Raw genomic sequence first — 279,456 nt, forward strand, 5'->3', positions numbered from 1 at the left:
GTAAATTATTTATTATTTTCACATTGAACAGAAAAAACACAACAAAATTTATTCACTATTACTTCTAAATAAAATGGTAAGCGAATTATTTTCGATGCACAAAAATATGTCCAATTGTCATATTATAATAGAAAACACACTTACAAACTTTTACGTAATGAAAAACGGATTTTAGAATTAAATGGAATTCATTTCGTTGGCCATCTATCTTATTTCGATAACTTCGAAAAAGTAGAAAAATCAGGTATTAAATGGCCATGGAATTCCATGGAATTAAAATTTTTTAATTTCGTATACGAATGTGAGATAACTTTAATTTCTTTTCTATTCCAGGCTTCTTGCCGGGAAATTTTTTTCCAACGGATTAACTACAATTAATAAATTAAATTTTTTGTTTAATAATTTTTTTTCCTCCTGGTGTGATCAAAATATGTTTCTAAAATTATTAGACAAAAAAAAAGTTTTCTATAATACCTTGCGTCAAAAACTCGACTAAAATGCCGTTCAGTGTTGCTAGGTCTCTATGTCGCTTTCCCCTAGATCGCTAGATATTTTCCACTAAAATTTTTTCCCCAATTTTCACTAGAAAAATAAAAATAAATGAAAAAAAACGTAAAAATCTTTATCTGTATACAGAATTTTTAATTTTTCACACTAATTATGCAAAAGTTATTTAAACTCAAAGAATCTAATAAAATTTAATAGTTCAATGTAATAAATATATTATTATGATTATTGACATTTTTTTGGAATTTAATTTATTTAAATATTATAATTACAGATGGAATAGACATTAAACTATTAAAAAAAACACGAACAAAACATAACCTTTAAATTCTTTTTCACTTTCTCAAGAGATTTTGGCTGTTTTCGGCGTTCGCCCTGGGTTAACTTTAAGTTAATTGTGATTGGTAGATCTACCAGAATGTTAATGATGATTGGAGCATCGTTAACTCTGGGTTAACCCAGGGTGAACACCGAAAACAGCCATTATTGGGATCTCTTGTACTGTAAGACGCTCTCTGGTGAAAATTTTTGTAACCCTCGAGAGTAGGTCGTTTTGTCTAATTTTGTCCAACTTCCACCAATCAGCGTAGGTTTTTAACGCGGTGTCGAAAAATGGTACCACTGAGAGGAGGTTAAATGATTAAGCCACGCCCCACAAGAGATCCCAATATCTTTGTACATATTTTTTTGAATTTGGCATATTCGGGATTTTTAATTTTTCTTTTATCAGAATTCAGTAAAAATTATTTTAAACATAATATTCTAAAATATATTTAAAAACTCCAATTGACAGAAATTATTTGACGAATAAACCTATACTAAACAGCAGTGCAGGGCTCGGCACGTAGAAGAGCATTCTTTCTTATAGAACTGCGTGACTAATTTTGATTGGCTGGGTCTGAAAATTCGCTCAATCAGTATAGCCAATGAAATTCTAATTTATACTTAGAGTGCCTGCACTTTTAATACTTCAGATACAATTTACATAGAAAAAATAATATTTAGGTGAAAACACTAAAAAATGCACTAAAAAAGAAAAAAGATACTAAATTTCCATACAAAAATATTTCTCCCACTAAAAATGTTACTGAAGGACCAAAATATTACTAAATTTGAAGACCACTAACTTGGCAACACTGATTTACACTAAGTACAAATTTAGTGACTTTATTGTTAAACATAAAAGTTACTATAAAGTTACTAAATTTTTATTAAAGCAGGGTGTGGTAGTTGACAATAGTTATGCCAAATAGCGAGTGGGGACAATGGAAACCAACCGTCGAAATGTGACCATTAATATATTTAGTAATAGCAAAAAATAACTTTAAAAAGAATCATGTTTAATAGTTTGTTTTTTTTGCAATACTTTTAATCTCGACAAAAACAATAAAGTATAAGTTAAGTAAAGATAATAAAGTAAATTAAATACGAATCATATTTTTATAATTTAAAAATCGTTGATACTCTCTTTTTTTAGATTATTAATTTTAATCTTGGACGTGTAATAATTGAAAATTAAAATTTTTAATTTTATAAATGAATTTGATAAATTCTAATCCATTTATGTAGTTATTTATTTATATTTAAGATACAAAGATATTTGTAAATTAAATAAAAAATTTATTTTCAAAATATATAATTATATATGGAAATAAAATTTTTATTTCAGAAATATCTTTATATCGTATTTTTAAATATAAATAAATAACTAGATAAAATGAAAAAAAAATTTCTTCTATTTGTGTAAGATTTGTTTGTATTTTTTTGTATATATATATATATATTTCCCCGTCATAAATTATTATACATATAGCTTACCACTAGTGGTAGAAACGAGGCGGAAATACTGTTCAAGTAGTAACTGGCGCTACCACCAGGCAGCGTGATCTTACGGTCGTGTCTGACGAAAATTCCACTTACCTACTGAAGCCTGACCAAATATTATCTTCAACACTTCTACTACTTCTCGTCTTAAACTTTGCTCCCTAAGTAAATGTTTCTTGAACTGTGAAATGCTCGGAAAATATTGAAGATGAAAATTAGATTATGAAATATATCATATTTTCAAATAAATGACTAAACGTAATAATAATAATAAATTAAAAATAATATTCGACTCCGAAAATTTCAGCGAAAAATAAATTTTTAAAATATTTCTACTACAAAATTTTCTTTTCAAAAACAACTTTTTTGTTTAATAAAATTTCTAAAATTACTATTTAATTACCTAAAGGTAAATTTTATTTTAGACTTAAATTAATTTTAATTCGAAAAAGAGAAGAAAATTCGCTCTCACTCGAAAAAAAAAGAAATAAATGATAAGTATAATTGTGTTTTTAATAATAAATGGATGTATAAATTGCATTGAAATTATTTTGTATTTAATTAAAATTGAAGGTTGGGACAATATTGAATTATAATTTAATAACCTAAGTTTTATTAAATTTAATCTTAGTGAAATACAAAATAATTAATGGCGAACAGAATTTGATATTTATTGTTCTTCTTCATCGTCTCCCGTTCCCAAAATCATGCCAATAAGACTCTCGGTGTCAATTCGTCCCTTATCGTCTATGTACATCATGTCATAAGCTTCATTAACTTCCTTCTGTGAAAATTTGTCTCCAAATGTCATTAATGCTTTTCTGAATCTGCAAAAAAAAATTATTTATTCATAACAGTTTATTATTATTATTTAAACTAATTAAAGGAAAAAAAATATCATACTTTTCTCCGTCGATTTTTCCTTGTCCGTTATCAAAGCTTTTGAATGCTTTGAGAACAACATCATCGTCATCGGCGCCTAAAAAGAAGCAAAATTAACTTATTTTTTCAAGAAATTATTTTATTTAATTAATTCATATTATTAATTAATTATATTGAATAATAGTTTATTATTGAATAATAATTATTAATATATATGAATTGAAAATATTTTTTTTCTGTTCACATACCTCCTGAACTGGACATTCTTGTTCCAAAAAGGTTTAATAATTGTGTGAAGTTTAGTGGACCAGAAGCTTCGCTGAGCATCTCATCCAATTCCTTTTCGCTGGAGATTTTTCCAACTTGATCAAAAGTAAAACGTAAATCACTCTTGCCTATTATTCCATCTTTATCATGATCCATTAGTGAAAATCCCTGACAACAAATAAGAAATATTTTTAATTTCCTAAAAAAATTACTAATTCATTTTTTTTTCTTACTTTTTTTTCTAAATTGTGAAGTGAAGGAATTTATATTTGGTAAAATAAATACAATTTTTTTTGGACATTATAACTCTAAGGAATATCCATAAATATAGCAGAAAATATAATTTTAAAGGTGCTTTTATACTTCCAGCATTTTGGTCAAGCTGAATTGAATTTTCATGGAAAATCACTGAATTTGGCTTTAACAATATTCAATTTTCACAGCGGAAATTGAATATTTGTCAGAGCCAATCAAATTCAGTGATTCTCGGTGAAAATTCAATCCAGCCAATTGGTTGACCAAAATACTGGAGTTGTAAAAGCACCTTAAGTTTACGCTAGCGTTTAGTGGCGCCATCTGTGAGCAAAGTTGAACAGTGACATTTTTTTTTAGAGGACGTGGAAGTTCTCTCTACTACTTTTTTTTTAGTTCATGTGAGACGCAATTTTATCGTTTTCTTTGCGAGATGGAGAAACAAAACTTGATTTAATTAATCCAAATTCATCAAAGTGTAATAACAATTTTTAATAATGAAAAATTATTCTAATTATTCAGTGAAAATCAATGATATTATTATTTGTAAACGTTTTAATTAAAAACAGGGATAATAATTTTTTTATCTAAAATTTACACTACTGTCGGATCAATTAAGCGACCACTTTTTTTTTCGACGACTATAAAATGATTTAAATCTACAAAAATATTAAAACTAAAATTTTTTTTATTTTATAAAAGCTAATAAAAGTCTGAAAGAAATGACACCTTGACAATGAGGCAATTAAATTTGCATTTCGATTATTATCTGCATGATTATGATCTACTACGTGCACAGCTGAGATTACCTAAAATTGAGACACGTTTTTTGTTTAACGACCTTTTACTTTTATTTAAAATTATTAATAATATTATTCAATGTCCTGCTGTATTAGAGTGTATCAATTTTTCGGCTCCCTCAAGATCTTTAAGATATCATTCACCATTTGTCGTTAACTTCCATCGTACAAATTATGGTAAACATTCTATTTTTGATAGAATTACGAGAGAATCTCTTTGATTTCCTTCAAATCAAATTTAAGAAGTTTACTATTCACCGCACAAAACAATGACAATTTGTTGTAGGAGAGTGCTTTAGTGCGTTAATTTTCGGTTAAATTAAAATTACGTTAAATAGAAACTCCGTTAAATGTAAATTAAGATTAATGAAAATTCATTAATATTTCGTTTGAACATCAATGTTCATTAAATTCTGCTTTATAATTAAAATTCAGATAAATGAAAATTTTGTTGAATAAAAATTCTGTGAAATGAAAAATCCACTAAACTAGAGAATCTGACATGAAAAATTCGATTAAATAAATTTTCTTTGTTTGAAAATTCGATTCAATGTAAAATTTTCTCCAACGTTAGGGTGGTTTTGTTTTTATTAATTTGACACCGCAATTGACCATTATTTCTATGACTTGACATATGTTTCTTATTTGGTAAGATTATTTTAAATTGATTGTATTTAATTTATTGCTTATTATTGTTATTTTATTTATTTTTTACTATCTATTGTGTTTATTCTTATTTTTATTGTATTTGTTTTTATTTCTATTTTCATTATTATTATTGTATTTAATTTATCATTGACTGTATTTATTTTTGATGTTTCACTGTATTTATTTTAATTATTTTTTTGTATTTATTTATTTGACAATTTATTGTAATTTTGATAGACTCCCTGAAGAGGAAATCATTTAGATTTCGAAACGTTGGAGTAAACCTTTATTAAAACAACAATGGTCCGAATGTTATCGATTTATTCATACGAAACCTTCTAATTAAAATTTACTGTAAAATTTTAATAGAAATTTAATAAATGATTCCTGTAATTTGTTAAGTTTTAGAAAAAAGAATTAAAATTATTTTTATTTGTAAAAATTGTATTTTTTTTTATAAAAATTTATATACGGTTAATTACCTCCTTGAATTCGGCTACTTGCTTTTGGGTAAACATGCTAAAGACATTTGAACCAGATCGTTTAGCCCGTTTGCTGCCTCGGCTCGCCCGATTTGATTCTGTTGGTGACTTGATTTCTGCTTCTGGTTCAGCATCTTCCTTCTTCTTTGGCTTCTTCTTCTTTTCCTTGTCCGCCTATTCAATTTCATAGAAATTTTCAATTTAATTTTACATATTTTATTATTATTTCATATATTCAATAATTAAACCCGTAATATTCAAAATACAAAATAATTTTAGCAATTTTTTTTTAAATAATTCTAATGAGGATCAAAAGTTATGTCTAAATTTATCTTAAATTAATGATCGAAAATTTGTTCCACTCAATTCGTGCCAGTTTTTTTTTTAAATTGACCGTTACAAAATGTATTTGTCACTTCATAAAGAGATTTAAATGAAAATTTATTTTTTTTAAATTATTTAATGTTATCGTTTTTGTTATAAAACCCATTTAAATATATTCTACTCGAACGTTAAAGAATTAATAATTATAGAAAATTAATTTAAATCACATATTCTTAATGAAAGTATTTAATAATTTTTTATTTTATGTAAAATTAATTATTTTTTTATTAATTTATTATTAACTATTAAAATTAACTATTGGAAATAATTCTCAACACAATTTAATTAATTGTATTAATTAAGTTAAAAAATTAATTAAATTGTGTTGAGAATTATTTCCAATAGTTAATTTTAATAGTTAATAATAAAATAATAAAAATAGTTAATTTTACATAAAATAAAAAATTATTAAATACTTTCATTAAGAATGTGTGATTTAAATTAATTTTCTATAATGTGAGCGTTCTATGTAATTATTTTCTCAATAAAAATTTTTTTTTATAAAAGTATAAATATTAATTTTTTGAATTTTAATTAAAATACCGAAATTTCTATTTTTATCGAGAATTCTAATTATGGACGGTATTATATATTCTTCTCTTTTTTTTTCTTGCGTGAGCGAAGAAGGAGAAGAATATAACGAAAATTAGAACTGACTCGGGGGGTGCGTCTTTCAACGAGAATCAGAGAGGGAATATTGATGCGTCAAGAAAAACTATATCGCCGAAGGCATTTCCCGGATCTTGCCAAGACATATATAGACTGGGCGCGACCCGACTCCGTTCAGCCTCTCAAATTACCAATGTGATGATTACGTAATTGGCTCGCTCCACAAACAAGATATTTCAATAATTTCACGAAATATTAATAAACTCATTTTTTTTTTTCCCTTGTACAAATAATTTTTTTTTATTTTTTTTTTCTTGTTCTTTATTTAATATTCTTGAAAATAATAATATAATATTAAATTTTAATTTTTAATAGCAATTTTTACAATAAGAGTTGATTAATTTTTACATTGTCAATATTATTTAATTTTTTATAATTAATTTTTAAAATTTTCTTTTTTTATTAGAAATTCAATTTTTTATAATTAATTTTTAAAATTTTCTTTTTTTATTAGAAATTCAATTTTTTATAATTAATTTAAAAATTTTTCTTTTTTTATTAGAAATTCAATTTTTTAATAATTTTTTTTTAATATTGTTAAAAATTGAAAATTAAAAAACTTTTTTTATAAACTTCTATAACTTTGTTTCTGATTAACTAAATATTAGTTTTTAATTTTTCATTAACTTTCCTGAAAGTACTCGTAAGAGAAAATTTTTATTTATAAATAAAATTTATTTGAATCAAATAAAAATATATTTAACTCTGAGCCTAATAATTTTTTATTTGTTTTAAATAAAAACTTTTATTTAGCAGCATTGAAATTTTTTTTCAATCAAGTAAAATTTATTTTAACCCAATAAAATTTATTTACAAGAAATTTACAATAAATTTACAATAAAATTTATTTACAAGAAATTTACAATAAATTTTATTTAATCCTAATAGAATTTATTTAAACAAAATAAAATTTTATTTAAACCAATTAAATATTTATTTGGCTCTGAGACAAAAAGCAATTTTTTCTTCAGGTGTGAGAAAATATTTGAAAAAATTAAGAAATTCAATAGTCAAATTTTTTTTAAAATGGTAAATTAAAAATATACTGATTTTTATTTTTTTCTTATTTTTAACCAAATTTTTTTTTATTTATTTATTTTTTTTAATTTTAACAAATCTACTTTCAAAAATATAATAATTTTAAAAAATTTTTAACAAAACTTCTAATATTTGTAGGACAAAAATAGAATTACAAAATTTAACAAAATATTTAAAAATTTATTTCAAAAATTTTTTTTCTAATTTTTTTTTTAATATAGCGAAGTCCTGCGTCATAAAGGATATAAAAAAATATCCAAACAATAAATCCTTCAGAAATTTTGTTAAAACATCATGCAAACCATTTTTTTTATTAAAAAAAAAAATATTCTGATTAATTAATAAAAAAAATTCACTAAATTCAACACCAAAATTTATATGTGACTGAAATAATTTTACAGCACAAAAATTTAATCACTTTAACTGCACAGCACATTAGGAAAAAAAAATTGTTTAACACCTTTTGTAACTTTGATCCTCATTTAAAATTTTTTCTCACTTCTATATTAATGTTTAAAAAAAAATGATACAAAATATTTATTTATGTAAAACACGAGGATTCACAATTTTATTTATTTATTTTTTTATTTTTTTAATATTTACCATTTTTGTTGTTTTTATGTAAAGAAATTAGAAGAGATGGTCACAGCGAACCAACTACTCGAAAATTGAGCGTGGACCTGCTTAAATATCTTCGGAGGGACCCCTTCCAACGAATTTTTGATAACAACTTATGCGGGAGTGGAAATTTCAAAAATACCAAATTGTGTTGCGTTACTTGATATTTTCATCTCTTTTTTTTTTTCTTTAAAAAATATAACGCCTAATTGAACAATAACAAATCTCAAAATAATATTTTTAAAAATAAAATTTTTTTTTACTTTTAAAAATTATTAATTTAATTTCTTTTTTGGTTTTTAAAATTATTAATTTTATTTTTCAAATTTCTCTAAATTACATTCAATTTAATAAAAAAAAAAAACAAATTAATTTGTTTTTTATTTCTGGATAATAAAATTACTAATATTGTTAAATAAATTCTTATAAATAATTTTTTCATGAATTCGTCAAATTGACAAAAAAGAAAATTTTGAACTTTAAAAATTTTTTTATTATTATTATTTCTTATATTATTTTATATCAATTATTTGAAATTATTAATAAATTTAATTTAATTATCAAATTAACTGAAGATTAAAAATTGTATAAAAAATCTATAATGATATAAATAAATGTAATTAAAAATTAACCAATTCACAAGAATTATTTATTGAATAAATAATAATTTTTTTATTTTATTTTTTTTTATTTATTATAATATAAAATATTATATTTGTTATAAAAGAAATAATTATTTTTTGTGTATTGAATAAATTTTGAATTGTTTATTGAATAAATAATAAATATTTTTTGTTCTATTTTTTTATTTATTATTATATAAAATATTTATTTTTGTATTGTAAATAAATAAATAATAAATTAAATAAATATAATAATAATAATAATAATAAATTAATTAATTAATTAACAAACAATTATTAATTTACTTTCATTATTTGATGATAAATTCCATAAGTGTATATCATCAATTTTGGATTTAATTTTAATTAAATGATTTAAAATCTCGTGTAAATAGTTAAGAATAAAATTCTTCTTATACAATAATGGAGAGTAAAAAAAAAAATCTGAAAAGCGGAAAAAATATGAAATAGCCAGAATTGAGTCAGTCAAAACCTATATAACCATGTATAGTTGTGAGCTACCTAAAAATAGCCCCCCTCCATATGTTTTATGTTGAAACAGATTTCCTCAAAACCCACTGGACCACTAGTGTTGTACGTTTACACTCCAGGCTGAAAATAGAACTGCAGCAAGCTCAATGGGATTTTTTTCAAAAATGTATTTATCATTGTCAGAAATAAATTTTATTATCATCAACAAACTTTATCGAAAGAGAAATTTTAGTTATTTCTATAAAAGTTTGCCAATTATTTTATACTATATATGAAAATTGTTTATCAGTAAATTTTATTTTTATTTCATTTGTAAAATATTAAATATTTTTTTTGAAAAATATTTTTAAAAAATATTTATTTACGAATAAAAAAATAAAAAATTTTAATTAAACAATAAAGACCGGAATAAGCAACTAAATTATTTGTAACATTTAGAGGATGGGATAAATTTATTTTCCAATTTAAATATTATCGAGAGTTAAATAAAAATTATATTAACACATGAAACAAATTTAAAATTTTTATAACTCAAAAAAAAATTTTGTTTTTTTTATAAGGATTCAAATTTTATTCCGATTTAGGGCAACAAGAATCAATAATTATAGTAAGGATAATAATAATAATAATAATAATAATAATAATAATAATAGGATAATTTATTTAAAAAAATTAATAGAAAAATTATTATTAATGGTTATTATTAAAAGTAGTCGTATAGATTATTTCAGAACTATAGTGGTAAAGATTGAGGCAGTTGAAAGCTTTAAATAAGACGGAAATTTTGGTCTCGCTACTCACGCGCAAACGAAAACTATTTCCGTGTTCTATGTGTCTTTTAACACGAATATTATGATGAATTTTAACATTGACTATATATCTACGTGCTGTGAGTTAAAAATATCTCAATAATTATAAACGAATCACAAAAAAGATTTTTTTTAAAGAAATGAAAAAAAAATAAATAAAAACCTATATTTAATATATGATACTCAGAGAAAAAGAAAAAGTATTTCATTTTAATTTGCAGAAACTTCTATACCCAGAAATATTTATAATTTTTTAAAAACATTTTTTTACACAATTAAAATGATGAATTTTTGTTGCGTCAAATTCAAAATTGGCTATTTTTAATCATTTTTTTACTATTTTTCAATATTTAAACATTCTTGTCCTATTTTTTCAACCATATATTTTTTTTTTTTCGAGTTTCATTTTTTTGGTCGAAAATTTTTTTTTCAAAAATGCATATTACCAATCGAAAGAGCATCAAAAAAGCTTTCGAAACTGATATTAATAAAAAAAATTTTATTTTGATATTTAAGAACTGTAAAACCCCAAAATTTTCACCCTCTCCTCTTCGGTAAATGTTGGACTAAATGAAAAAATATTATTACCAAAGATTAACATCTATGAGTACTACAAAAATCCCCCGAGTTTAATAGCGTGATCGGAGAAAAAATTTGTTGAACCTTGATTATTTCACCTGGGATCCCCCATATGTTTAATTCTAGTATAATGATTGTAATTTTATTCAATATTTTTTTAAAAGAAATATTTAATTGCAAAAAAATTAATTTAAACAATTAAAAATATTTAATTAATATAATCTAAATAAATTAGAAAATTTTTCCATTTATATGGTTTTTAATTTTCAGTAATTAAGAAGTTTTAAAAATTTGTCAAAACTATTAAGATCAGATTGACTAAATAAATTTATAACATTGAAAATTTAACACTCCAGTTTTCTCCGTGTTAAATTTAAGGCCAGGTCCAAGTGAGGCAGCGCCATCTACATTGAAACTAAAATTTTGGAAAATTTTCAACAGCCTTTTCTTGAAAACAAGAAGGTAAAATGCTTTTTCCTTTATGGATAATTGATTATTGTCAAGATATACACTAGCTAAAACTTTTTTTGAGTTAAAATAATGAAAAAAATTTCATGTCAATAAATTAAATATGAGCACTTTTTTCACAAAAACTGTAACAGTACTTTCTCAGAAACTACAATCAAAAATGCAATTTCCATTTGGAAAATTAATAAACGCTAAAAAATACACGACCTAAGATTTACCAATCACGAAAATAACAAAAAAATAGTATTTTAACATAACATATTTTACTCATTATGACAGCCGTTTGGCAGGTTATATATGTCACCAGACGTTTCACAGTTTTGCCGAAAGGAGGAGATTGGCGCTGTTGCTAACCATCTGAAATACATAACCTACCAAAGGGCTGTCACAATCAGTAAAGCAGTATCAATATGTTAAATATTTAATAAAATTTTTTTTCTTATTTTCGTGATTGGTAAATCTTAGGTCGTGTATTTTTTAGCGTTTATTAATTTTCCAAATGGAAATTGCATTTTTGATTGTAATTTCTGAGAAAGTACTGTTATAGTTTTTGTGAAAAAAGTGCTCATATTTAATTTATTGACATGAAATTTTTTTTATTATTTTAACTCAAAAAAAGTTTTAGCTGGTGTATATCTTGCCAATAATCACCCTGGCGGATTCGATTTGCGTAATGTCTACTTAACTAAGCGGACTTTAGGTAGACATTAGGTAGACATGTAAAAAAACGTATAAAAAAGCTATTAATCGACTTATTATGATAAAAAAAAGTTGATAAAAGGGTAAATGAATGTTTATAGAGTAAATTCGTACAAAATTTGTAATTAATAAAGCAATAAATAATTAATAATGAATGGAAATGTGCGCGAGGTACCTGATCAGTTCAGCTGTACAATTATTTTCGTGCTATTTTCATGAAAAGAATATAAATTAACGGCAAAAACAATTGATATTTATAAAAAAGTGTAAAATTGATTTAATTTGAGTGTTTGCAATACGAATTATTAAATAATAATTAAGTTTTTATCAAATGTGAATAGTGTTGTGAAAACCTGTGAAAACTAATGAGTTACTACATTACCGATCGCATATGATAATAAAAAGTTCTCGATGAGTGTAACAAAAAAGCTGCAATCATGTCCGTAATTTTGGACGAGAAACAATTATGAAATCAATAATTATTTGTATAACTTTATTCTGCATTTTAAAATTCACTTTTTATTTTCTTTCAAAGCAAAAGCTTGGAAGAAAACATGCTCGCACTGTATTGTAAAAACTGGTGGCGCCATCTCTCATATGCGATCGGTAATGTAGTAACTCATTAGTTTTCACAGGTTTTCACAACACTATTCACATTTGATAAAAACTTAATTATTATTTAATAATTCGTATTGCAAACAATAAAATTAAATCAATTTTACACTTTTTTATAAATATCAATTGTTTTTGCAGTTAATTTATATTCTTTTCATGAAAATAGCACGAAAATAATTGTACAGCTGAACTGATCAGGTACCTCGCGCACATTTCCATTCATTATTAATTATTTATTGCTTTATTAATTACAAATTTTGTACGAATTTACTCTATAAACATTCATTTACCCTTTTATCAAATTTTTTTTATCATAATAAGTCGATTAATAGCTTTTTTATACGTTTTTTTACATGTCTACCTAATGTCTACCTAAAGTCCGCTTAGTTAAGTAGACATTACGCAAATCGAATCCGCCAGGGCAATTATCCATAAAGGAAAAAGCATTTTACCATCTTATTTTCAAGAAAAGGCTGTTGAAAATTTTCCAAAATTTTAGTTTCAATGTAGATGGCGCTGCCTCACATGGACCTGGCCTTAATAATTTTCATACTTGGTTTTTATAGCAAAGTTTTACGCACATCGCTTAAGGCCTAAGCACAATAGAAACGTAACCGGAATCGTAATCGCAAATGGAAGAATTAGTAAGAGAAGAACAACAATATGTGACTATCCTTTTCTAACTCATTCTTCCGTTTACGATTGCGATTACGGTTACGTTTCTATTCTGCTCAGGCCTTTACAGAATTCAGTAACGATTTCTGACAATGTACGATTTAACTTACTATAGCCATTTTGTACACGGTTGTGAAACTCAAGAGTTTTACACAGAGATGTGTTGCTAAAGGCCAAAACATCCCAAATGTTACGTATTAGAAATGTAACATTTGAGACGTTTCACATGATAATTGCAATGACAACACATCCCAGTTTTCGAATGTTATGATTCACTACCCTGTATTAAATCGTTGGTTTCTATTGTCCCCACTCGCCATATATTTGTCATAATTCTCGTCAACTACCGCACTCTGCTCTAGTGAAAATTTAGTAACTTTATTGTTAAAATTAAAAGTTACTATATAAGGTTACTAAATTTTCATTAGTTCAGGGTTCGGTAGTTGACGAGAATGGGGACAATAGAAACCAACCAAATGTATAAAGGCGCTTGTATACCTCACCGATCCCAAGTATTGCGAACCGCAGAGCTGCGATACGCCATCTGGTGTCGACCCACTTGCGGTAACCATTTTTTATTTTGTCTCTGTCTAACATATATGTATAAAGAAAGAGACAAAACAGCAAGATGGTTGCCGCAAGTGGGTTCAGGGTTGAGTAGTTACACAAGATTTCGGATCCCAATACTTCTGTCGTGTTCCATTAGAGTAAAAGAGACAAAAGATATTTCTGTCTCTTTTACTACAATGATATACGACGCAAGTATATCTTTTGTCTCTTTTACTCCAATGGAACACGACAGAAGTATACTCGGGATCAATGAGGTATACAAGCACCTTAAAAATGCATAAAAAAGATATTAATTGTGATCCCTGGTGGAATTAAAAAGAAGGCATATTTTTGTATTTTCTACCCCTTATACACCCAGAAAAAAAGATCTCTTTGATTCAAAGAAATCAATTTGTTTGACAAATTTTTCTTTGATACAAAGAAAATTTATTTGTTTCAAAGAAATTTTTTATTTAATTCAAATAAATGTTTCTTTGACCCTACATATCAATATTAGAATTTCTTTGACTTAATGCACAAATTTCTTTGAAATTAAAAAACATTTTTTTGTTTCAAAGAAAATTTTTTTTTTTTTGAATAAAAGAAAACAAGTCAAAAAAATTGCTTTCTTTAAATCAAAGAAATCTTTTCTCTGTGTGTACATGTAAAGTATAATAAAAAAGCAAAACTTTTGGCTTCGCAAATTTTTCTTTTAAATAGTTTTATTAACGTCACCAAGAATGTAAAATTGGAAGAGAGTTTAGAAGAGATTCCGAAAGTTCAAAGAGGGAATTTATATAAAGTTCAATGAGAGGAGAGAATGAGTAGGGTGAACATTTATTTTCCGAAAACTTGTTGTCCGCACAAGTTGAGTACATATACGGTGTGTGTGTGTGTGTGTATGTTTGCGGAAGTGGGTTGAACTGAGTGGTGCTCTCGAGTAAGGAACCTGCCAATTTCGAGAAACGCTTGAATCGAAAATGAAATTAATTAACTCCCGCGCAAGGTTAAGTTTCGATGAAGTGAAAGCAATTTCAAATGCAAATGCCGCGCGCGCGGTTAGCCAAATACTTATTTATTAGTCGCGCAAAGGAAAGTTTATTCGAAATCTCTTACTGACTCTCATTCCACTCATAAAATTCAATTTACACACGAAGAATGCGATTTTCATATATATATAACCGAAATCCAAATATAAAATATATAACATACACCCAGAAAAAAAGATTTCTTTGAAACAAAGAAATCGGTTTTTTAAACTCACTTTTTTGAATCAAAAATGAAATTTGTTTGAATTAAAAAAAAAATTTCTTTGCTTTTACAAAAACCAATATTTTGAATCAAAGAAATTTTTTCTTTAAATCATTTTTTTAACCTAAAGAAAAATTTCTTTGATTCAAAGAAACTTTTTTTCTGGGTGTATGTTAATGTGCCGTCTAAAGTAAAAAATTCTCGCGAATATTATTTTATGAAAATTCGTTCACCCTGAGGATGTGTTTAACTTTAAACTTCATTTATCTTTGAAATTATTTTTACCTATTTTTTTTTTTTTTTTACCAAAGTGGCAGTTTTATTTCAATTCTTATAAGAAAATCAACGCAAATTATTAATAATAATAAAAAAAATGACGATAGTTTTAAGTACGAATTAATTGAGGACGCGCTCGACAGTTGGCGCTGTAAATCGAGATTCGCCCGCTTTCGACTATTTTTTCATAATAATTTCTTATACGCGTTTCGCACAACCGTTATGGTATCCTTATTTTCTCATCTTTTATATATGTTTTTTTTTCTATTCGAAATAATACGAAAAAAATTAAATCACGAATAAAACATTCGAATTTTACAATTTCGGGTAAAAGACAAGGCATATTTTTATTCTCTTTTTATATTTTCGTAACGTTTTTTTTTCTTTCCTCGATTCTCAATTATTTCTAATTAATTTAGCACACGTGAGATATTAGCACGATAGTTCATTTTTTAATAATTTCCTCTCACTCGCACTTACAATAGAAATATATTAAAATTGCAAAGTCTTAGAATGTCGATCGCCATTTTACGTGTCGCTGTTGATCATTTATTCCTTTTTTTCTATTTTTATTTATTTATTTATTTTTTTTTATGAACATTAATATTTTATTATTCGCGACTTCACTCTTTTCAAACACTGAAAATTCATTGAGACAGCGATTTTATTCGTCATAATCGCTAAATACATAGATCAAAATATTCACTCCAGTATGTAATTATATAAAAAGGAACAAAAAAAATACTTTTTATCATAAAAGTGGACATTTTTAATTATACAATTTTTAGAAAACGTACCTCTTTGAAGCCTTTCCCAAAAAAAAAAAAAATGATGGGATATCAATTATATATTATGAATATTTTAATTAATTATTAAATTAATTGTGAATATTAACGAAAAAAATTTTGTTTGTCTAGTTTTTGCAAATAGAAAACTTTAAGCGTTGACGAAATTTCACTGGCGAGAAAAAGATAAGAAATAGGTACATATTTGTATTCTTTCTTCAACAATTTTCATTAATCAAGCCACATTTCTGTAATTTTTTTTATCTTGCCAACATTCCAAAATTTTGACAACTTTCTTTAAACAGGGGAATACCCTTTTTTTCACATATATTATGGATATGCAGTTACGTCATTTTTAAATTTTTACAAAAGATTGTTTTTTATACCAATTGCAACAAAAAAAATAGTTTTTAATATTAATTTTTTTTTTAAATATATTGAGAGAATCAGTTTTAGACGACTTTGCAGAATTGACTTTGATATTTATTATAATTAAAATGATAAAATAAACCAAAATATCTAAATTATAAATTATAAATTCTTTTTTCAGAAATTTTAAAATCAATTTTTTGGACGAGGATCAGGATTGAAATTTTATGTGCATTTATATGTTTATTAGACTTTGGCTTAATTATAAATTTTTTATAATTTTTTATAATAATTATGGCAATTAACAAATTAAAAATGAATGTCAAAAATAAATTTTATATATACAAGATCAAATATATATTGTGAAGCAAGGTAACTTATCTTTATTAAACTAAAAAAAAATTCAAAGTCAAATTTACAATGTCGTTAATTTTATTTTTTGTCTAGCTTCGTTTATCGCTCGCACAATTTTGATAGATGTTTCCTCGGCTTTCTTGTCATACAATATAACTTGGTTTTCATATATCCAAGAACATTTTTCATAACCTCGATAAGAATCGAATTATCCGCTTCTATTTCCATTCGGCGTGAGAAAAATGTAAAGTTATAATTTATGATTGTACATTGTCTTTTTTTTTTGTTGCCTAAACATATAGATAACAAAAACGATTATTACACGCGAAACAATATTATATGCAATGCTTTTTTTTTATTGTAATAAATTCTTTATACAATTCACAACAGAACACATAACCTCAAACTTTATGCCAAAGAGGTTTGTCGAGAGCAATTAAAATTTTTGAATAATATACAATAGAACCTGCAATAAAGAATTAAAATTTCGTGAATTTTTTGCTAAAATGATATCCATGTTTTGAAAGAGGGGAAAATTAGATCTAAGGAATAAATTCAGAGAATTTTTAAATTATTTTAAATTTTGAATTGATTTGAATTGTTTCTGAAAAGGGTCTAACCCGATTAAAAATTAAATCGCTCGCAATTGGTTCCAATCGAGTGGATATCATTTAATTTCAAATAATTTTTGGAAGATCTGGTTATATACTTTTAACTTATGTAACATTTGGGATGTTTTGTCATTTAGCAACACATCCCTGTGTACAACTTTTGAGTTTCACAACCCTGTTCTACGGTTTCCATTGTCTCTACTCGCCATTTGTCATAATTCTCGTCAACTACCGCACTCTGCTCTAGGAAAAATTTAGTAACTTTATAGTTCCTTTTACTTTTAACAATAAAGTCACCAAATTTTCACTAAAGCAGGGTGCGGTAGTTGACGAGAATTATGACAAATGGCGAGTGGGGATTTTGACAAGTGGAGACAATAGAAACCAACCCTACCACACCCTGTTCTAGTGAAAATTTAGTGATTTTATAGTTAAAATTAAAAGTTACTATAAAGTCACTAAATTTTTATGATATTTTATTGTGTCATGCATTTTCATATAGAGCGTTAAAATCCATTTTTTAGTTTTGAGGTTATGTTACAATCTTGCCTTTTTTTCTTTAGGCCTGAGCAGAATAGAAACGTAACCGGAATCGTAATCGCAAACGCAACCGGAAGAATGAGTTAGAGAAGGATAGGTATATTTTTTGTCCTTCTCTAACTTATTCTTCCGGTTGCGTTTACGATTATGATTCCTGTTACGTTTCTATTCTGCTCAGGCCTTTTCCAATTTGACGACATTTGGAAAACTCCTGACACTTCTATAATAATTTTTTTAGTCCATGACGTACAATATAACCAAGCCACGAACTAATAAAATTATTATAGAAGTGTCACGACTTTTCAAAATGCCGTCAAACCGGATGGATGCAATTTGGTGTATAAAAAAAAATTTACATTTCGTATACATTGCATCCGATTGGATCCAATAAAAAACGATTCAACTTTCAGTGCCCTTATTGAATCCTATAGAAACGGATTGATGAAAAAAATTACCCTGATTGCCACTTATTCAGACCAATTCAAAGTTCTATTGGTTTCTATGCGGATTATTTTTTTTTTCAAGAGGATTGAAAAGGATAAAATTTTTTCCTCCTTTTCATATCATGCTTTTCGCATTTGCAAATACAAAGTTCTCAAATCTATTCCTAGCGTATTTTAACGATAAATTTTCCTCCACCTCAAAATAAGAAACAAGCCCATTTAAAAAAAAATCGATAGGAACCGATTAAAAACCAATTTCAGAATTATCTTTGAATCTGATTTATTCAATTTAATTAAATTTCTAAAATTAATTGAATCAGTGCGAATCAGATTCTATAAATATTTATCGGATTCTATCGATTGTTTTTAGTGCTTTCATTGCATCCTGAAACTTAACAGCTTTGATACTTGTCAGGTTCTAAAATATATCGATGTAAGGTTAGTTTCCATTGTCCCCACTCGCTATTTGTCATAATTCTCGTCAACTACCGCTCCCTGCTCTAGTAAAAATGTAGGAACTTTATTTTTAAAATTAAAAGTTACTATAAAATCACTAAATTTCCATTCTCATCAACTTCCTCACCTTGCTCTAGTAAAAATTTAGTGACTTTATTGTTAAAATTAAAAGTTACTAAATTTTTAATAGGGCAGGGTGCGGTAGTTGACGAGAATGAAAATTTAGTGATTTTATTGTAATTTTTAATTTCAAAAATAAAATCACTAAATTTGTACTAGAGCAGGGTGCGGTAGTTGACGAGAATTATGACAAATGTCTTCTGGGAACAATGGAAACCAACTGTATAAATATCGACAAGTTCTTCCGGTTAAAAGATATTTTAAAAAGTCGTGACACTTCTATAATAATTTTATTAGTTTATGGCGTACGCTTGTATTCGCCACTAACTAATAAAATTATTATAGAAGTATCACGACTTTTCAAAAATTCCATCAAATATCACCAATTTATCGATATTTTAATATATTTTCCATTTATATAAATATTTAAAATTATATTTAAATTCTTTAGCGTAATTTTTGAAGTTGTATACACTTTGTATAACAAAATATACATCTAAAAAAAAAATTATATGACAAAAGTTCATCATATTTAATTACGCATGGGAGGAACAAATTCTCGCAGAAGCGAAAAAAGCGAGGTTTAGAGATAAAATTTTATTAATGTTTTTTTTTTATTGATTGTCAACAAATTTGACCACCACTGGGGTACAAACGATATAAGAATCTAAAAGTAGAGCACCAGAAGCCGTATGTAATGAGCGTGAGGTAGCAAGAAAATTTTTTCAGTACAAGACAAAAAAATGACTATATAATAGAAATTTTTTCTCGCCACCAAAAATTGTTTCTCAACAACGGTTTTTGATTTCTAATTTTTTTTTTTTTTTTAATAAATATCGAAATTCGTTTCTGAGCTCAATACAAGATTTTTTTTTGGCAGTGTTATCGAACATTCTTTGACCCCATACAGTTGTCATATTGGAAGACAATTATTTGGTTTTTTTTTTTTAAGATATTTGGCACAGTGATTTTTTTTTGTCAATGAAAAAGTGGTAAAAAGACGCTTCGATTCGGCGAAAAGTATATATAATACGTATTATGTATGCTAAAGTAGAAAAGGTCGGTTAACGAGATGCTGAAAACGGTGTATTTTTAAGATTCGGAAGATTATAATCAATCCGAGTCGATTCTTGTGTTTCACGTAATTCTTAAATATCATTTTTTTTTTTTAATAACACTTTTCTAGAAACTTTGTCTAACCAATAAGAATTGCTTTTAACACTTTTTTTTCCATCCGCGCAAATCCGATTGGTCAACAAAAATATTACACAGATTTTTTTTTTTTAATAACCAATCAAAAAAATTTGCCGACCAATCATCATCAAAAGCATCTAAATAGAATTACTTCGATGAAATTGACTACTACCGATTCGGCTAGAGTTCCTACAATAATAATAATAATAATAATAATACAAACATTTTGCGCGTTTAACAACACACGAAAGTTTTTTAAATACAAAGTTCCCATAAAAAATCTATCGAGTTTTATGCTCTCGCCGCATTGGACCTGCCATATTTAAAATTTTGTCATATTTCACTTCGAATTCATTTTTAACAGTTTTTAAAACACTCCTGCACGCAGAGTTCCATAAAAATCGCTCATGTGTTATTTCGATATCTTGATCCATTTATAATATATTGGATCTGCCATTTTTTAAACTTTCCAACTTTAACGGTCATATAAACAAGCAGAATTCCCAGAACGTGGAATCTTTCATTTTACGTATGGTACTTTATAAAATTTGTTTTAAATCTTAGAAAAAAAAAAATTACTTTCAATTTTATGTGTATTTTTTCAATATTGTAATTTAAATTTCCCGCCTTTCTGCCATTGAATGTGTATTTACAAGAATGCGTTTATAAACTGCGTATTTTCTTGAGTAATAAGTGGAACAAAGATGAGAGTATCCGTCTTTTTCTTTTGTATCAAACGCAGTTTTGTAAACACAGCCTTACATCTTCAAGTACATTAAAGGTGTTTACACACGACTTTTAAGCTTTCAATAATTTCCCAATTAGTTTCCATTGTGCCCATTCGACAAAATCTCCACTCACCAATTGTAATAATTCTCGTCAACTACCGCACCCTGCTCTAGTGAAAATTTAGTAACTTTATAGTAACTTTTACTTTTAACAATAAAGGAACTAAATTTACATTTAGTTAGATTTAGTAACTTTATAGTAACTTTTAATTTTTACAATAAAGTCACTAAATTTTCATTTACATTTAGTGACATTAAGTAACTTTATAGTAACTTTTAATTTTAACAATAAAGTTACTAAAATTTTACTACAGCAGGGTGCGGTAGTTGACGAGAATTATGACAAATGCCGAGTGGGGACAATGAAAACAAACCTCCCAGAAACTGCAAATAGCGCTTTCTGATATCTGAAAATATAAAAAAAACTAACAGTAAATGCAGTTATAATGCACCAATAAATAAAATCTTTGGATAGAATATTTTTGTGTTGATCCACCTTTAAATAGCACTAATTTTAAATGTGATTTATCAGAAAATTATCTATTGGCCAGATGAAGTGATCAGTGAACCTATTTAACTGACACTTAAACGCAAAAGTGAGGTTAGGTTGACAATTGTAACTTCTAAAACGTTTAAAATCAGCATTAGCATATTTTAATGCTTTATAATAATAGAAGAAAAATTTTTGTAGCCGTTAATTGATAATTCATTTTATTAATTTCATTATTATAAAACTAAATTTTAACCTTAAAATTTCGTGTTTTTTAATAATGAAAATTATTAATTGAAGTTGAGATTTTTTTGATGAATTAAATTAAAAAATTTCCACTATGGAATCACTTTTTGTGTTAGGTGTGTCCTTTTCTATCTCATGCATCTCGTTTGAACTATTTTCACGAACCTATTTTGCATTGACCTTATTTCCAGGTCTTTGTAAACCAGCGCCATCTACATCGAAACTAAAAGTTGGAATTCATTTGTTCCCACTCGCCAAAATCGCCATTTGTCATAATTCTCGTCAACTACCGCACCCTGCTCTAGTGCAAAAATTTAGTGACTTTATTGTTAAAACTAAAAGTTACTATAAAGTTACTAAATTTTCACCAGAGCAGGGTGAGGTAGTTGACGAGAATAATGACAAATAGCGAGTGAGGACAATAAAAACCAACCTAAAATTTTTAACTGAACTTACTCAAAAACAAAAAAAAATTAAATGCTTCGTCCTTTAGAATAATTCATTATTGGCAAAAAATGCAGCGGCTAAAACTTTTTTTGAGTTAAAATAAAAAAAAAGTGATGTTACAGTTTTCGTAAAAAAATGCTCATATTTAATTTATCGACATTAATTTTTTTTTCATTATTTCAACTTAAAAAAAGTTTTAGTTGATGTATTTTTTGTCAGTAAATCAATTATCCTAAAGTACAAAGCATTTTATTTTCTTGTTTTCAAGTAAGTTCTGCTAAAAATTTTCCGAAATTTTAGGTTACGGTTTTGGCCGTTCACACTTTGATGAAATCTAGTGAATGTTTAGTAACATTCTAGTAATTTTCCAAAAAATTTCGGTTATAACTAGAAAGTTACTAAATATTCACTAGATTTCATTGAAGTGTAAACGGCAAAATGTTTCTGCATGAGGTAGAGTATGCATGAGTTTCGACGTAGATGGCGCTGCCTAACAAGGACCTGGCCTTTATAAAAGTTGGTTTCCATTATCCCCACTCGCTAAAATCACCATTTGTCATAATTCTCGACAACTACCGCACCCTGCTCTAGTAAAAATTTAGTAACTTTTAATTTTAACAATATAGTCACTATATCTTCACTAGAGCAGGATGCGGTAGTTGACGACAATTATGATAAATGGAGATTTTGTCGAGTTAAAACAATGGAAACCAACCTAAAGACAGAAAAGTTTTTGCCTGACGTCACAAATGTCGTTTCTTGTTTTTAAAAATTACAATACTCGTATATCAAAAAAAAAATTTAATTTCATGTAAAATATGACCCTATTATCTCAATGAAAATTGAAATTGAATATCAACTTATTGATTCCGCATTCTGAAAATTCTGTAAACAACTCAACTGCATAAAAATCGTGCCACACAATCCTAGAATACATCTTTTTTTTCATTACCCGCCATTTTGTTTTATCTGAAATTCTCGAAGTTGTCCATTATTATAAGAACTCTAGATTTGTCACGTGTTATATATTTACTGCCTCTTTTTTTGCTCGCTAGTAGCACCAGGGATGGGGAGTGTTAGCCGTGAAAAAATGAGAAGTCATGAACACACTTTGCCGATGTATTTTTTTTTTCGTATTTAGAATACACTTGTAAAGTACTTTGATCCGATGGTATCATCGATGACACATTTTGTGTCTTATGTTATCTAATTATCGTCCGTTGATTCGATATTGGGTTAAAGTAAACGTCTCGCGTTTTATTTTTCACCGTTTCACTAAACACCACTCACTATCATTCGTCGAATTAAGAAACAAAAGGAACGATGAACCGAAAAAAAGGAAAGAAGATTGCGTCTTCTTTTTTTTTTTGATAGGGCAGTGTGTTGCGGACGGTTACGGAGATGATCCGTATCCCAATGTTTTCCTACAAGTATATATACTATTCAATAATAAGTACATTTCAACAACCGTCTTTATAGAACTAGGTTTATAGATGTATTTTTATCGTATATGATGCATTTTTATTATGAAAACATTTTGAAAAAGTCTCTCTCTCTCTCTTTCTTTCTCGCTATCGTTCTGAATTTTCCAAATTCTGCCTCTCGCTTTTTTACGTACTATGTTAATAATAACCATTAATAAGTATATAATCTATCTATCTAATAAACAGCATTATTAAAGTCTGTCCTCCTCTTCCTCCTCGTTATCTTCGTTATTTTCCTCCGACTCCTCTTTATAGCCGGGATGTTCCGAGATTGCGTAATAATTCCCATTGTAAATAACTCCCAATTCGCGAAGGACATCACCTCGTATAATTGCCTTGATGGTCCAATTATAGCATTCCTCGCTCTCGCTCTCACGATCAAGTCGTTCAACGTCTAGTATCTTTGAGCTGAGTCTTTCGAGAATTATTCCAATGTCTTTAATGCTGAGATGATGTTTCTGGTCCACGGTGAGCTGATCAATTAGAAGGAGAAATTTCTCCGAGGTGACAATCTCATCCTCCATGATTGTGTTCTCGGTCTCAGACTCGGAACTCTCGTGGGCCTCTTGATGATGATTTCGATGATGATGGATGTGAAAGGGTCCTGACGCTCCATGACGAGCGTTTTCCTCATCGGCAATGTCTCTAAATCTCACGTGACCTTTTACAGTTGCCGGTCGTCTTGTGCTGTCGGATAGTGAAGAAGGAGGTTGGGGTGATGGTGTTTGGGTTTGGGTCTGCTGTTGAAGATGATGATGTTGATGTTGAGCGTCTTGAATTGGTGATGTTGCGACCGATTTATGAACAGCGATTCTCCGACCCTCTTCGTGAAGGGCGCAACAATGAAAATCGCATTCAATATTCGGTCCGCCATCGGCTCCATTAACGGGACTTCCATTACGTGTGACGGGTTGATGAATGTGATTGGAGCACTCGGGTGTGTGGATATGAATGGTGGTACTTTCGAAGGAGTTGGTGCCCTGCTTCACGAGCCGTCCGGGCATGTGTGACGACGATATCGAACTAGAAGCGACAATGGGACCGTAGGAACTATTACTCGGACTAGTAAAACTCTTCTGTACCATATCATCATGATTTATCACAGTGATTTGCGGACTACTGTAGCGAGGGCCAAGCTCAACTTGTTGGCTCGATTTTCCATAGTTGAGCTTATCGAGACTCGTTTGAATCACTAACGAGGGACGCTGTGACGAATTAAGGTCCACCTTCTTCGTTGGTGAGTACTTGGAGCTCTGGGAGTCCTGACTTTTTGACTGTTGCACCTGCGTCGAACGCTGATCCCAGTGCAACACCACTGTAACTCGTCCCTTATTGTCCATAATCTTCCACGAGGGCGTCTCATCATGTAACTCCAATGCGTGAATTGTCTCGCACACTATTTTCGGAATCGCTGAAATTGCTGCAAATCAAGAACAAAAATTAGCTAACACGTAGCAAAAAGTACAAAAAAACTATGGCAAAATATTGAGGTAATGGAATTATTACTGTAATTTTAGGTGCTGTGAGGAGGAGGAATAAATAAAAGAAACATTTTATCAAAATCGTATAATGGAAGAGTGAATTTTCCTATATAAAAGCTATTGTAATGAAAAATGAACGAAATCAACAAAAGTAGTTCGACAAGAGACAAATGGAACAATGTGGTGTGAATTCGTGCATGCAAATCAAAAAGTAGAATAAATTGAATGATTCTGTTGGAGGATGATTAGAAAACAAGTATATTATTGAACGAATTTGTGAAAATATACCGGCGCGTATGATGTCAACGCCGGTGGGACACCAGCGTTCTCCATGACGCAGCAAAAGCAGTATTGTATTATTTGCTAGGGTCTTGAAATAATCCCCGTCTTCAACTTGAGTTCCGTCCGATTCAAGCACCAACGATACACTCTCGTTCTGTGGAACTCCCAATTTTTCTTTACCTAATGGCCAGAAAAAAAATTACCAAAATTAGTAATCTCTAGAAATTTTATGCAAACCTTCTAAAAATTTAATAGAAACCAGTTTTTTTGAAATTATCACATGACGGAGCTAATGCAGAATGCAAACCAAAATTAATGAGAGTGAAAAGGATAACGATATCTTTCTGCACTCATGGTTTTTTTACTTTGCGGTTGGTTTCTTTTGTCCCTACTCACCATTTGTTATAATTCTCGCAAACTACCACACCCTGCTCTAGTAAAAATTTAGTGATTTTATTTTTAAAATTAAAAGTTACAATAAAATCACTAAATTTTCATTCTCGTCAACTACCGCACCCTGCTCTAGTAAAAATTTAGTAACTTTATAGTAACTTTTAATTTTAACAATAAAGTCACTAAATTTTTACTAGAGCAGGGTGAGGAAGTTGATGAGAATGAAAATTTAGTGATTTTATAGTAACTTTTAATTTTAACAATAAAGTCACTAAATTTTTACTACAGCAGGGTGTGGTAGTTTGCGAGAATTATAACAAATGGCGAGTGGGGACAATGGAAACCAACCTTGCACTCTGCATTTGCGTCGTTATGCGCCCTAAAGGCCTGAGAAGAATAGAAATGTAACCGGAATCGCAAACGCAATCGGAAGAATGATTTAGAGAAGGATTGACATATTGTTTGTTTAGTTACAAAATTTGACGCTTTACGCGTCCATGTGATTTCACCCTAAATATTCAAAAATATTCGAATTGTAAACTCACCTTTAATCTGTTGTGCTAAGGTTGGTTTCCATTGTCCCCACTTGCCATTTGTCATAATTCTCGTCAACTACCACACCCTGCTCTAGTGAAAATTTAGTGACTATTGTTAAAATTAAAAGTTACTATAAAGTTACTAAATTTGTACTAGAGCAGGGTGCGGTAGTGGACGAAAATTATGACAAATGGCAAGTGGGAACTTTGGCGAGTGGAGACAATGAAAACCAACCCTAACCATCAACACAGGTTAGTGTATTCTACTTATATCTTTTAAAAATGTTTTTTTTTTCTTTATCAGTTTATTTTATGCAATATTTCTTTTTTTTCACACCTCAAAATCAAAATAATATTATTCCCAATAGTAAAAAATGTAGTGAAATAAAAAAAACAATTCATAAACTTTTGAGTAGAGGCTGAAGCAGAATGAAGTTGGATACGGGAACAGGACATGAGATAGAAAAGAACAGAGATAGTTTCTGTTCTTTTCTACCTCATGTCTTGTTCTCGAATACCAATTTTAGGTAACGAAAATTGATTCCAATTTTTGTATCATTTCTATAAAAGTGATCCAAAATTATTATCGAAGCTTACCTCGATGTACCAATTCTTCAAAATTGCTAACAACCAATCCTTTCCTTACGTTACGCCAGCTGTCCCATATCTTAAAAGGTCTCTTGCTTCGTAACTCCTGTGAAAAAGAAACATTTTTAAAAAAAATTGCAAGTTTATTAAAGAGATGAAAAAAAATTTTATAATTTATATTCAAAGCCATCGGCGACCGCAGTAATTTAATTTTCGTCTCAGGCTTCCAATTTTCTACGTTTAATTATTACAAAAAATTGTACTGAGTCAACTTTTTCAATTTTTTTTTTTATTGTATGCGGCTATATTTATCTTCCGAATAATAAAATATAATTATGAAAAATGACTAGTTTAATTGCCTTTAATCGTATGACTAAATTTTATTTAAGAATCAAAAATTTATAGGTTATGTTTATGATAGTTTAATCTATAAATGTTCCACATTAGTTATGTAAAATAAATTTTTATTTTCAATGTAATACAAACTAAATTAATATATTATTTGTATCGAGAATTTATATCTCTGTGTATTTTCACTTTCAAACTATCATAAACATAACCTGTAAATTTTTTTCTACCCTTTCTTTAAAGCGCGTCACAAATTACTAAATTGTTTACTACAGTCTTCTACAATGCCATTATCTTATATTTATCAGCTTGTATCTAATTTAAGAGCTTGTTATGCGGGAGAAAAAAAAATATGTGGAGGTCGAGAATATGTGTGTTATAATACTCTTGATAATCCGCCTAGATGCTAAATGGAGTGTCCATATTGGGTCAACGGAAAATTAATTCGCCCTTTCACTATTTTCAAAAGCTCCAAATGGAAATGAAATATGGAATAAGGATATGACTTTTCCCTGAGATTCTTAGCCCGGATTCATCGAGAATTTGATTCTCATGTTCGCCCAAGCATTCCCATTGAATAACCGTCCATATAGATTAACTTCTAATTGCTTCGATAACTTAAAACTATTTTTTCCATTTTTCATCAAAAAAAGAAGTAGAAAAGAAAGTCATTAATGTAACGTTATGAATATAACGATGGAAAAGTACTAAAAACTACTCTAAATATGAATTAGTAAAATTTTTAACTAATTTTAATATGTAAAACTGACTTTTTTCTTTGATTCAAAAAAATCTATCTTCGTTTCAAAGAAATTTTGTATTTAATTCAAATAAATTTTTCTTTCAAAGGAAGAAAATTTATTTTTGAATCAAATAAATTTTTTTTTAAACTAACTTTCAAAGAAAATTTTATTTTGAATGAAAGAAAACAAGTCAAAGAAAGAAATCTTTTTTTTGAGTGAAGTTTAGAAGGTCATATATATATATGTATTGCATGAGAAGAAATTAATAAAATATAAATTTCAACCGCTTTTACCAATACAAAACCCATTTAGTTAACGCCAGGTGCATTTGTGCGAATAAAACAGGTCACAACCACTACTATCACTCTTTTTTTTCTTTTTGTGCCTGTGGCTGGAGATTATTTATTATACTTAGAGGTCAAGGGGCACAGGTAATTGCAAGATTATTTCTAATGAACATGAAGGTCTGAAATTTAAATATATTCCTCTCATTTCCTTTTTGACTGATGTACATATATATATATACATATACTTCTAACATTTTCTAAAAGTCAAATGCAGCAAAATTGCATTACTTTTATAGAAGATTGTACTACACACTCTTTTACAAGAATTACAAAAAATTTATTTTAAGAAATTTTTAAGTAAAAATAATAAAAATTTGTACTTTTAAATGATTTTATTGTAATTTTTTATTATTTTCATAAAATTGTTTTATTTTAACTTGTTTTATACCTATAACAATGAATCTTTTCAACTAACGCACCCTGCTCTAGTGAAACTTTAGTGATTTTATTGTTAAAATTAAAAGTTACTAAATTTTCACTACAGCAGGGTGCGTTAGTTGACGAGAATTATGACAAATAACGAGTGGGAAGTTACAGTTATGCCATGACATAAGGCTCGATTCACAATGTTTCGAGCAACTTTATATGAAAATATACAGTGTTTTGGTTGGTTTTCATTGTATCCCCATTCGCCATTTGTCATAATTTTCGTCAACTACCGCACCCTGCTCTGGTACAAAATTTAGTAACTTTATAGTAACTTTTAATTTTAAGAATAAAGTCACTAAAATTTTCACTAGAGCAGGGTGCGGTAGTTGACGATAATTCTGACAAATGGCGAGTGGGGACAATGTTAACCAACGTTTTGTAAATTTTATTCAAAAATTGAAAGAAAAATGTATTCTAGGACCCAAATTAATGGTGATGAAAAACACAATCTGTCAGTTAAAATTGTGGTTTATGCATTTCGTCCCATATATTTCTAATGTTTGTTTATGTACTGGCTTACGTCCATCTTGAATTTTTCCCCACTCAATTTGAACCCCCTAATGTTTAAATAAATGAAATAATGTAAATAAAATTTTTAATTCCATTAAGTTAAAAAAAAAATATTATATAAATTATTATAAATAAAATAATAATAAAAATAATATAATAAATGATAATAATAAATAATAAAATAATAATTTATAATAAATATTTATTTGTAATGAAATAAATTTTAATTTCAGTTTATAATTTTTTTACTTTGGGTTAAAGAAACAATCAGACTTTCTTTTTTATAATTTTATTAGTAGATTGGGTCGATTTGAGTCAGACATGTGACTGAAGAAGTAGAAACCTCTTGTCAGTAGTAAAAGTAAATATTTAGTCAGACTTTTAAACCGCATTTCACAATTTTATCAGTAGTATAAGCTATAAGAGAATATTTAGTTGGAGTTACTAAATATTTATAATATAATATATAATATAACTGTTGCAAAATAATTTTTAAAAAATTATGTTAATTTTTTCTTGATACCAATACAGATGAAGATTTAAACAATTATTCATTTAATTAAGATCGAAATTTCCCCTTCACCGTTCCAAAATAATATACAGAATTTTTCTCTTTGGTAAATTAAAAAAATAATTTTAAATAAAACAAAACAAAAATATAATAAGGCAAAATTATTAAATGATATTAAATATGGAAATTTTATTAAGAAAAAAAAATTAACACACTAAATTTAAGGGATGATAACATAAAGAAACAACAATTAACAAAATAGAAAATAAGGGGATAGTAATTATCCGAAACAGAGAGATAAGAAAAAGTAATTAACAAGGAGCAGTATTCAGAAATTCGTAATTAACACAAATGCAGATAAAAAAAAAGTTCAAATTAAAAAGTAATTTCGTTAAAACTTTTATTTTTTTCTCTCCTTTCTTTGCGTTGTTTCGAAAATTATTTTAATGTTATTCATAATTGAAAATTATAATTAGAGTTTAATGTTACATTTATTTTCAAAGATAGGCAATTTTCCATAAAGGTTCAAAAGGAAGAAAAAAATTGAACTTCTTCGATATTTTTTAATATCTTTATTGACAATTTTTTTTAAATACTTTTTCTGTATGATTTTGAATACCTTATGGATTTTAAAAAAATTCTAGTTTTTGAAAGAATAAAATTTTTGTGAAAAATTTATTTTTTTTTTAATTTTGATAACGAAAAACATTTTTTAGATCCTAAAAAATGTTAGGAAAGAAATTGTTGCCTATAATAATGAAAACAGTACACCGATAGAAAAGATTTCTTTGATTTAAAGAAACCAATTTCTTTGACTTGATTTCTTTCATTCAAAATAAAATTTTCTTTGAAACAAAAAAAAGGTGGGTAAAAAGTTGTAAAGATAGAGGATAAAAGTCGTTACAGGGTAAAGAATAAAATTGTGATGGATAAAAATGTTACTAAAATATTACTAGAAAAATGGATGTCATATTTGAGTAAACTGTCTAATTTTAATAAAATTATTAGTAATTTTACACTTAACTTTTTAAATCCACAAATTTTTTATAAATAAGTAATTGCATGTGGAAATATTTTGCCTATAATTATTGTCTATTAATAAAAATATCTTTGACTAATACAACTGACAGCTGACGACAGTGCGTAAATAATCAGAACTGGGAAATTACAACTCAACGTCTGTATTGTTGCACGAAAGCAGAGTTGGGTAGTAACTGAATTTTTTGTGCATATTAGGCTGTGTCAGTTCATCGAGATATTTCGAGTTCAAAATATGACGTCAGAGGCCTGGAGGGACAACAAACAGACGACACAATGTTATTCTTACGGGGAAGAAAATTTGTTTCCACTTTCATCAATTTTATTCATACTTTAAACACGGAAAACGCTTGTTGACATATAATAAAATTAAAATGTGTGTTGATAATTAATTTTGTTATATATTTGATTCAATTGCATTTATATATTCTCTGAATTCGTGATAAAATATAAATATTGAGGATATATAGAAAAGTTTGTTTACTAATCACATTTTACATTTTAATATTATTAAACAATATCCAGTATGCATGTTATTAAAAAAGATATAAAATATATATTTTAAGTGGGAATTACCGCAGCAGTAAAAGATTTCAAGTTAGTAAACAAACTTTTCTATCCTCAATATTTATATTTTATCACGAATTCAGAGAATCTATAAATGCAATTGAATCAAATATATAACAAAATTAATTATCAACACACATTGTAATTTTATTATATGTCAACAAGCGTTTTCCGTGTTTAAAGTATGAATAAAATTGATGTAAATGGAAACTAATTTTCTTCCCCATAAGAATAACATTGTGTCGTCTGTTTGTTGTCCCTCCAGGCCTCTGATGTCATATCTTGAACTCGAAATATCTCGATGAACTGACACAGCCTAATATGCACAAAAATTGCAGTTACTACCCAACTCTGCTTTCGTGCAACAATACAGACGTTGAGTTGTAATTTCCCAGTTCTGATTATTTACGCACTGTCGTCAGTTGTATTAGTCAAAGATATTTTTATTAATAGATAATAATTATAGGCAAAATATTTCCACATGCAATTACTTATTTATAAAAAATTTGTGGATTTAAAAAGTTAAGTGTAAAATTACTAATAATTTTATTAAAATTAGACAGTTTACTCAAATATGACATCCATTTTTCTAGTAATATTTTAGTAACATTTTTATCCATCACAATTTTATTCTTTACCCTGTACCCACATAGCACGACTTCTTGCTGTGAGGTTACTGTAAGAATATCTGTAGGGTTTGTAAGGTTACCGTGTAAGCCTGCAGTAAACTTGAGGTCATCTTAAAACTTCCGCCTTACAGTAAGCTTACACAGTAAGGTCGTGGTAAGTTTACATGGTAAGGTTGTGGTAAGCTTACATGGTAAGGTTGTTGTAAGCTTCCCGTAAGGTTACTGTAAGGTTGCTATAAGGTTACTGTTAATATAAAGTAATATGAAAATATATTAAAAATAATTATATTATAATATATATATTATATTATAAATTTTTTTGTATAAAAAATGATATATTTGGTAAAGTACTTTATGAACCCCAATAGGGTTTGTCAAATAAAAGTTACTGCGCAGCCGTATGTGCCAAAGAAAACTACTGCGCATAAATATTAATAAATTTTATTTACATGTTTATGTTTACAGTAACCTTACATCAACCTTACAGTAACCTTAAAGGAAGCTTACAACTATCTTACCGTGTAAGCTTACCACAACTTTACCATGTAAACTTACCACGACCTTACTGTGTAAGCTTACCTTAGCTTTACTGTGTAAGCTTACTGTAAGGCGGAAGTTTTAAGATGACCTCAAGTTTACTGCAGGCTTACACGGTAACCTTACAAACCCTACAGATATCGTTACAGTAACCTCCGAGCAAGAAGTCGTGCTATGTGGGTAACGACTTTTATCCTCTATCTTTACAACTTTTTACCCACCTTTTTTTCTGTGAAGCTTTTTTTGTTTCAAAGAAAATTTCTTTGATTCAAAAAAATTTTCTTTGAATGAAAGAAATTTGTGCATTAAATCAAAGAAATTCTTACATTGATATATAGAGTCAAAGAAACATTTATTTGAATTAAACAAAATATTTCTTTGAAACGAAGATAATTTTTTTGAATCAAAAATAAGAAACAAATTTTTTTTGAATCAAAGAAAAATTTGTCAAAGAAATTGTTTTCTTTAAATCAAAGAAATCGTTTTTCTGATTGTAGTTCTTTTTAAACATTAAATATAATATAGAAGTTGAGAAAAATATTTTTTTCGAAAATCTGAAGTTTAAAAAAAACTGCTGAAAACACACTTCTTGAAAAGTAGATAAGGACAACCTTTCAAAGAAGAAGTTTGAAAATTCACGCCCATGTATGCAATTTCACCATCAGGATAACTTGGCACGAGGTAAAATTTAGTCCACCAAAAAAACAAGATTTTACTCCAGATTTGTTATATACCCAAAATGTTGAGGATGAATGCAAAAAGTGAGATCCTATTCATGTATGTGTGTTTATATATATGAGTCAGATGTGTGAAAGACACTGAGAGAAAGAGAGAGAGATTCAGAAAGTGAGAATGAAAAAAATAGGAACTCATTTCAAAAGTGTTAAAAATGGTTATCACTTATTTTTACAAAAGGATTTATTTCAAAAAAAAAATTTTTTTTTCTGTCGAAAATGAATCTTTGGAAAAAGAAAATACTGACCAGCATGAAAATGAAGCAGCCTCAGCAGGGAAAACGCGATGTTTGGATCACTCCTCGTTTTCAACAGGGTGGCGCTAAGGACATTGTGCGCAGTCGCAAGCTCAACTTATGGTCGAAAACACTGACCTGATTCAATCATTCTCCGAGAAACGAAGGAAAACGATCGAGGTATATATATATGTATAAGTAAGGAAAACCATGCACTGCGTACAAATCGAAAAAGCTAAAGTCTTTAAAACCCCAAAATTGGACGTCAATCATTGTTTAAAGGTGTTTATATAGCTGGATTTAGAAAAGAAATCTACTGCACATTTTCACATATAACCAATTCTGTAGTTGTCAAAAATTTTCTCCATTAAAATTTCATTGATGTTTATATATAATATATGATCTTGGGAAGGTAAAAATTTGAATAAAATTCAAAAGTGTGTCGTTATAAAGAAGCAACGTTTTTAGCTAAGGTTTGCCATTCTCATAAGGTTAAAATTTATTAAACATATAAATTACACTTCAATATATCATATAAAAATGCAAAAAAAACTATTTCGTTGTGAGTTAACAACAATATAATATACCTAAAATAGGCTTAAGCAGAATAAAATCTCTAATTGTAAATCATAAGTTTTTACATGAGAGAGAAAAGGATAGAACAATCTGTTGTCCTTTTCTCTCTCATGTAAAAGCTTAAGATTTACGATTAGAGGTTTCATTCTTTGACCCATTGGTTAGAACATAGAACATATGCTAACACGTCAAAATAAATTAATCATTGTCAAAAAATATAATATACCCAAGCATCACGGAATATCCCCTGAATATCCCTTGAATACCACCGTGGAATATTCCCATGATCTTCCAGGAAAATCAAAATATCCGCCTCATGGAAATATTCCACGGTGACATTCAGAGAATATTCTAGTGACATTGAAGGTAATATTAAAGGAATATTCCAGTGATATTGAGGGAATATTCCACGGTTATATTGAATTTTTTTTTAAAGGGTTGAAATAATAGAAATGTGTTATAAATTGTTATTTGAATAAGCAGGAAGATTAAAAACACATTTAAAAAAAATGCAATATAACCGTGGAATATTCTCTCAATATCACTGGAATATTCTCTCAATATCACCTGAATATCCCCTTAATGTCACTGGAATATTCCATATGAATGTCACCGAGGAATATTCCCTCAATGTCACTGGAATATACACTGAATGTCACTGTCTGTCTGTGGTACTCCAGGGATATTCAGGGAATTTACCGTGCTGCTTGGTATAATAAAATAAAAATCGTTTCACACTTATAGAAATAAAATTTAAACAGGCAGAAGTCATATTGAAAGACTGTAAAAAATCTTTTTGGAGATTGTACATTTCAGTTCACTGTCAACTGAACTGATACATAATTATTATGTAAAGCCGATTTTAATTCTTGACATAACCTCAAAAATTAGTTTTACCATAAAACAGTGTTGCCAAGTTAGTGGTTTTCCCACTAAATTTTGTAAGATTTTGGTCCTTCAGTAACATTTTTAGTGGGAGAAATATTTTAGTAGGAAATTTAGTATATTTTTTCGTCTTTAGTGGATTTTTTTTAGTGTTTTCACCTAAATGTCATTTTTCCTATACGTAATTTGTATCAGAAGTATTAAAAGTACGACCACTCTAAGTATAAATTAGAATTTCATTGGCTATACTGATAATAATTTTATTAGTTTATGGCATTATATACGTTGGTTAAGGTACATTTACACCTTCGGTAAAAAATTTTTCACTTTGTATTTTCCGAAATACACGTACCTAATTAGTTGTCCACAATGAATTAGATTCTGTACAACCAATCAGGTTTGTATTTTTCTAAAAATGCAAAGTAAAGAAAATATTTTACTTTAGATGTAAATGCTCCATTACAATTATACCTAGGCCATAAACTAATAAAATTATTGTAGAAGGGTCACGACTTTTTCAAATGTCGTAAAACAATGACAGCATTGGTTGGTTTCCATTATCCCCACTCGCCATTTGTCATAATTCTCGTCAACTACCGCACCCTGCTCTAGTAAAAATTTAGTGACTTTATTGTTAAAATTAAAAGTTACTAAATTTTCACTACAGCAGGGTGCGGTAGTAGACGAGAATTATGACAAATGGCGAGTGGGGATAATGGAATCCAACACAATTGGGTGTAATTTTTTTTATTTATTAGGCTGCTTCCACAATAGCTAAATCGTATCGTCTTAAAGACAATTGTTTAGAACAAGACGATGCGCGCGCATCGTGTAATTCTAAAAAATCCTCTACAAGTCAATGCGATTTAGCTATTGTGGAAGTAGCCTTATAATACTGATAATAATCAAAGAAAAATTATATTTTTAAACTATCTAAAATATTTTCCTTCCATCATTTCTTTTTAAAGTAATAATTTTTTTGAATCAAAAAAAACAAAGAGTTAGAAATGAAAAATTAAATTGAAACACAAAAAATATCCGATGCACTCTCTATTTTTATATGTCTCTCTATATAGTATATGAATTGGATAAATTCTGATAAGAGTTTTTCTCATTAACTAAAGTGTATAATAAGTGTTACGTATTTTACGTACACCGACAAATACTTTAACGTAATAATACGCATAAATAGAATTTCAAAGAAAAGCAGATCTCGATTTCGTAGATGAATATATTTACCTCAAATATTTCCATATGCAAATTCTAAGTTTCTGATTGGCTCTCTAGTAAATATTCTTAGGGAAAATGCATTTTCATGCATTTTTGATCAAAGTAAGAAAAATACTTTCGTCAAATCACCCAAAAATCTATATATATATATATATACTGTTAAATTAACTTAAGATAAGGTTAGGTTAGGTATAAAAGGTAGCTAAAAAATAACCTTTCAACTATGACATAATTTTTAAAAATATTACACGATTTTCTCAAAAATTTCCTTTTATCAAGAACATTGAGAAAGTTTAGAATATATGAGATAAATAACAAACTTTTGCCCGTAGCGCTGCAAAAGCAAAAAGTGCGAGGAAATAATGAAGAGAAGAATATGGGCATCAATGACTTTTTGAAAAAAATGATTTCTTTGAAACAAAGAAATATTTTTCTTTAAATCACTTATTGAATCGAAGATGCAATTTGTTCGAATTAAAAATATTTTTCTTTGCTCTTACGAAATATATTTTTGATTTAAAGAAATTTGTGCATTAAAATTTATTTCTTTGATTCAAATAAAAAAATTTTGTAATATCAAAGAAATATTTCTTTGAGTAAACAAAAAAAAAAGTAAAGAAATAATTTTTTTAAACCAAAAAAATTTTTCTTTGTTTCTATATAACAATGCGCAAATTTCTTTGATTAAAAGAAATTTTTTTTTTTTGAAATAATGAAACCTTTTTTTTGATTGTATATAAAAAAGACATTTACACATAGGAATAATCAATTGCACTGAACGTCTCTCCATCAATTATTGGCTAAAAAGCTGCAACTTACATATTATGGCTTCCTCCTATAAGGATTACGAAACACCTCGCATTGATAATTAAAGTTATTCTAAGCCCATATAAAGTCTAGATGTACTTTTCTTTATTCCGCAACTAATGTGCCAATTTAACTTTTTTTTGCGAATTACTCGAATCAGAAATTAGAAAAAAAATAAAAAAATTCTTCTCAAAATATATGAAATTATATATTCAAAAATCTTATATGTAACGCTCCACGAGAAAAGGGACCTTAAAGGCACAAAATTTAAGGTTATGTTTAAGCTTTTTATTTGTATAGAAAAACCTTTTTTTTACATTAAAATAATTTTGAAATTTTAATTGTATTTTTTTTGAAACTATATTAAAGAATTTTTAAGCTTTATCTATATTAAAAATAATAATTTTCAATAATCAATATTATTTAAAATTATTTTCTTCATTTATGTAATATTTATGTATCGACCTTCAAAGACAAGGTAAAAACAAAAAAAAAATTATTATTTTCATTAACCGATATAAGGTCTTCTAAAATTATCATCAAGAATTTATAAAATTTCAGTATTTATAAAATTAACCTACATGATCGTTAATTATAAATTTTTTTTAAAAATTACAATAATTTTCAACCAATATTTGAATATTATTTCCATACTAAGGATTTTCGTTGTGTTGAAATTGAATAAATTACAATTCTTTACTAACTAAACGAAAAAGATAAAATGTTAAATAATAATTATTGAACAATGCTTAAAATTAATTTTTTTAAATTGTACAATTGTTTTCAAAATTAAGTAAAATTAATTTCAATTATATTTTTCTTTAGCGATGAAATCAATTTTCAGTTTGAGGTTATGTGACAGGGTTGAATTACTTTAATAAATATTTTGTTTTATTTTATGTTGTTAATATTTTAATTTTTAAGTTAATTAATTTAATTGAGTTTAGATAAATAAATATTTAAACTGAAAAAATAATTTATTTGATTCAAATAATCGGTTACTTGACTATTATCAAATAAATATTTGCATTAAATAATTATGAGCGAATTAAATGGTATTTGTTTCAAATACAGAAAATACTGCAAATACATGTAAATACTGTTTATTTAATTCAATTATCTGGTTTCGACAATTATTTGGCTCAAGTAAATATTTATCTGATAATAGTACCAATAATTTTGAAAGTAAATTTACCGATTATTTGAATCAAATAAATTATTTTTTCATTGTAGTTATTAGGTTATGCGAAATAAATGCTGTTTTTCCAGTTTGACGACGTTTGAAAATGTGACACTTCTATAATAATTTTATTAGTTTATGGCATATGGCGGTTACATTATACGCCATAAACTAATAAAATTATTATAGAAGTGTCACATTTTCAAATGTCGTCAAACCGGAAGGACAGCAATTATGTCCGTATTATGTTTTAAATAATAAAAAGAATTAATTCTTTCAGGACCAGTGTGGTTTTCAAGCAATATATTTTTGCTAACATAACTTGATTTTTAAAACTTAAACTATTTTTTATAATCTAGTAAACCAATTCCAAATTACAGACAAAGGAACAATTTCCTCAGTTTCCCTGAAAAATTTAGTTTAAAAATAAATCTCGGTCTCCTTAGAAAGTAGTCCTCAAAGGATTAATGATTTTTCCTTCATTTGCAAACAAAAAAAAAGCTGATTTGAATTTTTTTTTTTTTGCAAATGAAGGAAAAATTTGAAAAAAAACTCATTACCAGCATGAGGAGCAATATATACACGACGAGCAATGGAATCCGGCAGGTCTATCCGGATTGCGGTATATCGATTGGCGGTGGGTAAACAATCGTGTATAGATGACGAGAGAAATGTCGATCCGGAAGTCGGCCAGTATTAAAGGGAAGAGCATTTCCGGCAGTGGAAGACAGTGTGCACTTGAGAAAAGCTCGTCGATCGTTTAAACAACTCGACACTGACCATGATATCGACTAAACTATATACCACCTATTGCTATACTGTCGCTTGTGAGGCAAAGTCGATTAATTGAGACGCAAGAGTGTGCAGAGAGGAGAGTTCGGAAGAGAGAGAGAGAGAGAGATGTTGGTGTCACGGGGTCATGTCGCCGGAAAGTAGGTCAGGCCAGTTATTTGGAACAGGGAAGGGTCCACCGGGGAGGCAGCAGTGTGTTCTCGTTTTATTTGGTGAATCGAACGGAGGGTGTTCGAAGGGTGAGGAAAATGAAAAAAAAGACGATTTGATGAAAAAAATTTACAATTCTAGAAAGTTTAGTCTTCATGCAAAAAAACTGTTTAGCAACAAAACTGAATCCAAATCCTCTTTCTTGACTAATTAGACCCATTGGATTAACTTCTAATGGAGGAGGAAATACTAATCTTAGGGAATAGAAGCAATAAGGATGGAGTCTGGTGGAGAATCAGGTGCGTACCTCTCTTGCCATTACGTCATATCCCTGCAGGTAAGGGATCGTCCCACGAACGCTCATGCGAATGGGTCCAAGGATTCGTTCATGTCGGCGAGGATTGAACCTGTCGATTCAGGCATTTGTCATCAGCATCCAGAGATAAAAGTCCAGAGAAGCCGCTTTTTTCGAAAAAAGCGATATTAACGCGCCGGTACAAGGAACACAATCAGGACGACGACGACGTTTAGGGAACTTAATGTGTATCCCATCGTCGCGACCGCGTCCACCAGGTGCGCGAGCGATGGCCCGATCTAAGATTTTGCTAACACATATGGGGGCAGATTGTAACAGTGGCTTCCTCCCGGCGGTTACTGCGGCGACTCCTAGTTTTAGATCGATTCTCTCTCACTCGGTGTTGGTAGAGAGAGAGTTGAGAGACACCCTTATAGCGCGCACGGCCTCACCCTCTATATATGTATATATATGTCCCACCCTCTGTGTGCGACTCTTTCTCACCGACGAGCGACGACAGCCGCGCCCCTCCGCTGCATTTTCCCACTTTCCCAAACCCTCCCCTTCCTTTCCTTCTTCTTCTCTCATCTAGAAACAAAAAACCCGTGCCTTCTAGCCCCCTACTACCCCTTTTTATAGCCGCTGACTCTCCTCTCAACTCTGATCGTCAAGCACTCCCGCTAGTAATTCTACCGACCACTCGACTCCTATAGAGAGAAAACCTCCCCCCCACACCCCTCTTTCATCCTTACCCCAGAAGTCCACGAAAGACTGCTATATTCTTGTGCGAAACGAGACTCCATGCTAGATCAAGTTGAGAAGCCATTTTGATGCGCAGTGGGTGGTATTTGATGCGGGGGATGTATGTTGGCAGATTTCCAAAATGTTCGGCTCTTGAAAAAAAAGTAATACCGTTTTTTTTGGCAATTATATTAGGAGTTTGTAGTTTAATTATGAGAATTTATATTTGTTGAAATTTACTGCCGGCAAGGTAGGTATTATTTATTCCAATAAAGGGCGGATGAGTTTACCAAGGTAGCAAATATTAATAAATATTTTAGTGAACTTGGGCTCAAACGACACTTGAGGTCTCTGAGGGTACTTCAGTTATCAACAAAGTAGAAATATTAGGTCGGCAAAATAGATATTTATTCGGAGATATATTTCATGGGTGTTGGTATAATAAAACTGAAATTAATTTCTTAAGTAAAATGATCATGTGTGTAATTGAATGCTAGTTGGTCTAACTTTGGAATTCGTTCGAACTAATTTCTTCGATTTTGATGAGGAGGTCTTGCTCTTCTGGCTTTCGGATCATCTCTTAAGGCCAGGTCCAAGTCGTGTCAGCTGTTCCTTTGAAGTTTCAATGGAACAGCTGACACGACTTGGACCTGGCGTCTAATTTGTCGATCTCTTCTTTGTTTCAGATCATCTCAGTTACTGTCCGTGAAACATCGACTCGTCTCCAGATTCATGTCTGGTGGATTGGTAGCTGCGTGCTTAACTTTGGCCGTGTGAACATCGGTGGGAATAATCCCAATATTGCCCTCTGCGTGTCGTAAAAGACGACTAATAAGGAAAAAGCAGCGGTCATGCTCGTGGATTGGATAGAATCCTCAGACTGATACTCGCACCTGAGTCTAATTGGACTTAGACTTTGGGGCAGTGGTTAAAAGCTCACATCGCTTAGAGCAAGACACTGGAGAGGAAGCTAATTCAAAAATGATTTCTTCAAAATTGTCGACGTGTGAATTGCGGCATAACAACTCGGGCAGGAACCTGCTTAGTTCCTAGGAATTGGACAGGTCCCGCCCTAAATTGAGGGTCCGTGGTGTCCTACAGGTACAACGGACGCCATCTAACCTCTTTTTCGATAACGATGTTCTACATTGTAACGCAATTCCCGTTGTTAAAGGCGACTAATAAGAATGAGTGAGCAGTCAGGCTAGAGGGTAAAGGCCAAAACAGAACAGCTTCGTGAACGAGTTGCATGCGTTAGAAAAGGACAGAGATACGTTTGTCTCCTTTTCTATCTCACGAACCACGTTCGCGAAACTGTTCTACGTTTGCCTTTAAATAGAATCCTCAAACTGTCACTCGTACCTCTGAGTCTAATGCTCAGAAAGCTTTCCTTTCTTAAGTGAGGAAAGAGTCCTGCTTGGTCATTTGGCGTTGGACTCGTGGTAGCAGTGGTTAAAAGCTCACATCGCTTGGAGCAAGACAATGGAGAAGAAACTGATCTAAAAGTGATTAGACTTCTGAAACTGTTGACGTGTGAATTGCGGTATAACAACTCGAGCAAGAATCTACATAGTTCCTAGGGACTGGCAAAATCCTGCCCTAAGTCAAGGATCAGTAGTGTTCTATCTAAACCTACGAAAAACGATCGCTTTTAATTAAAGTGAGAGTCAGTGGTGTATTACGATGATTGTTGAACGAATGTTTGAACGACGATATACAGTGAGAGTCATGAATCAATTTGCGAATTACTGGAAAAGATATAAGTTTAACGAGGACTATCCAGTTCGATGTACTGACTGTTCTTACATTTTCCTTAGGGTACAGTCACAACTCAGCTACTTAAGTAGGGTCATTATGGTAACGTATAAGAGTGAAAGAAATAAAAAACATTCTTTATTTCTCTTACTCTTATACGTTGCTATGACAACTCCAGTTAAGTAGCTGAGCTGTGTTTGTACCCTTAATCTCGGTGGATTGGTTATCGTTTGTCCCCACTTGCCATTTGTCATAATGCTCGTCAACTACCGCACCCTGCTCTGGTAAAAATTTAGTAACTTTTAATTGGGGACAATTGGGAACGGTGGTCTAGTAACAATCTAGTAATTTTGACCCATTCTCTCCCTCCATTTTGTTTTTTCTACTCTTTCTAACCTATTAATTGAAGAGAGACAAAGAAAGAAAATGGAGGGAGAGAATGGGTCCCCACCAGATGGCGTATTGCAGTTTAGCCGATCCCAATAAAAACCAACATTTGTGAGACTTTCAACTGGATAAACACAATTTTAATTAGACGATATATATATATTTTTGTCCGGGAAGGACAGCATAAATTCAATTAAATGTATCTTAATTTTTTGATTGTTCTCCTTGGAATAAAATAATTTTATAAATTTAAATGGAGCTAGTTTACCTATTGCCCCAATTAGCGGTGTCACATTTCAGAGATTAGTGTGTGTATACTTATAAGTAGGGGAAGTCAATGAAATTTAGTAAATTTAGTAAATCTCATATTAGAGAATTTGACGCTAATTATTCGTGAAATTCCCAATTTTGCCCTTTTTGATTTTAAAAAAACAACTGTAAATGAAAGGATAAAAAAAAATCTGAACACACAAGATTTTTGCCGTAAATTTTTCGTAATCAAATCCCATAATTATTTTCTCAAAATATTTAAAAATGACACTAAACTTCACAATATTCTATCAGAATTTTCTAAAATTTTATATTCTTTCATCATCAAAATCATTTTAATAATAATTAGTTAGTCGAAAACGACTTAATTAAACGAAGCTGAATTACGCAACGTTTATATGAACGATTTCTAAAGAAATAATTTTTTAAAATGAAAAATTCTATAATTTTTTGCCTAAAAAAATATTTTTTTACACCTCATTAAACAGTTCATTAAAACTAGAAAATAATATCTTAATATAATTAAATTCAAAATTTTCATTTAATTCAGATATCAAAATAATTCAATTTTCTCCCATTTCCAGTGGGTATAATGTCATCCAGCATGCGTCCATCTTGAATTTTCCCCCTCCCAACTTGAATAACCTAATTGAAAAATTCAAAATGCTGCTTACTTCACCTTTGTCAAAAAGGTTAGTTTCTTTCTGCACACATGTTGCATACTTTTTTTTAGAGAAAGTAGAATTATAATTTTTTGAAAAGAATAAATATAAACGTATTTGAGTTTCATATTTAATTTTTATAAAAAAATAATGTCTTGTAGATGAGAAAAAGAAATTAACTAATTTATATCGAGTCTATAAATAATTAATATTTGTAAAAAAATGGTGTACATCAATGGAGAAACGAAGATTTCAATTAAATGCAGAGTGTATTTTCAAGGTAAGGTTAAGTTTTTTCTTATAAATGATTTGTACTGAATTAATAATCAAAAAATCGGGAGTTAAAATTAATTTTATTTTTCTTTTGATTAATATTTGATTTTTCGGATTAAGTTTGTCTTAAATTATTTTTATGGTCAAAGCAGAATGAAGTTGGATACGAGAATAGGGCGTGAGATAGAAAAGGAGAGAGATAGTCTGTCTTTTTCTATCGTTACTAATACTTTTTTTTTTTTTTTTATTGAAATAGATGCTTTTTGGAAGACCTTGGATATTTTTACTCGGAAGATGGAAAACTGCTTCGTACATCATTTTCAGCGATTAAAAGGTATAAAAATTATTAGTTTTCTTATTAAAAAGTATTTGAGGAGGTTTGACAAAAACAGTTAACAAAACGTTGTAATGTAAAAATAATGGAAAAAGGAGACTTTTTATGTCTAATTTCTATCCTTCCAAAAAAAATCGCAAAATAATTCAACTTTAATAAAAATAATTGAAATTTAATTTTTAAGGACGTTTATCCACGAAAATGCAGAACTACATGAAAAAAGAATTAATTGACATTGAAATAATTAAAATAATATTATTAATTGTACTTTCAGAAAGATTCAATTTTCAAGAAAAAAATTTAAAATCTACAATATTTGTTTCTACAATTTGCATAGAAAAAAAAAATTATATTTATTTCTTTATATAACAGAAAATTTTTATTTTGTGCAAATTGTGTAAAAAAGTAAAATTTTGTAGGTTTTAAATTTTTTTCTTAAAATTTATTATTTTATCTTTTAGAAAGTATAATTGATAGTACTATTTCAATTATTTAAACTTTAATTAGTTACTTTTTTTGGGGGGGGGGGTTTGCATTTTTGTCGACAAACTTCCTTAAAAAGTATCTTTTCAAAAATATTTAAATTTAATTTTTTTACTTCCAGATTGCAAATACAACATTGCGCCGAAAATCCAGTTTACAATGTTCACTTTAAATAATTTTAATTTGTAATTAAACAACTATAAATGTAAATATTTTGTCTTTAAATAAATAATAAAACGGCTTTTAGGTCATAATCTTTTAAAACAAAAATTGTTTTTGGTAAATAAATGGAAATAAAATAAAAATTAAATAAGCAAAAATCATCGGTTAGATGCAGAAACGTGCCACTTCAGAGTAGTCTTGAAAAACGAGTCATTTCAAAAAACATTTGAGAAACCTGCCATTCCAGCTGAGATTTGGAAAACATGCCAATTCAGAATTGACGTTCGTTTTTTTTTCTTTAGGTTGGCAGTTTTGAATGGTTATTAATTTTTACAAAAGATTTTTTTATTACTACACTGAAAAAATTTTGGTGCAGCAGCTGCCCCAAACGGAAAATTTCTATATTCAATTAACTTCATACTTAATATTTGCCATGCGTTTTTATATGAGTGAAGTTAACTGAATATAGAAATTTTTCGTTTGGGGCAGCTGCTGATCCAAAAGTTTTTCAGTGTATTTTTAATAATTATTTTATTTATTTCCTTGTTTTATTTATTTTAATTGTATTATAATTAATTAACTTTTTTCTATTATAATTATTCTTTATTAATTTTATTAGTTATTACTTTTTTTTTTTGAAAATATAATATTTTTAAACATTTTGAATTACGGATTATTTATTATTTTGTAAACACTTCTTAGGACATTTTTTAATTTTATTGAGAGTGTTGGTTATACTTTTAAATTTGTTTAATAAATATGCCATGCCACTAAACCTTTAAAAGTTAATTTCTTGAGATTCTTGAGATAAATTTCTTTGTATATTTTTGTGATTTTAGAAATTGTTAATCAAATAAGGAATAATTAACAAATTTATTTAATAAATTCATTAAAATACTCTTTTTTCAAACAATAATAACAAACATGTAAAATACAACATGAAAAGTCATTTTCGTACAAGTTTATAACCTATAATTTTTCTGGCATATTATTGTTAACTGCCTTCTGTATAAAACAGTCAACTGAAATTTATTACATGAAATCATAAATTCCTACATGAAATCATACACCAAATCGTGTCCGAATTTCATATATGATTTTACATGGAATTCTATGTGGATTCCTATGTCGACCTAGGATTTCATAACGGTTTTTATAAAGGAACCTATATGGAATCATATATAGGATCCCATGTGAGGATTTTCAATAGGGATAAAAAATAGATAAAATTTAATTCATCACGTCCACACAGCATCGAAACTTTACTGAACATTTATTAAGAGTTTAAGTGCAAACTACGGAATATTTAGTTGCAATGTTTAATAAAGGTTGAATAAATATTAAAATGTCCGTCATGATTAAATATTTAAAGCGAAATTTGACTGAACATGTAAATTAAATGTTCGGCGTAAAAATTGACTGAATATTTAGCACAGTTAAATTCTACATCGTAAAACTCTACACACAGACAATAAAATATTTATCCTTATTATTTAACGTATTTATTTGCCTAATTAACAGCAGTTGAATTTAATGGCGTAGAGCTACTAATTTAATTTAAAAAATGATATTTTTTTGTGTGTAGAGTGTTACGGTGTAGGATTTAACTGTGATGAATTAAATTAAATTTTATTTAAAATTTGTAGAGTTTAATTACGGAGAATCGCTACTGCTTCAGAAAAAGAAAAACACACATTTCAACCATTAACAAATATAAATTTTTAATGTGTTTTTTTTGTACATTCCAAAACGCTACATTGATGATGAACAGCGCTAAAGAAACGTGACATCAACGCTATTATTTTTTAACTATGATGACTCGTTTTACTTTGTAGCGCATATTTATAAAATTAAATACAACTTATACACTTTCCATTTTTTTTTCTAACGACATTACTTGAACAATTACTTGTTCATTGATACAAGAGATACATAATTGGTAATGTATGATCGGTATTTGAGATTTTCATTTTAATAAACCGACGTCGACGGCAGATAAAACAAAACTATATAATAAAATGTTTAAAGACTACAATTTACAATATACAACAAATAGTTTCCACATCAACTGCGCACTTATATATCATATATATATAATATGTAATACGAAAAATATATATTAACAAACATAGATGGAGTATTTGCTGCTTCTATTAAGAATAGAGACGACAATTTGAAATACAAAAATCTATTTCATCTCTATATATAACATAAATGCAGCAAATTATTGTTGATTTTGTCGTAAGAAAAAATCTGATGGTTTTTTTTTTTTTTTCTATTGAACATTGGCTGCCCGACCCCAATTAAAACCACCAGGCCTATCTTCGGGAAGCGGAGTGAAATCTGGATCATCATTGTGCGCATCGAACAGAGTCTTTCTGCAAGATTTACAAGCACAATTTATTTTTTATAAAATTTTACATAAGTCTCATTTTTACATATTTTATAACTGCGTGAAAAAGAAAATTCATCCAAACAAAAAAATACGTTTTGTCTAAAATGCTTTTTGAAAAACACGAAGCTGAAGTACGCAACGTTTATGATAAACGATTTTTAAAGAAATAATTTTTTAAAATGAAAAATTCTATAATTTACCAAAAAAAATATTTTTTTATTATTTGCTACAATTGCTACTACAAGAAATATTTTTTAGTCGAAAAATAATAGAATTTTTCATTTTAAAAAATTATTTCTTTAAAAATCGTTTATCATAAACGTTGCATACTTCAGCTTCGTTGAAAAACAACAGAAAAAAAAATTTATTTTCAGCTCCGACAATGTTTGCCTGATACAAAATGAATTCGGTGAATTAAAAAATTGATTGCATAAATTATATATTTCTGATAATAATTTAAAGTATAAACTTACAGTATTTGTGGAGTCTTAAGAATGCGGAATCCTCCTCGTAGTCGAGGAAATACGTCCTCGGTAAAATAATATATATGTCCTACTGCTATACCAATAAGATCGACCCAAATGGCATTACCTAGTAAAACTGAGAATCCCAAAAGCACCCAAGGCAAATAGGGAGCCTGGAAAAAAGAAAAAGGAATAAAAAATTTCCATCTAATTTATTTAATTCTTAACTGGCACAATTCGAATATAAATAGAACACAACGGGTCTGCTGGACCCATGGTACCAGTTAAGGGTTAAATAAAAATTTCAAAATAAAATAACAATAATAATAAAAATTAAATAACAGACTAAATTCATTTCAAATCAGGGAGGCTGAAACGTTGTTAATCTAAAATTTAGGGGGGCGAACTTTAAATTGTTATAACTTTTAAAGTAATTTAGTTGTGTCGTTTTTTCTTTTTGCATTTGAAAGAGCTTTCATTTGTCTTTCAAAATCCGTTGGAAGAATTAAAAAAAATGGCCGCCATTTTGTTATTTTTGAACATTTTTTAATTTTTCCAACGGAAAATTTGAAAGAAAAATAAAAGCTCTTCCAAATGAAAAAAGAAAAAATTAGACAAGCAAATTACTTTAAAAGTTATAACACTTTAAACTTTTTTATTCTTCTAAATTTTAGATAAACGACGTTTCAGCCTACCTGATTTGAAATGAATTTGGTCAACATAATAAAAAAATAAAATTCAATAAAAAATTTACACTCGACAAAATTGTTACCTGAAAATTGAGAATTCCAAAAAAGTTCATTCGCACAAATGGCGTTCGTCTTGACCAGACGTACACTAACATTATCGTAAACGCATGTCCCAAAAATAATAAATTAACAAAAAATGCCAAGAACTAGATTTTTTTTTAGGAAAATTATTTTTTTTATATATATATATGAAAACAAAAATATTTTAATGATTTTAATTTGATACTATTTGGATCTATTTTTTGTAGCGTCAAAAAACAATGATTTTTCATTATTTTTTACTATTCTATTATTTGTATATTTTTCAATTAAAATTCTTTAAAAAGTCAATCGGGGTTATTTTGGTACATCAGGGGCTATTATGGTACGTAAGCTAGTTTTTAATTTGTAAAATATTCATTTCGAAATGTTAAAAATTTCCCAGTGTGACATTTTTTTTTTTTTACAAAATAACTGTAATGTTATTCAAAAAAATTAAATTCCAGAGTTCTGAATATTCTCCACACAGCAATGAATGCGCGGCAAAAAAAATAATCACTACTTCTTTTTTTGACAGTAATCAGAATTTCGTTTCATATTAGTATAGACAATAGAGTATTCAGAGATACGAATATAGCAATAAATACTTTGCTCGAAGTCATGACTGCTTTTCTCACAGCTCTGAGTACTGTGTAGAATTATTTTTTAGGATTTAAAAAACAAGGGAACGTTTAACGTCAATTAAAAAGATTTTTTTGGTAGCATCAGTTGGGGTAAATAGAAACAAGGGGTAAATCGAAACAGTAGTTATTTCAGTTAAATAAAAAATTTTAAAAATAAATGCGGCCTTAAATCTTGTTGGGGGTGATCTAAGGTTCAAGGTTTAAGGCCGTATTTATTTAAAAAAAATTTTTTATTTAACTGAAATAACTACTGTTTTGATTTACCCCTTGTTTCTATTTACCCCAACTGACCCTAATGGTATAAAATTACACTATGTGTCTAATATTAGAAAGCATTTCATGAAATAACTAAGTACTATTCCGCTAACGAAATATATTAAATAATTTATGTATATCAATAAATGATAATTAGGCTCGAAAGCATTAAGGCCAGGTCCAAGTGTAGCAGCGCCATCTACATTGATACTAAAATTTTGGAAAATTTTCAACAGCCTTTTCTTGAAAACAAGATGGTAAAATGCTTTTTCCTTTATGGATAATTGATTATTGGCAAGATATACACCAGCTAAAACTTTTTTTGAGTTAAAATAATAAAAAAAATTTCATGTCAATAAATTAAATATGAGCACTTTTTTCACAAAAACTGTAACAGTACTTTCTCAGAAATTACAATCAAAAATGCAATTTCCATTTGGAAAATTAATAAACGCTAAAAAATACACGACCTAAGATTTACCAATCACGAAAATAACAAAAAAAAGTATTTTAACATAACATATTTTACTCATTATGTCAGCCGTTTGGCAGGTTATATATGTCACCAGACGTTTCGCAGTTTTGCCGAAAGGAGGAGATTGGCGCTGTTGCTAACCACCTGAAATACATAATCTACCAAAGGGCTGTCACAATCAGTAAAGCAGTATCAATATGTTAAATATTTAATAAAATTTTTTTTTCTTATTTTCGTGATTGGTAAATCTTAGGTCGTGTATTTTTTAGCGTTTATTAATTTTCCAAATGGAAATTGCATTTTTGATTGTAATTTCTGAGAAAGTACTGTTACAGTTTTTGTGAAAAAAGTGCGCTCATATTTAATTTATTGACATGAAATTTTTTTTATTATTTTAACTCAAAAAAAGTTTTAGCTGGTTTATATCTTGCCAATAATCAATTATCCATAAAGGAAAAAGCATTTTACCATCTTGTTTTCAAGAAAAGGCTGTTGAAAATTTTCCAAAATTTTAGTTTCAATGTAGATGGCGCTGCCTCACTTGGACCTGGCCTTAATAGCTGAAAACAAAAAGTTTAGAGTTCAAAAATCAAATTTTGTAAAAATCCACTAAATTTCAAATTAATTTTTAGTTCAAAACCAATGGAAGTTCAAAACATTAAAATTGAAATAAAATTTTGCTTTTCAAAAGGATACAATCATACACACGCCTCCAAAAAGGAACATCATCACAAAATCAGCCGTCCTTCCTCGGAAAGAACCTTCTTCCAACATTCGACAATATTTGTACGTAAATATCATATTGAAGACAAAATTGAATCCAATAGTTCCAAAAAATAGGAATGTCGTTATTAACCGCCATAGCTAAAACAAAAAGGCCAATAATTATACAAGAAAAATCATTCAATACAAACGGAGAAAAATGGAAAAACGGAGGCGCATGATTTTCCCCAAAAATTAAAAAAGGTCGAAAATTTAATTGATCGAATTACATTAAGTCGATATTTTATTTGAACTAAATTCTAAATGATCGATATTTAAAGTGGTCAACTTTTTATTTGGTCGATATTTTATTTATTGGAAATTCTAAATGATCGATATTTAAAGTGGCCGATATTTTATTTAGTCAATATTTTATTTTATCGAAATTCTAAATGATAGACATTTATGAAGATCGACATTTTATTCAGTCGATTTTTTATTCGGTCGAAATTCTATAAATAACCGACATTTACACGGAGAGAAAAATCTGCCTTTTATAGTATAGAAAGGTTTACATTTAATGCACAGAAATTTTCTATGCTATATAGACATGAAATTTGAGTAATTATAGTACAATCGTATGTCTTTTTAGCATGAAACTTGTCTATGCTAATAAAGTTTGTCATATAGCCTCTTATTACATACTTATTATACTTTTAATCCAACGGCGCCATGCGAAGATCGCACATAACATCATCCTACTATGTTTGCATAAGTTCTATGCTTTTTCGGGGATAGACTCTTGCAACTGGCGATTAGGGCAGTTCCAATTCAGTAAAGGTGGGCGTGGCCTAATCGCCAGTTGCAAGAGTCTATCCCCGAAAAAGCATAGAACTTATGCAAACATAGTAGGATGATGTTATGTGCGATCTTCGCATGGCGTTGTTGCTATTAAACTACATGTTTTGTACTATAGAAGCATATATACTATGCTTTTTTAGTACGGACAAATACTATCCTAAAAATTCTCAAATCTTTGCTCTATTAGTATGAAAAGTTTAAAGAAAAATAGCAGCAATCTATTTCATACTATAAAAGGCAGATTTTTCTCTCCGTGTATGATGGTCGATATTTTATTTGATCAAAAATCTAAATGGTCGATATTTAAAGTGGTCGAAATTTTATTAGTTAGATATTTTGTTTGATAAATATTCTAAATGAACGACATTTAAAGTGGTCGATATTTTATTTGTTCGATATTCTAAAATGATAGAAATTTAGAAGCATCGAATTTTATATATCCATTGAAATTTAATTTGGCCGATATTTTAAAAGCTCGACACTTTTTTTTAGCTATACGAGTCTCGGTATGTAGTTCTCGCTATGTAGTTTCTCGGTAAAGTACATTGAAATTTTGCGGGAAATTTGAAATTTTATTGATATAAATAATAATAACAACATAGAGAGGAAACTCGTATAGCTAAAAAAAAATGTCGAGCTTTTAAAATATCGACCAAATTAAATTTCGATGAATATAAAATTCAATGCTTCTAAATTTTTATCATTTTAGAATATCGACCACTTTAAATGTCGATCATTTAGAATTTCGACCAAATAAAATATCGTCTAAATAAAATGTCGACCACTTTAAATATCGAGCATTTAGATTTTCAATCAAATAAAATATCGACTACTCTCTAAATCTAAATTACTAAAAATGTTTACTAATTTGAATTAGTGACTCACTTTTTGCTTCTGAATTAGTAAAATTTTACTAATTATTATTAACTTTTACTAACAATTAGTAAAATTTAACTAATTCAGAAGCAAAAAGTGAGTCATTAATTCAAATTAGTAAACATTTATACTAATTCAGATTTAGAGAGTAAATAAAATGTCGACTTTCATAACTGTCGTTCTTTTAGAATTTCAACCAAATAAAATATCGACTTAAAGTAATTCGATCAATTAAAATTTCGAACTTTTTAATTTTTGGGAAAAATCATGCACCTCGAAAAACGAATAAAGTAACTTTTACTACTTTTAAAAGTAAAACTAAAACTGTCCGAAGTTTCTGCGCATTTCTGGCAATTTTTATTTCAGAAATAGTAAAATTTACTCCTGAAATTGTAAAAATTATTCCGGAAATAGTAAATTTTACCTCTATTTCTGAAGTAAAAATTGCCAAAAATGCGCCAGACACTGCGAACATTTTCGATTTTACTTTTAAATTAGTATAAAAGTTACTTTATTCATTTTTCCATTTTTCTCCGTGGTACAAATTTTATTATAAATTTTAAAATATTTTACATACCTGATATCGCTTGATTATTAAAATTGGATTGAAATAAAGTTGGAATGGAGACACTAGGTCCAATTGCTAGAAAAATAAATATTTATTAATAAAGAAACAAAATTTCATGTTTTTCTATTTAAATATTCGAAATTTTAAACGAATTTTATCGCGCAAAAAAGAAATAATTATTTTAATTTCACTTTTTAAATTAGTAATGAAGAATCTTTTCTTATAGCAAAGACGTAGGTACATCTATTGGGTATTAAAATCGTTATCTATGAATTATACATAGGAAACCATTTTTCTTATATTACAATTACAATATTTATTATCAAATAAGAAAATGAAAAATTATTTTTAAAAAATGGAAAATTTTTAAATTTTTGACTACATTTGCGGAAACGAAAATTCACGTTATTTAAAAACAAAAAAAATACCTCGGTGATAAAATTTTGAAAATTAAAATAGCAATAAATTGCTTTAGACGAATTAGGGAGAAATCTTTTTTTTAATTCTTGAAAAAAAAGACTTTTTGTATTTATTAAAAATTCAAGAAAGAGAATTTTTTGCCTCTAAAATTTTATATAGCAATATTAATAGGCATTTTATTTATCAGGAACTGTTACGATAACCATTATCATTACTTTACTTCCGTATAACTAATTTTTTTTTCCTTCATTTTTTTCTATAAAAATAATTTCTAACATATTTTTTTTAAATATTTTAATCATTTAACAATTTAGCTTATAAAAATTTTATCTTATTCTAAAATTTTAATTTAAATTTTACATAAAATTCATTTATACAAATAATTGGCAGAAAAATTTGTACGCAAAATTTAAAAATTGACCAATCAGAAGTTATCAATGAAATTATGATTGATTAATTTTAAATTTTGCGCCCAAATTTTTATACCAGATATTTATTTGGACAAATCGAAAGTTCTGTATAATCAAAAATTCCATGTTTTTGAGAATTCTATAAAATATAAGGGACGCATGATTATGTTCTAAAAATCATTAGTCATAATTTACATTTTATCGAATTTTATTTGTTCTAATTAGTTTTTAGCCGAATTTTTATTTGTTCGAAATAGCATTTTGTATAATTTACATCAAAACGATTTTCTATATTACAGAATTTTTATATAACCGAAAATTCACTTCACAGAATTTTTATTTCTTCGAATTTTTATTTGTCAGAATTTTTATTTGCTCGAATTTTCATTTAACATAATAGGCATTTTAAACAATTTTTATTGGGTAGAATTTCATTGAATAGAATTTTCATTCAGATGAATTTTCATTTGTTCAAATTATTATTTGATATAATTTCCATATAATCGATTTTTCATACTATAGAATTTTTACGTAACCGACAAATCATTTAATAGAATTTCTTATTGATAGAATTTTCATTTGTCCGAATTTTCAAATGGCCGAACAAACAATCGACATTAATATTTCGGCGCGATTTTTAAAATCAACCAATCACAATTTTATGGATAATTTTTGATTGGTTGATTTTAAAAATCGCGCCGAAATCTTAATGTCGATTGTTTTTTCGGCCATTTGAAAATTCGGACAAATGAAAATTCTATCAATTAGAAATTCTATTAAATGATTTGTCGGTTAAGTAAAAATTCTGTAATATGAAAAATCGATTATATGGAAATTATATCAAATAATAATTTGAACAAATGAAAATTCATCTGAATGAAAATTTTATTCAATGAAATTCTACCCAAAAAAATTGTTTAAAATGCCTATTATGTTAAATGAAAATTCGAGCAAATAAAAATTCTGACAAATAAAAATTCGAAGAAATAAAAATTCTGTGAGGTGAATGTTCGGTTATATAAAAATTTTGCAATATAGAAAATTGGATTAATGAAAATTATGCAAAATACTAATTCGAACAAATAAAAATTCGGCTAAAAACTAATTAGGACAAATAAAATTCGATAAAATGTAAATTATGACTAATGATTTTTAGAACATAATCATGCGTCCCAAATATAAATATTCGAATAAATGAAAATTCGACTAAAAAAAAAAAAAATTCATTCTAATATTCATTTTGTAAAATAAAAATTCTTTTTAAATTACTCTGTCGAATTTAAATTTGAACAAATCATAATTCTGCGTCTCAAATACCTATATGGATTTATTCCATGTGGAATTTTAATTACCAAAAAAAATTTTTTTTACTAGAATATTTTTTACGTATTCTTTATAAGAAATAAGAAAATACGTATTTTTTTAATTTTTAATTTTGATAAAATTTATGGAAATTATGATTTTTTTAAATATAACATCGTTCAATGGCCGAATATTTTTGAAATGAGTTTTTTTTCTGTCATTATTAACGGAAAAAAAATATATACAAAATTTTGTTCAATTTTTCTTTAATATTTTAAATATATAGTAAAAAAATAACGTAACTACAATGGAAGTATCTAAAGAATAAAAATTAAGTCCAAAATGTGACTGAAGTGATTTTTGAATTTTTTTTTAGTTTTGTAAAGTCACATTTTAGACTTAATTTTTATTCTTTAGATACTTCCATTGTAGTTACGTTATTTTTTTTACTATATATTTAAAATATTAAAGAAAAATTAAAACAAAATTTTGTATATAATATTTTTTTTTCCTTTAGTAATGATAGAAAAAAACTCATTTCAAAAATATTCGGCCATTAAATGATGTTATATTTAAAAAAAAATCATAATTTCCATAATTTTTATTAAAATAAAAAATAAAAAAATAGGAATTTCCTTCTTTTTTACAAAAATTACGAAAAAAAATACCATAGTGATTTTTTTAACCGTTATTATGACAGAGAAAAACATTTAAAATGTATTCGGCCTTTTACGACGTTAAATTTAAAAAAAATTTAATTTCCATAATTTTTATCAAATAAAAAAATACGTATTTTCTAATTTTTCATAAAAATTTCAAAAAAAAAAATATTAATTTATTTAAAGAAAATAATTGCCGAAAATTCAAAAAAAAATATGAAGAATAAAAAAAAATTTAATTTTTGAGCATATTTTATAAGATTGATAAGAGAAACTATAGTTGATCAAGTAGGAAGATAAAAAAATGATGTTTGGATACTAAATACGATGACGTTTCTGTCACTTGGCTTGCTCCGATTCGTTGATTCGTAAACAAACCATGAGCGATAAGTAAAATTTAATTTTACAACATATAGAGACATGACAGTGAAGAAGAAGAAGAAAATTAATGAAATTTAAATAAAAATTTAAAAACCCAAGTAAATTGCAAATAAATGAAGAAAAATCAATAATTAAAACGAGAAAAAAGAAAAAAAAAAAAAAAAAAAAACACTTACAACTGCGAGAGTAGTGATGACACATGCAGTCGTGTAAGCCCTTGTGACGACAGGCATATGCAGATATTCCTGCCGTAAACTTTGATAAGCCATTTCATGCGAGAATTGAAAAGATGAACTTGTCTCTTTTTTATAATTCTCATTAATATTGTTGCCTATATTTATTTATTTATTTATTTTTATTTATTATTATTTTTTTTTTCGAACTACATTGCCACTCGTCTGCTTTTCGACGCAAGTCACAAAAGTATTATCTTAAACTGTCTCATGAACCACATCACGAAATTTTTTTCTTTTACTAACTCACAAACTTTAATACACTCTTTATTTAACTTTTATATCGTCTATAATTAATTCCTTAACGTTACTTGTGTGATCTTCCAAAAAAAAAGAAAATTGAATTTCACTTGGCTCCAACCTTAAATTATATTCATAGAAAATTACACACACGTAAGATACGACATTTGCTGATAATCGATTCAATAAGTTGTGCCAACGTTCAATGGAGAAAATTCAAAGCAAACTAATAACGCGCGAAATTTGAAAATTACAAAAAGTACTCAGTATATTTTTTACATTCTCATTGTAAGGATTTTTGCAAATTTTTATTTTTGTAAAAAAAAAAACTTTTTTTTTAACCACATCGTATCCTATTTTATTACAACCCAAATAATGCAATAAAAAAAAAATATTGTTTGATTTAAAGAAATTTTTCTTTACTCTCTAAATCTGAATTAGTAAAAATGTTTACTAATTTGAATTAGTGACTCACTTTTTGCTTCTGAATTACTAAAATTTTACTAATTGTTAGTAAAATTTACTAATAATTAGTAAAATTTTACTAATTCAGAAGCAAAAAGTGAGTCACTAATTCAAATTAGTAAACTTTTTTACTAATTCAGATTTAGAGAAATAAAAATTTACTAACAATTAGTAAAATTTTACTAATTCAGAAGCAAAAAGTGAGTCACTAATTCAAATTAGTAAACATTTTTACTAATTCAGATTTAGAGAGTAGATTTAATAATATCATTCTAAGAAAAAATTTCTTTAATTCAAAATACTTCAAAAACCTTTTTTTTTTGTAAAAGAAAACTTTTTTTATTTCAATTAATTTGATCTTTGACTCAACAAGTGAAAAAAAAAAAACGATTTCTTTGTTTTAAAGAAATTTTTTTTATATGATAATTTTAACTCATATACTTGTCATTATATGGGGTCAAATTGACCCCCATAGAAAATTGCGAGGTATAATTAAAATAAGATGCACGCTATTAATTTAATGCCATATTGGATTATTATTATTATTTATTATTATTATTATTAATATTATTATTTTTGTTATTATTTTATTTCTTTATTTCAATTCAAATTTAGCATTAGGGTAAATGCACTAATTACGGCGTGATTCGAGTCAAAACACCTTTAAAATAGAAAATTCGATATTTCTATTGTATAAAGTCAATTTAAGACTTATTATAAACTAAAAGGTTATGTTATTTTGGATATTAAAAAAAATTTTAATTTTATAAAAATCGATTATTTAAACAAATATGATAAATTAAAACTAATAGGGTCAGTTAGGGTAAATGGGGTCAAGGGGTAAATGGGGACAAGAGGTTTTGGAGCTTAATTTACAGTTTTAAAATTAAGTTCAACGTTAATATTTTAACCTCAAATCACTTGCAAGAGGTTCTGAGTATTGCCAAGATTTTATCTTGACAATTGTCAGCAAGATAAAAAAAAGTTATCGCTCAATGCATAAAAACTTGAAAATCAAAGTCAAACTGTTTCAGTATTTTGTCTCGCATTTGAAAAAAAACAGACTTAAAAATCATACCAAATTTTTATCTTATTCCTTATGACTCCCATAACAGAAATTCACTTGAATTTTTGATTTTTGTCAATTTGGTTAATAATGACAAGCTGTTCCCATTTACCCTGAGTATTCAAATTTTTGGGGTAAATGGGGACAGCTTGTCATTATTAACAAAATTTGACAAAAATCAAAAATTCAAGTGAATTTCTGTTATGGGAGTCATAAGGAATAAGAAAAAAATTTGGTATGATTTTTAAGTCGTGTTTTTTTTTCAAATGCGAGACAAAATACTGAAATGAAAAAAAAAAATAAAAAAATTGCAATTGGTTTAACTGTTATATATCTACTACAAATTTTTTTCAAGTTTTTTCATACCTTAATACAGTAATATATACTTAAGGAAACTTTTTTCTTAAAACTTTCTTCGAAACTATGCTGTCCCCATTTACCCCAAATTTTAGGAAATTTTCTAAATTTTTGGGGTAAATGGGGACAGTCAGTTTCATTCGTTTAAAGCTTATCTAAATTTTTTTCTGCTGCATAAAATTAATCCTGGGAACGTAAATAACAAGTTAAAAAAAATAAACCCGTAAATATTACATTTTAAAGGAAGAGACTTATGTAATTTGTGAAAAATAGCTATTTCGTGCCCATTTACCCCAATTGACCCTACTCTCTAAATCTGAATTAGTAAAAATGTTTACTAATTTGAATTAGTGACTCACTTTTTGCTTCTGAATTAGTAAAATTTTACTAATTATTAGTAACTTTTACTAACAATTAGTAAAATTTTACTAATTCAGAAGCAAAAAGTGAGTCACTAATTCAAATTAGTAAACATTTTTACTAATTCAGATTAGGGAGTACCGTAATTTTCTATTACTGCGCGTTTGTATCAGTTTCGGTGTATCAATTACGGTTACCAAAATTACGTATGTATTTTGAAGATACTTTACCCACCGTAATTGGAGCCAATGGAAATTTTAAAAATGTTTCAATTACGGCGAGGGAAAAATATTTAATCTAAAATAATTAAAAATTAAATTAATAATTGTTTAACTATGTGCATCTTTATTAGTAATTGTATCAAAAAACGATTAAAATAATTTTTTTAAATCATTTTGCAACAGTTATATTAAATATAATAGTAATAATTATTTTTTATGAACGCGCCGTAATTGATGCACTTACCCTATTTATTTATTTTTATTTATTATTATTTTATTTCTTTTGTTAATTCAATTTCATTTTTTATTTTAATTCAAATTTGACATTAAAAATTAATAGCGTTGCATTTTATTTTAATAATACACCTCAAAATTTTCTTCGTGAATTTTGGAAAAAAAATTTTATTAAAATTAAAGAAAAATATTAATTTATCAAAGAAATTTAATTAAAAATTTTTGAAATAATTAAAATTATCAATTAAATTTTTGGTAAATAATTAAATTCTAAATATTTTTCATAATTGAAAATAAATGGATTTCGATAAATGTATGGGATGGTTGCATATAAACAGGGGAACTGTTTAACCTTTTCTGAATTTGAAATTTTAATTTGTTCTATTACCAAATGCGAATTATTTACTTATTTCGAAAAAAAGACGATTTTTTTTTGTACTAATTTATTCGTATTTATTTATCATTTAGATTTCTACAATAATTATTATGTTAAAAAATGAAAAACGAAGATAAAAATTTTTTCATTCTAAATATTGGTACATCTGTATCGATTTTACGAAACGCTGCTAACTTCAAGTGAATTTAATATGTGTCGTCTGTTCCATGACGATCGCGGCGCGCTCTCCCCTGTTATACTTGTTATTTCTATTCGGCTTCAGGTTATAAACTAATATAATAATAATAAAAGAAATACCTAGTATTAAAAAATTCGTATTTAACTATAAGTGAATTAAAAGTAAACTTTTTCAGTAAAGTTTCCCGAAGAAAAAGTTTAATATGGTTTTAACAAAGGAATATCGTATTTGTATGCCACTCACAGTCGAAGAGGTAAAATCTTATTTTTTTTACGACTTTATAATTATTTAATTATTGTTATTAAGTTCTATCAGTTTTTTTTTTTTTGATATTATTACATAATTTATATTTTCTAGAGTATTTAGTTGTGTAATTTTTTTTTATTCCCTTTTTTGTGCGTAGTTTTGTCAAAAAAAAAGTTTATTTTTAAATCATCTACTGTATTTGTAAACAAATCGAATGTATAATTATTTTTCTTTTTCTTTCTAAAATTGCAAGTATCGAATCGGTCAACTTTATATGATCGCTCGACACAGTCATGAACAATCTGATCACGATGAAGGGGTCGAAGTTGTTGAAAATTGCGAATGTGAGGATCCTGAACATGGAAAGGGTCGATATACAGAAAAAAGAATTCATCTTTCTAGGTAAGTTTCATTTTTTTTTTCCCGTACAAAGTGATTAAAATATTTACCGAACACCCCCAAAGAAACAATTTTTTTTCTAAACCCAAAAAAAGTCGGTTTAGAAAAAAAAAAAAAAAAGAATTCTCAATCGACTTTATTTAAAAACGAAAAAAAAGTCGATTTTAGAAAAATAAAATTTCCAAATCGACTTTATCTATTTTAAAAACAAAAAAGGCCAATTTAGGAAAAAAAAATTGTTTTCTGGAGGAGTTCGGTAAATTTTCATCCCTCTGTATAGAAAAAAAATAGTTTTATTATTAAATTTTAAAATTAACGAATTAAAATTAATCGATTATTATTCGATTTTAATAGAATCGAAAAATTATTTTAAATTATGTAAATCAAATTTTCTTCAGCAAACTTCCGTACTGGATTCAGTCAATAATTCCAAGGATATTTTACGTGACTGAAAAGGCGTGGAATTATTATCCATTTACAATAACAGGTAAGTAAAATTTCTTTACTCTTACATTGAATAATTTCCTTTTCAATTTTCATATACACTTGTAATAATGGATTTTTTTCTCTCTCTTTTCATATTATCATTGGTTTCCCAGAGTATACCGTAAGTATTCATTTTATTTCTGTATTTTTTGATTTATTTATTACAGCCCTTGAACATGATTAATTATATCTTTTTCAATTTTTAGTTTAATTTATATCTGCAATGATTTATTTTCTTCGTAAGAGATTATACTTTAATGTCCAGAAAAAAAAAAATTAAAACGTAAAAACGTTTTTTATCACGTAATTTACAGAAAAAGTCAATTACACTACCGTCCGAAATTGTGCGAACTCTGCTTTTTCAACAACTATAAAACTGTTCAAATCTTCAAAAATATTAAAACTAAAATTTTTTCCTCTTTATTTTATTAAAGTTAATAAAATTCTGAAAGAAATGACACCTTGACAAAGAGAATATGTTAATTTTTCAATTAGATATCTAAGAAAAACACAATTTTCAATGTTTTTACTATTTTTTTTATTTCTCTGGCAAAAATTAATATTTTTAAACGTTCTTAGGCTTATTGAAATCGTATTTTGTTATGCAATTCAAATTATATAAAACAATTCATGTACACATTCTTCCCTAGCGTATGCAAACCGTGAAAGTTGGCTCATAAAATGTCAAAAAATTTAAATTTAATTCTACAATAAAATATAATGTTTAAAAATCAAGTAAATATATCATTCTAAACTTCTCTGATTTATGTAAGTAAATTTAAGATTTATACATTTTACTGATCATTTTTTGTCATATGAATATTAATCAAAATTTTTTGACATTTTATGAGCCAACTTTCACGGTTTGCATACGCTAGGGAAGAATGTGTACATGAATTGTTTTATATAATTTGAATTGCATAACAAAATACGATTTCAATAAGCCTAAGAACGTTTAAAAATATTAATTTTTGCCAGAGAAATAAAAAAAATAGTAAAAACATTGAAAATTGTGTTTTTCTTAGATATCTAATTGAAAAATTAACATATTCTCTTTGTCAAGGTGTCATTTCTTTCAGAATTTTATTAACTTTAATAAAATAAAGAGGAAAAAATTTTAGTTTTAATATTTTTGAAGATTTGAACAGTTTTATAGTTGTTGAAAAAGCAGAGTTCGCACAATTTCGGACGGTAGTGTATTTTCTACAAAAAAATTTTTGTTAACAATAATGAGAAATTCCAGACAAATTCATAAACCGACACACACTGGGGCAAAATTTAGTTTTGGACAAATCAACATTTACAAGTAAACCTACGGAAGTGAGAATCTCCGATTTTAATGAAACTTGGTATGAATGTAGTACTCGGAAAAATAAGAGACCCGTATTTTTTTATATCTGCCATGATCCACTTTAATGGGTAGAAATCCCTACTGAAAATTCCCACATAGACTTCTATATAGGAAACCATATGGCTTCCTATATAGGGACCCATGTGGTTTCCCATATGGGAGCCTATGTGGGAATTTTCAGTGGGGATCACCCCTTGAAGTTATAGGGGTGTAATGTCATAATTAGAGCTTGTGGTCAAACTATTACTAGTAGCTAAACAGTGAATACCGCAATGAAAACATTAGAAATACAGTTAATTTTCCATAGAAAAATATTTAATAAATTCAATTGTTTAAACAATTACTTGAAATCAACAAAAATCTTGAAATCTAATAACGCCATTCGATTCTTATATCTTTTTGACGAAGCGAAGTTCTTATTAGTTATAAAATTGTTTATTTAATTTTTTATGTAAAATGAAATTTAAAAAAAAGTTTTGCAAGGCACAGTTTCGTCGTAATTTTTTCCATAGAATCGAATGGCGTTATTAGATTTCAAGATTTTTGTTGATCTCAAGTAATTGTTTAAACAATTGAGGGGCTGATAGTAAAAATGGTTTAAAATAACATTGGGAGCAAAAATGGGATAAGTGACTTGGGAGCAAAAACGGGTTAAAATGATTCGTGTTATTTATTGATAAATTCATTACATTATCGATTAAAAAATATTAACAATAGGAAAAAATGCATATTTTATTATAATTAATATTTTTTAATCAATAATATAATGAATTTATCAATAAATTACACGAATCATTTTAACCCGTTTTTGCTCCCAAGTCACTTATCCCACTTTTGCTCCCAATGTTATTTTAAATCATTTTTACTATCAGCCTCTCAATTGAATTTATTAAATATTTTTCTATGGAAAATTAACTGTATTTCTAATGTTTTCATTGCGGTATTCACTGTTTAGCTACTAGCGAGGGGGAATTTACTAGTTAAAAACGTGTACACTTGACTACCGGTATTACACCTCATATTACCCTTATTACTAAGTTATTACACGTTATTACAGAGATATTACAGATTTTTCTGCGTTATTACAGCACTGTAATAACGCATTATTACACGGTATTACACGTTATTACACAAGTATTACAGGAAGAGTGTACACTTGACTACCTGAGTAAATTCCCCCTCGGCTACTAGTAATAGTTTGAGCACAAGCTCTAATTATGACATTACACCCCTATAACTTCAAGGGGTGATTTCTACCCATTAAAGTGGATTATGGCAAATATAAAAAAATACGGGTCTCTTATTTTTTCGAGTACTACATTCATACCAAGTTTCATTAATATCGGAGATTCTCACTTCCGTAGGTTTACTTGTTACACTAAACTGCCCCGGTAAGAAGCGAGGAATAGAGAAAGATCGAAAGTTTGCATAGATATTAAAGGATTAGACCACTGTGAAATTTTTAAAAAATCGAAATTTTTTTTTTTTTTTTTTGCCAAAAAGGTGCCTTAGGGTGTTAGAAATGAGAAACAATAATCATTATTAGAGGTAAAATATTTTTAAAAGCTTAAATTTTACATCCGCACGGTGCCGGATATACGGTTCTGTATATCATAGAGACATACGTTTACGCATTTTTCTCAAAACCAAGTTTTTCAAACTGGCCGGTAACATTTCTCGTACAATTTTGGATGAAATTAGCTAAAAATTGGTTTACAGCTTCAAGATAACATTTTTTATGGAAGTACGTAGGGAATTTTTTTTTATTAACAATTTTCGATTTTTTTTAGCAAAAAAAACTCGAAATTTTTATCAAACACGTGCAATTTTTACAAAAATTGATTTTTTTTTCAAAATCCACTGCGTACTTTTATAGATTTTAAGTTATAAATTATGAAAAAATTTGGTTTTTTGTTCTATGTCAAAAACTGAAAAAGATTTTCTATCGGCCCTACACCTCTGCATAAAAAATGGTTTTTGTAGATCGTCGCCATTTTAATTTTTTTACCTTTTGAACATAATTTTTTAATAGTTTAATATGTACTAAACAATAATTTTTAATTCATTTTATTCTGTTCTCGAAAGAAAAAATCTTAAAAATGGGTCTGATTTTCGGTCTTGACAGTAGTGTGGTCTAACCCCTTAAGCATAAGTTGATCATTTTGCAATTATTCTGAATAGGCGAATTCACATTTTTACCCAATTCTCCAGTAAACGTCTAAATATAAAAAAAAAATTAATTCTTTTCTATTCCCAGTACAGATAAGTCAATACAAAAAAAATTCAAACTTCTTATTTTTCTTAATGCGCAAAGTTTTTTATTTTCAAACTTTTTGGAAGCGAATAGAAAAAAATTAAATATTTGGAGAGTAAATTTTAAATGTCTATTCCTTTCAATCGTCAACTTCAAAAATTTTCAAAGCGTATTGAAAGGAATAAGAAATTTGAAAAAAAAATAATAAATAAAAAATAAATAAATATTTTTTAAAACTAAATAAATAAAATAATAAATTCTAGTTTAGAATTCCAAAAAAATCGTTTTTTTTTTTTTTTTTGCTTGAAAATGTTTCTTAGTATAATAAAATTATTGCCCCAGAACGTTTTTTAAAAAATATGTAAAAAAAACAAAAGTTGTAATCAAAAAAATTTTATGTCAAATGAATTTTCATTTGTCCGAAAGTAGAAATGACCGAAAGAATAATCGACAGAAAGATTTCGGCGCGATTTTTAAAATCAACCAATTACAATTTTATGGATAATTTTTGATTGGTTGATTTTACAAATCGCGCCGAAATCTTTCTGTCGATTATTTTTTCGGTCATTTCTACTTTCGGACAAATAAAAATTCTATCAATTAGAAATTATGTAGTATATGAAAAATTGATTATATAAAAATTCTATCAAATAATATGCTGCTGCCAATAATTGCCATTATAAAAACTTGGCAATAGTCAGAATCTCTTTTAGGTGATCTGAAGTTAAATTATTGATGTCGTACTTATTTTGTAAATTAAACTGAAACATCTATAGTATTTATTTTACTATTTTTTCAGTGTTCATTCATTCCAAAATTTCAAATCTACATTAAAACAAGATATGAAGATAATAATGGTTCCACGGAAAATGTAAGTTAATCTATACAAATAGTAAAACTAAACTTAAAAAGATAAATAATGTAAAATTTGATTTTACAATAATTCAATATAATTATTTATTATTTTAAATATAGTGTTTAGGTCTATCACCAGTAGAACTTGTGCATCGTGAAGTTGATTCCATAGATATTGCTTATGATGAAATAACCGCGAAACATTATAAAGAGGAAGAGGTAATTTGAAAATTTTTATTTATTCCCACACAGTAAACAGATTTTGCAATACTGCCAACATTGTCAAATTCCTTTTCTAATCCAAATAAATTATTTGTCTCAAAAATTTATGATCCTTAAGATAAATAAAAATTTTTGAAGATAATTAAACCCTAAAGTTAATTCTGATATAAAGTAATCACTTTAATTTGATTGATTTGTATTAAAATCGATATATCGATTCACTCTCTTTAACGAAACAGATACTATCCATAACGAGACTATAATTTCTCAGAATCAAAATATTTGCCTACCACTATCAATAAATTCAAAGATAAAGAACAGCTTCATCTGTGAATTGGATTCGAAAGTCAGCGAAATTTTTTTTTAGAATCAATGTTCGCAACCTCGCGGTTAAAAAAGCGGTATAATTAATAAATAAAAAAAAAAAATGATTTTCTTCTCTTTAGGATCCAAAGTTCTTCCAGTCGAAATTAACTGGTCGAGGTCCTTTGATAGAAGGATGGAAAGACACAACTCAACCAATTATGTGTTCCTACAAAGTAGTAAATGCTTCCTTCGAAGTTTGGGGTATGCAAACACGAGTTGAAGACTTTGTACATCGAGTGAGTTATTAACCTCATATTTCCACATATTTGCAGAAAATTAACTTTCTTAAGTAAAAATTAATTTTTCCCCGGGTTATTGCTTCCAAAAGCAATTTATATAATTTTTGGAAGCAATACCAGGGGAAAAATAAAAAAAATTTTATAAAATAAAAACCTTGCTCTTAGTGTATTCGAGATATTTTACTACTTGGCCATCGTCAGGCGTTTGCTTGGATTGATGAATGGCACGACATGACATTGGAAGACGTGAGAAAATATGAGGAAAAAATGCAAGCCGAAACAAATGAAAAAGTACAAGCTAAAATTCATGGATTAGAGGTAAAGACTGAAGAATCGATTCCCGCTTCACCCACAAGTTCCATTCCATCATCTCCTACTCTTAAGAGTCCAACACAAGCAAGTGCTCGGTCATGGTTCTCTTGGTCGTAGCCTATCGCCAAATAAAAACGTCATCACCTCTATAGATTAAAAAAAAAGGATAATACTCCTTAACGAATGTAAATAGCCTCAGAACCTTTGTTATACAAAAAAAAAATGAAATACTCCTTGTATTGCTGAAAGCACGCACTTATCTTTAAAAGATAATAATAGCATTATTTTTTTTTTTTGTTTCCTCGGAAAGAAAACTGTAATTTTAGAAGCATCAATTATCGCAAGCTTTATTATTGGTACTTAAATAGAAAGCTGTCTGTGATACGAGCTGGATTCTATTTTTCAAATTCTCATTTTCAAGGTGACAAAAATAGATATCAAAATTTCATAAAAAAAAAAAAAAATTATAGTAGAATAATTTTACTTGACAAATTTTAAATGTGGCTATGACTTAAAAAATTTACAATTTAATTACTTAAAGTTTCATTTTTTATGTACTGGTTACTAAAAATAAACAATTGCTAAATAATTGATTTTTTTACATAAATAAGACAAAAAAAAACAAACACTTTTCTTGTGAAAAAAATATTCTTCTATTGCAAATATAAATGGGCTTAAAGGAATAATAAAAACTGTAAATGTTATACACAATACAGCCATAAAATATACGTATTTTGCACGCTTGTGTGCTTATTGTTATATATATATATTTAAAATGATATTTATTTATAGCAAATTAAAATCGACTTTTGAGTTTATAAATTATCTTGCCTATAACTACATATTGTACGAAAAAAATGGGTGTCCATAATTGTTATAAACTATTTCTTTCGGTCTCTCTATTTCAAGATAGCCATTCTTTTCCTGTTAATCTCATTGTATTCTCTGTAAAAAAAAAATCGAAGACAAAAATAAAAGGAAAACTAAATTAAGAAATTACTGTGTATTTTCTGTGCCAAAATTCTCCAAAGTCAAGATTCTAAAAATTGGAACTGATTGTCAGGGGTTGTAAAAAGATGATGATGATGATCAGTTTGAGATTAAAAAGATCAAATCGTAAAAAGAAACTAAAAATTACACTACTGAAGAAAAACCAATTGTCAGGGGCTTTCTAACGATTTCTACCAATACGATAAATTTTCTTAAAGTAATAATAAAGATTACTTTAAAGAATAATATTATTTTCAAAAATATCTACATTGTCAAGCTACGGAAAATTAATTGTCAGGGACTATCTAACGATTTCTACCAATACGATTAATTTTCCAAGAATGGAATAAAAAGTAAATCGGAATTTTAGTTTAATATTCTTATAAGACATGTGCATTGCAATAAACTACATGACAATTTGAAAGATTAAAAAATAGAGATGACATAATTAATTTATTTAAATAATAATTTATTATTAAACTAGCAAAATTAAACGCGCCAAATTGGGTATTTAATTGTTTGTTATAAAGAAATTAAAGATTAATATTATCAATAATAATTTAATTTATTAGAATATTATTACATATTAAATGATAATAATGAAAATTATATTATGTTTACAGGCCTCGGATTATACGACTTTTTCCGACTTTTTTCAAAAATACGACTTTTATCGACTTGTTTTAATAAAATGAGACATTTTTTTTTACATTTGAAAAAAAATGTAAATAAAACACATTTTTTTAGTATAAAATGTAGATCTTCTTCAGATCTTCTTCAATTCAATTATTCAACAAATTTTGAACTAAAATGATTCTTCACTAAATTAATTATTTTTAATAATTTTAATGAAATACATCACAAATTCAATTATATCAAAATTATTTTTCTATTAAAATTTTTATGAAATTTAACAATTGTTTATAATAATTATCCAAAATTTTCAATTTAAAATTTAATTATTTACCAAGTTTTCAATTTAAAATGCAATGAAATTCAATTATTTTCTAAAATTTCTATTCAAAATTAATTATACAAATTTTCAATCAAAAATGAACTTAAATTAAATTATTATCCAATATTTTAATTAAAATTCAATTATTTCCCAAAATTTTTAATACAAAATGAACTGAAATTCAATTATTTTCCAAATTTAAAATCAAATAAAATTTCATTATTCTCAAAAATTTGAATTGAAAATTAATTGAATTTTCAACAATTTGAATTTAAAAGCATGTAAAATTTAATTATTTTTTAAAAATTTCAATTCAAAATAAACTAAAATTCAATTATTACCCGAAATTTTAATTAAAAATCAATTAAAAATCCAATAATTATCCAAAATTTTCAATTTAAAATTTAATTATTTACCAAGTTTTCAATTTAAAATGAAATAAAATTCAATTATTTTCTAAAATTTCTATTCAAAATTATTTATCCAAATTTTCAATCAAAAATGAACTTAAATTAAATTATTATCGAAAATTTCAATTCAAATTTAATTATTTCCCAAAATTTTCAATTCAAAATGAATTGAAATTCAATTATTTTCCAAATTTAAAATCAAAAAAAATTTAATTATTCTCAAAAATTTGAATTCAAAATTAATTGAATTTTCAATAATTTGAATTTAAAAGTATCTAAAATTTCATTATTTCTAAAATTTTCCATCGAAATTTTTTTTTTTGAAATTTAATAATTTCAATTATAACTCTAAGGAAATTCAATTATTTTTAACTATTTTAATAATATTCTTTGAAATTTCAACTATCTGAAACCATTTTTCAATTAAAAATGATTTTCAAATTATTGTATTTTGTCCGCATTTTCTAATAAATTTTTAGTGAAATCATCTAAAATTTTAATTACAAAACACTTAAAGTTTCAATTAATTTCAAAAATCTCAATTTTAAATCTTTGAAAATTCAATTAAATTTAAAAAATGTTTTCCAAAAATTGTTTGATAAATTATTTTTAGTTCTGTAAAATTTAATAATTGTTCGAAAATTAACAATATCTTTTGAAATTTAATTATTTCTAAAAATTTCAACTTTAACCCTTCGAAAAGGATTATTATTAAAAAAAAAAATTATTATTTAAAAATCTGTAAAATATTTTTGTTAAAATAAAAAACAAATCCACTTTTTTTGGAATATAAATCGACTAAAACGACTTTTTGTGTCTTTAAGTTGATTCGAGGCCTGTTTTTTATATAATTAATATTTAATAGGTATTCGTTGGCCCCTGGTACCTTAAAAATTAATTTTTAAAAATTAATTTTTTTCAAATTACTATCTTGTACGAAATTTCCTGGCGCATCTTTTTTCTCATCATAAATTTTTTGTACAATTTTTGAATCAATATACAACTTTAAAAAAAATTTCGTTGGTAAACGTTGTGTACTTCAGCTTCGTGAATTGAATTTTCGAATTTGGAATTTTAAAGAAACTTATTCCGAAATTTGGAAACACAATTATACAACTTTGGCAAAAATGAGAAAAAGAATTGTCAAAATTTGACACGTCATAAGATTACTATTCAAAAAAACACGTGAAATCTGAAAAGGCCAACTTCAAGTTAGGACAGAAGGACAGACCAAGCATTTTATTATTATATAATTATGATTAATCATTTAAAATTGATTTTTTTTTAAACTAGAAAAGATAATTTTTCTAAAATAAAATATCGAAAATTCATTTGTCCGTATTTTTATTTGTGCAAATTGTTTTATTGAATGATTTCCTAAGATGCCGATTTTTCATTTGACCGAAATTGTAAATGTCCGAATAAACAATATCGACTTGATTTCGGCGCGAATTTTAAAATTCACCAATCAGAAATTATCAAGAAAATTGTGATTGTTTAATTTCAAAATTAGCGCCGAAATTTTTCTCTCGATTGTTGGTCATTTTGCAAATTCGGACAAATGGAAATTCGACGTTTTAAAAATTCTATCAAATAATAATTTCTGAAAATAAAAATACGGAAAATTGTAGATTCGATGAATTAGAAATTTTTGCATTTAAAAAATCAAGTCACTTAAAATTCTATTACATGAAAATTCAGATATAAATTAATATTTTGTTAAAATAGAATTTTTTAAATTAAAAAAAATCACGCATATCAGAAATGTTTATGATTAAACTTGAAAAACAAAAACCTTTTTTTTTATAAACTTTATACGTAATAATCTCTATAATCAGAAAAAGATAAGTAAAATTATTGCATAAGTGATAAAAGAAGTTATTTCTTAAAACAATATTACATTTCAGTATTATTTTTCGAATATAAAGTAAATTTTTTTTTTTAATTTACACTGAAAATTTTATTTGATTTAAATAATACTTGACTATTATCAAAGCAATGTTTACTTGAATTTTTGCAAATAATTTTAAAAATCACTAAATAGTAAAATTTGTTATTCTATAAAAAGTTGAAAAATAATTTTTGTTTATTTTTTTTATTAAGTAATAATTACAAATTTTAATTATATTTGTAAAATACATTTACAATATAATAAAAATTATTTGCTACTTAACTATTATCAAATAAATATTTAATTATACCAAATAAATTTTATTTTCCAAATAAATATTTAATTAAACCCAAATAATTTTTATTTTCCAAATAAATATCTAATTAAACCCAAATAATTTTTATTTTCCAAATAAATATCTAATTAAATCCAAATAATTTTTATTTTCCAAATAAATATATAATTAAACCCAAATAATTTTTATTTTCAATTAAATAAATTGTTTTTGAACCAATAATAATTTTTGTATTTGTAACAAATAGCATTTAATAAACTCAAATAATAATTTAATACAAATAAATATTTATTTTGTAAATAGTCGGGATTATTTGAATGAAAGACATTTTTTTCAATGTAGTATTGTGAAATAATTTTCTAATGTGTTTGTAATGAGGACACGATTTCCATAATAAACATTTATGATTGAGTGAAGGACATAAAGGAAAGCTCGGAAAATGATTTTGGTACTGCAAGGGACAAAGGTCACTATTGATCGAATGTGCGAGGGTGCGCGCCAGCGCAGCCGATAGTTATTCGTCTTTGCAACTTGCATTAAGGGACGCACTTCGCCACCCCAAAAAACATTCGGGATTTAGCCGATTCGCCGGCTATATAGTGTTGTTTGTTATTGCTGTCACAATGTCAGGCGGTAAGAGTACACAAAAATATTATATTCTAATTCCTATATATTATTTACTAACATTGTCAATTGTAATTTTATTCTCAAATCCCCATTTCACAAGAAATTCATTTACACTGTGATTTAATCACATTTTCAATTTTTCATATTCATACACTACAATGTGTTTTTCAATGACTAGATAATTTCATTTTTCGTCGGCTCTATGATTTAATAATTAATTAAATATTATAAATTAAATTTTTTTTATTGATTTTCGAATACAAGGCCTTGAATTCTAAAATTAATTTTTCTTTAAGTTTTTTCAACAATAATTATTATTTAATTTTACACACGGAAATTAAAAAAATTTGACTCACATCAGAGAAATGAGGTCGCAATGTTTATGTATTTAGAAGAAAAATTCTCTTTGATTTAAGAAATTTTTTTTTTATATTTATTTTTGAATCAAAAGAATTTATTTTTTTAATAAAAACAAAATAAAAAAAAAATTTAAACATAAAAACATTCTTTTTTGTTCAAAAATTTTTTTCTTTGACGGTATATATTTCTCTGATTTAAAGAAACTATTTTTCAAAAAAATTAATTATTTTATAACAATTTAACGGGCACTAATTTGTGTTTATGTAATTATTTTTATTTTATATTTACAATAAATTTAAAAATATATTTTAATTTTATTATAATTCTTTAAAAAGTTCAAAAATAATTTTTATTTATTTTTTATTAAAAATTACAAAAAAAAATGGAAATAAATAATTATTTTACAATATTTTACTGAAAAAAGAAGAATTATTTGCTTCAAATAATCGGTTACTTTACTATTATCAAATAAATATTTAGTTGAACCAAATAATTTTTATTTGAATTAAATAAATTTGTATTTGAACCAATAATTTCTGTATTTAAAACGAATGCCAAGTTATAAACTGATAAAAAGGGAACCCATTTAAAATCGATTAAAATTTGTTTCAGCAAGACAGGGACTATATTGGATTTGCGACACTTCCAGAACAAGTGCACAGGAAATCAGTAAAAAGAGGATTCGAATTTACATTGATGGTCCTGGGTGAAACTGGATTGGGAAAATCAACCCTAATAAATAGTCTTTTCCTTGGTGATCTCTATAAAGATCGACGAATTCCCGATGTCTCTGGTAAGAATTAATTTATCATAGAAAAAAAATTTTTTTTTTATAATAATTTATAATTTTTCAAAAGAAAAAAAATTACTCTATCCTGGCTTTTATTTTTATTTTCCAACTAAATATTTAATTAAACTAAATAAACGATAATAAACGATCTTTTTGTCTCCTATTTTTTCCAAAACTGTTATTCTTTTAAATTAATACAGGTGCGACAAAACACCCCGAGAGTTGGGGTGTGTATTGACGCAAGAAGTAAAGTTATATTAAAAGTTCAAACTAATTCAAATATTAATTAATTATCGAAATTAATTTTTGGAAATTAATTAATGAAACTAATTGGTTAAATGAATTATTGAAATTATTTAGTGAAAATAATTTATTACAAATTTTAATTTTAATTTTTTTATTTTTTAAATAAAAAAAATAGTAAAATTTACATTTGTGGAATTTCTTTTAGAACGAATAGAAAAAACAACGTCAATTGAAAAAAAGACAATGGACATAGAAGAGCGTGGAGTTAGATTACGATTAACAATTGTCGACACTCCGGGTAATAATTTATAATTTATTTAAAAAATAAACTTTATGAAAATTAATTGCAATAATTGTGTTTACTGAATTTTTTTTTATTGAAACTTTAGGCTTTGGAGATTCAGTAAATTGTGAAGACACATGGAAAGCATGTTCGTCGTATATTGATGAACAATTTCGACAATATTTCACTGACGAAAGTGGATTGAATAGAAAAAATATACAGGACAACAGGGTACATTGCTGTCTTTATTTTATTCCCCCATATGGACATGGGTGAGTAATTTTTATTGATTAAAATTGTTAAAAATAATTTTTTTAATTTTATAAAATAAATATTGAAAAAAAAAATTTCAATAAAATTTTGGATAATTTTTACTGCTATACTTATTTTTTAAATAATTAAATTTAAAAAAAAATTATAAAATTTTTGTAAATAATTGAATTTTTGAAAATTTGAATGAAAAATAATTTATTTGGCAAATAATTATAAAAATAAAATTTATTAATAATTGAATTTCGGTTCAGGTATTAAAATTACTAATTCTCCAAATCAGGGACTGATTTTACAATTGTTATAAAAAAAACATTCTTTAGGTTCAATTTCATTAGCTCAGAATTTCACCCAAGAAAACTTATTTATCTACTGTTTATTTATTTATTTTTACAGTAAATGAAATTTGTTTCAAGTCAAATGATAATTTTTTTGTGTTTGCAAATTAACTTTGTTTAAATTAATTACAATAGAATTAAATATTCGATTATGTTTTCGTTATGTACGAAACGAAAAAAAATATTCTTCATTTACGACAAATTCCTCTTGTTTTAAGAGAATTATTTTCTTTTTAAGAATATTCCTCTTAAAATAAGAGGAAAAATACTCCCCGATTAATATTCTTGATTCAAGAGGATTTTCTCAAGAGAAATTTACCTCTATTTTCAAGAATATTTTTTTTTCGGTGCGGAATATTCCAAAACTAATAGAAACGAATTTCATTTTGGTATATGATTTTATCAATCATCGGGTGTTGATTTAATAATCGTAAAAAAAAAATTCTTCGGGTTTAATTTTCATTAGCTCAGAATTTCACCCAAGAAAACTTATTTACTTATTTATTTTCACAATAGATTGTGTCAAGTTACAATTTTTTGTGTTTGCAAATTAATTTTTTTTTTGAAATAAAATTGCAATATAATTAATTTTTAAAAAAATTTTTAATTAAAATTAAATTTGCAATACAGACTCAGACAAGTGGATCTTGAAGTATTAAGGAGATTACATCGCAAAGTAAATGTCGTACCAGTAATTGCCAAAGCGGACACTCTAACAACGCAAGAAGTAAAAAAATTAAAAGAACGAATACTTGCTGACATTGAGGAGCATGAAATTCAGGTAAAAATAAAAATTTCTCTGTGATTAAAAGAAATTGTAAAATTAAATAAATGCAAAGCATTTGTGGGAAGCATTAACATTCATTGAGATTTATTTGAAATTCAATAGATTTATCAGTTCCCCGATTGTGACAGTGATGAAGACGAGGAATTTAAACAACAGGACAAAGAATTAAAGGCTTGTGTACCGTTTGCTGTTGTTGGTAGTTCAACAGTTTTAGAAGTTGCTGGACGAAAAGTTCGTGGACGACAATATCCTTGGGGAGTTGTTGAAGGTATAAATATTATTTTAAAAAAATGATTATAAATTTTTGATAATTTTAAACATATTTTTTCTTTTTTTCGAAACTCAGTTGAAAATCCAAAACATAGTGATTTTGTGAAATTACGAACAATGTTAATTTCAACGCATATGCAAGATTTAAAAGATGTCACACAAGACGTTCACTATGAAAATTTCCGTGCTCAATGTATTTCCCAAATATCCCAGCAAGCGATCCGGGAAAGGAGGTATTTACGCATGTAAATAATATCATTTTATATTTCATATATAATTGTATACAGCACAATTAAGTAAATTTTCAAAATTATCTCTGGCACTTTCAAATTAACATAATTTTGTCTTTACAGTATTTTTATTTATAAAAATTAAAAAAAATTTTAAACTATTAAAAGTTTAAGTTGAAACTATGATTTCTAAAATACAATTTTTTTTTATTTTCAGTAAATTAAAAAGAGATTCTGGTCCACATTTCGATAATAATATTTCCGAAACTGACAGACTACTTTTACAGAAGGATGAAGAGGTAAAATTATTCATTAGATCTTTTGCTCTCCAAAGTAAAAACCTAGTCACTTTTCTAAAACTTTCAAACTCATAGAAAATTTAATTTCTAATTTTACAAAAAAAAAAATTTGTTTTCTAATTTATAGATACGCAGAATGCAAGATATTTTGGCTCAAATGCAAGAGAAATTAAAAGCAACGGGACAAGTAAGAAGAGTTGGAAGTTTAGGAAATGATTTAGATGTAACTGACGTAGACAAAAAGCGAAACAGTATTATTGATGTTTGAAACTTTTTCTGTGATTCTACATTTTGGCGATTACTATAATGCTCCATTTATATATATACTATAAGAATAGAGTTCAGGGTTTTAATTATCGCCTTAATTCCAGAAAAGCTTTTTAAAATTATTTAGAAAAGCGCATCTCGTATTAAAGCCAATCATATACAAAAGTATCAGACAATACCCTGAATTAACAATAAAAAAAAAAAACTGATTAATCAGTAGCGAATCCAGTCAAATACAGGCTTAATTTTATAAATACGAGAGACAGAAAAAAAATCATTTCAATTTTTTTAACAAATCCGCCTTTGTCTGGATTCGCCACTGTGGAAAAATAAAAAAAAAATTTTGTTGAATTATTATTTTTAAGTTGTTATCGAGAGTATGGTTTAAATATAATATATTAATTAATTGTATACATCACGTAGAATGTAAGTGATATTTATAAATCGCACAAGTATTACTTTTCTCCACCTATTGAATTTTGCACAAAGGAAAGGAAGTGTTTTTTTTTTTTTTTTTTTAAAGAATGTTTTCAAATATAGGTGGAGAATGTTTTTTATAAACTGAGGCAATTAAATATTGAAATATATACTGTTTTTAATTAAGTAATACGTATAATATGTATATTCAGGGAAAATAAATTCTTTCTAAATGACATTTTGATTTAAAATAATAATAATTTTCTTTTCCATCCATAATACGGAAAAAAATATAAAATTTTTACTATTTTACAAAGTAAAACCTGAACTGTCGGAAACTTCTGCGCTTTTGTAGAAACTTTTGCTCCGGAAATAGGAAAAAATTACTAGGGTAAGTGCATCAAATACGGCGCGTTTATAAAAAATAATTATTACTATTATATTTAATATAACTGTTGTAAAATGATTAAAAAAAATTATTTTGATCGTTTTTTTACTATATAGAAGTAGTAAAAATTACTTTATTTTTGTTTTCCATTTTTCTCCGTGGCAAGAATGAATTTTATGAAATTTTTTTGCTTAGGGACTTTTGGGAAATTTGTATACAGATACCTTGGTTTTCGCATGCCAAAGTTATGTGAGGTTTGTTAAAAAAAAAAAAAAAAAATCTGTCGAACTACTACCAGCCCCGACCCACTAAAACCTGTTTTAACCCTTTTTGTGGAGCCCTTTATCCACCCTCGGAACTGTAGGAAAACTTTTGACTTCGAGGGTGGCTCTCTAACACTGTCGCAAAAGCGATTTCGTCCATTCCTGCAGATATCCTGCGTTATCAATTTTTAAAAAATAATAAAAATGATTATCAATGTCAAAGCGAAATTAACAGCACACCAGAAAAAAAACATTAAAATAAAGTCAATAAATTAAAAAGAAAACAAAGAATACAATAAATGTCAAAATTAAAATTGTAAAAAAGACAAAAGGACAAAATAATACTAGTAACTTTAAAGAAATATTAAATTTAGTTAATTAATATTCATCAAAACCAAAAAGGACTTCAAGTATCAATCAAAAACGATCCTATCACCTCGGCAGACAAAACGTGAATAATCTGCTAACTTAAAATTAAGATAACCTGCGTATTCGCAAAACACTTTCTAAAGCCCGTTTAACATGTATACTCTTGGCTGAAAATGCCAACAATCTTTTGTCCTTTTCTAACACACGTGTTGCCATGACAATATGTGCGTTAGAAAAGCACAAAAAATTGTCCACAACGACAAACTTACAGAGACGCCAAGCGGAGAAAGTGTTCAATACTGGTCACGTGATTATCGATTTACAATTTGATTCGATACATCGAAATATCAACATCAAACGTAAAATGGATATTTCAATACTGTTTTTTTTTTATTTTAAAGGTGCTTTTATACCTCCAGTATTTTGGTCAAGCAATCGGCTGGATTGAATTTTCACGGAGAATCACTGACTTTGATTGGCTCTAAAAATATTCAATTTTCACGGTGGAAATGAAATATTAGTCAGAGCCAATCAAATTTAGTGATACAACCGTGAAAATTTAATCCAGCCGATTGGCAACGGTGGTCTAGTAACAATCTAGTAACTTTGACCCATTCTCTCCCTCCATTTTGTTTTTTCTACTCTTTCTAATCTATTAACTGAAGAGAGAAAAAGAAAGAAAATGTAGGGAGAGAATGGGTCCCCATCAGATGGCGTATTGCAGTTTAGCCGATCCCAATTATTTTACCAAAATACTGGAGGTATAAAAGCACCTTTATAATGTTCAAGATAAACAGAAACAGAACCCATTGTAGATACAGCCTTACGTAGTGTTATAAAATTCTCGGTAAATTGAAACTGGAGAAGGTAAGAAAGAAAATTGCGGTAAATTACCGAAAAAAAGAGAATTTACGAGATTATACGAGAATATTCATTTAAGTGATTTATAATTGACTTTTTTTAATTTAAATATGTATTTTTATAGTATGTAGGTTAAAGATAATTGACGGAAGTGTTATTTACATGAAATTATATAATTTATTAATCATTATATAATTTGAACAGTGAATATATAAAAAACCGTTATTCTTTTATGTTCTAGCTTACAGAATTATGTATCACATCACATTATTCTTGACAGTCTAAATAATTGCAAAATTAAATAAAATATGTTACATTAGAGAAAATAATTTGTTTTTAATTAAATATATTTATGCTATAAATTTTCAAACGATGTTATTCACTATAAAATTCACAAAATTTTAGTTTACGCATAAAATAAATTTTTTAAATTACTTTTAAATAACCTAAAATTTGTTTAAAAAATAAAACTTCATTTACATAGTCGTTCAGAAGTCTAGTTTTAGACGCCTTTTTAACAATTTTTGTTCTGTATCACGTGTATCGAAATTTTTAAATTAAAATCTTTAAGTAGTTTATTGAAAAACTTTAGAATAAAATTAAAACAATCGAAATAAAAAATAACCATTTTAAAGATCTGAATCGGAATCAATATTGCTGTCCTCAAATGAATCCTCTTTGCATTGCTTTTTCAATAACTTTGCTCATTGTAATTGGAAATATTAGTAATTTAAACAATTTTTTAATTCTCGGAGAAAAAACGAAGCGGTAATTTACCGCAATCTTCTTTCCAGTGATGGGTTGTGACGCGTCACACGAAGTTTTGTACGTATAATACGTTTTCGACGTAATATTGGGATCTCTTGTACTGTAAGACGCTCTCTGGTGAAAATTTTTGTAACCCTCGAGAGTAGGTCGTTTTGTCTAATTTTGTCCAACTTCCACCAATCAGCGTAGGTTTTTAACGCGGTGTCGAAAAATGGTACCACTGAGAGGAGGTTAAATGATTAAGCCACGCCCCACAAGAGATCCCAATACGTATAAAATGTATAAAACCATGTAGAAAACCACTGAAATTTTGACATCTATAAATGATCCTCTGATTTTTGCCATAACGAATTTTTCTTATCATTCTATTTAAATTAAAGTCTTAAAATAAAATAGAAATGGTCAGAAAAAGTAAAAGAAAATCTTTTAAAGAGGGTCGCACGAAAAAAAAGCGTCCACTTCTACTCATAATACTTGTCATTTAAGAGCTTTGTTATTGTTTATAAAGTTTTTATTTAAAAAATGTTTATTTTGGGAGATACCAAACGACTAGACTGACAATATAATACTTAGAATATAGGTTATGTTATTATGCACGTGGCCCGGTGTTCACTCTTATCTGTGAAACCAACTTAGAAATAAAACCGATATAAAAACATTTCAATAATTAAAAATGTTGTTTTATAATTGTTAAAATAATTAATAATTACCTAAATTTTGTTTATATTAACAACTTTCTCTTTCAATAGTGTAAAGTAATGAATGATGTATTTTAATGAAGAATTTAAAATTGCCGCTCTTACATCACGTGATCAAATGTAATATACATCGTGTAGAAAACTTGGCACGTAATATACGTAGTATTATACACGTAGAAAACCACGTATTATACGTCATGTATTATACGTACCCATCACTGCTTCTTTCTTTTCTTGATGTAATTTACTGTCTTTAGAATACTAGCCTTACGTTTCATCCATGTGATTTTACCTTTAAGTTCTAAGAAAAAAACGCGCACGCGCACTGATTCCTAACTCTTGATGTTATGATATTTCAATTCGATAGTTTCCACTCTTGCATATATGTGGTCTCATGATTTTTGTTGTTAGAGCACACGAACACGTGCTCAGAAAAGCATAGTTTATACATTTTTCTAAATTTTTATTCAAATATATTTAGATTATCAAATGTATTTTAAAATAAGTGCAAGATGTGCGAAGAAATAAATAGACTTTATAAAAATTATATTGTACTTTTCAGTTAAGATTTCATTATATTAAGTGAGTGAATTCTTGATACGTCACTTGTTGATACGGCGATATTCATAGTGTCAAAGTGTTTATTCTTAAATTACATGTAAGTATATCCTAATATATTTTTATATTAGTTCGTAATTAAATATAAATAAAACATTAGTTTTATAAGTAGAAGTATATAATTAGTGTATTTACATTATTTATTTGTAATAAATTCGCCGGGTTAGCGCAATATATCATACCTATTTCGAAAAAAGAAACAAATATTCAGAAGTTGTATTTTTTTTGGCAGATTTTAAGTTGGTAACAGTGCCAATATAATCCAAAAGCTTTCTTATCAGAATTACATTCTTTTGCTTCCTCATGAGGAAGCTTGTGATGATTTTCGATTTTTTAAAATTACGTTATATATGGACACATTTTTATCTAGAATTAATATATATTAAATCCTAAGCAAATGTCCAGATGTATGTGTGTATGTCACAAAATAATGTGTACAAATTATCTCAGAAACGTTTTAACGGATTGTCCTAAAATTTTGTATGCTTATATTATAATCATTAATACCTAAAATCTGACACAAGGATTTCCGAATATATTCTCACCTTTTTTTTACTATTTTTTCAAACTTTGAAAAAAAATTTCTTTCAAAATATTTTTTTCTTTGTAAATTTAATTTTGTTTGGTAAAAAAACTTATTTCTTGCATTAAAACGAATCGATTAACCTATATAAAGTTTATATTTTAATGAAATCTATAGATTATATCATTTTTTTTGAAATTTTCGAAAAAAATCGTTTTTTGTATTTTTTGAAATAACTTTTTCTTATATAGAAATTTTAATAAATTCTTGTCAAAATTGTATTCCTGGCATGAAAACGAATTGACTGAAGTATATAAAGTTTACATTTTACCAATATTTATAAAATTGATCGCTATTTTAGTTGTAATCCTTCTTTTAATCTTGAATATAAGTGTATTATTATAAGGAAGCTAAATGGTCATGAAATGAACACCTAGTTTTTATCGGGTTTTTTTTGTGGTACCGTAAAAAATATTTGATTCAATTTTTTTTTAAATAATTATTAGAACTTCATAGTTTGAGAATTCCTTAAGAGAAATATCATTTACCTGAATGAAAAATATTAATATTTAATCATTTTATTTGCAATTTTACGAAATATTAATTTGAACAACATTCAAGGTTAGCACAGTGGGACGAAAAACACTATCGTGGACAAAAATTAACATAGAGCCTACAAAATTCAACCGATTTTGACGTTCTTGGTTTTGTTTTAAAGATGATAAAATTCTGCATAACGCCTCTGATTTTGTATTTAAAAAAAAAAAATTTTCAATTGTTTATTTAATGTTAAATTTGGAAATTTTTTTTTTCTTCAAAAACAGCGTAACTTTTTAGTAAAGGCGATTATTACGTCAACAAAGGCAAAAAATTTTTTACGTATTAACCTAGAAACATATTCTGTTAATAAATTTTTTTAAAATCGCTCATAATTGTTATAAACAATTAAGTGGATTAATTACAAATAGCTTGTTTTTCTAAAATTTTGTATACCGGTAAAAATCCGGGATTTTTAATAAAAACCGGGAATTTTAATTAAATTTACATTAAAACTAATATATCCTACTAAATTTGTTGCAAAGAAATTTAAATAAAATTCAAGTCAGTCCATGACGCTCATTCACGTTATGTTAAAGCTTTAAAAGATAAAAACAAAATAAAAACTCAAAAAAAAAGTAACAAATAAATGAACGAAAAATTCAAACTCAAAAAATTAAAGAGCTTTCTATATAAAATAAAAACAGAAGTAATTAGAAGACACCCAAAATGAAATCGATACAATTAATGCAGAATTAAAAAATTTAACATAGTCGAATGGTCTCTGAAATTTTTTGGCAAGAAGAGACCTTTAATTATCGCTCTATAAAAACGGCACTAAACGTGAAAATGATAAACATTGATTTTAAAATACTTTCTTCTCGGAAGACGGACACTTTTTACAAAAGCAGCTAGAGATCGTTATCTTATATAAATTTCCTAAATCCTAAAGATTATACGAATCCATACAAAAACACATTTGCTAAACGAAAATTAATATAATGAGGGGTTCATTACCTCCTGTCGCCGTCAGATGGCAGCAGCATGCAGAGCGCACAAAGTCGCAGCTGTTATTAGATTACTTTTCTACTTTTTGTTTTGCAACCATGTTTTTCTATGGATTCCTTACAGTCTTTTGGATTTAGGAAATTTATAAGATGAGGATTTTGGCTGATTTTGTTAAAAGTGTTCGTGTTTCGAGAAAAAAGTATTTTAAAATCAATACTATTTCACGTTCATAGTGATAATTAAAGCTCTCTTCTTGCCAAAGAATTTCAGATACCGTTCGACACTCTTAGTGCATAAATATAAAAACAAAACAAGAAAATAACTTCATTATTAATAAATTTATATGAACCCAAATCTAAAACATCTATTATCTATACGCATATAAGTATATATTAAATAAATTCTGGTTCCTCATAAAACACTATTTTTAAATATTTAAAACTCAATTTGTTTTAAATTGGGCACGTAAGCTGATTTTAAAACCTATTGAGAAAAGTTTTTTATTCATCTTAGAACCATAATCAAATTTTAATTTTTCTTTTAAAATAAATATGATAACATGAAGATTTAAAATCCGCAAAAACATTTGTAGTTACTAAACTTTTCATTTAAACTTGATTCAAGCTCACCGTGAAATGTTTGAACAACTAAAAACAATACAAATCATTAATGAAACCAAGGGATTAATTATTTATAATTACAATTTAAAGGTCCTGAAAAATAACCGGGAAAAGATTCATTTTCACCTGGAAAACCAGGAAGTAGGGAAATTAAGTTAACCCTTAACTGGCTATACATTCAATTAATTTGAGCGAAAAAAAAATGCTCGGTTCTATTGGACCCATGGTGCCAATTAAGGGTTAATTGAAATTAATAATTACAGATTAATTAAATAAAAATGGTAAATTGTTTTTTATTTAAATGTTTTTTGTCTTTTTTTTTGTTTTTAAAAGGATCTTTTAATAAAATCATGGACTGCAAAAGAAGGTATGATACCTTTGATGAGAACGAAACACCCAAAAAATTATTGAAAAAGTACAAAAATAAAGATGAAGAGATAAATGATTTTTCAATTGATCAAAATGGTTATGAAGACGAAGAGGAGGAAGAAGAAGTAGAAGAGGAAGAGGAAGAAGAAAAAGTCGAATATTTTCAAGACTATTTTGAAGATGAAAGTGGTAAGTTTTAAAACATTTTTTTGATTCAAAGAATGTCTTAATGAGTAAAATGGTTCGAAAAAAAATTTAGTTAAAAAAATCTTACATTTGAGCATCATTTTGAATGTAATTTAACTAAAATTTAAAAAATTGTTCCACTCTTTAAGACATTCCCTTATAATAATATAGAGTGATTTTTATGTTCTAGATCCCCTAAATATTTTATTTAATCTTATTTTTCTCGTTTTTTTAAACAAAAAAAAGTGGAATTAAAAAAAAAATTTAGGGGCTCCGAAATATAAAAATCACTTTGTATACTTAATTGTAATAATATAAATTGTTGCTATAATTTTTGCAAGACTTTTTTAAAAACGAAATTCATGTTTTAAAAGAATTTATTTAAAAATAGACGAGAAATGTTTGAAACGAAGAAAGTTAAAAAAACATTTTCTTCATAAAGAGTATTTTAAAATATGAAATCTGTTTTTAAAAAGACTTAGAAAAAATTACATAAACAATAAAAAATAAACAACCGACTTAAAATAAATGTAAACAATATAAAATTTTATTATATTACACTATCGTCGAAAATTATCGGTACGTTAATCTAATTTTCTTGTGTCAAGACAACAATTTATGATAAAAAAAAAATATTTTTAATTATTAGAGATAAACAGTTTAGACTCAAAAATCGGTAAATAATTTATTATGCTCGCAATCTTCACAATCAATTTAATATTGTGTTTTTTTTTGAAGAAATTTTTTTAAAGAAATTTTTTTCGACAATAGTGTACATATATGTGACCCTCTACGGTGAAATAAGTGAATAGGTAAAATTTTCTGAAGGCATATTACAAAGGATTTTGATTTAATTAAAAATAAGTGGTAAATAAATTTTTCGGTGTCGATGTCGCTATTGGAAATTTGTTAACTTAATATAATAGAAGATGTTTAGGTTTGAAATAAGAAATGATAAAATTTTTAAGTTAAAAACAATTTATTTCAATGACATTTAAAATTAGGTAGAATAGTATTGGTACCTAATTAAAAATTTTCAAAACAACAATTATATAATAATAAAATGCTTGGTCTGTCCTTCTGTCCTAACTTGAAGTTGGCCTTTTCTGATTTCACGTGTTTTTTTGAATGTGTCAAATTTTGACAATTCTTTTTCTCATTTTTGCCAAAGTTGTATAATTGTGTTTCCAAATTTCGGAATAAGTTTCTTTAAAATTCCAAATTCGAAAATTCAATTCACGAAGCTGAAGTACACAACGTTTACCAACGAAATTTTTTTTAAACTTGTATATTCATTCAAAAATTCTATGCAAATACAAAAAATTTATGATGAGAAAAAAGATGCGCCAGGAAATTTCGTACAAGATAGTAATTTGAAAAAAATTAATTTTTAAAAATTAATTTTTAAGGTACCAGGAGCCAACGAATACCTATTAAATATTAATTATAAAAACACAGGCCTCGAATCAACTTAAAAAAACAAAAAATCGTTTTAGTCGATTTATATTCCAAAAAAAAGTGGATTTGTTTTTTATTTTAACAAAAATATTTTACAGATTTTTAAATAAAAAAATTTTTTTTAATAATAATCCTTTTCCAAGGGTTAAAGTTGAAATTTTTAAAAATAATTAAATTTCAAAAGATATTGTTAATTTTCAAACAATTATTAAATTTTACAGAACTAAAAATAATTTATCAAACAATTTTTGGAAAACATTTTTTAAATTTAATTGAATTTTCAAAGATTTAAAATTGAGATTTTTGAAATTAATTGAAACTTAATTAAAATTTTAGATGATTTCACTAAAAATTTATTAGAAAATGTGGACAAAATACAATAATTTAAAAATCATTTTTAATTGAAAAATGGTTGAGATGCTTTTAAATTCAAATTATTGAAAATTCAATTAATTTTGAATTCAAATTTTTAAAAATAATGAAATTTTATTTTGATTTTAAATTGAAAATTTTTGGAAAATAATTGAATTTTAATTGAAATTTTGGATAATAATTTAATTTAAGTTCAATTTTGATTGAAAATTTGGATAATTCATTTTGAATAGAAATTTTAGAAAATAATTGAATTTTAATTGATTTTGAATTGAAATTTTGGAAAATAATTGAATTTTAGTTGATTTTAAATTGCAAATTTTGAAAATAATTGAATTTCAATTGAAATTTTGGAAAATAATTGAATTTTAGTTCATTTTCAATTGAAATTTTGGAAAATAATTGAATTTTAGTTCATTTTGAATTGAAAATTTTAGGAAATAATTGAATTTTAATTGAAATTTTAGAAAATAATTGAATTTTAGTTGATTTTGAATCGAAATTTTGGATAATAATTGAATTTCAATAAAAAATTTTCAAAATAATTGGAAATTCAATTAATTTTGAATTCAAATTTTTGAGAATAATTAAATTTTATTTGATTTTAAATTTGGAAAATAACTGAATTTCAGTTCATTTTGAATTGAAAATTTTGGGAAATAATTGAATTTTAATTGAAATTTTAGATATTAATTTAATTTAAGTTCATTTTTGATTGAAAATTTGGATAATTAATTTTGAATAGAAATTTTAGAAAATAATTGAATTTTATTTCATTTTAAATCGAAAACTTGGTAAATAATTAAATTTTAAATTGAAAATTTTTGATAATTATTGGATTTTTAATTGATTTTGAATTAAAATTTCGGGTAATAATTGAATTTTAGTTTATTTTGAATTGAAATTTTTAAAAAATAATTCAATTTTATTGTGATATATTTTTTTTAAATTATAAACAATTGTTAAATTTCATAAAAATTTTAATTGAAAAATAATTTTGATATAATTGAATTTGTGATGTATTTCATTAAAATTATTAAGAATAATATTAATTTAGTGAAGAATCATTTTAGTTCAAAATTTGTTAAATAATTGAATTGAAGAAGATCTGAAGAAGATCTACATTTTATACTAAAAAAATGTATTTTATTTACATTTTTTTTCAAATGTAAAAAAAAATGTCGCATTTTATTAAAATAAGTCGATAAAAGTCGTATTTTTGAAAAAAGTCGGAAAAAGTCGTATAATCTGAGGCCTGTAAACATATAATTTTCATTATTATTATTTAATATGTAATAATATTCTAATAAATTAAATTATTATTGATAATATTAATCTTTAATTTCTTTATAACAAACAATGAAATGCCCAATTTGGCGCGCTTGCGCGCGTTTGATTTTGCTAGTGAATAATAAAAGAAACAATTAAAAAATAGGTAAAAAATATTTAAAAATTGTTTTTGAGTAACTTTTTGAAAACAGAGTATTTTTATAGGTATATATCCAAAAATTCGAAAAAAATTTCTTAAAATTGCAATATACCCTTTTTTTCGGGTTAAAATTGCAAAAACATGTTAAAACGGTAAAATATGTAAGATTTTCTGAAAGCATATGACAAAGGATTTTGATTTATTTGAAAATAAATTTTCCAAAGCCTTGGTCGGTGTCGCTAATGGAAATTTGTTAACTTAATATAATAATAGAAGATGTTTAGGTTTAAAATAAGAAATGATAAAATTTTTAAGTAAAAAACAATTTATTTTAATGAAATTTATTAGGTAGAATAGTATTGGTACCTAATTAAAAATTTGCAAAACAGCAATAAATCATTAAAAAATTGGTAAAAAATATTTAAAAAAAAATTAGAAAATAAATTTTCGATGTAAAAAAAGATTGTTTTGAGTAACTTTTCAAAAGAAGAGTAATTTTATAATATATCTAAAAATTTGAAAAAAAAATTGCTTACAATTGCAAAATAACCCTATTTTAGATTTGCTAATGTCCCTTTTACCGTGGAGCGTCACATATATTAAATATAATTTAGTTTATGAATTTTTAATCATAATTTAGAAATGCTGTATTTTTTTCAAAAAAAAAAAATTTCTTTTTTATTAGATAAAAAAAGAGGTAAATCACAAAGTCCTAAAAAACGATTGCTCAATGAAAATGGTATAAATAATGGTACTAACAATGCAGAATTGAAATCATCTAAAAAGCGGAAAAATTCTTCTTTGGAAACTAATGATAAATCCAAACGAATGCGCACAATTGCTAGTGATTTTGAAGATTCTTTTATTAATTTAGAAAATGAATTTGATGAAACTTTACTTAGCGAAATTGACAATACCAATTCAACTGATCAATTTGCTTTTCATTATTCCCATCGTTTAATTAAATTCATGTTTCAAGTTGAATTATCCATTTTGTCTTTACTCAGAAAGTCTAGACATAAGGACAAATATTTGTCGTTGATTGTGAAATTTAAAAATTCAAAAACCGGACACTTTCAAGATATTGTAATTCGTCATTCAGAATGTTCTTTTCACATTAATATTGAATATGTTGATAAATTTTACATTGTCAATGAAATTAATTACGATGTATTATTTTCAAAGGCGAAAAATAATTTTTCTTTAAACAATTATCTTAATAATTATGTTAAAAAAATTGTTTCCGATACAAATAGTTTGTCAGAAAATTCCGAATATTTTATTATCTATACAAATTCAGGATTAGATATTTCTGATGATAAAACATTGAATCAAACACGAGCGAGAAAATTTTATCCATTTCAATTGAAAAGTAATTTTGAAAATTTTAACATTAATGATTTTCTAGATGTTGATTGTCAAAATGTTGAATGTGAATTTTATCAATTTGCAAAAGATGAAAAAACACGTGAAGAATTTTTAAAACGATTAGATTTTTCTCCAACTATTAAAAAAGAAATAAAAAAAAGTAATTTTTCCGAAGAAATTTTAAAAGAATCATTTCTTAATAAATTAATTTTAGCAGTTAATCAACCGAGTAGAGAAGAATTGGTGACAATTATTAAAAATGAAATTGAAAATATTGATAAAGATTATATGCAACTTAAAGAAAAAGTTTTAAAAAAATTAACATCTCATAATGCAGATTCTTGTGATATTTTGTATAATTTTAATTTACTTATGTTTTTCATTCATGACATGTTTTTGCATAAAAAAATTAATTTTGTTAATTTTGAAGAAAAATCCACATACGATATTGGTTATAATTATAAAGGTAGAATTATTTCACTAAAAGCATGCCAAGCGGATAATAATATTGATTACGGTCAATTATTTGCTGCTAAGCGTAGAAAAGAAAGAAATTTATTTTCTATTAATAAACATTTTTCATATTTTATTGAAGAGATGGGAAAAAATGTAAAATATTATGTTATTTATACAAATGTGAAAATTGAATTGGATGATGAAATGATATTGAAGAAAGGTAGAACGAAGGATTATTTTCGTTTGAAATTAAAGGCAGTGGACGTGGGGGAAAAGAGATTTAGAATGTTAAAACGCATTGGTATTAATGAAAAAGGTTTATATCAATTTGATCAAGATGCGAGGGAAGTGGTTCAAAATTTGTTAAAATTGCCTCAATCAGCTGAGAATCATTGTAAGGAAATGTTTTTGGATAGATTAATTTTTGCCGTTGAGCAATTTGATTCTAAAGAAATGAATGAAACACTAAAATCGGAAATTGATAATGTTCCCTATAGTTATGAAGAATTGTACGAAATAGCACTTCGTTGGTTAGAGTCACGTGAATTTGGACCAATAACAAAAAGCATTGTTAACGATCTTTTAGATGATGTAAAATCTGGACGTATCAGCCTTCGGGCAATTGAGAAAAAAAGTAGAAATTTGGAAATTAATTTCGCTAAAAGTATAGTTGGCACTGAGGGTACAATGGCATTTAATCAATTTTTGCAATTTTTGGTCGAAGAAGAAGGAGGGAATTATTTGGCATTGTTAAAGAAACACGATATTAGTACAACTATTGTTTCGAGTATTTTAGGAGGTTCAGGAGGGAGGGCAACAAATACCTTTAAAGATTTGTGTGATCTTTGGTTCGATAGGGGAAATAAATCAAAATATTTGAAAACTTTGGAGCGAGAGAAAATAAATTTAACGATTATTTCGAGTATTTTGAATAAAGCAAAATCAGAGGCTCCGAATGCGTTTAAAAATCTCTATTACACTTGGTTTGATGATGAGGGTGAGAAAATGGAATGTTTGAAATGTTTGAAGAAAGAAGGTGTGAGTTTAACGACAGTGGCTGGAATTCTATCCGGAGCACGATCTAAAGCGTCAAAGGCTTTTAAAGAATTATACAAACTTTGGTTCGATGATGAAGGAAATAGAACACAATGTTTAGAATCCCTAAGGAAAGAGAACGTGAGTTTGACAAATATGTCGAGTATTTTGAGTGGAGTTGGCTCAAATGCTCCTGTTGTATTTATGGAATTGTATAATCTTTGGTTTGATTCATCGGGTGAGAGAACGGATTATTTGAAAACATTGGAAAGAGAGGAGGTTAAATTGTCACAAATGTCTAGTATTTTGAGTGGAGCCGGTGCAAAAGCTCCCGTTGCGTTTAAAGAATTGTATAATTTATGGTTTGATAATGGTAAAAAGACGTTGTATTTGAGAATTCTTGAGGAAGAGGGAATAAGTCTCACTAGTCTTTCTAGTATTCTACATGGTTCCGGAGCAAATGCAGGAAAGGCGTTTAAAAATTTATACAATTTATGGTTTGACGCAGAGGGAAATAAGAATCAATGCCTACTCCATTTGGAAGAAACAGAAGGAATTAGATTATCGAATATTTCGAGTATTTTACACAGTTCGGGAATAAATGCACCAAAGGCTTTCAAAAATTTGTATCATTTATGGTTTACAGCACATGGAAAACGAACGCATTATTTGACAACACTTGCAAATGAGGGAATATCATTATCAAGTGTTGCTTGCATTTTACATGGTGTTGGTACAAAAGCTGCTTTGGCTTTTAAAGATTTATTTGATTTTTGGTTTGACGCTGAAGGAAGAAAGTCACAGTATTTAAAAAATTTAGAAGCTAAAGGAATATATTTGAATACAATTTCAAGTATTTTAGGAGGAGCTGGTAATAATATCGCAGCTTTTAAAGATCTCTACGATCTTTGGTTTGACGAAGAGGGAAATAAGACACATTATTTGGATGCTTTGGAAACAGAGGGAATTAATTTGACAAATATTTCGAGTATTCTAAGTGGATCTGGTACGAAAGCTGCAGTGGCTTTTAAAAATTTATACGAACTTTGGTTTGATGATACAGGAAACATGACGAAATTCTTATCGAGTTTGAAAGAAGAAGGAATTAATTTAGCGAATATTTCGAGTATTCTTCACGGTTCTGGAACGAATGCTGTGAAAGCATTTCAAGATTTTTATTACTTATGGTTTGATCAAGAGGGAAATAAGACAGATTGTTTGAGAGTACTTCAGCGAGAAGATGAGATAAATCTTACCAATTTGTCGAGTATTTTGAATGGTTCGGGTATAAAAGCTGCTGAGACATTTAAAAATATTTACGATCTTTGGTTCGATGAAGATGGTAATAAAACTAAAGATCTTCAAATTTTGGAGAATGAGGGAATAACACTGTCAAATGTATCGAGTATTTTACATGGATCTGGTACAAAAGCACCGAAAGCATTCAAAGAACTTTGTAATACATTTTTCAACGAAAACGGAAGTAAGAACAACTGCTTAAAACACTTTATCGGTAGGAAAAAGGACGAAAATTCTTTTAGATTTCACAATTTATCGAGTATTTTAACCAAAACGGGATTAAATGCCAAAGATACTTTTCAAGAGCTTCATGATTTGTTTTTCGATTCCGAAGGCAATAGATCGGAATTTTTAACTCATTTCTACAATGCTGGTTTTAAACCCAGTAATTTATCATCAATTTTATGTGGAACGAGAACTCGTGCTTCGATACATATTCAAAAATTCCATGATATTTGCTTCTATCAAAATGGAGAAATATCGAAATTTTTGGACGATTTTTTGAAAGTTGGTTTCAAACCTGGAAATCTTTGTAGTCTACTGAGCGGAGCACCAAATAATTTTGAAAAATTTCATGATTTTTGTTTCAATGATGAGACAAAACATTATTTATTCAATTTTCTAAATGACGAAAATGGCTTTACAGTGAGTAATTTAACAAAAATATTACATGCATCGGGTGTTAATGTTTTTGTAGCATTTGAAGATTTTCATAATGTTTGTTTCGATAAAAATGGAGAGAAATCGAAAATATTTAATGATTTTCTAAAAGTTGGCTTTACACCAAAAGAATTGGCTAATATTCTCTCAATGTCGGGAAGTAATGCCTCTCATATTTTCATTAAATTTCATCAAATTTGTTTCAAAGATAATTATCTCAATGATTTTCTCAAAGAAGAGGCAATTTTTCCCACAAGTGAATTATCGAAAATATTATTTGGCGTTGGTGTCAATGTTTGTTCAATTTTTGAAAAGTTACACAATTTTTGTTTTCACGCTGATGGAAGGAAGACGAAAAAATTGAAAAAATTGATTAAAAATGAAGAGAATATCACTGAAGTTTTACGTGATAGTGTGAAAAAAACAAGGGCTTTATTTTTAGATGAGGAATTATTGGAACAACAAAATAATGAAATTGACTCGTCATTGATGATGTGTTTGGCAAGAAATAATATAAATTTAACAATTGAACAAAAAACGGAGAATCTTGTTAATTTTCTTAAAATTATTCCTTCGTTAAAGCAGGGAATACTTCATCCACTACGAAAAGATACATTTTTAAAAAGATTGTGGCTTGCAATTAATGATTTTAAACCATATAAATTGAATAAACTTATGAAGGAGGATATTAATAAGCATAGAATTCTTTTGACTGAAGATGATGTGCAAAAAATAATGACACGTAGTGCGGAATTTTATAATTTTACACCGGTATCGAGGGAAGTTATTGATAAATTGACCGAGGAGATAAAAAGTAATAAATTTGAATCTGAAATTCAGGTGAGAAATATTAGTGAAGAAATGAAATTTGCTAGGGGAATTGCTATTGAAGGGACGGGTTCTTATTATTCACTATTGGAATTTTTGGTAAAAGGAGATGGAAAGAAGTGTTTAAATGTTTTGAAAAAATTGGGTATGAATATTGGTGGTATAACAAAAATGTTGAAAAATTCAGCGAATTTATCGGAGAAAAGTTTTCGTGATTTGTACAATGTGTTGATTGATAATGGGGAATTTTCGTTTTATGTAAGAAATTTAGAAAATGCAAGAATCGATTTGTGTAGATTTACCAGTATTTTGTGTTTTGCGGGACCTGTGGCAGCTAGCGCTTTTCAGGATCTCTATAATCTTTGGATTGATTCCGAAGGAAAGAAATCAATCTACCTGATAACTTTGGAACGTGAAGGTATTAATTTAACGAATATTTCGAGTATTTTAAGTGCTTCTGGTGGTAATGCAGCGAAAGCATTTAAAGATCTCTTTAATCTTTGGTTTGACGATGAAGGAAATGAAACGCATTGTTTCAAGACTTTAAAAAAACATAAAATACGTCCAGGATTAATGTGTACAGTTTTATCAGGTTCTGGTTCAAAAGCACCGGAGAATTTCAAAGATTTATTTAATCTTTGGTTCAATAAAGAGGGGGAGAAAACAAAATATTTAAAATCTCTTGAGGCAAATGATATTAATGTTGGTATTATTGCTAAAATTTTAACATCAGCTAGAGGAAATGCATCGAAGGCTTTTATATCTTTATATCAGCTTTGGTTTGATTCGGAGGGAAATAAAACGAAATATTTGAAAAGTTTAGATCGTGAGGGAATAAAATTGTCACTTGTTGCTAGTATTTTATCAAGAGCTGGTAGCAATGCTAAAGAAGCTTTTGAGGATATGTATAATTTTTGGTTTGACGCTGATGGTAATAGAACGCAAATTTTGGAGAATTTAATTAAAGCTGAAATAAAAGTTGATGATGTTTGTAAAATTGTTCGTGGAGCTGGTGCAAGAGCTGGTGATACATTCAAAGAGTTGTATGATTTATTGTTCGATGATGAGGGAAAGAAGAGAAAATTATTGAAAACATTTGAAAAAAATGGTTTAACCATTGACAGTCTATCGTCAGTTTTGTCGAAAACAAATACACATGGACCGAAAATTTTCAAGGAATTGTATAATCTTCTTTTCGATGAGAAAGGAAAGAAAACAATTTACCTACGTGTTTTGAATAGAGAGAATATAAATTTGAATACATTTTCAAAAATGCTGTTGGGAATTAAAAATAATTTTGTGAAGACTTTTAAAGAGATATTTCATTGTTGGTTTGATGAGGAGGGAAATAAAACACATTGTTTGACAACACTTGAGGAAAATGGTATTAATTTGACAAATTTGTGTGCTATTTTATTTGGTTCAGGTGTGACGGTTAAAAAAACATTTTACAATTTATATGATCTTTGGTTCGATGAGGAGGGAAATAAAACACATTATCTGATACCAATGGAGAAGGAGGGATTGCAACTCACTGATTTGTCTAATATTTTATATACATCGGGTAGTAATGTTGTGAGAATTTTTCAAGAACTTTTTGAACTTTGGTTCGATGAGGATGGTAATAAAACAATTTGCGTTAAGAATTTACAAAATGAGGGAATTAGCCTCAATGATTTGTCACATATTTTACAAAATGCTGGTATACATTCGGCAAAGACTTTTCAAGATTTGTGTGAATTTTGGTTTGATTCTGATGGTAATAAAACATTGTATTTGAAACATTTGGAAAAAGAAAATGTCACATTGAGCGATATGTCTGATGTTTTGAATAAATGCGGTGGACAGGCGGCAAAAATTTTTAAACAATTGTACAATTTTTGGTTCGATAAAAATGGTAATAAGACAATATTTTTGAAGACTATGGAAAAAGAAGGTGCTAATTTGAAAATTATTTGCGGCATTATAACTAAGTCAAGAACAACATCACCAGTGGTTTTAAAAGAGTTGTATGAATTTTTGTTTGACAAGAGTGGAAAGAAGGGTAAACATTTGAAAATTTGGGAAAAAGAAGGTGTTAAATTGGGTACATTATGTCGTGCTCTTAAGGGAACGGAAACAAATGCTCTTGTTGTGTTTAAAAATTTATATAATCTCTGCTTTAATAAACAGGGAAGCAAATCGAAATATTTAAATACATTTGCAAAGGAGGAAATTGATATTAATTGTCTTCTAAGTATTTTAATTGGAGCCGGAAGTAGTATTTGTAAAACATTTATTGAATTATATAATCTTTGGTTTGACGCTGAAGGCAATAAAACGCAGTATTTGACAATTTTGGAAAAAAATAATATCCCTCTAATGAATATTGCAATTATTTTAACTGGATCTGGAAAAAAAGCTGTTCATGCTTATAAAAAATTATTTAGCATTCTTTTCTATGAGAATGGGGATAAAACTCCACATTTAAAGCGTTTTATTGAGAAAAATGATTTTACAATAAATGATTTGTCGGCAATTTTAAGTGGTTCAGGTAGTCGTGTACAAGATGCTTTTGAAAATTTCAATAGAACTTTGTTTGAACGTAATGGCAAAAAAACGTCATTGTTGAAAAATTTCTTTAATGCCGATTTTCATGAAAAGAATTTATCTTGTTTACTGTTAGGTTCGGGAAATTCTGCATCATCAAATTTAAAACAATTTCATAGAATTTGTTTCAATCATCAGGGTGAGATGAAATTAATTTTAAATGACTTTTTCAATGTTGGTTTTACAAAATTTGATTTGTGCTTTATAATTAGTGGATCATCGATTTCTTTAAATGAATTTCATGATTTTTGTTTCGCAGAAGAGACGAGGAATAATTTAACAGATTTTCTCAATGATGAAAATTCTTTCACTGCCAGTCATTTATCTTTAATATTAAATGGAGCAAATTTAAATATTTGTAATGCTCTCAAAGAATTTCATGACGTTTGTTTTGAAAATGATAATAATGAAATTAGTACAATTTTCAATGATTTTCTTCAAATTGGTTTTACACCAAATCAGTTAGCTAATATTTTAGCAATGACAGGAAATAATGCTTCTTTTGTATTGAAAAATTTTCACGATTTATGTTTCAATGAAAATAATTATTTAAATCATTTTTTGTCAGTGAAAAAAATTTTTAAACCAAAAAATTTAGCAAAAATTTTCAATGATACCGGCAATAGTGTGTGTTTGGTTTTTGAAAAATTACACAGTCTTTGTTTTAATGAAAACGGTGACAAAAGTGATTATCTAAATGATCTTTTAAATAGTGATGAAAAGAAAATGATTCTTGAAAAAATAATTGAAAAAGCTAAAAAATTTAGTGTTAAATTTAATTGTGATGTGTCGTTAGAAAAGAATATTATAAAATCTTACAGAATTGACCGAGTAAAATAATTCTAAATTTATAAAATGTAAATATCTAAAATTTTTTTTAGAAATCAATAAAAAAAAATAAATTTATTTAAATTCAGAGAAAATATGTCATGAAAGAAAAGATAAGAAGTAAATAAAAAAAATTAATATGCAATAAAAGTATATTTTAATAATGAAGCCAATGAAAATATTTTTCATAAATCATTGTATAAATCATTCAACTATTATTATTATATTGTTATTATTATGTCGATTTAAGATTTTTGAATATTAAATAATTCTCAGGAATTAGATAATTTTAAATAAAATGTAAGTTAAAAGATTTTATTATTGTAAAGAATTAAGCGAATATTCCAATATATATATATTTTTACGAAAATAACAGTGTGATGTATCTACGTATGTATATATTTTTTAAAAAAATATCAAATTATAAAACGTAAATAAATGCCGTATTTTTTAATTACTAAAATCGTTAAATTTTTTTTATTTTATTACCTACTGTTATTTTAATTCTAGGTATATAAAAGGACGACATTTGTCAGGAGAGTTCAGTTCAGATTTTGGTACCAGCACATCATCTTCATATACGAAATTTTGTAGAAGTACTGTTACTCTGCCCAATTTTATACTCAAGTTGAACTTAGAAGAATCTCTGTGTCAATTTTGAAAATTTATTCTCAATTTAAATTTATTTTTTTTTTAAATAAATTTATTCATAAATTAAGAAATTCATTTGTTTAAGGAGGCATTGAAATGATATTTTAATTTTTTTTTTTTATTGTTTTAAACATATTTATTTATTTTTTTCTGACATAATTCTAAAAATATAGTCTGCTTTTTTTCAGTGAAACATTTTTTTTTTTTTTTTTTTTAATTTTTATTCTACTCGCAATAAAACAAGTACTTCGATGATTTAAGTTCACATATTCTATTACCTCTCTATATATATACTTATCGAAGTACATCAACAATCTGCAATAAAATTTACAATTGTTTTTTTTTTTTTTAATACATTACATCTCTAAAAAAAAAATTATCACGCATGAAATATTCACGAATACATTCTTCTAACTTTATTTAATAATTTAATAATAGTATTTAAATTTTTAACTGATGACTCGTAATCAAGCAACAATAATGTGAATATATTTCGATTTAAGTCTTGTTACAAAAATTTTTATTCAGAAAATAATATATTTTATATTTATATATTATTATAGAGAAATAAATTTATCTATATATGAAGAATTTTTTTTTATAAATATAATAAATAATAATTTTATATTAAATAATCAAGAAAAAAAATATCTTTGTTGGTAGATTATATTCATATACGAAAAAATATTATTTGAAAAGTAGTGTTAGGCTTTAATGACTTTTTTTTGCGTAATAATTAATAATTAATAATTTTCCTGGAATTCTTTAACGAGATGTAATAACGCGCATTTTGTGGAATTTTTTTTTTTATAATTAATTCGTTGATTAGAAATTTGATATTTAGGAAGATTTTTTAAATTATTAGTTTTATGATTAAATCATATATTTTATTATCATTTGCTTCTTTGGAATATTTACGCGGTAATTCAAAAAAAATTTTTTATTTTTAACTTATTTTCTTTAGTCTTAATAATTTATTTCAATAATAAAAATATATTTTAAAAAAAAGAGTACTGAAACATATTTTTTTTTTTTTTTAAATAAATATTTTGTTTCTAAATTAATTTCCACATTTGTTCGCGAAAAAAATATATAGAATTTTTTTAAAAATCAATTTAAATAATTCCTACAACCACTTTTCCCATAATTCTCTTTTGTATAAGAATTGAAAAATATTGAAGATTACAAATATGCAGTATCCATATTATATGAAATTATCGAAAATATAATAATTTTTTTTTTTGTTTCGACATTGATGTAAATCGCTATTGCTTTTTTTTTACATAAATAATAATGCAATATCGATGATTTCATTTCGATGTTGATCTATTTAATATACAGGGTGTGATTTTTATGTTCCAAAAAAATTTTTTTAATTCCAATTTTGTTTTATTTAAACGAAAAAAATGAGAATAAAAAACATTTTTGATCCGGAACATAAAAATCCTGTATAAAGACTATATTTGACATTTTTTTTTTATAATAATATGCGTTAAGGCAGTTCAATTCCGTGACATAACCTCAAAATAAAAAAAAAATTTTTATCAGCAAATAAAACTATAATTATAATTTATATTACTCAATTTTTGAAAAATCGAGTTGTACAATTTTCAAAATGAAAAAATTATTTTCTACAAAATTCTGATGTCAATAATGTGTTTTTCGTTTTAAAATTATAGTAAACAATTATGTAATTTTTAATATTTTATTAATTTATAAGCAAAATTTTTTTCGAAAATTGTTTCAAAATCTTAGTTTTATTTATTTGTTTCTTTTTATATTTTTGTAAAACATTTTTTTCTTAAAAATCAGTTTGAGGTTATGTCAATGGGTTATTGAACTTCCTCAAATAATTTTTTTTTTTTTTTTTTTTTTGTAAAATACGAGAAAGCATTAGGTACATATCCACTTTCTTTTCTATTTTTGTATTGATCTTACAGATTTTCTAAGTTTTTTTTTTCTTTTTTTTTTTTAAATATTATACGACTATAATAATATAAGTATTGTAAATTGTTTAATGCTGAATTTTTAACGTTTAGATAAATACGAATCTTGTTCGTTGCTTAACTTATAATAAATATCTACTTAAATATTAACATATTCTAAATTTGAAGATAGTGGAGGATCACGGCAGTTTTACCTCTATATTTACACCTATCGGCAGTTTTGTAGAGGCATCACATCATTTTTTTTTCTTTTTTTTTCTTTTTACAGGTATAAGTACATCTTCATAGATAATTTTTTTTATTTCACTTCGTCTTCAACATTATTAATTAATGGTAAAAAAATAATTAAAAAGTCTATATGTTTCTTGCTTCACTATTAGACTGAATAATATTTTAAGTAACAGTAATGTGATTTTAAAGAGATTGTCATATAGTGATGGGATTTTGAAATCGAATTTTTATTGAAATTAACCATTAACTGGCACTATGGGTCCAGGAGACCCGAGCATTTTTTCTCGCTCAAATTAATTTTGAATATTTTTTATATTTTTTATATTTTAATATATATTAGTTATAAGTAATTTTCTAAGTATTTTGATACAACTAATTCGATACAAAAGAATAAATTAGCTTCAAACATTAATAAATTATAAATTTTTACGTCTAACCTAAAAATTCACATTTTATTCTGCAAAATAAATACCTTTTTTTGCAAGTCCTGCTGTTGTGGTAATATTTTCCTTAAAAATAATATAAACCTTAAATTTTTAAGTAATAATATTAAAAATTTTAAATAACTCATGAATTTTCAAGTAAAAACACGCAATTTTTTTGGTTTTTATTTTTCACAATTTTTTTTACTAAAAATAAATTAACCCACTGTAAAACTAATGAAAATTTTAAAAAAATACATGATAAGCTACCTCAGATTAAATTTTTGGGCAAAAATATTTAAAATCGGCTGGTACAATAGTTTTGAATACGTCGGGGGTCTAGTAGACCCGCTGTGCGATTTACGTTCGAATTGTGCCAGTTAAGGGTTAAAAAAAAGCAATTTAATTTCTTTTCTTTTTTTATCAATTGACAATAAAAGAGATTTTAGAACAAATCCTCTGATCATTAAAATGAAGAGTATAAAACTTTTGACGAGATAAAATGTAAAACGTGATTATATTCTAAACTTGAAGATAGTGAAGAATCATGGAAATTTTATATCACTGTCATTTAAAGTTATTTTTATAGGAGTTTGATAAAAAGGTTTTTATGGTTAATAGAATTTTTTTTTTTTGTGAGTACGAATAAGAGGTGCGAGAATGATTAAAAAATATCGATTCTTATAATAATAAATTATTTTTGGATTTTTTTTTCATAAATATATTTTTTAATTTTTTAATTTTAATTTTTTAATTTTAATGTTTTAATTTTAATTTTTAAAATCAAAAAAATATCGATTATATTTTTTCCCATCACTAAATTTTGTTTTTCCTTTTTTTTTACGCAAAATTTGAATTTACAATTTTCAGTTTGTAGTGCAGAATTCAAAAAATTGAACTGCTAATTATGACTAAACACATTTATTGAGATTCATAATAAAAAAAAAAAAATATAGCACAAAAAAAAAAATAAAACGGTGCTTTTGTGGTCCACTTTTACCTAATTTACAATATATTTGCGCTTTTATGGAATGATGCTTTTGTAAAAATGTATAAATAATTACTGGTTCTTTTTTTTGTTATCGATTCTTCGAAACCAGATTTTTCATCTCTTGAATCATTATTATTTATTATTCGTTTTTTTTTTCGAGGAAAATTTAAGGAAAAATCGAACGGACACTCAGAAACAAAAGTTTTAGTCCAACTTCTTATTTTTCTATTTTTATTTAAAAGAAAAATAATTTTAAAAAAATTTTTTCGATAAATTTTTTTATTTTCAATTAATAAATTAATAAATAATAATAATAATAATAATAATCAAATAATAATAATAATAATAATAATAATAATCGAATAATAATAATAATCGAATAATTAAACTATTCAAATTTGAATGGGAAAAATTTCTCACAGTGAGAAACTTTCGAACTGTGCGAATTTAAATTGTTTTCAGAAAATTGTAATTTTTATAAAAAAATGGTTCAGAATATTAAAAATTAAATTATTTAAATTTTAAAAAATTGGTTTTATTTGTTTTTTTTAATATTTGAAAACATTGAATTGGACTAGTAACTTTTTTTGTTTTGTTTGTCTGTTTTTTTTCCCCTAAAACTGAAAGTGGAAAAATATTTATTATTTTCATATCACACATTATATAGGTCAATATTTCTCAAGTGTTTCTCAAATATTCAATTCTTTTTTTTTTTGCTTCCAAATAATCGTTTTAAATAATAAAATTTTAATTGAAATTCAATTAAAATTTTATTGAATTTTTATTATTCAAAAAAAAGTCTTTTCTTCCACTCGAAGAATATGAATTTTTTCATTTCTCGTAAAAAAAAGTTACGATAGGATAATAAAAAAAAAAAATTTTCCCGATCAATAAATATTTTAATTATATTCTATATGGAGGGAAATAAATTTAAAAAAAAAGAATTTTTAAAATTAACACTTGAAAAATTTGTTCTATATAAGTTGGCAATTTTTCTACTACAAATTGGTTAAAAATAAATCATGGAAATAAAAATTATTTTATTTCGAATAATAAAATTGAGAATTCTCTCATAATTAATTATTTACTTCCAATTAAATTACCTGAAATAGAAATAAAAATAGATTTATTGGAAAAACGAAAAAGCCAAGTTTGTAAAAAAAAAAAAAAATAATATATTTGAAATAATTTAGAGAGAATTTTGGCGAGACAAGTTTTTAAAAATTTAATCGCGCCGTCTGGACCTGCAGACCTTAAATTTTATATTGAAATACATATTTTTTTTCTCTCACACAAAAATTCTTTTCTTGATTTTTTTTTTTTTTTTCTTCTCCTAAAAGTAGTTCATTGTCAGTAGATTTTGTCCAAGTTTGTGACTCGAACACGCGCTCCTCGCAGGAAATGTGATAAGATGATGACGATGAAAAGAGCAATGAGACGACCTAGTGTTGGTCGATAAGCGAAAGATCAGCCAAAGATGTTGCTTACGAGTGAGTTGAAGCTGTTGCTAATCGATGAGAAGATCCCGTTGTTGGTATCAGATGCTGTACTGGCACCGGAATTTGGTCTAAGATGAAGAGTATAGTCGCGATGTGGATAAGGTCGAACCGCTACACCCCCGCCGTACACACCCAGACCAATGTCGCCGTTATCATCCTGTCTCTGGAGATAGCAAAAAAAAAAAAATTCAAATCAGATTATTTCACCAAAAAAAAAAAAATATTAAAAAATCAATCGAAAAATGTTCTTTTTAAATATTTCTATTTTAAATATTTATTAAATATTTTTTTAAATATTTAATTTAAAATTGAAAAAAAATATATGTGGATCAGATTTTCATTTGAAATTTTTTTTTCTTGAAATCTTTGTGAAAAATAAGAAAATACGTATTTTTTTATTTGGGTATTCGATAAAAATTGTGGAAGTTATAATTTTTTTAAATTTAACTTCACCAAGGGGCCGAATATTATTGAAATGCTTCCTACTAATAGATAAAACAAAATAATATTATTTATGAAATTCATTCGATTTTTCTTTACTATTTTTAATAGGTGGTAAATCGAAGAAATTTTATATTAATTTTTATCTGTTAGTAGAACAGAGAAAAACGTCGCCGAAATTATTCGGCTTCTGTCGAACGTTAAATTTAAAAAAAAAATCATAACTTCCATAATTTTTATCGAATAAAAAAATAAAAAAATATGTATTTTCTCATTTCTCACAAAGATTTCGAAAAAAAATTACCGAGTCAAAAAAAAAATAATTTCGAATGAAAATCTCACGTTAAATGCTCCTTATTGGTAAATAAATTACCTATTAATTAATTATTTAATTAGTAATTAATTTGATTACTAATTAATTATTTAATTAGTAATTAATTTGATTAGTAATTAATTATTTATTTAGTAAATAATTATTTAGTTAGTTAATAATTATTTAATTAGTAATTAATTATTATTAAATATTTTCAATTGCTATAATTAAATTTTTGTTTTTTGGAAAAAAATTATAATTCATTAAAATGTTTTTTTCTTTAACATGCATACATATACAATATAAAAAGCATAGGAAAAGGCTGAAATTGTAAATAACAATTAAATAAGCAAATAAAATAGTGAATAAGAACAAGAGTAATAAATACACTTTATGTTCTTCACAAAAAAATTAAAATATTAATGAAATTAAATAATAATAAATACATTTATCGTTATCATCATTCTCTTACTTTTTTTCTGTGAATATAAATTTTTTATAAAAATGCAATTTACCGTTTATTAAAAAGAAATTATTTAAACAAAATATAAAAAATAAATATTATGATGTATTTAAAAAAGTATACACAATCGAATAAGCGTATGAAATTGCTAGAACAGAAAAATTGTTCAGCGTTGAGGATTTAAAATTTGGATTTTTAAAAAATATTAATATTAATTAAAATTAGTTAATTGTAATTAATTAATTATATATAATAATAAAATGCTTGGTCTGTCCTTCTGTCCTAACTTGAAGTTGGCCTTTTCTGATTTCACGTGTTTTTTTGAATGTGTCAAATTTTGACAATTCTTTTTCTCATTTTTGCCAAAGTTGTATAATTGTGTTTCCAAATTTCGGAATAAGTTTCTTTAAAATTCCAAATTCGAAAATTCAATTCACGAAGCTGAAGTACACAACGTTTACCAACGAAATTTTTTTTAAACTTGTATATTCATTCAAAAATTCTATACAAATACAAAAAATTTATGATGAGAAAAAAGATGCGCCAGGAAATTTCATACAAGATAGTAATTTGAAAAAAATTAATTTTTAAAAATTAATTTTTAAGGTACCAGGAGCCAACGAATACCTATTAAATATTAATTATAAAAACACAGGCCTCGAATCAACTTAAAGACACAAAAAGTCGTTTTAGTCGATTTATATTCCAAAAAAAAGTGGATTTGTTTTTTATTTTAACAAAAATATTTTACAGATTTTTAAATAAAAAAATTTTTTTTAATAATAATCCTTTTTCAAGGGTTAAAGTTGAAATTTTTAAAAATAATTAAATTTCAAAAGATATTGTTAATTTTCAAACAATTATTAAATTTTACAGAACTAAAAATAATTTATCAAACAATTTTTGGAAAACATTTTTTAAATTTAATTGAATTTTCAAAGATTTAAAATTGAGATTTTTAAAATTAATTGTTTAAGTGTTTTGTAATTAAAATTTTAGATGATTTCACTAAAAATTTATTAGAAAATGCGGACAAAATACAATAATATTATAATATAATACAGTATAAAATATTATTATATATAATAATAATATTATAATAATAATATTATTAAAATAGTTAAAAATAATTGAATTTCCTTAGAGTTATAATTGAAATTATTAAATTTCAAAAAAAAATTTTTCGATGGAAAATTTTAGAAATAATTAAATTTTAGATGCTTTTAAATTCAAATTATTGAAAATTCAATTAATTTGGAATTGAAAATTTTGGGAAATAATTGAATTTTAATTGAAATTTTGGATAATAATTTAATTTAAGTTCATTTTTGATTGAAAATTTGGATAATTAATTTTGAATAGAAATTTTAGAAAATAATTGAATTTTATTTCATTTTAAATTGAAAACTTAGTAAATAATAAAATTTTAAATTGAAAATTTTTGATAATTATTGAATTTTAATTGATTTTGAATTAAAATTTCGGATAATAATTGAATTTTAGTTTATATTGAATTCAAAATTTTTAAAAAATAATTCAATTTTATTGTGATATTTTTTTTTTAATTATAAACAATTGTTAAATTTCATAAAAATTTTAGTTGAAAAATAATTTTGATATAATTGAATTTGTGATGTATTTAATTAAAATTATTAAAAATAATTAATTTAGTGAAGAATCATTTTAGTTGAAAATTTGTTAAATAATTGAATTGAAGAAGATCTGAAGAAGATCTACATTTTATACTAAAAAAATGTATTTTATTTACATTTTTTTTTCAAATGTAAAAAAAATGTCGCATTTTATTAAAATAAGTCGATAAAAGTCGTATTTTTGAAAAAAGTCGGAAAAAGTCGTATAATCCGAGGCCTGTAAACATATAATTTTCATTATTATCATTTAATATGTAATAATATTCTTATAAATTAAATTAAAAAATCATGGTTTTTTAATGAGGTAAAGTTCAGTTTTAAAAAAATTAATACTTAAAGGTAAAAATTGAGAAAAATTATATTTGACCGTAAATATTTTGTTTTTCAAAATTTCCTGTACACTCTAAATAAATAATTTGAATAAATGATTCTCATAGATGTTGAAAATTAGTTTCGAGCTTAAACAAGAGTACATTACGAATTTCGAGTTTCTTGCTTTCCAAGTGGTCAACACGATTTTGGTCTAGAAACTAAGTTCCATCTATATACAGCATGTACATACATATTATCAGAATCTCCACAAAATTTCAAATGTTTCTAAAGTATATTCAAATTCACAGAAATAAATTTCATACATTCAATTAAAATTAATTAAAACATTTGAGTTTTGAGAAAAAATATTTTTTTAAATTACTACTCATATTGTAAATCGAATTGTAAAAATTTTTCCAAAAAAATTGGATCTGACAGAAATAAATAATTTCATTTTCAAGGCCTTGGATTATACGACTTTTTTCGACTCATTTAAATAAGATGCGACTTTTTCGAAATTTTTTACATTATTTTTTTTTACAAAATATTTAAACAAAATACGTATTTTTTGATTTGAAATTTAATAATTTCAATTATAATTCTTTCGAAATTAATTAATTTCTAATAATTTTTTTAATATTCTTCAAAAATTCAATATTATCTGAAAGCATTTTTTAATTAAAATTTTGTAGACGAATTTTTATTTGTTAGAATTCTTGAAACGCCGAATTTTTATTTGTCCGAATTTTTGCAAATGTCCGAACAAACAATCGACAAAAAGATTTCGGCGCGATTTTTAAAATTCACCAATCAAAAGTTGTCAAGAATATCGTGATTGGTAAATTTTAAAAATAGCGCCGAAATCTTTCTGTCGATTGTTTTTTTCGGACAAATAAAAATTTCGCTTTTTTAAGAATTCTACAAAATTAAAAATTTGATGCCTAAAAATTTTGTTAATTAAAAAATTCTTTAAAAACGAAATTCTAACAAATATTAATTCCAAAAATGAAAATTCGTCTAAAAAAATCATGCGATCTATTTTAAAAATCAAAATTATAAATCTTCAAAAATTTAATTACTTTAAAAAAAATTTTTTTCTAAAATTATTTAATAAATTATTTTCAATTCTGTAAAATTAAAAATTATTGTTTGAAATTTAACAAAATCTTTTGAAATTTAATTAGAAAAAATTTCAACTGTAACCTATTCCAAAGATGAATTATTTTTTAATAATTATAATATTTTTTTAAAAATTCAATTATTTTAAATATAGTGTTAAATAAAATTTATAAAATTGAATTGTCAGAATTTTTTTTTTTAAAGAAATTTGTCCTTTAATTAAAATTTTAAAAATTTACGTCTTCGATTCCGAAATATTCGAAATAAATTACATTATCAAAAATATATAATATCAGCATTATTGAAAAATACAACTTTTTTGACATTTAGGGTTTTTTTTAAAAAAATTATTTAATACTGGCTGAAAACTAGTTTTCGATCTGAATTAAAATTTAAAAAAAAAATTATCTTTAAAAATTTTGTGCAAACTCTAAAACAGGAAACAATGAAATATTATTTTATCAGCTAAAAGGTACAATCACTTGGATTATATGTCCACAGAGAGAGAGAGAGAGAGTGATATATATATATATATATATATATATATATATATATATAATAGGGATGAAATCAGTAGGAAGATATTGTTCGTGTCTGTTTCCGTGACTCGAGGCTGTCACATTAAGTGACATGATGCTCGAAATGGATTATGTTGCTCGTTTGGTGAAAGTAGGGCGCGATTCTTCTTCATTCCGGAAACCTAGCGACACTTTTCTAATTCAACAAAAGGACCAAATTATCTTCTTTCAGAAATGAACCTTTCACCATTTTTCCAACTACTTATTTTCAACATTTTTTTTTTTTTTTTCTTTTCTTCTTTTTGCTCATCAAGTCATTAAATATTTGACGCTTCATGAGCTACTTTTTCTCAACGAAACTGAAAATCATAACTTTTTTTTTTATATTTCCATTTAAATTCAAAAAAACTAGAGAAACAAATAAATTTTTTTTTTTTGAAAACAAAATTATTTTGAAATCAAAATTATTAAAAAAAATTTTTTTGGATAATCATTTTTTTTTTTTTTTTTAGTAAAATTATCAATTATTTGTCATTCTCGAAAGATGGGATAATGACTTGTTTCTAATTAATAGAGCACTAAGGTTAATAAGCTGCTCTTAAAGGGCACCTGTCCATGTAAATTTTCGAGTTTCTTGAAAGGAGGCCGTGAGACGACCAATTTTCTACACCACCTCGTACAAATTAATTAGGAACACTGACTATATAATATAAACATATATATATATGTATAAAATGATGTAGACTAATTGTTTTTTAAAAACGAAAAAAGATTCACAAGAAACATTTCAAAAAATGACTTGATTATTTGTTTAGATTAAAATTTTTAAGACAAAAAAAAAAAAATTTGTTTAATTCAAGCGGAGTGAAAAATGTAATAAACGCAATTAATTTTATATTCACTCATTTGAAATAAAGTCGCAGTCTAATTGGAGTGTCTTACTTTTCATTTTTTTTTTTTTTTTTTTTTGTACAAGAAAAGTGAAATTTCCAAGGAGTACTTACTTTAGAAAAAAAAGGGAAATCAACTGTAACTGAATATTTTTTTTTTTAAAGAAATTTCAGATATTTTACATTTCAAAAAGAAAGAATTTCTTTTTATACGACAGAAATACCAATTCACCGAAATTTAATTCGTCCGAATTTTTAATTGTACAAATTTTTAAGAGGCCGAATTTTAATTTTTCCAAAATTACAAATTAACCGAACAAACAATGGACAGAAAGATTACGGCGCAATTTTCGAAAATTGACCAATTAGAAATTAGCAAAAAAAAATTGTGATTGGTCAATTTTATAAATTGCGCCGAAATCTTCCTGTCGATTCTTTGTTCGGTCACTTGTAATTTCGGACAAATTAAACTTCGTTGAATTGGAATTTTTGTCATTTAAAAATTCGAATCACATAAAATTTTGAATTGTATGAGAATTCTGTTAAATAAAAATTCATGTAAATTAAAATTCTCTTAAATAAAAGGTCATGTAAATTAAACGACAATAAAAAAAAATTGTTATTCATGTAAAATTAAAACAATTAAATTTTTATTAAAAATTCTATATATTTTTTTGATTCGCATTAAAATTTTTAAATGATGAATTTAACGCTAAGTAAAATTATACGTATATCGTAATTTTTATAAAGCTAAAAATAAAAACCATTACGTATCTGGTATAAATTGATAATTTTTGCATATCATTTTTGCTATGAAACTGTGTTTTAATGACTTCTTTTATAACGTGTGGAACTAAAAGTATTTTTTTTTCGAATTGCAATGTATGAAAAATTATTAAAATTCATTTTTGTTAGAATTTTCTTCAAATAGAATTTTATTAAGCTGAATTTTTATTTCTTCCAATTAACATTGGAAGTAATTTCTCTTTTAGGCGAATTTTTACCTAATAGAATTTTCAAGTTATTAATTTTTTATTTGATAAAATTTTAATTTTAACAAAATTTTTCATTACGTAAATTTTTATTTTCCAAAGAATTGTATAATTCAATCGAATTTTTATTTCATTTCTTTTTATTTGCCTAAAATTTAGTACAATTTTTATTCATAGTGAATTTTAAATAAGTCAAATTTTTGAATGCCAGAATTTTTATTTCAGTAAATTTTTAATGGTCAAAATTTTTATTTAAACTAATTGTTATTTAATAGAAATCTTAAAATTCCAATTTTCGAATTGACCGAAATTGCAAATGACCGAAATATTCTTAAATTAAATAGTTTACAATTTTTGAAAATTTTGAATTATTTATTTCAAACAAAAAAATTTTTAATTTAAAAAGAACAAAACGTCAAACAATGTTGGAATATTTAAATTTCTTGTAATCGAAATATTTAAAACTACCAAAATGATTTTGGCGCGATTTTAAAAATTGACTAAAATCAGGAATTAATAATTATTAGGAAATTATGATTAGTCAATTTTAAAATTCGCGCTTATATTTTTTTGTCATTTGTTTTTTTCGGACATTTTCAATTTCGGTCAAATGAAAAATTTGGAGTTTAAAAATTCTATTAAATAACTAAATTAATTTATTAGTAATTAAATTAATACAATTATAAACAATTTGAATAGTAATAATAATTTTGAATAAATCGAAAAATAAAAAAATAATTCTAAATAAAAATTCGGTGTCTTAAAAATTCTATTAATTAAAAATTCGGACAAATTATAATTCGGTGAATTGGTAATTCTATCATTTAAAAATTCGAATCACATAAAATTTGATTGTATGAGAATTCTGTTAAATAAAAATTTTCTTAAATAAAAATTGTCGCGAGGCGAAAGTTTCATTCATCTCGCGTTGTATCAAGTTTTTATTATTTTGCATATATATATATATACATGATAAAAGGGAATAAATTGAGTCGGAAACAGATTCAAACTCTGCGGCAAAATTTTCATGAACGTTCATTTAAAGCAGTCGTATATTTTCGCACCTGTACTGCGCTCTTCTTTTAAAACTATATTTATAAGAAATATAAAATTCTTCGCACATTATTATTATTATTATTTTTATTTAAAAAATTCTAATTTAACAGAATATTAATTTAGCAGAATTTTTCATTTAATAGAATTTTTTAAGTGATTCGAATTTTTAAATGCCAAAATTTCTCAATTCATCGAAACTTTGTTTGTCCGAATTTTTATTTGCACAAATTTTTGATAGAATTTTAAAACCCGAAATTTTTTTTATTTGACCGAAAGTAGAAATGTCCGACAATGACAGAAAAATTTCGATAGGAATTTTAAAATTGACTATATAATTAGAAATTATTAAGAAAATTATATGATTAGTCAATTTTAAAAATCGCGCGTTTTATTTTTCGGTCATTTACAATTTCGGTCAAATGAAAATGTTTGGAGTTTAAAAATTCTATTAAATTATTAAAAATAGTTAAAAATAATTTAACAAAAAAAAAAATGGGATAATAATTATAAAAAAATAAGTTAGAATTATTTTTGTTTTTATTATTCCCTATAATAATCAGTTTCCAATGAACCGCGTCTCGCTCTCATTGAGATGAAATAAGTCAGTTTAACTGGAGTATAAGAAAGCACGCAGAATTGGCATTACAGGAAAGTAACGTTCGCATCATTTAAGATGACATGTAAGGTATATATATCTTCATTTTCTGGTCAGTGAGTTTTCCAAAGAAAAACGATTTCAATTCCAGAAATAACTTTAACACAAAATCGAGAAAGTTAAAAGTGAAAATTATATATATATATATACCTATGTCCTCAAAATATAAATATATCTCACACGCTTTCTATATGTGTAAATTAATTATTTTAACTACTAGTTGATGTATATTTTTTTCTACTTTTTGAAAGTCTAATAGTTTTTAAGGTTATGTTTCCTTCCTCCATAGAATTCAAAGACACTTTTTGACCTAGAGAACCGAAAATTGGTACATTTTGTTTATATTTATATTTATTTGTGTGCTTTTTTATTATAGAAATAAAAAATATAGCAAATCTGATTGTAATTTATTTTAAGGCCAGGTCCAAGTGAGGCAGCGCCATCTACATTGAAACTAAAATTTTGGAAAATTTTCAACAGCCTTTTCTTGAAAACAAGAAGGTAAAATGCTTTTTCCTTTATGGATAATTGATTATTGGCAAGATATACACCAGCTAAAACTTTTTTTGAGTTAAAATAATGAAAAAAATTTCATGTCAATAAATTAAATATGAGCACTTTTTTCACAAACACTGTAACAGTACTTTCTCAGAAATTACAATCAAAAATGCAATTTCCATTTGGAAAATTAATAAACGCTAAAAAATACACGACCTAAGATTTACCAATCACGAAAATAACAAAAAAAAAGTATTTTAACATAACATATTTTACTCATTATGAGAGCCGTTTGGCAGGTTATATATGTCACCAGACGTTTCGCAGTTTTGCCGAAAGGAGGAGATTGGCGCTGTTGCTAACCACCTGAAATACATAATCTACCAAAGGGCTGTCACAATCAGTAAAGCAGTATCAATATGTTAAATATTTAATAACATTTTTTTTTCTTATTTTCGTGATTGGTAAATCTTAGGTCGTGTATTTTTTAGCGTTTATTAATTTTCCAAATGGAAATTGCATTTTTGATTGTAATTTCTGAGAAAGTACTGTTACAGTTTTTGTGAAAAAAGTGCTCATATTTAATTTATTGACATGAAATTTTTTTCATTATTTTAACTCAAAAAAAGTTTTAGCTCTTGTATATCTTGCCAATAATCAATTATCCATAAAGGAAAAAGCATTTTACCTTCTTGTTTTCAAGAAAAGGCTGTTGAAAATTTTCCAAAATTTTAGTTTCAATGTAGATGGCGCTGCCTCACTTGGACCTGGCCTTAATGAGATAAAGATAAACTTTTGAGTTAGAGAAATTCAGATTAAAAAAAAAAATTTTATACGAGAAAGAAGGTACTATATATATATATAATGAGAGCATATATAGTAAGAGAGGCAACCTTATTTTTGAAAATGCGAACAAAGACGTATGATCAATGATAATATAATACAGAAAGAAAGAGAGGGAAAGAAAGAAAACTGCGAGCAGCAACCCTAAGTAAAAGTGAATAACCCTCCAAAAGCTTCTTTCATTGAGAATAGACACTCAGCCACTAATAACGATGAAATGAGAAAAAAAGCCGAGCAGCGATTTGCGATATCTGCATGGAGAGAAAACGCAGCGCTTGGAGAATGTTAAAGCAACATTATGCACTTGAATATTTTTTTTTTTTCAAATTTATAATTACTAATTATAAATATTATAATGAAAATATTACAAAAATATTATAAAAAATATAAATATTTACAATTACTAGTTATATAATTTTTATTTCAACAATTTATTAAATATTTTCTCGAAGACATTCGTGAAAATTTTTTTAAAATTCGTGTAATGTCAAATTTAGTCTAATTTTCAACAATTTTATGAAAAACTGATTTTGTAAATAAAAATTTTAACAAATGAAAATTCGAACAAATAAAAATTTGCGGGGCATGATTATCCGCATAAATATATAATTAATTAGAATTTTAATTTTGAAGAATTATATTAGAAATAATTTTTTTTACGAATTTTCATTTTTCGAATTCGTATTTGGACTAAAGAATTGCTTTTTATACGAATTTTTACTTAACAAAAAATTTTTAGCTACCGAATTTTTGTTTGGCAGAATTTTTAATTTACATGTCTCATTTTCTTTACATGACTTTTTATTTGTGAGAATTTTAATTTAATAGTATTTTAATTTAATAGAATTTTAATTTAACAAAATTTTAATTTAATCGAATTTTTGAAATGACAGAAATTCCAATTCGCCGAATTTTAATTTGTCCTAATTTTTATTTGTTCGAATTTTTAAGAAGCCGTATTTTCATTTGTCCGAAATTACGAATGACCGAAGAAACAATCGCGACAGGAAGATTTCGGCGCAATTTATAGAATTGACCAATCACGATTTTCTTGCTAATTTATAATTGGTCAATTTTCAAAAATTGCGCCGAATTTTCATTTGTTCCAATTGTTTATAATTTCAAACAAAAATTAGCAAATAAAATTAACTAAAAATTTTTAATTCAAAATCACTTAAAATTTAATTATTCAAAAATTCATTTATCTAAAAGCAATTTTTTAAATAAAAACGTTTAAAATTCAATTATTTCTAAAAATTTCAAATCAAAATCAATTAAAATTCAATTATTTTCAAATATTTCAATTGAAATTCATTTATTTTAAAAATTTCCAATTAAAATTTAATTATTTTCAAAATTTTCTATTTAAAATTAACAAAGATTTAATTATTTTCCAAATTAACAATTCTAAATCAACTAAAATTCAATTATTTTAAAAATTTCAATTTAAAATTAATTAAAATTCAATTATTTTGCAAAATTTTGATTGAAATTCAATTATTTTCTATATTATCAATTCAAAAACAACTAAAATTCAATAATTTTAAAAAATTTCAATTCAAAATCAACTAAAATTGAATTATTTTCCAAATTTTCAAAAAAAATTCTAAAAATTAAATTATTTTCCATATTTCCAATGGTAATAAATTAAAATTGAAATTCAATTTATCGAAATTTTAAATATGTGAAATAATTTTTTTTCCTAAAACATAAATTCTGTAAAATTTAATTATTTTCTGAAAATTAGCAAATTCTTTCGAAATTCAATTATTTTTAATAAATCTTGATAATTTTCTTATATAGAATTCTTATCATTACTGAATTAATAAAATGAATTTAATATTTAATAACATTAGTTATTTAAAGTAAAATATTCATTAACCAATTAAATTTTGTTAAAATGGAAAAAATCGACTTTTTCGACTTTTTTTCGAATATAAATCGAATAAAACGACTTTTCTTGTGCCTTAAAGTCGATCCGAGGTCTGCAATCACAATTTTATGGATAATTTTTGGATTAGTTGATTTTAAAAATCGCGCCGAAATTTTTCTGTCGATTGTTTATTCAGCCATTTGTAATTTTGGATAAATAAAAATTCGGCGTCTTAAAAATTCGTACAATTAAAATTCAGTGAATTGGAATTTTCTCTCATTTAAAAATACGAATAACATAAAATTCGATGGAATGTGAATTTTTTTTAAAATTCGATTAAATGAAAATTTTCTTAAATAGAAAGTCATGTAAATGAAATGTCTATAAAATAAAAAAAAATTATCCAAACAAAAATTCAGTAGCTAAAAACTTTGTTAAGTAAAAATTCGTATAAAAAGGAAAATCAAATTTTAATTTGAAAATTCAAAAATTCGGCTAAAAAATAATTAGGATTACTTATAAAATTCTTTAAAATTCTAATTAATAATTTTTATGGAATAATCATGAGTTCAAAAAATTCTGTAATATATAGAAAATCGGTTTAATGAAATTTTTCAAAAAATACTAATTAGAAAAAATAAAAATTCGGTTTAATGAAAATTTTATCTAATGAAATTCTATAAAATGAAAATTCTAAAAATTGATTTTTAAAGCTTTGTGCGTCTCCTTGAAATTTCGCTCTATTTTGATAATAAATTTAATAATTTTATTTATTTTTAAATAAATTTTATAGTTAAGAAAATTTTCGCGTTAAATTTTTTTTTTTTTTTAATATGAAAATAAGTACATAAAGTTGCATTGATTTTTTGGCAATGATTGCGCACGATGCATACATAAACTGGTTGAGAATACTTACATCGTTTACGATAAAGGCCAAATAATAGCTTTAAAGATCGATATATTGACACACACAAGTAGTAAGTAGTCTATTAGGAATCGGGAAAAACGATGGAATCTTTATTGATTGTGTCGTGAACTGAAATCATCTCTGAGCCCTGAGTGGACGACGAATAGTTAAACATTGCCTGTGTGTCCATCAAGTTCTCTTCATGGAGATTCTCGTTGCAAAATATGCCTTTGCATCTCTGAAAAGGTTTCAGTGAGAGAGAGAGAGAGAGAGAGAAAAAAAGACTCCAAAAAAAACCCTTTTCATCATATTCTCTCTCTTTTTTTTTTTTCTTTTTATATGGGAAAAATCTTTGTACGAACGCGAATTTTATATACAAAAATTTACGTGTCTTTTATTTATAAAAACATGAAATTAAATTATTATTTAAAAATTTTGAAAAAAAAATTAGAAAACAAATTGTGAGTTGTGTGTGCTAAAGCAATTATTATTATTATTATCAGCCTTTTAAATTTGATACTATTTTTTTTTTTCGTTTCTTAGTTAGGAATTCATGCAAAAAAAAAAAAAAAAATATTCTCCCACTACATGGATATATAAATAATAATGGAATCTATTGTTCTAAATATTGTTAAACAAATTTAGGTGTACTATGATACAAACATTCTCGACTTCTGATATATATGTACATTTTTCAATTATTTTTTAACCCTTTCACAGAAACATGGGAGAAAATCTCAGAAATTATTTTTTTTATAGTTAGCAAAAAGGATTTTTTCGATTTTTTAATAAATAAAATATTTTCAGTAAAATTTACTTTTATATTTATAAAATATAAAAATCGAAAGAAATATTTTTTTTTTAATAAAAAAAATAAAAGAAAATTATTTTCAAAATGTGTAAATTTTTCTTATTTATATTTTTGAATACAAAATTCAAATTAATTTTTTCTCGAACTAGAAGAAAAGTTATATTCTTGAAACTAATATATTTATAAGTAACCTTGCGGTAAATTTAAACAAAGATAATATTTTTGCAACTTGTCGTAAATATTAAAAAAAAACTACTGTTTTAAATAATATATACAGTAAAAATAAATTATCAAAATTATTCCTAGTCACGAAACTCCTTTTTTTTTATTTTATTTAAATTTTTCGTTTAATTTTTTAGTTTCTGATACTTTTTGAGACGCATGATTATGTTCTAAAAATTATTAGTTAGAATTTTCATTTTATGGAATTTCATTTGTCATAATTAGTTTTATGACGAATTTTTATTTGTTCCAATTGTTTATAATTTCAAACAAAAATTAGCAAATAAAATTTACTACAAAATTTTTAATTCAAAATTACTTGAAATTTAATTATTCAAAAATTCAATTATCTGAAAGCAATTTTTTAAATAAAAACTTTTAAAATTCAATTATTTCTAAAAGTTTCAATTTAAAATCAACTAAAATTCAATTATTTTGAAAAATTTAATCTATAAAATTAACTAAAATTCAATTATTTTCCAAATTTTAAATTCAAAATCAACTAAAATTCAATTATTTTCTAAATTATCAATTCAAAATAAATTAAAATTCAATTATTTTAAAAATTTCTATTCAAAATTAATTAAAATTCAATTATTTTCAAAATTTTAACTTCCAAATTTATTAAAATTCAATTATTTTCAAAATTTAAAATTCTGAAATAATTAAAATTCAATTATTTTAAAAAATTTTAATTCAAAATCAACTAAAATTTAATTATTTTGTAAAATTTCGATTGAAATTCATTTATTTTCTATATTATCAACTCAAAATCAACTAAAATTCAATTATTTTCAAAATTTTATCTTTAAAATTAACTAAAATTCAATTATTTTCCAAATTTTTAATTCAAAATCAACTGAAATTTAATTATTTTGCAAAATTTCGATTGAAATTCAATTACGTTCTATATTATCAATTCAAAATCAACCAAAATTCAATTATTTTAAAAAATTTCAATTCAAAATCAATTAAAATTAAATTATTTTCAAAAATTTTTAATTCCAAATTTATTAAAATTCAATTATTTTCAAAATTTTAAATACTGTATTAATTAAAATTCAATTATTTTCAAAAATTTTAATTCAAAATCAACTAAAATTCAATTATTTTGAAAAATTTCGATTGAAATTCAATTACGTTCTATATTATCAATTCAAAATCAACAAAAATTCAATTATTTTAAGAATTTTCAATTCAAAATCAATTAAAATTTAATTATTTTCAAAAATTTCAATTCTAAATCAACTAAAATTCAATTATTTTCAAAATTTTCAATCCAAAATCAACTAAAATTCAATTATTTTCCAAACTTTTAATTGAAATTCAATTATTTTCCAAATTTTCAAAAGAAATTCTAAAAATTAAATTATTTTCCAAATTTCCAATGTAAATAAATTAAAATTGAAATTCAATTTATCGAAAATTTAAATATGTTAAATCATTTTTTTCCTAAAACATAAATTATTTTCATTTCTGTAAAATTTAATTATTTTCTGAAAATTAACAAAATCTTTTGAAATTCAATTATTTTTAATAATTTTTGATAATTTTCTTATATAGAATTCTTATCATTACTGAATTAATAAAATGAATTTAATATTTAATAACATTAGTTATTTAAAGTAAAATATTCATTAACCAATTAAATTTTGTTAAAATGGAAAAAATCGACTTTTTTTGACTTTTTTCGAATATAAATCGAATAAAACGAATTTTCTTGTGCCTTAAAGTCTATCCGAGGCCTGCAATCACAATTTTATGGATAATTTTTCATTGGTTGATTTTAAAAATCGCGCCCAAATTTTTCTGTCAATTGTTTGTTCGGTCAGTTGCAATTTCGGGCCGAAATGAAAATTCTATCAGTTAGAAATTCTGTTAAATGATTTTTTCGGTTAAGTAAAATTTCAGTAGTATGAAAAATCGGTTATATGGAAATTATATCAAATAATAATTCTAACAAATGAAAATTCATTCGAAAGAATAGAATGAAAATTCTATGCAATAAAATTCTATCCAATAAAAATTCTTTAAAATTCCTATTATGTTAAATGAAAATTCGAGCAAATAAAAATTCTGACAAATAAAAATTCGAACAAATAAAAATTCTGTAAAATGAATTTTCGGTTATATAAAAATTCTGTAATATAGAAAATCGGTTTGATGAAAATTCCTCAGAATACTAATTCGAAAAAATAAAAATTCAGCTCAAAAATAATTATGACAAATGAAATTCCATAAAATGAAAATTCTCACAATTTTTAGAACATAATCATGCGTTTTTTTTTCTACTCAGCAAAAAAAAAGGGTTAAAAAATAGTTAAAATTTTAATAATTAATTAAACTAAAATTAAAATAAACTTACTGCTATATAATATTATGTACATAATATAACAAAGGCAGTAAATTGCCTTCTATATTTGCAATTTCATTAAATATTATTAATTAATTATTGTATATTTTTCGAAAATTACCTTCACTGCACGAAGAGTGACATTGAGAAGTGTGGGACGCTCTTTAACTACCACAAAATCGACCTCAATGGGAGCGTATCCATTGGCATAAACCTTAAAAGAATTTTAATTATCAAAATTTATAGAAAATAATTATTTCTCGCTTACTTTCTTTATTTGCAATGCTTTCACTATTTAGTTCAATATTTAATGAATTGAAAGAGAGAGAGAGAGAGAGAAAAAATCTCAAATTATTCAAATTAATATACTTGTATAATTAAAATTAATGACCGTATAGTAATCGCGCTGGCAAAATATATATATATATATATATATATATATATATATAAGTTGTGATATTAAACTTAACGCGCTCTACTTACTTCCATTTTATAGTTTCCAGGTAATAGAATTCTCCAGAATTCGCCATATTTTGTGGTGAGAAAACTGATGTTGCGATTCTTGATTTTGACTGACGCTTTTTCAATATAATTTCCATTTTCGTCAATTACAAAACCTTGAACCCCTCTATGAGCTTCGGCCAAAAATGCCAGAAGGGACTGAAAAAAAAAAAATTATTCGATTTTATTTATCGTTGAGTCTTTTTTTCAAATAAATTCAAGTAAAATAATCGGCTCAAGAATTTACAGAGTTGAGAAAAAAATTTTGATTTTGATTTTCCCTTATTTTCAGAAAAAAATTAAAATTTTTTTTTCCCGACTTTAATAAAAATATTTCACGAGGTCTTCAATAACAAGCCTCGGCTTGTACGATTTTTTCCAACTTTTTTTTATTCTTTAAAATTGAATTATTAAAAAAAATATTTTAAATATTTTTTATTATTATTATAATAATATTATTATTATTATTATTATTTTATTTTTAAATATTTTAACTCGAACTATTCTGAAATAGAATTATTTCTAAATTTTCTATCTAAAAATTGAAATTGTTGAATAATTTAATTTTAATCAAAAGTTTCGAAAATTCAATTATTTAAAACATTTTCTAATTCAAAATTATTCAACGTTTAATTATTGTTTAAAGCTTATAAAATATCTACAGAAATTCTAATTTATGAAAATTTTAATTAAAATTCTCCTGAAATTCAATTAGTTCCAAAAATTTTTACTATTTCTCTTTCTATACTAAATTATTTATAAAATTTTTAATTTCAATTTCTTTTTCAATTAATTATTTCTAATAACTTTAATCAAGTTTTTCAAAAATTCAATTACATAAAACAATTTTTAATTATTAATTCTATAAAATTAAATTTTCATTTATATAATTTTGAAAAAAATTCAATAATTAAAGTTTATTAAAATTTTAATTGAAAATTCAATTTTTTAAAATATTTTTCAATTGAAAATTCTCTAAAATTTTCTATAGGGTCAGTCGGGGTAAATCCGAACGGGGGGTAAATCCGAACGCTAATTATTTCAGCTTAATTAAAATTTTTAAAAATAAGTTCGATATGAGAATTTTTACCTCAGATCCTCTTCAAGAGATTCTAAGTATTATCCCATTTTTCGTTTGTTAATTAGCAACAGCATAAACAAAGATAACGAGTATTGCAAAAAAGATTGAAAATCAAAGATGACACTCTTTCAGTATTTTGTCTCGTATTTCAAGAAAAAGAAGCTAAAAATTCATTTTATTATTTATAATTGTTTGTTATGAATACTAGAACAGAAACTATATTTGATTTTTGCCTTCTGTAAAATTTTATTAATAATATCAGACCGTTCGTATTTACCCAAGAAAATTGGAAAACTGGGGTAAATCCGAACGGTATTTTTAATAATTTTTTTTTACATCAAAGCCACACAAAATTGTTTTTATTTGATTACACTATTATTTTAACATTATAAAAGTACATAGAAAAAAGTTTTTCTTTCTATACGTATCCTCGTTAGTAATTAATAAGCAGAAACTTAATCTCTGTTCTCTCGAAGGAGTGTTTCAATTTTTTTGCCAAATGGTTTGTTGAAAAAAGTTTTTCAGGATCTTAATAAAATTTGGTATTCTACGGTTTTTGGGGTCGCTAATTACCAATTTGAAGTCAGTTTTTCAAAATTCAAAATGGCGGACGAGAATTAAAAAATTCATTGGATTCGCTCGAAAATTGTTACTCGGAGGGTTTCAGGGTTAGCAAATTTAATCATTTTTAAAAATAAGTTTTAGGAAAGTACGCCATTTTGAATTTAAAAAATTTGACTTTTATTTTTGTATTTACATTCAATCACTCCAAAATACTTTCTGTACCAAGTTTTGCAAAAATCCGTTATGATTTGATAAAGTTATTGAAGGTTTTAATTGTGCAATGCATTTTAATTTTTAACCTGTTTGATTTTTGTATTTATATATGATGCATTATTACATAATAGGTTTATTATCGTATTTTTTTTGAGTTTTTATATAAGTTTAACAATTGCAATACTTTAAATTTATTTTCCCTAAGATTTTTCTGAAATACAGTGGCGTTCGTATTTACCCCGGTATTTTAGGAAAGTTGCAAAGTATCGAGGTAAATACGAACGCTAAGTTTCCTGCGATTGTAATTTATCAAAAAATTTTTCTACCCCATAAAATTGTTCTATGGAAGTAAAGTAACAACTTCATGCACCAGAATACCGGAAGTATTTTTTTTTAAAGAAAAAACTTATGTTATTGTTGAAACTTACTAAAAGCGTTCGGATTTACCCCAGTTGACCCTAATTCAATTATTTCTAAAAATTTTATCTAAAATTCTTCGCTAAATTAATTTTTTTTTTAATTAGTTTAATACGGTCTTTCAACAATTCAGGGAAATAAAAAGTTTTTTCATTAAAAATAATCTAAAATTCTATTATTCTTTAAAATTTGTGAAAAAAATTTCAAATTTATAAAACTTTCAATTAAAAATCTTTTCGAATTCAATTATTTCTAAAATTTTTAAATCAATCTCTTTAAAATTCAATTATTTTAAAAATTTTAATTAAAAATCTTCTAAAATTCAATTATTTCAGAAATTTTAATTAAAAAATTTTTTTTGGGTTTTTCAATACTTTTTCAATTAATTAAATAAATAAGTAAATCAATATTTTAATGAAATTCTTCGAAAATTTAATTATTTAAAACATTTTCCGAAATTCAGAATTCGAACAATGTGCATAAATTAGACTTGAAAAATTTTCGTTTTTTTTTTAAAGTAACTTTAAATTATTTTTGAAAATTTGTTCTGAAAGTGAATTGAAAACTTGAAAATTTGTCTCATTGATCTCATTGATTATTTATTGAAAATATTTCTATGAAACATTTTTATTAAGGAATTAATAAATTTTATTTAATTTCTAGTAACAAATTTATAATAACAAAATATTTATCAACGAATTAATTTTGAAAATAAAAAACCGGATTTTTTAAACTTTTCTTGTAATGTAAATCAACTAAAATGACTTTTTTTTTTCTTTTAAAAGTCGATACGAGGCTTACAATTATAAAAATGAAAGACACAATAATTTCTAGAAGCAAAAGTTTGAATTGAAAATTTCAAAAATTATAATTTTAGCAGCATTTTTAGAAATTTGATATTTTTCCAGTACTTTTCATAAAATTTCCTAACTTTTTCATGAAAATTTTGAAAATAATTGAAATTTAGTTGATTTTGAATTGAAAATTTTGAAAATAACTGAATTTTCTTTGATTTTGAATTGAAAATTTTGAAAATAATTGAATTTTAGTTAATTTTGAATTGAAATTTTTGAAAATAATTGAAATTTAGTTGATTTTGAATTGAAAATTTTGAAAATAACTGAATTTTCTTTGATTTTGAATTGAAAATTTTAAAAATAATTGAAATTTAGTTGATTTTGAATTGAAAATTTTGAAAATAACTGAATTTTCTTTGATTTTGAATTGAAAATTTTGAAAATAATTGAATTTAATTAATTTTGAATTGAAATTTTTGAAAATAATTGAAATTTAGTTGATTTTGAATTGAAAAATTTGAAAATAACTGAATTTTCTTTGATTTTGAATTGAAAATTTTGAAAATAATTGAATTTAATTAATTTTGAATTGAAATTTTTGAAAATAATTGAAATTTAGTTGATTTTGAATTGAAAAATTTGAAAATAACTGAATTTTCTTTGATTTTGAATTGAAAATTTTGAAAATAATTGAATTTAATTAATTTTGAATTGAAATTTTTGAAAATAATTGAAATTTAGTTGAATTGAAAAATTTGAAAATAATTGAATTTTAGTTAATTTTGAATTGAAATTTTTAAAAATAATTGAAATTTAGTTGATTTTAAATTGAAAATTTTGAAAATAATTGAATTTTATTTGATTTTGAATTAATTTGTGATTTTGAATTAAAAATTTTTGGTAATTTTATTTGATTTTTATTTTTAATTTTAAACAATTGTTAAATTTCATAAAATTTTTTAATTGAAAAATAATTTGAAATAATTGAATTTGTGACGAATTTCATTAAAATTATTAAAAATAATTAATTTAGTGAAGAATTTTAGTTAAAAATTTGTTAATTAATTGAAATAAAGAAGATCTGAAGAAGATCTGCATTTTATACTAAAAAAAACGTATTTTAATTAAAAAAAATTTTTTTAAATGTAAAAAAAAGTCGCATTATATTAAAATAACTCGAAAAAAGTCGTATTTTTGAAAAAAAGTCGGAAATAGTCGAAAAAGTCGAAAAAACCAGTAGTCCAACTGTAATAAATCGTCAAAGAAATAACTTGACTAAGGCAAGAAGGAAAATATTTTATATAAAAGCAGAAAACTGAAAATTATGTATATCCCTCAAGAGACACACGTGTGTAATAAAGAAAATGAGATAAAGTACATAAGATTTAAATAAAGTTTCAAGCTTGAAATGAGGAAATGTGACGACACATATATATATATATTTAATGCTTACTGCACGATTTTCGTCCCAGTAGTGAGGAAGGTCCTTGGCTGGTGGATATTTGCAGCAAGATATTTCGAGTGTTATCTCCATGCAACCGTTCCAAACGTAATTGAAGTCCTGCATCCCTCCCGTGAGACTGTACCACTCGGCACCATTTGTAATGCCATTCTTGAATCCGGATTGAGTCGGAGAACAAGCCTTGCCCTTGTACATGGTACCGTGATTTTTCGAGTAAGTCCACGATAAGTGACGGAAAACATCATCGTCCGGAGAAATACTTGGCGTCGAAGCATAATTCATCTGCAATACTAATTTTCAAATTTTTCTTAATTTTTTTTCTTCTTTTCATAAATTTCACATAAAAAAAAATCATTAATTAGAATTTTTATTTTAAAAAGTATTTTATTAGAAATAATTCGTTTTTAGACGAATTTTCCTTTTTTTTTTTAAATAGAATTTGAGAGCGAATTTTTTTTTTATACGAATTTTTATTTAACAAAAAATTTTTGGCTACCGAAATTTTGTTTTCCTGATTTTGTATTTTACAAGCAATTTTTGGTACATGATTTTTTTTTTAAAAGAATTTTAATTTACACGAATTTGAATTTAACAAAATTCTCATTCAATCGAATTTTATGTAATTCGAATTTAAATTAAATGACAGAAGTACAAATTCACCAAATTTTAGTTTGTCCGAATTTTTAAATTGTACGAATTTTTATTTAGCCGATATTATAAATGGCCGAACAATGAATCGACAGAAAGATTTCGGTGCAATTTTCAAAAATTGACCAATCACGATTTTCTTGATAATTTCTAATTGGTCAATTTTTGAAAATTGCACCGTAATCTTTATATCGATTCTTTTGTTCGGCCATTTATAATTTCGGACAAATGAAAATTCGGCGTCTTAAATATTCGTCAGAATAAAAATTCAGACAAATTAAAATTCGGTGAATTGTAATTTCTGTCATTTAAAAATTTGAATCACATAAAATTTTGAATTGTATGAGAATTCTGTTAAATAAAAATTTGTGTAAATTAAAATTGTCTTAAATAAAAAGTCATGTAAATTAAATGACAATAAAAAAAAAAATGTTATTCATGTAAATTAAAACAATTAAATTTTTATTAAGGGTCATTCCATTATATTTCACCTAAAGTCGTTGCGGCCTAATTTTTAAAGAAGTTGATACTTTCAGAAATGATTTTTTATGATATTTAGGAAACGAAATAAAAAGAATTAAGTTAAAATTTTTATTATTTATCTCAAAATATGTATTTAAAGTGGACAAGGTGCGGAAAAATGTCACCTTTTTAGCATTTAGAAACTTTTTTTAAAAACATAGAAAAATTGTTAAAAGTGTAAAAAAAATTATTTTTTCTTGTTTAGAATCGATTAATTATCTATTTTTTAATGATTAAAGTAGTAAATAAATTAAAATAATATATAAAATAAGTTTTCAAAGTTGGTCTGTCAAATAACCTAATTTTGGGATTTTTATTAATTAATTACTAAAAAGTGGAGTTATTAAATAAAATAAAAACTTACCGAATGTAAAGTATTTGTGGTGAACTTTCAAATTTTCTTAGCACTTTGTACTTTTTAAATTTATAAATGTAAAAAATCTTGAGTCGAAAATTTGCACTTTGTTGACTTTTCCGATTTTTAATCGCTTGTAACTCTTTTGGTGCAAAATAAAAACTTTTGAAACCTTGTGGAATATTTAATTTAAATCTAAATAAAAACTCACTTAAATTTTTGTGATGGATTTTGATCGAGATAAGGAGAATATTTAATTCCAAAATTGTACGTATATTTCCAGGTTAATGTATGTAATTTTTTTAAACTTGAAGTTGGGCCACTACTTCAAAGACGAAAAATTACATACATTAACCTGGAAATATACGTACAATTTTTGGAATTAAATTTTCTTCTAATCTCGATCAAAATCCATCACTAAAATTACAGTGAGTTTTTATTTAGATATAACTTAAATATTCCGCCAGGTTTCAAAAGTTTTTATTTTGCACCAAAAGAGTTACAAGCGATTAAAAATCGGAAAAATCAACAAAGTGCCAATTTTCGACTCAAGATTTTTTACATTTATAAATGGAAAAAGTAAAAAGTGCTAAGAAAATTTGATAGTTCACCGCAAATACTTTACATTCAGTGAGTTTTTATTTTATTTAATAATTCCACTTTTTAATAATTAATTAATAAAAATCCCAAAATTAGGTTATTTGACAGACCAACTTTGAAAACTTATTTTATATATTATTTTAATTTATTTACTACTTTAATCATTAAAAAATAGATAATTAATCGATTCTAAACAAGAAAAAATCATTTTTTTACACTTTTAACAATTTTTCTATGTTTTTAAAAAAAGTTTCTAAATGCTAAAAAGGTGACATTTTTCCGCACCTTGTCCACTTTAAATACATATTTTGAGATAAATAATAAAAATTTAAACTTAATTCTTTTTATTTCGTTTCCTAAATATTATAAAGAATCATTTCTGAAAGTACCAAGTTTTTTAAAAATTAGGCCGCAACGACTTTAGGTGAAATATAATGGAATGACCCTTAAAAATTCTATATATTTTTTTGATGCGCATTAAAATTTTTAAATGATGAATTTAACGCTAAGTAAAATTATACTTATATCGTAATTTTATAAAGCTAAAAATAAAATCATTACGTATCTGGTATAAATTGATAATTTTTGCATATCATTTTTGCTATGAAACTGTGTTTTAATGACTTCTTTTATAACGTGTGGAACTAAAAGTATTTTTTTTCTCGAATTGCAACGTATGAAAAATTATTAAAATTCATTTTTGTTAGAATTTTCTTCAAATAGAATTTTATGAAACCGAATTTTTATTTCTTCGAATTAGCATTGGAAGTAATTTCTCTTTTAGGCGAATTTTTACCTAATAGAATTTTCAAGTTATTAATTTTTTAATTAATAAAATTTTAATTTTAACAAAATTTTTCATTACTTAAATTTTTATTTTCCAAAGAATTGTATAATTCAACCGAATTTTTATTTCATTTTTTTTTATTTGCCTAAAATTTAGTATACAATTTTTATTCAATGTGAATTTTAAATAAGTCAAATTTTTGAATGCCAGAAGTTTTATTTCAGTAAATTTTTAATGGTCAGAATTTTTATTTAAACTATTTTGTTATTTAATAGAAATCTTAAAATTCCAATTTTCGAATTGACCGAAATTGCAAATGACCGAAATATTCTTAAATTAAATATTTTACAATTTTTGAAAATTTTGAATTATTTATTTCAAACAAAAAAAATTTTTAATTTAAAAAGAACAAAACGTCAAACAATGTTGGAATATTTAAATTTCTTGTAATCGAAATATTTAACTATCAAAATGATTTTGGCGCGATTTTAAAAAATTGACTAAAATCAGAAATTAATAATTATTAGGAAATTATGATTAGTCAATTTTAAAATTCGCGCCTAAAATTTTTTGTCGTTTGCTTTTTTCGGTCATTTGCAATTTCGGTCAAATGAAAAATTTGGGGTTTAAAAATTCTATTAAATAGCTAAATTAAATTATTAGTAATTAAATTAATACAATTATAAACAATTTGAAAAATAATAATAATAATAGTAATAATAATTTGAATAAATCAAAAAAATTAAAAAATAATTGTAAATAAAAATTCGGCGTCCTAAAAATTGGTACAAATAAAAATTCGGCCAAATAAAAATTCCGGCATTTAAAAATTCGACTCACTTCAAAATTCATGTTAAATAATAATTATGCTAAATTAAAATTCGGTTAATTTTCGAATTCTTTTAAAATAAAATTTTGATAATTCGAGATATTTTGTAAAATAAAAATTTTATTAAATAAAAATTCAATGAGCTGAAAATACTGTTTAAAATTCGCATAAAAATAAATTTTCTTAGATATGCCTAATTCGGAAAAAAAATTTAAAAATCGTCCAAAGAAAAATTCTATTTAATAAAATTGCATTTATATCACTATACCTGCACATAATGGCGCTGATTGACATATTCCTAAAGAATGCATGAAAAATTAACAGCATTATTAATATTAAAAAAAAAATTGTTTTTTTTTTTTAAATAATTTTCGAAAATACGATAAAATTAATATAGCTGTAAATATTATATGAAAAAAAAAAAAAATTTTTTCCAACCTAAACATACTTTCATATTATAATAATTGTAATAGATTTATCACTGAAAGTGGTCGGATGTTCATCTTTTTTTTTTTTTTTTTGTACACATCCTGTCATGTGACAATGCTAAACTTGAATTGTCCTATTGTTTTGACCGTGGCACCATAAATATATAGCTTCTTATTACGTTGCACTTTCTAATTACGGTTATTTCTTCCGTTTGGGTAGACATCTTCCGGTTTCTTATGTACGAAATAAATAAATTTTTTAAGGAGACAAATTTATAAAAATTTTTGAAAAAAAAACAAAATAATTTTTGGGTTAGTCTTCTACTCCAGTTGTATACTTCTACGTATGAGCCGCAGTTATGTGTTATATACTGTTTTAGAGGGTTAAAAGAGTAAAAATTATTTTTTTTACAAATTTAAATTTCCATATTTATCATATAATATTCCCTTTAAAATCAGAAATATTTCTATGTATATTATTTTATTTTTATATGAATGTATTAATAATAATTTTAAGCTTTTAGACAAAAATCAATTTTCATTAGCCACGAAATAGTGTACTTAACTTTCAATTTTCCAATATTGTTGCTTAAGTAACTTTCATCTTTTAATGGGAGCGACCTTTACACGAAACAGGACAAAAAAAAGATAACAAGACCGATAAGAAAAAAATGAAATGCACTCTTTTTTTTTGGAAAAAAAAATTTTTCTCATAAATATCTATTATAGTGCAATTTTTCGAGGACTAAAAATTGTCTAAGTGTGTAAATTCTAAGTATTCTGTAAATTTTTTTTGATGCCAAACAATAAAAAATTGTTCCTTTATTGCAAAAATTAATAATGAAATTAAATTTTTATAATTCAAAATGGCGGATCCAAAATGGCGGACATATTTTTAAAAATTCAACGAATTCGCTTGAAACTTGTTACTCGTCCCCAAAAACCCCCGAGTAACAAGTTTCAAGCGAATTCATTGAATTTTAAAAAATATTTCCGCCATTTTGGACCCGCCATTTTGAATTTTCAAAATATGACTTCAGATTCGTAATAAGCGACCCCAAAAACTCCCGAGAAACAAGTTTCAAGCGAATTCATTAAATTTTTAAAAATATGTCCGCCATTTTGGATAGGCCATTTTGAATTTTCAAAATCTGACTTCAGATTCGTAATCAGCGACCCCCAAAAACTCCCGAGTAACAAGTTTCAAGCGAATTCATTGAATTTTTAAAAATATGTCCGCCATTTTGGATCCGCCATTTTGAATTTTCAAAATCTGACTTTAGATTCGTAATCAGCGACCCCAAAAACCCCCGAGTAACAAGTTTCAAGCAAATTTATTGAATTTTTAAAAATATGTCCGCCATCCTGGATCCGCCATTTTGAATTTTCAAAATCTGACTTCAGATTCGTAATCTTCCACCCCAAAAATCCAAAATCCAAAATGGCGGACATATTTCTAAAAATTCAATGAATTCGCTTGAAATTGTTACTCGGGGGTTTTTGGGGTCGCTGATTACGAATATGAAGTCAGATTTTGAAAATTCAAAATGGCGGATCCAGAATGGCGGACATATTTTTGAAAATTCAATAAATTCGTTTGAAACTTGTTACTCGGGGGTTTTTGGGGTCGCTGATTACGAATATGAAGTCAGATTTTGAAAATTCAAAATGGCGGATCCAGAATGACGGATATATTTTTGAAAATTCAATGAATTTGCTTGAAACTTGTTACTCGGGGGTTTTTGGGGTCGCTGATTACAAATCTGAAATCAGATTTTGAAAATTCAAAATGGCGGATCCAAAATGGCGAACATTTTTTTAAAAAATTAAATGAATTCGCTTGAAACTTGTTACTCGGGGGTTTTTGGGGTCGCTGATTACGAATCTGAAGTCAGATTTTTAAGAAACTTAGGCATAAGACTCAGGCATATTGCACAATTCTAAAAATGTTTCGTATATTGATTTTTAATGTTAGTACTTCCTTTGTACATAAAAAAAATTAATTAAAATTCTTTAAGCGTATTTTAATATTGTTTTCACTAAGTTTGAGATAATGCAATATTTTTTTCACGCTCGCTTGTATAATAAAATATTGTTTAAGTGTCATTACTTAATAAATTAAAAAAAATTAAATAAATAAATTAGTAAAGAGAAAAATTTCAATTGGAAAAAAGTGACTTACGCGAATTTGGAGTGTTGTCAAATGGATAACTTGCAACAAGAGCACCGCCATGAAGACTTCCTGAGAGTACAAACTGAATTTTTGAAACCCATTCTTTTACTGCATCCGTCTCAGGTTGACTTATTTTATTGTTTTGCTTGAAGTAATCGGGAAAATTACGATTTAAATCAAAACCTCTTGCGTTATATCTGAAAATATAGATTATAGAAATTTACGTAAAAAAAAAGTAATTCTAATAATTAAATTATCATTATTATTATTTCAGTCAATTAAATTAGTATTTATTTGAATATAATTTTTTTAAGTTAAAAGAATTTTAATTTATTTCAATTTTTAAATGACAGAAATTTCAATTCACCGAATTTTTTTTTTGTACGAATTTTTAATTGATGGAATTTTTAAGACGCTGAATTTTCATTTGTCCGAAATTACAAATGGCCGAATGAAAAAGCGACAGAAAGATTTCGGCGCAATTTTTGAAAAATTGTCCAATTAGAAATTAGCAAGAAAATTCGTGATTGGTGAATTTTTGAAAATTGCGCCTAAATCTTTCTGTCCATTGTTCGTTCGGCCATTTGTAATTTCGGACAAATGAAAATTCGGCCTCTTAAAAATTCTAATAATTAAAAATTAACTGAATTAAAAATTCAGACACATTTCATAATAATTGGAGCAATAATGCATTTTAGTTTTGAATAAAAAAATGACAAGAGTATTAATTAATTAAAAATTTTTTTGATAGTACAAATTTGAAAAAAGTAGAAATTAATTTTAAAAAAATAATAATTAAAATAATTACAAATTATTATTTATATGTACTAACCTCCCTTGCGAACCATCACAATAGCCTTCTTTTGAAACTTCAAAACCATCTGGATTCATGGACGGTAATATGTGAATTCTAGTGTTGTTTAACAACCAGGTGATGAATGGATCAACATTATAGTTTGTAACAAGTAACTGTAAAAATAATTTTAATTTTCTATTTTATCATTGTAGGATTATTAGTGGAAAAATAATTTAACCCTTAACTGACACAATTTGAACGTAAATGGCACAACGGGTCTGCTGGACCCGACGTATTTAAACGTGTATTGAAACAGCTGGTATTGAATATTTCTGCACAAAAATTTAATCTGAGGTAGCTTATCATGTGTTTTTTTTAAATTTCATTAGTTTTACCAGGGATTAATTTATTTTAAGTCAGTAAAAAAAAATTGTGAAAAATAAAAATCAAAAAAATTCCCTAATAACAGAAGATATCTTGGGATATATTGATAATATCCCGCAGATATCCTAGGGATGTCCTATGGATATCAAAAGGATCTCTTAAGGTTATCCAAAAAATCGGCGGTTTGGATATCCTTTGGATATCCCATGGATATCTGAGGATATCCACAGGATATCTTCTGGATATCTCTATAGACTTTCATAAATGTCCTCCAGATATCCCATAGATATCGTCAGGATATCCCATAGATATCGTCAGGATATCCCACAGATATTTTCAGGATATTCTCAGTATATCTTCTGGATATCAAGAAGATATTCTCAGGATACTGTTTTTAAAGTCATTATGAGACTACGAGTGAGAATATTCTGTGAATTAAATTTTATATAAATAAAATAAAATGCAACTTGTTTTTCGAGAAAGTTGTTTAATTTGAAAAATTATTAACTAATTTTTTTCTCATTCGTGATTCATTCCTTTATTCATATGCTTAATATGGTCGGAAAATAAATTGGCTTTAAACAATATAAATTCTTCCCCGCAAATAACGAATAACTATTAATATTAATTATACATTAAGTGCATGAGTTTATTTAAAAACTTTGAAAAATGCGTTTCAAATCTTCATTTAAAATAAATTAGAAGCTCATAAGATTTTTGTTTTTATTATATTATTATTCATTATATTAGCTTAACAATTTTAACCTTTAAAAATATATGTTGAGATATTAAATATCCCGTGAATATCCTAAGAATATCCCACGGACATCCTGAGGATATCCCATGGATATCCTGCGATATAATATCCAATAGATATTTTGTGGATGTCTTAGGGATATCCTGAGGATATCCCATGGATATCCTGCTATATAATATCCAATAGATATTTTGTGGATATCTTAGGGATATCCTGTGGATATCCTATGGATGTCTTGTTGATATCCCACAGACCAGCGGTTTGGATATCCTAGGGATATCCCAAGATATCCTGGGGACCATTCTAGGATATCGACCATTAATATGGATATCCTATGGATATCCTAGGGATATCCTTTTGTTATTAGGGTTACGTGTTTTTACTTGAAAATTTATTAGTTATTTAAATTTTAATATTATGACTTAAAAATTTAAGATTATATTATTCTTTAAGGAAAAAATTACCACAACAGCAGGACTTGCAAAAAAGGTATTTACGTTGCAGAATAAAAGGTGAATTTTTAGGTTAAACGTAGAAATTTATAATTTATTAATGTTTGAAGCTAATTTATTCTTTTGTATCGAATTAGTTGTATCAAAATACTTAGAAAATTACTTATAACTAAATATATTAAAATATAAAAAATATTTAAATTCAATTAATTTGAGCGAGAAAAAATTCTCGGGTCTACTGGACCCACGGTGCTAGTTAAAGGTTAATGTACAAAAGGGATTTTTTTAAAAAAACCCGTTTATATGGAAATAAATATATAATATAATAATAAAAATAGTTAATTTAATTAAAAATTAAATATAAACATTTTCTTTATAGTACACAAATAGAATTAAAAGTAGTTTTTTTTCTCTTCTTTATTTTTAAATGAGATAATTAGAAAACTAAAATTCGAAAATTCAAAAACCATTTACAGAATATATTTATCAGAGTCAAAAAGCCCTTGGGTCGAATTAGTATTTATAACGCGAATTCGCCATCAACGGAATGCGAGTGATTCAAGGGTTCAGCACAAGAATATTAACTATCTGCCGAGGATCTTGTGTTGGTTAAATTAGAATTCACGCTTCACGTGAACGGAAAAGAGTGAAAATTGTGCTCGATAATTATATATAATTAAAACAAAAGAATTGTAAAAAAAAAAATTATGTATGCATTAACCTTTTCACGCCAATGTATATATGTCCCACCTATAGAAATCTCAATAAAAACAAAAAAAAAATTAATGTTTTTTTTTCAATAAACTTTTAGAGCATTTTTTAAAATTTTAATTAGTTTATAGGTTCATAATTTGCCATATAAAAAACTAAATTTCGGAATTGATTAAAAATCATAGTTTGGACAAATTTACCAAAACGTACGATTTAACTGTCTTAGTAATTTTCTAAATTTTTTGATACAACTAATTCGATACAAAAGAATAAATTAGCTTCAAACATTAATAAATTATTTTTTACGTTTAACGAAACGTTGTCTTATAGAATATTAATAGTGCAGAAAAACATTTTGACAGAAATCTACTTTACCAGAATGTATATTTGTTCGAATATTAATTTCCCAGAAAGTTAATTTGACCGATAATTAATTTGGCAGAATTTCAATTTGATCGAATTTTAATTTATCAGAAAGTTAAATTCATCGAATTTTAATTTGGCAGAAAATCAAAATTGATCGAAATTTAATTTGTGCGAAAAGTTTTTTCATAGAATTTTAATTTAGTAGAAAGGTAATTTAATAGAATACTAATATAGCAGAATCAAAATTTGATAAAAATTAAGTTTACAAGAAAGTACATTTGTTCGAATATTAATTTGCCAGAAACTCAATTTCACCGAAAATCAATTTGACCGAAATATTTCAGCGCGAATTTTAAAATTTACCAATAGGAAATTATTAAGAAAATTGTGATTGGTTAATTTTAAAATTCGCGCCTAAATATTTCGGTCAAATTGAGTTTCTGTCAAATTAATATTCGAACAAATGTACTTTCTTGTAAACTAAATTTCTATCAAATTTTAATTCTGCTAAATTAGGATTCTATTAAATTACCTTTCTGCTAAATTAAAATTCTATGAGAAAACGTTTCGCACAAATTTTCGATCAAATTGATTTTCTGCCGAATTAAAATTCGATGAAATTGACTTTCTGGCAAATTAAAATTCGATCAAATTGGAATTCTGCCAAATTAATTTTCGGTCAATAATTAACTTTCTGGGAAATTAATATTCGAACAAATTTACATTCTGGAAAAGTAAAATTTCTGTAAAATTATTTTTCTGTACTATTAATATTCTATTAAACAACGTTTTGGGAAAATTTAAAAATCGGTCAAATTTAATTTCTGTCAAAATAAAATTTGATCAAATTGAATTTATGTCAAAAAAAAATTCGATCAAATTGATTTTCTGCAAAATTAAATTTCGATCAAATTGATTTTCTGCCAAATAAAAATTCGATGACATTGATTTTCTGGCAAATTAAAATTCGATCAAATTGGAATTCTGTCAAATTATTTTTCGGTCAAAAATTAACTTTCTGGGAAATTAATATTCGAACAAATTAACATTCTGGTAAAGTAAAATTTCTGTCAAATTTTCTTTTCTGTACTATTAATATTCTATAAAACAACGTTTAGGGAAAATTTAAAAAAATCGGTCAAATTTAATTTCTGCCAAAATAAAAATTTGATCAGATTGAATTTATGTCAAATTAAAATTGGATCAAATTGACCCTCATAACAAAAGGATATCCCTAGGATATCCATATCAATGGTCGATATCCTAGAATGATATCCAGAAGATATCCATGGGATATCCAAAGGATATCCAAACCGCCGATTTTTTGGATATCCTTAAGAGATCCTTTTGATATCCATAGGACATTCCTAGGATATCTGCGGGATATTATCAATATATCCGCAAGATATCTTGTGTTTTTAGGGGATTTTCTGCCAAATTAAAATTCGATTAAATTGACCTTCTGTCAAATTAATATTCTGCTGATTAAAATTCTGCTAACAAATTTTTTTTTTAGAGCTTATTCATGCGTCCCAAATACGTCGGGTCCAGCAGACCCGTTGTGCCATTTACGTTCAAATTGTTCCAGTTTTGGATTATTATTATTATTTTTGATATAGTCCTAGGCTGACAGTTAAAATTATTTGTGACAATAAAATTTTATTATTGTTAAAAATTCATCTATACTTTGTATACAAAATATTATTGTATAGTTAAGAAATTATGTTCATTGTTCATATGTACATGTTTATGTAGATAATATATTATGTGTTTTTTTTTTTTTTTTTTTTTTTTTTTTATTGAGTGTCTGCATGTGTGGGAGTAGAGGCTATTTATAATAATAAATGGTTACAGGTGTGTGTCGGAAACATTTAGTGTTTCGAATCAGTAAGCGACCTGAAAAGAAACGAAGCGAGTCGCTAGGCAAACAAGGTCAATGGACGGTGAATTTACATACGTGAATGAGATGCAACATCAGCTCACGACCTACAGCCTCATTTCCGTGTATGTTGGCCACGTATTTTACGTCGGGTTTTCCGACCATGTGTTCATAAGGCGACGCTGAAACAACCATCACCCAGAGATCGCGACCTGAAACAAAAATTCATTTTTTTTTTCTGTTCATCTTTTAATTTATTCAGAAAATGAATTATTATTCTGTAGAATTTTCATTTCATTAATTTTATATTTATCGAAAATTATTATCAATTCAGAAAATTTTTATTTGTACGAATTTTCATTTGTTATAGAATTGCTCGAATTTTCAATTTAATATTTGTACCTAAATATATAATAATTCTGCTAAATTTAAATTTGATGAAATAAAAATAAAAAATTTTTTTAATGAAAATTTGTTTAAGTTACAATTCCTAATAGAAAAAAAAATAATTTTAAATTATTTGAAATGACGTAATTACGTCAGAAACTAAAATGAAAGTAAAAAATTCAAATTAAATGGAAAAAAAATCAGGTTTCGTGACTAAGAATAATTTTTTAAAATAATTTTTAGAATTATATAATATTTATTATTATTATTATTATTATTATTATTATTATTATTATTATTACTATTACTATTATTATTATTTTTTTCTTTATTTGTTCAAATTGTCATTTGATGGAAAATTTAAAATGCCGAATTTTTATTTGACCGAAATTGCAAATATTCAACAGAAAAGTTTAAGCGTAAATTTTTGAAATTAATCAATAACAATTTTCTTGATTATTTCTAAATAGTTAATTTAAAAATTCCCGCCAAATCTTTTTTGTCCGATATTTTTTCGGCTAATTTGTAATAATTTCGGTCAAATGAAAATTTGATTATTTAATTTTACTTTATAAAATTCGTTAAAATAGAAATTCGAATTTATTAATTTCGAAATTTTTAATTTTTTCTATCAGTATTTCTGATTTTTGCTAAACACAAAAAAATAATAATCGAAAATTTAAAAAATAAATTTTAATTTTTGAAAATTAATTAATTATCTTTTATAGTTTGTATATAGTTTTCTAAATTTTATTTTTATATTAATAATAATTATAGCCTCGATTGAAATTTATATTGAGAGAGAGATAAAACGAAATATTTATATATGTAACAAATTGTCAAAAATCCAGTATACTGGCAAACAATTGACATTTCACTGATTTGGTACTTTAACAAGCAGTACTGATTGCGCAGAATACTGAATTAAACCATCCGTTATGAAACCTCTAGACAATCGCCTCATTTAGGCCTCAGAATGACGATTTTGAATTAGTTCCATGAGGTGACATATTAGGAGCATTAAGAGTGATATTTCAATTAAAAATTGAACAAGAATTTCTGTTTACAAGAATTTTTACATAAAAAAAATTTTTAGCTACCGAATTTGTGTTTAGCAGAATTTTTCATTTTATATATTCATTCAATTTACATGAATATTTTATTTCAGAGAATTTTGATTTAATTGAATTTTAATTTAACAAAATTCTCATTCAATCGAATTTTATTTGAATCGAATCTTTTTAAATGACAGAAATTCCAATTCTCCGAATTTCAAATTTTTCCGAATTTTTAAGACGCCGAATTTTCATTTGTCCGAAATTACAAATGGCCGAATGAACAATTGACAGAAAGATTTCGGTGCAATTTTCAAAAATTGACCAATCACGAATTTTCTTGCTAATTTCAAATTGGACAATTTTTCAAAAAATTGCGCCGAAATCTTTCTATCTATTGTTTATTCGGCCAATTTTGTAATTTCGGACAAATGAAAATTCGGCGTCTTAAAAATTATATCAATTAAAAATTCGGACAAATAAAAATTCGATGAATTCGGTAGCCAAAAATTTTGTTTTGTAAAAATTCATATAAATAGAAATTCTATCAAATGCGCTAATTCCAAAATGAACAATCGACAGAAAGATTTCGGCGCAATTTTTTGAAAAATTGTCCAATTAGAAATTAGCAAGAAAATTCGTGATTGGAAAATTTTTCAAAAATTGCGCCGAAATTTTTCTGTCGATTGTTTATTCGGTCATTTCTAATTTCGGACAAATGAAAATTTGGCGTCTAAAAAATTCGTACAAATAAAAATTCGGACAAATTAAAATTTGGTGAATTAGAATTTATGTCATTTACAAATTCGAATCACATAAAATTCATTTCAATGAGAATTCTGTTTAAAAAGAAATATTTTTTTGGTTCAAAAATTAAAATAATAATAATAATATCTATAATAATAATCATATAATAATAATAATAATAATAATAATAATAATAATAATATAATATTTATATAATATTATTTTGACATTGTAAATATTTTTGGTAATATTGCAAAAAAAAATATATATTTTTCTCCCACACAAAATACAGATCTCAGAAATATTATGGCTTAAAATTTTAAAATAGAGAATTTCTTATAGAAATGAAAAAAAAAATTCAAGTTGTCCTCCAGCAATGGTTTAAACAACAAGAACCGCAAAAACAAGTGGCGGGTTATATTTGATATCGAGGTGAGAGATTTCTCGTTACTCGTCCTCTCTTTCTCTCTCTATGACTATATCGGGAATTCCGGAATCCGAACTATCAGTGAGAATAGGCGAAAGCGAATCTCAGATATACACAGAGACACATACACACAGAAATGAGTATGTCTAAAAATAAATCTATTTTTTAAATGAAATCTACACAAATTTTTGTTATTTTCATATGATGTATAATAATAAAAATTAATTTTTCTTTGAATTTATATTATTATTATTATTATTATTATTATTATTATTATTATTATTATATGTCAATTTTCATTTGATAGAATTTTATTAGCTGGAATTGACTTTCAGCCTAATTTTTTATTTCACCGAATTATTATTATTACTTAACAGAAATTCAATTTAGAATTTCTATATTACAAAATTGTCACTGAAACGAATTTTAATCGTATTTTAAATTGTCCGAATTTTTTTTATTTATTTGAAATTTTAATTGAACGAATTTTTAAGACGCCGAATTTTCATTTGGCCGAAATTACAAATGACCGAAGAAACGATCGACAGAAAAGATTTTGGCGTAATTTTCAAAAATTGACCAATTATAGAAATTGCGTCAAGAAATTCGTGAATGGTTAAATTTTTAAAAATTGCGCCGAAATCTTTCCGTCGATTATTCATTCGGTCATTTGTAATTTCGTATAAATAAAAAATTCGGCGTTTTAAAAATTCTATTAATTAAAAATTCGTTTAAATAAAAATTAGGACAAATTTGAAATTCGGTGAATTGGTATTTCTGACATTTAAAAATTCGAATTATTATCATATTTCCTTGAATTTTCATTAAACAAAATATTTAAAAAATATAAAAAATCATTTTAAAAAAAGAAACTTATTTTACAGGAAGAATTATTTTCTACAGCCATATTTTCATTTTTTCAAATTTACATTTAACAGAATTGTTAAATTGACGTATTCTTATTTATATATAGAACTTTTATTTTTTCTAATAAAAATCTGGCAGAAAAATTTCGGCACTAATTTGAAAATTAACCAATCAGAATGATTAATTTCAAAATTCGCGCCAATACTTTTCTGTCTTTTTTGTTCGGTCAAATGAAAATTCGGTGATTTGATAATTCTCTCAAATTCGACAATTCGTAACAATGAAATTAAGTGAATATTTTTCTATAAACGAAAAATTAGATTTAAGGCCAGGTCCAAGTGAGGCAGCGCCATTTACATTGATACTAAAATTTTGGAAAATTTTCAACAGCCTTTTCTTGAAAACAAGATGGTAAAATGCTTTTTTCTTTATGGATAATTGATTATTGGCAAGATATACACCAGCTAAAACTTTTTTTGAGTTAAAATAATAAAAAAAATTTCATGTCAATAAATTAAATATGAGCACTTTTTTCACAAAAACTGTAACAGTACTTTCTCAGAAATTATAATCAAAAATGCAATTTCTATTTGGAAAATTAATAAACGCTAAAAAATACACGACCTAAGATTCACCAATCACGAAAATAAGAAAAAAAAATTTTATTAAATATTTAACATATTGATACTGCTTTACTGATTGTGACAGCCCTTTGGTAGATTATGTATTTCAGGTGGTTAGCAACAGCGCCAATCTCCTCCTTTCGGCAAAACTGCGAAACGTCTGGTGACATATATAACCTGCCAAACGGCTGTCATAATGAGTAAAATATGTTATGTTAAAATACTTTTTTTTTGTTATTTTCGTGATTGGTAAATCTTAGGTCGTGTATTTTTTAGCGTTTATTAATTTTCCAAATGGAAATTGCATTTTTGATTGTAATTTCTGAGAAAGTACTGTTACAGTTTTTGTGAAAAAAGTGCTCATATTTAATTTATTGACATGAAATTTTTTTTATTATTTTAACTCAAAAAAAGTTTTAGCTGGTGTATATCTTGCCAATAATCAATTATCCATAAAGGAAAAAGCATTTTACCTTCTTGTTTTCAAGAAAAGGCTGTTGAAAATTTTCCAAAATTTCAGTTTCAATGTAGATGGTGCTGACTCACTTGGACTTGGCTTTAAGAAAAATTATGCTAATTAAAAATTATGTATTTTGCAGAAGATGATATAAATTCTTTAAATAGAAATTATGTTAAATGAAAATTCGGTCAATTGGAAAATATTAAATCAAAATTTTCTTTTGATTTAAAAATAAAAATCTTTTTTGACTTAAAAAATAAAATTTGAGTTTCATACCTTTTACTGATTTTCCTATGGAGTAGAGGGCAGTGAGATTTTGAAAGCGATTCGAGGTAGTCTGAAGAAATCGTGTCAGTTGGTCATAATTGTGATATTTGAAATCAATTTTGTAAGGCTCATCATAAATTGAATATCGCGTGCTATAATGCCGTGCTAATTCATCATTTTCTGATTGCTCTTGTCCAATGGCAAGGCCATGGCTTCCCTCGATGACCAATGCAGTGAGAAAAAACAGCAATATCATTTCTGTAAAACTGGCATTGAAAAAAAAATTTTTTATTTACAGCTATATATAATTATTTTCATTATATTATGTATATACAGTATAATTAAATTCATTTTCTCTCATGAATCATTATAGAAAATATTATTTCTTATTTACACAATATATATTTTTAGATTAACAAATATATATTCAAATAGTTTTAATTCACTTTTTCAAAAAATTCAATTATTTAAATTGTTTTTTTTTAATTAATGTTTAAATTTTTGCAACAAAATGATAATTTTTGAAATTTCAAAAAATGCAATTTCTCAAAATTTTTTACTGCAGCTCCATCAAAATTCAATTATTTATTATTTCAATTGAAAATTCTCTAAAATTCAATTATTGTCTGAAATTTGTAACAAAAAAATTTCATTAATTCAAATTTATAAAAGTTTCAAATGATAATCTTCTGAATTTCAATTATTTCTAAAAATTTTAAATCAAACTCTTTCAAATTCAAATATTTTAAAAAATTTTTATTAAAAATCTTCTAAAATTAAATTATTTTAAAAATTTTATTTTTAAAATTAACTAAAATTCAATTATTTTGCAAAAATCATTTAAAATTCAATTATTTTGCAAAATTTCGATTGAAATTTAATTACTTTCTATATTATCAATTCACAAACAAATAAAATTCAATTATTTTAAAAAATTTCAATTCAAAATCAACTAAAATTCAATTATTTCCAAAAATTTCAATTAAATTTTATTTATTTTGAAAATTTTCAATTAAAATTCAATTATTTTCAAAATTTTCAATACAAAATCAACTAAAATTCAATTTATTATTTTCCAAAATTTTAGTTGAAATTCAATTATTTTCCAAAGTTTTAATTGAAATTCAATTATTTTCCAAAATTCAAAATTTGCAACCCTGAAATATAATAAATGATAACGGGACGCATGAATATAAGCTCTAAAACAATTTTTTTAGAAGTTACATTAGATAGAATTTTAATCAGCAGAATATTAATTTAATCGAATATTATTTTGCCATAAACTCAATTTCACCGAAATATTTTGGTGCCAATTTTAAAATTAACCAATCACAATTTTCTTGATAATTTCCTATTGGTAAATTTTAAAATTCGAGCCGAAATATTTCGGTCAAATTGATTTTCGGTCAAATTAACTTTTTGGGAAATTAATATTCGAAAAAATATATATTTTGGTTAAATTAAATTCGGTAAAATTTAACTTCTAGCAAATTAAAATTCGATTAAGTTGACTTTTTATGGCAAATTAATATTCTTCTAATTAAAATTCTATATGAAATATAACATCTAACAAATTTGTTTTAGAGCTTATTCATGCGCGTCCTAGGATAACAAATGATAAATAATAGACTAGAATAATAAATAATAGAAAATAATAAACAAATAAATTAAAAACAAAAAATTCTGATATAAAAAAAAAAATTATATAATATAATTAAAATGTTTTAAATCGATTTAAGGTAAAATCGTACGGTTTCGTGAATTTGGTTATATCCCGATTTTTATGAATTTGAAAATATTTGGTTGAGCACCTCTGACTTATTGAATGTGAGACCGTTAGGTCTTGGGACCGCTACATCAATTTAGCGCTTGATCTGATTCTATGATATCATCAATATAGTCTCTCAATTTGAATATCCAGACCTCTATCCGATCAGACACATATATGTATATACTGTATTAATAACAATACCAAGTAGTGGGAATAATTTCCAATTTTTGAAAAAAGCAAAAACAAGAATAATTTTTCTACACTGAAAAAAATTATTTATGATACAAGTAATTTAAATTATTATTTTTTAATATATTTACTATTTGTTTCAAATATTTTTTTATTTCGGATCTAAAAAAATATTTATTTGATTCAAATAAATCGAATTATTTGAATCAAATAGATCGTATTTGGTTTAAGTAAATAATTTACTGAATCTAATAAAAGATAATTTTGCTTTAAGTAAATAATTTACTGAATCTAATAAAAGATAATTTATTTAACACAAATAATAATCTATTTAAAACAATTCAATTCATTTATTTGATTTTTCGATACAAATAAAAATTATTTGACGTAATAAATTTATTTTATTGATTCTAGTATACACTAAATTATTTAAAAAACAAATAATGCATTATTTAATAATACCAATACATTATTTAATATAAAAGAAAATAAAAAATATTTCCATCAAATAAATATTTAATTGAAACAAAAATACAGTTACTTCAAACTATTCATTTATTTATTTCACTCAAATATTTGGTTTTTTGATAGAAAAATAAAAATTATTTGACGCAATAAATTTATTTTATTAAGAATTTATTTTATTTTTATTTTTAAATTTATTTTATTGATTTAAGTAAACTAAATTATTTAATACAAATAATACAGAATTTAATGCTAGTAAATTATTTTATAAAAATAAATAAATAAACAAAAACAAAAAAAAAAGTAGATTTATATAAATAAAGGGAAAATGTTATAAAAGCCAATTCCTGATTTATTTATAACGTCATAAAAAGAAACTGCAATACAGATCTTAAACAGTTTTATGTAACAAGTAAATAGACGTAATAATACTATTTCAAGAAAGAAGAAAATATCATCCATTCTTCTCGCGATGATCTCCTTTACATCACTGTTTTTTTTACCACATAAATTGTATATTTATATGTAAATTGAATGTATAGACAATAATTATCTGGTGTTATACAATGTAATGGGGAATTATGCATTTTTTTAATAGTTACATACTTTTCTCTTATAGACGAATGAAATTCAATAAATATAGGGAAAAAAAATAATTCGGCAAGATTCAAAACGGAAAAAAAAAATTTTAACTAAATTTCGCTAAATTTTTACAAAACTTTTTTGTAATCTTGAATAAATGCAAAAAAAAAATTCTAAGTTTAGATCACATGATTATCCCATAACAATCATTAATTAGAATTTTTTTTTCAAAGAATTTTATAAGAAATTATTTTTTAGACGAATTTTCATTTTTGGAATTAGCATTTGATAGAATTTCTATTTATATGAATTTTTATATAACAAAATTTTTAGCTACCGAATTCACCGAATTTTAATTTGTTCGAATTTTTATTTGTTCGAATTTTTATTTATACGAATTTTTAATTGATATAATTTTTAAGACACCGAATTTTCATTTGTCCGAAATTACAAAATTGTCCGAATAAACAATAGATAGAAAGATTTCGGCGCAATTTTTGAAAAATTGTCCAATTAGAAATTAGCAAGAAAATTCGTGATTGGTCAATTTTTGAAAATTGCGCCGAAATCTTTGATGTCGATTGTTTATTCGGTCATTTGTAATTTCGGACAAATGAAAATTCGGCGTCTTAAAAATTATATCAATTAAAAATTCGTATAAATAAAAATTCGGTGAATTGGAATTTCTGTCATTTAAAAAAATTCGATTCAAATAAAATTCTCGCGTGATTTACAAAACAGTTTTGTAAAGCATAAGAAATGAGAATAAATTTTTATTTCTTACTTTAATTCTATCTTCTAGAGTCGAAATTTCGATAATAAATATTCCGAAAAAAATTTTGTATTTATTATAAAATTATTTGCAATTTTCTAAAAAAAAAAAAAGTTTTATTAATGCCTGTATTTTTGTTAATAATTGAAATTTGTTAAAATTAATCGCAAACTTTTAAAATCGTACATAAATAAATAAAAAAAAAAATTTCAATGACATTTTTATAATTATTATGAAGTTGGGATCTGCAATATAATATAAAAGATGTATGTGAAGGTTGACACAAATTGAAATATATATCTGTCATTGAAAAGCAAGGGTACCCGGTTTTGTCCTGATCTCCCTCCCCCCTACTTTTTATTATAATAAATTATTTTTTTACAGGATATTTTGCTTTTTAATAATATTGCTAAGATTTGCATTACTTTAAAATTACCATTTTGACTTTAAAAAAAACTAATAAATAATAATCACCCATATTAAGGTCAAATTTTGAAATTCGATTCTCAACCCGAAAATTTCAAATTATTAAATTTTTTTTATCAAGGAGAGAATTTTACAAAATATAATTTTATATTATACCGAATTTTTATATCAAAGAAATTTTTATTTAACTGAATTATTATTTTAATATAAATAATTTTTATTTAACCGAATTTTTTACATCAAATTTGGATTTAAGATAATTTTTATTTTTAAAAAATTTATATTTATTGAAACAATTTGATAAAATTTAATAACAATTTTAACCCTTAACTGACACAATTCGAACGTAAATCACACAGTGGGTCTACTGGACCCGACGTATTTAAACTATTGTACCAGCCGGTATTGAATATTTTTGCACAAAAATTTAATTTGAGCTTAGCTTATGATGTGTTTTTTTTAAATTTTATTAGTTTTACCAGGGATTAATTTATTTCAAGATAGTTAAAAAAAATTGTGAAAAATAAAAACCAAAAAAAATTACGTGTTTTTACTTGAAAATTCATGAGTTATTTAAATTTTAATATTATGACTTAAAAAATTAAGATTATATTATTCTTTAAGGAAAAAATTACCACAACAGCAGGATTTGCAAAAATGGTATTTATTTTGCAGAATAAAATGTGAATTTTTAGGTTAAACGTAAAAATTTATAATTTATTAATGTTTGAAGCTAATTTATTCTTTCTGTATCGAATTAGTTGTATCAAAAAAAAAAACTGAGAAAATTATAAAAAATAATTAATATTTATAAATTTCGACCGCCATATTGGATCCGCCATTTTGAATTTTCAAAATATGACATCATATTCGTTATCAGCGACCCCAAAAACCTTAAAGTAACAAGTTTCAAGTAAATTCGATGAACTTTTATAAATTTCGACCGCCATATTGGATCCGCCATTTTGAATTTTGAAAATCTGACATCATATTCGTAATCAGCGACCCAAAAAACCCCTAAGTAACAACTTTCAAATGAATTGATGAATTTTTATAAATTTCGACCGCCATATTGGATCCGCCATTTTGAATTTTGAAAATCTGACATCAGATTCGTAATCAGCGACCCGGAAAACCCCGAGATACCAGGTTTCATAAAAAATTATTAATTTGTACAAGATTTCCTATCACCTTTCATTTAAGGGCTGTTTTTACCTCTAAAAGCAAAAAATGACCTGATCTAGCAAAACGGACAGACACGGGTATCTTTTTTTTGGTCCTAGTTTCTGAAAATCATTGATTTTTTCATGTGGGAAAAAAAAAGTTGAATTTTGTCGGACGGTGTAATTCACAGGAGGAAAATAGCCTTAGGTCTGTTCACATGGAACATAATGCAAAAGCAAGGCGACCTATCTGGCCACGGCAATGATAGAAAGTTATATACTGATTGGTTAATCAATAAAATTTGAAGGGAAAAAGACTAAGAGGTTATATATTACATATATATAAAGCAAAAGCGCGATAAATAAATTTAAATTTAAAATTAAATTAAAGATAAAAGTAAGTTATATAGAAATATTATTAGAATTAAGAAAATCAATAATTAACAAAAGGATATGAGGAAGAGGATTCTTTAAAATAAGTTCAAATGAATATGGAGGGTAAATTTTGTATTTAACAAGGTTTTTTAGAAAAAATCAGATCTATAAGTTGAATAGTGAGGACACTCCCAAAGAACATGATTAATATCATGTGATTCATTACCACATGATAAACAAGAAGCTGAATTAATAAAATTTTTCCTATTGCTAGACTAGCTGGCAAATTATAATGATTAGATCGAAGTCTTGAAATAGTAACTATATTGTTTTTCTATTATATTTAGACTTCCAAAACCAAAGGTTTTAAAGAAGAGTCCGAGAAAAAATTTTGAAAATAATAAAGGCCCTTATTATTAACATTAGAATGATTTAATCAATAATTACAAACTAAATTATAAGATTCAGAAAAAATTGAAGGCCACAAATCAGAAAAAGATATAAAGGAATATTTTGAAAAATACCTTCTTGAGTAGCTGATCGTGCTATAAGGAATCCGCTATTTCATTACCGGGGATACCCAAATGACCAGGACACCAAAACTAAAGTTATATTAAGATTATTTTCTTTAGAATTCCAAAAAAATGTTGGAAAGTTTGTGCCCTTTCCATTATTTGTGTTCCATCCTTGTCTATAGGGGAGTGCTAAACGTCTCTCCTTTCATACTACACTATTAAGATTTTATATCACTCTTTCAAATATTAATGTCATGCGCAAAATCACTTTACTTTTTGAACCAATAGGAAACTTAAGAAATGTCATGTGATACATTAACGCATAAGTTGCTGTGAGTTTAGTTCGCTGGTCGCATCCATGCGTGGTAATATCTATTGATTTTGATTCTTGTTCAAATCCAAATATATCAAGTTTAATTAATCACGTTTTACTTTACTCGAATACCCTCTTATCATTCTAAGAAAAACACTTAAGGGGACTTTCTGGTTTAGAATTGACAAAAAAGGAAGGTTTTAAAACTTTTATTGTAAGAACAGTATTAAAGAAATTGTAAAAACTATTTTTGGACATTGTAGCACATTGCGTAGAGAAAATTTAAAAAATATGTTTGAGTGTATTTAGTTCAATTTCATAGTTGTAGGTGGCGTCTTCCAAAAGATACCTTTTTTTTGGTACGTTAGATTCCGGGCAACCTGTAATACATAAATTCAAGTTCCAAACGGGAATCTCTTCATAAGGATTTATTCTTGTGCCTAAACCTCAAAAACGATTTTTTTTAAACGTTTTTTTATTTTTTATGTACATTTTTCTCAAAAACTCGCAAAAACGCCGTGTTTTTGGGTCAATTTACCTCCATATAAAAACACAGGGGGTAGAAATATGAGTTTTTAGAGGTTTAGGCACCAGTTTTTTAAATAAAGAATCGAAAAATTTTTGGGATTTCAAAATCGGTTCGGTAGATTTCGAGAAAAGCTCTGTACCAGTTTGAAAAATGAGTTTTCGAGAAAAACGCGTTCAAAGTTTTCATAACATAATTCATTGAGTCATGAATATCAAACAACTTTTTATTACAACAGAACTTCGTATCCCGCTGTTTTTGGGGTCGCTGATTACGAATTTGATGTCCGTTTTGGAAAATCCAAAATGGCGGATCCAATATGGCGGACGAAAAAATAAAAATTCAACCGGATTTGCTTAAAACTTGTTACTCGGGGGTTTTTGGGGTCGCTGATTACGAATTTGATGTCCGTTTTTGAAAATTCAAAATGGCGGATCCAATATGGCGGACGAAAAAATAAAAATTCAACCGGATTTGCTTAAAACTTGCTACTCGGGGGTTTTTGGGGTCGCTGATTACGAATTTGATGTTCCTAGAACGTTAATGTTTTGTGCCTATATTCATAACTAGCAATCTCAAAAGGCCACAAGTAACCATTTTCAACTAAATCTAATTAATTTCTTAATCTTTGTCCGCCATATTAGATCCGCCATTTTGTATTTTCAAAAACTGACATCAAATTCGTAATCAGCGACCCCAAAAACCCCCGAGTAACAAGTTTTAAGCAAATCCGGTTGAATTTTTATTTTTTCGTCCGCCATATTGGATCCGCCATTTTGTATTTTCAAAAACTGACATCAAATTCGTAATCAGCGACCCCAAAAACCCTCGAGTAACATGTTTCAAGCTAATATCAATAAAAGAGGAACACCAAATATGTAAATAAGATAACTGTAGATTGTTGTTGAAATACATACCGTCATAAATATTGTTATAACTTTTGTTTTTGTACATATTTTTTAAAAAACGTTTTGGGACAGTAATTCTATGATACTATGGAACATTTTTAAGCAAAAAAAAAAAAAATCGTTTTTTTTGTAATTCTAAACCAGAAGTCCCCTTAAACAATTAATTTTAAAAATCTCAATTTTAAATCTTTGAAAATTCAATTAAATTTAAAAAATGTTTTCCAAAAATTGTTTGATAAATTATTTTTAGTTCTGTAAAATTTAATAATTCTTTGAAAATTAACAATATCTTTGTAAATTTAATTATTTCTAAAAATTTCAACTTTAACCCTTCGAAAAGGATTATTATTAAAAAAAAATTTTTTCATTTAAAAATCTGTAAAATATTTTTGTTAAAATAAAAAACAAATCCACTTTTTTTTGGAATATAAATCGACTAAAACGACTTTTTTGTGTCTTTAAGTTGATTCGAGGCCTGTGTTTTTATAATTAATATTTAATAGGTATTCATTGGCCCCTGATACCTTAAAAATTAATTTTTAAAAATAAATTTTTTTCAAATTACTATCTTGTACGAAATTTCCTGGCGCATCTTTTTTCTCATCATAAATTTTTTGTATTTGTATACAATTTTTGAATCAATATACAACTTTAAAAAGAATTTCGTTTGTAAACGTTGTGTACTTCAGCTTCGTGAATTGAATTTTCGAATTTGGAATTTTAAAGAAACTTATTTCGAAATTTGGAAACACAATTATACAACTTTGGCAATTTTTTTAAAATAAAAATTCGGTTACATTAAAATTTAGTCAAATAAAAATTCGGCTAAATTCAATTTTGGTTAAGTAAAAATTAATTTTGAAACTGCAAATTGTGTTAAATGAGAATTTAATTGAATAAAAGAATAAAAATTTGGCTATTTCTTTCTATTAAAAAAAATTAATTTAAAAGCTGCAAATTCGATTAAACAAAAACTTTGTTAAATAGAAAAATTTCATAAAATTGAATAACAAATTTGTAAAAAAAATAAAAATTCAGTTATACGCAAATTTTGTTACATTAAAATTTAGTCAAATGAAAATTCGGCTAAATTCAATTTCGGTTAAGTAAAAATTAATTTTAAAACTGCAAATTCGATTAAATGAAAAATAAAAAATTCGGCTAAATTAAATTTTTTTTAAATAAAAATTCGGTTACATTAAAATTTAGTCAAATAAAAATTCGGCTAAATTTAATTTTGTTTAAGTAAAAATTAATTTAAAAACTGCAAAATGAAAAAATAAAAAATTCGGCTAAATTAAATTTTTTTTAAAATAAAAGTTCGGTTACATTAAAATTTAGTCATTGGCCCCTGATACCTTAAAAATTAATTTTTAAAAATAAATTTTTTTCAAATTACTATCTTGTACGAAATTTTAGGACAGAAGGACAGACCAAGCATTTTATTATTATATAATAATTTAATGAAAATTAGAATAAAAAATTTATTTGATTCAAATATTCGGTTACTTTATTAAATAAATATTTAATTGAACCAAATATTTTTTATATGAGCCAATTAAATAGTATTTGTTTCAAATACAGAAATTATTGGTCCAAATATACAATTTATTTAATTACAAAAATTAAAATAAAAATTATTTGATTCAAGTAAATATTTATTTAATAATAGTCAAGTAACCAAATTATTTGAATCAAATAATTTACGAAAAAATAAAAAAAATTTATTGTATTTTTAAAACACACATTTTGTTGGATCGTATTGTTTCAACAAATTTTCTCCTTCTTGCGTGTTTATTTATTTTATTATTATATAATTATAACTATTATAGTTATAATTATTATTATTATGTTTCAAATTGTTATTTTATCAGACACAAAGATCGATTAATTACTAATTTTCAGCTTTATTGCTGCTTTTCCCATCAGAGGGAAAAGATTATTTCAAAACGTTTACTCCTCTCAAGCCTATAAAAAAAATAATAAAAAAAAAAATAGGTGTCTGCAGATATAGTAAGTACAGAAAAGACTTTATAATGACTATAGAAGACTGTTATTAGAGTTTTAAGGGATCGGAGCACATAGAGAGAGAGAGAGAGTCTGAGAGTCAGCTCAACAGCTTGTGCTTTCCGCGCTAAAAAATGAAGAGTAGGCGAAATTTGAAAGAGCTTTTTTACATTTTAAGAATATAAAGGAAGCGCGCGAAGACAAAAAGCGACGCAACCTTTAAGCTTTCATTTTTTTTTATTCCAACGATGACAGAAAATTAACAAAAATATTAATAGTAAAAAAGTAACCGAAAAAAAAATTTCTCATAATTTTTTTTATTTTTCCAAAATTATCCCAACCTTTTTAAATTTACTATTTTTTAACTTAACCAGCGAATGTTAATTGAGTAGAATTCTCATTTAATAGACTAATTTTAAGTGATTCGAATTTTTAAATGCCCAAAATCTTTAAATAAGCGAATATTCATTTGTCCGAATTTTTATATAATTGTCCGAAATTGGAAATATTCGATCATTTCGCCTTTAAAATTTAAAAATTAAAACCAATCAAAAATTATTATGAAAAAATTCACGTCGAAATTTTTCTATCGATTTTTTATTCGGACAATTTAAAATTTCAGACCGAAATTCGACGTTTTATTTGTGCGAATTAAAATTAGTGAAAAATAAAAATTCGGTGAATTGAAAATTCTGTTATTTAAAAATTCGAATCACTTAAAATTCCTCTCAAAAATGAGATTAATGCAAAGTAAAATTATTATGTACCTGTATTATATAAATTCGAATATCGGTAATTTTGCAAAAAAAAAAAAATTAAATCAATAATATATTTATTCTCGTAATTTATTTTTCTCATTAATTTTTTTTTCAAAAAACATATATTTATAATAGAAGAAAAAGAAAAGCAATTGACAAAAAATTTAACTGGGTAGTTATTGTAACGATCGATTCAATATTGAATGTGGGAGAGAAAAAAAAGGTAATGGAAAAAAAGTAAATTTTTATTTTCTTTTAATTGAAATACAAAAATATTTATTATAACAGTGATAATTGAGAGATATTTTTTTTTGTCTTTTCTAGGTACATACGTATTGTTTTTTTTTTTTTTTTTTTTTTTTTTTCATCTAAGGATAAATAAAATTGAATATATTTTGTTTCGTACTCGCAATGAAAAATTGATATCGCATTTATCATGTATATATATCAATTGTGGATAATTATAAGCAATAAGCATGCGCTGACCTAATTATTTTTGAAGATCTGCTTGAAATAGAAAATATACGTGTGAAAAGTGGTGATCGATTCTATGTAAATGGTCCGATAATAATTGTGAACATTGCTTGAGGACAGTTATTTTTGACACGTTCTGCCATATCTGTTCTACCTCTTTTGTCTCATTTTAGAGAATATAAAGAGACCTTGTATTTTAAATTATTACCAATTTTTTATTTCACATATATATTTTATAAAAATTTAGTTAATATAATTAATTATTTCATTATTATCAAAAATTAATTTAATTAAAGCTGAAAAAATTTTTTTATATTCCATATGAACGAGTTTCAATGAGGCGCATAAATATCCCCCCCCCCTAAAAAAAAATCATTAGTTAAAATTTTCATTTTAAATAATTTTTATTAGAAATAATTATTTTTTACATAAATTTACAATTTTTCGAATTATCATTTGACAGAATTTTTTTTTTTATTATGTTTTATACGAATTTTTACTTAAAAAAATTTTTTTGATCTTCTGAATTTTTGTTTGGCAGAATTTTTATTTTATAGTCTTGTAATTATACTTGACTTTTTATTTAAATGAATTTTAATTTAAGGAAATTTTAATTTAACAGAATTCTCATACAATCGAATTTTTTAAATTCATCGAATTTTTATTTGTCCGAATTTTTATGACACCGAATTTTGTCCGAAATTACAAATGGCCGAATAAACAATCGACAGAAATATTTCGGAGCAATTTTCAAAAATTTACCAATTAGAAATCATCAAAAAAAAAAAAAATTGTGATTGGTCAATTTTCAACAATTACTCCGAAATCTTTCTGTCGATTGTTTGTTCGTTTATTTGTAATTTCGGACAAATAAAAATTCGACATTTACACTTTCGTCAATGTTCCGAATTGATTAACATAATTTTGTCAAAAATAGAATTATTTTTAAAGACACAGGACTGTTACTGTTAATTTGATTCCTTGACATGTTGAACGTCATCAAATTAGCATTAGATATCAAATTTATAATTGTTTTAATAATAGTAGATTAAAAATATCAGCATTAATTATAGTTTTAGTTATTAATTAAAAAATTAAGGAAGATTTTATTTTGCTTATATATTTTTCTTTAATTTAATTTTTAATTAAATTTTTTTTTCCTATTTTGTATTATTTATTTTCATTTTCTTTTTTTTTTGCTAATAGACTTTTTACAAATTTTATATTTAAAAAATTTCATGATTTTTTCATGAAAAATTAATCTAAATAATACATGAAAAATTTTTTTAAATGCGAATTTGGTAAAATTAAAATTTAATCACAAGAAACTTGGTTAAAATTTAATTTTGTATAAGTAAAAATTAATTATTAAACTGAAATTTCAATTAAATAAAAATTCGGTTATAACATAATTTAGTTGGCATAAAAATTCGGCTTAATTTAATTTTGATTAGGTAAAAAATTAATTTTAAAGCTGCAATTTGGATTAAAATAAAAAAATTTGATTATAGCCAAATTTAATAAAAAAATTCGGCTATATTTACTTTCTGCTAAATAAAAATTAATTTAAAAGCTGCCAATAATAAAATTTAATAAGAATTTTGAATAAAAAAATAAAAAATTTAAGTCAAATTAAAATTCGGCTAAATTAAATATTGCCTAAGTAAAAATTAATGAAAATTCGATTAAATTGAAAAAGTAAAAAATTCGGCTAAATTAAATTTTTTTAAAATAAAAATTCGGTTACAATAATTTTTTTTTTAAATAAAAATTCGGTTACATTAAAATTTAGTCAAATAAAAATTCGGCTAAATTCAATTTTGGTTAAGTAAAAATGAATTTTAAAACTGCAAATTCTGTTAAATGAGAATTTAATTTAATAAAAGAATAAAAATTTGGCTATTAATTTCTATTAAAAAAAATTAATTTAAAAGCTGCAAATTCGATTTAAAAAAAACTTTGTTTAATATAACAATTTCATAAAATTGAATCACAAATTTGAAAAAAATTTCAGTTATACGCAAATTTTGCTACATTAAAATTGAGTCAAATGAAAATTCGGCTAAATTCAATTTTGGTTAAGTAAAAATTAATTTTAAAACTGCAAATTCGATTAAATAAAAATTTATATAAATAAAAATTTGTTAAAATATGATAACAGTCTTTAAAAAAATAAATATTTTGTTAAAATAAAATTTAATTAAATAAAAATTCGGCTAAATTTAATTTCGTTTAAGTAAAAATTAATTTAAAACCTGCTAATTTAATTAAATGAAAAGATAAAAAATTCGGCTAAATTAAATTTTTTTAAATTAAAAATTCGATTACATTAAAATTTAGTCAAATAAAAATTCGGCTAAATTCAATTTTGGTTAAGTAAAAATGAATTTTAAAACTGCAAATTCTGTTAAATGAGATTTTAATTTAATAAAAAAATAAAAATTCGGCTAAATTTAATTTCTATTAAAAAAAAACTAATTTTAAAACTGCAAATTCGATTAAATGAAAAAATAAAAAATTCGGCTAAATTAAATTTTTTTAAAATAAAAATTCGGTTACATTAAAATTTAGTCAAATAAAAATTCGGCTAAATTTAATTTTGTTTAAGTAAAAATTAATTTAAAAACTGAAAAAATTCGGCTAAATTAATTTTTTTTAAATAAAAATTTGGTTACATTAAAATTTAGTGGAATAAAAATTCGGCTAAATTCAATTTTGGTTAAGTAAAAATTAATTTAAAAACTGCAAATTCTGTTAAATGAGAATTTAATTTAATAAAAAAATAAAAATTCGGCTAAATTTAATTTTGTTTGAGTAAAAATTAATTTAAAAATAATTGAAATAATAAAAATTTGATTATAAGGATATTTAATCAAATTCGGTTAAATTTTATTTTGGTTACGAAAAATAATTCGGTACCTAAAAACGGTGTTTAATAAAATAATTCGTTTAAAATAAAAATTTTCTCAAATGCTATTTCGAAAAAATGAAAATTCGTCTAAAAAATAATTTATAATATAACAAATAAAATAATAATAATAATAATAATAATAAAATGGTTTAAAATGAAAATTTTAGTTAATGATTTTTATGGAAAATTCATACGCCCCAATAAAAATGAGAGGAAAAAAGAAAGGAATGTATATGTATGTATGTAATTAAAAGCAAGAATAATTGCAAAAAGAAATTCTTATAAAAGCACCGCACATTCTCGCCATCAGTGTGATGGTACATATATATATGTATATGTGTGTAGCTATTACAAGAGCACTTTAGGGGGACAAACATACGCTATCTTGGACACCTACTCCCACAGGGCGGATATGCACCCGCAACGGGGTGTATTAGTATGTATATCGCTTATCCGACAATATTACTTGGTAATGCGAATACTCTCCTGGCTTTAACGACGCGCCAGAGACAGTTATCTAAGTCTCAAAGTCATTATCGAGAAAACAGTTGCAGTAATTTTCAAACTCTTTTCATATAATCATAATATCATTTTGAGTATGCCCTCAAGACTTATATATACGCCATATAACTATATGCTTTTATTATATTATCAATATTATATACGAGAAGATATTATATTTTCTAATATATTGCTGACGCTTCACGAGAAAAGGGACCTTTAGAGGGAAAAATTTTTAGGTTATGTTTGTGATTTTTGCGATTAAAAATAATTATACAAAGAGAAACAAAATTTTTGTGAGGCGCACAAGAATTTAAAATTTAAAGAATTTTATTAAAAATAATTATTTTTTAGACGAATTTTCATTTTTCGAATTAGCATTTGACAAGAATTTCTTTTTATACGAATTTTTACTTAACACAATTTTTAGCTGCCGAATTTTTATTTGGCAGAATTTTTCTTTAATAGTCTTGTAATTAAAATGAATTTTTTCATTCAATCGAATTTTAATTTAAGTAAATTTTAATTTCACTGAATTCTCTTTGAATCGAATTTTTAAATAACAGAAATTCCAATTCACCGAATTTTACTTTGTACGAATTTTTATTTATTCGAATTTTTAAATAACAGAAATTCTAATTCACCGAATTTTACTTTGTCCGAATTTTTATTTATTCAAATTTTTAAGTTTACGAATTTTGTCCGAAATTACAAATGGCCAAACAAAGAATTGACAGAAAGATTTCGGCGCAATTTTCAAAAATTGATCAATTAGAAATTATCCAGAAAATCGTAATTGGTCAATTTTTGAAAATTGCGCCGAAATTTTTCTGTCGATTATTTGTTCGGCCATTTGAAATTACGATTAAAAAAAAAATTCGGCGTCTTAAAAATTCGTACAACTTAAAAGTCGGACAAGTTAAAATTCGGTGAATTGAAATTTCTGTCATTTAAAAATTCGAATCACAAAAAATTCGATTGAATGAAAATTCTGTTATTATAAATTAAAATTCGATTAAATTAAATTTCTTTTAATTAAAAAGTCATGTAAATTAAATGACTAAAATAAAAATTCTGCCAAACAAAAATTCGATAGCAAAAAAAAAAAGTGAGAAAACTATCTCAATTCGAAAATATAGTATAAAATGCATTTATTGTTCGGTCATGTCATAAATTAATTAATGTGAGATTTATATTCAAAAAAAAAAAAAAATTTTTATCTCGGAATTTTTTTTCGAAATTTCTATAAAAAATAAGAAAATACGTATTTTTTGATTTTTTGATTTAATAAAAATTATGGAAGTTACGATTTTTTTAAATTGAACGTTTTTAGAAGGCCGAATAATTTTTTAAATGCCTTTTTCTCCGTCATTCTAACACATAAAAAAAAATCATATACATGAAATTTATTCGATTTTTCTTCAATATTTCAAATATGTATAGTAAAAAATAACGTAACTAGAAAGGAATAATCTAAAAAATTGAAATTAAGTCTAAAAAGTGACTTTTCTAAAAATTGAAGTGATCGATTTTTGGATTTTTTTTTTTAAATTCATCTTTCTGTCGATTATTTGCTCGGCTATTTGTAATTTCGGACAAATGAAAATTTGGCGTCATAAAAATTCTATCAATTAAAAATTTTGTATAAATAATAAAAAATTCGGACAAATTAAAATTCGGTGAATTAAAATTTCTGTCATTTAAAAATTTGAATCACATAAAATTCGATGAGAATTCTGTTAGATTAAAATTCGTTTAAATTAAAATTTTGTAAATTAAAAGTCATATGTTAATTACAAGAGTAAAAAATAAAAATTCTGCAAAACAAAAATTTGTCAGCTTAAAATTTTGTTGTACATAATATTTTTTTAATCGATATTTTATTGGATAAAAAAAATTACTATGTACACTAAGAGGTGATATGGCAAAATATATATATTGAAAGATAAAAATTATTATTTAACAGTAACAAGTATTATAGAAAAAAAATTTTAGAAAAAAAAATTTATAAATAAAGAATTTAGAAAACAAATATTAAAAATACAAAAAAAGTTTAAATTTCTAATTTTCTGTATTTATTTAAAATTTTTCAAATTCTTAAAAATTAAATTGATTCAAATTCTATATTAAAAATAGAAAAAAAGTTGAAAAATTTCAATTTTCTTTGTATTTATTTCAAGTTTTTAATTTTTTGTATTGATTCTTGTATTAAAAATACAAAAAAATTTAAATTTCCAATTATCGGTATTTATTGGAATTTTTCAAATTGTTGTATTAATTCTTGTATTCAAAATAAAAAAAAAGTTTGAAATCTTCAATTTTTTTGTACTTATTTCAATTTTACAAATTTTATATTATTAATAAAAAAAATTATTGTACCAAAAATACAAAAAAAAAATTGAAATTTTCAACAAAAATTGATCAAAATAATTCAATTTTTTATCATTGCAACGGTTTCTAAAAATTTTTACCATACTCGTAAAGTAAAATAATCTCAAAATTTTGAAGAAACTCAATTTCATCAAAAATAATAATAGCCGAAGAACTTGAAAGTAAAATCCTAAAAAAACGATTTATTTCTATTTCAAAAAGAGTGAATAATTTTCATTATAAATTGTAATAACTAATTTCTTTTATTAGTTTTATAACAATAAAAAAAAATATATAAAATTTGTGCAAATTTACTTGTAAAGTTTTTTGGGCAGTGTTTAATCCTGAAAAAAAGGAAGAGTTTTAAACTCTTCTCTTCACAGCCGTTGTCTGCCTCTTTTTTCAGCGGTTGTTGTTGTTTTGTTTGTTTTTTTTTATTTTCCTTTTGCTTATAGTAGTGAAAATAAAATGGAAAATAAAACCGGACGGACTCAAACGAGCGGACGGACGCGGACGGCGTGAAAAAAAAAATGAGCAACACCGAGCACGCTCCGCGCGAACACTGAGTCACTGGATCCTCTTCAATCTGGTGGACCGCGGAAATCGCCTCGAGAATCGTCTCACCGCGCCGTATCGCACCTCTCTCCCCCCACGCGATACGCTAAACACGACTTTTACCACTTCCTTTCAATATGTCCAACTTTCAAATTTTCAACGAATCCTCCTCGTGACACAAACAAGAAAATACTTTCTTTCTTTCTTTCTTTTTTTTTCTCTTTTCCTCTTTATATATATAAAAAAAATAAACTGTATCAAAATTTAATCTTGTCATAATAAATATAATCAAAATTATAAAAAATATGAATATAAAACAAAAAAAAAATATATCAAACACGAGAGAAAAGTTGACGTAATTATTATAATTATAAATTATTAAATTAATTTTTTTAATTATTAAATAATTAATTAATTAAATTATAAAAAAATATGCATATAAAAGAAAAAAAATATATATCAAACATGAGAGAAAAGCTAACGTAATTATTTATTTATAATATATATTTTTTCAGAATTGTTGAATATTTTTTTTAACCGTTTCAATTTTTTTTTTTTTTTATTCAAAATGGACGTAAATAAAAATATTTTTGTTTGTTTCTTTGAATACCAACACGTTTTGGAACGGTATCCGTTATTTGACACAAAAGAGGTGAAGCCCCGCAATGAGTATACGAAATCGACGATTAAATAATATTTTGAATTCAAGTTTCCGTTCGTCAAGGCAATTTAAATAAAAATCAATTTTCCAGTAAAAAAATTATTTTATTTTTTGTTTTCTGTTGAGGTTCACTTTTAAAATTCTTTAAAAATTTCAATTAAAGACAATTTTCAAATTATTTAATAATTTAATGAAAATTAGAATAAAAAATTTATTTTGATTCAAATATTCCGTTACTTTATTAAATAAACTGGCAAAATTAAAAGCGCGAAAGCGCGCCAAATTGAGTATTTCATTGTTTGTTATAAAGAAATTAAAGATTAATATTGTCAATAATAATTTAATTTATTAGAATATTATTACATATTATATGATAATAATTAAAATTATATATGTTTACAGGCCTATACGACTTTTTCCGACTTTTTTCAAAAATACGACTTTTATCGACTTATTTTAATAAAATGCAACATTTTTTTTTACGTTTGAAAAAAAATGTAAATAAAATACATTTTTTTAGTATAAAATGTAGATCTTCTTCAGATCTTCTTCAATTCAATTATTTAACAAATTTTCAACTAAAATGATTCTTCACTAAATTAATTATTTTTAATAATTTTAATTAAATACATCACAAATTCAATTATATCAAAATTACTTTTTCAATTTAATTTAATTATTTTCAAAATTTTCAATCCTAAATCAACTAAAATTCAATAGTTTTAAAAATTTTCAATTTCAATTTAATTATTTACCAAGTTTTCAATTTAAAATGAAATAAAATTCAATTATTTTCTAAAATTTCTATTCAAAATTAATTATCCAAATTTTCAATCAAAAATTAACTTAAATTAAATTATTATTCAAAATTTCAATTGAAAATCAATTATTTTCAAAATTTTCAATTCAAAATGAACTGATATTCAATTATTTTCAAAATTTTCAATTCAAAGTCAACTAAAATTCAATTATTTTCAAAAATTTCAATTCACAATAAACTACAATTCAATTATTTTCCAAATTTCAACTGAAATTTAATTATTTTCAAAATTTTCAATCCTAAATCAACTAAAATTCAATAGTTTTAAAAATTTTCAATTTCAATTTAATTATTTACCAAGTTTTCAATTTAAAATGAAATAAAATTCAATTATTTTCTAAAATTTCTATTCAAAATTAATTATCCAAATTTTCAATCAAAAATGAACTTAAATTAAATTATTATCCAAAATTTCAATTAAAATTCAATTATTTCCCAAAATTTTCAATTCAAAATGAACTGAAATTCAATTATTTTCCAAATTTAAAATCAAATAAAATTTCATTATTCTCAAAAATTTGAATTCAAAATTAATTGAATTTTCAATAATTTGAATTTAAAAGCATCTATAATTTAATTAATTCTAAAATTTTCCATCGAAAATTTTTTTTTTGAAATTTAATAATTTCAATTATAACTCTAAGGAAATTCAATTATTTTTAACTATTTTAATAATATTCTTTGAAAATTCAACTATCTGAAACCATTTTTCAATTAAAAATGATTTTCAAATTATTGTATTTTGTCCGCATTTTCTAATAAAATTTTCAGTGAAATCATCTAAAATTTTAATTACAAAACACTTAAACAATTAATTTTAAAAATCTCAATTTTAAATCTTTGAAAATTCAATTAAATTTAAAAAATGTTTTCCAAAAATTGTTTGATAAATTATTTTTAGTTCTGTAAAATTTAATAATTGTTTGAAAATTAACAATATCTTTTGAAATTTAATTATTTTTAAAAATTTCAACTTTAACCCTTCGAAAAGGATTATTATTAAAAAAAAAAATTTTTTTATTTAAAAATCTGTAAAATATTTTTGTTAAAATAAAAAACAAATCCACTTTTTTTTGGAATATAAATCAACTGAAACGATTTTTTTGTGTCTTTAAGTTGATTCGAGGCCTGTGTTCGAGTCCTGGCGCATCTTTTTTCTCATCATAAATTTTTTGTATTTGTATACAATTTTTGAATCAATATACAAGTTTAAAAAAAATTTCGTTGGTAAACGTTGTGTACTTCAGCTTCGTGAATTGAATTTTCGAATTTGGAATTTTAAAGAAACTTATTCCGAAATTTGGAAACACAATTATACAACTTTGGCAAAAATGAGAAAAAGAATTGTCAAAATTTGACACGTCATAAGATTACTATTCAAAAAAAAACACGTGAAATCAGAAAAGGCCAACTTCAAGTTAGGACAGAAGGACAGACATAATATTTACTTGAACCAAATAATTTTTATATGAGCCAATTAAATAGTATTTATTTCAAATACAGAAATTATTGGTCCAAATATACAATTTATTTAATTACAAAAATTAAAATAAAAATTATTTGGTTCAAGTAAATATTTATTTGATAATAGTCAAGTAACCGAATTATTTGAATCAAATAATTTACGAAAAAATAAAAAAAAAAAATTGATGTATTTTTAAAACACACATTTTGTTGGATCGTATTGTTTCAACAAAATTTTCTCCTTCTTGCGTGTCTATTACTGCAATCATTTTTAAATATAAATTAAAAGTTTCACTGATTTAAATTCAGTGGAAAATTTTTCACTAATTCAGATTTATATAGAGCACTTTCATTCAAGTGAAAATTTATTTTAAAATATAATTAAATTAGAAGGTATATATATATTATTTTCTATTTTAATATATAAAAAAAAATATAATTATTATAATTCATCAAGTTTTGTTATAAATATGTTTTCACATTATAATTCAAGGACAGTTTATTATTAACAAAAGAATTGATATGTAATAATAAATTAATGCAGGATTTCCGATATCTATTACACATATTCCGTAACATTTGTAAAAGTCTCCCTCCTCCTCCTCACCCTATAGAGCGTGTCATTTTTTTATTCTACTTTTTATGCTAGAATTCATATAGTATTTTTAAAGTAAAAAATAATTTTTAAATTATGTAAAAAAAAGGAAAATTAATTTTAAATATAAATAAACATTCAAGTTTTTTACGGGACAAGAACAAAAAATTCTCTCATTTTACTTGAAAATTGAAACCGCAGTAAATCTCAATATTTAATCAAATAATTCAAAAATATCTTCATTATTCAATTAAATAATTAAAATTATATTCAATTATCAAAAAAACTTAAGAAAAAGTCGATTTTCTTTATTTTAACAAAATTTAATTGGTTCATGAATATTTTACTTTGAAAAACTAATGTTATTTGATATTAAATTCATTTTATTACTTCTGTAATGAGAATAATTTTATAATGAATATTATTAAGAAAATTTATTTCAAATATTTCAGAATCGAACTAATTGTAAGAGAAATTATCAAAATTTCATTTAAGTAGAACAAATTTCTAAAAAAAAAAAACTCTTAAAATTTAATTTTTATAATTTTTTTCAAATCTAATTTAAGCAATTTATTTGAATTAAAAATGTTGTCATAGTTTTTAGTTTTTGATGGTAAAAAAAAATTTCAGGCAATAATCAAGTTTTACAGATTTTTAAATAAAAATTTTTTTTTTTAAATAATAATAATTATGGAAAGAGTTAAAGTTGAAATTTTTAAAAATAATTAAATTTCAAAAGATTTTCTTAATTTTTTAGACAATAATAATTAAATTTTACAGAAATAAAAAATAATTTATCAAATTATTTTAGATATTTTTTAAAAGTAATTGAATTTTCAAAGATTTACAATATTTTGATTTTTGAAATTAATTCAACTTGAAGTGATTTTAAATTTCAAATTTTTAATGATTTCAATAAAAAATTTATTAGAAATTACAGACAAAAATACAATAATTTAAAAACTTTTTAAGCCAAAAAAAAAATGGTTTCAGATAGTTGAATTTTCGAAAAATATTATAAAAATCATTAAAAATAATTGAAATTATTAAATTTCAAAAAATTTTAGATTGAAAATTTTAGAAATAATTAAATTTTAAGTGATTACGAATTAAAATTTTTTGATAATTTAATTTGCTAATTTTTTTTTTAAATTATAAACAATTATTAAATTTCATAAAAATTTTAATTGAAAAAAAATAGTTTAAGATAATTGAATTTGTGAAGAATTTCATTAAAATTATTAAAAATAATTAATTTAGCGAAGAATTTTAGTTAAAAATTTGTTAAATAATTGAAATAAAAAAGATCTGAAGAAGATATGAATTTCATACTAAAAAAAACGTATTTTGTTTAAAAATTTTGTAAAAAAAAATGTAAAAAAAAGTCGAAAAAGTCGCATTTTATTAAAATAAGTCAAAAAAAGTCGGAAAAAGTCGTATAATTCGAGGCCTGATAATTAACTATTAATTATAAATATTCTGAGTTTTATAACAATAAGATTCTTTATGGAAAATAAATAGAATAATAGAAAAAAATAATACCCGATAAAAATAATAATAATAATAATAATAATAAATAATAAAAATAATAAATAATAGAAAATAATAATAACAAAATTGTAAAACTTTGTAATATGTAGGTACACAATGGAAAAAAATAAATCTAATACATAAAAAAAATAATAATAATAAATACTAAATATAATAAATAATAGAAAATAATAATAAATAATGATACTTAAATTCAGAAAAAGACAATTAGTCTCATTTTACACTGTAAAAATCGAAATAAGTTGCATTTTTTTTATTATTATTATTTTTTTTTTTTATAATGTTGTACATTCCGAGTATTGTAAATAATAAATTGATTTACTGTATTTAATAAACATAGGATTATTTTTAATTATTTTGTTTTATTTATTTAAAATTTTTAATCGCGTCCGTTCAAGAAATAAATATATTTATCAGGAAATTATTGCGAAGTGATTCACAAATTCATTCACCTTAAAGAAAAGTGTAAGAGAAGTTATAAAGTATGTCAGTAGTGCGTGACAAGATAGTCGAATATAATCATTAGTAATTTCATTCATTCTTTAATTTTAAACAAAGGAATTTAAAAAAAAAAACAAAATAATCCGAAGGGAAAAGTAAATTTACTTTATTATTTAATTCAGTGTCAAGTTTTTTTTTAATAAAGAAAAAACATTTTTTTTATCATTTTTTATTAAAATACTTTTTCAAAGTAGAAGAAAATTTTTCTTTTAATTTTAATTCAATTTTTTTTTTTAAATTCAAATTCTTATATTTTATTACTTAAATATCGTAATATTTTTACCAAATTGATTTCTTTTACATTTGTCCGACTATTTCGTATAAAATATGTATTGAAATAATTTCTATTTTTTTTTTTTTAAAGAAAATTTATCTTGAAAGTATAGAAAGTTTCGTGAAATGATTTTGATAAAAAAAAAAAAATATTCCCTATTTTAGATATTAAAATAAAAATTTTTAAATTTTTAATTAACATTTTTTAATTTCATAAAAAAACATTCTTTGTTTTTGAATTTTAAATACGGAAAATTTGAAGAACGGAAAAAATTATATTATATAAAAATAAAAAATAAATAAAAAATTTTGTTGGGTTAAAAATATTGTCTATAAATAAGAATAAAAATTGTTTATTCAATCATCTTATTATTTATTTAACATTCATTCAATTTCCATACTATTTCTATATACCTTTGGAAGAAGTTGTGAAAAAAAATAACCTACTTTTCATGTGTCAAAAACTTTTTCGAAAAGTTTCGAAATTATTTATATATATATATAAAAAAAGAACAGTTTAAATAAATAAGTGAGAAAAGATTATATTCCAGTTTTAATTTTTTAAAAAAAAGGAAAAGTAAATTTATAATTAAAAAAAAAGTTGAAATGTCAGATTTAATTGGTAATATTTTGGAGCAAATTATTGATAAAGTAGCAATGGAATTAATGGAAATTCAATGTAATGAAAATGTTATACGTGACTTACAAGAAGAAAAAATTTCTTCATCAACAATAGAAATGAGATCATCGAGAAGTCGTAATTCTGGATTAAATGATAATTTTAGCTGTCGAATTTGTTACGATTCACAACGAAATATGCAAATTGTTTTTCCTTGCAAATGCAAGGTTAGATGTTATTCTTTAAAAATTATTTTTTTATTATTTAGTGTAAAATGGTATAAAATTATAAAAAATTTTCAATTTTACTTAAAAAATTTATTTGAGTAATTTTTATTTTTAACGAATTAGATTCTATTTATAATTTTTTAAATAATTTATAATTTTAAATATCAATTTTTGACTATTAAAATACCATTTCAATGCCTCCTTAAACAAATGAATTTTTTTTAGAATTTAAAAAAAAATTTGTTTAAAAAAAAAATTAAAAATTTCAATTTTTGAGAAGAAAATTTGTGAAATTGACTCCTCAATGCCTTCTTAAACGAATGAATTTCTTAATTTATGAATAAATTCATTTAAAAAAAAAAATTGTAAAATTGATTTTTTAATGCCTCCTTAAACGAATGAAATTATTAATTTATGAATAAATTTAATTTAACGTTTATTTATTTAGTTTTCAATAATTTCTTTTTTAGATTTGTTAAATTAAATGTTTTTTAAAAAAAATTATCTATCTGTGATTTGCTTTTATTGATTTTTTTTATCCCTGTATTTAAAAATATCATTGCAATATTTTGAAAATTGAACCACTCTCGACCTATTGAAACAAAGTACTTATTTTATCAATTATTAATAAACAATATCCAATAATAAATAATGGATATGAGGGCTTTCAATTATCGACTAGCCTTGTCTTACATTGTCAATTTGTTTACAAGGGGGGGAATTGTTTTAAAAATAGAAATATTGTCATGTAATTTTGAATTATTTACAAGTTATATACACAACGATTTTTTTTTTTCATTTTTTTAAAGGGATCTATCGGAGCAATTCATTTGACATGTTTGGAAAAATGGCTCGAGGAAAGCAATAGAAGTAGTTGTGAATTATGTGGACATGAATTTCAAGTGGAAAGAACACTTCGTTATCGTGTTATTGAATCAATTGTTATTTGGTTGTGTCTCAAACAACAGAGACAACGAAATTATGTCCATAATCTTCATTCTGATTTGCTTCGTTGTATAATTGTTACACCATTAACAATTGCATGTTCTTATATTTGCATTATTGCCGCTGATTTTTATTCACAAAATAATTATGATCATTTTCCACCAGCGCGTTGGACAACTTATTCATTGTTGGCAATGATATCACTTATTCTTTTCTCCTATTTTGTTTGGACATACACGGCCATTCAACATCATCAGAAGATTTGGTATTATTGGTGGCAAAGAACGAGTAAAGTCAAAGTCACTCTTCCTGAAATTGATGAAAATCGACAAATTTCATTGTCTGATAAATATGTATCTGAAACTATTTTCTAATTCATTAATTAATGAGATTAAAATAATGGAAAATTAATTAAAATTAAATTTTTCTCAATTTTGTGATGTATGTATACTTTTTTTTTCAATTTGCTCGTCGTTTGATTGAAATTTTCCCTCTGCTTAATTGTGAGACGCACACTTTTACTTTACTTCCGTCCGTGACTTTTTTTACACAAACCTTAAAAAAAAGAAACGATTATTATTTTATTAAAATAAAAAAAAGCACATTTGGGAATTGATGAAATTTACTCACAACTTCGTTTCCAATTGCTGATATGGTGGCGGAAAATCTTTGTAAATCTTTTCCTTCAACGTAAACCGATTGTCCTCGATGAAACCTAACGGAACAATTAAAAACTCTTTTTTTTTGTATTTTTTAACTTAAAGTAGGGCAATTTAATTAGTGGACCACTTCCTGGGGTTTTTTTTTGTACTTAAATTTTGAATCAATAAATACTAACCATCTTCTTTCGTATAAAAGTTTGCCATCTTCGATTCGTGTTTCAACTAATGATGATTCCGACGTGATATTCATTGCCGGTGTTGGTAAATTAACAGGACTGTAATGTTGCATCACTACTGTAGAAAAAGAAGAAGAAAATTGTTCTTGATATTTATTTAATCACTTAAAATTTATTTAAAATATTTTTATTTTTTTCGAATAGTTAATTCTGCTGTCCAAAATAAAAAAAGTCACTTTTCCGTAAGGATAAAAATCGTTTGATTTTATCTATCGACTTTCGCCCTTACGAAAAAGCGAATTTACTTTGAACAGCAGAATTCGATTAAATAATTAATTTAAAAAAAAATTTTAATACCGGGTTTTCGAACGGTAGTCATTACTTTTCCTCGACTAATTGCCTTTAAATCATTATCAATTTCCTTTTCATCTAATAAATAATTTAATTGTGCCGGTGGAGGTTTTCTGCGTTTTTCAACTTTTTCCGGCACAGGATCATTTGGTCTTCGGCGTAATTTTCTTGTCATCACTGGTTTTACCTTAAAAACAATAATAATTCTTTTTTTCTCTTAATTATTAATTTAATTATTTTACTTGTGTATTTAATTAATTATAAATTATTGAATAGAATGTTTAGTGGATTTTTTAGGGCCCATGATGTAAGAATATTGAAATTTGATATATTTTTTCTAAACGTTTCGACTTATGGTTTGGGTTCTCTTCAGTAATTTATTTTTTTTTTTTTGTAAGTACATAATTTTTACAAGGAATATAATTCCATTATTTATTTATATGTAGATATTTTAGTATTAAAAAAAAATTAAATTTAAGTTATTTAAGTAAATTTTTGAAGCATCTTCTATTATCTTCTATTATATTAAGTTAACAAATTTCCAAAAGCGACACCGACACCGTGACCTCGACACCGTCCTTGGAAAATCTATTTTCACTTATTTTCAAATAAATCAAAATACTTTGCCATATGCTTTTAGAAAATCTTACATACTATTTTTTTGTAACATGTTTTTTCATTTTTAACCCGAAAAAGGGTTATTTTGCTATTTTATGCAATTTTTTTTACGAATTTTTGGATATATACCTTTAAAATTACTCTATTTTTAAAAAGTTACTTAAAAATAATTTTTTTCATTTTTAACCCGAAAAAGGGTTATTTTGCTATTTTATGCAATTTTTTTACTAATTTTTGGATATATACCTTTAAAATTACTCTATTTTTAAAAATTTACTTATAAACAATTTTTTAACAATTTTTTATGGTTTTTTTTTATTTATTGTTGTTTTTTAAATTTTTAGTTAGGAACCTATAATATTGTGCCTAATTTTAAGTGTCATTGAAATCAATTGTTTTTAACTTAATAATTTTACCATTTCTTATTTTAAAACGAAACATCTTCTATTATATTAAGTTAACAAATTTCCAAAAGCGACACCGACACCGTGACCTCGACACCTTCCTTGCTTGTGAAAATGTTTGAAAGATCGTTAGTTAGTTTGTTAAAGTTGTTAATCTTTTTTTAATATTACTTATGATGAAATGTATAGGATATCTATTTAATAAAATTTGCTTGATTTTTTGTAAATTGCTTTTATGAAATTGGATAACGGACAATGTTATTGCCCTATCTACTAAATTATTTAAAGTATAATTAATTTGTATATTTTTGGTTGATATGAGTCAAAATCAAGATATCTTCCGGAGAAATTGTCTTTTTGAAACCAATTTTTTATAATCTGTCCTTCTTTTTTTTTTTATTAACGTTACAACTAAAAAATTGATTTTATTATTTTGTTCCAATTCATATGTAAATTGAGTTTTTTTAAATTTACTATTTTAAAATTGAAGGAAATTGTCTACTTGACAACTCTCCCCATATGGGGAGATCACATTTTTGTTTAAAATGTTAAATAAAATTGAGAATTTGAAAAAAAAAATCTGTAATCTGTAAAATTAGTTAAAAATGATTATTAAATGGTTAAATTAAAAACAAAATATACTATTTTTACCTCCATAGAATCACCGGTAAGCTCCATTGTGTGTCGATCAGATTCAATCATTTTTCGTTTATCCTCCATGTCTGTTAGTAAATTGTCTTTTAAATCAATTTTTTTCTCGTCAAACTCCTTAGCCGCTGCTTTCTTTTCGAGAATATAATCTCTCTCAACCCATTCGGTAAGATAGTCACGATGTATTACATTCATTCTTAACCTTTAATGAAGAGAAGTACAAATTTTTTTTAAATTCACACTAACTAATTATGTATTTAATTTTTAATTTAAGATTTCAATTTTCCTTGAACATTTTCTTTCAAACCAAAAGTTAAAGAACAGATAACAAATTATAATAATAATAATAATAATAAATATAATTATTATAAACAGGGTGTCTAATAACTGTTAGGGAAAAAATTCCTTGACCTAAATTACACTAAAAAATTTTTATTTTGATCAAATAAAATTTATTTTGATACAATTAAATCATTTACCAATTATCCACTAATTTCATGTATGTATTTGAACCAAATAAATAATGTTTCGTGAAAAATAAAATATTTAATGTGAAATAAATAAACTAATTGGGGGGACGTATAAATATTCTCAATATTTAATATTTAAAAGAAATTTTACGGCGTCAAATCTTAAATTATCAAATTTTTATTTAGTAAAATTATATAAAGCGCAGATTTTCTAGTACATTGAATTTTAAATTAATACAATTTCAATTTAACGAAATTTATATCAAGAAAAATAGCAATAAAGAAAAATTTTTTTAACAAAATTTTTATTTTAGTAAATTTTGAATTTATCAAAATATTTACTTAATAGTCATTGAATAAATCAACAATTAACAGAATTTCTATTTAACAAAATTCTTAATTAACAAATTTTTTTTTTATTAAAGAAAATTTTAATTCCAACTAATTTTTATTTAACAGAATTTTCATTTAAGAAAAATTCTACTTAGTTCTTTTTTTGTTGATAATTTTTATAGACATAAATTTCGTTTAAATGAAATTATATTAATTTAAAATTTTAGAAAAAAAAATATTAGAAAAAATTCTTTATAAGAGTTCTGCTAAATAGAAATTCATTTTAGTTAAATGTAAATTGAAAATTTTCCATTTTATACAATTTTCAAAAATAGAAATTTGATAATTTAATATTCGACGCCGTAAAAAGTTTTATCACTTAAATGTGGATATTAGCATTAAATAATAAATTATTTGTATTAATGAATAATTTACTTTATTTGAAGTTGAACCGATAAAATGAAATTGATATCAAATCATTTTTTGATTTATATTAAAAAAAAACCAAATATTTCATTGAAAAAAATTAATTATTATCCAAGTTTAAAGAATCATTTATTAGATTCAATAAATAGTAGTAAATAATTATTTACTTAATGTATATAAGATATATCACATTTGCTTAATAATTGAGTGGGAAGGACAATTTTTTAATTTGCATTTGCTTTGGGAAAAAAGTAAAAAAATTTTTGAATAGTTTAATTTATTTATAAAAAATTCTAGAAAATTAAAGAAATTCCTTGACTTTTCCCTGACCTTTAGACATTCTGATAAAATATAATCAATCATCGATTTAAGAAAATAAAGAAACTTCTCTTCATTCGGTAATAATTGGAATCGTTTAACAAACCTTTCTTTATATTGATCCTCAAGTCTTTTTAATTTTCGATTGTATTCCGGATGAGTACCATCTTTTAACTGTTGTAATTGCTTTTTTAAGCTGGCAAGTTTATCTTGGTAAACCCTATAAAATAACTTTTGTTAAAATCAAAAAAAAAAAGAACAATTAACTAATTTACAAAATGTGTTAGGGTTAACCGGGGTAAATCCGAACGCTTTTAGTAAGTTTCAACAATAACATAAGTTTTTTCTTTAAAAAAAAAATACTTTCGGTATTCTGGTGCATGAAGTTGTTACTTTACTTCCATAGAACAATTTTATGGGGTAGCAAAAATTTTTGATAAATTACAATCGCAGGAAACTTAGCGTTCGTATTTACCTCGATACTTTGCAACTTTCCTAAAATACCGGGGTAAATACGAACGCCACTGTATTTCAGAAAAATCTTAGGGAAAATAAATTTAAATTATTGCAATTGTTAAACTTATATAAAAACTCAAAAAAAATACGATAATAAACCTATTATGTAATAATGCATCATATATAAATACAAAAATCAAACAGGTTAAAAATTAAAATGCATTACACAATTAAAACCTTCAATAACTTTATCAAATCATAACGGATTTTTGCAAAACTTGGTACAGAAAGTATTTTGGAGTGATTGAATGTAAATACAAAAATAAAAGTGAAATTTTTTAAATTCAAAATGGCGGACTTTCCTAAAACTTATTTTTAAAAATTATCAAAAATTCGTAATCAGCGACCCTGAAACCCCCCGAGTAACAATTTTCGAGCGAATCCAATGAATTTTTTAATTCTCGTCCGCCATTTTGAATTTTGAAAAACTGACTTTAAATTGGTAATCAGCGACCCCAAAAACCGTAGAATAGCAAATTTTATTAAGATCCTGAAAAACTTTTTTCAACAAACCATTTGGCAAAAAAATTGAAACACTCCTTCGAGAGAACAGAGATTAAGTTTCTGCTTATTAATTACTAACGAGGATACGTATAGAAAGAAAAACTTTTTTCTATGTACTTTTATAATGTTAAAATAATAGTGTAATGAAATAAAAACAATTTTGTGTGGCTCTGATGTAAGAAAAAATTATTGAAAATACCGTTCGGATTTACCCCGGTTTTCCAATTTTCCTGGGTAAATACGAACGGTCTGATATTATGAATAAAATTTTACAGAAGGCAAAAATGAAAAATAGTTTCTGTTCTAGTATTCATAACAAACAATTATAAATAATAAAATAAATTTTTAGCTTCTTTTTCTTGAAATACGAGACAAAATACTGAAAGAGTGTCATCTTTGATTTTCAATCTTTTTTGCAATACTCGTTATCTTTGTTTATGCTCTTGCTAATTAACAAACGAAAAATGGGATAATACTTAGAATCTCTTGAAGAGGATCTGAGGTAAAAATTCTCATATCGAACTTATTTTTAAAAATTTTAATTAAGCTGAAATAATTAGCGTTCGGATTTACCCCGGCTGACCCTAATTTCGTAAATTAGTTAATTGAAATTTAGTGACGATTTAATTACATAAAATCACATCTAAAAACTACTAAAATTACATTATATATTTCTTAATAAAATAACATTTATTTTAGTTAATAAAAATTATTAAAAAACAAAATTTTATAAATATTCTTTAATATTTACTGCTCTTTAATTTCAGTATATTCTGTTTTTCCCATATCAGTTTCGCTCGCTTCTTCGGTATCTAAAAATGGATATATTTTATTATTTACAAATAATAAATAAAATATGGCTTAAATTTCTAAAAATGGAATGCTTATTTCTAAAAGAAAAAACAGTTATTAGAATTATTATTTAATCGAATTTCATTAGATATTTAATTTTTATTCAAATTTTATTTGTTCGAATTATTATTTTGCCGAATTTTCATTAAATCGATTTTCTATATTAGAAAAATTTTTCAATAACCGCAAAATTCATTTCACAGAATTTTTATTTTCTCGAATTTTCATTTATCAACATTTTTATTTGATCGAATTTTATAAAAATTATGATAAATGAAAATTCGAATAAATAAAAATTCTGTGAATTAAATTTTCGATTATATAAAAAATTTTGTAATTAAAAAAATCGGTTTGATCAAAATTTTTGCAAATTATACTGAAAGATGTATTTCAAAAAAAAAAAATTTATAAAAAAGAAGTAAAAACAAATATTAAAAAAAGTCGTTTTTTTTAAAAAACTAAGTCGAAAAAAGTCAGAAAAAGTCGTATAATACGAAAAAAAAAATCTTAAAATTGTGTCGAATTTTCGTTCTCTAAACCTAACCTAAATTCATTCGTAATTTTCGTCATAAAACTGAATATTAAATTTCTCATTTATCTTTATGAATATTAAAACGATTTTTATTTAATTCACTCAGTAAATTTCGTATTTAAAATTGTGATTTTTAGACAAAAAACATTAATTAGTTTCGCAGAAAAACTTGTTTAAAAATAAAAAATTGTAGGCAATTTCGTAAAAAAAAAAAATTCCCCTCAAAGGCTGAGGTAAATAATTAAAATTATTTTCAAAAAAATACTTGTAATTTCTTTTATTTATTTAATAGTAATATAAAGTTTTTACCTTCGTCACTTTCATCCTGATCTTCTGCATCTCTATCATAATCTAAATATTCCTCATTTTCCTCATCTAATTCAAAATCATCTTGACCACAGGCTGTAGAAAATGGTGAACCTTGATACGACATATTTTCTCTTTTTTTCAAAAAACAAATTTTCACTTAAATTAACAATTCCAAACAATGTATATAAATACGTTACATTTGACATTTGCAAAACATTCGAATTTAAGGTTATGTTTTATTTATTTACAATACAAAGTTGGGCAGATTGACAAAACTATTTGGGTTCATTCACATATCTCAATTGATGCATAGAACTTCTAAAATGTGACAACGCTACTGTGAACAAAGCCTAACAGGAGTTGAAAATGTATCTTCACCTTCTATTATTAATATTATTAATGGTTAACCTTTTTCATTGCATCCAATTGCATCTTATTAAATTGTTTGGTGTAAAGATGCGAGAAAAGTAGATAAAAAAAAAAAATTATGCAAAATAATAATAAAATTATAAAATACACGAGCAGCTGCAGAAGAATTTATAACCTCTAGCGTATTTTCAAGTCAGCACTTTTTACTATTTTCTATTTCGTATATTCTATATATATATATTCTCGTTTTTTTTTCTGCCATTACAAGTTTTCTGTTTCAAGTTATTTTTATATTAAAAATATATTTGTATATTATTAAATTTACATTAAATCGAATTTCATTTCGTTTAAATTTTTAAATTAATAATCAAAAAAATGTAGAAAACGTGATTGCTTTTTAATAAACAGTTTTTGGTTTGCTCGGTTTGCTATATATATTTTTTTGATTTTCGTATAAACAAGACAACTGTGTTTTTAGCTTTTTTTTATTTTGTTGTAAAATAAATAAAAATATTTTGGTACAGGCCTCGGATTATACAATTTTTTTCGACTTTTTTTCAAAAGTACAACATTTTTCGACTTATTTTAATAAAATGCGACTTTTTTGTCTTTTACATTTTTTTTTTAAATTTTAAACAAAAAACATTTTTTTTTAGTGTACAATGCAGATCTTTTTGAGATTTTCATTATTTCAATTATTTAACAAATTTTTAACTAAAATTCTTCACTAAATTAAATATTTTTAATAATTTTAATGAAATTCTTTAACAAATTCAATTTTCTTAAACTATTTTTCAATTAAGATTTTTATGAAAATTTAATAATTGTTTATAATTTAAAAAAAAAATTAGCAAATAAAAATTATCAAAAAATTTTTAATTCAAAATCACTTGAAATTTAATTATTTGTAAAATTTTCAATTATTTTTAATGATTTTTATAATATTCTTCGAAAATTCAATTATCTAAAAACATTTTTCAATTAAAAACTTTTGGAATTCAATTTTTTTATGTGATTTCTAATAAATTCGTCATCAACAGAAATCACTAAAAATTTCTCTTATTATAAATTATTATCTAAAATTTAATTTTTAAATTCAATTAATTTCAAAAAATTTAAATTTAAAAGTTTCTAAAATTTAATTATTTTTAAAATTTTTCATCTAAAATTTTTTTGAAATTTAATAATTTTAATTATAACTCAAAATTGAATTATTTTTTAATGATTTTTATAATATTCTTCGAAAATTCAACTATCTGAAATTTTTTTTTCGCTTAAAAAGTTTTTAAATTATTGTATATTTTATCTATAATTTATAATACATTTTTTAGTGAAATCATTAAAAATTTGAAATTTAAAATCACTTGAAGTTGAATTAATTTCAATAATCTAAATTGTAAATCTTTGAAAATTCAATTACTTGTAAAAAATGTTATCTAAAATAATCTAATAAATTATTTTTAGTTCTGTAAAATGTAATTTTTAATTTTTAATTTTTAATTTTTTAATTTCTTCTAACAAATGAATTTATTTATAAATTAAGAAATTCATTCGTTTAAGGTGGCAGTGAGGAGTCAATTTTACAATTTTTTTTTTAATAAATAAATTTATTCATAAATTAAGAAATTCATTCGTTTAAGGAGGCATTGAGAGTAAATTAAAAAAAATTGTTTATTAATTAATTTATTCCTTCGTTTAAGAAGGCATTGAGGAGTCAATTTTACAAATCTTTCCTTAAAAATTAAAATTCACAAATTTTTTTTCTTTTCTCTGTTCTTGCCGATTGAAATTTTATTTTTTTTTTAAATAAATTAATTTATTTATAAATTAAGAAATTCATTCTATTAAAGAGGCATTGAGGAGTCGATTTTACAAATTTAAATTCAAAAATTTGTAAATAAATTTTCTTTTTAAACAAATGAATTTATTTATAAATTAAGAAATTCATTGTTTTAAGAAAGCATTGAGGATTCAATTTTACAATTTTTTTTTAAATAAATGAATTTATTCATAAATTAAGAAATTCATTCGTTTAAGGTGGCATTGAGGAGGCAATTTTGCAAAATCAAAATTAAAAAAATTATAAAAATGGAACTTTAAGAATTTTTTTTTAGAAATTTATCCTACTTAAATCAAAATTTTGAAAATTTATCTTACAATTAGTTCGATTCTGAAATATTCGAAATAAATTTTCTTGATAATATTCATTATAGAATTATTCTCATTACAGAATTAATAGAATGAATTATTCAAAAATTTTTTTTTTTTGCGAAATCTTTAGAAAAAATAAAAAAACAGAGTTTTTTTCTTTCTTTATTTGATAAAAATTATGGAAGTTATGATTTCTTTTTTTAAATTAAACTTCGTCCAAAGCCGAATACTTTTGAAATGCATTTTTCTCTCTTCTACTAACAGATAAAAATAATATTATATAAAAAATTTGTTTGATTTTCCTTTAATATTTTTAATACGTAGTAAAAAATAATAATTAAAAATAAAAATAAATAAATAATAACCTAACTGCAATGGAAGTATGTAAAAAATTGAAATTAAGTCTAAAAAGTTAATAAAACCAAAATAATCGATTTTTGAAATTATTTTTTTAATCTCGTTTTTGATAAATAAGGAAGTTATTCCCGTTTATGTGTGTTTTTCTTCAGTTAAAATACTATTTTTAATTCAAAAATCGATTCGGTTTTAAGAACAGTCACTTGTTAGATTTAATTTCAATTTTTTAAATGCTTCCCTTGTTATTTTTTATTTATTTTTAGTTTTTTTTTTACTACGTATTAAAAATATTAAAGAAAAATGGAACAAATTTTTTAGATAATATTATCTTTATTTTTTAGTAGAAGAGAAAAAAACGTATTTCAAAAGTATTCGGCTTTTGATAGACGTTAAATTAAAAAAAAATTATAACTTCCATAATTTTTATTAAATAAAGTTTCAAATTTATATATTAATTTGAAAATCCAATTCTATATAATGAATTGTATCAATCGTAGTAATAATTATTATAATATTCCCATTATCGTAATTTTAATCTACAAAAATTTCAAAGTATTTATAAATTAATTTAACGGAAAAATAAAAATAAACAATATATTTCTATTCTGTTTCTTTGAACTATATTTTTTTTGTTTTACTAGTGGAGAATTCTATTGACAGTTAATAAACTCTGTGATATACATATGGCTAAAGGAAAATTGCGAAACACAGATGCTAGTAATAATAAGGTACATTAATCCCCGTAATTTTTCATTAATATTAAATTTTTAGAAAAATACAAACAAACAAAATATTGTCCCACTATAGATATCACCATCGTCGAACGGTGGATTTAAGGGATCAGAAATGTATACTACCGAATTTGAAATTAACGAAACTCCACCAACAGCTCGTACATTACTTACAAAAGGTTTCATTCAAGATGAAATTAATGGATTCTCAGGTGGAAAATTTGAATCAGACAATTATTACCATTTTTTTGAACTATTTAAAAAAATTTTTTCTTTTTTTAAATTAGGTGCAACTGTTTCTACGCGTGGTCGATTCATGACAGAATCAGAAAAGCAACGTTGTACAAATGAAAGACCACTTTATTTGTATATACAGGGTCACACTAAACGCAACATTGACAGTATGTAATTTTTTTAAAAATTATATTTATAAATTTAAATGGAGAAATTAGAAAAAATTTATTTTATTACAGTGGCAATTCAAAAAATTAACGAAATCATCAAAACTGAACATAGAAGTTCCTTAAACAGACCAAGTAGATTTACAAATGCTCCACCACCGCTTATGAGTTTACATTCTGGAGTTCCTTCTGTCGTGAGTTTTATTTTCAACAATATTCTCATACTTTTATGACAATACTTTTATTGTAGAATTTTTTAAATTTAAAAATTGCAGGAAAAAATTTGTGTTGGAATTGAAAATGCTCCAGAAGGTTTTGGATTGCGAGGTCGTATTATTGGTGCTGGCGGATCAAATTTATTGTATATTCGAGGCGAAACTGGAGCTACAGTTACACTTAGAGGTCGTGGATCACAATTTATTGATCCTGCTTTGGGTACAGAATCACCGGAACCTCTTCATCTTTATATCGAGTAAATTACACTATTTCTTCATTAGAAATTCCTTTCTTTAGAAAAAAAAATCTTTTCTACCTGGCAAAATCCTATTTTTTAAATTGAACTTACGAAATCTGATTTCTTTAACACTTATCTCGTTGTAATTCTAGACATCCAAATCCCCCTGTATTGCAAAATGCAAAACAATTGGCAATTAATTTAATACAAACAATGCAATCGGAACTACAGTCATATATACAGCAACAACCACCCCCTGTACAGTCACAACAAGTAATGCCCCAGCCACAAATACAACAAATTCAACAAGGTGAGAATCATTTTTAACTTAATTTTTTCCCTACAGATTATTCGTGAATACGAAAAAGGAACAATAAATTCCACTGTAAAAATTATGGATTATCTTCGTCAACAATTTGGACTCAAATTCTTCGAAACGATAAACAATCAATTTTTTAAACAAGTAGAAGAATTTTTGAAAAGTTAATAACAAACGCTAAAAAACTAAATAATTATTGGAAAGATTCTCTTTAAATTTAGACAATAGCTATTATTTCTTTTGTTCCCATGATTATTATTTAATACTACCTAATATTAATTTGAAATTCACTCATGAACTAAAAGTGGATAACAAAATAAATTTCTTAGATATGACATTAATAAAAAAAACAATAATCAACTACATCACTAATTGATATCAAAAATCCATTACTTCTAATAGATTAATAAATTAGTTTTCATTTTTGTAAAATCGCTTTTTACAGCTCAATTTCAAACAATGAATATTGGTGCTGTAGGACAACCCAATGTTGTCACTATACAACATCAAGGTAAAGAATAGAAATTTTTAGTTTTCCCCTACTGTTTCTATATTGAGCTACAATCCTCTCCCTTTTCAGACATAATCCAACATCCTCAAAATAGTGTTGTCACTTTACCAGCCACTATTCTTACGGCAACTGTAGCCGGTACTCCTGGACCTGGAATGCATTCAGGACCCATGCAACCAACTGATCATGCTCAAGTAATTTATTTCTCTATTTAACCCCTTAATTGCTGATGACAAAGATTTTGTCCATCAAATCTTCGTCATCGCAGTTAAGAGATTAATTAAATAATAATTAATAATACTAACTTCTACCTAAAGAGAAATAAATTAATCTTCGTGTTAAAATTTGATTTCCGAAAAAGCAGGAGTTGCAGACATTCGTTCCTCCACCGTCAGTTAGTCAAGTGCAACTGATAGGACCTCCGCCAACAATAAGTCAAGTTCAGTATCAAATACATCCGGGACAACCCCTTCAAATTCAAGGATTGCCACCCTGTTCCGAGAGTCCCTCACAGCCAGTAACCCAAATGTACGTCATGAGTCAACCACCACCTCAGAGTCCAATTCATCAGGGTTTCGTTTCCGCCAGCAGTGCACCACCTGCTGCCGTCTCCTACGTCTACACTCAACCCAGTCTACAAAGATCCTCCACTCCTTCGCGCGTTATCGAAACTGTCAACGTCAATCTCCAACAACCTCCGCCACCTCCACCACCACCACCCGCCAATCATCATCATCATCATCCTCCTCCATCGCTTCTTCATCTACATTTTCCGCCACCATTTCCCCCCAATCAACCACCGCCTCCAATTCCACAAACCTATCAAATCCAATATCAACAAGTTCCCGCCTCCGTCTCACAGGGACAGACACAATTTGTCCTTCAAACTAGCGGCGAACCTCAACAACTCGATCAAAATCATGAACAACATCGAATACAATTCGAGGGACAACCACCGCCTCATATACATCTTCATGGACCACCGCCTCCTCCACCGGGAGCTGGTGGAACGGGACAAACTTATTTGGTACAGGAAACGTCAAGCACGCAGATGCAACAACCACCGCTTCCTGACGTTCATCAACGTCAGGAGATTGTGCAATCTGCTCCTCCTCAACCTGTTCCACCGCCGAGAATGGTTCCACCGCCACCGACGATTGATTCGATTCAACATTCTGTTAATATGCTAACCAGTGTTCCGCCTCCTACTCATGCACCACCACCACAAGCGCCATGGCTTTATCAGGGGCAACAAATTCCAGTTGCTTCTTCGCAACCTCAACTTCAGGTGACTAAATCTTTTTTTCTCTTTGTCTAATTTGTAATAATTTTTTTTCTCAACGCCCCTAACGAAAACTGCACTTTCTACAGCTCTGTGGAACTTCGAAAGTAGCCAATGGCAGACGAGATTTGACTTGTCCACTTTCCTCCCGCTACGGCATGAATTTTCTTCCCCCGGGAAGAAAGTTGATGACGTAGCGGGAGGAAAGTAAATGCGAGCGTTCTGATTGGTTAGTTAGATGGACACCTATTTGTCCTCTGTAGTGGAAAGATGAAACTATAAGCTAATCTCTGTTTCTCACCTGCTGGTGTATTTTGTATTTACTTATAAAGAATCGTATTTATTCTTTTGATTTTGTAATTTTTGTGTGTTAAACAATAGTGATTTAGGGAGTTTATTAATTTGTTAAAGTCAATGTCCCAGTGTACACCGCCAGAATTATCAGAAGCAGCAAAAAATGCTGTTTCTCAATTATTACCGGAAAAATCAAAAGAATAAAATTGTTTAAAATAACATGGTTTTTTCTTTTATTTATTTATTTTTTTTAATCGGGTTGTTGTGAAAAGTATAGTGCGTATCTCGGGGAGAATCATCTTTTTCGCCTCGAGTGACTTGCCGCCCTCGTCGCAAAAGAGTGCGTTTCTCCCCTTGGCACGCAATATACTATTACATTAAAAACAAAAAACATACCATACACCACCTAAGGAGCGACATTATGGAGTCAAGCCTTACCAACTTGACTTAATCATCCTCACGGTGCGCCAGAAGGAGGTTTAAATAAAAATGAATTGGCACTTAAAAATTCTTTTTGATTATAGTTCTAAGATGAATAAAAAACTTTTCTCAATAGGTTTTAAAATCAGCTTACGTGCCCAATTTAAATCAAATTGAGTTTTAAATATTTAAAAATAGTGTTTTATGAGGAACCAGAATTTATTTAATGTATACTTATATGCGTATAGATAATAGATGTTTTAGATTTGGGTTCATATAAATTTATTAACAATGAAGTTATTTTCTTGTTTCGTTTTTATATTTATGCATTAAGAGTGTCGAACGGTATCTGAAATTCTTTGGCAAGAAGAGAGCTTTAATTATCGCTCTGAACGTGAAATAGTATTGATTTTAAAATACTTTTTTCTCGAAACACGAACACTTTTAACAAAATCAGCCAAAATCCTCATCTTATAAATTTCCTAAATCCAAAAGACTGTACGAATCCATAGAAAAACATGGTTGCAAAACAAAAAGTAGAAAAGTAATCTAATAACAGCTGCGACTTTGTGCGCCCTGCATGCTGCTGCCATCTGACGGCGGCAGGAGGTAATGAACCCCTCATTATATTACTTTTCGTTTTGCAATCGTGTTTTTGTATGGATTTGCATAATCTTTCGGATTTAGGAAATTTATATAAGATAACGATCTCTAGCTGCTTTTGTAAAAAGTGTCTGTCTTTCGAGAAGAAAGTATTTTAAAATCAATGTTTATCATTTTCACGTTTAGTGCCGCTTTTATAGAGCGATAATTAAAGGTCTCTTCTTGCCAAAAAATTTCAGAGACCATTCGACTCTCTTAAATAAATTTTGTCACTCTTAAAATCGTTCTTTTAACATTATAATTTAATTTTTTAAAATCGGACACAAATACTACAGCAATATAATTATTTATATGTAAAATTGAAAATAAGTAATTATTTTATCATTTATTACAGTATTTATTAGATTAAATAAATTCTGATTCCCCATAAAACACTGTTTTTATATAAAAACTCAATTTTATTTAAATCGGGCACGTCAACTGATTTTAAAAACTATTGAGAAATGTTTTTTATTCATCTAAGAATCATAATCAAAAAGAATTTTTAAGTGCCAATTAATTTTTATTTAAACCGCCTTCTGGCGCACCGTGGCCTACCATTCCTCGAAAATTTTTAAATTGATTTTATTAATTAAAATTAAATTCAACCTCGCCTTTCGCTCGGGATGTAACAATGTCAAAAACATTCATGTTTAATAAAACAAAATAAGACTTAAAAAATCAGGAGGGAATCGTAACAGCAGCCCACGTGAATTAATGGGCCGCGTTAAGTTCCACTCGCTTACATATTTTAAGTAAACCTTGGAGTGAGGGGGTCGGATATGGCCGAAAGTATTCTACGAACAAAGTCAGGTGGGAGCATAAAAGTTATTATAATAGAAAGAAGTGAAATTTTTAAGAGTAAATATTTGAGATAATTTTATTAGTTCTAACCATTACGGACGGAGGGGTAGACCACAGACTGGGGGAACAAGTCGTGACGAAATTCCGTCGCCGGGCAGGTATACGGGGACGAGTCAGCGGCGAATCGCAAATCGCCCAAATTCTCCAACTTAATTGTTAGTTTATTCCTCAGTGTATTAAGTACCTGAGTTTATTAGGGAACAATACATTACGTCACCGATTATAAACCTGAAAGATTTGGTAATAATTTTAAAGTATTCAGGTGAAAATACAAGGTTCCCATTGCAAGGAAACCTGTATTTTATGAAAAAGAAGTGTCCTTTTCCAATTCAGTTAAATATCTAGGAGTGATTCTGGCCAAGAAGCTGATCTGGAGAAAGCACTTAGAGTATCAGTATAGTAGGTTTTTGCACTACTTTTTGGGTTTGCAGGAGAACAATTGGATCATCTTGGGCTCTAAAACCGGATATGGTTCAATGACTCTATCGTATGGTCCTGTTGCCAAGGTTTCTGCATGCATCAGTTGTTTGATGGATTACAAGCCAGTTGAAAACGGTAAAAATGAAGCTTGAAGAACTACAGGCAATAGTGTTTAGAGGGATTACTGGCGCGATGAGAACCACGCCAACTTTAGCGTTAGGTTTCTTGTTGGCATAAGAACCTCTATACATTTTAACGGTCAAGAAAGGTGCTCTCACTATTAGCAGACTTCAAGCACAGGAAAAATGGAGAGCTAGGGGAAAACACACAAAACTCTCAAGCCTCTATACTGAAGATCCTAGAAATTAGTATGGGACAAGATAGAATGATCAAAAGAGTGAAATTCAAAGCTCGCTTTAAGACCATTATTCCTTTGAGAAAGGATTGGGAAGAAGGCTGTCTACTTGGAGGTGAAGTTTGGTATACGGATCGATCCAAGATGGAAAGAGGCACAGGTTCAGGTGTATACTGTAAGTCTAATGCCACTAAAGTGACATTATCTTTAGGTAATTACATCACGGTTTGGCAGGCGAAGGTCTGCGCTGTAATGACTTGCGTAATGTTTTGTCTTGAAAAATAAAAATCAGGCAAAAGAATTAATATTTGTGTCGATAGTCAGACGGCTTTAAACGCCTTGAGTAATCCGACTATAGAATCAAAACTAGTTTGGGAATGCCAGAAGGTATTGGACGAGCTGGGTTTAAAAAATAATATCTCATTGATCTGGGTGCCAGTACACTCGGGAATCAGAGGAAATAAATAAGCTGATATCTTAGCCTGTAGAGGGTCTGAGATGACTATGGTAGGCCCGGAACCGGCGGTAGGCATTATGCCAGGCGCGGTAAAAAGGCCCATAGAAAGATGGTCTAGGGGATGTCATGAGAGAGAGAGAGTGGGCAGAGACTATTGTAGGTAGACAGGCCAAGGTTCTGTTAAGATTAAAACTCTTAAGTTTTTTGCCGAGGCCCTTCTGAAACTCAACAAAATCAGAGTTAGAGCTGGGGTTAGGTTGCTCATAGGACATGGCCTCCTAAACTATCATCAGCACAAAATAGAAAGAAACGTCTCACCTAGGTACAGATTGTGTGATACAGATGAGGAATTTTCGACTCTTGTTTTATGTCACTGTCCAGCTTATGCTGCAGTGAGATATCAATGCTAGGGTTATGCCTTTGTAGACCCAGATTGGATCCGCAACCTCTCAGTACAAGAGTTACTGACCTTTGTAATAGGACTGGACTCCAAGGAGGGAGACTGAGTTCGAGCTTGCCAGGGTTAGGTGCAATGGGTCTTGCGACTTGAGTACCAACACTCGTACTAGGGGACTTCGGTACTAGCTCGTATTAGTTAGTATTTCGTGTAAATTTGTACGAGCCACTTGGCAAATATATTATGCCAAATATCTGTTTATAAAAATTGTATTTTATTTTTTCGTTATTTATACAATTGAGGCTCCGGATCTTAAAAGGGTTTCTAGTTGAAATAATAGATATATGCAAAGGAAATGTGAAATATATGGTTGAAATGAAAATTTCTTCCAGATGCAAATTCCGGCACCAAATTTACCACCACCAGAGGTTCAAGCACAGATGCATTATCACGCTCAACAAGTGCAATATCACAATGGACAAATACAAGCTCAAGTTCATTATGCACTTCAGCCACCGCATCATATGGAGCCAAAACCCGAATTGTCTGATCAGCACAAATTGCAAGGAGTTAAGCGAAGATTTTCCGATCTTGAAGGTGTTGAGGTAAATTTCTTTAATTAATGTTTTTACGAAAACAATACAGAACGGAATTCAATTAAAAAAATATTAATAACAACTTTCAATATAAAATTTGTGTTAAAAATTAATTTATATTAGGAATCACCAATTCATCCGGGAATGCGACCACCTTCTCAACGTCATGGCATGGGGTAAGTTATCAACTTTTTCTCTCTAATAGAAAATAGGTAACTTCTATATATATATTTCCACATTATTCTTTTTTTTTATATTAATCTTTTGAGGATCACTTCACGTTACATGCTTTCATTTACATTGTAGATAAAATAAAAGTTTTACTTTTCATCCTCAAAAGATTAAATTTTCTAATGTCAGTCATTTGATTTAAAAAAAAATTAATTTTAAAAAATACGTGTATATTTTACTGACTATATTTTAGAGAATTCTATCGCAGATGCTTTCATAAAAGTAAGTAATCCAGAGACTGATTCAATGGATGGTGTTCCACACTGTTCTAGAAGCTTCCGCATAAAATATTTTAATATAATAAAATTATGATAGTGTATTTCAAAAACTATTGATACAAGCCTTCTTGTCGGGATTCTAATTTTTGGAAAATAAGCAACAAATTACGGTCTATTAAAATAATTCAGTTTACATTAGAAACATAAGAATTAAAAGTTTTTGAGATACACTTTTATAAAAAAAGATGATAAATTTGCTTCATAAAAGAGTGATAGTTTGATGAATGCTTGTATACATATAGAACGTGTTTACAGAAAGGTTTTTGAAACTAATTTTCAATTGAATATGATTAAAACAAATTTCTTTTCCATACTGAAATAATAAAAAATATAATATGCAAATTTACCTTAATAAATGCTGTTTACACGATACTATTAGAAAACGAGTAAGAAGGCTTAGATTAAAAAGTATTTTGGGAAAATTTCATTATATTGAATTAGTAAATTTTTTTGAACTTCTTTTTTGTCCACATGCAATTTGTTTAGACAACGCTAATTTCTATGTAAAGAGCAAAAGTTTCGAATAGATCAGTTCTGATTAGTTCCGGAAATTATACTAAAACAATCGAAAAATGATAAGAGGAAATTAATGGGGAAAAATGTATTGTAAAACTTAGAAAGTGTACAATGAAGAAAATAAATCTATCTATTACCTACAAGAAAATATTGTTGAACGAATACATCGGGAGTTATCTAGATATTTTTAGAACCATTACCAACAGTAAACATAGTTCTTGATGGAATTGGATAAAAGTAATTAAAATTTAATTAAATGAAACCCACCATGAAACAACTGAGTTTACGCCAGTCGAATTACATCTTAATAGGAAACTTAAAAGAGCTTGGGAAAATTGGTTCAACTTTACACCAATTCCGAAAAAATTGGATTATGATAGAAAATTAGAATTAGCATATGATAAAATTTGTAAAAAGAGAAAAAGAATAGCACAAAATTTAACATTTCGCATAAACTAACAGAATTTCAAACTAGGAGAGAAAGTTCTAATAAAATTACTAAATAGGTCCGATAAAGAAAAAAAAATAATAGCAAAATTTCTACAAGTCTATGAAGGCCCTTACGAAATTAAAAAAGTAGTAAAACCAGGAACATATGAAGGGTAGAATGACAAAAGGGGTCAAGCGCCAATTCACTGTTTTTACAGGAAGTAAAAAAAACATTTTTAAAAATTTTGCAGGTCATTTAAAAAAAAACTGAGAAAACCGTTTCGATATATTAGTATGTTTTAATAAATAAACAACAATTTGTTGAAATAAACCTACATATTAACGATAAAATTAAAAAAAACTGTGGTGTCTTGAGGTTATATCAACTACGCACATTTTCTTTAAGCATTAATTATAAAAAAAATATACAGTTTAAAGAAAAACTGGAAAATTAGTTTCTTTCTATGGAATCGACGAAATGAATAGAAAAAAAAATTCCTTTAAAAAATTGTTTGTTTTCAAGAAAATTACGAATTAATTGCTTGCTTTGGAATTGAGCAATACTTTCATCTTTAAATTCAATTGTTCACTTAGTATAACCATAAAAATATTTAAAAATTAATAACAAAATGATTTTAAAATTGTTTAAAATTGAAAATACATTATTATTATTATTAATTTTATTAATTAAAATATTATTAAAATAAAATTAAAATAAAATATTAAAATAAAACCTAAAAAAATAATATTTTTTTTTTATTTTGATAATATTATTGACTCATCACTTTCTTTTGTTTTTCAATCAGGTTGCAATAAAGTAAATTTGAGGCTATTTTATTAATTTAATTTTTATTAAAAACTGATTTAAATACGCAATAAAAAAGGAAATCCTTCTACAGAAATGTGTAAATGAATTTTCTTGATTTTTTTATGCAAAAACCTCATTTTCGATAAATTGGCGCTTGACCCCTTTTGTCATTCTACCCTTCATATATTTTGTAGAATCCGAAAAAGTCCGGATTATGATTAGGTTTTTGTCACCCGAAATTAATTCGGTTAAGTCAGAAATTTGTTTGGTTTGTATAACTACAGTAAATCCGAAATTAATCAAAGTCTAATCCGAAGTCAGTCCGATCAAACGTGACAAGTGAATGCAGATTCAGATTATTCGTTACAGAAGCCAAATTAATTTCCCATTCAAAAAGGAGTAATTCGTCTTCACTAAATTTGTACGATCAGATTAATTTCGGATTAGATGGAATTATTTCCGGATTTACTATTAATACAAACAACACTAATTTCGGTCTCAACTTTTGGAATTATTTTACAATCTTCACATTCTTGTAGTTACACAAACCGTATTTCGGATTTCACCGGATTAATTTCTGATAACAAATACCTAATTATAATTATACTCTCTTGACACCTGGTTGAGAAATAAAAAAAAGTTGGACAAAAAAGGAATTATTGAGAATTGAAATCTTCTAATACTTTTTAATGCAAGGCTTTTTGTCGCATTTGTACGTGTTTGGGTGATTGGAAATAAATCGTATAATTATTCCATTTTTATCATTATTACATAGAAAAGAAATAATAGAGTGATAATAAAAATAAATGCAAAATGGAATAATTAAAAAACATATTTTAGCCATTAATTGGTTTCGGAAATAATTTTTCTTTTAGTGTATCTCTAGATTTCAGATTTTATATGGATGATTTGAAATTTTTTAAGCAAAATTTTGAACCGTTAAAACTTACAAAATACCAAATCACTCATATTTTCATAGATAAAAAGCACTTCTATTACGAATAAAAAAATATTGAATTCCAATTATTCTAAGGTGAATAAAGAATCATCGAAATAATTTTTGTCATGAAGTGGTAAAGAGTATTAAATGAATTATAAATTTAAAGAATCGTATTGTAAAAAATTAACATTCTTGAAATTAATTTATTAATTAATTAAGAAAACAGAATCAGTGCTTGCTTATTGGATCATTCGCTACATGTTTTTATCTTCATTGTTGTATACTTATAATTATTTAAACCATATAGTATTAAAGAAAAAAAAATTAACAAAAATTCTTTTTTTTGTTTACAAAATTATAGCCACATTGAAGAAATAAAAGAGGTTTATTGCAAATTTATAGCTTACAGAAATATAATTTTAATAAAGCAGATAAACTAAAAAGAAGATAAAAAAATTGGATTATTCTGAGATGGTTGGAGTGTAAAAAAAACTATTTTTTACAGAAATATAATTTAAATAAAGCAGATAAACTAAAAAGAAGATTAAAAAAAAATTGTATTATTCTGAGATGGTTGAAGTATAACGAAAAAAGTAATTTATTTTTTAGTAACTCCAATGCAGAAAGAACATTTGATTTAAACAGAGAAAAAAATAAAATGAAAAGGAGAGTTAAAATTGTGATTATTTTTTTTATTATTCTCTGTTTTGTGCATTTCAGAAAGTTTGAGACGGAGAAAATGAGGGGGACGTTTAAAAAAAAAATTCGCCCCTCGATTAATAAATTTCACGGTTGATTATTAACAAATTGTAACTCGACTGTTTATACAGAGATGAAGATCGTCATCGGGCAGTTCTACACAGTTCCCCATCTGCGGCTGGTTTGGGTCCATCATCCGATGATCGAGTCAAGCCTCATCCATCCACACATCCAGGTCTGTAGTTCACGGTATCTTGGGAAAAAATGTGCTGGATACCTTCTGGAAAGGATTTAGCATCTCTTTGTCTTGTTTTTTTTTTAATGCCAGAGGCAGCGCGTTCGTTTTTTCTTTTATAATTACTAGAATTATATAAATATGAAAAAAGAAAAAAAAACTAATTATTATTTTCTTCAGTTAAAATCCAAAAATTTGGTTAACTAAATTTTCTAATATCCATTATGTATATATACAGATGACAATTCGACTTGTTTTTTATAACCGAATTTTCATCTTTTTTTCGCTTAAATTAGTTTCAAACCTCTTTTTCTCTCTCTCTCGATATTTACAGAATATTTTTCGTGAAGTGGATCGAGATTATTTTTCCTCAACTATTTCTTTCGTTGTAGTTCTTTTTTTACAGGAACAATTTCAGATACTATCATATGTACAGGCTTTCTGTTTTTGTCTTTTTTTCAAGTAGGAAATAAGCTGTCGCAAGGTTATCAACGTTTTTCTTTTCAATTTGGAAATGATTTTTAAGATATATTTCAGTGTGGCGGAGAATGGGAGAAATTATCAACTTTATTGGAGATGGTATTGCCTCGATTCTACATTATAATTAATTAAATAATTTTTCTAGTTTACAACCATCAAATTAATTGGGAAGGAAGTGAAACTTGTCAGTAATTATTGGTGTTCATTCCAAAAAGCATGTTTTTCAACAAATTTATTATAGTTAACCGTCTATTATTAATTTATGTTCAATATTATAATGTGAATTAATAGAAATGGATTTTTTTCATTAGGTGATAAACGAAATGGTGATCAGTCTATGGGTGCTGTTACTTCAGGTAATTTTATTTTGTGATGGAAATATTTTTTGACGTTATTTCGATAAAAAAGGATCAAATATCTTAAAATAATCGATTAGGGTCAAAAAGTTAACAGTTCGATCCTGTGACCTTACATCGATCATAGCGCCAATAGTTCGATATACTGATGCATTACCAAAATTCACCGGGTCCGCTTTTCACTCTTTGTTCGTCTGTGCGTGAGACACATTCTCACGTGAAACTTTTGGAATTATTTGACAACTTATGGTCCATTACAAACTTCTAAGGGAGGATTTAAGTATATAATATCTACTATAAATGCTTTCAGTAAATATGTAAAATTATATCCTATTAGAAAAATGACCGCAAAAGCGCTTATTAATAAAATTTTCAATCATCATTTTAAAGAATTCGGAAAATTTGGGAAAATAATTACTGACCCTGGAACTCAATTTACTTTAGGGTTATGGACTAGTAAACTAAAAGAAGAAGGGATACAATCGGTATTTTCATCAATTAGACACCCACAAGGAAATATTGTTGAACGAATACATCGGGAGTTATCTAGATTTTTTAGAACCCTTACCAACGGTAAACGTAGTTCTTGGTGGAATTGGATAAAAGTAATTGAAAATTGTTTAAATAAAACCCACCATGAAATCACCGAGTTTACGCCCGTCGAATTAGATCTCAATAGGAAACCTAAAAGAGCATGGGAAAATTGGTTTAAATTACTAAATAGGTCTGATAAAGAAAATAAAATAATAGCAAAATTCCTACAAGTCTATGAAGGCCCTTACGAAATTAAAAAAGTAGTAAAACCAGGAACATATATTTTGTAGAATCCGAAAAAGTCCGGATTTTGATTAGGTTTTTGTCATCCGAAATTAATTCGGTTAAGTCAGAAATTTGTTTGGTTTGTATAACTACAGTAAATCCAAAATTAATCAAAATCTAATCCGAAGTCAGTCCGATCAAACGTGACAAGTGAATGCAGATTCAGATTATTCGTTACACAAGTCGAATTAATTTCCGATTTAAAAAGGAGTAATTCGTATTCACTAAATTTGTACGATCAGATTAATTTCGGATTAGATGGAATTATTTCCCAATTTACTATTAATACAAACAACACTAATTTCGGACTCAACTGGCCTAATTCCAGATGACACAAACCTGACTATAAACCGAATTGGTTTGGATTAATTCCACATTCGAAAATTGTAACCAAAAGTACAATTATAAAATTGGAATGCAACAAAACCCGACTCAATCCGGATTATTTCGGACTAATTGCAGATTTCTTACATCAAAAATTTCGGATTCAGACTCATTTCGACTTTAGATTTTTAAGTGCACTTAATCTATCTAAATTGTCATAGAAAAACATTCCGAAAATTATATAAAGTCTGAAATTAATGCGGACAAATAGACAAATCTCAAATCAGTTCGGAGTACGCGGAAATTAAATAAATTTAAAAATTATAGAAAATTTAGTGCCTTGGTAGAATAATTAATGTATTATCATCAGGATAGTTGTTAGAATTTAGTAAAAAAAAAAGTAAACTCAATCGTTTTAGAAGGCCAAGAAAATGTATCAAATCTGGATCCTGGTAATTCATCGGGTCTAGGACATGGACCTGTTTCTCTTCCGCTTCCTGCTCCACAAGGACCTTGGCCAGGGAATTTTGCAAGGATACCTTATGCTCGACCGCCAGCGCCTCCGGGTCCTAGAGAGGAACATCATCCTCATTATCGAGCTCCTCCGCCTGTTAATCTTCCTCCTCCGAGGCTGAGAATGATTCGAGGTTCTTATTGTTTTTTTTCCACTAAATTACCAATAGAGATTACTTAACACGAATCACAGTAGACTTCTCGTTTCTATTTTTTTTCTATTAATCCCAAAAATGCATGTAAATATAGACCGAAATTTCCTGAAGTCGCAAAATAAAAGTTGTCACGTAGGCACAGCACTTTTAATTAAATTTTAAATCTGCATAGAGGAATATTATTTTTATTCAACTTTTCTAATGAAAACAATCTTATTTATGGATTATTGGAACGAAAAAATCATCATTGTTTTAGGTCCCAATGATGATAGTCAATCCGTTTGTCAAATTGGAATTGGAGAACAACCCATTGAATATGAACAAATACAATCGTATTCGGGTAAACCTCTTCCGAATAATCCACTTCCTTTGATGCATTCCATATGTGATCCACCACCGCCTCCTCCACCACCTCCAGTAACGCCATCGGTTCACGGTGCTCAAATGCGTCCACAGCATCATCTAATGCAAAACGCTCATCATTATCAACAGCCGCCCGTTTCACACGCATTTCAACCTCCAACGGGATGTCCTCCTTGGATGAATTGAACAAAAAGATATACATATTTGTCTATATATATATATATCCAATAAACACATACATATAAATAAAATTATACTACCAATAACAATTTCTAATTGTGATTATGTAACTAGAAAAAAAAGTCTTTGGGCAGATCTACGGGTAGCAAATATTGTCAAATTTTTAATCTTAACTCGCTTTGATGATTCTTCAAAATGAAAAATAATATTCAATCATTAGATAACATCGTTAACTTCTTTATTATTATTATTATTATTAAATACCGTTTTTATATTAGAAATTCAGTTGTAAAATAGGTATAAAATTTTGTTCTTTTTTTTGGGGGGGAAAAATAATGAAGAGATTTCTATTTCTGAAAATTGTGTTTTTCTTGCTCTTCTTTATTAATAAATTTAATGTACAATGTAAATAACTGGAAATCTATTTTTTGAGAGTTCTTATATAAAAAATAGTTGAAAATAGTTTATTATTTAATGTTTAATCATAAATGATAAAATTTAAGAATTCCCAAAATGTAATAACTACTTAAATTGCGTATGTTTTTGAAAAAGTTTTGGGAAGTGTGTGTATGTGTGTATGTGAATGAATGACAAAAAAGCAAACAAATGTAGATATATACGTACATTAATAATAAATTTGTTGTCATTTGTTAAAGAACAATTTTCTTTTCCAAAATTTAAGCTAACTTAAATCTGACCGCATTACTATCAAACAAGTCCAATTCATCCGCTATCATATTTGCTTCTCTGCTTATCGTATCAATTAAAGAATTATTACCATAGTTCTATGAAAAGATGCAGAAAATAATGTGTAATGCCATTGTAATTTTTCTAGGCACTGAGAGATTTACCATTAGCAAAAGTGAAGGACAATATAGATAGCTCCATTCATTAACTTATAAAGAAATGCCATATCATTATACAAGAATCTATATAGGTCAGCAAAGGGACTCCCATGACAGTACGTAATTCGTTGTAATCATGAGCGCGTATGTCAAAAGGTATGTTAAGGAGTCGAGCTGCAAACCTCAAGATTTTATTCTGCTTAATTCTAATTATATTAAGGACATAAATGAAAAAGACAAATCAAAACTTTATGTTCTACTTTTACGGAAAAGTAAAGCTAAAACGGCGCAATTTTAATTTCTGCTCTATTTTTTCCGTAAAACGATGACAAAAATTAAATTAGCGCCGTTTATGTCCTATATTTACAAAAACTTAAAACAAAAACGTCGGCATTTTAATTTTTGCCCTATAGTTTTCCGAAAAAGTAGAGCAAATACGGCGCAATTTTAATTTCTGCTCTATTTTTTCTGTAATACTATGACAATAATTAAATTAGCTCTGTTTATGCCCTATGTCTACGAGAAATTAGAAAAAAACGTCGGCATTTTAATTTCTGCTCTAGTTTTACGGAAAAATAGAACATAAAAGGCCCAATTTTAATTTCTGCTCTACTTTTTCCGTAAAACTAGAAATTGGAAGTTTTATTTCCATTCTAGTTTTACGGAAAAATAGAGCAAAAAGGGTACAATTTTAATTTATGCTCTACTTTTACGAAAAAAAACAAAAATAGGTAAAATGAGTCGCCGGAAAGTAAAACCACACATAAAATTCTGACGGCCATGTTAATTCAATGGGAGTCAGAATTTTATGTGTGGTTTTACTTTCCGGCGACTCAAATCCGTAAATCTTGGTCAGAAATTAAAATAGATTCGTTTTTTTGTCTTTTTTGCGTAAAAGTAGGACAAAAACGCAGACATTTTTTCAGTAAAACTAAAGCAGAAATTAAAATATCGCAATTTTTGCTCTATTTTTTACGAAAAAGTAAAGCAGAAATCAAATTAGCGCCTTTTTTGTCCTACTTTTTCAAATAATTAGAGCAAAAACGTCGACATTTTAATTTCTGTCCTAGTTTTTTTTTTGTAAAAAAAGTTCAAAAACGGCTAAATTTTAATTTTTACTATACTTTTTCCGTAAAAATATGGCAGAAATTACAATTGGCGTCGTTTTTTTAGTTTTTTATGCCTACACTGAGAAAACTGTTTGGTATCATCGACTGAAGTTTGGTTCTCCAAACCAAATTTTTTATTTGATATATGTGCAACTAATCCGTTTGGTTCGGGCTACTAAATTTTTTCGTTGAATCATTTTGTTCGGTCTACCAAATTTTTTGTTTTGCACAACTAACTTATTGTTTTTAAGCAAACAAAAAATTTAGTTAAATGAAAAAAATTTTGTTCTTTTCTCAACCAAATTATTTTTTGGCTCACACTTATATTTTTTATTTTTCACTTAATTTTATCACTTTTGTTATCCTCTTTTATTACTCTATGTCTACTTAAATTAAATTCTATTCCGGAAAAACCTAACACTGCTGGGGATCGAACCCTCAGACTACGCAACGCAAATCAAGAACGCTGACCACTACACTAAGGATCCTAGTGACAATGTGAGTGTAAATTATTTGCATAAAGTATACAGGCTGGAGAAAAACTTCCGTTCTTTTAACAAGCTTTATTCTCTCTGTTCGATATGCATCACTACACACACATTTTTACCGAATTTCTGAAACACATAAAAATCCCGAAAACACTTGAATAAAACTGGACGACACGAAGAGCGAAGCATGGTTAACGTGTGACATATTTACGAGAACAGCGCATGCGCAATTGAGCATTCAGACGGTTTGGTTTGGAGAACCAAATTATTCAGTTAACAGACGCAAAAGCTTGAACGAAATTTTTGGTACAGCCAATTAAATTCTCATTTTAATTTCTGCTCTAGTTTTACGCAAAAGTAGAACAAAAACGACGCAATTTTAATTTCTGACCTATTTTTACTATAAAACTAAAGCAGAAATTAAAATGACGCAGTTTTTTCTAAATTTCTACGAAAAACTGTAGAGCAGAAATTAAAATGGCGGCGTTTTTCCTCTAATTTTTATAATTTGTTACAAAATTTCAGAAATTTATTGAAATTTTATTACTTTTCCATACAAAAAATTAATTCCATGACTTTTCCCTGACTGTTAGACTCTGTGAAATAAAAATTCTGGCAAATGAAGTTTCGGTGAAATAAAAATTCTATTAAAAAATTAAAAAAAAAACTAAAGGAAAATGATTCACATCCAAAAAATACGGTTTTTTACTATTTTCTTTTTTCAAACAAATATATATTCAAAAATATAATCTATGCACACAATTATACAAATTTCATATTAACAATGATAAATCGTAGTTTTACATCAAGATTTTTTATGTTTGAACATTTATTATTTGCTTTTATAAATTTTTTCATTAAGAAATTATAGTTTTCTAAACTAAAAATACGTTAAATAAAAACCCATTAAACGTCCAATTAATAATTAAAAAAAAAGCTTAGGAAAAATATAGTAAAAAAAATTTTTTTTTCTTTTTCATACCACTTTCTTTTTTCTAACTACTGTTACGCTAAAATGTAATGAGAAGCAATAATTTAGATTTTAAGCAAAAAAATAAAAAAAATGTGATTCGAAATTAGAGTCTAAAAATTGTTTTTTTTAAGTTCATTGGACTAAAGAAACTAAAGATATTTATCAAAAATCAGAAACGCGCCCCTTTCTTTCCCAATCACCATAACGAGTTGGTTCTGGACCTCTTGGTCCACCCACTTCGCCAGTAACTGGATTTTTATTTTCTGGAAATGCTTGCAAAGGTTCTTTTTCCTGATACGGATGTTTACCTTCTTCTAATTCTTCCAATTTTTCTAAAAAATTTAAAGCAAACATATCTTCTATTATATTAAGTTAACAAATTTCCAAAAGCGACACCGACACCGTATGTAAGATTTTCTAAAAGCATATGGCAAAGTATTTTGATTTATTTGAAAATAAGTGAAAATAGATTTTTCAAGGACGGGTGTTGAGGTCACGGTGTCGGTGTCGCTTTTGGAAATTTGTTAACTTAATATAATAGAGGATGTTTCGTTTTAAATTAAGAAATGTTAAAATTATTAAGTTAAAAACATTTGATTTTAATGACACTTAAAATTAGACACAATATTATAGGCTACTAACTAAAAATTGAAAAAACAACAATAAATAATAAAAAATAATCATAAAAAATTGAAAAAATCAAAAAATTCTTAAAAAATTGCAAAATAACCCTTTTTCGGGTTAAAATTGAAAAAAGATGTTACATAAAAATAGTTTGTAAGATTTTCTAACAGCATATATGCAAAGTATTTTGATTTATTTGAAAATAATTGAAAATAGATTTTTCAAGGACGGTGTCGAGGTCACGGTGTCGCTTTTGGAAATTTGTTAACTTAATATAATAGAAGATGTTTCGTTTTAAAATAAGAAATGTTAAAATTATTAAGTTAAAAACAATTGATTTCGATGACACATAAAATTAGGCACAATATTATAGGTTCCTAACTAAAAATTTAAAAAAAAACGATAAATAATAAAAAAAAACCATAAAAAATTGGTAAAAAATTGTTTATAAGTAACTTTTTAAAAATAGAGTAATTTTAAAGGTATATATCCAAAAATTCGTAAAAAATTGCATAAAATTGCAAAATAACCCTTTTTTGGATAAAAATGCAAAATAATCCTTTTTCGGGTTAAAATTGAAAAAACATGTTACAAAAAAGAAGTATATAAAAAAAGTATATATGATTGTAAATTTCCTTTTTTTTTGTTTAAAAAAAAACTAAAAAATTATACCTATTGGTGTCTTTTCACGTAACTTTTTTCTAAATTCTTTTAATCTTGGACTTTCTTCACTCTTCTTTGTTGTTTCAAATCTTGCAACTACTGAAAAAATGTTAATAAATGGAAATTTTATGTAATTTATTACAATTATATTAATTAATTACATTATATTAATTAATTTTAATAATAATTTTCAAATAATTAATCAAAATCGCTAATAATAAATAATTAATAATTACCATTGAAAGAATGAAGAAAGCTGTTATTTTGTTTTATTAATCGCGATACTGTTAATATAGACATTTTAAATTGTTTCGTCTGCTTGTTCTTTTTTCGAATCACAATAATTCGCACTAACCTAATCTTAAGTTAATAACGTGTCTGCAATCTCTATTAAATTTCAAAATAATAAATCACAATTATTTCAACTAACAACAAAAATATTCTACTAGTTTTTTTTTATTATATTTACTTTTTTTTATAATTGTATACATAATAAAAGAAAAATATTACTAGAAGTCAACATTGCACTTGTTTGACATTAGCAGACGACTCACATCAAGGTCACACTTAGTTGCGCATACGTTTCGAGTTGGCGCGAAAATTTAAATATGTAAACAACAAAGGCGGATTACATACATGAAAAATCATTAATTAGAATTTTTAATACATGTTTTTATTATAATTTATTATTTTTTGGACGAATTTTCAGTTTTTGAATTACAATTCGACATATTTTTAATTTTATACGAATTTTTTTTATTTACTAGAATTTTAATTTACGCGAATTTTAATTTAATAAAATTCTCAATCAATCGAATTTTATGTGATTCGAATTTTTAAATAACAAAAATTACAATTCACCGAATTTTTATTTATACGAATTTTTAATTGACAGAATTTTTAATTAAAATTAAAAATTCGTATAAAAAGAAAAACTGTGAAATGCAGAATTATTAAAAAAAAAAAAATATTTGAATTGAGAAACTGAAGCATGCTTCAGTTTTTTTTACTGTCAGTCCAACCAAACTAAAAGTTTGTAAAGCAACTTTGTAAAAAACTGGAAAAAGTAACTTTTTAAAAGTTTAATCATTTATTTATTAGTGTTATATCTGTTATATTTAGTAGATTTTAATTATTTTAACGAGGGAATATGTTAACTCGACGTTTAATTTTTTCCCACACTACAAGAATGAATTTTGAAAAAAAAAAATTTTCCAAAAGTAGGTTAATTTTATTTTAATCTCTAAGCATATTTTCTATTTAAAATATTTTTGAAGAAAATAAAAATTTTACAAGTAAAAATACAAAGAAATTAAAATATTTTTCATTTTTTTAAATAGAGTAAAATTTTCTTTATTAACTACATTAATTATTTAGGTTCTTTGTCACAAGCTGAAATCAGTAACGAAAAAATTCAAAATGTCAATAAAAATGAATCTGCACGAATGCAAAAGTTTCACGAAAAACTCAAGGCCGATGTTTTACCACGTAAGAAAAAAAAATTATAATTTCAGCGAATTTTAATTTAACAGAATTCTCATTCAATCGAATTTGATGCGATACGAATTTTTAAATGACAGAAATTCCAAATCTCCGAATTTTTATTTATACGAATTTTTAATTGAAAGAATCTTTAAGACACCGAATTTTTATTTGTCCGAAATTACAAATGGCCGAAAAAAAATTCAACAGAAAGAATTCGGCGCAATTTTTGAAAATTGACCAATCACGATTTTCTTGATATTTTCTAATTGGTCAATTTTTGAAAATTGCGCCAAAATATTTCTGTCGATTATTAATTCGGTCATTTGCGATTTCGGACAAATGAAAATTCTGCGTCTTTAAAAATTCTATTCATTAAAAATTTGGACAAATTAATATTCGGTGAATTGGTATTTCTGTCATTTAAAAATTCGTATCACATAAAATTCGATTTAATGAGAATTCTGTTAAATTAAAAATTTAAATTTAAATTTTTTAAATAAAAAATTAGGTAAATAGTATTTCTGTAAAATAAACATTCTGCCAAACAAAAATTCGATAGCTAAAAATTTTGTTAAGTAAAAAGTATAAAAAGAAATCGTTGTCAAATGCTAATTCGAAAAATGAAAATTCGTCTAAAAAATAATTACTTCTATAAAAAATTTTTTAAAGTAAAAATTCTAATTAATGACTTTTATTTAAAAAAAAATCATGCGCTCCAATAAATTTGGTTTTAATTTCAAATTTTTTTTTTATATAACAAAAAACGGTTTTTAAAAGAAAAAAACAAATAGAATAAAAATACTGAATTTAAATATACTTACATTTATTCAACACAGCGGAAATAGATCGTTCCATGCGATTTATCGACTTGGTTCTCGTGGAAACTGATCCAAAAAGTGGTGAAATTATTCCCAATTCAGAAAAAGAACCAACCAAATGGGGCGATTGGCAGCACGGTGGAAGGGTTACGGATTTTTAAATAAAAAAAGAAAAATTCTCCACTTTTCTCAATGATAGAAATTTGTATTTAAAATACAAAGAAATTATTGCTAACTACACACTCCCGTAGAAAATCTCTTCAAAATTTCAAAATTAATTACAATATCCATTTTTTTTCAACCAAAAAAAAAAAAACAGAAAATTACAAAAATTCATACTTCACACACAATAATTTCAATTGCATTTACATTAATCATTAAGATTTATTTAGAAAATAAAATGCAAATCGCATTTACAAAACAAAAAATATATATAAATTCACTGTCAGATAAACGATAAAAAAAAAAAAGAAATTAAATACAAATTCATTCAGTATCAAATTATGTTTCTTAATATTATTTGCAAAACATATCAAAATTTCTAAGGGTTCACAATTTTACTTTTTTTTCGCCTATAGCAATATCTCTCTTTTTTTTTGACAATATTTCACATATATTTGAGATACAAGATATTTTACACATATTTAGCAGTTTCGATGTGCATTGTACACACAAAAATTGAAAAAAAAATTTTTATCAATTTTTCGACTGTACCTGAGGATCATATAATAACATATATTTATGTTTCTTTTGTGTTCTATGTGCAATTTTTTTGAGAAATATCTCAAAAATAAATGATAAAAAAAACAATGCTAAATCGAGCTGAAAAATTCTGAAAATTATTTTAAAATATAAAATCATCAGTCTTGAGTTGCGGACCAACATTTTCGAGTATTTTTGTTGATGTCAAAAATGTGAAATTATATTAAATAGCTCGATTTTTCCAGTTAACTACAATGTTTTATTAATTGCTAATACATCGCGCATCATCATATTTCTCAGTGTCCATAAGGCGTTTACAACATTTCCATGATTGCCAACTCCATTTCCCAACCATTCGCTTGGCAATTTTGTTATTTCAGGTATTTGAGTATTTTCAGGTGTTGCACTCATTTGTTTGTCCCAATTTGATATGTAACGATTCTCAACGTTCAAACCCTCGATATACCTTTAGGGAAAAGAGAGAAAAAAAAACATTTTCAATTAAAAAGACAGGGACACAGGTTAGAATTTCGACGGTTTTGAAATTAATAAGCTCGAATTTCTACATAATAAAATTTTTTTTAAAAGTAAAATATGAATTTAATTTACATATTTAGGAATTTTTATAAAAATTCATAAAAGAAATTTTTATTTAGTCCAACTTTTATAAAATTGATTTTCTAGTTGGCAAAATTTCCATTTACAGGGTTGACAGAAAAATATTATTTTGTTTTTCTTTGACTTTTCACGGTGCGCCAGAAGGAGGTTTAAATAAAAATGAATTGGCACTTAAAAATTCTTTTTGATTATAGTTCTAAGATGAATAAAAAAACTTTTCTCAATAGGTTTTTAAAATCAGCTTACGTGCCCAATTTAAACAAATTGAGTTTTAAATATTTAAAAATAGTATTTTATGAGGAACCAGAATTTATTTAATGTATACTTATATGCGTATAGGAGAGATTCTTTTTCAATCGCCCCAGCCCAAAAAGTCAATGTTCTGGGATTGGCTTCATACTTTGGTAAATTGTTGTCCTATATGATAGTAATAAATCCCTAAAATATAAACTCATTAAAAAAATATTTGTAGAAAGTAGAGGGGGTTGAAGTTTTGACGTTAAGGGTAACATTGTCATTTTCAAATCCGTATAACTATGACAAAAGTTAATGGATTTTAATTTATCTATAATGAATTTTATTGTATTTTTCACGTACTTTTCAAAAATGTATACGAAATTTAAAAAAAAAAATTTTTAACCCCTTTTTTTCAAAATCAACCCTTATTTTTCGATTTTCACCCCTTCGGGTATTTTTTTTTTTTTTTTTTTATTTTCATTGGAAAGCTGAGGTTTTTTCCGATGAGCTATGTAAATATGAAAATGGGACAACAATAATTTTGTGAGTAACAGAATATTAAAGTAGGCGGTGCCGATAAGGGGTGTACCTGGAGATCATCTTTGAGGATTTAGATAGGCACCGCCTAATTTAATATTATGTTTCTCACAAAATTATTGTTGTCCCATTTTCATATTTACATAGCTCATGGGAAAAAACCTCAGCTTTCCAATGAAAATAAAAAAAAAACAAAAAAAAATTCCTGAAGGGGTGAAAATCGAAAAATAAGGGTTGATTTTGAAAAAAAAAGGGTCAAAAATTTTTTTTTTTTAATTTTGTATACATTTTTGAAAAGTACGTGAAAAATGCAATAAAATTCATTATAGATAAATTAAAATCCATTAACTTTTGTCATAGTTATACGGATTTGAAAATGACAATGTTACCCTTAACGTCAAAACTTCAACCCCCTCTACTTTCTACAAATATTTTTTTAATGAGTTTATATTTTAGGGATTTATTACTATCATATAGGACAACAATTTACCAAAGTATGAAGCCAATCCCAGAACATTGACTTTTTGGGCTGGGGCGATTGAAAAAGAATCTCTCATAGATAATAGATGTTTTAGATTTGGGTTCATATAAATTTATTAACAATGAAGTTATTTTCTTGTTTCGTTTTTATATTTAAGAGTGTCGAACGGTATCTGAAATTCTTTGGCAAGAAGAGAGCTTTAATTATCACTCTCAACGTGAAATAGTATTGATTTTAAAATACTTTTTTCTCGAAACACGAACACTTTTAACAAAATCAGCCAAAATCCTCATCTTATAAATTTCCTAAATCCAAAAGACTGTACGAATCCATAGAAAAACATGGTTGCAAAACAAAAAGTAGAAAAAAATAATCTAATAACAGCTGCGACTTTGTGCGCCCTGCATGCTGCTGCCATCTGACGGCGGCAGGAGGTAATGAACCCCTCATTATATTACTTTTCGTTTTGCAATCGTGTTTTTGTATGGATTCGCATAATCTTTCGGATTTAGGAAATTTATATAAGATAATGATCTCTAGCTGCTTTTGTAAAAAGTGTCCGTCTTTCGAGAAGAAAGTATTTTAAAATCAATGTTTATCATTTTCACGTTTAGTGCCGTTTTTATAGAGCGATAATTAAAGGTCTCTTCTTGCCAAAAAATTTCAGAGATCATTCGACTCTCTTAAATAAATTTTGTCACTCTTAAAATCGTTCTTTTAACATTATAATTTAATTTTTTAAAATCGGACACAAACACTACAGCAATATAATTATTTATATGTAAAATTGAAAATAAGTAATTATTTTATCATTTATTACAGTATTTATTAGATTAAATAAATTCTTATTCCCCATAAAACACTGTTTTTATATAAAAACTCAATTTTATTTAAATCGGGCACGTAAACTGATTTTAAAAACTATTGAGAAATGTTTGTTATTCATCTAAGAATCATAATCAAAAAGAACTTTTAAGTGCCAATTTATTTTTATTTAAACCACCTTCTGGCGCACCGTGTTTTCTCTGATTTTCAATAAAAATTAAAATTTTTTTCCCTGACTCTAATGAAAATATTTCAAGAGGTTTTCAATAATACGCCTCGGATTGTACGACATTTTTGATTTTTTTTTTTTTGATTTCTTAAAATTGAATTATTAAAAAAATATATTAACTTGAATTGTTTGCAAAATCAATTTATTTTTAATAATTTTAAAACAAATTCTTCTAAAATTACATGATTTAAAACCGTTTTCAATTGAAAATTCACTTTATTGTCTAAAGATTTAAAAAAAATTTTCATCAATTTAAAATGAAAGCTTTATTTAATAATCTCCTGAAATTCAATTATTATTTTTCAAAATTTTAACTCGAACTATTCTGAAATAGAATTATTTCTAAATTTTCTATCTAAAAATTGAAATTATTGAATAATTTAATTTTAATAATTTTTAATCAAGATTTTCGAAAATTCAATTATTTAAAACATTTTCCAAATTCAAAATTCTCCAATTTTAATTATTGTTTAATGCTTATAAAATATTTACAAAAATTCCAATTTACGAAAATTTTTATTAAAAATCTAAAATTCAATTAGTTTAAAAAATTTTATTTATTGCTCTTCCAAAACTGAATTATTTCTCAAATTTTTAATTTCAATTTCATTTTCAATTAATTATTTCTAATAACTTTAAACTTTATCAAAAACTTCAATTACATAAAACATTTTTTAAATATTAATTCTTTAAAATTAAATTTTTGTTTATATAATTTTTAAAAAAATTTCAATAATTCAAGTTTATTAAAATTTTAATTGAAAATTTCAAAAATCGAAAATTCAAATTTTTCTAAACATTTTTCAATTGAAAATTCTCTAAAATTCTCTATAATTCAATAATTTCTAAAAATTTTATTTCAAATTATTAGCTAAATTAATGTTTTTTTTAATTACTTTAATACAGTTCTTCAACAATTCGGAGAAATAAAAAGTTTTTTTAATTAAAAATACTCTAAAATTCAATTATTCTTTAAAGTTTGTTAAAAAAAATTTTATCAATTAAAATTTATGAAAGTTTCAATTTAAAATTTTCTGAAATTTAATTACTTCCAAAAAAAAATTCCAACTCAAACTCTTCCAAATTCAATTAGCAGGCCTCGGATCGACTTAAAGGCACAAAAAAAGTCGTTTTAGTCGATTTATATTCCAAAAAAAGGCGAAAAAGTCGATTTTTTTTATTTTAACAAAAACATTTTACAGATTTTTAAATAATTTTTTTTTTTTTTAATAATAATACTTTTGGAAGGGTAAATTTGAAATTTTTAGAAATAATTGAATTTCAAAAGATTTTGTTAATTTTCAGACAATAATTAAATTTTACAGAACTAAAAATAATTTATCAAATAATTTTAAATAATATTTTTTTAAAAGTAATTAAATTTTCAAAGATTTACAATTTAGATTTTTTAAATTAATTGAACTTTAAGTGATTTTTAATTAACATTTTTTTTTTTCACTAAAAAATGTATTAGAAACTGTAGACGAAAATACAATAATTTGAAAACCATTTTTAATTGAAAAATGGTTTCAGATAGTTGAATTTTCAAAGAATAGGTATTATAAAAATAGTTAAAAATAATTGAATTTCCTTAGAGTTATAATTGAAATAGTTAAATTTCAAAAAATTTTAGAAATAATTAAATTTTAGAAGCTTTTAAATTCAAATTTTTGAAAATAATTGAATTATAATTGCAATTTTTGATAATAATTTAATTTTAGTTGATTTTTGATTGAAAATTTTAATAATAAATAATTTTGAGTTGAAATTTTTGAGAATAATTGAATTTTAATTGATTTTGAATTAAAATTTTGGGTAATAATTGAATTTTTTTGATTTTAAATTAAAAATTTGGAAAATAATTGAATTTTAAAAGATTTTGAATTGAAATTTTGGAAAATAATTGAATTTCAATTGAAATGTTGGATAGTAATTTAATTTTAATTGATTTTTGATTGAAAATTTTGATAATAATTAATTTTGAATTAAAATTTTCAGTAATAATTGAATTTTAGCTGATTTTTAATTGAAATTTTTGAAAATAATTCTATTTTATTTGATTTTGAATTGATTTATGATTTTGAATTTAAAATTTTTGGTAATTTTATTTAATATTTTTTTAAAATTATAAATAATTGTTAAATTTTCATAAAAATTTTAATTGAAAAATAATTTAAAATAATTGAATTTGTGATGAATTTCATTAAAATTATTAAAAATAATTAATTTAGTGAAGAATTTAAGTTAAAAATTTGTTAAATAATTGAAATAAAGAAGATCTGAAGAAGATCTGCATTTTATACTAAAAAAAAAAAATATATTTTATTTAAAAAACTTTTTTAAAAATGTAAAAAAAAAGTCGAAATAGTCGCATTTTTTTAAAATAAGTCAAAAAAAAGTTGTATTTTTGAAAAAAAATCGGAAATAGTCGAAAAAGTCGTATAATCCGAGGCCTGAATTAGTAATTGAATAATGTTGAAAGAACGAATGAAAAGAATGTATTATAAATTTAGCGCCTGACCATAGGCTCTCTTGTAATTACTTCTCGTATTATTGTATGAGTGTGTCTTATTGATTCCCTGAATTTCGTAATCAAATTTTTCGAAATTCAATTATTTTTAAAATTTTAATTAAAAATCTTCTGAAATTCAATTATTTTTAAAATTTTAATTAAAAATCTTCTGAAATTCAATTATTTGACAATTTTTTAATTATATTGGAAATTAATTTTTTTTTCAATAGTATTTTTAAGTATTATATATTTAATGTTTATTTACCTGAGATAAGCGTCCGAATGTAAAAGTCGACTTGGTCTTGGAGGAACTGCAATAAAAAGTGGATCTGGTTGCTTGGTCGTTGGAAGATTATTTGTCTGCGTTGCAGCTACAGTTGTTTCTGTAATAAAAAAATATTTGTCAAATTCCACAGGTTTTTCGATTTTATTTTTTCAAATAAAATTTCAATGTAATTCCACGAGAAATTTACCAAATTTCGAAACGCATCCTCAATTTTAATAAAACTTATTTAGTATTGTATTTATTATTATATAATTTTATTTATATTATAATATAAATATATGAAATATAATAATAAATAATGTAAGTAATAATAATAATAATAATAATAAATAATTACTACTACTACTATTATTATTTATTACTTATATTATAATTTCTAAAAAATTAACGTTTTAAATAAAAAAAAAAATATGTTTGATCTTGAAAAGTTGATTTTTGAAAAATTTTACATAAAATAAATATAATTAATTTCAATAGGTTTAAGAAAGTTTCAAGAACCTCGTGGAATCGCACTTAACTTTTTCTTTTTAAATTAATAATAATAATAATGAGAAAGTAAAATAGAAAGATGAAAATGTTTTTCTTATCGAATAAAGAAAATGAATAAAAATTAATTAATTAGATGAAAGCATTAAATTATTAACGAGATTTTGAACTTTGTTGTAAAAACCTTTGGTCCCACATATCTTCAGAGTTGAGTTAATTTTTGAATTTTGAATTAAAAAAAAAACATGCCAATTAAAAATGTAGCAGTAGCAGTAGTAGTAGTAGTAGAAGAAGAAGAATTATTACTGAAAATACAAATGCGCACCTTTGTGTAATCGTATTTTGTGGTTTACGCCACGCAACTCACCGGTTTCCATAGGAGCCATTCCGGCGACTCCTTTCGATGAGGCGACAAAATTTCTGAAAATAAACAAAATTTACCTTACGATTTAAAATGTTCTTAAATTGAAATAAAAATAAAAAATTAAGAAACAATTGTTCCATTTGCAAATTTCGGACAAATGAAAATTCGGCGACATAAAAATTCTATCAATTAAAAATTTGTACAAATAAAAATTCGGACAAATTGGAATTTCGGTCATTTAAAAATTCGAATCACATAAAATTTGATTGTATTAAATTTTTTTTTTTAATAAAAAGTCAAATGAGAAAAAATACTGTAAAATAAAAATTATGCGAAACAAAAACAGCTAAAAATTTTGTTGAGTAAAAATTCGTATAAAAAGAAAATCTATTAAATTTGAATTCGAAAATTGTTTTAAAATAAAATTATTTCTAATAAAATTCTTTAAATATAAAAAATTCTAATTAACGATTTTTTATGGAATAATCATGCGCCTCTTTGATTTAATGAATTCCTTTTTTTTTATTTATTTAAATATTCAAAAATATAGAACTTGTTTGTTTACAAATGAAATTTGTAAAAAAAAAAATTTTTTTTTAAACTTACTTGCTCCGATCGGCAGGTAGAATAATTCGTCCATTAGATTTGAGAATATGAACTTCCTTGACGTGTCTCGCGAGTCTTTGAACACTTGGAAATGGTGGAACTGATTTTTTTGTTCTTCCACAGCCTCGCCACTGACATTGAAATATTACATTTTCTTCTGAAAATAAATATTTAATTTTTTTAAATTAATTATAATTTAAATAAAATTAATCGCTTTTGAAAAAGAATCTATTCATTTCACTTCTGAAAAAAATTAAAGTGAATTTAATTTAAAAGTAATTTTATTTTAAATTTTAAAGTAAATTTAATTTAGTAAAAAGTTAATATTGGATAAAAAATCGATTTTCTGTATTGAAAAGTTAAATCAGATGTGGACTTTTTTAAAAATTGATTTATTTATTCAATATAAGGAATTAAAAAACGTAAAATTTGCAAATTTTTAAACTTACCACCGCTAAGATTGGCAAATGTTGTTTGCACATGACCAGATTGCTCAGCGATACAATGATCAATGCAGTCCGTCATATCTTCAAATTGATAATCACACGTGTCCCAACAACATTCAAAACAATGATCTTGTGAAGAAATTGGCAAGGAATTACCCTTTACTTGACCAATTTCCTCATTCATTTTGATCGCTTTTTCTTCCCATGTTTGTTTTTCACCCGCCGGTAATTTTCTCCACTAAAAATAATAATAATAATAATAATAATAATAATAATAATAATAAAAATAATAATAAAAAAATTCCGCATCTTCAAAAAATAAGAGACGCATGAATAATGTCTAAAATTTAATTTCTTAGAATTTTCTTTTAGCCGAATTATTATTTTTTTTCGACAATAAACTTTTCATTAAACCGATTTTCTATAGTTAAATTTTTACTTAACCTTAAAATCCATTTAAAATAAATTCTATTTAATCGAATTTTTATTTGGCAGAACTTTCATTTGTTTTGGCGCGAATTTTAAAATTAACCAATCAAAATTTCCTCGATAAATTCTGATTGGTTAATTTTTAAATTTGCGCCAATATTTTTCTATCTTTTTTTTAATTCGGTCGCTTATAATTTCGGACAAATTTTTACACAACCAAAAATTTATTTAAACAGAATTTCTATTTGATCGAATTTTTATTTGATCGAATTTTTATTTGTTCGAATTTTTATTTGTCACAATTTTTATTTGTTCGAATTTTTATTTGTCACAATTTTTATTTGTTCGAATTTTTATTTGTCTCAATTTTTATTTATTCAAATTTTTATTTGCTCAAATTCTTATTTGTCCGAATAAGTATAAGCGACCGAATAAAAAATCAAGAGAAAGATATTGGCGCAAATTTAAAAATTAACCAATCAGAATTTACCGAGAAAATTTTGAGTTGGTTAATTTTAAATTTGCCGCCAAAACAAATGAAATTTCTGCCAAATAAAAATTCGATCAAATAGAATCTTTATTAAATGAATTTTAAGGTTATGTAAAATTTCTCTACTATAGAAAATCGTTTTTTTTTTGCTAAAAAAAAATAATTCCAATAAAAATTCGGCGAGAAGAAAATTCTATCTAATGAAATTCTATTAAATAAAAATTTCAGCAAATTAATTTTAGACAATATTCATGCGTCTCGAAAAAAGCGGTTTTTTATAATTTTTTTTTTCAAAAGTGGCTACTCCCTTTCTACTTTTTTCTTAAATACATGTATATATATATATAAATAAAAACATAATTTTTCTTCCACACAACGAATAAAAACCTCAAGAGGTTAAAAAAAATTTTTAATTTATTAAACATATTATTATTAAGCACTAGCTTCTTTAACGAACTAAAGAAAAAACGAAAATTAAGCTGGAAAATTAAAAAATACATTAAAGCTTGCTAACAAAAGAAAAATATTACACAAAAAAATAATCGAAAATTAAAAAAGGATTACTCAAATAATAATAATAATAAAAAAAATAATGTTCTTTTTTCTCGTATTAATTTCCTTTTAGCCAAAAAATAAAAAAAAATGTAAAAAGAAGACAGAGAGTAGCCAATCCTTTTTTTTACGCTAAAAATATAGACAAACCTCGAACTAGAGAAAAAAAATGTTGATTTCTTTATCTCCAATTAAAGGCTTATCAACAAAATAAAATGAAAATTGTTATATTTAAAAAAAAAAAAAATTGAAATAAATACCTCGTTACCAACAATTCTGCTAATCTCCCCAAAGGTAGAATCAGGATTATTTTGCGTAATTGGCGTTCGATGTTTACTCGAATACAAAATATATCCCGTTACTAATTTCTTACCGGTTGATTTCTAAACAGAAAAATAAATCAAAAATTAAAAATCCTAGATGAAAATTAGAAATTGGATCAATTTTTATTTTTTTTATGCGCACTAGGCTATATTCTAACTAATTTTGTTTGGTTTTACGATTTACGATACTACTAAATTTTTATTTATTTTTTTTTAAATCCCTTTTGTGTAAACGATGTTTGTGCGAATAAACAAAAATTCAAAAATAATATTTATGCTGGCATATTTTTTATTTTGCGAAAACAATAAAAATGAAAAGTGAAAAGCAGTAAAATGAAGAAAAAAAATTAAACTATAATAAATGAAAAACATATACAGTGAACAATGAGCCAGTGCGTAAAAGGAAATAAAAAAAAATGGAAAAAAGGAAATAAAAAAAAAAAAGAAAAAAAAAAAAAAACAAGAGAGGGTGAAAATGGAAAGAGGCGACGAGACCTACCTTTTTAGTGGAAACGGGCGTTTGGGTGTTGGAGAGCACCGGTTGAGCTTCCATAGAACCAACAGATGGTGGACCACCAGCATCCATGCTGTCTTCACCGACTCCTACTCCTAATCCTACTCCCATGCTTAGTACATCGGGTTCCAGCTTCGGTATTATTGGTGAAGAATCCTATTACCATTAGTTTCAAGTTACCTTCATTATATCCATCATCTGGGCCGGTGGTACTTTTTTTTATTTTTTTTTTTTAATTTTTATTACCGTCAACCGAGGGGTTATTATGGTACAAAAATCGCAATTTTTTTTTTTTTTCTTCTATTAACCAAAATTCTAATCATTATATAGAAAAATATTTTAAAACATCTTAGTCGTGTTGTCGACATTCCTCTAAAGATTTTCTCTAAATTTTAATAGAAAATTTTTTTTTTCTATCTGAATTATGTAAACTCAAAGTTTGTACCATAATACCCCGTCGATTTGGGGCTATTTTGGTACAAACTTTGTTTTTTTATTTATAAAATAAAAAATTTTTTTTTCTTCGAATAAAACTTTTAACTACATATTTAATAATTTTTAAAAACTTATTCTTATACAAAATTTCCATACATTTAATTTTTTTGAGGATAGAAATGAATACGAATTTCAAATTAAACACATTTTAGATTAAATAAATAACTTAATATAAGATATAAAATTGTTTTTTTTAAAGATATTTTAAATCAAAGAGTTTTTAAATTAACTTGAAAATCAATGTAAAATTAACCCTTAATTGGCACAATTTCGCGTTTGTACGTAAATGGAACAACGGGTCTGCTGGACCCGATATATTCAGGCCTCGAATTATACGACTTTTTCCCACTTTTTTTTCAAAAATACGACTATTTTTGACTTATTTTAATAAAATGCGACTTTTTCGACATTTTTTTTTTTTTTTTTTTTTACAAAATTTTTAAACAAAATACGTTTTTTAGTATACAATGCAGATCTTCTTCAGATTTTCTTTATTTCAATTATTTAACAAATTTTTAACTAAAATTCTTCACAAAATTAATTATTTAATAAATATTATAAATAATATTATAAATTATAAATAAATATTGAATATTATCTGAAAGCATTTTTCAATTAAAAACTTTTGGAATTCAATTTTTTTATGTGATTTCTAATAAATTCTTCATCAATAGAAATTACTAGAAATTTCTTTTATTATAATTATTGTCTGAAATTTAACACAATCTTTTGAAATTCAATTATTTTCAAAAATTTTAATTTAAAAGCTTCTAAAATTTAATTATTTCTAAACTTTTCCATCTAAAATTTTTTGAAATTTAATAATTTCAATTATAACTTAAAATTCAATTATTTTTAATGATTTTTATAATATTCTTCGAAAATTCAACTATCTGAAACCATTTTTGACTTAAAAAGTTTTTAAATTACTGTATTTTTATCTGCAATTTCTAATAAATTTTTTAGTGAAATCATGAAAAATTTTTAATTAATAATCACTTAAAGTTCAATTAATTTAAAAAATTTAAATTGTAAATCTTTGAAAATTTAATTACTTTTAAAAAAATATTATTTAAAATTATTTGATAAATTATTTTTAGTTCTGTAAAATTTAATTATTGTCTAAAAATTAAGAAAATCTTTTGAAATTTAATTATTTCTAAAAATTTCAACTTTAACTCTTCCAAAATTATTATAATTATTTTTAAACAAATTTTTATTTAAAAATCTGTAAAACTTGATTAAGTATTGCCTGAAATATTCTTCGAAAATTCAATTATCTGAAAACATTTTTCAATTAAAAACTTTTGGAATTCAATTTTTTTTATGTGATTTCTAATAAATTCTTCATCAACAGAAAAAACTAAAAATTTCTCTTATTATAATTAATGTGTGAAATTTAACACAATCTTTCGTAATTTAATTATTTTCACAAATTTTAATTTAAAAACTTCTAAAATATATTTATTTCTAAAATTCATATAAAATTTTTTGAAATTTAATAATTTCAATTATAACTCAAAATTCAATTATTTTTAATGATTTTTATAATATTCTTCGAAAATTCAACTATCTGAAACCATTTATCGGTTAAAAAGTTTTTAAATTATTGTAGTTTTATTATCTCCAATTTCTAATAAATTTTTTAATGAAATCATAAAAAAAAATTTAATTAAAAATCACTTGAAGTTGAATTAATTTCAAAAATCTAAATTATAAATCTTTGAAAATTTAATTACATTCAAAAAATGTTATCTAAAATTATTTGATAAATTATTTTTAGTTCTATAAAATTTAATTATTGTCCGAAAGCTAACAAAATCTTTTGAAATTCAATTATTTCTAAAAATTTTAACTTTAATTCTTCTAAAATTATTATATGAAAAAATTTTGTTTTAAAAAATCAGTAAAACTTGATTAAGTATTGCTTGAAATTTTTTTGTCCATCAAAACTAAAAACTATGACAAAATTTTTAATTCGAATAAATTGCTTAAATCAGACTTCAAAAAATAATAAATCTAGAATTTTAAGAATCTTTTTTTAAAAATTTGTCCTATTTAAATAAAATTTTGAAAATTTGCCTTACAATTAGTTTCAATTCTGAAATATTCGAAATAAATTTTCTTGATAATATTCATTATAGAATTATTTTCATTACAGAATTAATAAAATGAATTTAATATCTAATAACATTAGTTATTTAAATTAAAATATTTATTAATCAATTAAATTTTGTTAAAATAAAAAAAGAAATCGTCTTTTTTGACTATTTTTGGAATATGAATCGATTTAAACGACTTTTTTTTGTGCTTTAAAGTCGATCCGAGGCCTGTAAATGGCACAAAGGGGTCTGCTGGACCCATGGTGCCAGTTAAGGATTAATATTGTTTTCTGAGGTTATGTTGTACCGGTTTGTATTTATCGATTTAACTAGAATAGCCCCTGCAAATACTGGATTTTTAGTTTTCGACACTTTTCTGCCGAAAATAATTAATAAAAATTTATCCAATCGAGAATAGATTGTCATAACTAAATTTTGAACATGTATCTTAATTATTTTTGATACTAACTTTAGTGAATACAAAACTTCGTAATTTCCAACAAAATTTTTTCTAAATTTTTTTTTATCTCCTAAAACCGAATTTACTAATAACATTATAGTTACTTCTTACTTTGTTTCTAAAATGTTTCACTAGTGTCAAATTTTAACATTTCGAAATGAATATTTTTTTCAAAATTAAAAAAACTAGTTTATACCATAATATCCCCTGGTGTACCAGAATTACCCCGGTTGACGATATTTTAAATACAATAACAAAAGTATAAAATAATTTGCATTTTCTATTTTTTTTTGTTATTATTGCAAAATTTAAATCAATAAGTTTTCCATTTTTTCTTCTTAATTTTTATTTTAGAATTTTTAACCGTACGGTTACATCCAAATTTTCAACTATATTAAGAAATTATTTTCAAAATACAACAAAATTATTTTTAAAGTAATTTTTTTTTTCCAATAATCATTGAATTAATTGGAAAAAATTACTTTAAAAATAATTTTGTTGTATTTTGAAAATAATTTCTTAAAATAGTTGATAATTTTGTGTGTACCATCTTAATGTAAAAAATTTAAAAATCAAAGCGTATTTTAAAGAAAATGAAGCCAATTGAGCCGGATTAAAAAAAAAAAACTATTTTTTGATCAGTTAAATTTTATTTAACATCCTGATCCTATATTATAATTGAAGGTGTCCAGCAAGTTTTGAAAAACAATTCAAGGCGTTTTCAAGGTCTCGCGTAAAACCCAACAGGTGCTCTGACTTTCTTTGTCTTGCAAGAAAATTCTCTTTCAAACTAAATGGATGCTTATAGACAACTCAATGGACGTAAATAAGAAAAAAAAAAAAAAACAAGAATTGAGAAAAACTAAACAAAATAATTGCATATGCCGGCATAGGATTAACGAACGTGCAATCGAGCCATGACTAATACAGCCAGATATTTGTTAAATTTTTTCATTTTTAATTGAAAAAAAAAATTGTCTAGGCCAAAAACTAAAAATTTATTATGTTTTTTCTTTAAAATAATATTCAATAATGTTTCTGTTATTTTATAAATAGTACTCAATTGCATTTTTTTTTATCAATTTTGTAAAAAATTTAAAGCATCAATTGAGAGCAATCTCGCTGTACCAGTGTTGAATGTACCTACAGCAGTACTGCCAGAAATTATGTGACTTGATTTAATATTTTTACAAAAACTAAATTAAACTAATTAATATTTAATTCGATTTTTCAAATTTTTTGCACTGTTTTTTTTTTAAAAAGTGATATTCAAATTTTACAAATTCAACGAACTTAATTGTTAAATAATTGAGAATGTAAAATTATTTTATTTTATAAAAGTAGTTTCATTTTACTCGAATGTCTCTTGTACTTGTATTGTATTTTTTTTTATAATTTCTGATAGTATTTCTTGAAAAGCATGCAAATTCTACAATAATTGTTTCAAAATGTGAGAATGCCTTTAAACTCTATATATTTTTTTAATGAAATTATTACTTACCATATCGAAAGAACCCGAGGCACTGAGAGGTTTGATTTGACTCTGCATTTGAGCCACTTCACTAGATACCTGTTACAATGTATTCATTTATTTAGTAATAAAAGAAAAATTAAATTCCACTATTAAAAACTACAAATATGTAAATAAATAACAAAAAATAATTAATTAAATACATTAAATTAAAACTATATAGGACATTACACGTGAGATTATCATTCAAAAATTATTTGTTTTTCCATAGGATATTTTTTCCAAATTTTTATGAAAAAAAAAGAAAATTCGTATTTTTTTTATTTATTTACTTGATAGAAATTAAAGAAGTTATGATTTTTTAAAATTTAACATTATCAGGAGCCGAATAATTTTGAAATGCAATTTTTTTCTGTCCTATTAATAAAACAAAAATAATTCGATTTTGTCTTAAAAAAACTTTAAATATGCATTTATTAAATTAAAAATTTCGGGCGCAATTTTTTGAAAATTCACTAAATCACGATTTTCTTGATAATTTCTAACGAAGCTGAAGTACGCAACGTTTCTATAAACGATTTTTAAATAAATAATTTTTTAAAATAAAAAATTCTATAATTTTTTGCCTAAAAAATATTTTTTTTATAATTTGTTAATTAATGAAAACTACAAGAAATATTTTTTAGGCAAAAAATTATAGAATTTTTCATTTGAAAAAATTATTTCTTTAAAAATCGTTTATCATAAACGTTGCGTACTTCAGCCTCGTTAATTTCTAATTGGTCAATTTTTGAAAATTTGCGCCGAAATCTTTCTGTCGATTATTAATTCGGTAATTTGCGATTTCGGACAAATGAAAATTCTGCGTCTTAAAAATTTTTATAATTAAAAATTCGGACAAATTAAAATTAAAATTAGAATTTCTGTCATTTAAAAATTTGAATCACATTAAATTCGATTGATTTATTTATTAAATTAAATATTTATTTTTGTATTTTTAAAAATATGTGAAAAACGCATTTTAAAAGTTAAACTAAAAAAAATCACAATTTTTATCAAATAAAAAAATAAATTTTTTCTTATTTTTCATAAAGATTTAAAAAAAAAATTGATTAAACTTAAAAGCAGGGCTTTTCATATTTATTTGTTAGTTTTTTAAAAGTAATATTTACAAGAGAAAAAAATTATCATTTTTTCCTCAATTTTTCAACTTTAACTGATGTTTCCGGCATTAATTATATTTTAAACATTTTTTTTCTTCATGTAATATTCAAGCGTACTAAATTCTGCGTCGAACGATACGATTGAATAGATTTTTTAAAAAAATTGACTGATTTATTGCCATTTTTCTATTTGCAAAACCAGTAGAGCAAATATTTAAGTATTTGTCAGTTTTTCTTAATTTTTAATTCTTAATTGTTTTAAGTAGTCTTTTTCAATTTTCAACAAAATTTTTTTTTTGTTTCTTAGTCTTGCTAAGGATAAGTTTTTCTCTAAATATTAATTTTAAACATTTTTTACATATATAAGAAAAACGTAATTAGTCTGAAAAATTAAAATGCTTTTTTTATTTTATTAATTAATATTAAGAACTTCATTTGAATTCCCAAATATAAAAAAAATAATTGGAATAAAAATCTCATTAGAAATGTCCATAGTTTTTTTTTTTGGCTCAACTCACCTTGGCAGGATTAATTGGTTTACGGAAGAAATAAATCTCATCGTCAGTAACGGCCGAGCTGTGATTATATTTTTTCAGTCCGTCGAGGTTCAATTTTCTCATTAGATTTTTCGTTTCATCGTAAGTTGATTCGCAAATGAATATATCATCCTCTGGAATTTCTGTCGGTCGACCTGTGGTTAAACAATTATTTATATTTTTTTTTTCACATAACAGAAAAAATAAGAGATGAAACGCAATAAATGTTTTTTTAAACTAATTTTTACATAAAATAATTTGAAATAAAATAAATAAATAGAAAAGAAATACATACAGAAAAGAAAAAGAAAATTCGAATGAAATTTTTGAGTTTTGCAATTAATTGAGAAATAATTGATTGAAATTAAACATACTGCAAACATATTCTCCATAATCGAGAACTGCACATTTTCCCACAATTGCCACAACAGGATGGGTACCATCAATCGTTGATAGAAACATTTCTTGTTTGTAAAATAATTTTGTAGGTGCGTGTGGTATTTCCGATGGAGTTAGAAGCCATGGTCCTTTCATGTAGGTTTTACCCCTTAAAAAGCGAATATCGTTTTAAAATTCAAAGTACTTTTAGGATAAAATATTTAAAACTAACTTTGATTTAAAAAAAAAAATAAACTACCGTTAAAATAAAAAAAAATTGAATTTATTTAAAAAAGAAATGCTGTAAAATTTGTTTCTTTTTGTCAATTGAGCATTTTTTTCTACTTACTCTTTTGTTGACCAAATAGTGTCAATTTGTGCAATTTGCTGACGACCTCCTTCAGTTGCCACGTAAACAAAATCTCCCGTTTTTACAGATCCAATACAAGTATTGTATTGTTCATAATACGTATTGTCTGAGTCATCTGAATTAAACTGTATCACATTCTAAAAGAAAAAAAAATTTTAAATTAAATTCAATGGACTAAAAACGATAATTTTTGTAGTATAGAAAAAAAAATATCAAAAAGCAAGAACAATATTATCCAGAGGGAAAAAAAGGTGTTTTCTTTCTTTTTTTTTCTAAACTCACCGGTCTTTCTTTTTCAATTAATTTCTCCCCCTCCTCTAATTCAGCAATTTCCTCCTTATGCTTCTCGAGTCTCTCTTTATAAACCGAAATCACTCTCTTTGGTTCAATTAATTTTTCCCTTGCAACAAGTTTCAAACGATCGGGATCAAAATTCCAATTTTTAATTTTCTTAAATGATCTTGCCTTTGTTGAATAACGCGATTCACAAACATAAACATCTTTCTCCAAAAAACCCTCGGGTAACATACGAAAATAATCTTTAACACTTAAAACACAACATCGGCCGGCAACTTTGACAAGTGGCACTGCATTGTGTACATCACTTTTAAATAATTCTTTATCGAGAAATTTTCTCGATGCAATATGATAGGTTTCACTAGGTCGATAAAAAAGATTTCCATACAACATTTGTTCACCCATTGAATTTGTCCATAATCTTTCAATTAATACAACACTAAATTCCATTCCTCTTTCGCTAGGCTCAACATATGCAAAATCACCAGCTCGATAAACTTCTTGATTAAAACTCATTGTTGCACCGTCACCATTACTTGCTCCTGTACTTGAATTTGATTCCGATTCCTAAAATATTTCAGAAAAAAAAAAAAATTTTTAAATTGGAACTCATAAAAAATGGGGCGCATGATTCATCACATAAAAATTTTTTATTTTTCAATAAATAATTATTTCTAATAAAATTTTTATTAAAATTATTTTTTAGAATTTTTTGTTTTTTGAATTTGACAAAATTTCTTTTTTACGAATTTTTACCTGACAAAATTTTTAGCTACCGAATTTTTGTTTGGTGGAATTTTTATTTTACAGAAATACTATTTATCCAATTTTTTATTAACAAAATTATAATTTCAGCGAATTTTAATTTAACAGCATTTTCATTCAATTGGATTTTATGTGACTCGAATTTTTAAATGACCGAAATTCTAATTCAACGAATTTTTATTTGTCTGAATTTTTATTCGAACGAATTTTTAATTGATAGAATTTTAAAGATGTCGAATTTTCATTTGTCCGAAATTACAAATGACCGAACAAATAATCGACATAGGCTTTGGGATCGATTTTAAAGCACAAAAAAAGTTGTTTTAGTCGATTTATATTTTAAAAAAAGTCGAAAAAGTAGATTTTTTTTTATTTAAACAAAATTTAATTGATTAATAAATATTTTACTTTAAATAACAAATGTTATTAGATATTAAATTCATTTTATTAATTCTGTAATGAGAATAATTCTATAATGAATATTATCAAGAAAATTTATTTCGAATATTTCAGAATCGAACTAACTGTAAGGAAAATTTTCAAAATTTTATATAAATATAGGACAAATTTTTAAAAAAGATTCTTAAAATTCCAGTTTTATTATTTTTTGAAGTCTGATTTAAGCAATTTATTCGAATTAAAAATTTTGTCATAATTTTCAGTTTTGATGGTCAAAAAAATTTCAGGCAATACTTAATCGAGTATTACAGATTTTTAAATAAAAAATTTTTTTCAAATAATAATTTTGGAACAACTAAAGTTGAAATTTTTAGAAATAATTGAATTTCAAAAGATTTTGTTAATTTTCAGAAAATAATTAAATTTTACAGAACTAAAAATAATTTATCAAATAATTTTAGATAATATTTTTTTTAAAAAAGAAATTGAATTTTCAAAGATCTATAATTTAGATTTTTGAAATTGATTGAACTTCAAGTGTTTTTTTTAATAAAAATTTTTCATGATTTCACTAAAAATTTTATTAGAAATTGCAGATAAAAATACAATAATTTAAAAACTTTTTAAGTGAAAAATCGTTTCAGATAGTTGAATTTTCGAAGAATATTATAAAAATCATTAAATATAATTGAATTTTGAGTTATAATTGAAATTATTAAATTTCAAAAAATTTTAGATGAAAAATTTCAGAAATAACTAAATTTTAGAAGCTTTTAAATTGAAATTTTCGAAAATAATTAAATTTTAGAAGCTTTTAAATTGAAATTTTTGAAAATAATTCAATTTTAAGTTGTAATTGAAATTTTTGACAATAATTGAATTTCAAAAGATTGTGTTAAATTTCAGACAATAATTATAATAAGAGAAATTTCTAGTAATTTCTGTTGATGAAGAATTTATTAAAAATCACATAAAAAAATTGAATTTCAAAAGTTTTTAATTGAAAAATGCTTTCAGATAAATGAATTTTCAAAGAATATTATAAAAAATCATTAAAAAATAATTGAAATTTTTGCAAATAATTAAATTTCAAGTGATTTTGAATTAAAAATTGTTGGGCAATTTTATTTGCTAATTTTTTAAAAATTATAAACAATTGTTAAATTTCATAAAAATTTTAATTGAAAAATAGTTTAAGATAATTGAATTTGTTGAAGAATTTCATTAAAATTATGAAAAATAATTAATTTAGTGAAGAATTTTAGTTAAAAATTTGTTAAATAATTGAAATAAAGAAAATCTGAAGAAGATCTGCATTGTATACTAAAAAAAACGTATTTTGTTTAAAATTTTTTTTTTAAATATTTTTTTTACAAAATCGAAGAAGTCATATAATCTGAGTTCTGAAATTATCAAGAGAATCGTGATTGGTCAATTTTCAAAAATTGCGCCGAAATCTTTCTGTCCATTCGTTTGTACGGTCATTTATAATTTCGGACAAATAAAAATTCGGCGTCTTTAAAATTCTATTAATTAAAAATTCGTACAAATAAAAATTCATAGAAATAAAAATTCGTACAAATAAAAATTCGGATAAATTAAAATTAAGTAATTTGGAATTTCTATCATTTAAAAATTCGAATTTTAATTTATTTAAATTTTTATTTATACAAAGTTTTAATTGATAGAACTTTTAAGACGCCGAATTTTCATTTATCCAAATTTACAAATGACCGAACAAACAATCGACAGAAAGATTTCGGCGCAATTTTCAAAAATTGTTCATTTAAAAATTATCAAGAAAATCGTGATTGTCATATATTGGGTATTTCAAATTTTTAATTATTTTCAAAAAAAAAACCTGAATTGTACATATTTTGGAAAATTCAATTATTTTTAAAAAAAGCGATGATTTAAAATTATAATTGATAAATTATTTTCAATTAAATGAAATTAGAGTAATTAATAAATAAAGTAATTTAAGTAATTTTTACTGTTGAGATGAATAATAATTATTGGTATATAATTATATAATATTTTACCTTGTCATTTCCATCGCAACTTTCATCTTCAGCTGGTAGTGAAATTTCCTGTTGCAATTTAATTCGTTTAAGTTCGGCAATTTGTGTTGAAAGATCGATAAGCATGTAATTTAAAGCGGGCGAATGAAGAAGATCGCCACTTCGAGTTACATCGTCTCTGGTGCGTAGGAAAAATGCTTGCAATTCAACGCTGTCCTCGAAAGGTTGCGAATCAGTTCGCGATAATTTTCGTGCTCTCTCCAAACATGTGAATACATCTTCTTGAAAACGATCTAATCTCTTGTAGACACCCTTATCCAATCTTCTTTTTATTAAATCCAATGACAAACCGCGAATTCTAAACAATTATTTAATTTTTAAACAGTATTTCTAAATACTATTTCTAAATAGTATTTCTAAATAATATTTCTAATTATTTTTGAGATATTAAAGAACTTGATATTCTTGATTAAAGAACAGGAATATTATTTTAAAATTTAATTTCGTTTTTAAATAATAATAATAATAATAAAAAAAATTATTACTTCTTTCCGTCGACGATATCATGCTCAGGAAGTTCGGCCATCGAATCGGAATAACATCTGCCTTCTTCATCTTGATGATTGTATAAGGCGGTAAATATGGTGGCTAAAATTTCTTGCACAGCGGCTGCAACGTCAGGAACACTTTCTTCATCTTCACTCAATTGTAATTTTGTTTGTAAAACCAAACGTTGCAGAATTAAGGCATCCTAAACAAAAGAAAAAAAAATTAATTGAAAACTTTTTTTCTAATATTAAATATATTTGGGAAGCATGAATATTTCCCAATATTGAATTTATTGTCGAAATTAGCTCGAATTTCAATGTTAACAAAATTTATAAACGTAGAATTTTTATTAAATTGAATTTTCATTTAATTAAATTTATCAGAGTTGACACAAAAATATTATTTTGTTTTTTTCCTAACTTTTATCTAATTTTTAGTGAAAATTAAAATTTTTTCCCTGACCCTAATTAAAATATTTCAAGAGGTTTTCAATAATAGGATTACATGACTTTTCTTTTATTTTTTAAAATTGAATTATTAAAAAAATAAATTAACTTGAATTGTTTGCAAAATCAATTATTTTCAATAATTTAAAAAAAAATTTTTCGAAAATTACATGATTTAAAACAGTTTTCAATTGAAAATTCACATTATTGTCTAAAGTTTTTGAAAAAAAATTTCACCAATTCAAAATGAAAGTTTCAATTAATAATCTCATAAAATTGAATTATTTCTCAAATTTTAACTCGAACTCTTCTAAAATACAATTATTTCTAAATTTACTATCTAAAATTGAAATTGTTGAATAATTTAATTTAAATAATTTTAATCAAGTTTTTCGATAATTCAATAATTATTTAAAACATTTTCCAATTCAAAATTCTCGAAAGTTTAATTATTTGTTTAAAGCTTACAAAAATATCTACAGAAATTCAAATTTATGAAAATTTTCATTAAAAATCTTTTGAAATTCAATAAGTTCCAAAAATTTTAACAATTGCTCTTCCAAAACTCAATTAGATATCAAATTTTTAATTTCAATTTCTTTTTGAATTAATTATTTCTAATAATTTTAATCAAGTTTTTTCAAAAATGCAATTACATAAAACGTTCTTTAATTATTAATTCTTTAAAATTAAATTTTTGTTTATATATATGTAATTTTGAAAAAAATTTCAATAATTCAAGTTCAATAAAATTTTAATGGAAAATTTCAAAAATTGAGAATTCAATTTTTTAAAATATTTTTTAATTGAAAATTCTCTAAAATTCTCTATAATTCAATTATTCTTTAAAGTTTGTAAAAAAAATTGTATCAATTACAATTTATAAAAGTTTCAATTTAAAATCTTTTGAAATTTAAGTACTTCGAAAAAAATTTTAACTTGAACTCTTCCAAATTCAATTAGTAATTGAATAATTAATTGAATGTTAATTCAATTGAAAATTTTTTCCCAAATTTTTATCTATATTTTGTTTAATTAATTATTTCAACAGTTTTAATCTAATTTTTCAAAAATACAATTATTTTAATCGTTTTTTGAATTAATTTTTGATAACAATTCAATTTTAGAGTTTTTAATGAAAACTTTTTTTATATATGTAATTGAATTTCAAAAAAAAAAAAAAAAAAAAAAAATATTGAAATTATTAAAAATAATTGAATTTGGAAAGGGTTACATTTAAAATTTTTATAAATAATTGAATTTTAAGTTTTTGACAAACAGACAATAATTAAATTTTACAGAATTGAAAATAATTTATTAAATAACTAGCAAAATTAAACGCGCGCCAAATTGAGTATTTAATTGTTTGTTATAAAGAAATTAAAGATTAATATTATCAATAATAATTTAATTTATTAGAATATTATTACATATTAAATGATAATAATGAAAATTATATGTTTACAGGCCTCGGATTATACGACTTTTTCCGACTTTTTTCAAAAATACAACTTTTATCGACTTATTTTAATAAAATGCGACATTTTTTTTTACATTTGAAAAAAAATGTAAATAAAATACATTTTTTTTAGTATAAAATGTAGATCTTCTTCAGATCTTCTTCAATTCAATTATTTAACAAATTTTGAACTAAAATGATTCCTTACTAAATTAATTATTTTTAATAATTTTAATGAAATACATCACAAATTCAATTATATTAAAATTATTTTTCAATTAAAATTTTTATGAAATTTAACAATTGTTTATAATTTAAAAAAATATATCACAATAAAATTGAATTATTTTTTAAAAATTTCAATTCAAAATAAACTAAAATTCAATTATTACCCGAAATTTTAATTCAAAATCAATTAAAAATCCAATAATTATCCAAAATTTTCAATTTAAAATTTTATTATTTACCAAGTTTTCAATTTAAAATGAAATAAAATTCAATTATTTTCTAAAATTTATATTCAAAATTAATTATCCAAATTTTCAATCAAAAATGAACTTAAATTAAATTATTATTCAAAATTTCAATTAAAATTCAATTATTTCCCAAAATTTTCAATTCAAAATGAACTGAAATTCAATTATTTTCCAAATTTAAAATCAAATAAAATTTCATTATTCTCAAAAATTTGAATTCAAAATTAATTGAATTTTCAATAATTTGAATTTAAAAGCATCTAAAATTTAATTATTTCTAAAATTTTCCATCGAAAATTTTTTTTTTGAAATTTAATAATTTCAATTATAACTCTAAGGAAATTCAATTATTTTTAACTATTTTAATAATATTCTTTGAAAATTCAACTATCTGAAACCATTTTTCAATTAAAAATGATTTTCAAATTATTGTATTTTGTCCGCATTTTCTAATAAATTTTTAGTGAAATCATCTAAAATTTTAATTACAAAACACTTCAAGTTTCAATTAATTTCAAAAATCTCAATTTTAAATCTTTGAAAATTCAATTAAATTTAAAAAATGTTTTCCAAAAATTGTTTGATAAATTATTTTTAGTTCTGTAAAATTTAATAATTCTTTGAAAATTAACAATATCTTTTGAAATTTAATTATTTCTAAAAATTTCAACTTTAACCCTTCGAAAAGGATTATTATTAAAAAAAAAAATTTTTATTTAAAAATCTGTAAAATATTTTTGTTGAAATAATAAACAAATCCACTTTTTTTTGGAATATAAATCGACTAAAACGACTTTTTTGTGTCTTTAAGTTGATTCGAGGCCTGTGTTTTTCAAAAAAATACGTGAAATCAGAAAAGGCCAACTTCAAGTTAGGACAGAAGGACAGACCAAGTATTTTATTATTATATAATAATTCTAGATGAACTTTTTAAAAAATTTATTTTTCGAATTTTCGAAGATTTATAATTCAGATTTTTGAAAATAATTGAACTTCAAGTGATTATTATTGAAATTTTCGGTAATTTTTGTTGATTTTTTTTTTATTTTAATAAATTATTGAATTTCAAAAATCAAATACTATTTAATATTATTTTTAAATAAAAAGGGCTAATATAAAATTTATTATAAAAATTATTAAAAAAAAAAACAGTTTTGACAAAAATGCAATTACAACATTATTTCAGGTTTTCTGCAAATTGTACTCCGAAAAATATTACTTTTGCATGTCCTTAAGATTTTCTAAATAATAATAATAATAATAATAATAATAATAATAAGTTTTTAAAAAATGAATTTGTATTTAAATCATATAGAAAGTAAACTCAGATGAGTAAAAAGTTTCAAACTATTGAAAATTCGATCAAATAAATATTCGAATTTTTAACAATTTCATTTTTCTTGTAAATATTGAACATTGAAAATTCAATCAATATTCGAACTTTTGAAAATAAATATTCGAACATTTTATAATTCGATCTTTATTAATATTTTATATTTTTAAAAATTCGATCAAATGGTTATTTGAACTTTTAAAAATTTGGTAAAAATGATTAAATCGACTTTATATGCAATAAATAATTAATAATTCGAATTTCTGAGGTTGAGACCAAAATATGGCGACTCTTTTGTTTTTTACATAATACATGAAAGAATATTTTCACCTACTTTTACAATAAATATAAAAATAAAAAAAATTTTATAATTTTTTATTTCTTCAAAACTAAAAAATTGATATCTAATCTTCAAAATTTAATGTGAACCAAAAAGAAAAAAAACCTTGTTTTTTAATCAGATAAATAAATAATAAAAAAAAATTCTATTTCTTATCTTATCAATTGTAAAATTTTTTTTTTTTTTAGAAATAATATTGTTTCTTTTCTAAAAATCCCATTTTTCATCAAGAAAAATAATTTCTTAGTTAAATTTCATAGAAATCGGAAATGAAACGTTTGTAAAAAAAAAGGCAAAGAAAATAACAGGTCTCGGATCAATTAAGAGCCGGAGATATAAATAGAACTAATAACTTGAGTAACTGCTTTATAACATCACAGCGATCAGAATAAGTTACATTGAATAAAATTTTCCCAATTATCTTTTTAAAAAAAAATGGTTTAAAGTTTCAAAAAAATATTTCCAAAAAAAATATATATTAATTTTAAGTAGGTCACATTGAAAATTCATTTCATTCTGTCCACTTGGATACAATTGCGGAAAATAGCGTAATTTTATTAAAAATACAATTTATACAGTAGTAAAAAAAAAAATTAAAAACATTTACTTTGGTTTCATTTTTTTTGCATTTTTTTGGAGTTCGTTGATCCAGGTCTTTGTCTCGATAGAGTCGAATCGAACACGGTCGTATTGGAGATTTTTTAACATGAGTCTTTAGTGGTGCACTGTAAGGACACGGAGAACCAGGTTCCAAACCAAACATTTTATTTTACGATAAAAATCAAATTTTAATTTTGATCTAAATTTAAAAAAAAAAATAAATAAATAAAATAAAAAATAATAATCGCACTGTTTTGGCTAACGACAAGATGCGAATTTATCGGCTGATGGTGGAGGAGCAAGGGTCGAGGGGGCATGGAGCATGTTATATGTGTATATGTATATATATATATATGTATGTATATGCAAAACTATTCTCACTGAGCGTCTTTCTCTCACGTTAATTCACATTTCGTATATTTCCGGTAAAATACCGAGAATTCACTATACAAACTATTGGTTTTAAATAATACACAATTGTTAAAACTGTATTGCATTTCACTATTTTTTTTTTTTATTATTTTAACATGCAAGTATTTCTTTTTCTTTTTTGGAAAAAGAGGACTAAACAGAACACACAACAATATGAGCCGCAAAGACAAGGTGAGGCGAGGCAAAATAAAAATCGTGAAATGTCGACCCTATAGCAAATACATATGTATACACACAACTACGGAGTCTGCGCATTTTAGTTTTATTTAACCGCCTTCTGCGCAAATCCGCGAAACGCAACAACGTGATTCGCGCACATAACCTAAAAATGATTCATTAATGTTTATTCATTCATCACGTTAATGACAGTTCACAGGAATTTTATTGATTTTTTTTTTTTTTAATTTTAAGAAAGAAAAAAAAAAGAAATTATGAAAATTATTTTTATCCCCCAGAATTAGTTTCTAGTGTTGATCTTAGAAACTTCTGATTATTATTATTAATTTTCAAATTTCAACTAATAATTGAAAAAGAGATTTTAAAAATTAGCACTATATTTATATAAATAACAGACTTCGGACTATACGACTTTTTCCGCCTTTTTTCGACTTATTTTAATAAAATGCGACTTTTTCCGACTTTTTTCGATTTATTTTAATAAAATGCGACTTTTTCGACTTTTTTTAAAAAAATACGTTTTTTTAGTAATACAATGCAGATCTTCTTTATATTTCAATTATTTAACAAATTTTTAACTAAAATTATTCACTAAATTAATTATATTTAATAATTTTAATGAAATTCTTCAAAACAAATTCAATTATCTTAAACTATTTTTCAATTAAAATTTTTTATAAAATTTAATAATAATTGTTTATAATTTAAAAAAAAATTAGCAAATAAAATTAGCAAAAATTTTTAATTCAAAATCAATTGTAATTTAATTAATTGCAAAAATTTCAATTATTTTTTTTTTTTTAGTAATTTTTATAATATTCTTTTAAAATTCAACTATCTGAAACCATTTTTTACTTAAAATGTTTTGAAATTATTATAAATTTTGTCTGCAATTTCTTTTTTTTTTTTTTTTGCGCAAGGGCAAACGTGGAAATCTGCAATTTGTAAAAAATGTTATAGTGAAATCATCAAATATTTTAAATTAAAAATTACTTGAAGTTGAATTAATTTCAAAAATCTAAATTATAAATCTTTGAAAATTTAATTACTTTTAAATAAATGTTATTTAAAATTATTTGATAAATTATTTTTAGTTTTTTAAAATTTAATTATTGTCTAAAAATTAAGAAAATATTTTGAAATTTAATTTTTTCTAAAAATTTTAACTTTAACTCTTCCAAAATTATAATTATTTTTTAAAAAAATTTTTTATTTAAAAATCTGTAAAACTTTATTAAGTATTGCCTGAACAATACTTCGAAAATTCAATTATCTAAAAAAATTTTTCAATTATAAACTTTTGGAATTCAATTTTTTTATGTGATTTCTAATAAATTCTTCATCAACAGAAATTACTAGAAATTTCTCTTATTATAATTATTGTCTGAAATTTAACACAATCTTTTGAAATTCAATTATTTTCAAAAATTTCAATTTAAAAGCTTTTAAAATTTAATTATTTCTGAAATTTTCCATCTAAAATTTTTTGAAATTTAATAATTTCAATTATAACTCAAAATTCAATTATTTTTAATGATTTTTATAATATTCTTCGAAAATTCAACAATCTGAAACCATTTTTCGTTTAAAAAGTTTTTAAATTATTGTATTTTTATTATCTCCAATTTGTAATAAATTTTTTAGTGAAATCATCAAAAAATTTTAAATTAAAAATCACTTGAAGTTGAATTAATTTCAAAAATCTAAATTATAAATCTTTGAAAATTAAAAATAAAAAAAAAAAATACTTCGAAAATTAAATTATCTGAAAACATTTTTAAATTAAATACTTTTGGAATTCAATTTTTTTATGTGATTTCTAATAAATTCTTCATCAACAGAAATTTACTAGAATTTTCTATTATTATAATTATTGTCTGAAATTTAACACAATCTTTTGAAATTTAATTATTTTCACAAATTTTAATTTAAAAACTTCTTAAAATATATTTATTTCTAAAATTTTCCATCTAAAATTTTTTGAAATTTAATAATTTCAATTATAACTCAAAATTCAATTATATTTAATGATTTTTATAATATTCTTCGAAAATTCAACTATTTGAAACCATTTTTCGATTATAAAGTTTATAAATTATTGTATTGTTGTCTGCAATTTTTAATAAATTTTATAGTGAAATCATCAAAAAAATTTTAATTAAAAACACTTTAAGTTCAATCAATTTCAAAAATCTAAATTATAAATCTTTGAAAATTCAATTTCTTTTTTAAAAAAAATGTTATCTAAAATTATTTGATAAATTATTTTTAGTTCTGTAAAATTTAATTATTTTCTGAAAATTAACAAAATCTTTTGAAATTTAATTATTTCTAAAAATTTCAATTTTAACTCTTCCAAAATTATTATTTTTAAAAAAAAATTTTATTTAAAAATCTGTAAAACTCGATTAAGTATTGCCTGAAATTTTTTTGACCATGAAAACTAAAAACTGTGACAAAAATTTTAATTCGAATAAATTGCTTAAATCAGACTTGAAAAAATTATAAAAATAGAATTTTAAAATTTCTTTTTAGAAATTTGTCCTATTTAAATAAAATTTTGAAAATTTGTCTTACAATTAGTTCGATTCTGAAATATTCGAAATAAATTTTCTTGATAATATTCATTATAGAATTATTCTTATTACAAAATTAATAAAATGAATTTAATATCTAATAACATTAGTTATTTAAGGGCAGGTCAAAGTCAACGCGATTTTCCCACTGAAAATTTATGTAAAAATTGTATCGACTTTGACCTGCCCTTAAAGTAAAATATTCATTAAACAATTAAATTTTATTAAAATAGAAAAAATCGACTTTTTCGATTTTTTTTTATATAAATCGACTAAAATGACTTTTTTCATGCCTTATAATCGATCTGAGGCCTGAAATAATAACTTTTATTATGTTTCAATGTCCCTAAATAAATTTAATTTGTAAAAAATAATAAAATTAAAATTAATTTATAGTTTCTATCGTCTTTTATTTAAAATTAAGTTTTCACATTAATATTTATTAAGGCCATGTGGCAACTTTGAATTTTTACCTAGAAATACAAAAAAATTCAAGGTCGTCTAACATAACCCTAAAATAATTATTTAAAAATTATTTTTCCATTTTTATAATATCAATAATCACTCTAATTTGAGAAAATATTATAATAATAAAAACATTTGGTTAAAAATAGATTATAATAAACTTTTACCAAAGTTTCAAAATTAAAATTATTTCCTCCGAGAGTCATAAAAATGAAGAAAAAATTGCAAAAGTAAAAAACAATTAAAATAATAAAAAGACGAAATATAGAAAAAATAATTGACAAAAGTAAAATAAAATTAAAATTTGAAAAAAAATACGAATAAGAAATTAAAAATAAATAAATTTTTCGTGTGATATCTTAACCAATTTGTAATTAAAGGAAAATTCAAATTTTTTTCTCTACTTTAATTTTAGGAATATTTTAAACGTTTAACCTTCAGGAAATTCAAATTATTTTTCGGAATTGTAATTAATTTGAAATGAAAGTGACGACGAACCGAATTAGCTTCTATTTCGATTATAGAAAAAGAGAGAAAAGACACAAAAAACATTGTTCAGTTTGCATTTTTCAATAAAAAACAAAAAAAAAAACCTTAAAAAAAAGTATCTAAATTAAAAATATAGCACATAGAGTTTCCAAAGTGTAATTGAAAAAAAATTACACGAAAAATTTATTTTAAAAATTATTTCAAACTTTGTCAACTAAAGCTTCGTATTTCTAATTTAAGCACGTTCAGAAAATTTAAGAACTGTATTTTTCTATTATTTGATTTAAAGTATACTCAAGCAGGTATGACCCGACCATTTCTAAATTAGTTTATGATTGTAAGAGAGCCTCCTTTTTTTTTGTATACCGACGTTGTCCTAATCCCTTTATGAATTCTATCTGAATTTTTAAAATATATTGCAAAACCTTCACACCTGCTTATAATTCCAGTAACTTTTCATTTTTAAACGAAAACAGTATGAGTAAACTAAAATTTTTTATCCAAGTATTTTAATTTTATAATTTAATTTAATTTAATTAATAATATTTTACTCTGACAAATTTTTGTTTGACAAAAAAAAAATTTAAAAATAAATAAAATAAAAATAAAATTTTGTAAAGAATTTATCACTCGTTTGTAATTATAAATAAATAAATTAAATTTAATTATTATTAATTTTATTAACTTTTATTAATTTAATTAATTAAAGTTAATAAAATTCTGAGTGGAATAAAATAAAAATGAAATAGGTTTCGTTAATAATAATTAATTAATTTCAAAATTTAACCAATCATAATTTTGTTGATAACTTCGGATTTGATTAATTTTAAAAGCCTCCAAACTTTTTAGACAGAAATAAAAATTTTTTAAAAATAAATAAAAAATGTAAAAAAAAATTTCCTATTTATTTTTCAATTATATGATAAATTTTTTAAGACGCCGAATTTTTATTTACAATTATTTTTTTTATTTATTCGAAATTTTTATTATTATAAATTACTTAAATTGTTTATAATTGTATTCATTTAATTACTAATAATTTAATTTAGTAATAATTTTTATTTAATTATTTAATAGAATTTTTAAACCCCAAATTTTTCATTTGACCGAAATTGCAAATGACCGAAAAAAAACAAACGACAAAAAATTATTGGCGCGAATTTTAAAATTTACTAATCATAATTTTCTAATAATTATTAATTTCTGATTAGTCAATTTTAAAAATCACGCCGAAATTTTTCTGTATGTAATAAATAATTTAAAAAATTGTAAAATATTCAATTAAAGAATATTTCGGTCATTTGCAATATCATTTCATATCTTTTAAACGGTTAAAGATAATTAATTTCGGTTTTTTCCTAAAAATTCAGGATAAAGAGACGCGGAAATAAGTTAATAACATTTTTTTTCATATTTTGTTAACAAAGTTATTTAAATAAATAAAGTTAACTTATGAGCGAGATATTTAAATTAAATGACTTACGAACTAAAAAAAATTCTTGTGTTGCACTCTTTGATAATCCGAAGAGACAGAAATGTTAGAAAATTTGACTCATTTAATATTTAAAAATATTTTCACTTGTTTGCAACTAATTAATAACTCAATGATTTTTGAGATTTTTTTTTTTGAGTTTTATTAACGTCCAAAGTTAATAAAAATGATGCATTTTTCTTATTTCAAAACAATGTAAAAATAATCTCCCAAAGTTATTAAATTTTTATTTGAAAAAAAGTTGAAATAAAATAATTTGTCCCTTTTTGCATAAATTTTTTAAGTCATAATATTAAAATTTAAATAACTCATGAATTTTTAAGTAAAAAGACGCAATTTTTTGGTTTTTATTTTTCACAATTTTTTTGAAATAGCTTGAAATAAATTAATTCCTGGTAAAACTGATGAAATTTAAAAAAAACACATGTTAAACTACCTCAGATTAAATTTTTGTGCAAAAATATTCAATCTGTACAATAATTTGAATACTTCGGGTCTAGCAGACCCACTGTGCAATTTACGTTCAAATTGTACCAGTTAAGGGTTAATAATTAATATCCAGTTTATAAAAAACAAAAAAACAAAAATTCAACTAACCTTGTAAATCTGCGAATCTGGCTCATTGTACTTGCAGGCATTATCAAACATTAGAATAAAATCCGAAACAAGTTCCTCCAAACTTTCATAGCCATGATTTTTAAGTGTCGCTGCAATTTTCTCCATATTCATTGGTTGTTTTATTACCTCATAATAATCGGGATATTCATTTTTATTTGGTAGTTTCATGAATATCAATGACAATTGTCTACCTTTTGAATCATGATAATCTTTGATTGTGTCATACATTGTGCGCAACTTTTGAATGCGAAGTGACACCACCTTTTTCGGTCTTCTGAACATTGAAAAATTAACATTTCGTTTAAAAATAAAACTAAAACAAAACAAAAAAAAAAAAAAAATTTTTTTCTTCCAATTGTACAAAATAAGATTCAGGTTGATTGATTATTTATTACATACCCAACATTTCTCGTTGGCGTTGATGCTGTCGATTTATTTTTCACATCAGGCAATGGTCCCAATTCTTTTACTTTTTCCATTAATATTCTCTCCAATGTATTTGCATCCTCATAAATTAATGATCCTTCCTCATTATATTGACGACAATTGCTAAACATTAACTGAAAGTAAAAAATTAATTTAGTAAATGAATAATTAATAAATTTTAATTTACACTGATTTTAAAAAAATTAAAATTTCACCACTTCTTTTCAAAAATTAAACTAAGATTTCATTTTTTCAACTTTCTACCATTTTTATTTTTTTCAAAATATTTTACAATTAGTTTGAAAGCTAAGATTTTAGGAAGTTGGAAAAAAAAATCCTACCTTAAAATCTTGTATCAATTCATTTTCAGTTTGATATTTTTCAGCTTTTATATTCGCTTCAATGGCCAACATATCAATAGGTTCGTTTATTACTTGATAATAATCGGGATACAATTTTTTCGATGGTTTCTCCATAAAAAGCAACATTGGCTGTCTTCCATCCTCATACTGGAAAGAAATTTATTTCAAAAAAAATTTTATCGAAAAAAAAACAAAAATTATTTTTCTATATAATACGTACAACATATTCGACTACACATTTAACAAGAGCATAAAGTCTCTTCTTTAATGGTATATTGTCCGTGTATTTTCCTCGTGTTAAAACATTTGACGCACGTTTTATCAATTTTGGTTGTTGATTACATTCAGTTTCGCTTTCGGATTCCGATTCCTGTAAATTGAAAATCTTTTTATAAATTAATCTTAAAATTAAGATTAAAAGATAGTGAGAGTAGAAATTTAATAAAAGATACAAAATTTTATTTTTTTTTTCATAGTTTGTCTATTGTTACGTTTGCTCACCCTATCAAATTCCAATAATTCTTGAACTTTTTCTTGCATTATCTTTTGTAATTTCACTGCACACTGAAAAATAATTTATAGTCGACAAATTAGAATCTTTTTTTCTTGAAAATAATTTTGTATATTATTAATTTGAAATCTTTTTTCAATAAAAATAATTTAGTATACAATTTTGTTTCACAAAAAACAAAAATGTTTTTTTGAAAGAAAAAAGAAGGAAAGCAAAAAAATTGTAAATTATACCTTATATAATCGGGAAGTATGAACGTTATATTTTTTTGCATTTTCGAACATTATATTCATATCGCCTGCAACTTCACTTACAGTTCCGTAACCCCCTTTCTAAAATCGAAAATAAATGTTATAATAAAAAAAAGGAATGTAATTAATAAATCAAAAAAAATTTATTTAAATTAAAACAAAAAGAAATTTTACCTTAATTTTAGTACGAATTTGCAGTAAAGAAATTGGATTTTTTATCATTCTATAATAATCAGGATATAAACGTTTTGATGGAAGTTTCCAAAAATATTCACTCATTCGAACACCTGTAAAAGCATTCAAAAACTTTTAGATAAAAGTTATAAGATCTTATTGAAACATATTTTTTTACATCCTATACATTTTTTGCATATTTTACCAAATAACAAAAAAAAACATAAATTTTAGGACTTTTTTAAGGTTTTCAATATAAAAATCAAATTTTCGGATCTCAGGCCTCGGATCGACTTTAAGGAACCAAAAAAAGTCCTTTTAGACGATTTATATTCCAAAAAAAGTCGAAAAAGTCGGTTTTTTTATATTAACAAAATTTAATTGTTTAATGAATATTTTACTTTATATAACTAATGTTATTAGATATTAAATTCATTTTATTAATTTTGTAATAAGAATAATTCTATAAAAATATTATCAAGAAAATTTATTTCGAATATTTCAGAATCAAATTAATTGTAAGACAAATTTTCAAAATTTTATTTAAGTAGGACAAATTTCTAAAAAAAGATTTTTAAAATTCCAGTTCTATTATTTTTTGAAGTCTGATTTAAGCAATTTATTCGAATTAAAAATTTTGTCATAGTTTTTAGTTTTGATGGTCAAAAAAATTTCAGGCAATACTTAATCGAGTTTAACAGATTTTTAAATAAAGAATTTTTTTCAAATAATAATTTTGAAAGAACTAATGTTGAAATTTCTAGAAATAATTGAATTTCAAAAGATTTTGCTAATTTTCAGACAATAATTAAATTCTACAGAACAAAAAATAATTTATCAAATAATTTTCGATAACATTTTTTAAAAGTAATTGAATTTTAAAAGATTGAAAATTTTGATTTTTGAAATTAATTTAACTTCAAGTGATTTTTAATTTAAAGTTTTTGATGATTTCATTAGAAAAATTTATTAGAATTTGCAGACAAAAATACAATAATTTGAAGACTGTTTAAACGAAAAATGGTTTCAGATAGTTGAATTTTCGAAGAATATTATAAAAATCATTAAAAATAATTGAAATTTTTGCAAATAATTAAATTACAATTGATTTTGAATTAAAAATTGTTGCTAATTTTATTTGCTAATTTTTTTTTTTGAAAATTATAAACAATTATTAAATTTTCATAAAAATTTTAATTGAAAAATAGTTTAAGATAATTGAATTTTCGAGGAATATTATAAAAATCATTAAATATAATTGAATTTTGAGTTATAATTATTGAAATTATTAAATTTCAAAAAATTTTAGATGGAAAATTTTAGAAACAATTAAATTTTAGGAGCTTTTAAATTGAAATTTTTGAAAATAATTGAATTTCAAAAGATTGTGTTAAATTTCAGACAATAATTATAATAATAGAAAATTCTAGTAAATTTCTGTTGATGAAGAATTTATTAGAAATCACATAAAAAAATTGAATTCCAAAAGTTTTTAATTGAAAAATGCTTTCAGATAATTGAATTTTCAAAGAATATTATAAAAATCATTAAAAGTAATTGAAATTTTTGCAAATAATTAAATTTCTTTTGATTTTGAATTAAAAATTTTTGCTAATTTTATTTGCTAATTTTTTTTAAAAATTATAAACAATTATTAAATTTTCATAGAAATTTTAATTGAAAATAGTTTAAAATAATTGAATTTATAAAAAATGTCATTAAATTTTTCAAAAATAATTAATTTAGTGAAGAATTTTATTTAAAAATTTGTTAAATAATTGAAATAAAGAAAATCTGCAGAAGATTTGCATTGTATATCTACTAAAAAAATTGTATTTTGTTAAAAATTTTTTTTTTTAAATGTTGAAAAAAGTCGAAAAACTCGCATTTTATTAAAATAAGTCGAAAAAAATCGTATTTTTGAAAAAAAAAAAAAAAGTAGGAAAAGTCGTATAATCCGAGGCCTGTACATTGTAACTTTATATAATTTTTACTTTTTATGATTTTATAAAAAGAAGATTTCGTCAAATTAAAATATTATTATTTCGTTCATGGACTTTCTGCTCTCAAAATTCGGTTAAAATTTTAAATTTATTACTCACAATCAGTGAAAGAGCATTTATTTTTCGTTTTGACATTCTAATACTTTTGGGTCAGAAATTCTCAAACGGATCACCTAAAATTCAGAAATTTTTTATTTTTTAATCAAAAATCATTTCTTTTTACTCCTTACATGCTAAAAATAAGTCCCTGAAATTTTTAGGTCAAAAAAAAAAATTTTTTTGTTAAAGTTATAAATAATTGAAATTTTTTGCAGTCTTATTTTAAAAAATTTTTTTCTCCAGTTCCTGTTCACCAATTAAAAAAAAGGGGTTTTCTCATCTTAAAATGTAGTTTCTAAATATAATTTTTATTTTGAAAAAATTTCATATTTAATAGATTTTTATATTATTTATTTATAAAATGTTATTAAAAAATAGTGTTCTTGACGTCCTTCAGAAAATTAAATTTTTTTTTTGAATTTTGTGTAAGAAACCGTTGAGAAAAAAAATGAGACTTAGAAAAAAATTTCTGAATTTTAGGTGTGATCCGTTTGAGAAATTCTGACCCTAAAAAAATTTTAATTGAGGAGAAAATTGTTTTCGTTGATTTCACTAATAAGCGTATAACTACGATAATGATAGATAATTCTTATTTTCATTTTAGAACAAGTAACCAAGAACTAAACAAATGCTAATGGATTCGAAGGCAGAAAATATTCTAATAAAATTTTGAAATATGCCCTCAAAACTCTGGCTTATACGGAGAGAGCTAGCAACAGTTTTGGTGAAGCGTTTTTTATAAGACCTAATAATTGGAGGATAAGTGACTCGAAGTGTGTTATTTTTGCATTTCCATTTTCAAAACCTAATTTCTCTTGAAGAAATTGACCAAATTGAATGAACCTTGGACCAAAATAAAGCTAAATAAATGTAGAATACAGGAAAATTATAGAGAATCCTTGATCTACTTTTTTTGAGCTCCTGGGAGTCGAGTGAAGTTAGCATTTTTTATAAAAAAAAAATGACAAACTTTTTTGTAAGCATGTGAGATCATTGAGTATAAAAATAAAGTTCAAGTCTTGAAATTTAAAATGTCGGACTAAATTACCAAAATTTTAAAAAACTTTCCGATTTGTTCAAAGTGCAATATTCTAATGTTTTCGAGGTCGTTGAATCCAAATGTGATGGTAAAATTTAAAAATTCAAAATGTCGGACATTTTTTTTTTTAAATGCTTAGATTTCAACAAAATGTAATATTTTATTGTTTTCCTGGTCGCAAAATTCAAATATGATGTTTCAATTGAATAATTAATTTTTGTTTTTAAATTCCACATATAAAAGTAATAGAGCATCTAACATAATTTGTTTTAAAATATATATTTCAACGATTAGAACGACTGGATATTAGTAGAACTGAACAATTGTTCACTTCTCCTTAATCTTCCGTTAAATATCCATCACTTAGAGAACTTGTGTCAATTTTGTAGGTATCTTCAACTGTAATATGTTTTAAAATATATTATTTTGAACGAAAAATGAGGGTCGGTTAGGGCAGGCATGTAACGCCTTTTTTTTTGCTAGAGAAACGAATAATAACAAATATTAATATAGAATTAATTTTTTGGAATCTTCGATTATAAAATTCATATTATAAATAATAATAAAATTTATATTTACCCTGATTATTCGGTGCAGTGCGAATAGTTTGAAACAATTGCCATTGTGGATTGTCGGACTCATCATTCTCAGCGCCCTCCTCTTCTTCATCATCGCTTTCGTCATCTTCGTCTGGTAGTGCAGCAGTTTGAGCAATCAATGATGAAGCACCACTTCGTGTACCCCTCTTGCTTCTTGTCGATGGTGCATTAGCCAATGATTTACTCACCGCTGCACTCATTCCACCATCTTGTTTTCTTGCTGCGACGCTAATAATTTTCTTCAAAAGTTTTGCATCCTTATAAATTTGTGAACCAGGTTCATTGAATTGACATGCATTGCGGCACATTAGCATTAAATCCCGTTCCATATCACCAATACAACCATAAGCTCCATCCTGTATTTTCTTGGCAATCATTTTTAAATCAATTGGCGTATCAATCACCTCATAATATTCGGGATATAATTTCTTAGATGGTTTCAATTGAAACATACTATGAAGAGGACGATTATTATCCGTTGGATCTGTAACTGTCATAACAGTTGAAAAAAGTTCTTCATAAACCTGTGTTGATTCTTCATCTGGATTTGTTGAACTTTCAGATGTGTCCTCAGCGTCCTCTTGTTTTACCGATACTTTTTTAGCCTGAAAAGCATCAATAGAAACAAATATAAAATGACCAGATGAAAAATAATCAATACTATAATTGCATATTGTTTTGAGTTTGAAGAACAGGGTGTCTAATAAGCATTGAGAAAAAAATTCCCTGACTTTTCCCTGATATTTCTTGACTTTTTCCCTAACTTTTAACTAAAAATAACGATAAAAATCATTTAAGTGTTGTTGGATTAAAAAAAAATTTTTATTTAACAAAAAATTTTTATTTTTGTATAAATTTATAGAAATTTCCCTGATTTTGAATGAAATTCTCTGACATTCCCTGACTTTCCCTGATCGTTAGACAATCTGAAGAATCAAAAATTTCACATCAGGGTTGGCATAAAAATATTATTTTGTTTTTCCCTTATTTCCAGTAAAAATTAAAATCTTTCCCTGACACTAATAAAAATATTTCAAGAGGTTTTCAATAACAAGCCTTGGATTGCACGACTTTTTTTTTAAAATTAAATTATTAAAAAAATATATTAACTTGAATTGTTTGCAAAATCAATTATTTTCAATAATTTTAAAACAAATTCTTCGAAAATTACATGATTTAAAACAGTTTTCAATTGAAATTACAAATTATTGTCTAAAGTTTTTGAAAAAAAATTTCACCAATTCAAAATGAAAGTTTCAATTAATAATCTTCTGAAATTCAATTATTATTTCTCAAAATTTTAACTCGAACTCTTCTAAAATACAATTATTTCTAAATTTTCTATTTAAAATTGAAATTGTTGAATAATTTAATTTTAATAATTTTAATCAAAATTTTCGAAAATTCAAATATTTAAAACATTTTTCAAATTCAAAATTTTGCAAAATTTAATTATTTGTTTAAAGCTTATAAAATATCTACAGAAATTCAAATTTATGAAAATTTTCATTAAAAGTCTTCTGAAATTCAATTAGTTCTAAAAATTTTAACTATTGCTCTTCAAAAACTCAATTATTTTTCAAATTTGTAACTTCAATTTCTTTTTGAATTAATTATATAGGATTAACGTATTTTTTTTTGTTTTACGACAGTAATTTTTATTATTGTCATTTTTGGATTAATTTTAATTACAAAATAGGTATTTTTGCCACTAGATCATATCGGATTAAAGTATTTTTTCCTGTTTCAAAAAAAAAAAATCACTATTATTGTTATTTTTGGATTAATTTTACAAAATGGATATTTTCAATTTCAATTTCTTTTTGAATTAATTATTTCTGATAACTTTGATAAAAATTTTTCAAAAATTCAATTACTTAAAACGTTTTTTAATTATTAATTCTTTAAAATTAAATTTTTGTTTATATAATTTTTTAAAATTAAATTTTAGATTATATAATTTTTTAAAAATTTCAATAATTCAAGTTTATTAAAATTTTCTTGAAAATTTCAAACATCGAAAATTCAAATTTTTTAAAACATTTTTCAATTGAAAATTCTCTAAAATTCTCTATAATTCAATTATTTCTAAAAAATTAAATTAAAATTCTTCGCTAAATTAATTTTTTAAATTACTTTAATACAGTTTTTCAATAATTCGGGGAAATAAAAAATTTTTTAATTAAAAATACTCTAAAATTTCTTTTTTAAAATTTTAACTGGATACATTGGTTGCCCTTCTCTACTATCACTTATTAAATTTTCTATTTCAATACGTTATTCCAGACATTATGTACTGTTTCAAATACCATACAATCGTACAAATTACGGAATTAACTCTGTCATTAATAGATTATCTATAAAGGCAAATATGATTGCTAATGACATTGATTTCTTTAATATTAACTTAAATGCATTTAGTACAGCACTGCGTAATCTATTATTTAATAATTAGTTTCTTTCTCTTCTAAATAGCAGCGTTATACATATATATATTATACAATTTGTATTTAAAGGGTACTTTATTTTTGAAGTCTCATATATAAATAAATAAATAAATAAAAATTCTATTATTCTTTAAAGTTTGTAAAAAAAAAATTATATTAATTAAAATTTATGAAAGTTTCAATTTAAAATCTACTGAAATTTAATTATTTCCAAAAAAAATTTTAAATCGAACTCTTTCAAATTCAATTAGTAATTGAATAATTAATTCAATGTTAATTCAATTGAAAATTTTTTTCCCCACATTTGTATCTATATAATTCTTTGTTTAATTAATTATTTCAACAGTTTTAATCTAATTTTTCAAAAATTCAATTATTTATGATTTTTGCTGTTATAATCATCAAAAATTGTTATATTTTTATCTTTATCATTGTTATTCAACTTTAGATAGAAATTAATTAATGAATTTATATATTATTGTACTTAAATGATTGTCCTCATGATTTCCTGGGACAAAATATTTTAATCAAATTCTTCGAAAATTTAATTATTTAAAACATTTTCCGAAATTTTGAATTCAAATAATGTGTATAAAACTTGAAAAATTTTTCTTTTCTTTTAATGTAACTAAATTATTATTTTTCAAAATTCATTTAGAAACTGAATTGAAATATTGAAAATTTGTCTCAGTTTAATTTGGTTGTATAAAAAGAAAAAATTGAAAATATTTCTGTGAAACATTCTTATTAAGGAATTAATAAATTTGATTTAATTTCCAATAAAAAAATTGTTAATAATAATAAAATATTTAATAAATCAAATTTATTGAAAATCAAAAATGGACTTTTTAGACTTTTCTTGTAATTTAAATCGACTAAAATGACTTTTTTTCTTCAAAAGTCGATGCGAGGCCTACAATTTATAAAAATGTAAGACAATAATTTTTAGAAGCAAAAGTTTGAATTGAAAATTTCAAAAATTATAAAAGTAGCATTTTTAGAAATTTGATATTTTTCCAGTACTTTTCATAAAATTCCCTGACCCGTGAAAACCCTGCACGTTCATATGAACTTTGAGTTACTGAATCGTGTTTATTCGAAAATCCCTCTATCGTTTTTTTTTTTCATCTTAGGTTCAAATTACTCAGAAAATAATGTGGAATTAATATCTGAAGAGAGCCGAAATTGGCCAGTACTTTTGGGTTAAAGTTAGTTCAAGCCCACCGTGACGAGTTTCGAGTTATCGAGGTTCCACTGTATTTCATTTATATTCAATAAATTGAATACTTTATTTACCTTGAGCATAATTTTACCCTTTGTTTCTGCATCTTCATATTCTTCTGAAATACGATTCTTTGTACAAGTACAAAGTTCCCAAAGTTCTGTTGCATCTTTATATTCAGGTGAGGTTCGCTGTTAAAAGATGAAAAATTTATTAAAATCGAATTGTTGTGGAAAAAATAATGCAATATAAGGAAAAAAAAATAACGTTGCACTATTACCATGTAGAACGCTTTGGCATTATTAACCATAAGATGAATATCAGAAGCTAAATCTTCCATATCACGATATTCATCGGTTTTTAGCTTTTGTTGAACTTTAAGTAAATCAATTGGATTTGAAACGACTTCATAATAGCCGGGTTCTTGTCTTCTTTTCGGCACTCGGATAAAGGCGTCGCACAATAAACTCCCGTCTTCTTTTCTATGTGTTCGTAGTATGTCATAGAGTTGTTGACACAAGTCACTCTAAAAAATGGCAAATAATGAAGAAATATGTAAAAGAAAAAAAAATGTTCAATTTTCAAAATGTTTTACAAAAAAAAAAAAAAACTCACAGGATCGAATTTTTTTCTTCTCTTCGTAGGTTCAGGTTGAACATCATCAGGATCATCCTCTGTTCCTCGACTCGCCACAGACGATGTTCTCCTACGTTTATTCATTTTTTTTTTCCTATAAATAACAAATAAACAACAATTTAAATCACTGCATTTAAAGGAATAAAAATTATATTATTTCAATATTAATTATCGGTATTCGAAAGTTTTCACAAAATGAGCCAAAAATTTCTATCGCCGATGAGAAGAGAAATGGATTTAAATTGATAAGAAATTTCTCCCAATTTGCGAATTAATTCTCTAAATTTGAATTAGTGAAAAGTAAGCTACTAATTTAAATTAGTAAGAATTTTCACTAATTTTTAATTACTTTTCACTAAAACTTTAGTAAAAAAAAAATTTAAACTACTAAATCAGTAATATTTTACTAAAAATTAGTAAAAATTCTTACTAATGTGAATTAGTGGCTCACTTTTTACTAATTCAAATTAAGAGAGAAAGTTAAATCGACAAAAAAGGAATTCAAAAGGATTTAATTCTTAAGTTGATATGATGGGATGAAATTTTCATTACTTTTTAATACAAGCCTTCTTACCGGGTACAATTAATCTAAAAAAAAAATATTTTTACTTCTAAAATTTGTTTAATTATAAATAATTTTTAGTTATTAATTGCTTCTTGACTTAAAAATAAGAAATAGAAATTAATTTTTGATCTGATTGTCTAATTTTATATTTTTTGATTTTAAAAAACTGTTTTTTTGAAAAAAATTGAAATTTTTTAAAATCCAATCTAAAAATTAGTTTTTAATAGAACTAAAAATATATTTAAAATTTATTACACCCAAATTCGAAAAATTCAATTGTAGAATTTTGGAAAAAAAAATTAAATTTGAGTTAAAATTTGTTATTAAATAATAATTAATAAATATTTTCTTTTTTTTCTTAAAAGTTAATGAACAATTCTATAATTTTTATTCAATTTTAATAAATAATGGCTCATTTTTCTCTTTAAAAGATTCTCTACAATTCTGATTTTGTGCTTTTGTTAAATAATGCTTTGTTTAAAAACTATAAAAATTTTTTATTTGTTTATAAACTTTTGAACAAAATATTATATAATAATAAAATGCTTGGTTTAATTTTATGTCGAATACCTATTAAATATTAATTATAAAAACACAGGCCTCGAATCAACTTAAAGACACAAAAAAAGTCGTTTTAGTCGATTTTTATTCCAAAAAAAAGTGGATTTGTTTTTTATTTTAACAAAAATATTTTACAGATTTTTAAATAAAAAAATTTTTTTTTTAATAATAATCCTTTTCGAAGGGTTAAAGTTGAAATTTTTAGAAATAATAAAATTTCAAAAGATATTGTTAATTTTCAAACAATTATTAAATTTTACAGAACTAAAAATAATTTATCAAACAATTTTTGGAAAACATTTTTTAAATTTAATTGATTTTTCAAAGATTTAAAATTGAGATTTTTGAAATTAATTGAAACTTTAAGTGTTTTGTAATGAAAATTTTAGATGATTTCACTAAAAATTTATTAGAAAATGCGGACAAAATACAATAATTTGAAAATCATTTTTAATTGAAAAATGGTTTCAGATAGTTAAATTTTCAAAGAATATTATTAAAATAGTTAAAAATAATTGAAATTCCTTAGAGTTATAATTGAAATTATTAAATTTCAAAAAAAAAAAAAATTTCGATGGAAAATTTTAGAAATAATTAAATTTTAGATGCTTTTAAATTCAAATTATTGAAAATTCAATTAATTTTGAATTCAAATTTTTGAGAATAATGAAATTTTATTTGATTTTAAATTGAAAATTTTTGGGAAATAATTGAATTTTAATTAAAATTTTGAAAATAATTGAATATTAGTTGATTTTAAAACCACAATTTTAAGAAAATAATTGAATTTTAGTTTATTTTGAATTGAATACTTGGAAAATAATTGAATTTTAGTTTATTTTGAATTGAATACTTGGAAAACAATTGAAATTTTAGTTGATTTTTAATTGAAATTTATGAAACTAATAATTAAATTGAAATTGAAAATTTTTTAAATAATTGAATTTTAGTTGATTAAGGATTGAAAATTTTGAAAATAATTAAATTTCAGTTAAAATTTGGAAAATAATTGAATTGTAGTTTATTGTTAATTGAAATTTTTGAAAATAATTGAATTTTAGTTGACTTTGAATTGAAAATTTTGAAAATAATTGAATTTCAGTTCATTTTGAATTGAAAATTTTGAAAATAATTGAATTTCAGTTTATTTTGAATTGGAAATTTTGGGTAATAATTGAATATTAATTGAAATTTTAAATAATAATTTAATTTAAGTTCATTTTTGATTGAAAATTTGGATAATTAATTTTGAATAGAAATTTTAGAAAATAATTGAATTTTATTTCATTTTAAATTGAAAACCTGGTAAATAATTAAATTTTAAATTGAAAATTTTTGATAATTATTGGATTTTTAATTGATTTTTAATTAAAATTTCGGGTAATAATTGAATTTTAGTTTATTTTGAATTGAAATTTTTAAAAAATAATTCAATTTTATTGTGATATTTTTTTTTTAAATTATAAACAATTGTTAAATTTCATAAAAATTTTAATTGAAAAAATAATTTTGATATAATTGAATTTGTGATGTATTTCATTAAAATTATTAAAAATAATTAATTTAGTGAAGAATCATTTTAGTTGAAAATTTGTTAAATAATTGAATTGAAGAAGATCTGACGAAGATCTACATTTTATACTAAAAATGAGGTATTTTTTTTACATTTTCTTTTCAAATATAAAAAAAAATGTCGCATTTTATTAAAATAAGTCGATAAAAGTGGTATTTTTGAAAAAAGTCGGAAAAAGTCGTATAATCCGAGGCCTGTAAATATATAATTTTCATTATTATCATTTAATATGTAATAATATTCTAATAAATTAAATTGTTATTGATAATATTAATTTTTAATTTCTTTATAACAAACAATTAAATACTCAATTTGGCGTTTAATTTTGCTAGTTTTTAATAAAATTCAACAAAAAGAATTGTAGAAAATCTTTCAAAAAGCAAAATGAGTTATTTTTAGTAAAAATTGCATAAAAATGATACAATTCTTCACTAACTTTTAAGAAAAAATACAAAATGTTTATTAATTATTATTTAATAACAAATTTTAACTAAAAATAATTTTTTTCCAAAATTGTACATTTAAATCTGTCGAATTTGGATGTAATAAATTTTAAATATATTTTTATTTTTATTAAAAACTACTTTTTAGTTTGAGGTTATGTTAATAGGTTGAATCTCCTTAAAATATTATATTTCGATTGGTTAAAATTTCACTGAATTCTCCCCTTAATTAGAGTTTAATTGATTTAATTATTAATTTTGAGGTTAATATTAAGTGATTGAACGGCTTTAAACATTCTTTGAAAATAAATACAAAGTTCATTGACACCAGAACAAAAAAATTCGAATCAATTACAAATATTTGAAAAATTTTCATATTAAAATATTTTCTAATATAACGAAATCGAAACAAATTTGCAACTTGGGAAAATAAAACCCTCATTAATCGCGACTGCCGCCATGAATAAAAAAAAAAAAATTTTTTTTCACTAGTTGCGGCCCTGAAATAACTCTCGGGACGGGCCAACTTGCGACTATATTACTCCGAAATTTTTACGAAAAAAAAAATGCACGAAACGTGATGACTAAAACAAATGAAAATTTTCATTAATAAATGGCTAAAGGCAGAAAAAATTCTAAACTCAATAAAATTGCGAAAGAAAATAAAAATAAAAAAGAATATAAAAATTCAGGAAAGAAAAAAAAAGGAAAACATTTTCACGATTTTTTTTTGTGGCGAGAAAGAAAATTTTTCTCTCGGCTCGCATCGGGATTAGGTCGTTTTAACGGTATATATGCTGTTATTTAATAATTATAATGATTGTGAGGAGTGAATGTATATATATATATATAAGCGGTGATCCGCTATCGGCTCGGCGGGCAAATGGATGTGTGAATAAAACGGGCAGACCCCAGTTAAAAAAAAATCGATCACATGTTAAATCAAGTCAATATTTAATTTCTTACCTAATTTAATGTTATTTGACCTTTAGAAGATTAAAGCTTTCAAATATTGACACAAAATTCGCAAAAAAAAATGCACTTATTTGTAAAACAAGGCTTTCATCTAAAGTTCGCGGTGATGACACACGACTTGCTCGACGCCATGATGCACTCCTACATTAATGCTGTGCATCGAACACAAGCTCTATACTCACATATATATATATGTATACACAAAGTTATATGGGTAAAGACACGATCAAAGCCACACCAGAGATTAAAGAACTGTTTTTAAATTGCTTCTACTAGTCAACTATAATTGTTTTGATATTCTATACAATGAAAATGAATCTAATTTTCGAAAAATTCGATTATCTTCGAATCAGTAAACACTATTAGTAAACCAATTACATGTTTGTACAAGTTTTTACCAGCATTCGGGAATTACCAGCAGGAGTTTAGTGAATTATCTAATGTCGGTAAGGTAGATACTTTTTATTACCTCGTTATTTGTCGGTATTATGGAAAAGTGTGTGAAAGAGAGGGAATATCAGGGTGAGAAAAAAATCAATAAATCTAGGGAGTTGAAGGTAATGAACTTTTTACGCTTACAATAACGGTTTTATATATAATTTTAACTGTGATAAAATTGTAATATCTTTGTAATTTATTCCCTTATTAGTTATTTGATAAAATGATAATGATAACGGGAGGTAAATAAAATCTAAATATTAGATCGTTATCTAGTTTCCCCTCCCCCCCCTCTATAACCTATATCTTTTACGTTAGAGGAATATAGAGAGGTGAAAAAATAAATTAAAACATTCGGACAAATAGTTTTTTTTACAAAGTTTTTTTTTATTTACATCAACGTTTCGAAATCTAAATGATTTCCTCTTCAGAGAGTCTATCAAAAATTTATTTAAAAAAAAAAATTCTATTGAGGCTTTTTAATTATTTTTTCCTCCGTTTTAAAATCGAAATAATTTTTTTTTTTCATGGAGTCTATCAATATAGAAAATTACAATATAAAAAGTAATAAAATTAAAAAAAATGCTGCCAAGTTGAAGTATGAATTTTTTGTGTTCATTTTGTAAACATTTATTGCTTCCTCATAGAGGTTTTTTGTGATTAATTTTTGGTTACTTATTTACTATATTATCTCAGGCCTCGGATTATACGGCTTTTATCGACTCATTTTAATAAAATGCGACATTTTTTTTTACATTTGAAAAAAAAATGTAAATAAAATACATTTTTTTTAGTATAAAATGTAGATCTTCTTTAGATCTTCTTCAATTCAATTATTTAACAAATTTTGAACTAAAATGATTCTTCACTAAATTAATTATTTTTAATAATTTTAATGAAATACATCACAAATTCAATTATATCAAAATTATTTTTCAATTAAAATTTTTATGAAATTTAACAATTGTTTATAATTTAAAAAAAAATATCACAATAAAATTGAATTATTTTTTAAAAATTTCAATTCAAAATAAACTAAAATTCAATTATTACCAGAAATTTTAATTCAAAATCAATTAAAAATCCAATAATTATCAAAAATTTTCAATTTAAAATTTAATTATTTACCAGGTTTTCAATTTAAAATGAAATAAAATTCAATTATTTTCTAAAATTTCTATTCAAAATTAATTATCCAAATTTTCAATCAAAAATGAACTTAAATTAAATTATTATTTAAAATTTCAATTGAAAATCAATTATTTTCAAAATTTTCAATTCAAAATAAACTGAAATTCAATTATTTTCAAAATTTTCAATTCAAAATGAACTGAAATTCAATTATTTTTTCCAAATTTAAAATCAAATAAAATTTCATTATTCTCAAAAATTTGAATTCAAAATTAATTGAATTTTCAATAATTTGAATTTAAAAGCATCTAAAATTTAATTATTTCTAAAATTTTCCATCGAAAATTTTTTTTTTGAAATTTAATAATTTCATTTATAACTCTAAGGAAATTCAATTATTTTTAATTTTAATAATATTCTTTGAAATTTCAACTATCTGAAACCAATTTTCAATTAAAATTTTTATGAAAATTTAATAATTGTTTATATAATTTTAAAAAAAAATTAGCAAATAAAATTACCAAAAATTTTTAATTCAAAATCACTTGAAATTTAATTATTTGCAAAAATTACAATTATTTTTTTAATAATTTTTATAATATTCTTAGGAAATTCAATTATTTGAAAATATTTTTCAATTAAAAACTTTTAGAATTCAATTTTTTTATGTGATTTTTAATAAATTCTTCATCAACAGAAATCACTAAAAATTTCTCTTATTATAATTATTGTCTGAAAGGGTATAGGGGGTTAAGGATACAAAAATTGCCGTTGCAGGTATTCTGTTCAAATTGACACCATATATTGCTACCCCTATGAATATAAGATTCTGCAAGTATGAACCCATAATTCGAATTTTTGGGGGAGTTATGGTGGGGGAAAGGAAAATAAAGAAATCCGTTTTTCTCGAAAACTACTGAACCGATTTTAATGAGCTTTGAATATGTTATACATGTCGCTAAGACAATTCTAAAAAAAAAATCTCAAAATTTTTTTTTGAAAAAAAGTCAAAAAAAATTAATTTTGAAATTTTCAAAAATTTTTTTTGGGGTGATTTTTTGAAGTGACCACTTTAATTTTTTTTTAAAAGTTACCTTATAATATCCCCTTTAACATATATTTTTTTCAGATTTTTAAAAAATGTAGTTTTTGAATAATTTAACGAAAACCATCGTCGCGCTACATGACGCAGCGCGCACAGTGTGCTGATGCAGTATACAGGGTATTCCAAAAGTATGGAAACTTTCAAATATCTCGAAAAGTACGAATTTTTGTAAAAAATGTTCAAGACAAAAGTTGTTCCAAACAAAAAGATGTACATCTTTGAAACCAAAAAATTGGGCCCGGAGCCCAATGTTGTGCCCTACAATGAAAAAAGTGGTTTTCTTAAATGAGACCACTAATTTTCAGTATCAAATTCGTAATCCCCATGAAATTCTGCGTTCAAACATGTGGTATAAGTGCCCAAAATATTGGGCCCAATCCAAGATATTGGGTCCACAATTTATCAACAGATAAATAAATTTTAGAAAATCGCATCTTGGAGGGATTTTGAGATCACAGGATTAGAAATTGGAAGCTAATTTTCAAATTGGGCATAGAGCCCAATGTAAGATTCCGCCGCCCAATGTGAGGCCCACGGTAAAAAAAATTAGTTGTCTCGAATAAAACCCATTAATTTTCAGTATCCAATTCGTAATCCCCATGAATTTCTTGGGTTAGACTTGTAGTAAAAATGACAAAAATATTGGGCCCAATGTCTGGGATTAGGCCCAACATTTTTCATTAAATAAATAAATTTAAAAAATCGCATCTTTAGAAGTTTTTGGGGTCATAGGATTAGAAATTCGAAGCTAATTTTCAAATTGTACACAAAGCCCAATGTAAGATACCGCGGCCCAATGTGAGGCCCACATTAAAAAAATTAGTTGTTTAAATAAAACCCACTAATTTTCAGTATCCATTTCAGAATCGTTATGAAATTCTGGGTTTAAACTTGTAGTACAAAAGCCAAAAAATATTGGACCCAATATCTTGGATTGGGCCCAATATTTTGGGCACTTATACCACATGTTTGAACGCAGAATTTCATGGGGATTACGAATTTGATACTGAAAATTAGTGGTCTCATTTAAGAAAACCACTTTTTTCATTGTAGGGCACAACATTGGGCTCCGGGCCCAATTTTTTGGTTTCAAAGATGTACATCTTTTTGTTTGGAACAACTTTTGTCTTGAACATTTTTTACAAAAATTCGTACTTTTCGAGATATTTGAAAGTTTCCATACTTTTGGAATACCCTGTATACTGCATCAGCACACTGTGCGCGCTGCGTCATGTAGCGCGACGATGGTTTTCGTTAAATTATTCAAAAACTACATTTTTTAAAAATCTGAAAAAAATATATGTTAAAGGGGATATTATAAGGTAACTTTTAAAAAAAAATTAAAGTGGTCACTTCAAAAAATCACCCCAAAAAAAATTTTTGAAAATTTCAAAATTAATTTTTTTTGACTTTTTTTCAAAAAAAAATTTTGAGATTTTTTTTTTAGAATTGTCTTAGCGACATGTATAACATATTCAAAGCTCATTAAAATCGGTTCAGTAGTTTTCGAGAAAAACGGATTTCTTTATTTTCCTTTCCCCCACCATAACTCCCCCAAAAATTCGAATTATGGGTTCATACTTGCAGAATTTTATATTCATAGGGGTAGCAATATATGGTGTCAATTTGAACAGAATACCTGCAACGGCAATTTTTGTATCCTTAACCCCCTATACCCTTTAACACAATCTTTTGAAATTCAATTATTTTGAAAAATTTCAATTTAAAAGCTTCTAAAATTTAATTTCTAAAATTTTCCATTTACAATTTTTTGAAATTTAATAATTTCAAATTGTTTTCAAATTATTGTATTTTTGTCTGCAATTTCTAATAAACTTTTTAGTGAAATCATCAAAAAATTTTAAATTCAAAATCACTTGAAGTTAAATTAATTTCAAAAATCAAAATTTTCAATCTTTTAAAATTCAATTACTTTTAAAAAATATTATCTGAAATTATTTGGTAAATTATTTTTTTCGCCATTGACATGAAAAAGTGTCTTTTTTGTGCCTGTTTTGGGCAGATAAAGTAGCACTTTTTAAGGCAGTTTGGGCCAACTGCCTAAAAAAGACTTTTTTAGGCAGAAAACTGCCCTATAAAGTCTTTTTTAGGCAGTAAACTGCCTTATAAAGTCTTTTTTAGGCAGTTGTTAATTTTTGCATAATTTTTGTTATAATATATAATATATATAATATATTATATATATATATATATATTTCTTTAAAATTGTTTCACTTTTTCATAACAATGGCGAAAAAAATAGCGAATTCAATTATTTCTAAAAATTTCAACTTTAACTCTTCCAAAATTATTATTATTTAAAAAAAAATTTATTATTTATTTACGGGACTTCAAAATTAAAGTACCCTTTGAATACAAATTGTATAATATATATGTATAACGCTGCTATTTAGGAAAGAAAGAAACTAATTATTAAATAATAGATTACGCAGTGCTGTATCAAATGCGTCTAACTTAATATTAAAAAAATCAATGTTATTAGCAATCGTATTCGCCTTTATAGATAATCTGTTAATGACAGAATTAATTCAGTAATTTGTACGATGGTATGGTATTTGAAACAATACATAATGTCTAGAATGGCGTTTTAGAATAGAAAATTTAATGAGTGATAGTAGGTGTGGGCAATCAATGTATTCCGTTAAAATTTTAAAAAAGAAAAGTAAATCAAAATAGTCAAATCTAGATGTAAGTCTGAGTATGTTCGCCAATGAACGTAAGTTGTCATATTCATGTGAAAATCGCTGTCAAAACGAACATTAGTTTGTCTAGCAAAGAACCGAAGGAAACGATTTTGAACTCGTTCGATTCTAACAAGATAAAGAGCATAATATGGTCTCCGTGATGCAGAACAATGTTCAATTTGTGATCTAACAAATGAAAAATAAAGAGATTTCAGAGTTCGTGGGTTATGAAATGCTAAAGCATTTCTAATAACAAATCCGAGTGACCTGAGAGCATAGTTAACGATATTAGAAATGTGATAACTAAAAGATAAAGATTCATCAAATGTGATCCCAAGATCCCGCACCTGGGATCTTTGAAATCTGTCAAACTTTATTAAGTATTGCCTGAAATTTTTTTGACCAAAACTAAAAACGTTGACAAAAATTTTTAATTCGACTAAATTGCTTAAATCAGACTTGAAAAAATTATAAAAATGGAATTTTAAGAATTTTTTTTTTTTAGAAATTTGTCCTACTTAAATAAAATTTTGAAAATTTGTCTTACAATTATTAGTTTGATTCTGAAGTATTTGAAATAAATTTTCTTGATAATATTTTTATAGAATTATTCTCATTACAGAATTAAAACCGCTGCAATAAGTTGAAGTATGAATTTTTTGTGTTCATTTCCTAATCACTTTGCTTCCTCATGGAAATTTTTTGTGATCAATTTATGGTAATTTATTTAGTATTATAATAATTTTAAAAAGCTGTTAAGTTGTATTTTTTCGACGTTTGCAGAGATAGATTTCTAACATCAATAATTTTTGTAATATTTTATAATAAAAAATTCAATAATAGGTCAATTGATTCGTTTTTAAGTATTCTCCAATTTTTTTATAATAATTTTAAAGTTACATAAAAATTTTTTAAATAAATAATACAAAAAAGGCAAGTTTTTCAAAATTTTTCAATTTTTATTAATATTGCTAAAAGTACTCTCATTATTTGTCCGCCAGTGAGACTTACACAATTAAAAAAAAATGTATCCCTTTAGCTCTTACAGTATTCGAGATATTTATGAAAATAGTGTATATATACACACATACGAAACGACATTTTTTAAAAATGTGATTTTTGGATTCCTGAGGTCGAAAAACATAAAGATAAGAGTATATAAGTATATATAAATTATTTAATACAAAATTAAAATATGCTTGTTAAAACACAATGTGAAAACAAAAAAATATTTTACGAGAAATTAATATTATTACAATTATACCATGTTACAACCGTACCCAACATGCCTTTCTATCTAACAGAGAAAGATTTAAAAATAAAAAAAAAAACAATTCATAATTATTTCATAATCCTCAATTTGTATATACATTAAGCATGAAATAAAATATGTATGAAAATAATAATCAAATTATTTTTAAAATTCTTCACTAAAATAAAGCGGATTATACTCGTAAATTTATATATATTATTATAAATTTTAATTGTGCCAATGTTTTTTTGTTTGTAGTTAAAATGAATATATAAATATTACAGAGATTATTTATAGGCACATACATAATTAATCTTTTATTTTTGTATCTTTCCACTCCAGTGTATTTTTATCACATTTATAATCTATTTTAAAAAAATTTATTTACTTTCTCGATTTATTTTTTTGTTTACACTTTATTTTTTTTCATTTTTAATAAATTATAGACATACAAAAAAATTGATTGACCCTTAACTGGCACAATTCGAACGTAAATGGCACAACGGGTCTGCTGGACCCGACGTATTTAAACTATTGTACAGCCGGTATTGAATATTTTTTGCACAAAAATTTAATCTGAGGTAGCTTATGATGTGTTTTTTAAAATTTCATTAGTTTTACAGTGGTTTATTTTATTTTAAGTTAGTTAAAAAAATTGTAAAAAATATTAAAATATTAAAATATAAAAAATATTCAAATACATTCAAATAATTTGAGCGAGAAAAAATGCTCGGGTCTACTGAACCCATGGTGCCAGTTAAGGGTTAAAAAAATTTTTACTTGACTCAAAAAAGTTTTTGAAAAATTATATTTAGAAAAAAGAAATAACAATATTTATCTTATTGAAGAGTTGGAATTATAAAATAAGTCCTAATAAAAAATAAAAAAAATTAAAATTTCAAAATTCATGTGAAATTTTAATAAATAATTATCTATAATATAATGTAATATATACGTATATGTTTAGAGTTTAAGTGATTTTATTATCAGAGTGTTGAGAAAGTTAACAAAAGTTATAGTTAAAGTTATGGAAGCATAATTACATCATTAAAATATTATATATTTTGTCTTCTTAGTCTAATTATTATTAAACAATTTAATCTCTTAACTTTTGTTCGTTAAATATTAATCAGTACTTAATAAGCTTTATATATTATAGGTTTATTAATGTTATTTCAAAGTATTAAAACACAATTTTTGAATGATTTAAGATTAAAATAAAATTTTTTTTTGTCATATTGAATTTTAAATTACTATTGCTTCCACACAGAGGAAGTATGTTTTACACTAAAAATGCATAGACTTGTAAATTATTAAGACTTCCTATCGACTAATTCATTAGACGCATTGGAAATAAAAAAATTGAAATTTTTTAAAATATCACAATCTGAGAAATATTAATTAAAAATTAAATTAATAAATTTTAATTTTTAAACTAATCTGACGATGTTTTTTTTCTTTTTAAAAATTATATAGTAATATTTATAGTAAAGTTAATAAAATATTTCTTTTGAGAAATTAAGACAAAGTTAATAAAAGAATTTATTTTAGAAGGATTTGCATTAAAATTGCTGGGATCATCTAAAATTCATAGGATCAGTTCTGAGTTCACAGATAGTATATGCTGATTGCATTTCAAGTTAGATGATAAGTATATATAGTTATATTTCCAAATCAAAGTTGCTTTTCAAAACAAATTTCTGTCTTTTGATAATAATTTAATTTCTCGATATAATTTTGTAAATAATTTTTGCAATTTTCAAATTAGGAACATTTTTTTCAAATTTAATATAAATTTATTATTAAGGAAAAAATTTGAGGTTATATAATATTGAGAAGTTTAATTCGGGTGGGACTTTTCAGTTGGCGCCATCTGTGCGTCTTGAAAGCTAACTGAAAAGTTAATCTCCAATTTATATTCTTTTTTATATTAATTGTGTGTGTGTCGATATTGTGTGGAATTATTTGTAAAATCAACCAATTAGGGGAGATTTATATAATTATTATCAAAATTAAATTTAATTAATATTTCAAATTCAAATTTCAGTTATAGACTTTTTAGACTTTTTTTACTTTGTACAGCAAAATTTTTATTTTATAAAACTAAATTTGAGATTTATTTAGTCGTCTGGATGTCAGTAATACACCTCAACAATAAATTGATATTCTTATACATGTAGTTCATATGCATAAATATTCACTAGAAATATAATATATAGAATAGAAAGATCACAGATCAATTCTCCATTTATTTTGATTTCATATCGGATTATGAGGGATAAAATATCAATTTCAAAGTTCGCACAAAGGTTATTCTCTTATAATTTAACAGTATATATTTAAGAATGTAAGTATTCATAAGATTAAAGTACATTTAATAGCAAGATTATAATGAAATTTAACTTAAAAAGACATTTGAGCTACTTTAGAGTAAAAAAAGCCAGTAAATTCTTCAACACTAGAAAATAGTTAACTAAAAAGAATAAGTGCTTTCTGAATTGAAAAATTTCTTTAAAATTCTTCAAATTTTATATACTTCTGAAAAGTATATATAAATTACGAGGCAATCGGAAATTTGTTTCCGAGGCAATAAGCTTTTATACGAATCTAAATTTTGCCACAACAAAAAATTCTTACCGAATTTTTGAAATTTTGAAATGCCTCGAAATAATATATACTTATCAAAACTGATTGAATTATAAATCCGAAACTATCGTCAGAAATAGATACACTGTGAGTATAACGAAAAATAATAACTAACCGAGGGCAAATGAAATGAACTCAATTAAATAGTCGACATACTATATATAAAATCATTTCAGAGTAGATAATCTAAACAATTATTAATTATACCAAACCAACATTGATTCTATAATTTACCAACAACGAGATAAATATGGTTATATGAATTTTGCTGGATCAACACATAGATCCAAAATTTTGTATCCAATTTCCGAAATAGAATAATATATATATATAATTACATGTAATATAAATTACATATACGCGTATTACTGTAAAATAAAACAAATGTTATTGTTTCATTATAAACGGATAGTTTGCTAAATCCTTCAGCAAGCTATAATCAAATCATCACTCATGTTAACGATTTAAATTATTTAAAAATTATATAAAAGAACGCATTAAATATTATATAAAATGTGCCCTTATTTCCTGGTGGATTCCTTCGCTCTTAAAATAATTACCCATTCTTTAATATATAGTACCAATAGTATTTATAGCCGTCGAAGGAAACCTCAAGCAATTGATTTTCCGCCATCAGAAAACCGCCACTTTGATAAATAATCAGATTTATGTAAAAAATTATAAGTTCACATTGTATTCTTTTGCGCCCCAGGATTCGGAGATCAATCGATACGGTGTTATTTTATGGTTTCAATATTTTATTAATGAGAATTAAAACAAAAAATATCGAATATAATCAAAATTTAGCGTCTATCAATAATTATTTATTAATAAAATTAATTGAAAAAACATTCAATAAATTAATAAAAGAAATACAACCGGAGAAAGAATAGAAAAATGTCCTGGAAAATCGTTACAATCGTGGTTAGCAGAATTATTGTAATCCCCAGGTTATTATTAATAATAAAATATGTATAAAATGTGAATAACCTTCATTTTTTGCTTTTAGATAAAATTTGTGGACTGCATCTTGCACAGCAATCATAAACTCAGACGACGCAACTCCAGATTTAATGGCTGCTAACTTGGAATGTTTTTAATAAAAATGCTTAAAAAAAGTTGTGAGACACAGATAAATATATGTGCAACATAATGTCATTCTTGCATTTCATCAAAAAAAAAATTTTACCATTTCAAAAAAATCTGGAAAAACGTCTAAAAAACAGCGTCCTAATGTAGTTTTCCCCCCTTAATATTACCTCTTACTTACTTAGTTTTATTAAGCTAAGTTAAACTGAGGGTAACAGGAAGAAAAATGATTTAGTTGTCCGTGCGTGTAAACCCCTTATCCGGACGGTATTACTATGTGACGGCAGTTTTATTTCGCTTCAAAAAGCATGAACAGTTAATCGTTGAAAAGTTTTGTTAAATGCAGTAATATATTAGTAAGTAAATATTAATTATTATTCAAAATTGTTGAATGAAGAACTACTCTTATAATCGGACATGGTAGAATATATAAACGCTTCGAAAGTAAGAATAACGAATTCAGATTCGCACACTTAACCTAAAAATGAAAATTAAATATTTGATTATTAGAAATTAAAATTTTTTTCAAATAAACAAAGTCAAAACTCTTCCGAGACAAAGAATCTCTTTTAATAGGCTTAGCTCAATTTCTAGAATGTTGGTCTGCCATTAAAAATTTTTTAAAACTAACCTCGGATTCGTAATCAGCAACCCAGAAAACCCCCAATTTTTTGAATTTTGAATCCACCATTTAAACTTTTGAAAAATTGACATCTAATTCATAATCAGCGACTTCGAAAACCTCCGAGTAGTCATTTTCACCAGCTTAGCTCAATTTTTTAATTTTATCCGCCATTTTGAATTTTTAAATTTTGAATAGAGATTCGTCATCAGTTCGTAAGTAAACTATGTTGTGATTATTTTTATCGTCATATGTGAAGCTTTAAAGAATAATATAGATCATATTAATGGATTTTTTGTGTTTTTATGTAACATGAATATAGAATTGTTTACTTATTTTCGTATGTCAAAGCTAAATAATATATAAAATTAATTCCTTTCAACTCGAAACAAAATTCAGATAATCGCAAAAATTTTCATCACATCATCGCATATAGTTTATCGGAAATAATTTACATAATCTGCTGGGTAAAACAGAGAGGAACTATATTCAATGCTTTATATGCCACAAGTGTTGACGATTGTTCAGATTTTAAATTATCAGTAAACAGTGAGTGACCTCTCGCAAAGAATTTATTGTATGGGATTACGCAATTTACGCTGACCTATCTCTCTATATAGTTCCTAATTCTAATCTATATATTGTCGAACTGATCATGTTCGGTAACATTCGTTCTCTTTGAGCATATAACAGCAGTTAAGTAGGAGAATGCAACGGCAACAACATCCCTTGGGCTGAGTTTCGCCATTGTAATTTGTCAGCCATTCAGATTGATAACAAAGCCGTCGTGCCATGCCGATCCAATATACCCAGAGTTGCCACCTACTGAGATTCGAACTTCTGTGTAGCTCTCGTCGTCCCTAGTTGACCCAGTTTGTTCGATTCCGTATTCTTCTTCGACAAAGTTACTCAGCCGTACTCGTAGATTACTTGGTGACAAATTGGAATAAGTGGTAATAGCGTTAGTTTAATATTAGTACGAAACTTGTGCTAAATTATCCCCAGCCAGCACTCTTGGGTCTGTCGAAGTAGCTACCCCGGGTTTCCCAGCCTCATCTATGTTAGTATATGTATATGTATGTGAAGAGATAAGTTCGCCCATTAAAGTACTCTTGTCGCTTTATCATTAACGCGATCGAACTAGTGACTTTCTTCGATACGCGATGTGACGCAACGACAACGCGATAGGGTTATATATATTTATATAGAAGTTCGCTTACCTCTCCCTCCTATATATAACAACTCAAGTCTTTCCATTTTATAAAACTGGCCAATTATTATATTTTATGCTTTCAACTTTCACAAGAAAGCTCTCGACAAAGTGTAGGTGCTTGATTACTTCATAGCAGAAGAACGCCGTGTTCCTTGCATAATTAATCAAGTTATAATGTCATTGAATAAGGTACAGAAAAATGGGTCAGGCTCGGAAAAGAATAAAATAAAGTTTTCTATTATTTATCTCAACTTCATATAGTCGGAAATGATTAAACTTTTCTTACTCCAGAGGCTATATTCCATAGTTGAAAAATCAATTTTATTCATCAATCTTTTTAACAAAATATATTTATTTTTATTTAATCTTTATATAATATAAATATATCAAATCATTTTTTGACAAAATAAGATGGGAGGAAAATTTACATTTTTTAAAAAAATTACTTTCACGTGAATATGTAAGGTAATGTAAAAGCAACATTCTATCAACAGATTGGATTTTTATTTATTTGAATTTTTATATTCTAACTTTTCTTATTCTTCCCATATATGTAAGTGCGCAATGGCTTTTGACTTTTTTTTAGAAAAAAAAAAATATTTTTTGAATTTAAAATATTTTTTGATATTGTAATATTGATTAGAAAAATAAAAAAAATTTAGCACAACTTGAAGAGTATGAAAATAGGATTTCGTTTGTCTCAACTAAATTCAGAACAAAGTGAAAGTTTTCGAGTTATTAATTCAATGAGGAACTTAAATAATGCACTTTAAATCAGTGCGGCATATTTAATTTTCATTTCATATTTCAGTAGTAGGATTTGTGTTTTATTTTAAAATAAGTACTGACATTATTTAAAATTTTTAAAATTGTACAATTTTCTCAGGTTTCCGCATAGATTTTTTATTTATTAAAAAATCTCAGATACTGCAATTATTTTTTCTGATGAATGTTTTCACAAAAAGAACATTGATTTCGTCAAAAAAAATTTAAGAAACAATTTTTTAAAACAATTATCCAGATGAATTTATCAAAAAACACGTAACGAAAAGAATTTCAGAAATTAAGAACAAAAATTCATCAAAAATAAATAATAATAGAAATAATAATAATAATAATGATGAAAAAAAACATTAAAAGATACAGAAATTTAATATTAAAACTATTTTTAATGTAAACACAAAACTTGATTATTTTATTGAACTTGGCAAAGATAAACTTGCGGGGCTAAATAAGTATGATTGTCTTTATAAATTTGAATGTAGTTGTGTAGTTCACCCACATATGTGGGTGAAACTAAAACACCTTTACATATTCGTAGAATAGAACATATGAAAAATATTGAACTAAATAAAAAATATCATAATGTTATTATTAGTGATCATTTGACAGGTTGCAAAAATGACTCCTTTTCACATTTCATAAACTGGAATGAACTTAAGATTTTGCATGTTGAATCAAATTTAAATAAGCGATTATTTGATGAAATTTATTACCATTTATAACCTGTCATTTATTTAATCAAAAAAAATCAACAATCAAATAATAAATTAAGCACTCGGGAAAACGTTCAAGTTCTGACAGATCATAAAGGCGAACTATTTATTATTATGAGAGCGCCTGGAGTAATTAAATAAAAGTTTAAATTCAAAATTAGCCATATTTAGTAAAAGAAAGAATAAAATCTTATGTTAATAACCCAGCAGGGAATGGATTTAAGAAAATTAACCTATTTTAATTTTAGAATGAATAAATGTCATAGTTGTTTAACAATTTATGATATTATAAAAACATTGAAAAACAAAACAAAAAAACGAAAAAGATAAAATTTATTTAACTGAACTTTGTAATTTGATTCTATACAAAAATACACAATCATTCTACATCATATCAGAAGTAAAAATCCGTTGAAATCAAAGTCGTAGCTGCTCCTTTTTTCGAGATATCGGTATTTTCGTTTATTTAATTTTGCGAATATTCTAAAAACACTTAGTTGGTACTTGTAACTAAATGTAGGCAAACAAAATCTTCTTTTAGGTGGTAATAGGTGTCTTCCTCTACTCGTAATTAGCTGTCAATTTTTTTCTACACTTTTGGGTGTATTTCGTGATGGAAATTGCCCTAAAATAGTCTGCCTAAGAAAAATTGAATTTTCTTGAGAACTTTTTCTTGGCTATGATTGTGTTTGAGGTGGTAATAGGTGTCTTCCTCTACTCGTATTTGGCTGTCAATTTTTTTCTACACTTTTAGGTGTATTTTGTGCAAGAAACTGCAAAAAAATAGTCTGCCTAAGAAAAATCGAATTTTTTTGGGAACTTTTTTATGATTTTGGATTTATGGGTCGGATGACTTTTTGGTGGTAATAGGTGTCTTCCTCTACTCGTATTTGGCTGTCAATTTTTTTCTACACTTTTAGGTGTATTTTGTGCAAGAAACTGCAATAAAATCGTCTGCCTAAGAAAAATTGAAATTTTTTGGGAACTTTTTTATGATTTTGGATTTTTGGGTCGGATGACTTTTTGGTGGTAATAGGTGTCTTCCTCTACTCGTATTTGGCTGTCAATTTTTTTCTACACTTTTAGGTGTATTTTGTGCAAGAATTTGTATTAATATCGTCTGCCTAAGAAAAATCGAATTTTTTTGGGAACTTTTTTATGATTTTGGATTTATGGGTCGGATGACTTTTTGGTGGTAATAGGTGTCTTCCTCTACTCGTATTTGGCTGTCAATTTTTTTCTACACTTTTAGGTGTATTTTGTGAAAGAATTTGTATTAATATCGTCTGCCTAAGAAAAATCGAATTTTTTTGGGAACTTTTTTATGATTTTGGATTTATGGGTCGGATGACTTTTTGGTGGTAATAGGTGTCTTCCTCTACTCGTATTTGGCTGTCAATTTTTTTCTACACTTTTAGGTGTATTTTGTGCAAGAATTTGTATTAATATCGTCTGCCTAAGAAAAATCGAATTTTTTTGGGAACTTTTTTATGATTTTGGATTTATGGGTCGGATGACTTTTTGGTGGTAATAGGTGTCTTCCTCTACTCGTATTTGGCTGTCAATTTTTTTCTACACTTTTAGGTGTATTTTGTGCAAGAATTTGTATTAATATCGTCTGCCTAAGAAAAATCGAATTTTTTTGGGAACTTTTTTATGATTTTGGATTTATGGGTCGGATGACTTTTTGGTGGTAATAGGTGTCTTCCTCTACTCGTATTTGGCTGTCAATTTTTTACTACACTTTTAGGTGTATTTTGTGCAAGAAACTGCAATAAAATCGTCTGCCTAAGAAAAATTGAAATTTTTTGGGAACTTTTTTATGATTTTGGATTTATGGGTCGGATGACTTTTTGGTGGTAATAGGTGTCTTCCTCTACTCGTATTTGGCTGTCAATTTTTTTCTACACTTTTAGGTGTATTTTGTGCAAGAAACTGCAATAAAATCGTCTGCCTAAGAAAAATTGAAATTTTTTGGGAACTTTTTTATGATTTTGGATTTATGGGTCGGATGACTTTTTGGTGGTAATAGGTGTCTTCCTCTACTCGTATTTGGCTGTCAATTTTTTTCTACACTTTTAGGTGTATTTTGTGCAAGAAACTGCAATAAAATCGTCTGCCTAAGAAAAATTGAATTTTTTTGTGAACTTTTTTATGATTTTGGATTTTTGGGTCGGATGACTTTTTGGTGGTAATAAGTGTCTTCCTCTACTCGTATTTGGCTGTCCATTTTTTTCTTCACTTTTAGGTGTATTTTGTGCAAGAAACTGCAATAAAATCGTCTGCCTAAGAAAAATCGAATTTTTTTGGGAACTTTTTTATGATTTTGGATTTATGGGTCGGATGACTTTTTGGTGGTAATAGGTGTCTTCCTCTACTCGTATTTGGCTGTCAATTTTTTTCTACACTTTTAGGTGTATTTTGTGCAAGAATTTGTATTAATATCGTCTGCCTAAGAAAAATCGAATTTTTTTGGGAACTTTTTTATGATTTTGGATTTATGGGTCGGATGACTTTTTGGTGGTAATAGGTGTCTTCCTCTACTCGTATTTGGCTGTCAATTTTTTTCTACACTTTTAGGTGTATTTTGTGAAAGAATTTGTATTAATATCGTCTGCCTAAGAAAAATCGAATTTTTTTGGGAACTTTTTTATGATTTTGGATTTATGGGTCGGATGACTTTTTGGTGGTAATAGGTGTCTTCCTCTACTCGTATTTGGCTGTCAATTTTTTTCTACACTTTTAGGTGTATTTTGTGCAAGAAACTGCAATAAAATCGTCTGCCTAAGAAAAATTGAAATTTTTTGGGAACTTTTTTATGATTTTGGATTTATGGGTCGGATGACTTTTTGGTGGTAATAGGTGTCTTCCTCTACTCGTATTGGCTGTCAATTTTTTTCTACACTTTTAGGTGTATTTTGTGCAAGAATTTGTATTAATATCGTCTGCCTAAGAAAAATCGAATTTTTTTGGGAACTTTTTTATGATTTTGGATTTATGGGTCGGATGACTTTTTGGTGGTAATAGGTGTCTTCCTCTACTCGTATTTGGCTGTCAATTTTTTTCTACACTTTTAGGTGTATTTTGTGCAAGAAACTGCAATAAAATCGTCTGCCTAAGAAAAATTGAAATTTTTTGGGAACTTTTTTATGATTTTGGATTTATGGGTCGGATGACTTTTTGGTGGTAATAGGTGTCTTCCTCTACTCGTATTTGGCTGTCAATTTTTTTCTACACTTTTAGGTGTATTTTGTGCAAGAAACTGCAATAAAATCGTCTGCCTAAGAAAAATTGAAATTTTTTGGGAACTTTTTTATGATTTTGGATTTATGGGTCGGATGACTTTTTGGTGGTAATAGGTGTCTTCCTCTACTCGTATTTGGCTGTCAATTTTTTTCTACACTTTTAGGTGTATTTTGTGCAAGAAACTGCAATAAAATCGTCTGCCTAAGAAAAATTGAAATTTTTTGGGAACTTTTTTATGATTTTGGATTTATGGGTCGGATGACTTTTTGGTGGTAATAGGTGTCTTCCTCTACTCGTATTTGGCTGTCAATTTTTTTCTACACTTTTAGGTGTATTTTGTGCAAGAATTTGTATTAATATCGTCTGCCTAAGAAAAATCGAATTTTTTTGGGAACTTTTTTATGATTTTGGATTTATGGGTCGGATGACTTTTTGGTGGTAATAGGTGTCTTCCTCTACTCGTATTTGGCTGTCAATTTTTTTCTACACTTTTAGGTGTATTTTGTGCAAGAAACTGCAATAAAATCGTCTGCCTAAGAAAAATTGAAATTTTTTGGGAACTTTTTTATGATTTTGGATTTATGGGTCGGATGACTTTTTGGTGGTAGTAGGTGTCTTCCTCTACTCGTATTTGGCTGTCAATTTTTTTCTACACTTTTAGGTGTATTTTGTGCAAGAAACTGCAATAAAATCGTCTGCCTAAGAAAAATTGAAATTTTTTGGGAACTTTTTTATGATTTTGGATTTATGGGTCGGATGACTTTTTGGTGGTAATAGGTGTCTTCCTCTACTCGTATTTGGCTGTCAATTTTTTTCTACACTTTTAGGTGTATTTTGTGCAAGAATTTGTATTAATATCGTCTGCCTAAGAAAAATCGAATTTTTTTGGGAACTTTTTTATGATTTTGGATTTATGGGTCGGATGACTTTTTGGTGGTAATAGGTGTCTTCCTCTACTCGTATTTGGCTGTCAATTTTTTACTACACTTTTAGGTGTATTTTGTGCAAGAAACTGCAATAAAATCGTCTGCCTAAGAAAAATTGAAATTTTTTGGGAACTTTTTTATGATTTTGGATTTATGGGTCGGATGACTTTTTGGTGGTAATAGGTGTCTTCCTCTACTCGTATTTGGCTGTCAATTTTTTTCTACACTTTTAGGTGTATTTTGTGCAAGAAACTGCAATAAAATCGTCTGCCTAAGAAAAATTGAAATTTTTTGGGAACTTTTTTATGATTTTGGATTTATGGGTCGGATGACTTTTTGGTGGTAATAGGTGTCTTCCTCTACTCGTATTTGGCTGTCAATTTTTTTCTACACTTTTAGGTGTATTTTGTGCAAGAAACTGCAATAAAATCGTCTGCCTAAGAAAAATTGAATTTTTTTGTGAACTTTTTTATGATTTTGGATTTTTGGGTCGGATGACTTTTTGGTGGTAATAAGTGTCTTCCTCTACTCGTATTTGGCTGTCCATTTTTTTCTTCACTTTTAGGTGTATTTTGTGCAAGAAACTGCAATAAAATCGTCTGCCTAAGAAAAATCGAATTTTTTTGGGAACTTTTTTATGATTTTGGATTTATGGGTCGGATGACTTTTTGGTGGTAATAGGTGTCTTCCTCTACTCGTATTTGGCTGTCAATTTTTTTCTACACTTTTAGGTGTATTTTGTGCAAGAAACTGCAATAAAATCGTCTGCCTAAGAAAAATTGAAATTTTTTGGGAACTTTTTTATGATTTTGGATTTATGGGTCGGATGACTTTTTGGTGGTAATAGGTGTCTTCCTCTACTCGTATTTGGCTGTCAATTTTTTTCTACACTTTTAGGTGTATTTTGTGCAAGAATTTGTATTAATATCGTCTGCCTAAGAAAAATCGAATTTTTTTGGGAACTTTTTTATGATTTTGGATTTATGGGTCGGATGACTTTTTGGTGGTAATAGGTGTCTTCCTCTACTCGTATTTGGCTGTCAATTTTTTTCTACACTTTTAGGTGTATTTTGTGCAAGAAACTGAAATAAAATCGTCTGCCTAAGAAAAATTGAAATTTTTTGGGAACTTTTTTATGATTTTGGATTTATGGGTCGGATGACTTTTTGGTGGTAATAGGTGTCTTCCTCTACTCGTATTTGGCTGTCAATTTTTTTCTACACTTTTAGGTGTATTTTGTGCAAGAAACTGCAATAAAATCGTCTGCCTAAGAAAAATTGAAATTTTTTGGGAACTTTTTTATGATTTTGGATTTATGGGTCGGATGACTTTTTGGTGGTAATAGGTGTCTTCCTCTACTCGTATTTGGCTGTCAATTTTTTTCTACACTTTTAGGTGTATTTTGTGCAAGAAACTGCAATAAAATCGTCTGCCTAAGAAAAATTGAAATTTTTTGGGAACTTTTTTATGATTTTGGATTTATGGGTCGGATGACTTTTTGGTGGTAATAGGTGTCTTCCTCTACTCGTATTTGGCTGTCAATTTTTTTCTACACTTTTAGGTGTATTTTGTGCAAGAAACTGCAATAAAATCGTCTGCCTAAGAAAAATTGAAATTTTTTGGGAACTTTTTTATGATTTTGGATTTATGGGTCGGATGACTTTTTGGTGGTAATAGGTGTCTTCCTCTACTCGTATTTGGCTGTCAATTTTTTTCTACACTTTTAGGTGTATTTTGTGCAAGAAACTGCAATAAAATCGTCTGCCTAAGAAAAATTGAAATTTTTTGGGAACTTTTTTATGATTTTGGATTTATGGGTCGGATGACTTTTTGGTGGTAATAGGTGTCTTCCTCTACTCGTATTTGGCTGTCAATTTTTTTCTACACTTTTAGGTGTATTTTGTGCAAGAATTTGTATTAATATCGTCTGCCTAAGAAAAATCGAATTTTTTTGGGAACTTTTTTATGATTTTGGATTTATGGGTCGGATGACTTTTTGGTGGTAATAGGTGTCTTCCTCTACTCGTATTTGGCTGTCAATTTTTTTCTACACTTTTAGGTGTATTTTGTGCAAGAAACTGCAATAAAATCGTCTGCCTAAGAAAAATTGAAATTTTTTGGGAACTTTTTTATGATTTTGGATTTATGGGTCGGATGACTTTTTGGTGGTAATAGGTGTCTTCCTCTACTCGTATTTGGCTGTCAATTTTTTTCTACACTTTTAGGTGTATTTTGTGCAAGAAACTGCAATAAAATCGTCTGCCTAAGAAAAATTGAAATTTTTTGGGAACTTTTTTATGATTTTGGATTTATGGGTCGGATGACTTTTTGGTGGTAATAGGTGTCTTCCTCTACTCGTATTTGGCTGTCAATTTTTTTCTACACTTTTAGGTGTATTTTGTGCAAGAATTTGTATTAATATCGTCTGCCTAAGAAAAATCGAATTTTTTTGGGAACTTTTTTATGATTTTGGATTTATGGGTCGGATGACTTTTTGGTGGTAATAGGTGTCTTCCTCTACTCGTATTTGGCTGTCAATTTTTTTCTACACTTTTAGGTGTATTTTGTGCAAGAATTTGTATTAATATCGTCTGCCTAAGAAAAATCGAATTTTTTTGGGAACTTTTTTATGATTTTGGATTTATGGGTCGGATGACTTTTTGGTGGTAATAGGTGTCTTCCTCTACTCGTATTTGGCTGTCAATTTTTTTCTACACTTTTAGGTGTATTTTGTGAAAGAATTTGTATTAATATCGTCTGCCTAAGAAAAATCGAATTTTTTTGGGAACTTTTTTATGATTTTGGATTTATGGGTCGGATGACTTTTTGGTGGTAATAGGTGTCTTCCTCTACTCGTATTTGGCTGTCAATTTTTTTCTACACTTTTAGGTGTATTTTGTGCAAGAATTTGTATTAATATCGTCTGCCTAAGAAAAATCGAATTTTTTGGGAACTTTTTTATGATTTTGGATTTATGGGTCGGATGACTTTTTGGTGGTAATAGGTGTCTTCCTCTACTCGTATTTGGCTGTCAATTTTTTTCTACACTTTTAGGTGTATTTTGTGCAAGAATTTGTATTAATATCGTCTGCCTAAGAAAAATCGAATTTTTTTGGGAACTTTTTTATGATTTTGGATTTATGGGTCGGATGACTTTTTGGTGGTAATAGGTGTCTTCCTCTACTCGTATTTGGCTGTCAATTTTTTACTACACTTTTAGGTGTATTTTGTGCAAGAAACTGCAATAAAATCGTCTGCCTAAGAAAAATTGAAATTTTTTGGGAACTTTTTTATGATTTTGGATTTATGGGTCGGATGACTTTTTGGTGGTAATAGGTGTCTTCCTCTACTCGTATTTGGCTGTCAATTTTTTTCTACACTTTTAGGTGTATTTTGTGCAAGAAACTGCAATAAAATCGTCTGCCTAAGAAAAATTGAAATTTTTTGGGAACTTTTTTATGATTTTGGATTTATGGGTCGGATGACTTTTTGGTGGTAATAGGTGTCTTCCTCTACTCGTATTTGGCTGTCAATTTTTTTCTACACTTTTAGGTGTATTTTGTGCAAGAAACTGCAATAAAATCGTCTGCCTAAGAAAAATTGAATTTTTTTGTGAACTTTTTTATGATTTTGGATTTTTGGGTCGGATGACTTTTTGGTGGTAATAAGTGTCTTCCTCTACTCGTATTTGGCTGTCCATTTTTTTCTTCACTTTTAGGTGTATTTTGTGCAAGAAACTGCAATAAAATCGTCTGCCTAAGAAAAATCGAATTTTTTTGGGAACTTTTTTATGATTTTGGATTTATGGGTCGGATGACTTTTTGGTGGTAATAGGTGTCTTCCTCTACTCGTATTTGGCTGTCAATTTTTTTCTACACTTTTAGGTGTATTTTGTGCAAGAAACTGCAATAAAATCGTCTGCCTAAGAAAAATTGAAATTTTTTGGGAACTTTTTTATGATTTTGGATTTATGGGTCGGATGACTTTTTGGTGGTAATAGGTGTCTTCCTCTACTCGTATTTGGCTGTCAATTTTTTTCTACACTTTTAGGTGTATTTTGTGCAAGAATTTGTATTAATATCGTCTGCCTAAGAAAAATCGAATTTTTTTGGGAACTTTTTTATGATTTTGGATTTATGGGTCGGATGACTTTTTGGTGGTAATAGGTGTCTTCCTCTACTCGTATTTGGCTGTCAATTTTTTTCTACACTTTTAGGTGTATTTTGTGCAAGAAACTGCAATAAAATCGTCTGCCTAAGAAAAATTGAAATTTTTTGGGAACTTTTTTATGATTTTGGATTTATGGGTCGGATGACTTTTTGGTGGTAATAGGTGTCTTCCTCTACTCGTATTTGGCTGTCAATTTTTTTCTACACTTTTAGGTGTATTTTGTGCAAGAAACTGCAATAAAATCGTCTGCCTAAGAAAAATTGAAATTTTTTGGGAACTTTTTTATGATTTTGGATTTATGGGTCGGATGACTTTTTGGTGGTAATAGGTGTCTTCCTCTACTCGTATTTGGCTGTCAATTTTTTTCTACACTTTTAGGTGTATTTTGTGCAAGAAACTGCAATAAAATCGTCTGCCTAAGAAAAATTGAAATTTTTTGGGAACTTTTTTATGATTTTGGATTTATGGGTCGGATGACTTTTTGGTGGTAATAGGTGTCTTCCTCTACTCGTATTTGGCTGTCAATTTTTTTCTACACTTTTAGGTGTATTTTGTGCAAGAAACTGCAATAAAATCGTCTGCCTAAGAAAAATTGAAATTTTTTGGGAACTTTTTTATGATTTTGGATTTATGGGTCGGATGACTTTTTGGTGGTAATAGGTGTCTTCCTCTACTCGTATTTGGCTGTCAATTTTTTTCTACACTTTTAGGTGTATTTTGTGCAAGAAACTGCAATAAAATCGTCTGCCTAAGAAAAATTGAAATTTTTTGGGAACTTTTTTATGATTTTGGATTTATGGGTCGGATGACTTTTTGGTGGTAATAGGTGTCTTCCTCTACTCGTATTTGGCTGTCAATTTTTTTCTACACTTTTAGGTGTATTTTGTGCAAGAATTTGTATTAATATCGTCTGCCTAAGAAAAATCGAATTTTTTTGGGAACTTTTTTATGATTTTGGATTTATGGGTCGGATGACTTTTTGGTGGTAATAGGTGTCTTCCTCTACTCGTATTTGGCTGTCAATTTTTTTCTACACTTTTAGGTGTATTTTGTGCAAGAAACTGCAATAAAATCGTCTGCCTAAGAAAAATTGAAATTTTTTGGGAACTTTTTTATGATTTTGGATTTATGGGTCGGATGACTTTTTGGTGGTAATAGGTGTCTTCCTCTACTCGTATTTGGCTGTCAATTTTTTTCTACACTTTTAGGTGTATTTTGTGCAAGAAACTGCAATAAAATCGTCTGCCTAAGAAAAATTGAAATTTTTTGGGAACTTTTTTATGATTTTGGATTTATGGGTCGGATGACTTTTTGGTGGTAATAGGTGTCTTCCTCTACTCGTATTTGGCTGTCAATTTTTTTCTACACTTTTAGGTGTATTTTGTGCAAGAATTTGTATTAATATCGTCTGCCTAAGAAAAATCGAATTTTTTTGGGAACTTTTTTATGATTTTGGATTTATGGGTCGGATGACTTTTTGGTGGTAATAGGTGTCTTCCTCTACTCGTATTTGGCTGTCAATTTTTTACTACACTTTTAGGTGTATTTTGTGCAAGAAACTGCAATAAAATCGTCTGCCTAAGAAAAATTGAAATTTTTTGGGAACTTTTTTATGATTTTGGATTTATGGGTCGGATGACTTTTTGGTGGTAATAGGTGTCTTCCTCTACTCGTATTTGGCTGTCAATTTTTTTCTACACTTTTAGGTGTATTTTGTGCAAGAAACTGCAATAAAATCGTCTGCCTAAGAAAAATTGAAATTTTTTGGGAACTTTTTTATGATTTTGGATTTATGGGTCGGATGACTTTTTGGTGGTAATAGGTGTCTTCCTCTACTCGTATTTGGCTGTCAATTTTTTTCTACACTTTTAGGTGTATTTTGTGCAAGAAACTGCAATAAAATCGTCTGCCTAAGAAAAATTGAATTTTTTTGTGAACTTTTTTATGATTTTGGATTTTTGGGTCGGATGACTTTTTGGTGGTAATAAGTGTCTTCCTCTACTCGTATTTGGCTGTCCATTTTTTTCTTCACTTTTAGGTGTATTTTGTGCAAGAAACTGCAATAAAATCGTCTGCCTAAGAAAAATCGAATTTTTTTGGGAACTTTTTTATGATTTTGGATTTATGGGTCGGATGACTTTTTGGTGGTAATAGGTGTCTTCCTCTACTCGTATTTGGCTGTCAATTTTTTTCTACACTTTTAGGTGTATTTTGTGCAAGAATTTGTATTAATATCGTCTGCCTAAGAAAAATCGAATTTTTTTGGGAACTTTTTTATGATTTTGGATTTATGGGTCGGATGACTTTTTGGTGGTAATAGGTGTCTTCCTCTACTCGTATTTGGCTGTCAATTTTTTTCTACACTTTTAGGTGTATTTTGTGAAAGAATTTGTATTAATATCGTCTGCCTAAGAAAAATCGAATTTTTTTGGGAACTTTTTTATGATTTTGGATTTATGGGTCGGATGACTTTTTGGTGGTAATAGGTGTCTTCCTCTACTCGTATTTGGCTGTCAATTTTTTTCTACACTTTTAGGTGTATTTTGTGCAAGAATTTGTATTAATATCGTCTGCCTAAGAAAAATCGAATTTTTTTGGGAACTTTTTTATGATTTTGGATTTATGGGTCGGATGACTTTTTGGTGGTAATAGGTGTCTTCCTCTACTCGTATTTGGCTGTCAATTTTTTTCTACACTTTTAGGTGTATTTTGTGAAAGAATTTGTATTAATATCGTCTGCCTAAGAAAAATCGAATTTTTTTGGGAACTTTTTTATGATTTTGGATTTATGGGTCGGATGACTTTTTGGTGGTAATAGGTGTCTTCCTCTACTCGTATTTGGCTGTCAATTTTTTTCTACACTTTTAGGTGTATTTTGTGCAAGAATTTGTATTAATATCGTCTGCCTAAGAAAAATCGAATTTTTTTGGGAACTTTTTTATGATTTTGGATTTATGGGTCGGATGACTTTTTGGTGGTAATAGGTGTCTTCCTCTACTCGTATTTGGCTGTCAATTTTTTTCTACACTTTTAGGTGTATTTTGTGCAAGAAACTGCAATAAAATCGTCTGCCTAAGAAAAATTGAAATTTTTTGGGAACTTTTTTATGATTTTGGATTTATGGGTCGGATGACTTTTTGGTGGTAATAGGTGTCTTCCTCTACTCGTATTTGGCTGTCAATTTTTTTCTACACTTTTAGGTGTATTTTGTGCAAGAAACTGCAATAAAATCGTCTGCCTAAGAAAAATTGAATTTTTTTGTGAACTTTTTTATGATTTTGGATTTTTGGGTCGGATGACTTTTTGGTGGTAATAAGTGTCTTCCTCTACTCGTATTTGGCTGTCCATTTTTTTCTTCACTTTTAGGTGTATTTTGTGCAAGAAACTGCAATAAAATCGTCTGCCTAAGAAAAATCGAATTTTTTTGGGAACTTTTTTATGATTTTGGATTTATGGGTCGGATGACTTTTTGGTGGTAATAGGTGTCTTCCTCTACTCGTATTTGGCTGTCAATTTTTTTCTACACTTTTAGGTGTATTTTGTGCAAGAATTTGTATTAATATCGTCTGCCTAAGAAAAATCGAATTTTTTTGGGAACTTTTTTATGATTTTGGATTTATGGGTCGGATGACTTTTTGGTGGTAATAGGTGTCTTCCTCTACTCGTATTTGGCTGTCAATTTTTTTCTACACTTTTAGGTGTATTTTGTGAAAGAATTTGTATTAATATCGTCTGCCTAAGAAAAATCGAATTTTTTTGGGAACTTTTTTATGATTTTGGATTTATGGGTCGGATGACTTTTTGGTGGTAATAGGTGTCTTCCTCTACTCGTATTTGGCTGTCAATTTTTTTCTACACTTTTAGGTGTATTTTGTGCAAGAATTTGTATTAATATCGTCTGCCTAAGAAAAATCGAATTTTTTTGGGAACTTTTTTATGATTTTGGATTTATGGGTCGGATGACTTTTTGGTGGTAATAGGTGTCTTCCTCTACTCGTATTTGGCTGTCAATTTTTTTCTACACTTTTAGGTGTATTTTGTGCAAGAATTTGTATTAATATCGTCTGCCTAAGAAAAATCGAATTTTTTTGGGAACTTTTTTATGATTTTGGATTTATGGGTCGGATGACTTTTTGGTGGTAATAGGTGTCTTCCTCTACTCGTATTTGGCTGTCAATTTTTTTCTACACTTTTAGGTGTATTTTGTGCAAGAATTTGTATTAATATCGTCTGCCTAAGAAAAATCGAATTTTTTTGGGAACTTTTTTATGATTTTGGATTTATGGGTCGGATGACTTTTTGGTGGTAATAGGTGTCTTCCTCTACTCGTATTTGGCTGTCAATTTTTTTCTACACTTTTAGGTGTATTTTGTGCAAGAAACTGCAATAAAATCGTCTGCCTAAGAAAAATTGAAATTTTTTGGGAACTTTTTTATGATTTTGGATTTATGGGTCGGATGACTTTTTGGTGGTAATAGGTGTCTTCCTCTACTCGTATTTGGCTGTCAATTTTTTTCTACACTTTTAGGTGTATTTTGTGCAAGAAACTGCAATAAAATCGTCTGCCTAAGAAAAATCGAATTTTTTTGGGAACTTTTTTATGATTTTGGATTTATGGGTCGGATGACTTTTTGGTGGTAATAGGTGTCTTCCTCTACTCGTATTTGGCTGTCAATTTTTTACTACACTTTTAGGTGTATTTTGTGCAAGAAACTGCAATAAAATCGTCTGCCTAAGAAAAATTGAAATTTTTTGGGAACTTTTTTATGATTTTGGATTTATGGGTCGGATGACTTTTTGGTGGTAATAGGTGTCTTCCTCTACTCGTATTTGGCTGTCAATTTTTTTCTACACTTTTAGGTGTATTTTGTGCAAGAAACTGCAATAAAATCGTCTGCCTAAGAAAAATTGAAATTTTTTGGGAACTTTTTTATGATTTTGGATTTATGGGTCGGATGACTTTTTGGTGGTAATAGGTGTCTTCCTCTACTCGTATTTGGCTGTCAATTTTTTTCTACACTTTTAGGTGTATTTTGTGCAAGAAACTGCAATAAAATCGTCTGCCTAAGAAAAATTGAAATTTTTTGGGAACTTTTTTATGATTTTGGATTTATGGGTCGGATGACTTTTTGGTGGTAATAGGTGTCTTCCTCTACTCGTATTTGGCTGTCAATTTTTTTCTACACTTTTAGGTGTATTTTGTGCAAGAAACTGCAATAAAATCGTCTGCCTAAGAAAAATTGAATTTTTTTGTGAACTTTTTTATGATTTTGGATTTTTGGGTCGGATGACTTTTTGGTGGTAATAAGTGTCTTCCTCTACTCGTATTTGGCTGTCCATTTTTTTCTTCACTTTTAGGTGTATTTTGTGCAAGAAACTGCAATAAAATCGTCTGCCTAAGAAAAATCGAATTTTTTTGGGAACTTTTTTATGATTTTGGATTTATGGGTCGGATGACTTTTTGGTGGTAATAGGTGTCTTCCTCTACTCGTATTTGGCTGTCAATTTTTTTCTACACTTTTAGGTGTATTTTGTGCAAGAATTTGTATTAATATCGTCTGCCTAAGAAAAATCGAATTTTTTTGGGAACTTTTTTATGATTTTGGATTTATGGGTCGGATGACTTTTTGGTGGTAATAGGTGTCTTCCTCTACTCGTATTTGGCTGTCAATTTTTTACTACACTTTTAGGTGTATTTTGTGCAAGAAACTGCAATAAAATCGTCTGCCTAAGAAAAATTGAAATTTTTTGGGAACTTTTTTATGATTTTGGATTTATGGGTCGGATGACTTTTTGGTGGTAATAGGTGTCTTCCTCTACTCGTATTTGGCTGTCAATTTTTTTCTACACTTTTAGGTGTATTTTGTGAAAGAATTTGTATTAATATCGTCTGCCTAAGAAAAATCGAATTTTTTTGGGAACTTTTTTATGATTTTGGATTTATGGGTCGGATGACTTTTTGGTGGTAATAGGTGTCTTCCTCTACTCGTATTTGGCTGTCAATTTTTTTCTACACTTTTAGGTGTATTTTGTGCAAGAATTTGTATTAATATCGTCTGCCTAAGAAAAATCGAATTTTTTTGGGAACTTTTTTATGATTTTGGATTTATGGGTCGGATGACTTTTTGGTGGTAATAGGTGTCTTCCTCTACTCGTATTTGGCTGTCAATTTTTTTCTACACTTTTAGGTGTATTTTGTGCAAGAATTTGTATTAATATCGTCTGCCTAAGAAAAATCGAATTTTTTTGGGAACTTTTTTATGATTTTGGATTTATGGGTCGGATGACTTTTTGGTGGTAATAGGTGTCTTCCTCTACTCGTATTTGGCTGTCAATTTTTTTCTACACTTTTAGGTGTATTTTGTGCAAGAAACTGCAATAAAATCGTCTGCCTAAGAAAAATTGAAATTTTTTGGGAACTTTTTTATGATTTTGGATTTATGGGTCGGATGACTTTTTGGTGGTAGTAGGTGTCTTCCTCTACTCGTATTTGGCTGTCAATTTTTTTCTACACTTTTAGGTGTATTTTGTGCAAGAATTTGTATTAATATCGTCTGCCTAAGAAAAATCGAATTTTTTTGGGAACTTTTTTATGATTTTGGATTTATGGGTCGGATGACTTTTTGGTGGTAATAGGTGTCTTCCTCTACTCGTATTTGGCTGTCAATTTTTTACTACACTTTTAGGTGTATTTTGTGCAAGAAACTGCAATAAAATCGTCTGCCTAAGAAAAATTGAAATTTTTTGGGAACTTTTTTATGATTTTGGATTTATGGGTCGGATGACTTTTTGGTGGTAATAGGTGTCTTCCTCTACTCGTATTTGGCTGTCAATTTTTTTCTACACTTTTAGGTGTATTTTGTGCAAGAAACTGCAATAAAATCGTCTGCCTAAGAAAAATTGAAATTTTTTGGGAACTTTTTTATGATTTTGGATTTATGGGTCGGATGACTTTTTGGTGGTAATAGGTGTCTTCCTCTACTCGTATTTGGCTGTCAATTTTTTTCTACACTTTTAGGTGTATTTTGTGCAAGAAACTGCAATAAAATCGTCTGCCTAAGAAAAATTGAAATTTTTTGGGAACTTTTTTATGATTTTGGATTTATGGGTCGGATGACTTTTTGGTGGTAATAGGTGTCTTCCTCTACTCGTATTTGGCTGTCAATTTTTTTCTACACTTTTAGGTGTATTTTGTGCAAGAAACTGCAATAAAATCGTCTGCCTAAGAAAAATTGAAATTTTTTGGGAACTTTTTTATGATTTTGGATTTATGGGTCGGATGACTTTTTGGTGGTAATAGGTGTCTTCCTCTACTCGTATTTGGCTGTCAATTTTTTTCTACACTTTTAGGTGTATTTTGTGCAAGAAACTGCAATAAAATCGTCTGCCTAAGAAAAATTGAATTTTTTTGTGAACTTTTTTATGATTTTGGATTTTTGGGTCGGATGACTTTTTGGTGGTAATAAGTGTCTTCCTCTACTCGTATTTGGCTGTCCATTTTTTTCTTCACTTTTAGGTGTATTTTGTGCAAGAAACTGCAATAAAATCGTCTGCCTAAGAAAAATCGAATTTTTTTGGGAACTTTTTTATGATTTTGGATTTATGGGTCGGATGACTTTTTGGTGGTAATAGGTGTCTTCCTCTACTCGTATTTGGCTGTCAATTTTTTTCTACACTTTTAGGTGTATTTTGTGCAAGAAACTGCAATAAAATCGTCTGCCTAAGAAAAATTGAAATTTTTTGGGAACTTTTTTATGATTTTGGATTTATGGGTCGGATGACTTTTTGGTGGTAATAGAGGTCTTCCTCTACTCGGATCGGGCTGTCAATTTTTTTCAACACTTTTAGGTGTATTTTGTGCTAGAAATTGCAATAAAATAGTCTGCCTAAGAAAAATTGAAATTTAAAAAAAAAATTTTTATGATTTGGATTTATGGGTCGGATGACTTTTTGGTGGTAATATGTGTCTTCCTCTACTCGGATCGGGCTGTCAATTTTTTTCTACACTTTTGGGTGTATTTTGTGCAAGAATTTGCATTAAAATCGTCTGCCTAAGAAAAATTTAAGTTTTTTGGGAACTTTTTTATGATTTTGGATTTATGTGTTGGATGACTTTTTGGTGGTAATAGGTGTCTTCTTCTACTCGGATCGGGCTGTCAATTTTTTTCTACACTTTTAGGTGTATTTTGTGCAAGAAACTGCAATAAAATCGTCTGCCTAAGAAAAATTGAATTTTTTTGTGAACTTTTTTATGATTTTGGATTTTTGGGTCGGATGACTTTTTGGTGGTAATAAGTGTCTTCCTCTACTCGTATTTGGCTGTCCATTTTTTTCTTCACTTTTAGGTGTATTTTGTGCAAGAAACTGCAATAAAATCGTCTGCCTAAGAAAAATCGAATTTTTTTGGGAACTTTTTTATGATTTTGGATTTATGGGTCGGATGACTTTTTGGTGGTAATAGGTGTCTTCCTCTACTCGTATTTGGCTGTCAATTTTTTTCTACACTTTTAGGTGTATTTTGTGCAAGAATTTGTATTAATATCGTCTGCCTAAGAAAAATCGAATTTTTTTGGGAACTTTTTTATGATTTTGGATTTATGGGTCGGATGACTTTTTGGTGGTAATAGGTGTCTTCCTCTACTCGTATTTGGCTGTCAATTTTTTTCTACACTTTTAGGTGTATTTTGTGAAAGAATTTGTATTAATATCGTCTGCCTAAGAAAAATCGAATTTTTTTGGGAACTTTTTTATGATTTTGGATTTATGGGTCGGATGACTTTTTGGTGGTAATAGGTGTCTTCCTCTACTCGTATTTGGCTGTCAATTTTTTTCTACACTTTTAGGTGTATTTTGTGCAAGAATTTGTATTAATATCGTCTGCCTAAGAAAAATCGAATTTTTTTGGGAACTTTTTTATGATTTTGGATTTATGGGTCGGATGACTTTTTGGTGGTAATAGGTGTCTTCCTCTACTCGTATTTGGCTGTCAATTTTTTTCTACACTTTTAGGTGTATTTTGTGCAAGAATTTGTATTAATATCGTCTGCCTAAGAAAAATCGAATTTTTTTGGGAACTTTTTTATGATTTTGGATTTATGGGTCGGATGACTTTTTGGTGGTAATAGGTGTCTTCCTCTACTCGTATTTGGCTGTCAATTTTTTACTACACTTTTAGGTGTATTTTGTGCAAGAAACTGCAATAAAATCGTCTGCCTAAGAAAAATTGAAATTTTTTGGGAACTTTTTTATGATTTTGGATTTATGGGTCGGATGACTTTTTGGTGGTAATAGGTGTCTTCCTCTACTCGTATTTGGCTGTCAATTTTTTTCTACACTTTTAGGTGTATTTTGTGCAAGAAACTGCAATAAAATCGTCTGCCTAAGAAAAATTGAAATTTTTTGGGAACTTTTTTATGATTTTGGATTTATGGGTCGGATGACTTTTTGGTGGTAATAGGTGTCTTCCTCTACTCGTATTTGGCTGTCAATTTTTTTCTACACTTTTAGGTGTATTTTGTGCAAGAAACTGCAATAAAATCGTCTGCCTAAGAAAAATTGAATTTTTTTGTGAACTTTTTTATGATTTTGGATTTTTGGGTCGGATGACTTTTTGGTGGTAATAAGTGTCTTCCTCTACTCGTATTTGGCTGTCCATTTTTTTCTTCACTTTTAGGTGTATTTTGTGCAAGAAACTGCAATAAAATCGTCTGCCTAAGAAAAATCGAATTTTTTTGGGAACTTTTTTATGATTTTGGATTTATGGGTCGGATGACTTTTTGGTGGTAATAGGTGTCTTCCTCTACTCGTATTTGGCTGTCAATTTTTTTCTACACTTTTAGGTGTATTTTGTGCAAGAAACTGCAATAAAATCGTCTGCCTAAGAAAAATTGAAATTTTTTGGGAACTTTTTTATGATTTTGGATTTATGGGTCGGATGACTTTTTGGTGGTAATAGGTGTCTTCCTCTACTCGTATTTGGCTGTCAATTTTTTTCTACACTTTTAGGTGTATTTTGTGCAAGAATTTGTATTAATATCGTCTGCCTAAGAAAAATCGAATTTTTTTGGGAACTTTTTTATGATTTTGGATTTATGGGTCGGATGACTTTTTGGTGGTAATAGGTGTCTTCCTCTACTCGTATTTGGCTGTCAATTTTTTTCTACACTTTTAGGTGTATTTTGTGCAAGAAACTGCAATAAAATCGTCTGCCTAAGAAAAATTGAAATTTTTTGGGAACTTTTTTATGATTTTGGATTTATGGGTCGGATGACTTTTTGGTGGTAATAGGTGTCTTCCTCTACTCGTATTTGGCTGTCAATTTTTTTCTACACTTTTAGGTGTATTTTGTGCAAGAAACTGCAATAAAATCGTCTGCCTAAGAAAAATTGAAATTTTTTGGGAACTTTTTTATGATTTTGGATTTATGGGTCGGATGACTTTTTGGTGGTAATAGGTGTCTTCCTCTACTCGTATTTGGCTGTCAATTTTTTTCTACACTTTTAGGTGTATTTTGTGCAAGAAACTGCAATAAAATCGTCTGCCTAAGAAAAATTGAAATTTTTTGGGAACTTTTTTATGATTTTGGATTTATGGGTCGGATGACTTTTTGGTGGTAATAGGTGTCTTCCTCTACTCGTATTTGGCTGTCAATTTTTTTCTACACTTTTAGGTGTATTTTGTGCAAGAATTTGTATTAATATCGTCTGCCTAAGAAAAATCGAATTTTTTTGGGAACTTTTTTATGATTTTGGATTTATGGGTCGGATGACTTTTTGGTGGTAATAGGTGTCTTCCTCTACTCGTATTTGGCTGTCAATTTTTTTCTACACTTTTAGGTGTATTTTGTGAAAGAATTTGTATTAATATCGTCTGCCTAAGAAAAATCGAATTTTTTTGGGAACTTTTTTATGATTTTGGATTTATGGGTCGGATGACTTTTTGGTGGTAATAGGTGTCTTCCTCTACTCGTATTTGGCTGTCAATTTTTTTCTACACTTTTAGGTGTATTTTGTGCAAGAATTTGTATTAATATCGTCTGCCTAAGAAAAATCGAATTTTTTTGGGAACTTTTTTATGATTTTGGATTTATGGGTCGGATGACTTTTTGGTGGTAATAGGTGTCTTCCTCTACTCGTATTTGGCTGTCAATTTTTTTCTACACTTTTAGGTGTATTTTGTGCAAGAAACTGCAATAAAATCGTCTGCCTAAGAAAAATTGAAATTTTTTGGGAACTTTTTTATGATTTTGGATTTATGGGTCGGATGACTTTTTGGTGGTAGTAGGTGTCTTCCTCTACTCGTATTTGGCTGTCAATTTTTTTCTACACTTTTAGGTGTATTTTGTGCAAGAAACTGCAATAAAATCGTCTGCCTAAGAAAAATTGAAATTTTTTGGGAACTTTTTTATGATTTTGGATTTATGGGTCGGATGACTTTTTGGTGGTAATAGGTGTCTTCCTCTACTCGTATTTGGCTGTCAATTTTTTTCTACACTTTTAGGTGTATTTTGTGCAAGAAACTGCAATAAAATCGTCTGCCTAAGAAAAATCGAAATTTTTTGGGAACTTTTTTATGATTTTGGATTTATGGGTCGGATGACTTTTTGGTGGTAATAGGTGTCTTCCTCTACTCGTATTTGGCTGTCAATTTTTTTCTACACTTTTAGGTGTATTTTGTGCAAGAAACTGCAATAAAATCGTCTGCCTAAGAAAAATTGAAATTTTTTGGGAACTTTTTTATGATTTTGGATTTATGGGTCGGATGACTTTTTGGTGGTAATAGGTGTCTTCCTCTACTCGTATTTGGCTGTCAATTTTTTTCTACACTTTTAGGTGTATTTTGTGCAAGAAACTGCAATAAAATCGTCTGCCTAAGAAAAATTGAAATTTTTTGGGAACTTTTTTATGATTTTGGATTTATGGGTCGGATGACTTTTTGGTGGTAATAGGTGTCTTCCTCTACTCGTATTTGGCTGTCAATTTTTTTCTACACTTTTAGGTGTATTTTGTGCAAGAAACTGCAATAAAATCGTCTGCCTAAGAAAAATTGAATTTTTTTGTGAACTTTTTTATGATTTTGGATTTTTGGGTCGGATGACTTTTTGGTGGTAATAAGTGTCTTCCTCTACTCGTATTTGGCTGTCCATTTTTTTCTTCACTTTTAGGTGTATTTTGTGCAAGAAACTGCAATAAAATCGTCTGCCTAAGAAAAATCGAATTTTTTTGGGAACTTTTTTATGATTTTGGATTTATGGGTCGGATGACTTTTTGGTGGTAATAGGTGTCTTCCTCTACTCGTATTTGGCTGTCAATTTTTTTCTACACTTTTAGGTGTATTTTGTGCAAGAATTTGTATTAATATCGTCTGCCTAAGAAAAATCGAATTTTTTTGGGAACTTTTTTATGATTTTGGATTTATGGGTCGGATGACTTTTTGGTGGTAATAGGTGTCTTCCTCTACTCGTATTTGGCTGTCAATTTTTTACTACACTTTTAGGTGTATTTTGTGCAAGAAACTGCAATAAAATCGTCTGCCTAAGAAAAATTGAAATTTTTTGGGAACTTTTTTATGATTTTGGATTTATGGGTCGGATGACTTTTTGGTGGTAATAGGTGTCTTCCTCTACTCGTATTTGGCTGTCAATTTTTTTCTACACTTTTAGGTGTATTTTGTGAAAGAATTTGTATTAATATCGTCTGCCTAAGAAAAATCGAATTTTTTTGGGAACTTTTTTATGATTTTGGATTTATGGGTCGGATGACTTTTTGGTGGTAATAGGTGTCTTCCTCTACTCGTATTTGGCTGTCAATTTTTTTCTACACTTTTAGGTGTATTTTGTGCAAGAATTTGTATTAATATCGTCTGCCTAAGAAAAATCGAATTTTTTTGGGAACTTTTTTATGATTTTGGATTTATGGGTCGGATGACTTTTTGGTGGTAATAGGTGTCTTCCTCTACTCGTATTTGGCTGTCAATTTTTTTCTACACTTTTAGGTGTATTTTGTGCAAGAATTTGTATTAATATCGTCTGCCTAAGAAAAATCGAATTTTTTTGGGAACTTTTTTATGATTTTGGATTTATGGGTCGGATGACTTTTTGGTGGTAATAGGTGTCTTCCTCTACTCGTATTTGGCTGTCAATTTTTTTCTACACTTTTAGGTGTATTTTGTGCAAGAAACTGCAATAAAATCGTCTGCCTAAGAAAAATTGAAATTTTTTGGGAACTTTTTTATGATTTTGGATTTATGGGTCGGATGACTTTTTGGTGGTAGTAGGTGTCTTCCTCTACTCGTATTTGGCTGTCAATTTTTTTCTACACTTTTAGGTGTATTTTGTGCAAGAATTTGTATTAATATCGTCTGCCTAAGAAAAATCGAATTTTTTTGGGAACTTTTTTATGATTTTGGATTTATGGGTCGGATGACTTTTTGGTGGTAATAGGTGTCTTCCTCTACTCGTATTTGGCTGTCAATTTTTTACTACACTTTTAGGTGTATTTTGTGCAAGAAACTGCAATAAAATCGTCTGCCTAAGAAAAATTGAAATTTTTTGGGAACTTTTTTATGATTTTGGATTTATGGGTCGGATGACTTTTTGGTGGTAATAGGTGTCTTCCTCTACTCGTATTTGGCTGTCAATTTTTTTCTACACTTTTAGGTGTATTTTGTGCAAGAAACTGCAATAAAATCGTCTGCCTAAGAAAAATTGAAATTTTTTGGGAACTTTTTTATGATTTTGGATTTATGGGTCGGATGACTTTTTGGTGGTAATAGGTGTCTTCCTCTACTCGTATTTGGCTGTCAATTTTTTTCTACACTTTTAGGTGTATTTTGTGCAAGAAACTGCAATAAAATCGTCTGCCTAAGAAAAATTGAAATTTTTTGGGAACTTTTTTATGATTTTGGATTTATGGGTCGGATGACTTTTTGGTGGTAATAGGTGTCTTCCTCTACTCGTATTTGGCTGTCAATTTTTTTCTACACTTTTAGGTGTATTTTGTGCAAGAAACTGCAATAAAATCGTCTGCCTAAGAAAAATTGAAATTTTTTGGGAACTTTTTTATGATTTTGGATTTATGGGTCGGATGACTTTTTGGTGGTAATAGGTGTCTTCCTCTACTCGTATTTGGCTGTCAATTTTTTTCTACACTTTTAGGTGTATTTTGTGCAAGAAACTGCAATAAAATCGTCTGCCTAAGAAAAATTGAATTTTTTTGTGAACTTTTTTATGATTTTGGATTTTTGGGTCGGATGACTTTTTGGTGGTAATAAGTGTCTTCCTCTACTCGTATTTGGCTGTCCATTTTTTTCTTCACTTTTAGGTGTATTTTGTGCAAGAAACTGCAATAAAATCGTCTGCCTAAGAAAAATCGAATTTTTTTGGGAACTTTTTTATGATTTTGGATTTATGGGTCGGATGACTTTTTGGTGGTAATAGGTGTCTTCCTCTACTCGTATTTGGCTGTCAATTTTTTTCTACACTTTTAGGTGTATTTTGTGCAAGAAACTGCAATAAAATCGTC

At 25.5% G+C, this 279,456-nt stretch overlaps 13 protein-coding genes and 1 non-coding gene across 30 annotated transcripts; 6 read left to right on the forward strand and 8 right to left on the reverse strand.

Moving 5' to 3' along the window:
• Positions 1-2,921: 2,921 nt before the first annotated feature.
• LOC127285846 (myosin regulatory light chain 2-like) lies at positions 2,922-8,524 on the reverse strand. The gene is made up of 5 exons (XM_051312059.1): positions 8,357-8,524; positions 5,663-5,836; positions 3,462-3,648; positions 3,235-3,310; positions 2,922-3,158 (listed from the first exon to the last, which is right to left on the reverse strand). Exons 1-5 carry the CDS (start codon positions 8,357-8,359, stop codon positions 3,002-3,004), a joined length of 597 nt encoding a protein of 198 aa, XP_051168016.1. The 5' UTR covers positions 8,360-8,524; the 3' UTR covers positions 2,922-3,001.
• Positions 8,525-16,975: 8,451 nt separating this feature from the next.
• Positions 16,976-40,758, reverse strand: LOC127285832 (uncharacterized). Of its 3 annotated transcripts, none has more exons than XM_051312035.1 (4): positions 39,571-40,758; positions 27,024-27,120; positions 25,504-25,677; positions 16,976-25,154 (listed from the first exon to the last, which is right to left on the reverse strand). In XM_051312035.1, the coding sequence occupies exons 1-4, from the start codon at positions 39,625-39,627 to the stop codon at positions 23,926-23,928; spliced, it is 1,557 nt and encodes a 518-aa protein (XP_051167992.1). In that variant the 5' UTR covers positions 39,628-40,758; the 3' UTR covers positions 16,976-23,925. The 3 variants fall into 3 exon arrangements, with proteins under 3 accessions (XP_051167992.1, XP_051167993.1, XP_051167994.1); XM_051312036.1 differs by lacking the exon at positions 39,571-40,758 and adding an exon at positions 38,882-38,902; XM_051312037.1 differs by lacking the exon at positions 39,571-40,758 and adding an exon at positions 33,656-33,702.
• A 5,562-nt stretch (positions 40,759-46,320) lies between these two features.
• Positions 46,321-56,456, reverse strand: LOC127285845 (derlin-2). Its single transcript, XM_051312058.1, has 6 exons — positions 55,981-56,456; positions 52,642-52,707; positions 50,322-50,489; positions 48,257-48,379; positions 47,494-47,657; positions 46,321-47,003 (listed from the first exon to the last, which is right to left on the reverse strand). Exons 1-6 carry the CDS (start codon positions 56,071-56,073, stop codon positions 46,901-46,903), a joined length of 717 nt encoding a protein of 238 aa, XP_051168015.1. The 5' UTR covers positions 56,074-56,456; the 3' UTR covers positions 46,321-46,900.
• Positions 56,457-59,568: 3,112 nt separating this feature from the next.
• Positions 59,569-67,281, forward strand: LOC127285849 (cytoplasmic phosphatidylinositol transfer protein 1). Its single transcript, XM_051312061.1, has 8 exons — positions 59,569-59,808; positions 60,055-60,203; positions 60,599-60,687; positions 60,800-60,807; positions 65,091-65,162; positions 65,267-65,365; positions 65,815-65,970; positions 66,139-67,281. Exons 1-8 carry the CDS (start codon positions 59,758-59,760, stop codon positions 66,400-66,402), a joined length of 888 nt encoding a protein of 295 aa, XP_051168018.1. The 5' UTR covers positions 59,569-59,757; the 3' UTR covers positions 66,403-67,281.
• A 3,935-nt stretch (positions 67,282-71,216) lies between these two features.
• On the forward strand, positions 71,217-76,246 carry LOC127285837 (septin-2). Of its 3 annotated transcripts, none has more exons than XM_051312046.1 (9): positions 71,217-71,459; positions 72,426-72,606; positions 73,055-73,147; positions 73,239-73,404; positions 74,371-74,521; positions 74,630-74,795; positions 74,874-75,042; positions 75,245-75,326; positions 75,454-76,246. In XM_051312046.1, the coding sequence occupies exons 2-9, from the start codon at positions 72,510-72,512 to the stop codon at positions 75,592-75,594; spliced, it is 1,065 nt and encodes a 354-aa protein (XP_051168003.1). In that variant the 5' UTR covers positions 71,217-71,459; positions 72,426-72,509; the 3' UTR covers positions 75,595-76,246. The 3 variants fall into 3 exon arrangements, with proteins under 3 accessions (XP_051168003.1, XP_051168001.1, XP_051168002.1); XM_051312044.1 differs by having other exon boundaries at positions 71,218-71,459; positions 72,430-72,606; XM_051312045.1 differs by having other exon boundaries at positions 71,221-71,459; positions 72,430-72,606; positions 74,874-75,030.
• A 3,504-nt stretch (positions 76,247-79,750) lies between these two features.
• Positions 79,751-95,963, forward strand: LOC127285825 (uncharacterized). Its single transcript, XM_051312015.1, has 3 exons — positions 79,751-80,015; positions 82,997-83,221; positions 87,163-95,963. The coding sequence occupies exons 2-3, from the start codon at positions 83,014-83,016 to the stop codon at positions 95,550-95,552; spliced, it is 8,598 nt and encodes a 2,865-aa protein (XP_051167972.1). The 5' UTR covers positions 79,751-80,015; positions 82,997-83,013; the 3' UTR covers positions 95,553-95,963.
• Positions 95,964-100,315: 4,352 nt separating this feature from the next.
• Positions 100,316-156,382, reverse strand: LOC127285834 (carboxypeptidase M). 4 transcript variants are annotated; one of them, XR_007843637.1, is made up of 11 exons: positions 156,095-156,382; positions 138,763-139,019; positions 133,999-134,132; positions 129,408-129,544; positions 128,585-128,772; positions 126,243-126,272; positions 122,225-122,523; positions 117,682-117,858; positions 117,320-117,412; positions 113,822-114,050; positions 101,299-101,443 (listed from the first exon to the last, which is right to left on the reverse strand). XR_007843637.1 is itself a non-coding variant. In XM_051312038.1 (10 exons), exons 2-10 carry the CDS (start codon positions 139,007-139,009, stop codon positions 101,249-101,251), a joined length of 1,500 nt encoding a protein of 499 aa, XP_051167995.1. In that variant the 5' UTR covers positions 139,010-139,019; positions 156,095-156,380; the 3' UTR covers positions 100,316-101,248. The 4 variants fall into 4 exon arrangements, 3 of the variants coding, with proteins under 3 accessions (XP_051167995.1, XP_051167996.1, XP_051167997.1); XM_051312038.1 differs by lacking the exon at positions 113,822-114,050 and having other exon boundaries at positions 100,316-101,443; positions 156,095-156,380; XM_051312039.1 differs by lacking the exons at positions 113,822-114,050; positions 156,095-156,382 and adding an exon at positions 145,021-145,200 and having other exon boundaries at positions 100,316-101,443.
• Positions 145,135-145,227, reverse strand: LOC127285872 (U6atac minor spliceosomal RNA). The gene has a single exon (XR_007843663.1). It is a non-coding gene; the product is annotated as a U6atac minor spliceosomal RNA (small nuclear RNA).
• A 6,358-nt stretch (positions 156,383-162,740) lies between the features above and the next one.
• LOC127285860 (E3 ubiquitin-protein ligase MARCHF2-like) lies at positions 162,741-164,422 on the forward strand. The gene is made up of 2 exons (XM_051312066.1): positions 162,741-163,045; positions 163,855-164,422. The coding sequence occupies exons 1-2, from the start codon at positions 162,806-162,808 to the stop codon at positions 164,362-164,364; spliced, it is 750 nt and encodes a 249-aa protein (XP_051168023.1). The 5' UTR covers positions 162,741-162,805; the 3' UTR covers positions 164,365-164,422.
• Positions 164,098-171,350, reverse strand: LOC127285859 (sin3 histone deacetylase corepressor complex component SDS3). Of its 3 annotated transcripts, none has more exons than XM_051312065.1 (9): positions 171,113-171,350; positions 170,171-170,231; positions 168,506-168,619; positions 166,853-167,054; positions 165,186-165,366; positions 164,829-164,943; positions 164,621-164,705; positions 164,442-164,545; positions 164,098-164,299 (listed from the first exon to the last, which is right to left on the reverse strand). In XM_051312065.1, exons 1-8 carry the CDS (start codon positions 171,234-171,236, stop codon positions 164,450-164,452), a joined length of 978 nt encoding a protein of 325 aa, XP_051168022.1. In that variant the 5' UTR covers positions 171,237-171,350; the 3' UTR covers positions 164,098-164,299; positions 164,442-164,449. The 3 variants fall into 3 exon arrangements, with proteins under 3 accessions (XP_051168022.1, XP_051168020.1, XP_051168021.1); XM_051312063.1 differs by having other exon boundaries at positions 164,829-164,946; XM_051312064.1 differs by having other exon boundaries at positions 164,147-164,360; positions 164,829-164,946.
• Positions 171,351-171,509: 159 nt separating this feature from the next.
• Positions 171,510-189,691, forward strand: LOC127285861 (uncharacterized). 3 transcript variants are annotated; one of them, XM_051312067.1, is made up of 16 exons: positions 171,510-171,673; positions 174,631-174,717; positions 174,797-174,932; positions 175,008-175,121; positions 175,194-175,315; positions 175,397-175,593; positions 175,728-175,885; positions 176,340-176,405; positions 176,475-176,599; positions 176,767-177,693; positions 181,929-182,141; positions 182,256-182,308; positions 186,165-186,268; positions 187,060-187,104; positions 188,667-188,894; positions 189,172-189,691. In XM_051312067.1, the coding sequence occupies exons 2-16, from the start codon at positions 174,673-174,675 to the stop codon at positions 189,462-189,464; spliced, it is 2,826 nt and encodes a 941-aa protein (XP_051168024.1). In that variant the 5' UTR covers positions 171,510-171,673; positions 174,631-174,672; the 3' UTR covers positions 189,465-189,691. The 3 variants fall into 3 exon arrangements, with proteins under 3 accessions (XP_051168024.1, XP_051168026.1, XP_051168025.1); XM_051312069.1 differs by having other exon boundaries at positions 188,670-188,894; XM_051312068.1 differs by having other exon boundaries at positions 176,770-177,693.
• A 91-nt stretch (positions 189,692-189,782) lies between these two features.
• LOC127285863 (succinate dehydrogenase assembly factor 4, mitochondrial-like) lies at positions 189,783-194,715 on the reverse strand. 2 transcript variants are annotated; one of them, XM_051312070.1, is made up of 3 exons: positions 194,397-194,715; positions 194,170-194,259; positions 189,783-193,205 (listed from the first exon to the last, which is right to left on the reverse strand). In XM_051312070.1, exons 1-3 carry the CDS (start codon positions 194,458-194,460, stop codon positions 193,036-193,038), a joined length of 324 nt encoding a protein of 107 aa, XP_051168027.1. In that variant the 5' UTR covers positions 194,461-194,715; the 3' UTR covers positions 189,783-193,035. The 2 variants fall into 2 exon arrangements, with proteins under 2 accessions (XP_051168027.1, XP_051168028.1); XM_051312071.1 differs by having other exon boundaries at positions 194,170-194,256; positions 194,397-194,707.
• A 477-nt stretch (positions 194,716-195,192) lies between these two features.
• Positions 195,193-196,784, forward strand: LOC127285865 (uncharacterized). Its single transcript, XM_051312077.1, has 3 exons — positions 195,193-195,380; positions 195,538-195,648; positions 196,482-196,784. The coding sequence occupies exons 1-3, from the start codon at positions 195,311-195,313 to the stop codon at positions 196,622-196,624; spliced, it is 324 nt and encodes a 107-aa protein (XP_051168034.1). The 5' UTR covers positions 195,193-195,310; the 3' UTR covers positions 196,625-196,784.
• On the reverse strand, positions 196,766-243,229 carry LOC127285864 (protein polybromo-1). 5 transcript variants are annotated; one of them, XM_051312076.1, is made up of 26 exons: positions 242,887-243,229; positions 238,758-238,872; positions 238,423-238,668; positions 238,217-238,333; positions 234,454-235,078; positions 230,734-230,846; positions 230,542-230,640; positions 230,299-230,361; positions 230,018-230,167; positions 229,777-229,944; positions 229,409-229,569; positions 228,989-229,283; positions 218,103-218,308; positions 217,579-217,915; positions 214,358-214,939; positions 214,055-214,212; positions 213,702-213,874; positions 213,310-213,482; positions 211,659-211,727; positions 207,086-207,256; positions 206,524-206,646; positions 204,796-205,030; positions 204,347-204,503; positions 203,744-203,796; positions 202,870-202,987; positions 196,766-197,631 (listed from the first exon to the last, which is right to left on the reverse strand). In XM_051312076.1, exons 2-26 carry the CDS (start codon positions 238,860-238,862, stop codon positions 197,415-197,417), a joined length of 4,914 nt encoding a protein of 1,637 aa, XP_051168033.1. In that variant the 5' UTR covers positions 238,863-238,872; positions 242,887-243,229; the 3' UTR covers positions 196,766-197,414. The 5 variants fall into 5 exon arrangements, with proteins under 5 accessions (XP_051168033.1, XP_051168030.1, XP_051168031.1 ...); XM_051312073.1 differs by having other exon boundaries at positions 203,702-203,796; positions 242,887-243,228; XM_051312074.1 differs by having other exon boundaries at positions 228,989-229,322; positions 242,887-243,228.
• Positions 243,230-279,456: the final 36,227 nt, after the last annotated feature.

Source organism: Leptopilina boulardi, unplaced genomic scaffold (assembly GCF_019393585.1).
Source record: "Leptopilina boulardi isolate dan_hultmark-lab unplaced genomic scaffold, ZJU_Lbou_2.1 LbouV2_341, whole genome shotgun sequence".
Lineage (NCBI taxonomy): Eukaryota > Metazoa > Arthropoda > Insecta > Hymenoptera > Figitidae > Leptopilina > Leptopilina boulardi.

Bases quoted from the DNA above. Each gene is read 5' to 3' on its own strand.
- LOC127285859 (XM_051312063.1), bottom strand. From the start codon at position 171,236: ATGTCGTATCAAGGTTCACCATTTTCTACAGCCTGTGGTCAAGATGAT. The intron at 167,055-168,505 runs GTTTGTTAAACG...TCTTCATTAAAG, and splicing joins GAGGATCAATATAAAGAAAG to GTTAAGAATGAATGTAATAC. The intron at 164,947-165,185 runs GTATTAAAATTT...CTTTTTCTACAG, and splicing joins GACTACCGTTCGAAAACCCG to TAGTGATGCAACATTACAGT.
- LOC127285861 (XM_051312067.1), top strand. From the start codon at position 174,673: ATGGCTAAAGGAAAATTGCGAAACACAGATGCTAGTAATAATAAG. The intron at 174,718-174,796 runs GTACATTAATCC...GTCCCACTATAG, and splicing joins CAGATGCTAGTAATAATAAG to ATATCACCATCGTCGAACGG. The intron at 176,600-176,766 runs GTAATTTATTTC...TTTCCGAAAAAG, and splicing joins AACCAACTGATCATGCTCAA to CAGGAGTTGCAGACATTCGT.
- LOC127285837 (XM_051312044.1), top strand. The intron at 73,148-73,238 runs GTAATAATTTAT...TTGAAACTTTAG, and splicing joins AACAATTGTCGACACTCCGG to GCTTTGGAGATTCAGTAAAT. The intron at 74,522-74,629 runs GTAAAAATAAAA...GAAATTCAATAG, and splicing joins TTGAGGAGCATGAAATTCAG to ATTTATCAGTTCCCCGATTG.
- LOC127285864 (XM_051312072.1), bottom strand. From the start codon at position 238,862: ATGAATAAACGTAGGAGAACATCGTCTGTGGCGAGTCGAGGAACAGAG. The intron at 235,079-238,216 runs GTAAATAAAGTA...GATGCTTTTCAG, and splicing joins AGGGTAAAATTATGCTCAAG to GCTAAAAAAGTATCGGTAAA. The intron at 213,483-213,701 runs GTATGTTTAATT...GTTTAACCACAG, and splicing joins TTATGGAGAATATGTTTGCA to GTCGACCGACAGAAATTCCA.
- LOC127285846 (XM_051312059.1), bottom strand. The intron at 3,311-3,461 runs GTATGTGAACAG...GCTTCTTTTTAG, and splicing joins AAGAATGTCCAGTTCAGGAG to GCGCCGATGACGATGATGTT. The intron at 3,159-3,234 runs GTATGATATTTT...TTTTTTTTGCAG, and splicing joins GGAAAAATCGACGGAGAAAA to ATTCAGAAAAGCATTAATGA.
- LOC127285865 (XM_051312077.1), top strand. From the start codon at position 195,311: ATGTTAACTCGACGTTTAATTTTTTCCCACACTACAAGAATGAATTTT. The intron at 195,381-195,537 runs GTAGGTTAATTT...TTAATTATTTAG, and splicing joins AAAAAAAAAATTTTCCAAAA to GTTCTTTGTCACAAGCTGAA. The intron at 195,649-196,481 runs GTAAGAAAAAAA...TATTCAACACAG, and splicing joins CAAGGCCGATGTTTTACCAC to CGGAAATAGATCGTTCCATG.
- LOC127285849 (XM_051312061.1), top strand. From the start codon at position 59,758: ATGGTTTTAACAAAGGAATATCGTATTTGTATGCCACTCACAGTCGAA. The intron at 59,809-60,054 runs GTAAAATCTTAT...TAAAATTGCAAG, and splicing joins TGCCACTCACAGTCGAAGAG to TATCGAATCGGTCAACTTTA. The intron at 65,163-65,266 runs GTAAGTTAATCT...TTTTAAATATAG, and splicing joins ATAATGGTTCCACGGAAAAT to TGTTTAGGTCTATCACCAGT.
- LOC127285860 (XM_051312066.1), top strand. From the start codon at position 162,806: ATGTCAGATTTAATTGGTAATATTTTGGAGCAAATTATTGATAAAGTA. The intron at 163,046-163,854 runs GTTAGATGTTAT...ATTTTTTTAAAG, and splicing joins TTTTTCCTTGCAAATGCAAG to GGATCTATCGGAGCAATTCA.
- LOC127285832 (XM_051312035.1), bottom strand. From the start codon at position 39,627: ATGAGCGTTCGTGGGACGATCCCTTACCTGCAGGGATATGACGTAATG. The intron at 27,121-39,570 runs GTACGCACCTGA...TCTTTTTCACAG, and splicing joins ATGACGTAATGGCAAGAGAG to GAGTTACGAAGCAAGAGACC. The intron at 25,678-27,023 runs GTAAGCTTCGAT...TCTGGCCATTAG, and splicing joins TGAAGAATTGGTACATCGAG to GTAAAGAAAAATTGGGAGTT.
- LOC127285825 (XM_051312015.1), top strand. From the start codon at position 83,014: ATGGACTGCAAAAGAAGGTATGATACCTTTGATGAGAACGAAACACCC. The intron at 83,222-87,162 runs GTAAGTTTTAAA...CTTTTTTATTAG, and splicing joins CTATTTTGAAGATGAAAGTG to ATAAAAAAAGAGGTAAATCA.
- LOC127285834 (XM_051312038.1), bottom strand. From the start codon at position 139,009: ATGATATTGCTGTTTTTTCTCACTGCATTGGTCATCGAGGGAAGCCAT. The intron at 134,133-138,762 runs GTATGAAACTCA...TTTTTGTTTCAG, and splicing joins CATAGGAAAATCAGTAAAAG to GTCGCGATCTCTGGGTGATG. The intron at 122,524-126,242 runs GTATAGTGATAT...TTTGAAAATTAG, and splicing joins ATCAGCGCCATTATGTGCAG to TATTGCAGATGAATTATGCT.
- LOC127285863 (XM_051312070.1), bottom strand. From the start codon at position 194,460: ATGTCTATATTAACAGTATCGCGATTAATAAAACAAAATAACAGCTTT. The intron at 194,260-194,396 runs GTAATTATTAAT...ACATTTTTTCAG, and splicing joins CTTTCTTCATTCTTTCAATG to TAGTTGCAAGATTTGAAACA. The intron at 193,206-194,169 runs GTATAATTTTTT...TAAATTTTTTAG, and splicing joins ACGTGAAAAGACACCAATAG to AAAAATTGGAAGAATTAGAA.
- LOC127285845 (XM_051312058.1), bottom strand. From the start codon at position 56,073: ATGGCTTATCAAAGTTTACGGCAGGAATATCTGCATATGCCTGTCGTC. The intron at 52,708-55,980 runs GTAAGTGTTTTT...TTATTTTTCTAG, and splicing joins TCATCACTACTCTCGCAGTT to CAATTGGACCTAGTGTCTCC. The intron at 50,490-52,641 runs GTATGTAAAATA...TTTTTGTTTTAG, and splicing joins TAATAATCAAGCGATATCAG to CTATGGCGGTTAATAACGAC.